This window comes from Capricornis sumatraensis, chromosome 3 (genome assembly GCF_032405125.1).
Source record: "Capricornis sumatraensis isolate serow.1 chromosome 3, serow.2, whole genome shotgun sequence".
Taxonomy (NCBI): Eukaryota; Metazoa; Chordata; class Mammalia; order Artiodactyla; family Bovidae; genus Capricornis; species Capricornis sumatraensis.
In genome coordinates this window covers 133,266,933-133,553,309 of record NC_091071.1, presented here as the reverse complement: position 1 = coordinate 133,553,309, position 286,377 = coordinate 133,266,933, and the positions used below count along the sequence as shown (strand labels likewise).

Sequence of the window (286,377 nt, the reverse complement as noted above, 5' to 3'; positions counted from 1 at the left end):
GCCCTCTCCATTTTTTCTTTTAACTTTTTGAGGGGAATGCAGCAAAGAAATTTGAAATGCTGCTGCTACTGCTAAGTCACTTCAGTCGTGTCCGACTCTGTGCTACCCCATAGATGGCAGCCCACCAGGCTCCGCCGTCCCTGGGATTCTCCAGGCAAGAATACTGGAGTGGGTTGCCATTTCCTTCTCCAATGCATGAAAGTGAAAGTGAAGTCGCTCAGTTGTGTCCAACTCTTAGCGACCCCATGGACTGCAGCCTACCAGGCTCCTCTACCCATGGGATTTTCCAGGCAAGAGTACTGGAGTGGGGTGCCATTGCCTGGATCTCATTAATAGTTAGTTCTTATACTAATGGTTTGTTTTAGCTAAATATACAAGAAGGGCATTTTCCGTTATTCACAACGACACAAGAATATGTATTATTCACTTTATGTTCCAGGTGAATTAGCTTAGTTTCCTTTCACAAGTGACTTTCATAATCTGGAAAAACTATACAGAGAATAAAACTTTCTCTTTGTATTGTATTAGTTTGAAAATGAAAATGGTTGAATCTAGGTTTTACTAGTTAATTATACAGTGATGTAGTCAGCCTTATAGCCATGTCAATATTTTGTTCATTTGGAAACATTTGAGACTCACAACTTTTCATTTACTTTATAGAATCTAGATAAATTATGCAAATAATGGTTTTGAATTAGATCTTTAATATATTTCAAGATCAGTCTCCAAAGATATCTAGCTGAGTCTTCTGTAAGCAGAAAAGCATTTACTGACTGGCCACCTGCTAAAATTACAGTGTATACTATAGTAAAAACTCCAATAATAGTGGTTTAAAATGAAATTGATTATAGAAATCTCTGCATATCTAGAGTTTAACTAGCACTATGTCTTGTGTACTCAGCTTGACACATTCAAGTCAGTTCAATTCAGTCGCTCAGTCATGTCTGACTCTGTGACTCAATGGACTGCAGCACGCCAGGCTTCCTTGTCCATCACCAATTCCCAGAGCTTGCTCAAATTCACACCATCCAACCATCTCATCCTCTGTTGTCCTCTTCTCTCCTGCCTTCAATCTTTCCCAGCATTAGGGTCTTTTCTAATGAGTCAGATCTTCTCATTAGGTGGCCAAAGAATTGAAGCTTCAGCATCAGTCCTTCCAATGAATAATCAGGACTGATTTCCTTTATGATCGACTGGTTTGATCTCCTCGCAGTCCGAAGGATGCTCAAGAGTCTTCTCCAACACCACAGTTCGAAAGCATAAATTCTTCAATCCTACTCTCACATCCATATGTGACTACTGGAAAAACCATAGCTTTGACTAGATGGGCCTTTGTTGGTAAAGTAATGTCTCTCCTTTTAACATGCTGTCTAGGTTGGTCATAGCTTTTCGTTCAAGGAGCAAGTGTCTTTTGATTTCATGGCTGCAGTCACCATCTGCAGTGATTTTGGAGGCCAAGAAAATAAAGTCTCTGTTTCCATTGTTTCCTCACCTATTTGCCATGAAGTGATGCGACTGGATGCATGATCTTAGCTTTTTGAACTAAGTTAGCTTTTTCCCTCTCCTCTTTCATTTTCATCAAGAGGGTCTTTAGTTCCACTTCACTTTCTGCTGTAAGGGTGGTGTCATCTGCATATCTGAGGTTATTGATACTTCTCCATGCAATCTAGATTCCAGCGTGTGCTTCATAGTCTGGCATTTAGCATGATGTACTTTGCATATAAGTTAAATAAGCAGGGTGACAATATACAGCCTTGACGTACTCCTTTTCCAATTTGGAACTAGTCTGTTGATCCATGTCTGGTTCTAATTGTTGCTTCTTGACCTTCATACACATTTCTCAGGAGGCAGTTAAGGTGGTCTGGTTTTCCGATCTCTTTAAGAATTTCCCACAGTCTGTTGTGATCCACACAGTCAAAGGCTTTGGCATAGTCAATAAAGCAGAAATAGAACTGGAACTCTTGCTTTTTTGATGATCCAACAGATATTGGCAATTTGATCTCTGGTTCCTCTGCCTTTTCTAAATCCAGCTTGATTGAACATCTGGAAGTCCTTGGTTCATGTACTGGTGAAGCCTAGCTTGGATAATTTTGAGCATTACTTTGCTAGCCTGTGAGATGAGTGTAATTGTGTGATAATTTGAGCTTCTTTCGCATTGCCTTTCTTTGGATTGGAATGAAAACTGACCTTTTCCAGTCCTGTAGCCACTGCTAAGTTTTCCAAATTTGCTGGCATATTGAGTGCAGCACTTTCACAGCATCATCTTTTAAGCTCTGAAATAGCTCAGCTGGAATTCCATAACTTCGACTAGCTTTGTTCGTAGTGATGCTTCCCGAGGCCCACTTGACTTTGCACTCCAGGATGTCTTGCTCTAGGTGAGTGATCACACCATCGTGGTTATCTGGCTCATTAAGATATCTTTTGTATAGTTCTTCTGTGTATTCTTGTCACCTCTTCTTAGTATCTTCTGCTTCTGTTCGGCCCATACTGTTTCTGTCCGGCTCATACTGTTTCTGTCCTTTATTATCCCCAACTTTGAATGAAATGTTGCCTTGGTATCTCCAATTTTCTTGAAGAGATCCCTAGTCTTTCCCATCCTATTGTTTTCTGCTATTTCTTTGCACTGATCACTTAGGAAGGCTTTCTTATCTCTCCTTGCTATTCTTTGGAACTCTGCATTCAGATGGGTATATCTTTCCTTTTCTCCTTTGCCTTTCACTTCTTTTCTCAACTATTTGTAAGGCCTCCTCAGACAACTGTTTTGCCTTCTTGCATTTCTATTTCTTGAGGATGGTTTTAATCACCACCTTCTCCTCCATCCATAGTTCTTCAGGCACTATATCAGATCTAATCTCTTGAATTGATTTGTCACTTCCACTGTATAATCATAAGGGATTTGATTTGGGTCATACCTGAATGGTTTAGTGGTTTTCCCTACTTTCTTCAATTTAAGTCTGAATTTGGCAATAAGGAGTTCATGATCTGAGGCACAGTCAGCTCCCGGTCTTGTTTTTGCTGACTGTATAGAGCTTCTCCATCTTTGGTGCAAAGAATATAATCAATATGATTTGCTTCAAAGAGTATAATCAATCTGATTTTGGAATTGACCATCTGGTGATGTCCCTGTGAGGAGTCTTCTCTTGTGTTGTTGGAATAGGGTGCTTGTTATGACCAGTGCGTTCTCATGGCAAAATTTTATTAGCCTTCACTGTTCTTCATTCTGTACTCCAAGGCCAAATTTGCCTTCCTACTTTGCATTCCAGTCTCCTATGATTAAAAGGACATCTTTTTTTGGTGTTAGTGGTAGAAGTTCTTGTACGTCATCACAGAACCATTCAGCTTCAGCTTCTTCAGCATTAGTGGGTGGGGCATAGACTTGGATTACTGTGATATTGAATGGTTTGCCTTGGAAAGGAACAGAGATCATTCTCTGACCCTGCCCATCAGAACAAGACCCAGATTCCCCCTGCCCATGGCCCCACTTATCAGAATAAGACCCAGATTCCCTCACAGGCAGTCCCTCCCGTCAGGAAGCTTCCACAAGCTCCTTATCCTTATCCATCAGAGAGCAGACAGAATGAAAACCACAATCACAGAAAACTAACCAAACTGGTCATATAGATCACAGTTTTGTCTAACTCAATGAAACTATGAGCCATGTCGTGTAGGGCCACCCAAGATAGATGGGTCATGGTGGAGAGTTCTGATAAAACATAGTCCACTAGAGAAGGCAATGGCAAACCACTTCAGTATTTTTGCCTTGAGAACCCCATGAACAGTATGAAAAGGCAAAAAGATAGGACACTGAAAGATGAACTCCCCAGGTCAGAAGGTACCCAGTATGCTACTGGAGAAGAGTGGAAAAATAACTCCAGAAAGAATGAAGAGAGAGAGCCAAAGCAAAAACAGCACCCGGTTGTGGATGTGACTGGCGATGGAAGTAATCCCCAGTGCTGGAAAGAACAATATTGCATAGGAACCTGGAGTGTTAGGTCTATGAATCAGGGTAAACTGGAAGTGGTCAATCAGGAGATGCCAAGAATGAACATTGACATTTTAGGAATAAGTGAACTAAAATGGACTAGAATGGGTGAGTTTAATTCAGATGACCATTATATCTACTACTGTGGGCAAAAATCCCTTAGAAGAAATGGAGTAGCCCTCACAGTCAACAAAAGAGTCCAAAATACTTGACACATTAAATGCTTAATATATGTTGCTGCTGCTGCTGCTGCTGCTGCTAAGTTGTTTCAGTCGTGTCCGACTCTGTGCGACCCCATAGACGGCAGCCCACCAGGCTCCCCTGTCCCTGGGATTCTCCAGGCAAGAACACTGGAATGGGTTGCCATTTCCTTCTCCAATGCATGAAAGTGAAAAGTGAAAGGGAAGTCGCTCAGTCGTGTCCGACTCTTAGCGACCCCATGGACTGCAGCCTACCAGGCTCCTCCGTTCTTGGGATTTTCCAGGCAAGAGTACTGAAGTGGGGTGCCATTGCCTTCTCCTTATATGTACCTTATTTCACAGTTCAGAGAACATAATGAACCAAACACTTTGTAAACTATAAAAAGCTCTTCAAAATGTAACTTCTTATGCGTGTGCATGCTAAATCACTTCAGTTGTGTCCAACTCTTTGTGACCCTATGGACTGTAACCTGCCAAGCTCCTCTGTCCAATAGATTCTCCAGGCAAGAATACTGGAGTGGGTTGCCATGCCCTCCTCCAGGGGATCTTCCTGACCCAGGGATCGAATCCACATCTGTCTCCTGCATTTGCAGGCAGGTTCTTTATCACTAGCACCACCTGGGAAGCCCAAATTCTTATCATACACAACCATAAAGTCAAAAAGTATAATTGAAAGGGCTGAATTTAACCTGATCTTAGCTTGTTTTAGGGGTTTCCCTGGTGGCTCAGATGGTAGAGAATCTGCCTGCAATGTGGGAAATCTGCGTTTGCTCCCTTGGTTGGGAAGATCCTCTGGAAAAGGAAATGGAAACCACTCCAGTATTCTTGCCTAGAGAATTCCATGGACAGTACAGTCCATAGGGTCGCAAACAGTCAGATATGACTGAGCAGCTAATACTTTCACTTTTACCTTGCTTTTACGTCATTTGCCTCTTGGATGGAGACAAGTAGGTAGAACCATAAGCCCTGGACTAGGAGTGTGAAGATACAGTTAGTTGTATCTTGAACACACATTATCTTTGGGTTCTTTGTTGCAAGTTCCTATCCATAAAATAAACCAGTTAAATGAGCTGACAGTTGTGTTGTGGTACTCTTATGCAGAGGGCACTGATTTTCCTCCTCTCCCTCTATTTCAATTTTCATACTCATTAATTGCCTGATTTTCTCTTCCTAAGAGTAGATTCCAGTCCATTAGAATTTGATTGTATTGAAACCCTCCCCTGCCCTCCACCCGACACACACCAAAAAAGAAGACAGAGGGAAAGGGAGAAGAGGAAAGCTTCCTACCAAACAACAACAATAAACAATCCTCTTAAACATCTCAGCATTACTAAAACAAAAATCATCTAAGAAAAACAGTCCCTGAACAGGAGCACACTGCAAATCAATAAGCCAATAAAGGTAGAAATAATGTATGTGCATTTTATTAAGCTATCTGATCTGATAGTCTTTATCAGTCTGGCAGGTTGAAAAATTAACCTAAGCTGATAGAAGCAGTAAAGGACACTGGGTTATTTAAAGCATTTCTGGAGAGGATACAGCTACAAGCTTGGAAAACAGGCGGGAACAAGGGCTCTTGGCAGCAGACAAGACTCACCCACAGTCACAGCCTGTGAGGATGCTGCTGATCCTGCATGGCCAGCTGTGGCCTTGCACACTGCTGTTGGGACCATTGCTTCCACTACCTCTGAGAAAAGTGGGCATACTGTATTGTAGTGCTCCCTATACCTGCCACTTGGCTTCACTAGCTCCTGTTGCTAGGCCTGGGTTGAGTGTACCTGATTGGTCCAGCTTGGGTCTCAGGCTACAAACACTACCTGCAAGGGAGTCCTGAACATGCAACCTGTATCAGGCACTGTTAGGTATTTAGTGATAGGCCATCTCTGCCTCCCAGCTAGACTTAGAAGGGCATTTTGAACTGGGTAGCCAAAAGCATGACAAAAGGTTGTTTCAATATTTGGTACTACCTTACTGCTAAGCTAAGTCACTTTAGTCGTGTCCGACTCTGTGCGACCCCATAGACAGCAGCCCACCAGGCTCCCCCATCCCTGGGATTCTCCAGGCAAGAACACTGGAGTGGGTTGCCATTTCCTTCTCCAATGCATGAAAGTGAACAGTGAAAGTGAAGTCTCTCAGCCGTGTCCGACTCTTAGCGACCCCACGGACTGCAGCCTACCAGCCTCCTCCATCCATGGGATTTTCCAGGCAAGAGTGCGAGTGGGGTGCCATCGCCTTCTCCCCTACCTTACTACAGTCACTATTTCTATCCTCATTAATGAAAAGACTTCCTGCTGTGCCAGGTGAGGGACAGGTAATAATTACAACAGCAGCAGATAACATTTAGCAAGTGCTTACCATTTCCTAAGCTCTATGTCACGGAGAAGGCGATGGCACCCCACTCCAGTACTCTTGCCTGGAAAATCCCATGGACAGAGGAGCCTGGTAGGCTGCAGTCCATGGGGTCGCTAAGAGTCAGACACAACTGAGCGACTTCCCTTTCACTTTTCACTTTCATGCATTGGAGAAGGAAATGGCAGCCCACTCCAGTGTTCTTGCCTGGAGAATCCCAGGGACGGGGGAGCCTGGTGGGCTGCCGTCTATGGGGTTGCACAGAGTCGGACATGACTGAAGTGACTTAGCAGCAGCAGCAGTAAGCCCTATGTCAAGCCCTTTATATGCCTTTTAAATTCTCATAATGATCACATGTGTAGTTATTATTATTTCCTTTTTATGGTTGAGGAAACTGAGGCACAGAATATATAAGTAACTTCTGTAAAGTTTAGTCTGTAGTGCAGCTGGCATTTAAACCCAGGCAGTCTGGCCTAAGCCTCTTTCTGAAAGAGCAGAACTGACTTGTCATCTGCCACTTTGGTTTCGAGGGAGGATGTCCATCATGTGAATTTCACCAGGCCATCTGCTTGCCAGCCTCCTTTTTCTTCAGTATACATTTTTGGGGAGTCCCTTTTGGCATTATGCTAGAGGTAGAGGTGAATGGGTACAATGCGAAGATTATCCATTCCCATACATTTCCATAAGTAGAGGCTGGAGGTGATTTTAAACTATTTCTTTGGTTTAGGCAAGAACAGAGTGAGTGAGTGAAAGTCACTCAGTCATGCCTGAGTATTTGCGACCCCATGGACGGTGGCCCACTAGGCTCCTCTGTCCATGGAATTCTCCAGGTCAGATTACTGGAGTGGGTAGCTGTTCCCTTCTTAAGGGGATCTTCCCAACCCAGGGATCAAACCTAGGTATCCTGCATTGCAGGAGGATTCTTTACTGTCTAAACCACCAGGGAAACTCGGAAGGACAGGGAATATGGAATAGGAATACCAAGCATTCTTCTTTCTGATCTGGGTATGTGTATACATGGAAGGAGGCTTCCCTGAGGAAGGACAAACTACTCAGGGGTTATGCTGGGCTACCATTTGTCCAGCTGCATAGCCTCTAGCAGTAGCTCTCACCGCGCCTCTTTCACCTACACCTCGCTAATCCACAGGCTGGGCCATATTGAGAGAGAGGGAGTGGGTGAGGGCAGTGTCTTCTTCCCAACCTCTATACTGTGCTTCCACAGGAAACTCCAAGAAGGTTCAAACATTTCTGTATTCAAGACTTCCAGTGATAAAGGTTTCCCTAGTGGCTCAGACAGTAAAGGATCTGCCTGCAGTGCAGGAGACCTGGATTCAGTTTCTGGGTTGGGAAGATCCCCTGGAGAAGGGAATGATCACTCACTCCAGTATTCTTGCCTGGAGAACTCCATGGACAGAGAAGCCTGGGAGGCTACAGTCCATGGGGTTGCAAAGAGTCAGACATGACTGAGCAACTAACACTTGGGGTTTCCCAGGTGGCACTAGTAAAGAACCTGCCTGCCAATGCAGGACATGTAAGAGACGCAGGTTTGATCCCTGGGTTGGGAATATCCTCTGGAGAAGGAAAAGGCAACCCACTCCAATATCCTTACCTGGAGAATCCCGTGGACAGATCCAAACCATACAAACTAGAGGTTTGGGGAAGGTTTGCAAAGTCGGCTGTTGTGGTCACTAGCTTTACCAACAGACTTATATTCACATGTACTGTCCAACAATGTGGGGGCCCTGAAGCCCACATCTCCAGTGTTCTCTCCACGCAGACATTTCCCTGGATCTCAAGAGGTCTCTGTCCCCACACTTCCTTATCTATACTCCTTCTCCCTTCTGCTCCTCACTGCAAATGCAAAGGAATAGCAGTTGTGGAAAACAATGAATTCTGCTGTTTTCAAGTCCCTTTGGGTTAACTATCCAAGTACAAATGTCCAGCAGACACACAGGTATAAAACATGGAGCCTAGAAGAGATGTCTGGATTTGGGAGTCAGCAGTTAACAGTTATAGAAATTGTTGGAGTCAGTTAAGGAGGGAGAGTATGTGTAAGCACAAGGAGGGTAGAAGATAGAACCCTGGTGAGCATCAACACAGGGAGGAAAGATGAAAGGGCAACAAAAAAGGCAGTGAAGGGGAGGAGGAGGAGACATAGGCCTCATGGAGGAGCTCATTTCAAAGAGGACACAACCACTTTGTCTTTTGCAACTGGAGATATGAGTGCAAACAGCCTCGGAGGTTAACAGTAAGGGTGCAGCACAGAGGATGCAGAGATGAGAGAGGAAACGATTCTTTGAGGATGAAGAGAGAAGTGACAATAGCTCCAGGGTACCCAGGGTAGAGGGATGGTTTGTGTTCTTTGTGTAGGCTGGAGGAAAGGTCAGTAGAAAGAGAGAACAGATGACACAGGAAAGAAGTGAGTCGTGATGAAGCAGACTTCCATGGATGCTATGCCTTGGGCTGAAGGGTTGCCTCTTCCTCTGAAGCAGGAAGAAAAGATGAAAGGCCTGATGTCATAGACATAGATGAGTATGAAAGCAAAAGAGCTTTGTAAGCTTTCAACTTCATACAAAAGTAGGACTATTAACTATCATTTTATTTAAAACATTTGCTTCCTTAAAAGGCCATCTCTACATTTAAAACAGTTTGATGCCTTAATTTAGTAAAAACTAAGGTCAGGGACATTAAACAAGAACCAAAACTTTCCCATCTCTGTTAACAGTTTCTCTAACAGAATGAAAGGAAAGAGTTTGTGCCTAAAACTCTCAGCTGTTATCAAATCAACCATTATACAAAGTTAGGAACTCTTAAGATACAATTAGTTATAGAAATAAATATAAAAAGCGCTGGTTTCAAACTGGGTTGCCGGATGACTAAAGCCCTGTAGAATTTGAGAGGGAAAAGGTAAATACTGTGGATTGTAGATTTCTCCCAGAGTAAAAATGTAGACAATGAATGTAAATAATCTCAAACAAATAGCGTCATCAAATCAAAATTTTCTCAGCCAAGGCAGGAGCCATAAGTAGCTAAATATTTATCATAACAGTTGGCTATAGAAAACTTTGCTACATTCACCCTTAAAGCAAATATGAAATACGTTTCTCAGTTAAAGGACAACACATAATTTTTTAAACTCACAAAACACATATTTCTCATTCTCAAAGACAGAAAACCTCACTGACCACAGGTGAACAGAAAGGCCCCTTGGAAGTCAAAGAGAAGTGATGTCAAGGGATGCTCTACCCATAGGCCTTTGCAGTAGAATTCATCTTGGCTAAGAGATATGTGCACACACATGGGAGAATCCTGAGACATGCTAAACATGGACTGTGAACAAGGCAAATAAAAATGATTAGCCAAAAGAAACCCCGGGAGAAATGCCCCATAACAGTAACTTAAAATGCCATGAGGGTACGACTCAGCAACTCTCCCTCTGAGTCCACCTGTGTTTCTATCCACAAATACTGTATACTCTGCCTCCAAATAAATATTGTACTTGTTTCACTACTTTCCATCTTTGTGGGAATTCTTTTCTCCAGGGCTGAAGGACCAGGGCCCTTGTTACTGACCGCTGGCCTAGCGGCGAAGATTTGGTGCTCTTACCACCATGACCCAGCCTTGATCTCTGGCTGGGAATCCAAGTCCCACCTTAAGCCATTGCAGGCTGAGGTCACCGGAGATCATTTCAAGGTGGATATTTAATTCTCTTTGGAGTTTCTGTTGTAGTTTTTTTTTTTTTCTTTTCTGCTTTGGGGTAGTTTTTTTTTCCGGGGGGAGCACTTTTTATTAGTTGAAGTTGTCTTGTTTTCTGTTTTCTTCTTGTAACATTTTGTGTATATTTACTCAGTTGTCATCTATTCATTTCAAAGATTTTTGAAAGTTTTTTCTTACTGGATGGTTCTTATGGGTCTATGCACGTGTGTATGAGTGATATGGGCTAAAGTGAAAGTGTTAGTTGCTCAGTCGTGTCCTACTCTTTGAGACTCCATGGACTGTAGCCCACCAGGCTCCTCTGTCCATGGAATTCTCCAGGTAAGAATATTGGAGTGGGTTGCCATTTCCTTCTCCAGGAGATCTTCCCAACCCAGGGATCAAAACCAGGTCTCCTGCATGGCAGGTGAACTCTTTACCATCTGAGCCACCAGGGAAGCTCATGGACTTATGGGCTAATGATTACATATTTTCACAGCTTTGGATCTCTTTTTTTTACTTGACCCTAAAATTTCCTTTTGCTTCTTTTCTTCTTCACCAGATTCCAAAAGGGGCCTCTCCATTCCTTTTTTACCTTCTATTCCAGAAGCAAGGGTTTTACACACTGTCCCCTTGAAGTACGTCCATCTTTACTTTTTAAAAACACATGCAAGTGTTTTGATTTACCAGGGTTCTTTCCCCGTATCTTAGCACAAAAGTGGACTTTCTCCTTTTTGTGGTTATCTTAGACCAGTCATACAACCACCAGTAGTCTTCTCTTCTATGCATTTTCTCTGTACTGTTCCTTATTTCTGTGTAAGTTTGCAGCAGGAGAAGGAGCACAGCTTGCTGAGATTTGGTGTTTATTTTTCTACTTCCAGATAATCTGAAGTTTGGGCATTCTCTTTTAGTTATGCAGATGACATGGGTTTTGTGCAGTTTTGTTATCTATTTTGTGCTCAGTTTTATGGACAATGAGTTCAGATTTACGCTGCAATGGCTGCTATTATCTTGGCTATTCAGGAATTCTACCCCTAGCGTTATTTTGATAGAAGTGTGGTGATGCTAGTGGTAAAGAAGCCACCTGCCAATGCAAGAGACTTTAGAGATGCAGGTTAGATCCCTGGATCAGGAAGATCCCCTGGAGGAGGGCATGGCAACCCACTTCTGTATTCCTGCTGGAGAACCCCACAGACAGAGGACCCTGGCAGGCTACAGTCCATAGGGATGCAGAATCGGACACAACTGAAGTGACTTAGCACACACGCACCTGCCCTCTGCACCAGAAATTTTTAAAAGAAAAACAATGCAATTCACTCAGGTTTTGCAAATAAAGGAGCAACTAGACCCCTCATTCTCTTTCCAATACTTTGTCCTGGCTTGGAGGAAGAGGGTTGCTTATGGTTTGGGAATCTTTTCCTGAAGGATGAACATAAAGTTCTTTACTTCTCAAACATGACAAGTCCCTATCTTTCCCATTCCAGGAAGAGCCAGAAGAGGAGGGTAGTCTTGAGTCTGATCAGGTCTGTGACTCAGGCTCTTCCTATCTCCCTTCTCCACAAGCTCCTGTGCATCAGAGCTAGGATTGTCCTTTACTTCTGGGAGAGCTGGTGGAGGGAATAGTCACCCAAAGACTTTCCTAATGCTTGGGTTCCTTGTAAGACCTGCCCATTCACTGTTTACCATAGAATTGGGAGCAGCCAGAGGGTGACCTCAATAACTACTGAGGCCATCCAATACTGCTAAATATCTGGATTTTGGCTTTAACTTTGAACTAACAGAACATTAGGACTGTTCTCATCATGGTTCACATCCCTGTCTACCTTAATCCTCCCAGTAATTCCAAACCCTCAAGTTGTCCACTGTTACCTGAGCTTCTGTTCCCATATTGCCAGTATGTCCATCACTCTGAGCCAATCCCCCACTCTTTCCATTCCTCTCAAACACTTCCACTGAGCCCTTTAAAATTCCCTTTTTTAAAATATCCCATCTTTTTTTTATTTTTAAATGAGAGTTCTCTGCTTCTCGTGTCTGTTTCTCCCATTTGAACAAAAGTAGGCAAATTCGGACCCATGGGTAGCCCACACTCTACGAATGGTTTTTACATATTTAATGGTTTTTGAAATATTCAAGAATATTTCATGACACATGAAAATTACATGAAATTCAAATTTCAGTATCCATAAATAAAACTGGAACAGAGTCACTGTCATTCGTTTATGTATTATCTATGGCTGCTTTAACACTGCAACAGCAAAGTTGAGTAGTTATGTATGGCCCACAAAGCCAAAAATATCTACAGACAAGGTCTTCTGACAACTGCACTAGAATGGAAATGCCATGAGACATTAGGTCAGGGACACTGATCAGGGACATTGTTTAGTCCTTCACTTCCAGGGCCTACTTCACAGTTCTGTTGTTGTTGTTCAGTTGCCCAGTCGTGTCTGACTCTTTGCGACCCCATGGATGGCAGCAAGCCAGGCCTCCCTGTCCCTCACCATCTCTTGGAGTTTGCCCAAGTTCTGGTCCACTGCACCCTGGACACAACAACGGACAATATTTTATTGAGTGTTAGTTAACTAGTTCGTAGCTAGCACTCAATAATTATAGGTTGAACAAACCTTCTCCCTCTCCTGCATACTATCAATATCTGAGGGGTAGGTGGGCTTATCTCACGCTTATTCCCTTCTAAGACCCGGTTAGAAAAATTAGGAACCAATTATTATTGAGTCCGGGAAAGTACTTTGAGAATAGTACTGTGTTTTATCCATTTTGAAATACCTAGCAAAGTCTCTTCCACAAGTTAGACTGCAGTTGGAAACCAAAAGCGCTCTTGGGGTTATTGTTAAGAGAAAATTAGTGCATACAAAGGATTCAGAAGAACCTCAGGTGCACAGAAGTATTCAATAAATGTTTGCTCCTGCCTCAGTGTTCCTTTCTGTAACAGGAATAATACAGGACTGTCATACAGCTAATTTAAACAAGAACGCTCTGTGTGAAACAGCTTTGTAAGCCATAAACACCATCCAAAAGCACAAATATTCATTGGCATGGCATTGAGCAGCCCAGTTTGGAGGGAAGGGCCTTCATCTACAGGTGAGAAAACCTAACTCACCCTTTTACCACTATGAATTGACCCTGGACGATTGCAATTTCGGCTATGTTTTCTTCAAGTGTAAAAGTAGCCTCTGAATGGTCAAGATCGTTCCTCGGGCATCCAGCCTGCGTCTCCGTCCAGTGACCTTTCTTTTCCCGGCAGGATAGGGAGACTAGGTGACCTCCCACCATCCCCTCCGCAGCCTCCTCTGCGGCGGCTGAGGGGCGGGGCGCTGGAGGGGCGCGTCCGAGGCGTATCCCGGGCGGGGCCTCCTTTCCCAGGCTCTGCCGGGACGCACGGGGGCGCCGCTGGGCTCGCGCTTCTACAGGAGTTGCCGAGCAGCAGAGGAGGCGCTCACTTCCGCGTCGGGCCAGGCGGCGTCCGGCGGCGGCGGCGCCCACGGCCAGGCGGGCCGCAGGTCAGTCGGGGATGCCGCCTACCCTGCCTCTCCCATCCGGAGGAGCGGGGCTTTGGGTGGGCCTCAGGCCCGGGAGGCGGCGCGGCGCCCTGATGAAGGGCCCGGGCCGCGCTGATAACACGGTCTCCCCGGGCTGCAGACTCGGCTTCCGGCAGATTCGGGATCCCCGGAGTGCGGGGAGACCCCGGCGCGGCTTTGTGGTGTCCCAGCCCCTCCCCTTTCGTCTAGCGTCATGGGAGGAGCTCGAGGCCCTTGAGCAGCGTTTCTCAAAGTAGGGTCCGCTGGCGAACTCCTGACCCACCTCATACTTTCTGAACCGGAGTCTCTATCGTGGTCGGGGAATCTGCATTTTCAGCAAGCCTCCCTGATGGTTTTGATGCAGGTGGTCACAGGACTGCACTCTGGGAATGCTTTCTTAGAGGACTGGGCACTTCCGACTCCCTCCGACCCAGCAGGGAGCCCAAGTGGGTCCATTTGAGGATGGGGCCCTATGACTGGCCTGGAAGTGGTAGTCCTCTGTCTTAGGGGTTCTCTTGAATCCTTGCACTCAGGGTGCTGCTGTGTTACTGTTGCCATCAGCAGGAGTCTTCAGATGGACAGATATTTAGTGAGTGACGTGCCCGGGTCAGGAGCCTTAGTGAGAGTGCTGAAGGAGGCCGTGTGGCGTGCGGCTGGAAGAACTTGGAGTTAGTCCAGCTGTCCTGGATTGGGGCAGACTTCACCATTTATAGCAGGGTGCGCATTCTTATATCTTTCTCCAGTGTCCTCACCTGGAGAAGGCAATGGCAACCCACTCCAGTACTCTTGCCTGGAAACTCCCCTGGGCGGAGGAGCCTGGTACGCTACAGTGCACGGGGTCGCGGAGAGACCGACAGGACTGAGCGACTTCACTTTCACGCACTGGAGAAGGAAATGGCGACCCACTCCAGTGTTCTTGCCTGGCGAATCCCAGGGACGGGGGAGCCTTGTGGGCTGCTGTCTATGTGGTCGCACAGAGTCGGACACGACAAGTGACTTAGCAGCAGCAGCAATGTCCTTACCTGTCAGTAGGGACAGGAACGCCTACCCAGTAGGACTTTTCTGTGAATTAGGTAAAATCAGCCCAATGACTCCTACAGTGGCTGGCACAAAGCACTCAGTAAATGGAAATTGTTAAGGGTGACGCTAAGGGTTGGATGTCATCACCTACTCCATGGACATGAGCTTGAACAAACTCCGGGAATTAGTGAAAGATAGGGAAACCTGGCATGCTGCCTGCAGTCAGTGAGGTCTCAGAGTAGGACACAACTTAGCAACTGAAGAACAACAATAGAGGTGATGCAGTTTATAGTCCCCCAAGCCAGAGATTTAGTCAAGTGGAATAGTATGTGGAGAGGGGTACAGAGTATATCTGGACAACAAAGATTCTGACTGGGGTTGCTTGGGAAGTTCATGTAACCAATGAGGTTTGCCTGCAGATTTGAAGAATAGAGAGGATTCCAGGGAGCTGCTAACAGGGACAGCGTGAACCAGTTCCACCCCAGGCCTCAGAAGTGGTTCTTTCACATGGTTTGTTGCTGGGCTGCTGCTTGGACTTATAGGCAGTGTAGAAGTCACATTGAAAAATGGATTTTGAAGGCTGGACTGTTGGCCCATAATAGTTTCTGTCTGCTGATTATGTTTCACACACATGGTATTCCTCAGACTCTAATGGTCTCCTTCTCTTATTTCATTGGAAGTTGGCTAAATTGGAGCATCTAGGAAAAGATCATAGGTGATGGCATGGGTGAATGGCCATGGATGCCGTGGGTGTAGTTGAGCCTCTTGGCAGCCATTTTACACTTGCTATGAAAGGTCCAGATACATTGGGAGTGCCTTTTTCATCATGGTATTGTTTTAGATTCCATAAAACACTGCGGTCACCTGTGGTTCACCTATCTCCAGAATGGATTAGGAAATAAAATCTATAAAATGTCCCCACAGCTTCAGCTATTTTGGAGGGAAGAAGCCAGATGATTTACAGATACCATTTTGTTCCTCTAGACCAGTTTGTGTGTTGGTATGCGTGGAATTCTAACCTTAGCTGACAAATTATATTTGCTTAATTTAAGCATTATCATTACCATTGTTAGTAATGTCTGCTCTTAGGTTTCCTTAAATCTCTGGAGCCAATATAACGTCTTTCAGTAAATACCTTCTGGTAAATTTTTATATCATTATAGATGCTATTTATCATTTATTGAGTACTTACTTGGAGCCAGAGACTGTTCTACATACTTTTAGAATTTTTTGTCAGTCATTCCTGTGATAGTCCTTTAAGGGAAGCATCATCCTTACCTCCAGTTTAGACATGGGGAAACAGGCAAAGGAGGACTGATGTTTGCCTAAGGTCCCAGGATAGTAAGTAGTAGCGTCTAGTAGCCTGATTCCATGGTTATGCTCATAACCTATGCAAGTCTACATTGCTCCCTAAGACGACTTATAGTTTAAAAAGATGTGTGAGTACAGGAGATCATAAGCACACCTCACCTATGCTCTAAATGTAACAGACAATGCATTAGGTATCTCGTTTAATTCTTTAAGCAGTCATCTCAACACCTCGATTTGGTTATAATAGTTTAGTATCATTTACATACTTGGGGACAGTTTTCCAGCTTCTCAGAATATCTGAGACTTCTTTTCAGTTATATAAAATCCTTCAATTCAGTATGGCCAGTGCTGAGGAATTTGTTTAAAATCACATTTAACTGTATACTTTTTAATTCTATTTCATGTATTATTGGAAATGTCAATGGTGATTGTCCTTTGTTTTTACAGAGGGGGACTGAGACCACATTGTTTTGCAGTTTCTGAAAGTATTTCAAGGCAAAACTTTGGCTGTTGGAGAGAGCAATGGAAGGTCACAAGGCAGAAGAAGAGATGTTAGATATTCTTCGACTGAACGTGGGTGGCTGTATTTATACAGCCAGGCGGGAGTCCTTGTGCCGCTTTAAGGATTCAATGCTGGCATCCATGTTCAGTGGTCGTTTCCCCTTAAAAACAGATGAATCGGGTAAATACCTCAAGTCTATAAGCATGATCATGAATATTCATTAAAATAGAAGTCTAGTTTAAATTCCCTTTAATTTTTCTAATTACGACAGGATGTATTAGCTCAGTATGCTGATTACTAAGATCATTAAGACTGTATGGAGTTTCATTAAGTACCTGGAGAAATTAAATACCAGTTTCTAGAATATGTGATGCTGTTGCTAAAAGTTGACAAAAAAGTGAATGTATATAAAGGTAAAAAAGTGAAACTGTCCAACTCTTTGCAACCCGATGGACTGTAGCCCGCCAGGCTCCCCTGTCCATGAGATTTCCTAGGCAAGAGTATTGGAGTGGGTATCCATTCCCCTCTTCAGGGGATCTTCTAAATCCAGGGATTGAACTCAGGGTCTCCTGCATTGCAGGCAGATTCTTTACCATCTGAGCCATCAGGGAAGCCCATATACCAGTCCAACCATGGATCTGATTTGGGGGATTAATTATATTTGGAAAGGTGTTACATTTATGCAACTCAGTGGGTCTTTGTATTGAGCTTGATTAAAATATATTATGTGCTTCTGTATGTGTTCTTCAAGTTAAAAATTGTGTTTCTTGGAGAAAGCAGCTGGCTTCATAGCTAAGGGCAGGCACTGCCAGTGTAGAATTAGTGTTAATTCACTCCTAGTCCAGCTGCAGAGCCTTGTGTGGGCTGACATGTATGTCATAGAAAATGTCAGTGCAGTGATACTATCAGTCACCCATGGGAGAGGACTGCAAATTGGTGTTTCAGAAGAAACTGTAAAACGCAAGGATTAGGGTCCTAGTGCTGCTCTTTGCTTCAAGTGTTTTGGGGTACACTGAACCTACTGCTGGCTGTAAAAAAAACTTCAGCAATGCAAGTAGGGCTTTTTGTATATCCTAGGGATTCTGGGGCTCAGAGCACCCACCCTTGCTTCTGCGTCAGACTGAGGAGTTCTGAGCCTGAAGGGCTGTTAGTATCCCTGGGTCTTGTTTGCCAGATGAATGGCAGTTGAAAGAATGGAAAACTCACTGATGTGTGGTGCCCAGGACTTGATGTCCATCTGGACAGAAAGGCTGTGGTGAAAAAGTGGTCAGCGGGAAGTGAGCGTTTCCTCTGCCGCAAAGTTTATACCTTCTTAATCCTTTTATTCCAAACTAATCAAGGGAGAAAAGGAATTATTGAATAACCTCATGGTGGTGGTTTAGTCACTAAGTTGTATCCGACTATGACCTCATGGACTGTAGCCTGTCAGGCTCCTCTGTCCATACAGAAGTATTAAAAAAAAAAAAATTCTGCTGAATTGTCTTAAGAAAAGCCCTTTTTCATAAAGTAGTACCCGCATAGCATTTCTCTTTTAAAGTTTAGTACAAAAGGACAAGCCTAGTAAGTCCAAACATATGATGTGTCCAGGTCTTGGAACCATGGGTTTATATGTCAGTGACACTACAAGTTGATTTGTACGATCACTGACATATGAATGCCAGACGTAGTAATGCGCACTCACATACCCTCATTAGGGAAGAACTCCATACACCTCTCCTGGCCCAGCCAGGAGAACTTAGAATTCTAGAACTTAAAATTCTACCAGCAGTTTGAGGCTTCCATGGTCTTTGTGGTGGCCAGCAGTGGGAATGTGGTCATTGTATCCCAAATTCCTGATGGAGCGCAGAATACATTTTCCTATATAGTAGGTGTGAATACAGAGGATCCCTAAATTTGACTAAATCTACTTGAACACATGATATTAACTTCCTTATGAGAAAGAAACATTTCTACTGGTAGAGGTCTGCAGTCTAATTTTAGTTTGACATGTTGAAACTTTATCATGGTTATTTGTATCTATGCAATAATTTTTGAACTGAATGTTTTCTAGGAGCTTGTGTTATTGACCGTGATGGACATCTATTTAAATACCTTTTGGATTATCTTCATGGAGAAGTTCACATTCCCACAGAGGAGCAAACTCGGGTTGCTCTGCAGGAAGAAGCTGATTACTTTGGCATCCCGTATCCATACAGCCTGTCTGACCACTTGGCCAATGAAATGGAGACATATTCTTTAAGGTCAAATATAGAACTTAAAAAGGTCTTGGCATTTTCTTAAGCTTTAAAATACATATATGAATATATAATATTCATTTATTATTCACAAAGCAGTGTATGTTATTTTGCATAGCCTGTGTTGTAACATAAGCCAAAATAAGACAGTTTTACATCTTACAATTTTTGAAGTTGTGTTTCTTAATTACCAATATTCATTTTTAGGCCAAAATTCTATTCTAAGAAAGTATATTACAAAGCCACTTACAGGTTTCTGGAGTTTTTATTCCTTGTTGAAAATTTACCACTTTTTGATAAGAGTATAAGAACTCTTATACTCTTGAAGTTCTCCTTAAATTAAGAGCAGCACTGTAGTATGTAAAGATATAGTGGTAATAATTTCTTTCCCAAAATGATATTTTGAAAGGATAAATGTGTTAGTTGCTTAATCATGTCTAACTTTGTGACCTCATGGACTGTAGCCCACCAAGCTCCTCTTTCCATAGAATTCTCCAGGCAAGAATCCTGGAGTGGATTGCCATTTCCTCCTCCAGGGGATCTTCCTGACCCCAGGATTGAACTCATGTCTCCAGCATTGCAGGCAGATTCTTTACCATCTGAGCAACCAGGGAAGCATAATTTTAAAAGGATGGTGATGAGAAATAAAAGATTGTATAAAATCTTTCACCTGATTGAGTGTAGCAGTTGATTATTAAGTTGAAATATGTTTGATTAGTTCACCTTGAGATCAGTAAATCTTTTTTTTTAAACTGCTTCTATTTTAAATCACATTTTAAAGGTGTTTACATGATATGAACAGCTTCATCTGTTTTTTTCTCACTAATAAGTATCATATTTGTTATTACTTAGCACTTTGGGGCATCTAAGAAAAATATTTTTCCTAAAGAATTGTGCATAGTGAAAACTGATCTGAATTGGTCTGAATTCTTTTGACTTAGACGTCAGTGTTTAGGAGAGCAAGTTGGTGGTATAGTTATTAGGAATGCAGCATGAAGAGAAAGTTGATTTGGTTCCAGATTCCCTTTGGGAATTTGCATGGTTGTATAGATTCTGGTACTGGAGTTATTTATAAACTGAGTTGTTAAACAGTCTCTTGGTACTGTTTGTTGCATCTGCAGAGTGGGGCTAAAAAAAAAACCTAATTAGGGTTAGTTGGGGTGGATTAACATTCACCTTTATAGTCTTTCATTTCTGATTTGTATGCACAAAGGACAGAGCATGCATACGTTCATTCTGTCAGCCAACTCATATTTATTTCACATAAGACACTGTTCTGGGGACTGTGTGGGACATTCAGTTTTTGCCCTTGAACAGTTTATAATGTAGTTGATGATTTTCACTGATGTGCAAGTGAAGATAAAAGCCAATTCAGGAATTAGATAGCAATATTAAATGCAACACACCTTAGGGTCCTCTTTTCCTTCTCTGAGTCAGTAAATAGTAAGCATCTCCTTTGTGTCAGACCCTTTTCTAGGCACTTGGGATACAAAACCAACGAAACATTATTGGCCACAGCAGTAACGCCATTTCTCCCAGGGAAGGCCTGAGCCACCCCACCGGGTGAAGTCCTCATGCTCTGTGCCCCTCAGCACCTCGTAGGCTGAGGTAGCACTTATTTCACTGTGTGCTGACGACTTATTTAATGTCTGTCTGCTCCATCAGCTATAAATTGAGGAGGGCTGGGACCCTGTCTCCAGGACCTTACACACATAGTATTCACACATCACTTAGTATTCAAGTGACTGACTGAATAGGTGGATAAATGCCAAATGAGTTCAGATAGTAGGCATTTAGTTTCATATATTCATATCCTTCAGTGTGAAAGACAAGTTAATCTGGTTCATCCATGGTTGGATTTTGAGTTCAGAATAAGCATCCACCATGGGGTTAGTGAATAGAAGGTAAAAGGAAAATTGAGACAAATGGAAAATTTGGGGGAAAAGAGAGAATTCTAACTTTTAGTGATCATATGAAGATTTTAAAATGATGGTGATAGTGAGTCTAGAGGAGGAGGAAATGAGGCATAATTTCCTAGTGGAAAAGGATTCTCTAGATGAAAAGGTGTTGGATTTTGGGATAGTGAAATGCCCAAGCCCCCTCTACAACACCCCAAATTCAACAAATGTTTTGTTTTTTAAAGGCATAAAAAGTAGATTATATGTTTAGTCTTTTTATTTCCCTCACAACCAAGTGAAATGATAGCTTTACAGGAAAGTAATAGAACAAATTCATTTTTACTTTGCTCCAGAGTTAAATTCAAACTTTATAGGTATATATATTTTTTGCTTCAGGCTTTAACAGACTTCTGTGATTCGTATGGTTTAGTATGCAATAAACCAACAGTTTGGGTTCTCCACTATCTTAACACATCTGGTGCAAGCTGTGAGAGTAGAATTATTGGTGTATATTCCACAAAAACTGATGGAACAGATGCTATTGATAAGCAGCTGGGAGGAAGAATTCACAGTAAAAGCATTTTTAAAAGGTATGTCCATATTTAAATATGAAAAGGAACAAAATAAATCTTGGTCTCTTCTAAGAGGTGTTATTGAGTTTAATATGTGGTTGACTAGGAAAGATCATCAATACTTCTCAACAGATAGAGTGAGTTTCATAGCTTTTGAGATAAGCCTGCTTCATGAAGAGATTGCAATTCTGGCCATTTGTTATCTGTAGAAGTAATAGGTTATCCACCTGGTCTTACAGAGGTTCTCAGCTGGGAATAGTCACCAGAATCCCCTGAAAGGCCTTATACAGAGAGAAAAGAAAGAAGAGAAAAGCCATATGCCTGGGTGTCTCCCCTGGACTACAGTTCATGAGCAGAAGCCTGACCTAGAAGTCAGCAGGCCTGCTGAGTGACCCAGGACTGGCCTGTGTCTTGGTGTCCTGGTTTAAGAAATGCCAAGAGTCATACATGACTGAGTGACTGAACTGAACTGAAAGGCTTTTCATCCAGTCTCATCCCAACTTGAAAATTCTATACCTTGAGCATGTTAAATTCTTAAGGGTTATTCTGTTAATGTTTTCCTTGCAATCTTATTTATGCTGGTTAGTTCACCTAGCAATTTTTTTTAAATTCTCTGGGAGATTGGACTGGGTCACGTATTAGTGACTAATGCATGACCACATGAGCTTGCTTTTTAGACAATTAATATATCATCATTTTCTGAATTCTTTACAGACAGAGATGTTTGTGTATAAGTACATGGCATAGTGTTAGAAAAGTTTTAGTCAAAGTTGCACCTTTTCTGACTTTGCTGGAGTTAGGTGATTTTTTAGAAAACTTATTTAAAGATTTATTAGTTTGTCTACACAGTTTATATTGTGGAGTTAACAAATACTTTGCCACAGTAAAAAGATAAAATGTAGATTAGTATGTAAGTTTAGTATATTATAATAATATAGCATGTCGTGTATATATATGCTTAAGGATCACAGAAGAACAACTACTCAGTACCGACATATTTTTTTCCTTAATTAACAAGCACTTATTAAGTATCTTATTTGCTGTGTACATGTACATACATTCATACTTAGGTAGTATATTTTCATCACCTTTTGCAATATTTCTAGGGAGGCGGGAAATAATGTTCAGTACATTTGGAGCTATTATTCAGTAGCAGAATTGAAGAAAATGATGGATGCCTTTGATGCCTGGGAAGGAAAAGGTACAGTACAATTTTTCTGTTTCAAGGCAGAAAGTAGACTTTTCCTTAATAAGACAAAGCAAGGTCACATACTGCATTGCTGTTTTAGAGAATGTAATTTTTGGTGTGGGTCCAGGTATTTGTCACCTCATAGTAACACTGAGGCAGTTTACTTAAAAAATTTTAAAACTCATGCATTGCTGGATATTATTAATAATTTACAGTTCAATAACCTAAAATATTCTTTTGTTAGTTATGCTTATTTAATTCAATTTAAAAAGAGTTCCTGTAACACCTTTTGGGTACCTAGCATTGTCCCAGGAAGTATACATCTACATTAAGCATAAAATGTATAATCAAAAGGAGAGAGAGAGAGAGAGAAAATGAAAATAATGCTGGAAAGATAGCTAAAGAGCCCTTAGAAAATAAAATATTCTTTAAATGCACACTTTGAAATTTGACCATTTTTACCAAGCTGCTAATGTGGGTTGATAATAATACTCCTACTTGATACGTAGTTTACACTTAGTATCTGTTAGTCCTAAAACTTTGTGCTGTTTACCATTTATTGATGAGGAAAAGAAGTCTCAGAGAGGCATACCACTTGTTATAGATGGCAGAGAGTTAACTGTTCTATGCTTAAATATTTTTTTCTTACTTAACATGTATTAACACTTCAGTATTCTTGCCTTGAGAACCCCGTGAACAGTATGAAAAGGCAAAATGATAGGATACTGAAAGAGGAACTCCCCGGGTTGGTAGGTGCCCAGTGTGCTACTGGAGATCAGTGGAGAAATAACTCCAGAAAGAATGAAGGGATGGAGCCAAAGCAAAAACAACACCCAGTTGTGGATGTGTCTGGCGATAGAAGCAAGGTCCAATGCTGTAAAGAGCAATACTGCATAGGAACCTGGAATGTTAGGTCCATGAATCAAGGCAAATTGGAAGTGGTCAAACAGGAGATGGCAAGAGTGAACGTCGACATTCTAGGAATCAGCGAACTAACATGGACTGGAATGGGTGAATTTAACTCAGACGACCATTATATCTACTGCTGCAGGCAGGAATCCCTTAGAAGAAATGGAGTAGCCATAATGGTCAACAAAAGAGTCTGAAATGCAGTACTTGGACGCAATCTCAAAAATGACGGAATAATCTCTGTTTGTTTCCAAAGCAAACCATTCAATATCATGGTAATCCAAGCCTATGCCCCAACCAGTACCGCTGAAGAAGCTTAAGTTGAACGGTTCTATGAAGACCTACAAGACCTTTTAGAACTGACACCCAAAAAAGATGTCCTTTTCATTACAGGGGACTGGAATGCAAAAGTAGGAGGTCAAGAAACACCTGGAGTAACAGGCAAATTTGGCCTTGGAGTACGGAATGAAGCAGGGCAAAGGCTAATAGAGTTTTGCCAAGAGAACACACTGGTCATAGCAAACACCCTCTTCCAACAACACAAGAGAAGACTCTACACATGAACATCACCAGATGGTCAACACTGAAATCAGATTGATTACATTCTTTGCAGCCAAAGATGGAGAAGCTCTGTACAGTCAGCAAAAACAAGACCAGGAGCTGACTGTGGCTCAGATCATGAACTCCTTATTGCCAAATTCAGACTTAACTTGAAGAAAGAAGGGAAAACCACTAGACCATTCAGGTATGACCTAAATCAAATCCCTTATGATTATACAGTGGAAGTGAGAAATAGATTGAAGGGACTAGATCTGATAGACAGAGTGCCTGATGAACTATGGACAGAGGTTCATGACATTGTACTAGAGATAGGGATCAAGACCATCCCCATGGAAAAGAAATGCAAAAAAGCAAAATGGCTGCTGGGGAGCCCTTACAAATAGCTGTGAAAAGAAGAGAAGCGAAAAGCAAAGGAGAAAAGGAAAGATATACCCATCTGAATGCAGAGTTCTAAAGCATAGCAAGGAGAGATAAGAAAGCCTTCCTCAGTGATCAGTGCAAAGAAATAGAGGAAAACAACAAAATGGGAAAGACTAGAGATCTCTTCAAGATAATGAGAGATACCAAGGGAACATTTCATGCAAAGATGGGCTCGATAAAGGACAGAAATGGTCTGGACCTAACAGAAGCAGAAGATATTAAGAAGAGGTGGCAAGAATACACAGAAGAACTGTACAAAAAAGAGCTTCAGGACCTGGATAATCACGATGGTGTGATCACTCACCTAGAGCCAGACATCCTGGAATGTGAAGTCAAGTGGGCCTTAGAAAAGATCACTACGAACAAAGCTAGTGGAGGTGATGGCATTCCAGTTGAGCTATTTCAAATCCTGAAAGATGATGCTGTGAAAGTGCTGCACTCAATATGCCAGCAAATTTGGAAAACTCAGCAGTGGCCACAGTACTGGAAAAGGTCAGTTTTCATGCCAATCCCAAGGAAAGGCAATGCCAAAGAATGCTCAAACTACCACACAATTGCACTCATCTCACATGCTAGTAAAGTAATGCTCAAAATTCTCCAAGCCAGGCTCCAGCAGTACGTGAACCGTGAACTCCCTTATGTTCAAGCTGGTTTTAGAAAAGGCAGAGGAACCAGAGATCAAATTGCCAACATCCACTGGATCATGGAAAAAGCAAGAGAGTTCCAGAAAAACATCTATTTCTGCTTTATTGACTATGCCAAAGCCTTTGACTGTGTGGATCACAACAAACTGTGGAAAATTCTTCAAGAGATGGGAATACCAGACCACCTGACCTCCCTCTTGAGAAATCTGTATGCAGGTCAGGAAGCAACAGTTAGAACTGGACATGGAACAACAGACTGGTTCCAAATAGGAAAAGGAGTACGTCAATGCTGTATATTGTCACCCTGCTTATTTAACTTCTATGCAGAGTACATCATGAGAAACGCCGGGCTGGAAGAAGCACAAGCTGGAATCAAGATTGCCGGGAGAAATCTCAATAACCTCAGATATGCAGATGACACCACCCTTATGGCAGAAAGTGAAGAGGAACTCAAAAGCCTCTTGATGAAAGAGAAGAGCGAAAAAGTTGATTTAAAGCTCAACATTCAGAAAACTAAGATCATGGCATCTGGTCCCATGACTTCATGGAAATAGATGGGGAAACAGTGGAAACAGTGTCAGACTTTATTTTCTTGGGCTCCAAACTCACTGCAGATGGTGACTGCAGCCATGAAATTAAAAGACGCTTACTCCTTGGAAGGAAAGTTATGACCAACCTAGATAGTATATTGAAAAGCAGAGATATTCCTTTGCCAACAAAGGTCTGTCTAGTCAAGGCTATGGTTTTCCCAGTGGTCATGTGTGGATGTGAGAGTTGGACTGTGAAGAAAGCTGAGCACCGAAGAAGTGATGCTTTTGAACTGTGGTGTTGGAGAAGACTCTTGAGAGTCCCTTGGACTGCAAGGAGATCCAACCAGTCCATCCTAAAGGAAATCAGTCCTGGGTGTTCATTGGAAGGACTGATGCTGAAGTTGAAACTGCAATACTTTGGCCACCTCATGCCAAGAGTTGGCTCATTGGAAAAGACCCTGATGCTGGGAAGGATTGGGGGCAGGAGGAGAAGGGGACGACAGAGGATGAGATGGCTGGATGGCATCACCGACTCGATTCACATGAGTTTGGGTGAACTCTGGGAGTTGGTGATGGACAGGGAGGCCTGGCATGCTGTGATTCATGGGGTCGCAAAGAGTTCGACATGACTGAGCGACTAAACTGAACTGAACTGAACATGTATTGATATCTGTTAGGTGCAAGCACTATTATAAGTCCTAAAATTATCCAAAGAGAAATAAGACACATCTTAGTCCTCAAATGATCTTGAAAGCTGGTAGAGACGACATTGCAAGTCACATAAGATTGAATAGAGAACGAAAGAGCCTTTTAAAAACTCTTCATCAGCTGTTCCTCTTTCAGGCAGGATGCTGGTCCCAATCCTTTTTTCCTTAGTCCCCCACCAACCCCCACTTTTCCTCCTTTTTCTTTTCATATCATGCCCCTGAAACAGATAGGATGAAGTGTAATGAACAAAGTGCTATTCTCTCTAAGCTTATTATTTGAGACTTAATTGACTTTGAGGCACTTGGGCTTAAGTTGAGGAACACCCCCCCTGGTGTTCTCAGTCTCCTTTTGTGCCCCTGGACTGCCAGGCTGCCCAGGAAGCTTTGGGAGGGCCTGGCTGGGATTCCTTCTCCACTGACTCAGGAAGCTGGGATCTCTGACTCTAACAAAGCATGTATGTGTGACTGACTTTAACTTTTTAGAAAGCATGCTATAAAGTATTATTGTTATCTTACAAAAGTTCTGGGAGGCCTGTGGAAAGCCATAATACAGGAAACAGAAATGAGAGAAAGAACTATTGAAAAAAAGAAGATGAAAGTGAAAAAAGTATGCAAGTGTTAGCTGCTCAGTTGTGTCCAACTCTTTGCGACCCCATGGACTGCAGCCCTCCAGGCTCCTCTGTCCATGGAATTCTCCAGACAAGAATACTGGAGTGGATTGCCATTCCCTTCTCCAGGGTATCTTCCTGACCTAGAAATTGAACCCAGGTCTCCTGCATTACAGGCTGATTCTTACTGTCTGAGTCACCAGGGAAACCTTAAGAAAGCTTTAAATACCAGTAAAGGATAGGTTATTTGAGAAACATGCTTGGGAGAAGAACATAACTTTAACCTCACAGCATTTATCAAAATACTACCAGGTAAATTTAGAATGAAAAATGAAACTTTCATAAACTGTAGTAAGACATAAGCAAATAACTGATTTCTTAATTGGAAAAGAAATTGTAAGCTTAAAATGAAACATAAAGAGAAAGATAAATTTGCTTATACAATATTTAATGTATTAACTTTAAAGCACAAAACATTATAAATAAAATTTTAAAACTAATTTAAAAACTTGCATGAAAGTGTTACGTTAAGCAAAGATTATCCTTACAATAAATAGTTTATTTAAATTGACTAGAAAATCAGTTCAACCCTATTAAAAATAAAGATATAAGATTCATGACCATAAAATTCCCAGAAAAGGAAATAAATGTGTCAGAGGTTCAAACTCATTATTAATGAAATATGCATTAAATGAGAACTATTTTTATATACCAGATTAGTAAAGATTTCACACATTCTTGGCAGGAGTAAAATTAATATTACTTTTTTGGAAATAATTTATCAGTACATATCAATAGCATCAATATTATTCATATCTTTTGACTCAGTAATTCTACTTCCAGAAATCTACCTTATAGACATAATCAAATGCAGAAAAAGGTTTATGAACAGAGATGTTCAACTAGGCATTATTCACAATAGGGAAAAAGTAAAAACAATGTAAATGTCTATAATACAGGGCTGAATACATATTAGCACATCCACAGGATATAGATGGGATATAGCTATTTGAATTAACCTTGAATAACTTTTTACATTGATGAGTGCCTATGATTAAGAAATGGTCAAAAGTAGGAAACAAAATTAAATGTAATGCTTTCAATTATGTGCATATCACATGAATAGAAAAAAGACTCGAATGACATACATCAAAATGTCATGAGCCATGACTCCTAATCCCTTAATTAGAAGTGATTTTTATTTTTTATATGTACTTTTATATATTTTCCAAGTTTTATACAATGAGCATGAATTATATAGAAAAAAATAAAGTTTTAAAAATAGTTTGCTGTATATCCATATAATGGAGTTCTACTCAGAAATAAAAATAAATGACTATTGAGACATATCTCAACACGGATGAATCTTCAAAGCATCACGCTAAAGAAGCCAGACACAAAAGGCTGCATATGTCATGTATGATTCCGTTTATGTGACCCTCTGGCAAAGGCAAAACTAAGGAATGGAGGGCAGGGCATTGACTGTAGAAGGACACAAGGCAAATTTTGAGGGTGATAGAAATGTTGTATATCTTGATTGTGGCCATAGTTACATGACTGTACACACTTGTCAAAACTCAGAGTACTTAAAAACAGTAAATTTTATTTTATGTAAGTTGTATTTCAATAAACTGGACTTAGAGGTGAAAACTTACTGGATGAGATTTAGGGATGTTTTTGTGGTGTTTAAGTAGGTTTGGGAGTATGATCAAGCAGTTCTAGAAAGTTGCCTTAAAATGAGGTCCACAGACTTTGAGTATTGGACATGATATATATAATAATTTATGGGCTCACCTTGGTAAGTTGGTTATTACTGGACCTTTAATGATTAAAAAGAAAACGCCAAATTCTTTCTTGGGATTTAAAGATTACTTTTGTTTTTAATGCCAAGCCATTTTTATTCAGCATCATTCTTTAAGCTTTTTCTAATGTGTCTATGTATAATTTTTATGGTTCTTTTTAAAAAAACTGAGGTGAAATTCACATAAGAATTAAAGTACACATTTCAGTGACATTTGCTACACTAACAGTGTGTGTAACCAGCACCTCTGTTTAGTTCCAAAACATTTCCTTCACCCTAAATGGAAACCCAGTATCCATTAAGCAGTTCCTCTACATTCTCCTCTCCCCTCAGCCCCTGGCAACTACCAGTCTGCTTTCTATCTCAATGGATTTGCATATTCTGGATTTTTATATAAATTGAGTCCTACAATATATGACCTTTTGTGTCTGGCTTCTTTCACTTAGATAATGTTTTTAAGTTTCATAAGAATACATTTTCAGCTTTCAATCAGAAATGTATCACACTAACTGTTACCTATAGAATAAACAACAAGGTCCTATTGTCCTGAATCCTGTGATAAACATAATGGAAAAGAATATGAAAAATAATATATACATATATATGTATAACCGAATCACTGTTGTACAGCAGAAATTAACATAGCATTGTAAATCAAGTATACGTCAATAAAATAAATTTTAAAAAGAAACCACAGATTTAAAAATTAAGTGAACTTGACTGGGATCTTGGCTTACCATATTAACTCATTCTTTTTTCTTTTTTTAAAAAAGACTTATTTATTTATGTTTGGCTGTGCTCTGCTCATTGCCGCGTGTGGGCTCTCTCTAGTTGCGGTGAGCAGGCTTCTCATTGTGGTGTCTTCCCTTGTTGCGGAGCACAGGCTCCAGGCACGTGGGCTTTAGCAGTTGTGGCGTGAGGACTCTAGGGTGCTGGCTTAGTAGTTGTGGATCACGGGCTTAGTTGCTCCGTGGCACGTGGGATCTCCCCAGACCAGGGATTGAACCTGTGTTTCCTGCACTGGCTGGTGTTTCTTAACCACTAGACCACCAGGGAAGCCCCTCAGAGTATTCTTGTTTGAACAGGTGCCTATGAAGTATTGACACCTCCTGTTCATATAGTGGTTGCCTTTTATCAAGTGGTTCACAAAATTTATCTGAATTGATAAATACCTCACAGCAACCTAGTGAGGTAGAGAGGGCAAGTTTTAGAACCCCCAGTGTCCAGTCTTTGCACGTTACTACCAACACTGTGACTTATGATAAAGGTACCGAACATCTCTTGAGTGCTAAGTCTGTGCCAGGCCTTGTTCTAGGCACTTTGCTTTTATTTTCTCATTTAAGGTTTGAATTCTCATCATCATTTCACAGATGAGGAAATTTGGGCATAGAAAAGTTGTTAACTTTCCCAAGGTGTTATGATTAGCGAATGATAGAAATGGGATCCAGACCCAGGCAGTCTTGGCTCCAGAACCTGTGGCCTTAACCAGCATACACTCAGTTGCCCAGGTTGATATAATGACCTGCTGATTATCAGTGGCAGAGCTGGGCTGGCAGCTCTTCGTAGACCCAGGTCATGAGCTGTGTCCCTGCTGCCCTGGCTCTTCATGGGACCTTTTCCTGTGTGTATTTTTTGTTAAACAGGAGGCATGAAGTTTAAGGTTTTCCTGGCCAGTTTTATACAAAACAATGTAGCTGAATCTTTGGCAGTGGACAACGGTTCTCTAAATTGTCTTTTACCTTCCAGGTGTTAGCTACTGGCGGGTACCTCACGAGCTGATAGAATGCTGGACTCTGGAAGAGCGCCCTTTACTTGGAAGCCTGAGTCACATGGCTCCAATTCGAAAGAGGTTATTCATTCTCTGTTGGTTTATTATTATTAATCTATCACCTTTATTTTTACTGCCTTTATTGTGAGAATAAATAATGGTTCTGAACCTCACTGAGCTTACTAATCACCTTGATAAATATTCTGACTTACCATCAAAATATAAATCTAGATAAATGCAAAGTTACCAGAACTATGTAAAAAGTAGAAGTAATTCTTTAAAACTGAGTTATATAGTTTATTATTATTATTTGGGGGAGAGTCTGATTTTAAAAATACTACTGGACACAGTGGGAATGCTGTGGTATTTTTCCCCACTAAAGTGAAATCTCAGGCTTTATTGGCAATAGTTAAAAAAAATGTATTAGACTTAATATTTGAAACTTCCTGTGATTTACTCTGAATTCTTTTCTGTAACCACAAATACTAATAGCATTTTTATTTAGTAGTATTTTATTATGTTCTATGAAATAATTAGCATTAAATTCACTGCACATCTGTGTCTTTCACTGTGCTTTACATACATTTAAAATTATTTCATTTTCATTGTCTGGGTATTATTCGTGGCTTTCTGATGTTCTAATTTCTTGATCATCTATTTTAGACTTTGTTTCTGTCCTATGAAATTTCAAACTGCTTTCTTTTACTCTCTGAATCTTTCACAGAATGCAGAGAATTTTACTTAGTGTTTAGTATTAATCCTATATTATTAAAACAGATCTTTTTTATTAAGGGTTCTCATTTTATTATCATTATTTCTTTTTGCCATCTGAACTTACAGCGAGCAGATATCATTTGGGTCTAGAGCAGTGGTTCTCAACCAGAGGCAGTTTTGTTATCCAGGGGATATATTTGGCAATGTTTGGAGACACTGTAGGGTGGGAGATGCTGCTGGCATTTAGAGGTTTGCTTCCTAGAAGGCAGAGGGCAGCCCCTCACAACAAAGAATTGTTGAACCCCAAATGGCAATAGTGCTAAGGTGGAGAAAGACGGGACTGGAGTCTTCAGTGGAAGATGCATGAAAAATGCGAAGCAAGCAGAAGGGGCTTTATGGAAGCTCTCCTCTATGTTGGTTGTCTTTCCTCTGGGATTGTATTAAGCATTATTTTTGATTCATGGTCAAGATGGTGATAATGGTGACTTAGCAGCACTTGTGAGGTCCCAAAGAACCATTTTTCACCTACAAAATTTCAGTTGTGTTCAGTAGAGTTTAAAGGTCAAATATATTCACAGTTTTCAAATCAGTATGCTATTATGATTCCATTTCTAAGAATCTGATGTTAAGTACAGCTAACTCCAGCTTTCTTTTGTTTTCTTTTGGTTTTTGTGGAATATCTTTTCCGATCCCTTCACTTTTAGTCTGTGTGTGTCCTTACATATAGAGTGAGTACTTTGTGGGCAGCTTATAGATGGGTGCTATTGTGTGATCTATTCAGCCACCCTATCTCTTTTGATTGGGGAATGCAGTCTGTTTTCATTTAAAGTAATTATTGATAGGTATGTATGTACTTAATTCCTCTGAAGTAGGAATCAGCAACCTGCTCCAGTATTCTTGCCTGGAAAATTCCATGGACAGAGGAGCCTGGCAGGCTACGGTCCATGGGGTCACAAAGAGTCAGACATAACTCAGTCAGACTGAGCACACACGTACTTATTTCCATTTTGTTAATTGCTTTCTGGCTGTTTTTGTAGTTCCTCTCTGTTGCTCTGTTATCTTGCTCTCTTCCTTTATGGTTTGATAACTTTCTTTAGTGGTACAAATTGTACCACTATTTGTACGTATCAATATTTGTACTATCCCATGCCATGTTTTATGTTTTGATGTCATATTTTTATACTGTTTCTTAACTGATTATTTTAATCATAGTTATTTTTATTACTTTTGACTTTTAACCTTTATATCAGCTTAAAGTGATTAATATACTACCTTTACTACATGTTTACCTTTCCAGTAAGATTTATTCTTTCATATGTGTTCTTGTTACTAATTAGTGCCCTTTCTTTTAAGCTTAAAGAAGTTCCTTTAACCTTTCATGTAAGGCTGGTTTCAGTTCAGTTCAGTCGCTCAGTTGTGTCTGACTCTTTGAGACCCCATGGACTGTAGCACACTAGGCCTCCCTGTCCATCACCAACTCCTGGAGTCCACCCAAACTCATCACCATGAGTCAGTGATGCCATCCAACCATCTCATCCTCTGTCATCCCCTTTTCCTCCTGCCCTCAATCTTTCCCAGCATCAGGGTCTTTTCAAATGTCAGCTCTTTGCATCAGATGGCCAAAGTATTGGAGTTTCAGCTTCAGCATCAGTCCTTCCAGTGAACACCCAGGACTGATCTCCTTCAGGATGGACTGGTTGGATCTCCTTGCAGTCCAAGGGACTCTCAGGAATCTTCTCCAACACCACAGTTCAAAAGCATCAATTCTTCAGCGCTCAGCTTTCTTCACAGTCCAACTCTCACATCCATTCAAGACTACTGGAAAAATCGTAGCCTTGACTAGACAGACATTTGTTAGTCTCTGCTTTTCAATATACTATCTAGGTTGGTCATAACTTTCCTTCCAAGGAGTAAGCGTCTTTTAATTTCATGGCTGCAGTCACCATCTGCAGTGATTTTGGAGCCCAAAAAAACAAAGTCAGCTGCTATTTCCACTATTTTCCCATCTATTTGCCAGGAAGTGATGGGATCGGATGCCTTGATCTTATTTTTCTGAATGTTGAGCTTTAAGCCAACTTTTTCACTGTCTTCTTTCACTTTCATCAAGAAGCTCTTTAGTTCTTCACTTTCTGCCAGAAGGGTGGTGTCATCTGAATATCTGAGGTTATTGATATTTCTCCCAGCAATCTTGATTCCAGCTTGTGCTTCATCCAGCTCAGTGTTTCTCATGATGTATATAAGTTAAATAAGCAGGGTGACAATATATAGCCTTGACGTACTGCTTTTCCTATTTGGAACTAGTCTGTTGTTCCTTGTCCAGTTCTAACTGTTGCTTCCTGACCTGCATACAGATTTCTCAAGAGGCTGGTTTAGTGGTGATGAACTCCTTTAGCTTTTGCTTGTTTGGAAAACTATTTCTCCTTCAATTCTTAATAGTAACTTTGCTGGGTAGAGTATTCTTGGTTGGATTTTTCTTTCTTTTACTACTGTGACTATATTATGCCGCTCCCTTTTGGCTTGCAAAATTTCTGCTGAAAAAATCTCTTGATAATCTTATGGGGGTTCCTTTGTATATAACAAGTTATTTTTCTCCTGCTGCTTTGAAGATTTCCTCCTTTAACTTTTGACATTTTAATTATAATGTGTCTTAGTGTAGGTCTCTTTGGCTTTACCTTATTTGGAATTCTCTTGGGCTTCCTGGATCTGGATGTCTCTTTCCTTCTTCAGCTATGTAATTTTCAGCTATTATTTATTCAAGCAAGATTTCTTCTCCTTTCTCTCTTCTTCTGCTGCTGCTGCTGCTAAGTTGCTTCAGTCATGTCTGACTCTGTGCGACCCCATAGATGGCAGCCCACCAGGCTCCGCCATCCCTGGGATTCTCCAGGCAAGAACACTGGAGTGGGTTGCCATTTCCTTCTCCAATGCATGAAAGGGAAAACTGAAAGTGAAGTCACTGAGTCATGTCCAACTCTCAGCGACCCCATGGACAGAAGCCCACTAGGCTCCTCCATCCATGGGGTTTTCCAGGCAAGAGTACTGGAGTGGGGTGCCATTGCCTTCTCTGTCTTCTTCTGGGAGCCCTGTGATGTGGATGTTAATTTGATATTGTCCCATAAGTCCCTTCAGCTATCTTCAATTTTTTCACTCTTTTTCTTTCTGCTACTCTGATTGGGTGAATTCCACCACCCTGCCTTTGAGTTGAGTGATTTTTTCTTCTGCTTCATCTGGCCTGCTGTTGAACCCCTGTAGTATATTTTACAGTTCAGTTATAGTATTCTTCAGCTCTGTGACTTCCTTATATTTTTCATATCTTTGTTGAAGTTTTTCACTGTGTTCGTTCATTCTTCTCCCAGTTCGGTGACCATTTTTATGACCATTATTGAACTCCTTATCAGCCAAATTACTTAATCTATGTTTCATTAATGTCTTTTGGTGAGGTTTTATCTTGTTCTCTCATTTGAAACATTTTCCTCGGTTTTTTCGTTTTAGTTGATTTTCTGTGTTGATTTCTGTTCAGTAGATGAAACAATCACCTGTCCACCAGTGTTCCCACTTCAGGCTTTTTACAGTGAATGGTAACTCAGTTCAGGAATCTTTGAAGGTTTGTCCAGTACTTCTCGAATTCGAAAAGCATTGAACTGTACCGTGGGTTTTACTAGTCTAGCAATTCCCAGAATGTGTTCTGTAGCATGGTAATTTTACTGGGTGCCAAAGGTTACATTACAGAATGATTGGTAAATGGAGTCAACAAAGCTAAATAGGTGTCTTTACTATAGAATCTTTGTTAACATAGAGTTTAAAACCTCAATAGAATAAAATACACACTTAGCATTTCTCAAGTTTTATTTGTGAAACCCATTTTTTCCCTTAATAAATCTCTTGTAGCTGCTTTTCTGGGAAAAACAACTTGGGACACTCCTGGTTACCCTCTGGATTGCATCAGGCTTTGTGAGAACAAGTGTATAATTCTAGTGTAACACTTCAGATTTTAACCTATCATTGGTTAAAATATCATTATGCATGAGTTTAAAAGAGTGTATTTAAATGGAGACAATCTTCTGCAACCTTGCTAATTTATTTATTGACCTTGGTGGGCAATGAGAGATGAAGTAGGTAGGTTATACGGCTAAACCTCTTGACTCAAATTCTTGACAAAAACCTTTTTGTTCACCTTGAAGTTAAACTTTGGAGACGTTTTCATTAGCTATTAAACCTGTAAATGCTGACAAGGACTCACTTTTGTATTTACAGGCGACTAATAGTCAATGAAGAGGAAGAAGAAGGTGTGAACTCTAAGACCGGACCTAAGCCAGTCCGATTTTTGGGTCCTTCCACCAGCACCCAAATTAAGGTCAAGAACTCTGCTTCCATCAGGGTGTCTCCAGCCAGTGCCCCTCAACCCTGGCCCCGAGCAACAGCAAACCTGGCTGCAGGAGGAAGGGCAGTGCAGCGCTCTGCCCAGTCGAAAGCGCCAACCCCGGTGGGGACCGGGCTGCCTGGGCATCCCCAGGCTGCACAGGGGACTGGGGCTGCTGAGAACGGGGCTGCGCATCTACCTCCAGCTAAGGTTCTGCTCTCGGACAAGATGACTACTCCGCACCGAGTGATCAAACTGAAACGAACTCCCCTGTGCGCCACTGGGTCTTCCCTGCCTGCCTGTACCACACCCAGGCCTTCGGGTCCCCCAGAACCGTCCCCTGACGCCCTTAGCCCGCTGGGCACGTGGACTGAGAATGGACAGGACCAGACCAAGTGATGGAAACGGGGACTTGGGACTGTTTGCCTCTCCAAGCTTCCAACCCCGTTAACACAAACAAGCAGCTCTCTTTCCCTATACTGTCTAGGTGAACACTTAAACGTTTCTATTTAGGATGATTAGTGTGAAGCAGGAATGGAGGAGGGAGACTGTAAGTGATTGGCCCTATGTTTACTTCTCATTTTCCCAACGTTTAAAACTGTCTAGGGACAGTTTTAATTTCAGGTTTTTTAACGTGTAGGTTTTTTATTTTTTTAATGCTTAATTGGTATTAAGGCAACAAAACAGCTGGACAAAGTCAAACCTAGGAAGCCTACTTTGTTGCTGAAATAATTATAGATTTTAGGCACTTATTTGATGTTACTCATTTCAGCGGAGAGATAAAAGTGAAATTGAGCTTAGCTCTTCCTGCCGGTAAAATAGAGAGGGTGATTTAGTGCTTCCCTGTGCTACGTGCCAGATGGGGAAGATTTGAGAGAAAATGTAGATCAAGGTGAACTCCCTGCAGGTGACTCTCAGACTCAAGAGGTAACGTGAAATGATGGGGAGGGGAAAAACAGTAATTTGAGATCACACTTTGACTCTCACTTAATGGAACAGTTTTCTTTCCTAGATTTACTTTTCTTACTCTTTTCCCTTAGCAGATTTATTTTATACATCACAGGAAGATTTCTTGGGTTTAGAATTATATAACATGTTTTTGGACTGAATGGTGAAAGTATTTTATTTTCATTTGGATCATGAAGTTTTCAAAGTACTTTGAAAAAGAAAAAAAAATTCAACTTTTTAACTAAAGTTAGTATTTTTTTTCCAGAAATGACTATTAAAAAGTTACTCTGATTATACAATATGGTTTTTATGCATAAAATTTCCACATAATTTGAATTTAATATTTTAAAACAGTATTTTGATTAATCTTCTATTTTTTCACAGTTCAGTTGTATGTGTTTACACATACATGTTATATTTTGTAGTTGGATCACATATTTCTATCTTAAGTGAGCAGTATGTTTTCAGTGTGTTAAAAATAAGTTCATAAAACAGGATACTTTTTACTCAGTGCTTATTGTACTTGCATTGGTTTAAAAGACTAAAGTAAATATACTCAAAACATTGCTTTCTATTAAATAAAGCAAAACCTTTCCATAAAAAGTGATATTTTTCTGTAACTGTACTTATTTTTAAGTCCTGGAGCCCTTTAGTAGTTTGAAAGTTTGTTCATTTATATCTGTTTCTGCTCACAAAATTGCTTTCTTGTATAGTTAATGTACGAAATAGTTAAACCAATTTGGATAGCTATCTGAGTACCATCAGCTTTTAAAAATAAATGGTTTATTTGGGTAGAAAAAGTGAATATTTAAAGATTCATGAATGATAGTCCCCTGGGGAATATATAAAATATGCAGTCACCTTGAAAAACACCAAAATTCAGGTCTTCTGAAAATTAAAGACCATAGTGAGTTTTCAGTACTTTCATTTAGGATATTATTGGTATTGCTTGATCTATGACATTTTGAATTGCTGATTCGTATAAGAAGATTTTATAGTAATAGATGTGTATTTTATACATAGTAAACATTTGTCTGGAGAGGAAACATGTTGAAAGTTAATCATGGTTGATTCAGTTGACAGCCTGCCTTTCTTTGCACCAAGTAGTTTAAGGGACATCTATTGAGCAGATTTGGCCTTTACAAGAGGTGAGTTTTTGGAATAACTACTGGGCCATGGCACAGCTAAAGTGGAAAGGTACAAACTTTCCCTTATAAATATCAGGAGTCAAATGCTCCTGGAACTTGAAAATTACTTTATTTTGGTGTGATTGTGGCGGGGGAGTGGGGGGGTGGTGCGTTCATTTTGCATGAAGAAACATTTTCCCTAATACCAGACTCTACAAACATACGAGCTGGCAACTCATCATACCCCTGGCCATTCCTGGAAAATAAAATTTTTTAAAATGAAAGAATGCTTTATAAAATAGTAATTCAGTATCATTACTTTGGAAAAGTAGGTTTGTGCAATTGTTGGGTGAAAGGACACAATAGAAATTCTGAATGGGATGAGTTAGGGTATTTAAGTATTGTTCATTATCTTTTTTATAAAAAAGATAATTAACTATGCCCTTCTAGGTAATCTGTGTTGGAAACTGGTTTGCCCTGATTAAAACTGGTTAGTTATGCAGTGGAAAGCCTAAGGTTGACAGTAGGAATCTACTGAAACAGTTGTTTCATTTGTATTTTTAAATACCAAGTTTCTGTTTCAATATTGCCTTATGTTATAGTTTTAAAGTATTTTCATATATTTTATTTCATTGTGTTTATTTTGCTTTTTAGTTTCAGAACAACATAATGAAGGTTAGTCTTTCCTAGTCCTTTAAAGATCAGGAGGATGAAGTTAACATAGTTAAGACTGTACAATAATAACTGCGCTACTCCCAACTCACATTTTAGCTTCATAATCTAATTTTCACAGACTGACACAGCATCGCTGACCAAAGGAAAAGCTAGATGTAACTAACTTCACATGTCTGTCTTCTAGAGGGACTCTGCCACCTCTGTACTGGCAATGCCTGGTACATAGTAGGCCTCTAGTATGTTGCTGACAGTTAGGGCAATCACCCCACCCCCTCTTCTACCCCAATTATTTTATAAAATGTATCTGGTAGCAGTCTTCATGGGGTGCAGAAACTGATTTCTGACCTTGCAAAATTTATCTTGTCAAACAAAGGAGATGCTTGTGAAAGTCCCTTAATTTGATGATTGTTGTTCATGACCACAGTTATCATTAGTAATGATCATTACAGTTACATAGCTTGTCAAGTTGTTTAAAGTAATTCAGAGATGTGGCTCATGAGATCCCAGAGAGGTCAGATAGATGCTGCCTGACTTCTGAGAAAGGAAAAAAGCAGCCTGGCCCCTCCCCCTCCTGCCTTACTGCCCCTGCTAGCATTGCTGATGCAATTTTTCATTCACAGACTGAACCCTATTGCTTCCTTAGCAGGTACTAACATTGAAAAAATTGTTGATTCACTTCAAAGTCTAGGGTTAAATACAGTATAATTATTATCAACTATACCTTGATTTCTAAAGAAGGAATTGATATACAAGCATATTTGGCCTTCCCTGAGAAATCGTTCATACAGGAATTTTTATTTAAATAGCATTTTGAATGTGCGTATAGACTTGTGGTAGTAAACTGTGCTGTAAATAAAGGCAAAAATGCTAACCTTACATGAATGTGAGGTGTCTTGTAAAGGGTTGCCCTATTTATATACTTTCAGTCCCTTTGAATAGCTTTAATCAATATTTGGTAGGATGTTGGTTAGAAACTAAGTAGAAAGTATAAACTTCATAAGATGAAGGGAGAGAGCTTCTGCTGTAGCAAGTGAAAAATATTTTTAAATGATTTACATATGTGTATTCCTAAGTTAGCCAGGAACTTTTTAATTATGGAAAATACTGTCATTCTTCCATATGCTGAAACTCTCCCTCGAAAACTGTCAACAAGTTGCTGAATTCCTCAGCCAGTGAAGAGCGGATGAGTGATTCTTGAGGGCTGCAGCTTTCAGTCAGATGAAATCAAATGCAGGATTTCAAGCATGTAGTACAGTCAGGAAAGGAAACATCATGAATAACTAACAGAAACAAAAAAGATTGGTCTCCAGCTGTTTTCAGAATTTTATATGCACGAAATTTGGTTGGTGGTGAAGCCTCAAAGGGACCATTTTCACTTACTGTTCTGTCAGCCTCATGAGCTACACATGGTTTATGTTGTTACAGAAAAGCTAATTTTTCTTTGTTCTCATGTGTTGCCTCAGACAGCCAATACGCATTTTAGATTTGCTGGCTAGACACTTCCTGATGCAAGCTGTGGCTAAGACAAACAGAATTTTATAGTAACTGTCGATCGGTACCCTGTCCTACTTGTTTATTTAACAGCTTTTCATTTTATAATGTTGCTTCTCATATTTTCCCTTCTTTTACCTAGAACTTCCATTACCTTAGTAAAATTTTGTTCAGCTACAGGAATAAATTTGAGGGCCTGAAACTTAGAAGTGAAACATTTTAAACAGAGAGCACTTTATGGAAAGAAAAAGGTCATGTATTTGCTGAAGTTGGAAGAAGACGAACATTGCTTCTTTCTGCCAAGGGTTCCTAAAAATGTGGACATTCAACTTCAGTAGCACTTCTTTCAAGAAGTTATGCCCTAATTTCTGGGTTTGGAAGATGTGGGAATCCAGCTTCTATGTAGATGACATGAATAGCCCAAAGACATCAGAGAGTGTACACTGAGATTCCAGCTGTGGGCCAGATGGTCTGAACTTGGTAACATGGGCTGAACCAGGTGGGAACCCAGCGCAGCTGGAGGAACAAGGCAGGATGTCCTTGCTCATCTGCTATTTCTGTTTTCTTTCTCCAGAGCCCTTGGAACCTCCAGATTGGGGTTTTCAGCTGTGACATTTTTGGACTAGACAATTCTTTATTGAGGACGGCTATACCGTGCACTGTGGGGTACTGAGCAGCACCCTGCCCCAGTTGTGGCGATCAAAATGTTCTCAAACTTTTCCAGATGTCTCCTGGGGTTGGAGGGTGGACACAAAATCGATTACCCCAAGTTGAGAACCGCTGCAGTAGTTGAATAACTTAACTTGAGCAAAATACTGGTGGCTGCCTCTCCTAATTGGGAGGTGTGGATGAGTAAGGGAACTTCAGAGCTGTCAAACACCGGCAGGAATGGAGCCCTGGGAATTGAGGGGGAGAATAATAAAGGAAGGCTGTCCCAGGCCTGCCAATTAAGAAATTCGATCCTGTTCTCACATTTCTGGCTTTAGTATAATATTAAGAGACATTTTTGTTTGCTGTTATAACCAAGCAACTATTAATATCTAATAAAAACTAAGATGTATCCTTCTAAGCCCTTTATATGTTAACTTGATTGAATACACAAACCCTATGATGTAGGTGTCATATTATTATCTCCATTTTTCAGATGGGGGAAACTGAAGCAAAGAAGGGTTTGGTAAACTGCGTTGCCTCTAGCAGGATTCACATGCATGTCACATGCAGGCCTTTCAGCTCTATTCTAGGCCTCTTATAGGAGCTTGACATTACTTCCAGAAATGAGCTAGATAGGACTTAGTGCATCTGTGTGCCTCACAGCTATGATCTATTTATCAGGTACTCTTTTAGTGCTTTCTAAGGGTATGTGGGTGCTGTGCTTAGTTACTCAGTCGTGTCCGATTCTTTGTGACCCCATGGACTGTAGCCTGCCAGGCTCCTCTGTTCATGAGGATTCTCCAGGCAAGAATACTGGAGTGGGTAGCCTGTCCCTTCTCCAGTGGATCTTCCTGACCCAGGAGTCAAACTGGGGTCTCCTGCATTGCAGGCGGATTCTTTACCAGCTGAGCTGGTAAGCCCTTCTAAGGGTATGCCAGGTATCAACTCTTTGCCTCTTGATTTCAAATCTACTCTTCATTGTCCTGTTTGTGATCCTAGAGCTGGACCCCATAAGCACTTCCCTTTAGCCAGCTGACTTTGCCACTGGAGGGACCCTGAAGAAAGAGGAGGCTTTGTTCAGTGAGTGTTCCTGTGTTCTTGTTCCTGCAACGAGTGCTCAGTTGGGGTGTGGGAAACCCATGGGCCCAAGTTTCAGCACCAGCAGGTTCCGTTCCCACAGGTCTCCTTGTTGGCTCCATAGTTCATTCAATATTACTTCCTGCAGGAAGCTTCCTAGCTGGTGCCCAGCAGGATTCCCAGTGAATTCAGTGGCATCCCTGGGGTTGGACCCTTGGTGAGTTGACCAGCCTGTCAAGGGAAAGTTCCTTGGTTCTCCAGTGCCCTGTAGGGAGCTTCTCTCTTGTTAGCACCTCAGGGAGCTTCTTGACCTCTACTGGAGCCATAGCCATACCCTCTGCAACAAGATTCTGCAACAAGGTCAGAATCTCAGCCTTGGGAGCAGGGCTGGTGGGTGGTGGTGGTGAACTTTCGCAAACTTGATCCTTTTCCTCTCCCTCAAGCTCTAACAGTAACCATCCCAGTGTCTGCTATTCCTGTTTTCTTTAGTAGCTGCTCCCATTACTATTTATAGCTTCATATATACATACATTTTTCTCTCTATAAAGCTTCCCCATATAAATTTATAAAGCATCTCCATTCAAATTACTCTGTGGTTACTGTCTCTGTACAAAGTGCTAGGCATTATTCCAAATTATTACTTAGCAAATATTAACTTATTCAATCTGTGTAGCAACCCTTCAAGATAGGTATGGTTATTAGTCCCATTTACCTGTGGAGAAATGGAGATATTGAGCTGTTTAGAAATGTGTCCACACTGACAGCCAGGAGGTGATGGGACCCTGATATGAATCCAGATAGCCTTCCCCAGGGCTGGGACTTCAGCTGCTGGTTTCTTCCCGTATTCTCTAGAATTGACAGACTGGATTATTTTGCACAAGTCATTTAGATTCCAGAATTCTCTAGCGCATTGGAGTTGGTCATTCTTTCATAGTTGCTCTCTCTTCCTTGTATTTATTGAGTACTTACTATGTGCCAGGTCTGATGTTGAAGCTGAAACTCCAGTACTCTGGCCACCTCATGTGAAGAGCTGACTCATTTGAGAAGACCCTAATGCTGGGAAAGATTGAGGGCAGGAGGAGAAGGGGATGACAGAGGATGGGATGGTTGGATGGCATCACTGACTTAATGGACATGGGTTTGGGTAGGCTCCAGGAGTTGCTGTTGGACAGGGAGGCCTGGCATGCTGCAGCTCACGGGGTCACAGAGTCAGACACGACTGAGGGACTGAACTGAACTGAACTGATGTGCCAGGTCTTCCCTTTTAGCTCAGATGGTAAAGAATCTGCATGCAGATGGAGGAGACTGGGTTTGATTCTTGGGTTGGGAAGATCCCCTGGAGGAGGAAATGGCAACCCACTCCGGTGTTCTTGTCTGGAGAATCCCATGGACAGAGGAGCCTGGTGGTCTACAGTCCATGGGGTCACAAGAGTTGGACATGACTAAGCGACTAAACCACCACTATGTGCCAGGCACTAGCAGAGGAGTAATGATGTTATTGGCCAGCTTAATGGTAATTTACGAAAAGTACATGTTCTCCCAAAAGACTAGGAATAGGTAAATCTAACTCAAACTTAAGTTAAAAATAGAGTAGTTTTCTGTTCTTGACAGGAAGTCTTTTTTATGCTTATTTTCTGTAGAAGTGTCTTTGGTCATGGTTGCAATCATGGTACTAAAATACATTTTTTTTTTTTTTGCCAGAAATCTATGCACAGTCTCAGGCAAATACAGTAGACAAATTTGCCATTAAATTTATGTATTCTGTAAAAACTGTGTGTGGTTATTTCTGCTCTGAAACTTAAACTTGATAGTAACACTGAAAATGCTTCTGAGCTGTAGGAAGAAGCAGAGTTCACAGATAAGGGGACTTCTGAGAATCAGTCACCAGAAAGAATTAGTGAGAACCTTGTGTGTTTCTCTGACAGCGTGACTGAGTCCACGCTGGAGTGCCTTTGCCCGAGGGGCTACTATAATGAAATTAAACTCTCATTTGGGCTAATCTGCCTCCAAGGATCAAGGACCTGGTTCTTGGAAACTAAGAATGGACAGAAAACTTCTTTAGGATTTATAAAGCTTTGCTGGGAAAAGCGAAAGTATGAAAAACAAAAATTCCTTTGAATAGTTTGCAATGAATAGTATTAAAATTGTGCTTCAAATGAAACCCTGGCTAGCAACTTTTCCTATTTTTTCTCACCAAATTAGATCAGTTAAGATGGCTCAGTACTGTCTGAAAAATGCTAGAGCAAAGTATTAGTCATTGAATGATTATTACTTTTCATTATCTTTCACTGTGATATGGGCTTCCCTGGTGACTCAGATGGTAAAGGATCTGCCTGCATTGTGGGAGACCTGCATTCAATCCCTGGGTCAGGAAGATCCCTTGAAGAAGTGAATAGCTACCCATTCCAGTATTCTTGCCTAGAAAACTCCATGGACAGAGAAGCCTGATGGGCTACAGTCTATAGGATTGCAAAGAGTCAGACACAACTGAGTGACTAACACACTTGCTATTTTATAGTTTGTTTAGGAAATTTGGGAGCAAGTGACTGTTTCTTTCACCTTTATTGTTTGGCACCCGAGGGCAGCCTGGAATCCTAGCCTACCTGTGCCTGAATTTGAGGTATAGGCTCTGAATCTAGTGTGGTTATTAAAAAAAAAAAAAGGTGCCATTATATGTTTTATGGATGCTGTCATTAGAGTATCTGCTGAGAAATGAAAATGTTACCATATTCAGACACAAGAGGGCACTCTAAACAGGCCAAGGAGGATACAGTATTGACAGGGAGGGATGGAGGGAAGGAGTAAGCTTAGTCAAAGGTAGTGTTGAATTCAGGCATCCCTCTGTCTCCACTGTTCCCCCTTCTCCCCTCTAAACCACCCCACCTGCCGCAACCCTGCCTCCACTTTGCTCTAGGAAAAGAGCTGTTCAGGCCCTAGATTACCTCTTCACATGGTTAAATCGAGATTAAGGCTTTCAGAGTCAGAATTCCCAAATCTCTTACTTTGGCAAAAATCTGCATGTTGCCTTTGCTCTGCTAACTTTCCCCATTGGCCTCATTGGATATTGCTTCGCTAAGAAGGTTAAAATGGAATCTTTTTTTCTGATGCCAGCAGAATTGAACTGCTAGTGAACTGAGCTTTACATTGGATATAGAGTGTTATTTTTTCCCTACCCACTCTCCCCCCAGCTCTTGTAAGTACAGCCTTTATTAAGGATGAATTTGATACAAACGTGTTTAACCCTCTGAACCTTGCTCAGCCCCTAGAATAGGCTGGATGATTGAGCTGAGTATGGAGAGATTCTCAAATGAAATGTAAATTTGGAATGTAATTGGTAACCCAACTGAGAGGTTTAACAGACGGGAGTCTTGGTGATACAGTGTAGGTGAGTTTTGAAGTTATTCAATCTTCATGAGTACTAACCTCTACTAGAGGAATGTTTAAGAAAAAAGAATCTATTCTTCTGGCTACTCTGTATTAAGTAAAGAGATTGGAGTGCTCATGGCCCATGGAATTTTTTTTAAGTTTGACACAGCTAAAAAGAATCGCAGAATTTAACCCAGATTTCTAGAATCACACCAATGATTCCATCAGAATAGACAAAGATATATATTGAAATTACCATTTCAAAAAATATACATTGGTAAATGTTTACATACCTGGGTCTACAAGAAAGGCAAAATCTAGGGAAAAACATAAACAGGTCTGCATATTTCTTAGCATGCTTTCTTGTTTCAGTAACTTGGAGCATTTGTTATGTGCTTAGGAACGTGACTGTGCTTTCTTAATCCTGAGAACGTGATGGGTGTGTCAAGGTTGAGAGGGGGTCCACCCCTGACAAAGGCAGGTGTGCTCCTGACCTGGCAAACCCATTATTTTCCTGTTGCATGAATCACTTGACTCCTCTTTAAAGCTGCCACATTTATTTCAGCTGACATTTTCTGTGGTGAGCCAAATCTTGGTATACAAAATTTGTGCAAAGTCCTTCTGTCTTGTAAAATATAAATCCAGGGCCTCAGATGGACTAAACGGAGATTGCAGGCCCAAACGTTTATCTTTCTTATTTGAACGAACAACCCTTCCTTCCTTCCCGGAATGTGACTTAACATTTAAAATTCCTATTAAATCTCTGGATACACCCAGAGACCTCAGAAAGTTCTCTCCAGACAGAGCAAACATCCTCCTTGTATTTGGCAAAAGAAGAAACGGATGCTTGCATGGTGTGCAGACTCAGCTGCTCAGGGCTGCTCTTTGGAAGAGAAGCCCATTGAACCTGGGCTGCCAGAAAAAATGTTAACATTGAGCTGAAAAGAAGCATTTGCACTTGTAAGAGGCCAACAAATCTGCAGGATGCATGGAAGTTCGATGGAAGCAGTAGCCAAACTGAGTCACCTTGCACTCAAAGACTGGGGTACTTGGGGCTACTTGGGGTGTGGGCCTCTGGTATCCACTCTGTATTCCTCAGGGAACAGAAGCCCTGCTCCAGGCAGCCCCTGTGCTTTTGGGGAGCCTGCAACAACCCAACTTGGGGTGGACTCTGATTAGTCTATGCCCATTAGCACATCTCATTTGCTGATTGGTTGAGGGACAAGCCTACCCGCAATCTGGGGCAATGATATGCAAGACCCTCTCTGGGACTTTTGAGAAAGACACTTGCTCCTTGCCGCTGCTACCTGGAGAGCTTCTCTTTTCTTCTAGACCGTGTTGGGGATGAACATGAATCTGAATCTTAGGATCAAGGCAGGTATTTCAACCCATTCTGAAAACAACATCAGCCTAAGGAGGAAGGGAGAGCTAAGATAATCAGGAGAAAGGAGCTAGAATCCTGATTCAGTTGGACCCAAGGCATAATTTTATGCTGGGTTTTTCAGCCACTGAACTAATTAATCATTTTCTTTACTGTTTAAAGTAGGTTGAGTTGAGGTTTATATTACTTGCAACCAAGGTTTCCAAACTGCCAAGTCGTGTCCAAGATGATTGGGGTACACGTGCATCTGTATATGTGTAAGGTACTGGCAAGGCTATGGTAAGGAATTCTTTCTTCCAAAAGGACCCTTGTTCCAAGAGAAAAGAGCATTGTTCAAAGCTCTGTGCCACAACCGCTTAAGTTTTCTTGAAAGTACTACATGGTACATTTTATGATAAGTGGGCTTCGATTAAAAAAAAAACAAGCCAGGTGTCAAATGCAGCATATTTTAATTTGTTTCAAATAAAGCAATATATGTATATATATATATATTTCAGAAAAACACCAGATGTTAAACTCTACAAAAGCGCATGTGTCTTCAGCAGATCATGTTTGTCTGATCAATAAGAATTTTGTTTCCAACATTAACTCTCTAAAGACGATCAATGGACTGACATCACTGCTACAACATAGGTTGCTACTGAGCCTCTGATCTTTAGCCACATCTTGATTTTCCTAACAAATGAGTAAATACTGCCTGGCTAAAATGCTGCAACATGTTGATGAGAAAAAGCGCCAACAGATCAAGCAAAGCCATGAAAGTTATGAAGCAAGCTAGAGCTGATTATTAGAATTATTAAAAATGATTAAGAGAGGATGACACAGCCGTACAGGATTTGTGTATTCAGATTGACTCTCTTTTGGCAGCGAATTGGGTCAGCACCTCTGGCAGGGAACCGAAACTGAGTGAAAACGGCCTTTTTCTCCCTCTCTCCACACTCAGGCCACCAACGTCACGGCCGGGACGGAGAGAACCGCGGCATCTGTGGAAACTTCTATTCTGGTGGGGCAGAGGTTGCACTGGGAGACCCTGGCCACGTTGCCCCGGAAAGGCCTGGCCTCCGCGTGGTCCGCGGCGTGCTGCCTTCTCCGGGGCTTTTCCGGATGGGCGGGGGCCTCGGGGGTCTTCGTCCCCAAGGAGGCCTCTCGGTTTTTGGCGCCGCCTTTGTTTTTGGGACGGAAGCCGTTGTGTGGCTGTCTTCTGTGTTCGTGACGGTTGTTGCTCTTCACCGTGGGATCGGCTTCATTACCACTGCCCTGGGGCTTGGCAGATCCATTTAGCCTGTTGTTGTGATACTGCGGATTAAATCTTCGTCTTTGGCTAGAAGACCCATTCTATAAACAGAAAGAAAGAAAGAAAGAAAAGAGGTAGATATTAGATGCCAACAAACTCCAGGTGACATCAAACCAGGGAAACCAAACCTCTAAGTCACAGGTCACCTTTTTTTTTTTACACCCCAGAAGAATGTGACAACATGCAAATGAGGTCAAGCTGATAAAACCCTCAAGCTTAAAAGAATGGTGGACTGTCTTGTAAATGGAAGTTCAAGAAAATTGCTGATGTTGAAAGAGAGGTTACAGAAGTGTAAGACAGACAATTCCAGAACCAGGCCAAATAAAACCCATCAAGTATAAACCTGAAATAAAGAAATGTAACACAGAGAGGCAGGGGAATGATGGTTCTCTACCATACATATTTCTGGGACATTCTGTATGGACTATATAGATGCATTCTCATGATCACATTACCGGTTTACACACCCCTAGGTCTAAAGGGTGATTATCTCTGGAGGTGGGGACGAAGCTTAGGTGTGCAGGCAGGAGTGTCCATATTCCTATCTCTGTGCACAGCTCCCTCACAATGTGGGATGAAGCCAGAGTTGGGAAGAGACAATATTCAGACACATGGGATGTGGGCCTCTGCCTTTGTACTCCTGCCCTGGGCCCCGAGTTACTAGCGGTGGGTCTGCCCTAAACCAATACCATCCAATCACAGTACACAAACTAAGAACTTTATACATTTGTAACTTACAATATGATACATCCAGGGAAGTAGTCCAGACAGACCCTGAGAATAGGCTTGGGACATTTGGGAACAGAATTCCAGGATCTTGGGTATTTAGAGAACTTTCCAGAAGGGAGACCGTAGGTTCGGGTAGTCACCTCTTAGTCTTACTCTGAAGGGAGGGCCATGGGCTGTGGCTGGGGAGGGCCAAAAGGGATTACTCTAAAGCATGGGGCCCAGAACAAGGGCCTTTCTTGGACTTAGATATATTTTCAAATTTAAACATGGTGTCACCTAAAATGCTTTGCTGAACATGATAAAACAGTGAGAACTGAAAATGTATCTATGTGGTTAACATTTAATTTGGCCTCCTTTGTTTTTAAATAAATTGTGACAGAAATTCAAACTAAATTTTGGACTTAATTTTAGCATGGGGTTTAATAATGAGCAAGGAACAAAATCTGTGAAGGCGTATTTCCATGACAGTGAAACAGATTTGATTATGATCTTGAATCAAGGACTGTATGAAACACTCCTTGTCAAAGTGCAATTTTAAAGTTCATGAAGACATCTGGGGCTAGAGAAATGCCTGTCAGAGTCACTAATGAGAATTCTAACAGACCAAGACCACAAAAGCCAACAGGGCATCTGTTAGAAAACCAGCATTTTGGAATGCTTAAAAAAAGTCTCATTATTCAAGCTCTCTTTCTGAAAGAGGATGAAAAATATCTTTATAGCATGCCCAACTTCTGAATCATCAAATCCCATTTCGTGGCCATTTCGCAGGGATCACTTCTCAAGAATATAATGGAGAAGCAGAAGGAGAGAAGACTGTCCTTTGGATATTTCTGTTTTTAAGGGTCATTGTAATGAGAATTAATAATGTCATTTTGAAATGCATGCTGAAAGCCCGAGAGAAGAAAGAGCAGTTTGAACTAACTTTGGCCTCTTATGGATAAATTAAAGATAAATGGGAATTAAAGGATCTTAAAAAACATGCCAGATTTCTTCTCACTAATGGTGTCAGTAGCCTGGTTCTCAATCTTGTTCCCACGTCTGTGAGTCCTTTCCATGTGTGGGCCAGTTACCAGTACCTGGGTGGCACTCAAGTCATGAGAAATACCATCTCATGTAGAAGGACTCTTTGCTAATGCTGTCAAGTGTGTGAAGACCACTTCCTCCACAGGGGAGAGTGTCTGTGATGGGGACCAGATGGACTAGGGGAGCTCAGGGAGGCTGGCCAGGCACATGGAGGTTCCACAAGTCAGGCTGCTGCTGGGGGCAGATGGAGCCTGGGGTGACTAGCAGTGGCTATTTTCTTCTGCTGCAAATGGGTGGTTTCTTGCCCAGGCAAGGCACCAGGGTCTGCGGGACCCCCGGAGGCAGGGCAGGGTAGCTTCCTTGGGGCGGCTTACCTGCTTATTAGCCGGCATGGCCTGGTGAGAGCTGTCGGCGGTGCTGGGAAGGTTGCTCGCCATTTTGGGGTTTGCTGCTTTACCTTCGGAGGGCTTGTTGTGACTCGATGACTTCCGGGTAAAGTTACTCTGTTTCCCAGAGGTGGCTGCGTGAGCGCTGAGCAGCGGCAGCAGGGAGCTGCAGGGAGTTCTTGAGGAATAGTTGTTCTTTGGATGTGTAACTGCAACAATAAGTGCTTGGTGTTAGGGGCTGTGCCTCAGTGGGCTCCCCTGGTGGCTCAGATGGTAAAGAATCTGCTTGCAGTGCAGGAGACCCAGGTTCGATGCCTAGATTGGGAAGATCCCCTGGAGAAGGAAATGGCAACCCACTCCAGTATTCTTGCCTGGAAAATCCCATGGACAGAGGAGCCTGGTGGGCTACAGTTTGTGGGGTCACAAAGAGTTGGACACAACTGGGCAACCAACACTCACTTGCTCACTTACTCACTCAGTAACCTGTTAGAAGATGAGAAGTTGGCAGGAACTTCATAAAAACCGTAAGGAAAGACTTTTTTTTCATTTTTTTAAAGAAGTCTTTGAAAAAGCACTTAGGTGCTTGGAACCACAAAATGTCTTCTGTGGGAATCAGTGAATAGCATAATCATTCAAGCTGGGAGACATTTGTAGGAAAAGAGACAAATCTGAGCACCTTCAATATTGTTCCTTAGGTTGAGAACCACCTGGGGAAGAGGGATAATGAAGCCCCAAAGTACCCTCTCAGCCCTGTCCACAACTGTACTCTGCCCCTTGAGTTCCCCATTACCAAACTCATTCTTGCTGTTCCTGTCAGATCCCTAGACCAGTGGGCGCTACAGAGATGAAAAGCAACCTAGGGGCACATCCACACTTGGCCGGTCAGAGCCACAGTGCTGGGAGCACGGGGATGGAGTGATGCTGGGTGTCAGGGATCTTGTCACCCCAACTTTAAGGCCAGGCCTGCCAGCCCAAAAGATGCATCTTCTCTCTTCCATTAGAGCTATATTATCATTTGTTATCAGCTCTAGAACCCCACTGCAAATCTGCAACTCCAGTGCTAACGTCAACCCAGGCTCACCAGACAGATTCCCAGCAGGGATCAGGCAGGTCTGTTCAGTGTTTGCTATCACCCCTCCCGCTGGTTTCTGAAAGGGGTGGTTTTGATGGGATGGTTTCTACGTGATAATGCTGAACTGGGGCTGGAGGGAATCAACTCAGGGATATATTCATGACCTTCCTGTCATAGTTCACCAGAATTTGACTGCCAGTCTGGACAGCAAGACCTTTGGATCTTTAAAATGGTCACCAGTTTTGAAAAGCAATTTTCTCTACTACCTGTGTTGGCTTAGACTTAATCCCAGCATTCTTCCTGAGGATCTGGAGCGTGGGTAGGGATCACAGCACATTAGAAATGGAATGGACACGGATGTATCTCCAGGCCCTTCATCTGACAGGTCAGGTGTGATGGCATGTTGGGGGTTGTCCAAACAGGACCAGGGGATTTTAGTGGCTCTTTGCTAACAATGTTCAGTTTTCTAGGGGTCATTATTAGGGTCATTTTCTAAGGTTCAGTAGCTGTGGGCTTCCAATGTGCTCTCAACAAAGCCCAGAAGTAAAGGGCCTGTTGAGGACCACTGTCTCCCAACACGGGAGGCTGGGTTCCAGTTTTGGACACTTGGGATTTGGTGAGGGATGGTTCCTCCCACTAGGTGGCACTGGTGTGCTCTGGAGGAGAGCAGAGGACGCTGCACTGCCCTCCCCTCCTCAGATGGTGGGGTCACTTGGCATCCGGGGCTCGCCCGTTATCAAGCTGAAGTGGAAACTAGTCTGCGCAAATTTCCAACTGTGAATCATATAGTCTGGCTTTTTTCTACAAAATCTTGGGATGGAGAATGGCAAATGGAGTAGATTCTTTCATAAAAGAGGAAGTATATAGAAAAAAAAAAGAAAATAATTTAAAAGAAAGGCAGTCAGAAATTCAGATATTTGTCAAAGATAGGTGAACAAGGATGCTCACAGCAATGTTATTTTAATGGTGAGAAGATGGAAGCAACCTAAATGGCCACAGTCCTGGGACTGTTTATGTCAATTATATTTAAGTAAATTATGGGTTAAAATATATTGACATGGAAAAATGTCAACCATATATTGTGAAATGATAAGAGCAAATTCTCTTACTATATATGTATGTCATGTAGTATAGTAAATAAGATGCAATATAATTAAATACACTGCATAATTTACACAATAGATTATATGTGCATAAAAGTATGAATGAGCCTCAAAAGTAATGTCGTGTTCTATTAATATAGCTGTGTAACTTTTAGATCAATATTGTATTTTTTATACTCAGAGAAAAAATGTAATTTCCACTTTGAAAAAAAAAAAAGTGCAGTCAGATCTCCATTTCTTAGCTCACTATGAGGCTGTGGATATTCCATGTCCTTCATCTGTCCTTCCTACCTCCTTGTGACTGTCCTTGGAGCCACTTAATGCAGGTTCCCACCTCCCTCAGTGGGTGGGCTGGAGCAGGGGGGAAAGAATCAGCCAATTTTGTTGCATGTTAACTGCTCTAATTAAGGGAGAGGCTAGGGAAGTGCTGAGCAGTGCGTGTGTCACACTCACACACACACACACACACACACACAGCTGGGCCTTTCATGACAATAGCCCATTGTTCCCAGACTTATTAGGGAGACTTGCTCTTCCCATAACAGGTCTCTGTAGAACCAGACTTTTGAAATCAGAGACACTTGATCCGGCAATGCTTAAGAAAAGTTTGCAAAAGGTATAAACTAGTTGACCTGTTTTGTTCTGCTTAATAAATCCTGGAGATTTACTGATGGGCAGTGGCATTTGAAGACTCGAAGTTCCGATCTTGACATTTTTAGTGACTCGTGTCATGACCTTAGATCATTAAACTTCTTTAGAGCTCACTTTAGCCCCCTGGGGGACCACACACCTGACATTTCCCATATTGACTCCAACAGCGCCAGTCTTACTCACACAGAATTATTTAGCAAGTATGCAGAACTCACTTTCTCCGCAGAGCATGATCTGGGCCTTGAGCTGTTCAATGTCACAGGAGAACCGGGCAGCTTTCCCGAGCTCTTCATCATATTTACGCTCGCTGACAAAGTGCTGCGGGGAAGAGACAGAACCCCATGATGACAGAAATGACTGGGACATGCTGCTGATCCATTCTCTCTGTTCTCCCGCCCCTGCTGTCGGTGTGCGAGCACCACCAGGTGGGCAGCAGGGTGACCCTGTGCTGGGAGGTGCCTTTCAAGAGGGCTTGGCTTTGTCCTGGAGCACGATCACCTTCTTGTTCTTGGGAACTTGTGCAGGTCCTGTCTTTACCCTACCTGGGCTTAGACAAAACTGTGGTTCAGGCAAGATGAGTGTCTGGACTCATCCACTTAACCTTTCAGCATCCTATGCCCTCTTTCTGGCACTTCCTGTCCTGTTGTAAGTTATGGGGTTGCCTTCTGGCCGTCTTACTAATCTGCCCAATGGCCTGCTCAGCTATCATTCCTCAAGAGAAAGTGTGTCAGCCTTCCTAGACATCGTCTCCATTTTTAATAGGGGACCAGGAAGTGGTAAAGAACCTGCCTGCCAATGCAGGAGTTGTAAAGACATGGGTTCGATCCCTGGGTTGGGAAGATCCCCTGGAGGAGGGTGTGGCAACCCACTCCAGTATTCTTGCCTGGAAAATCCCACGGACAGAGGAACCTGGTGGGCTACAGTCCACAGGGTCGCAAAGAGTCAGACACGACTGAAACAACTTAGCACACTTAGTAAGTCCAAAAAGCCTTTAGTAACTAGAAACCATTATCTTGAATGGTAGAATTTCAAGTGCTGTTAAGGGAAGTGGGAAAGAGATTACTTTTCAGTTCATTTAAAATTAAGATCTATGTGCAGATGACAGAGGGAGAAATACAGAAATAACTATGACTCAGTCCCTCTGTGAGTTTAGCAGGGAGTTCACCATGTGGCAAGAGAGACAGATACCATAAAATAAAATATAAGGTAGAATGTAGTAGGTGCTTTAGGAATATGAAAGGGAAAGAAATTATTTCCTGCTGAGGGGAATTAGGGAACAGTTATGTAAGAGGAAGCATTTGAGCTGGAACATTAAAAAAATATTGAACACTTACCAGACATGGCCAAATTCTTAACAGATAATCTCATTTTTATCTGATCACGTTATTATGAAGTCAGTACTGTTATTAACTCTGATTTACAGGGGGGAAATGAGGTTCTAAGAATCTAAGAGAATACGTAATTAATCCAAGTTTGCAAGAGCTGGGCTATTGCATTCCAAAGCCTGTGCTATCAACCATTTTACGATGAGTAGGGTTTTGATAGGTAGAAATGAAACTTGGAAGATGAGTGGATTTCAATAGAGCAGGAAGCTGGCAATTTCATATTCATCAAAATAAGTGTTTGTTATTTGTTTTGCCTTCCAGGATGTCTTTCTCGGTATCAGGACAGGTTTCACCAACCAGCCCCACTCTCTATTCTAATCTCCTTTGCGACCAGAGAATATCTGTGACATTGGAAGTGCATCTGTGTCCACAAGATGAAGGGTTTCTTCTACTGAAGCTAATTAGCAATGGTCATAATATACTGGGACTTCCTAGGTGGCTCTAGTGCTAAAGAACCTGCCTGCTAATGCAGGAGACGCGGGTTTGATCCCTGGGTTGGGAAAATCCCCTGGAGGAGGGCATGGCAGCCCACTCCAGTGTTCTTGCCTGGAGAATCCCTGTGGATAGAGGAGCCTGGCAGGCTACAGTCCATGGGGTCACAAAGAGTTGGATACCACTGACGTGACTTAGCACACATGCTCACATAATATATACTGGAGTCTGGTGGTGGATTTTGTTCTGAATGGAAGAGTACCTCAGTGGGGAAGACCAGATCTGCTCTAACAACTCCAGTCTTAGGGTGGATGACTGAGCTGGAGGAAGACAGTGGAGGCAGAAAGGCTGGTCGGGGAGGCCGTTACAATCGACTGGTTGGAGGCAACAAAGACCAGGAGGGCAGGTGAGAAGGGAAAGACCTCTAGAACTTCTCAGAAGCTTCAGGGGAAGTCCTCATCTCCACCGGGCTCCCTTTCATGTCTAACCAGGACAGAGGGGACCAAAGAGTCACTTGCCACTTTCTACTATCCCCAACCACTTTCATGCTGGGATGGGCAGACAACCCGAGTTAAAAAGCTAGCAGCAAATGTGTCTGCCTTCAATGAGGGAGACCTGGGTTCAATCTCTGGGTTGGGAAGATCCCCTGGAGAAGGAAATGGCAATCCACTCCAGTATTCTTGCCTGGAGAATTCCATGGACAGAGGAGCCTGGTGGGCTACAGTTTGTAGGGTCACAAAGAGTTGGACACAACTGGGTGACCAACACACACAAATGTGACTTCAGAGCACCCCAGTCCCCTGGAAGTTGATCCGAGGCAGGGGTGCATGTGTATGTGTGTATGTTGAGTATACTAGAGAAAAAGAGGGTACGGAAAATTTATTAACTGTAACTTCCTATCTTGTAGATACTTTTTCTGCCTTTCTGGTGACAACTTCTCCTTCTGGTAACTGTACCCCAACACAGTTTTGAAGATTCACAGCATTGGTGGATCTGTCAATCAAGACCTCTCTTGGCCCAATGGCGGATGTGATCCAAATGGAGGTGGTTCAGAATCTCTCTCTTTGGGATTTGAATCAAGAGGGGGTGGCTCAGGGGGTCATGACATCTGGAGGTCACTCACTCGGATGGTGGCTGGAAGAGTGTCTGGTAATTACTGCTGCCTACATTCCTGGCCAGTTGTAGCCTGGAATCTTCAGAGCACACTTTGCTTTGGGGAACTACCTTCATATTTTTTCCAATTCTGCTTGTTCCAGAGGTTAGCAGAGTCAGCTTCTGTTGTGTGCCGTTGAAGAAATCCAATAAATACATATTTGTGGGTGGTATTCTAAATAAAAGGGCAAGTAAGCTAGAAAAGGATACAGAGAAGAAGTTGCCACATATTGTGCATTCCTTAGAATCCTCACTGTTATACTAGGTTCATACTTTGTGTTCACATGTGTGTGGTTTATATGCATAAATTACATATGGTGAAAATAATATCCCCTTTCCCAGATATAATTTATGGTTGAATACATTTTATTTGGGTCACTTTCAATAGCCTGTGCCTCTCCTCTGTAATGCTATATCCCTTCAACCCATAGTATATTTAAATACAGTGATTAGGTGGTTCTTTACCCTTCTGTATTCTCAATTTCAACCCTGTGAAAGAGAGCGCGGTGTCTGATTTAGATCCTCAGAGAGCAGTGCTCTGTGGATGCAGAACAAACATAACAGGGATCAGAACTCTGGCTCAGGGTTCAGGCTGTGATATTTTAGAACTGACCTTAATTTCTGCCCTGAGTTCGGCCAGCTGCATCTCTGCCATCTGACTGGCTAGATCAGTAAGTCTTTTTAGTTCTTCTGCTTTCTTTTGACGAGCAGTCAGGATTTCCACTGCCAAATAAGAAGGAATAATACATTAACGCCAAGGATTTAGACATATTAAATGACCTAATTTCTTGGATCAGTTTTCCGTCTGCAGACTGATCACTTTATTGGGCTATGACTGTTTTCTGAATTGGTCACTGAGGTGGGCTGTCCCTGGGTGCTCAGCACCAACCACTCACTTCCATATGTCTTCATCCACCACGCGTCAAACCAAACATGGTCCTTTCTGATTCACTGTACACCCACAGTCTTCTTCATTTTCCCCACTGGCATCTGATCTCACTTACTTAATTTGGACTTTCAGATTTGTGCATTACTCAGAACAACAATCTCCAAGAAAAGAAACATACAAATCCTCTCTGAATGATAGAGTCCACTAAGCAAAAGCCATTCTTCTGCGTGTGCTGTACTATTAAATTTGAACACTGGCCTCTCTGAACTTAACACATATTCATGTAGGGCAACTAGCTGTGTTATTGAAATATGACATAAAAGTTTTCTTTTATTAGCTTTCTGTGAGCTAGAAAATGCCTCTGCTTTTGCTGCTCTGCAGATTTGTTTCCATTTTGCAACCAAAGAGAAGTTGCAGACCAGAGTGTCTTGTTTTTGTTACGTGTCCACAATGGAAAAATTTCCAGAGTGAGTCAAAGCCTGCTTGAACTGAATTCATGTGCACTCTTTAGCATCTGCACATACAGAGAAGACACAAAGGAGTTTTCACCATCACATTTCACACACTTGCCAGTTGAACTAAAGGTTCAAGTAGATGTACGAGCCCACAGGTTAATTCGTATGTTTGTGTATGTTCTCCAAAAGATCATGGAGCTCAAAGCAATCAAAGCAATGAACACAAATATGTTGGGTGAGATTTAAATAAGAAGTTTGATTTTATAATACATAGACTTGCAGTTCTCTCATTCCAGTCACATATGAATTGCCTTCATTTCTTTTGCACAAAGACTTTGAGTTATAACAAAAGAAAAGTCCATCTAACTAATAGGATATGCACACAGAATTCACATTCCTGTCTCAGCTGAACAAAGGTCAACTGCTTTATTAGACCAGATTCACAGAGCACATGCCCAGCAAACAATGTGATTTCCCATTGTAAGAGTTCTTAATTTATAAATGTCCAAAATAGTCACTTCAAAAACCCCCAAAGATGTTCAGAATCAATCAAGAGTTAATATTTCCTGCAAACCATAAACCATTCTTCAGACAGGCTGAGAAACATCTTTTTTTTATGCTGATACCAATGTCAAGATGTCAGTAAAATAACTGATCTGTAACTCATAAAGCCTAATCATCTGCCAGACTACTCTATTCATGCTTTGATTATATACTGGGATGCCCCCTGCCTCCTATTTACAATACCATGTATCTGGGCAGAGGCTGAGCTGTGCCTGGTAGCACTTTAGGATACAGAGGAGCTGGAGAAAGCTTGTCCTGATGATGGGAGGCAAAGGAATTTTCATCGTATTACTGAATGACGTCCCAGGTTACCCAGTCACACTGGAAGTCACAAAAAGGTAGCCTACTATCACTTTTGGTGACAGGGTACATATATTTTGTTTGGGCCACACATTGTTGTTGTTCAGTCGCTCATTGTTGTATCCGATTCTTTGAGACCCCCATGAACTGCAGCAAGCCAGGCTTTCCTGTCCTTCACTGTCTCCCAGAGTTTGCTCAAACTCATGTCCACTGAATCCGTGATACCATCCAGCCATCTCATCCCCTCTTATCCCCTTCTCCGCCTGTCCTCAATCTTTCCCAGCCTCAGGGTGTTTTCCAATGAGTCTGCTCTTTGCATCAGGTCCACACATTACTTTTACAAATAAATTGCCCATATTTGAAAATTAAGATATTCCATTCAAAAGCTGGATTTCTGGCTGTTATTTCTGGCCACAGTTGGCCAAGCATTCCCATATCAAAACCACTAGAGCTGAGGAGTCGCTGCCATTTTTACATGGAGCATGACATCCAGTGTGCCCTAGTCCACTGCTCCTCTGCCCCCACTCACCCTGTTTGACTCACTAATGGTACCTTCCTGGCCCCTGGGGGCATTTCCAATTCTGGCAGAAACTGCAAGTTCTTTGTATTTATGATAACTAGGACCTAGTACACAGTGGGTGCCCAATATGTTTGCTGAATGAAAGATTCCAATGAATGGATCCGTGCATTACTTAATAGGAATATGCAAAGAAAGGCAGAAGTTCCTTTTCTACAGGGCCACTTAAGAATATCTAGGACTCATACCTTTGATTGGGCTTCCCAGGTAGTGCTGGTGGTAAAGATGTCCAATGCAGGAGACATAAGAGATGCAGGGTCAGTTCCTGGGTGGGTAAATTCCCTGCAGGGAGTAATGGCAACCCACTCCAGTATTCCTGCCTGGACAATCCCACGGACAAAGAAGCCTGGCAGGCTACAGTCCATGGGTCGCAGAGAGTTGGACACAGGTGAAGTGACTTAGCATACACTCACGCATACCTTTGATTAATCAATTATTTCCCATTATAATTCAACATATGGGTGGGACTAAAGCCTAGAAAATGAGAAAATGATTCTTGAGTAGGAAGATGAAATGAGGTACTTTCCTCTAGCAAGAGATAAATGAGAAATTCTGAAGGGCCAGATTTGATGAGCAGCTAGTAAGGGGTCAGTAGACCCCGAGTGACTACATGGTTAAACAGATCTGACTTTTCTTAACGGATCATTTGTCGGACTGGTGACAATTAGGGGTGATTGTTCTTTTTGATTACGTAGAATTTGGGCATTCATACCAAACAAAAGATCTGGTAGAAATAGATATAAATGGGCCCTAAAATAGGAATGCAGGTGCAAGATCACCAATAAATTCCGAGTTTACACTCATGCAAATGTGCATGGGAATGAATACTTTGCATCAGCAAGTATTGGGATGAGTTTTACATATAGTATCATTAACATTTCAAAGATTTCCATTATGAAAAAGCCCTAAAACTTGAGATCAAAAGCCAATATTCTCTGGGGGAGAAGTCAACATTTTCTCCTCAGAAAAATCAGACAGAAACAGAAAGCAAAACCAAAACAGATCAGTTCCTAAAATTCATTGATCCTATAATTTAAAATAGAATAAGTATGCTTTGAAAGCACCATCCTTTCAGAAATTTGTAGAAGGAAACAGTTCCATATGGCTTTAGATTTTCACTGCATTCAAGACTCGATTAATATTATTTATGTAGTTTTATAAATAGTCATCTGGTATGCTGAAATCCATTTCCTCAATAGGATTTATACTTTCCTTCAAGTTTCTGGAATACATTGGAAGCTTGTTCATATTACCTGAACCATAGAAAATTTCAGGGCTTCTTGAATAATATTCCTTAGCAGAGGGTGTATTTCAGATCCTGGGGGTTAGGGGACCAGAAGCAGGGGCAGAAGTAGCTCTTTAAACACAAAGTGTCTTTGAAATCCTTTTGACTCCTTAAAAATTCTGGTGAGTTTTGCATTTTGCTTCATAATAAATCTGTGTTCCATTAATATAATGTTTTCTTCCCATTTCTAGTAAATTCGACACTCTGGGAACATGCTTGTCTAGGCCTCCAATTCCCTGGGCAGCCAAAGTTTGAGATCATAGCACTGCAGCATCTTCAGTTTCTTCATCTGTAATATATAATAACTGTATACCCCTCACAGGATTATTATGGAACTAAATGAAATAGCCTAAGTGAACTGTTTTGACTAGTATACTAAAAAACCCTAAATAAAAATACTATTAATAAAGTGAGGTATATTTATCTACTTTCTTATTGCAGTTGCATTGGTGCTCACTAATACTGGATCCCACAGCCCATGGATACTGAATGAACTATAATGATTCACTTAATACAATTAAGTACTCACAGTCTTCCCAGCTTTGTGTTAGGTGTCATGAGGAATAAAGAAGCTTACGTTATAATTAGGGAAATGTGGCTTATATCATGTGCAGGAAATGGAAAATGTGGAAAATATCTTGAGACCATAGATAAGGAGGCTCAAAATGGTGGTTGTAAAGACAATTTGGGGCTTCCCATGTGGTGCAGAGGTAAAGAACCTGCTTGCCGATGCGAGAGATGCAAGAGATGCGGGTTCGATCCCTGGGTCAGGAAGATCCTCTGGAAGAGGGCATGACAACCCGCTCCAGAATTCTTGCCTGGAGAATCTCATTGACAGAGCGGCCTGGTGGGCTATGGTCGACAGGGTCGCAAAGAGTTGGACATGACTGAAGTGACTTAGCATGCACAAAGACAGTTCAGTACTTTATAGAGAGATTTAATGGTTTCTTCTCTCCGTAAAGAAGACTCACGGTTAACAATGTGTGTCACCTGAGAGAGGCTGCATAACTTACCCTCTGACCCCTGTTTTCTCAGGGGGTTGAACTAACTTCTTTACTAAGATGAGCTTTCTCTTTTGGACACACTGCATCAGGCACTGTGCTAAGGGTCCGACATGTCTCTTCTCCTTCTATCTTTACAGTAACTATTTGAGATAGACACAATTGTTATGCCCCCCTTTCCTTTTATTTTTAATTTTAATAACTTTCTATTTAACCCAGTATATCACAATATATCATTCTTTCAACAGGTCAGCCATACAGAAATTATGAATATGATATTTACTTTTTTTAAAAAAGATATTCAGTCTTTGAAAGCTAGTGTGCATTTTACACTCATAGCACATTTCAATTTAGCCTAGCCACATTTTAAGTGCTTGGTAGCTGCGTGTGTTATGTCCCCTTTTCTGATAAGGAATCTGGCTTTGAGAACATCACAGAATAGTTCAAGGTCACACAGCCAGTAAATGGGTGGAACTTGGACGTGATTTCAGTTCTGTTCACCTCCAAGGTAAGTGAGCTGGCTTCTCCAGGGCGTTGGGCAGTTCTACACCAGGATAGATTCTTGAAATTAGGGGTATCCTGTGAACCCATCTCGCTGGTTCAGCTAGCCTGAAAGTTCTGAGTCTGCAGTTCCAGACGTATCTGTCTGCGGTGTGTCCCACTCTCCACCAGTGCTTAGCACACACAGAGCACACAGTAAATGTTCACTGACTGAATCAGTTTTAAAAATAGGGATGCTCTCCAGAGATGCCTCAAATCCCACAGGGCTTGGGATCGAATATTATTGTCCCAAGGAGGAAGAATGAACACTTGAAATCTGAAGCCTTCTGTTAACCTCTGAGAAAGTGATGTGCTAGTAACTTTCTATTTTGGTGCTAGAGAAACATTTGTGTTTGCGTTGGAAGTTAGCATTTTTGTCATTAGAAAATGGAACTGAAAATAAGCTGTACCCAAGAAATAGGGAAAATCCTGTCACGGGGTAATCTACTGCTACAGAAGAAATCAACAAATTCCATAAAAATAAAATGCTTTCACAATAAAAGGGATTGTGAAAATATCTAAATATTCCAAAGCTTAACCCCGGATCATATTTAGTTTTATTTAATAAAACCTGCTGTATTTTAGATTCTAAAATGTTGTTTAAAATTATTTAGAAAAGTCATCTAACAAAAATAATGATAGCTATTTTTCATAAAATGACTACTGAATTATGGCCAAGGGCCAGGCAAGAAAAATATTAAAAGAATGAAGAATTTAGTCTGATCCTCCACTGATAAAAAAAAAAAAAAAAAAAGGCACTGAAGTCAAAAGTACAGGAATTTAGCTGAAAGCTGGTTGGGGATACAGACTGCCATTTATCCAATTTATGAGATAAGATTTGGGTAAGGATGAAGAATTTAAAATGCCTAGGAGATAAAAATTGTAAAACTAAATCCCAGCTGAAAAATATGGTCTTAGGTTTCCCATTAACAAAGCAGATGAATTTAAAAATAAAAGAGGGATCAACATGTCCACTTGTGTTGAATTTGACTGAGCAGTCTTGTCTCAGCTGAAATTTCCAACTCATGAATCTCAGCCTATCTGAGATGGCAAATCCACCCTACTGGCTGTTGAGCAACTTTACAACAGTGGAAAGGTTTAGAAATAGGTGTAAAAATAGTAAAATAAATCAAACCCAGAGTACTAATATTTTGCGTTAAATTTAGAAAAAATTTTGTAATGATCAAGACTGCCTATGTGTGTTCATTATTTTATATATAGAATATTCTGTTTCTTAAAGCAGTCTCACTTGTGATTTCAATTTAAAACATTTCTTTTGGAGTGTTAAGTTGGTAGGTGTCAGTGAATTCAGCTGAGTTTGTAAACAGAATTGGAGTGTTTTAAGAGAATTTCATTTAGTACATCTCTGAAAGTGAGAGTGTTAGTTGCTCAGTGGTGTCCCACTCTTTGCAACCCCATGGACTGCAGCCCACCAGGCTTCTCTGTCTATGGAATTCTCCAGGCAAGAATATTGGAGTGGGTTGCCATTCCCTTCTCCAGGGGGTCTTCTCGACCCAGGAATTGAAACCAGGTATTCCGCATTACAGACAGATTCTTTACCATTTGAGTCATCAGGCAATTATTAATCTTATAAGTGTTGGTTAAGAGCTTGGAATACTTTGCTGGTTAGGTTTGTGAGTTTGCCTTCTCAGGTTTCTGAAGTGCTTGAAAAAATAAGCTATGTTAAATTTACAAATGTAATTCAAAATATTATATTTTAAAAATTTAATATTCAATATCATTTTAAACCCAGTCAATTGTAAGTAGTCCTATTTAGGCACAAAAGTCTCCTGGACTTTAAATAAACCCAAGTGACACCTATTTTTTGCTGCATGCATTGCCCTCTGCTCAGTGGGTGCTTCTGTTCCATCCTTTTGGCCCCACTCAGAATCTGACTTAGATGGTAAAGAATCCGCCTGCAGTGAAGGAGACCTGGGTTCAATCCCTGGGCCAGGAAGACCCCCTGGAGATGGGAAAGGCTACTCACTCCAGTATTCTTGCCTGGAGAATTCCATGGACAGAGGAGCCTGGTGGGCTACAGTCCATGGGGTCACAAAGAGTCAGAGATGACCGAGCGACTAACACTTTCACTTTTTATTCAGAATCTGTATCACTGTCATCTGACCTATTGATTACTTCTGATTGGGAGGCTCTTCATCGAACAACCATATGTCTACTTACTGGCTTCTTCTTTAACTTTATCCATTTCTGCCATTAATGAAACTTCTTTGTCAATGATGCTGGGGGAAAAAAAAACAAAAGCAAAGAATGCTTAATCAAAGATAAACTTTTAATAGGCATAGGAAATACAAGAAAAATTATTTTCATTAAACAAAATACAAGATTACCATAAATATTTCTATGTTACAATGCCAGCAGTAGGCTCTGCCTTTCCAAAAATGAGGCAACATGGAAGGGATGCTCCCAGTGTTACACAGTGACATCTGCTGATTAAATCATTGTCAGCAAATCTAAAAACACAAGCCTTTTCAGACTTTCAGAATTGCACTGCTTTGAATTTCAATTTGGGAGTATTTTTGCCCTATGAATTTTCAAAGTTCCAAAACAATATAATAAGTATCTACAAAGCTGGCACTCAGGTTATCAAGGCCAGTAATTCTCGAATGTCTCTATGGTTCACTCTCCCAGAATCGGTCTGGGAGGGAGAGAGAGGGCCCAGTTCTGACGCATGGGTCCTAAGAAACATGGGTCTGGGTCAATCCATCCACATGTTCTGTATTGAATCCATGCTTTCTTGTTCACCCAAATAATCATTTCAAGGTCAAATTAACCTTTTCCATTGTATTTAATATATTTATTGGTTAGTCCTTTGAAAAGGTATGATCTGGAAAAGTAATAATTATCTGTCCAAAAGTTCCTCTCTCATCCTAACTCCTTGCTCCCCTTCCAGAATCAACACATCACAAATCACTTATATATTCTCACAGATTTTTATGTGTATGTAAGTAGAGATGCCAGACTTTTAAAGTTTTCATCTCAACCATAAATATTTCAATATAGATAGTTCAAAGATAAAAACTTTGGGGGGATGTAATCACAGTATTACTACAATACCTAAAAACATTAACAGTAATTTAATGTTATCAGATATATATTCAGTATTCAAAATTTCCTATTTACTCCATACATTTTTTTTTAACTGTTTGAACCAGGATCTAAATGAGGCCTGTTCATGACAATTGGTTGACTGTCTCCTATATCCATTTTAATCTATACATTTCCTCCCATTTCTCTTTATTTTTTTTTCCTTTGAAATTCATTTGTTAAAAAAACCAGGCTATGTGTCCTGTAGAGTTATTCAAGGTCTTAATTTTGCAGACTACACGTCCATGGTATTATTTAACCCAATCTTTTCTATTTTCTATAAATTTGCTATGATATAGAAATTTGATTAAATTCAGATTTGTTTCTTATTTCAGGAGAAATTACTTTATGTTATATACTTCTAACAGCAGACACATAACAGGACACACTTATAAATATTCCTCTTGAAAAAAAATTAAACCTGAATGTGCTCAGACTTCTACATTTCAAAATAAATGTAAAGGAAATACAATGAACATCTCTAATGATTATTATATTAGTAGCTGTTGGTGGTCATTGCCTAGATCAACAGGATTTGAAAAATGAGAATATTTGAATTCTCTCAATCTTTCATTTATTTACTGAAAACTTCCCTAAAGAGAAACCTTCCTTTACCAACTATTTGGTTATCATGAAGTACAGTTTGCATAGATGAGTCAGGATAAATGTTCGGTTCTCTCCTTTTATTTATCAGTTTTCCAAACAATAGTCGGTTCCTGCAAAAGTAATCAATTAGATGATTTTTTTGCAGTTTGTATAGTTTAATTATGAAGCCATATTTAACGTGCTTCAATACACTTCAGTTATTATCCTTATTACTTTATTATACTCAGATTGTTCCAACAGAGGTACTTTTTGTTCTCCATCAGAAGTACTTTTAAAATTTAAAGTGTGTTGAAAGTCTATTTCCCCTTAAGAGAAAATATTGTGTATTTGTCAAGGTAGGAAGTGGTTCCTGGGACGTAACTATGTCTAAGAGTTTAGGGCTCCTCAACCAATGATATAACCTAAGCACTTGCAGAGTAAGGACTGTTTGCTGAAGAGCTTGGCTCTTTCCAACCAGGAAATCCTAATGGAAAGAGCTGACGTGAACAAGGAATGGCAAAATTCTCCAGAACTGGGTTTGAAGCCTAAACCATCAAGCGCAGACACATGGCTTAAGGTCACTGGCTATGACCATTTTGGTGTAATTAGCATATTAGGAGGACTGTGCCTAATTTATTGACATTAAGTACATATGATGCCAGTGTGTTCTAAATATAGAAAATACATGATGCAGAAAGATGGATGGCGAGAAGAGTCTTTATCCCATCTCTGTCCCAGTTTACTCAGTCCCCGTGCCTGGAGGTATCTATTTGCTACCAGTTTCTTGCGTTTCTTTCTGGAGATCATACACCAGCATATGTTCATGAATTGTATGAAATGCTGGGTTAAGTCAATAGGCTTGTACTCCTGCAATTATCAGGTATTTAGCTATCCTGTAAAGTTCACAAATGCAGCTACATAGAGGCCAAGTGAATGGAGCAGGCAATTCTATGCTAGTTTAGGAAAACAAGGGAAATGGATAAGCTGGTAGGGAGCTTAGGTGAGAACCTAGAGATCTGGGGTCAGGAGCCCAAATGACGACAACACACTAAGCTATTCTGCTTGAGAAAATGCTTTAAATCTTTATAGTCAATCCTGAAGGAAATCAACCTTGAATATTCACTGGAAGGACTGATGCTGAAGCTGAAGCTCCAATACTTTGGCCACCTGATGTGAAGAGCCAACTCATTGGAAAAGACCCTGATGCTGGTAAAGATTGAGGGCAGGAAGAGAAGGGGACGAAAGAGTATTAGATGGTTGGAGAGCACCACTGACTCCATGAACATGAGTGTGAGCAAACTCTGGGAGGTAGAGAAAGATAGGTGAGCCTGGTGTGCTGCGGTCCACGGGGTCGCAGAGTCAGACACAGCTTAACAACAGAAAGGGAGATGAAAAGAGAGAGACTCAGCCAGGACGGTGTAAAGGTGAAGAGGCTGGGAGAAATGACTGGTAGTGAGGAAAGCAAAGGAGCTTCCAGAAGCAAGAGGACCACATGTGCAACTGTGAGGTGTCCACTGTGTGGTGTGTGAGGTAAGCCTTGCTTGGAGCATCCAGACCTTCACCACACTTGGTGTGAATGGTCTGAGTGTGTGTGGATACACACGCACACACACACCCCACAGACCCTTGCACACACAGACTGAGGAAGCGGCTGAGTTTCATGTCGGCATCAGTGCAGGGCTGAGGAGATGCGAGGAGGTCACAGCCTGCTGGCAGGGTGCAGGTGAGAATGCGGGGGTCTGGCCCACATCCCTGAACTAACATAAATCTCAGGGCTCTTGACTTTCTGCACACATGGAACTGGAGTCCAGGGGGCTGGGACTCTGCTGACTTATGGCTGCAGGTCATGTGAGACTTGCTCTATTCTCTTCACCAACACAGGGAAGCCGGGTTGCCCAGTGGGGGTGGCTATACAGGATATGCCACAAAGAGCATGAGGAAACTCTAGTCTGTAGAGAGACTGACATACCATTCAGCCACTGGCCAAATATTAGCTGAGGGTGGGGCTGGGGATACAGCTGTGGATTAAAAAACCCAGATTCCTGTCATCCTTGTGGAGCCTACATTCTTTCGTGGGAGCTGAGAGGAAGAAGGTGAGAGGATCTGTTGAGCTTATGGGGGAAACAGTGAAATACAGATGGAAAGAGAAGGAAATGACTATGGTGAGAAGAGGAACTTAGGATTCCCCACCCTCCATCAACCAGAAGGCTAAGATTAGAGTCTCCAGGTTCTGAGATAATGCAAGGTGCACGTGATACCAGATGGGGTGTCTTTAGATTTCAAAGGACAGGATGGGGCAGACTGCAGTCAGAATGCCACGACAGCCTCCACAATCCCCACGGCCTCAGTCCCCAGACAGGACCACGGACCCTGCGGGCTGTCCATGTGCTGGGTGAGGAAGATGGTGTAGGAAGGGGCCTTTGCTAATTTCTTTATCAGCTATAAGATCACAGTTAATTTTTGTTGATTAAACTTGATAACATAATTATGTGCTCAGAGAGTTTATAAGATGGACATTTGGGGTATAATCTGTATCCCTAGGTCTAACATGTATTAAACAAAGCTGGACATTCACACCACGGTTAGTTCAGGCCTCCTGGGCTAGCAACAGCAGGGATGAAGGCCACACACAATAAATTGTTAATCTGTTTAATGCCCACTGGAGGATGTGAAAAGCCTGTGAAGTTGGCATCAAACTATGCCTCCACTCCTCTGGGTATTTCAACAAAAAGACCGTCCTCAAGCATCTTAGCAATTCAAGCACTGCTATGTATGATTGCTTTCAAAACTCATGCATCAAGGCAAGCCAAGGGATCTCTGCTGCGTCAGGACCCTGCTCAGAATATATGAGCTGGATGCAAAGCAGGATTAAGGTGCTGGCCCCAGGCAGCGCCCCAGGACCTCTCCTGTGAGAATCAGTAAGGTGAACCTGAGAATTCCACCGCATTCTTTTGTCCTTTCAAGGCAGCAGGTTTCTGGAAGGGAAGAGTAAGGGACGAGGATGTGGGAGCTGCAAAGGAGGATGGGACAGTAGAGGCTGCCCAGTCCTCTGGCAGGCTGTCAGACAGCAAGGAAACAGCATCATAGCGTGCTGAGAGCCAGTTCAAAGGAAGGTCCAAGCGGAAAGGCTGTGTCTAATACCTTTATGGCTGCTCCCTGAGGCTTGCAGGATCTTAGGTCCTCGACCAAGGATCAAACCCGTGCCCTTAGCAGCGAGATCGTAGAGTCCTAACCACTGGACCACCAGGGAAGTCCCCGAGCCTAACACCTTCTAAATGCCCACAGTGCCTGCTGTCATGCCCAACTTTCTGCGCAATTTCATCAGTGCCATTCACAAGTCCCACGAAAATTTCTTAGAGACACGAGGACAGAGATACACACTGAAGGGCTGTCTGATGGGAAACAACTCTGTGGGCTGGGCAAGGGCAGAGGTGCTGGGCAAAACCCAGGAGGGAGTTAGGAGACGGGGAGGGGAGGAGGGAGGAATGGCACTGGAGAGTTGACGAGCCACAGAAAAATCAGTGTCACTGTCCCATCCCTGCTGCAGAAACAGAAAGGTCACGTGTGGGCTTCCAAGGTACCACTGTGTGTAGACAGAGAGCAGCCTCCAGATGAGAGCTGTTTGTAACTTACACCCCGAGAGTGTGCCCTGTGCCCGCACATTAGGGAGAGCATCAGTGCATCACTACAGTGAGATCATTCAAGCGTCCTAACAAACACCCTGGGAGGTATGGGCTCCTCTCTCCCCTCACCACGGGGCTCTGGCACATGCCCTTCCTGTTGCTGGAAGACCTTTCCTCCCCAACCCTGCCTTTCTTCATCTCCTTCACTTGGTGGCTTTCTTCAGGTCTCTGCTTAATCATCCATTCTTCAGAGAAACTCTGATGGAGTTTTAAAAAACTTCCATTCTTAGACTTTATGATCTTAGACTATTGTGGGCTGCTCGACAAAAATGGCTTGATAGTGATGAATGGAAGGGAAGACAGCATATTCATTTTTCTGCAGCATAACAGTAATGAAACTCCTTAATTGGTATATTGTAGTGCTTGCATATAAATCATGTTTATGCAAAAATTTATATAACTTTTGTCACTGATGGAATCTCATCATTTGAGACACAAGCTTATGAATAAAAAGTACAATGATATTCACAAAACCTCACAGGGTTTGGCTCAGAATCAAAACATGTAGAGAATGATTCTGTTTGCAAATTGGGAGGGTAATAAATTATTGAAATTTGTACTTTCCCCATGCTAATCATCTGTGATTCTAGATTTGGGGTATATTTGCTTTTCAAAGGTGACACTTGGAAGAAATATGGAAGTCTTTAATCAGCTTTCTGCTGACCACTGAAAGTTTTCTAAATGGCTGGATAAAATCCTCAGGAGGGCACCAGACTGAAGACAGACACTATCAAACATGTTCTACATAAACTGAGCTCACAAAACACCCATGCTGACCTCACATGTTTCAGACGTGCCCTTTATCCTTCCAAAAACACATCTTCTTGTTTTATCTAAACTGCCTAGATAGTAAAATTTTATCCTGTTGCCGTAAAAAAGCTTTTATTATTAAAGCAATAAGGTGTAAGGAGAGGAAGATTACCATGGCCAAGGCTTTAGGGTTTATTATATAGTTAATCACAGAGATAAAGCATCATTTTATAAAAATGTTTCCACTGTCTTGATTCCTTTCTATAGAGGACTAATCATAACAATAATAAAAAGAATCAGAAAGGCACTTCGTCAGGAAGAGATTTATCATGTTCTTCTCTGTGAAAGACTTCTTTAAATGTGGAGGCGAAGACACAGAGAGACAAAACGGCTTCATTTGAGAGCTCGGAGGAGCCATGTAGAGTGGGGTGTGTTTCATGAATAAAGATGCCCTGATGGGGAGCAGCCACCGGACTGTCACTGGGTGAGAAGCCAGAGAGCAGAAGCTACTGGCAGATACTGAGGAAGGGAAGGTAGGATTTCAAAGGGAGCTGAACAAGATCAATCTCCAACAGCAGCCGGAGTCAGATGTTAAAGAGTTAAAACCAGGCCACACTTCATCTTCCTGTGCTGGCCTCAGGGAGGCCACGTAGTGAGAGAAACTGCTTGTGAGCATCTGATCCCAGACAATTCTGCTTCACGACCTTCTGGTGGATGAAGTGCTTCCATGTAGAGCTTTAACTCCTGGGCTGCCAAGCAGAACCAAGCGGAAGAAAAAGAGCTTCAGGAAGAAGACACAGCCCGTGCTCGCCAGGAGGATGAGCCTCCGGACCGCCGGTCCCTTAAGAGAGAAAAACATTGTATAGACTGGACTTCCTGATGATCCCATGGTGAAGACTCCACCTGCCACGGCAGGGTACACGCTTCGATCCCTGGTCTAGGAAAATGCCACATGCCACGGGGCAATTGAGCCCTCGCGCCACAACTACTGAAGCCTGCGCTTCGAGAGCCTCAGCTCCGCTCTAAGAGAAGCCACCACCAGAAGCCCACGCACCACAACTAGAGAGGAGCCCCCACTCACTGCAACTAGAGGAAAGCCCACACAGCAACAAAGACCCAATGCAGCGGCCAAAGATAAAAAAATAATTTTTAAAAAGAAATGAGAAGATGGCTAGGGAGGAAGGATTCTACTGAATGCTAAGGGGGTAGCTATTGACAGCATATTAAAAAGCAGAGACATCACTTTGCCAATGAAAGTTGGTATAGTCAAAGCTATGGTTTTTCCAGTAGTCATGTATAGATGTGAGAGTTGGGCCATAAAGAAGGCTGTGCACTGAAGAATTGATGCTTTCGAACTGTGGTGTTAGAGAAGACTCTTAAGAATCCCTTGGACTGCAAGGAGATCAAACCAGTCTATCCTAAAGGATATCAACCCTGAATATTCATTGGAAGGACTGATGCTGAAGCTCTAATACTTTGGCCACCTGATGTGAAGAGCCAACTCATTGGAAAAGACTTCAATGCTGTGAAAGATCAAAGGCAGGAGGAGAACACGGCGACAGAGGATGAGATGGTTGGATGGCATCACAGACTCAATGGACATGAGTTTCAGCGAATTCTGGGAGATAGTGAAGGACAGGGAAGCCTGGTGTGCTGTAGTCCATGGGGTCGCAAAGAGACACAACTTAGCAACTAAACCTGTAACAACAACAACAAAAGGGGATGTTTCACCTCTCCTTATTGTTGCTCAGTCACTCAGTCATGTCTTTTCCTGGCCTGGATCAAATAGCTTAAAGCATGTCAATGAGAAGCCATAAAGCCAGAGCTCCTCTATAAACAATTTCCATTTCTTTCACTAAAGGGAAAGGGTAATGTACAAATATCTCCCCTCATCTTGGGCTCTGCTCCTTACTGTGGCATCAGGAGTAAGAACTGTGACCATGGGAAGAAGGCTAGCTGAGTGCCTGGCAGCCTCATCGTGCTAGTGGCTGCTATGCGGACCCTGAGCTGGGAGCAGGTGCTGATGGGAGAGACCACCTGTACTGCCCAGGAGTTTAGGCATCTACATCCCTTGCCCTGGAAGAAAGGATTGTGTCCACCAGGTAGAGGGCAGAAAACCTCCCTTTATTCACTTAGGGTGTACTATACTATTACCACGGGAACCATTTCTAGTCCACTCCCCACATATTGCCAAGAATTCTTGGGCCCAGGGCAAAACTAGTCAGGGGTTTCAGTTCACCCATTTCTCAACGATTGCTGCTGTCAACAAAGGTGTTCCTGGCCCGACAGTCACACACACAGCAAGACTACATGTGGTTCTCTGTTCCTGGGGTCAGGAGAACAGGTACCTACAAATGGTGCCCATGCGCTTGAATACGGCACTTCGGTATATTGATTACTGTGAACACTATGGGCAGTGAAAAACAGCAAATGTAGGGACACACTTTCTCCAGTCTGCTTCAAGACAGACTGTCCAGAAGGAGCTCAGTTGTCATACACCCACCTCCTTTCCCAGTTTTCATCAAACAGGGCGGCTGCTGACTCTCATCACAGGAGAGACTAGAACTGACACCACAGTCAGACTTTGTCGCAAGCTGTCATACCTCCTGGGCTTCCCAGGTGGCGCTAGCTGAGTGTGCTGCAGTCCATGGGGTTGCAAAGAGACACAACTTTGTCTCTTGGTAAAGAACCTGCCTGCCAATACTGGAGACATAAAGAGACATAGGTTCGATCCCTGGGTCGAGAAGATCCCCTGGAGGAGGGCATGACAACCCACTGCAGTATACTTGCCTGGAGAATTCCATGGACAGAGCAGCCTGGCGGGCTACAGTCCATAGGGTCACGAGTTAGACATGACTGAGTGATTTAGCAGCAGCAGCAGCAGCAGCATGCCTTCCATTTGCTCTTCTAAGGACCAGTTCATCTTTCCTAAAAATCATGTACTCTCCCCTCAGAGATCTACATGCCTCTCCTCTTTCCCTATTAAGATGGTATTTAATCCTGGATTCCAGGCCACCGTGGGGACTTCACTTTTCCCTAAGTGTCTCCCATGTGTACATGAGGTGTCCACGTTAATACACATTTGTTTGTTTCTCTCTTGTTAATCTGTCTTTTACAACAGGACCCCAGTCAAGAACCCAGAAGGGTGGAGGGTAAATATTCTTCCTCCCCTGCATGTCCATCCTGGCCCCCTTCCTTGCCTTGACTGCTGGTCATTGTTCTTACCACTCACCAGTTTCCACGACACCCCTTCATTCACTTCCCATGTGATCAGGTCCTCCTGAGTTATCCCAGAAATGGCTCTCCTAACCAGCTCCACTTGCCAGTGTGCCACTAGAGCTCATTATCAAGGAGCCGGCTATGCTCATTTATTTAGCTTTCTGTTCGGATTCCTGAGTCTTTTACCTTCTACTCTGTCCACGTTTGCATCTCAGTTTCACAACAACCCGTATTCTTCTTATAATTGGAATTTTTTTTCCTGAATACAGCAGTGATTTGACAATTGATCTAAAGATTTCCTGAATTCCAACGTGTTGTGCAATAAACATACAAAACCCAACATGCATGTCTACAGCCTGTCAGCTGGGGTTGGGATGCAACTCTTTGAACAGCTGCCTAGAAATCGTGACTCTCAGGGAAATAAAGTAGAATGTCTCTGAGCACGAATCGGAGTTAACACGTACGGCAGATCTACGTCACTGTGGCAGCCAGTGAACACAGCAGCTGCTCCATTTGCCAATCAGGTTGAGGCCATTTTTTTTAAAATCAGAGGTAACATAACCCGTTAATGTTAATACCTCTTAGTCTACATATTTTATATTAGAATTAGATAATGATTTAAATTACAGTGGATGAATATTTCACCACACCATCTGAGGTGCATAGACATGCGCAGATGAAGCATAATGACTAACTCTCAACACAAAATCCTGGAGTTCCTTACACACAATAGTTAATTGAAAAACAAACAAATATGGACAGGGATTCCTTTTTCTTCTTGGAATTTAAGAAATGGCATGAGAGTTGCAAAATCCTGCAAATTCTACAAATCCCACATCATCACATGTTCAATTAGAAAGTATCTACATTCCTTATATACCTCTATTTAGAATTTTACATCTGATTTGATTTAATAACATAATTTCTTATCTTTGCTGACTACTTCTTAGTTTTGTTTCTTTCCATGGAGATCAGCATTCAGGGAAAATAACTTATCTGTATTTCAGCTTGGCACCCCACTCCAGTACTCTTGCCTGGAAAATCCCATGGATGGAGGAGCCTGGTAGGCTGCAGTCCGTGGGGTCACAAAGAGTCGGACACGACTGAGCGCCTTCACTTTCACTTTTCCCTTTCATATATTGGAGAAGGAAATGGCAACCCACTCCAGTGTTCTTGCCTGGAGAATCCCAGGGACGGCGGAGCCTGGTGGGCTGCCATCTATGGGGTCGCACAGAGTTGGACACAACTGAAGTAACTTAGCAGCAGCAGCATAGGTATAAAAATGATATGACTTACTTCCATCTCCTTTTTAAAAAAAATAAAAGAACAACAAAACTACATCAATGAAAAAGAAAGCAAACTTCTATCCGTGGTGTTGATTGTCTTACAGCACAAGGGCAACCACTTAAGGATGTAACATTCTTCATTTACTTCATTTTGTGCTAAGTCACTTCAATCGTGTCTCACTGTTTGTGACCCCATGGACTGTAGCCCACCAGGCTCCTGTGTCCATGGGATTCTCCAGGCAAGAATATTGGCGTGGGTTGCCATTTCCTCCTCCAGGGGATCTTCCCAACCCGGGGATCAAACATGCGTCTCCTGTGTCTCCTGCACTGGTAGGCAGGTTCCTTACCACTAGCGCCACCTACAGCTCTACTTCATTTTACATGCTCATTAAAAACAAAAAACTGGGAAATGTAGAAAGGAAGATAAAACAAATTTCAAAATAAAATCTCTGTCTCATACCCAAAATACAGCCAACCACTCTGAATACTGTTGCATTTCCCTCCAACTTGGGGGGAAGAGGGCATTGAGGCAGAAGCCGCCATGGTGATGAATCACAGTTAACACATACTCAGGAACAGAAACTAGAAGAGATTGATAAGCCCAGAAAAAGTCACAGAAATGCTGGCCCATTTCCGACCCAAGGGAGTCAGGCCTAGCCTCCACTGCTCTGGCCTCCTGAGGGCTCCTGCATCTTTTGACTCTTGTGTGAAGAGGAGAGAATGTGTACTTCTTGGTTTGGGCCAAAAGGCTCTCACCAGCCAGCAACTCCAGGCTCATCTGTTGCCCCTCATCTTCAGGACCTGCCCCAGCCAATGCTTTCCCGAACAGGGGCATAAGGAATACAGTAAACTGCATGTACACACATTTTTTTTTTTTTTTTAAGCTGAGCTATGTGGCATGTAGGATCTTAAATCCCCAACCAGAGACCAAACCTGTGCCCCCTGCATTGGAAGTGCAGAGTCGTAACCAGTAGACCACCAGGGAAGTCCCAGTGTTTACTTTTCATTCCAAAAAAGTAGACTTTTCCAATCTTCAGTATACAGATTAACCATAGCGCACATAAATTATTTATAAATAATTTTTTTGGTTTGAGAGGGATGTGCTCAAATTTCACTTTGATGGAGTAAGACCCAGGACACACACTCCTCTCAAATCATGTTGTGGTCTCTCTTATTTTCTGGTTCCTTGTGTTATTTCTTCTGCATGGAATCCTTTTTCCCTCCCAGGATGACAAATTCCTAGTCTTCCTTCAAATGTCGCCTCTGTGGTCAACCCTTCCTTAACCAGGTGGTATTGATTTCTCCTCCCCCAGGCCCAGCTCCGAGGCAGTATGCCTTTGTGCAGTTTCTATATTCACCCACTAGCCCTGGGGTTCTACTGTATTGGGTGGATGAACGAAGAGAAGGGAAGGGAAGGCAGAGAGCAGGGAAGGGAAGGAAGAGAGAAGGCGTGGCAAGGAGGCCTGATGTGGTAACAACTGTGGCCATTTGGAATCAGGGGTCCCTTTGCCTTACATCTCTCTTCACCAGGGAGTAGACAGTAAAAAGCTGTGATGAAATATCCATGTCTTATAGCCGCAATCCAGTGTAGGCTCAGTAAACAGAAAGGTGGAACGGATTCACTTCCTCCCAGTGTCTTGGTAGAGAGCAAAAGACATTTACTAAATGCTTACCTGAAAGAGAAGAGAACCGGTCTAGACTGAACTTCTATCATGGACCAGGCAAGACATTTTCTAGAATAATCTGCAGAGTGCATATCTTGTACATGAATCTTCATAAAACTCCAGAAAGTGACAGTAGCCCTGTTTTGCATCTGAGTAGAAGTTAGGAAACTCAACCATATTCGGTACTAGAATATGTGGAGAGGAGATTTAAATCCTATCCTGTCTAAATCCACACCTCATGCCTCCTAATTAAGTTGTTAATAAACCCAGGAAGATGTCACTTTTGTTCCAATATGGCCTATTAAGTACCAAAGGTAACAGTCACTGGAGCAATAATGTAACACACATGTAAGGAAATCTACTGTATTAGCTTCAGGTACAGCTTTTATATGATTTGTTGCTGTGCTAGATGATAAATTGCCCCAAATGGATTATATTTTAAATTTAAAAACCACACACATACAAAGGATACACACTCTCTTGGGATTGTATAGTTACAACACTTTGCTTAATTCCTTTTCATATTTCTGTTCTATGATAAAAACAACGATTCCTATTCGGGAGCATGTTCTGAAGCCGATTTGACGGGTAGCCTTCATTTGCTGAAAAGATTCAGAAATCTTTTCAGATGTCAAGATGAAATCAGAACCAACTTCTTGTCCTCTAGCTCTTCTTCTGGGTTTATTATTCTGCAGGAAGGCTGCAGTGAAAGAAAGCTGACTTCCAACGCTAAGTGTGCCGCTGACAAGACGTATGGAGGTAATCACATGTGGAGCTCACAAAGGCTATTAATACAAGGAGGTGCTATTTATGCTGGTTTCCCGGGGACCGTATCCAAACTGAAAAGGCCAGTTCTGTACTTTTTGTATTTATCAGCCTGCTCTTCCTTCATGTCGACTGATTCACTCTGTCCTTACAGTGGCCCTGGGGAAACATCTAACGTGGAGAAAAACCTTGGGGAGGAAAGAAAAGAGGAAAAGAGAAGCTTTCGCTTCCCAAGAGTGAGCTACCCCTATTTAGAATCACACATATTCACGAACAAGGCAAGATTTGAAATGCATTGTGCCATGGGGACTTGCCATAGACACAAAGTCACAGGAACCTTGAGATCCTCCATGGTATAAGGTATTTACCCTTTCCACAGTTTCAGAAATGGATCCTGGAACTGATTTCTGTTTATTAGACTGGTGCCGAGTAAGGACAAGGAGTCATTTTGGGCAGTTTGTCAGCTAGGCCAGTGACAGAAAAGCATACATACGGCTCTCTTGAGGCATAAATATATTTATTAGCTTCTTCTACTACTGTCTCGATATCCTTTGCAGGTGTATGCTCATCTCCATAATGTGCGTTCTTTTAATATGCTGGCATAATCTCCAATACTGAGTGTGGGGAGAAGGCATGGATTTGTCTAATTTCCACAGGATAACACAAATCACTAGCAGGTAGACACTTGGAAAAACCATCTGATGAGAAGAAAAGAGATTAGTCAGAAAGTCTTGTTTGGATAAGCTTTGATCAATGAAAAGATTGTATTCCCTTGCAGGGCAGAAGGACGTAGAGACTTTGTATTAAACTTCTTGGAAAAAACATAAAATATGTAAACTCTTGGTTTTATCTGCATCATGTGTATAGGCTAAGGAGTTGGCAAAATCTAGCAATTATTTAACATGTTGTTGATATTTTAACAGGAAACCAAAGGCCTGTTAAAGTCCTCACGTGACAATACTAAGTGACTACAAAGGTTCCTAACGTCAGCTCTCTCTCCTATTGGTAATCCTGTGATAAACATCCTTTGTTGAAGGGCTCAGAGAAAAGCATCACTTTATTACTGACCAACACCCTGCCCCAGACACTCTCGATGCACTCAGAATGCTTCCTATTTCAGTCACACGGTTGGAGTCTCAACTCATTACCCACACTGACATCCACATCCTCCATGTGACTGAACTCAAAAGCCAGATTTGCTTGTTGTCATAGCATCTGTTCTGAGGCGCAGATCTGATTCTAGGACCTGTTTCACCTAATATATATTTCTCCTGTACTTACCCATCAAAGTAGACAGAGTGCCTTAATTTCAATATTCTCCTAATTAAAAAAGAGTAATTCTCTAAGAGAGGGCCAACAAATACTTGCCCAACCACTACAGCACGGTAAGACTGCAAAGAGACCCTCTGTTGTCATTCAGTTTAAATAGCACAAGGGCAGGCCCACCTGAGGATGTCACTGGCACCAGAGTAGTTGGATATATACCATGTGTAGCCAGAAACACCATGCAATATTGCTGCCTGGCTAAAGCCAGAGGAAAATAATACTTCCCCAGACAGACACTTAATGGAACAATTCCCTACTGTATATATCTTTACATGCCTCAGATCTTCATCTGAATCCGGGTCCCCACTGCGTTATTTGGTTTTATTACAAAATGAGAAAAAAAACAAAAAAAGACTCAGCAGAGACAGCATGGTGAATGAAAGTGATGGTCTATCACCAGCTACAACTTTCAGTTCTTAATTTTTCCATTTTCTCCTAAGGACTGACTTGAATTCTATAATGAAAAATAGGCAAAGAAGCAAAGTCCTCAATTTTCTACACTTCAGTGTAATTGTTTCTGCTGGTCTTAAGGAAACAAAAATGTAATTTGACCTTTAAAATGCACAGCAAGGAGGTTTATGTTTCAGGAAGTATGGGAGAAATGCCTCCCTACGGCACTGCTGTGAAAAGAGAAAACACTATGGCTGCATTGGGGGGTGTGTGAATGATCTGGGCATGGAAAGGAAATCTCCCTCCTCTTGTCTGCAGTGGTGGATTAGGAGGGCTGCTGGAGGAGGGGCAGAGAGCTACTGGGTAGTGGCGGGGGTGGGGGGGTTGCAAAGGGAGGACTCTCCACTCTTCACCCAAGGAGCTGCAGCAGACCATGCAGAAGGACGGTGTAATTTTCATCTCCCTTTCCTCTCACTCAGGCTTTCTCAGCCTTACTGATGTCTTGGACTAGATTGTTCTTTGGTGGGGGTGGGGAGTGGGGTCGGGGAGACTGTCCTGTGCTTACTAGGATAAGTATTAATAGTGGTATCCTGGTGTCTGCCTACTAGATGCCAGTAACACTACCTCTCTGCAGCTGTGACAACTTGAAACATTTCCAGACATGCCAACTGTCTCCCTGGGAGAAGGCAAATTCATCTGGTTGGGAACACTGCTCTAGCCCCAGACATATCACCCTCCTTTGCGGGACTCTCAATCTGTGGTTTTCAACCACAGATGCATAAGAGAATCCCCAGGGGATCTTTAAAAACAAAAACCCTATTTCTGGGTTCACTTATGCCCAGTGAAATCAGCATCTCTGGGCCTGGTACCAAAGCAGAGGATGACCACAGAGCTCTAGAGTTTGTAATTATAGTGCATACACACACATGTACTTTGGTACTGAGAGAAGTAAATATTAATTCTCAGGCATCATCTTTCAGTCAATGCTAAGTTATTCATAAAGAGAACAAATGAAAAACCTGAAGGGCACCAAAAAACTCAGCTTTTAGCACTATATGGAGAGCCAGATATTAGAAAAGGCAGCTTAAAGTTTGGGGAGTTTGACCAGGGGGAGGGGAGGAAACAACCAAAGAAGAAGAATCCTGTTATGTGATAAATCTGCAAAAGTGAAGACAAACGGTCTCATCTGGACTCAAGCTGAAGTAGTTCTAAGGCTGCCTGCTCCAAGAATTTGATGTTATTCGGGCACCCAAGAAGCAGCAAAGTGGGAATATGGGACAGACTGCTGCCTGGCTTCCTCTGAAATGCAAGAGCCCCACTGACAATTTCTTCTTCGGGAGGCCTTCTCGCGTTCATATCCCAGAAAAAGACACATTTAAAATGTCACAGCAGTGATATCTGGTCTGTGCGTGGGGCCACCCTGCGGACCACCCTGGTGGTCTGTGTGTGGTTCTGCTTGGCTACCCACAGGGCTTTAGCAGCAGATAAAGAGCCCTCCTTCAGAGGGGGATTTGAGAGATGCACAAGATATACTTATCTCGAAGTGGCTTTCTCTTTAGCTGGCAGTTCTCACATTTAGAGTCATTCTTTCGGCTGGAGGAGAGCTTTAACAGACTCTGTTAGCTGGTTAACATGCAAATCTGTCACTCTGGTGGGGGCGGTGGCGGGGGGATCACATGGTCATCAAAACGATGAGATTACCAGTGACACAAAATGAGTTTCAGTCGTTATTAAAACGAAGAAAAGAAAAAGGAGACAGAGAGCCCATTAAAAGGTCCTACAGTGTAGCAGGGGTTTCCTGGGTGGCTCAGCGGTAAGAATCCACCTGCCAATGCAGGGAACCCAGGAGACAGAGGTCCAATCCCTGGGTTGGGAAGATGATCTGGAGGGAGGAAATGGCAACCTGCTTCAGCAAAATTCCATGGACAGAGGAGCCTGGGTGGCTACATTCCGGGGAGGTGGGGTGTCACACAGTGCGGTCACACAGAGCCATTCACGACTGAGCAACTGAACACGCAGGCATAATGTAGTGACTGGGGTCGCCGTGAAGCCTGTAGGGGGCAGTAGGAGGCTCACCTGCCTTTGCAGGGAGGGAGGGAACTCCAAGATTAAGGGAAAGCCAACGGAGAAAGGGAAGGTGGGCAAGGGCTTATGGTCGGGGGAGCTGGGAAACTTCTGACCTACTTCCAATTTCCTGGCACTGTTTCAAGAGAAAATAAACACAGGTCCAGGAACACGTCTGGCCACTTTATACAGGAGGCATGCTTTGACTGATTTCCCTTTCTTTTTTGAAAGCAAAGCGGCCTAAACATATTATCCCCTCCAGCCCCCATTCTTTGCAACCTGGTTACCCAGCACATACCCTAACCCTTTGGCTCCTTACCATCTTCTGTTTTCTTTAGGAATGCTTTTAATTAGATGTTAAACTGACAATAGCACCTAACAATTTTTTTTACAGCTCTATTTTGGAATCCTTTCTCCCCCAGCATATGGCAAAACTATCAAGTATTACTCTCCTTCCTCAATGCTTTTTGAATTTAATGTTTTATTGCTCATTTAAAGCCGTCAACATCAACTTGGCCATGCACACACAGATTTGTGAGAAGTTAGACTAGTCTGCACAGAAAGCAATTAAACCTGGCAGCTATGATTCGAAAGGATGAATATTTTCCAGTTGTGGTAGGGGGCCAATCATATAGGAAAGAAACCAGCTGCTTCATGTTAGTTCCTGATGTGACTTTTCACACAGACGCTCATGTTGCAAAATTTATTTTCTGTGAAGACATATTGAGAGGGTATTGTGTCATCTTTGTTCCCCCTCTTAAATCCCTAATTCTTTCTGGAAAAATGAGAAGGAGCCATGTAATGATCGTTTAGCCCCATGCAACTGTGTCCTGGTTAAGTGCCAGCTCTGATATTATAAGTTAGCTACTTAATGGCTTTCTTCAGTAACATATTGAGCAAAACATTCTTCACAGCCAGATTGGGAAGGACAAGGATTTCCTTCATTTCGCTCAGACTCCCGTGACTCAGTACTGAGCTTGTGTAAACCACGGCTTTCTCTCAACGTCACACAATTCATTCAGGTGAATTCCAGCTTGAGGGGGAATTTAGTTACTTGGGATTCACCTCCTGAAGCTGGTGCTTTGGTAGCAAAGTGAATATGAAGGTTTTTTTTTTTTTTTTTTTACTGTCTATTTATTTCTAAACTACACATAGTGCCTATTGAGTGCTTAGGTGAGAGAACAGGGTGGCCCCGAGGAAGTGAAGGAGAAGCTGCAGAGGGATGTACTCCACACCCCTGTTGCTTATGCACCACGTGAGTCAACATCTGCCTCAGAACCAGCACTCCTGGAAATCTCCAGAGGACGCCACATCCTCCAAATCTGGATACACTCTATGATACAGCCCTGAGGTTTCCATTGTACTAAGTGAATAGCGCTGCACTCAAAATTCTCTCTAGTGCCTAGAGTTCGTGATTTCAGCACCACTAGGGAAGTTTCATTTTTTAAGCTTTTAAGCTGCCTTCTTCTATTCCATGACCTACTATTTTTTCAAGAGCACCACAATCCTTAAGATCCAGCCTTCGCTCCTCAGAAAATGAGAGGCTTAATTCAAGCACATCGCCCTGTTGCCTGGGCAGCATACTTATTTTGAATAGAGGCCAAGTTTTTCCCTTTGGCATAAATGCATGTTTGTGGTTGATAAAAAATACTTTAGTTTTATGTTCAAGTTAACATCTGTGTAATTATTTGGGGATTGTTTTGCTGAAGGGTTAGGTCAGAAAACAAGGGGTGGTGTTTTCCCCTTTCACAGAAATACCATACGGGAAGTAGTTGGTCTAAATGTTCTCTTGCTCAGTTTGGAGGGAAAATGTCCTTTTGTCAAGGAGGTGACTTTTAAACAGCCGTGTTGCTTTGGCAGAGCTCATTCAGAAGCCATCCTTCCCATCAGTATAAAACACGATGTGAATTACAAGCAAAGATACGCATCTTCCCTGGGTGCTGACTTTCCTGGCCCCACACTTCCCGCTCTTGAGGAGTAAAGCACTCAAAGAATCTGTTATAAATCTCAAGATGTCTCATGAGCCATGCAATGTTCATTTTACTAAGGAAATAAAAAATAAAAGGACTCAAAGCAGCTGGAGGAGAGAGGTAATTTGAGGTCATTGCTACACTCTGTCGATTAGTGTGTGAGTCACTCAGAGGGAAGGTGTCACACGTGGGCCTCAGAGGAAGATTGTATCCTAAAATGCCACACCAAAGGAAAAGACAGAGTAGTCTTCTGTGAGCAGCCTCCAGACAGAGGCTCCAGACAGAGGCTGGTAAACCACGACCCCGCTGAGCCAGATTTGCCCCCTGCCTCCGAAGGCTCTCCAGCTGCTTCCACACCCCAACAGCAGCCCTGAGTAGGAGCGCACAGACCTTACAGCCTGGAAAGCTTAAGGTTTTTTAACCTGCCGGCACTTTACAGGCGACGTGTGCTGACTCTGGCTCCAGAGAACAAGTCTGGATGTTGCGTGTTCTTTTATTTATTTATTTTTGGCTGTACTGGTCTTCACTGCTGCACACGAGTTTTTTCTAGTTGCAGAGAGCTGGGGCTCCTCTCCAGTTGTGTGCAGGCTTCTCATTGTGGTGGCTTCTCCTGTTGTGGAACAAGGGCTCTAAGGTGCTTGGGCTCAGTAACTGTGGCGCTCTGCCCTTGTTGCTCCACTGCATGTGGGATCTTCCTGGACTGGGGATCGAATCCATGTCCCCTGCATTGGCTTCTTAACCGCTGGAACATCAAGGAAGCCCCTGAGCATGCTTTTACATATTAGGGTCCCATCACTTCATGGGAAATAGATGGGGAAACAGTGGAAACAGTGTCAGACTTTATTTTGGGGGGCTCCAAAATCACTGCAGATGGTGACTGCAGCCATGAATTAAAAGACGCTTATGACCAAGCTAGATAGCATATTCAAAAGCAGAGACATTACTTTGCCAACTAAGGTCCGTCTAGTCAAGGCTATGGTTTTTCCTGTGGTCATGTATGGATGTGAGAATTGGACTGGGAAGAAAGCTGAGTGCTGAAGAATTGATGCTTTTGAACTGTGGTGTTGGAGAAGTCTCTTGAGAGTCCCTTGGACTGCAAGGAGATCCAACCAGTCCATTCTGAAGGAGATCAGCCCTGGGATTTCTTTGGAAGAAATGATGCTAAAGCTGAAACTCCAGTACTTTGGCCACCTCATGCGAAGAGTTGACTCATTGGAAAAGACTCTGATGCTGGGAGGGATTGGGGGCAGGAGGAGAAGGGGACGACAGAGGATGAGATGGCTGGATGGCATCACTGACTCGATGGACGTGAGTCTGAGTGAACTCTGGGAATTGGTGATGGACAGGGAGGGCTGGCGTGCTGCAATTCATGGGGTCTCAAAGAGTCGGACACAACTGAGTGACTGAACTGAACTGAACTGAAGGATAAATTGAGAAGGAGAAGGGGATGACAGAGGATGAGATGGTTGGATGGCATCACCGACTCAATGGACATGGTTTCGGGTGAACTCCGGGAGTTGGTGATGGACAGGGAGGCTTGGCGTGCTGCAGTTCATGCGGTTGCAAAGAGTTGGACATGACTGAGTGACTGAACTGAACTGAACTGAAGGATAAACTGGAAAAGTCGTGTAACTATAAAATTTAAAAATCAATGATAATAATAGTAATAACAACACTTTTTATTTGTGTAGCATCTTTACCTTCTCCGAGTACTTTCAAACATATTCTTGGAGTTTGTTTTGAACAGTTAGTGAGGTTATAATCTGATCGAACAGAGAAGTGTTCCACTGGGTGGAGGGTAAATGATTCCTCACTGAATGATAACTGAAGGAGATGGTTTGTTTTCAAGTCCCTGGTGACTTATGCACCCCTGGAACCTCACATTCTAAGTAGCAGATGATTTAAAGTTTGAGACTTTTACATTAGGTTACTGTTTGACATAATCCTTAGTTTTACACTATGCTACAGTCAGCAAAAAAGCACATCAGTGTCAAAGAAAGGACTTAGAATGGGAAGAATATGTGGAAAGTGTGATCAAACTCTGGAATCATGATAGGCCAATATAGGGAACATGCTATGTGAGCCTGGACATTGTGGACATGTGTTTTCTTTGTTCTTATTTTCCTCTTTAACACCACAATTTTTCTCCAGGGATCCAGGGTTCTTCACCTCTCAGTTCATGGAGTTCAGGTGCGGTTTCCCCCGCAACCTGCCAATGTCCCACCCCTAACTCTCTGGGCAGGCACGTGACTCTGGCCTGGCCAGTGGGAAGACTGTCCCTGTGGCCACAGGGATTGGTTTATGGACAGATATATGACCCAACCCAGCCAATGGGAATTAGCCCTTTTGGACTTTTTTATCAGAACTACTGGAAACGAAGTCCTCTCTAAGATCATGGGGCTAAAGACTGTGTAAGCTTGGAGCTGCCAGCGTGTCATCTTTACTGCTACATGGAGACACTGGACCTAAGAGTGAAGTGAAGAATAAGCAGAACCAGGAGACTGTGGGGGACATTGGGCAAGGAAAGGAGGCAGAGAGAGAGACAGAGAGGAATCTGAATCCTGCTAACATACTGGGCTTAGAACCAAATTTGCCTAAAGGAATTTCCTGGGATTTTCATGTACATCAGTAATAAATCCTCTTTTCTCTTTAACTACTGTGATTTGAGGTTCTGTCACTTGAAACTGAAAGTGTCCTGATGGATACACTGAGAACATTTTTCTACTGATATTAACTTAATCTTTTTACTAACAGATATTTCACTCTGACTGTGGACATGAGCAAAAGTATAAGGCTGAAAGAAATGTCTTCCATCAAAATCCACTGCAGAGCAGGGCAGGGCAGGACCAAAACCACACTGGCATACCATTTCTTAATTCCAGTCTTCAAGATACCAAGAATGGGGGTCTATCACTAAGTTTACATAAGCTGTTTCTGAATTTTGTTAAGGGAGCTTTTCTTATTTTATGATATCAGGCTGGAAAATATTCTTTCTGAGTAAGCATTCATGTTAACCTTCCAAAGATTTGTCAAAAATATAGTTTTTGAAGTTTTGTCCTTTATTAAGGTTGTGTTCTAAATCATTCATATACTTTTGACCCAACTTCAAACTCCAGCGAATAATGTCTATCAGGTTTCTCTTTATTTCAAATTTTCTCTTCTTTTCTATTCCCAAGATATGCATCTGTCAGCAGGGTTTAAGAAAACTCACTGAAGTGTTGTTCTGTGATGTTTATGTATTAAATAAACATTTTTCCATCTGATGCTTTTACCTATAGGAACAGCTCAAGTACCATAAATTGATAGTTTCTAAGTGAAATTACTCACCAGTTGTGTAATTCAGCAAAGGCAGCTTTGATCTTCTTCACGGAACTATCTACTTCTTCCTTGATCATGACACGATATCTAGTTAGAGACACAGTACAGCGTTGCAAATCCTTCACTGATTTCTCAATATTTGGGCCTGAAATTAATGTCAAGAAAGAACACGTTAAAGTGATCAGTTTATTTTTTTTACTTCTGAGCTAAACAACAACGACAGAGGCAACTATATCCCCTTCCAATAAGAAGAGATCTTCTTTTGTTTTTCAGTTAAAAAAAAAAGTTCCATTAAGAGGATGTTTACAATCCCAATTTTTTTTAATCCAGAGTGGGTGGTTTGTGTGGTCCCTGAGAGGCTGTGATCTCACCAGTGGGCTCTCTGGCTGGGCCATTTTGGGCACATGTATCTCCTTTACCCTTTGCAAAGAGACTCTGATCATTATGTTCTATTACAAACTGGGGTTTCTTAGAATCTGATACGTCTAAAGACCATTTGTGCTGCTGGCTCTCTCTATAAACACCACTCTGTGTGGTTTAAAGCCAGCAGGGCTTTTGGAAGAGGAAAATGACATAGAGGTTGGGAGAGGTACAGATGGGCTAGAGAGAGGACAGAGCATCCGTGCCAGGTACCCTGGCTCTGGCCCCATCAGTCCTGAGCCAGGCCTGTAATTATAGCAGCAGTACTTAAAGCAGCTCTGTGGGTGCCAATCTTGCCTGATTTCCTGAAACTGTCACCAGGCTTTACAGATAGTGCAGAGCAAATAGGCAAATTGTACTTATCCCAACAAGGGCATGGTTTCTTAGAAAAAAGAAATCTCTCTCAAGAAAAGTGAGAAGGTATAATCAAACCCAAGCCAAGGAAATCAGATACAACTGAGGCCTGAATGAGAATATTATTTAAATCCTCTGGTAATCAGAAAGGAAGCGATTTAGCCCCTTTCATGTTTAATACTAGTTATGCATAAAGTATCAATATATCAAAGTTCAAAAAGTAATCAAAATACAGTGTGTCCAATATAAAACCCTCTTTCAGTGTCTTTTGTCTGAAAGTTCTAACACAGAACTGAATTTACATGAGGAACATCCTATCAGAAGACATGGTTGGCCTCTAAACTCATCTTTAGTCAATGCAAATTCAGAACCTGTATATCAGGGAAACATTCAACATTTATGTGGCTAAAGAGGCTCCTGAATTAACATTTGCTTTATAGGATGTTAGGGTACCAAGTGTTTGTGGTGCAAATTTATCTATGACTAGAAAGAGAAGAATGGCCACAGAGAGGCAGGGAAAGAGGATATAATTCCACTTAAACATTCAAGCCCTTTGATTAACAACGGAGGAATCATATCTGGTTTTCAATCTATGTGGCTCACAGAAAGAAATGCAATTTCAGGTCTAACTCTCTTTACTAAGCAGCATCTTTTGGAAAGTTCTGTCATTCAGGTACTTCTCTGTGTGCGCAAAATATGTTGAATCATTTGTGCAAAAGAAATCACTTTACCTCTTTTCTTTGCCAACTCATCTGGCTTTATTTCAAGATGAGCTGCAGGGGCATTGGACTTAACAGGAGATGTTTTTGTCTTAGGCTTGCTTGGGTTACAAGGCTGCTCAGCTGACCACTGTAGGCCATCTGACCTCTCTGGTGTTCCATGTATAGGTTTGGGGTTCCCATCTAAGGACAGTTTCTGTTGCAGTGGTCTGTTGCCTTCTGTAAGAAAACACCAAATAATGTCTGTGAAGTGATAAACTAAAAACACTGATGATCAGCTGATGGGGATGCCACAATTCTGGGTTTTGTTAACATGTTGGCAATAGTTCCTTTCACTGCAAACAGTCAAGAAACTGTTTTAATAGATTCCCCAGAAGATGAAAGGCTAGACTAGAAAGAGCCTTGTTCTTGGAGTTAGAAAACCTCAGTGGGTGTTTTGACTCTAGTAATTACTTACAGAGTGACCCCAGGCAAGCCACTTATCTCTGAGTCTTAGTTTCCTCACCCATAACTACCCAGGAAGGTCCTTAGGAGCCTTATATGCATGAACAGTTACCCCACTATTCAGTAAAGGCTTAGATGTCTTTAAGTGCAATTTCAAATTGAGGCTATAAAAACATAGCTCTCCCATCTCCAAGTGCTACATCAATGTCTTGTGGTATTTTATTCGGAATTAATGAAGGCAGAAGAGAAGCTAGGGCAAGAATGAAGTGACAACAGGTTCTATGATCATTTCATCTAATTTATGAAAGGATTAAATCAGGAAACATCATCACAATAACTCAACTATATTTTAAATCTAGAGAGTCAGATTCCCTCTGGAGCTTTAACAGATGTGGCAATAAATTAGCAGCACGTTGCTTTCGGCATCTTTCAAAGGTAGGTTCCTATTTAGTTATTGCTGGGGTGGATTAAATGGCACCTCAGTGGCCTGAAAAAGAAATGTATCACACTTAACATCTTACTGACAACCAGAGAGAGCTCTGGGTATGAGAAAAAGGGAAGCCAGCCTGCTTTTGCAGGTCAGGTTCTTGGAGAAAGTTGGGTGTAATGGAAAGAGTGTAGGTTTGGCACTTCTGACCTTCCTGATGTCTGGATTACCTTGTATGAATGAGTCCATTTCTCTGGCCAACTATGGCTCATACCCAAACAGAGCACAACATCATCGCTATGAAGCCCGGCCTCTGTCTCACCTCTCTCTACTTCCTGGTATAACCTGGTGCATTAAATTCAACACAAAGTTTTCATGTCTGCTCTTTCCCTGCAGAGGCTAAGATGCCCTTAAAGGCAGATGCAAAATCTGATTCGTTTTTGAAGCTCCAGTACTTGTGTCTAGCTCAATAGCTATCTGTAGGATTGTGACTGAATTAAAGTACTCTTAAAACGATTTCACAGAAAACAAAAAAAAAAGAAACAAAGAATATCTTTCCTGACACTGTCACAAGCATTATAGAAAATACACTTGGAAAGTACAAAAGAATAGAATTTGGTCCTAGTCAGTTTGGCTTTAGACGTTTGCCCATTTATGATGGGTAAATCTGATTTTAGCTGAATCCATCATTTATTACCTATATATCAAAAAGGCACAGCCTACGTTTTATAGGCTGAATATTGAGTGCCTCTTAAAATTTACTTAAAAGGAAATTATAGCACGCAGTGGAATGTTCAGCCCAGGTGGTGAACAGAGTAAGTAAGTACTGAAAACATCATTTCCTCCAGTAATAAAACAGATGTAAATGATAGTATACAATTTTATCTTTAGTTTTACTAAAGTTTGGAACTTCACTGCAGGGGCAGTGGTTGTCAAACTTTAGTGTGCATAACTTTTCCCCTAGTACTAATTGCAAATGCAAATTCCCTGACACCACCTGCAGAAATTTCGATTCAGAAGTGGATCCAGGATTCAGCTTCCAGGTGTTTCGGTTGGGGTGGAGTTGGATGGTACCTGGGTAGTACCCTCACCAGGAGAAACTCTACTGTGAAAGATGAAAAACTAATTTTTTGATGACTGTATAAATGTTTTGTTAAAAGTGAGTAAGTATAGGCTGGTTCCAACTCTCTCTAAATCACAGTTGAGGTTCAGGCTTGATGAAATTCAATAAATTAAGACTCTAAAATACAGTTCATTGTGCATAGTGTAGTAAATTACTGTTATTCTTGAAAATAAAGGGGATTTCCATTATAGCCTAGTGGAAATAATGACCTTAGAACAGAAGAAAGAAATTATTCTGTTGAATGCAAAAGCATTTTAAATGGAAGACCAGCATGCAAATGAGTTTGGGATTATTAACCTAGAGCTGAATATATTTTGTGTATCAGAGAACTGATATGAGGGCTACTGGTTCATTTCATCATTCATCCAATAAATGTTTATTGAGAAATTTGGGTAGTAGTATTTTTTTTAGGACCTGAAAGCTGTCTCAACAGTGGGGTCATTGAATGCTGGAAAGATCTGAGTTCTCAAAGACTACTTGGGTATATTTGCACACTGGTGGTACAATCTGTCTCCAAATACAGTAAAACGCTAGGATTCTTTCAGATGAAAACTGGTAAATTGGTGGAGGGTTAGAGAACTATTGACTATAACAGAATTAGTTCATTCTGACCACAGGTGCTGATATTTCTAGCAATAGAATAAAGAGTCCTTTCCTGGGTACAGTGATTTTCCTCTAACATTATGAGCTAGAAATACCATCCGTTTTCCAGCTTTCTGAAATCTACTTGTAAACTTTATCATTTTAATTAGAAATTTTGTTTATTTATTTTTGGCTGCACCGAATTTTAGTTGTGGCACATGGGCTCTGTAGTTGTGGTGCAAGGGCTTAGTTGCCCCATGGCATGTGGGATCTTAATTCCCTGACCAGGGATAGAACCTGTGTTCCTGACAGTGGAAGGCAGATTCTGAACCACAGGTCCACCAGGGAAGTCCCTCCACTTGCAATCTTCAATAGACTATAGCTGACTTGGAGCTGAGTCATATCACTCTCCAATAAGGTAGCCACTAGCCACATGAGGCTATTGAACACTTGAAACATGGCTTGTCTGAATCGAGTTGGCTCTAAGTGTAAATCACACACTGAAATGTGAAGACTTAGTACAAAAAAAAGGAGAATTAAAAATATTCCTTTGCTCAATAAAATATATTATCACATGTCAATATGATTGTCAATATAATTTAGATAGAATATATTACTCAATTTAATTCACCTGTTTAGTTTTACTTTTTAAATGTGTCTATTAGACAATTTAAAATTACATGTACAGCTCATACTATTTTTCTATTGAAGAGCCCTAATACAAACCAAAAGAAGCATGAGATTTGTTGGCCTACAATCTGTAGTCATTACAAATTTATATTCTAGACTAAGAGTATTGATTTTAGTGAAACCTTAAAATATCCTCTTCAATTTCTACATGAGAAAAGTGGAGACAGTGATGTATGTCTTGTTCATCATTATATGCTTGGTGCCTTGTGGGTACATGATGAATACTGAATGGATGGGTGAATGAATGAATCAGTATTACTTTCGTACTTTGCATGCCTGGGGCCTTTCCAATTATAGGGAGCCTAGTTTGATATGAGTCTCTGGCTATGTCTTTATCCAATATTCATCAAATACTTGAACCAAAGGAGCTACTTCTTGGAAAGAAAAGTTATCTTTGGAAACACCCAATCTGCCCAGATTTCAATAAAAATTATATTTGAATTTAATCCTTGTCCATGTGTCTAAAAATTTGCTCCTAGAAGCTTATGTGTTTTTGAATCTATTACCCGAAGCTTCCTCTTCTTAAAATTACTTATCAAATCCCAACATAGATGTTATATAGCTTTCTGAGTATAGATCTGATTTCTGATCCAATTTAACTCAACAGGCCTGTATAGAATGACCATCGTGTGCTAGCCCTGGCTAATTCGCAGGAGTTAAATGGGACATAGTCTTTCTGCCCTTAACAACTAGTATGTAAAATGTGAAAAAAGAATATAAGGCTCCAGCATGATAAATCTGAGTTGACCTTTCTCCACTAAACTACTTTGGCACCTCAGTTGAAAATTTATTGACTGTATCTGTGTGTTCTACTGCTGAACTCTATTCTATTCCACAGATCTAACTGTTTCTCCTCACCCTGATACCACATTATCTCATTTACTAATTACTATATGATGAGTCTTAATATTAAATAATGAATGTCCTTCAATTTTACTCTTCTTTTCCAAGATTGCCTCAAGGTCTTAGGTCCTTTGCATTTCAATATAAATTTAACAATGAACTTGTATATTTCTTTTAAAAAAAATCTGATGGGATATTAACTGCATTTGCATTCAGTGTATAAATCAATTCAGAGATAACTGGTATCTTAGTGATATTGCATCTATTGAGTACTGGACATTATATATCTCCCCATTTCTTTAGGTTTTCTTTTATTTGTTGCATCATTTTATGGCTTTCAGTGTCTTGTGCATCTTTAGTTTTTATTCCTAGGACATCAACCCTGAATACTCTTTGCAATGACTGATGCTGAAGCTGAAGCACCAATACTTTGTCCACCTGATGTGAACTGCCAACTCATTTTGGAAAAGATCCTGATGCTGGAAATGACTGAAGGCAGAAGAAGAAGAGGGCAACAGAGGATGAGATGGTTGGATGGCATCACCAACTCAATGGACATGAACTTGGGCAAACTCTGGGAGATGGTGAAGGACAGGATGGTGAAGACTGGACTGCTGCAGTCCATGGGGTGGAAAAGAGTCAGTCATGACTTGGTGACTGAACAAAAATTTTAGATGACATGCAAAATGTCATTGTATATATAGTAATTTTTTAAAACTTCATTTCCCAATTGCTGGTTGCTAGAATACAGAAATACAAATTAGCTTTTATATATTGAACTTGTACCTAAAACACCTTGCTAATTTCCTTATCAGTTTTTTGTTTTATAGCTTTCTTGTAATTTTCTAATAGGCAATAATGATATCTGTAAATGAAGTGTAATTTCTGTCTTTCCAATCTTTCCTTGCCTTATTAGGCTGCCTAGGAATTCTAGGACAATGTGGAAGAATTACTCTTGCATTGTTCTTGATTTTAGGAAAACTACATTCAATATTTTATTATCAAGTATTATATTGGCTATACAGTATAATTTTCATATGCTTATCAGTAATTTTTCTTATCTACTGGGAGTTTTTATTTTATCAACTGATTTAAGATGATCATGCTGTTATTTTCTTTGATTTTGTTACAACATTGGTTGCTTTTAAAATGTTAAACCAATGCTGCATTCCTGAAAAAAACTACTTTGGTTATAGTGTATTAACTTTTTAATATATTGTCCTTATTTTGGTTTGCTAATATTTTGTTGAGGATTTTGCTCTTTTATTTATGAGCAATGTGGTCCTGAGATTTTTCCTGTAATAATTTTTGTCAGGTTTTGATAAGGCTATGCTGGCCTCATTAAATGAGTTGAAAAGTGCTGACTTCCTTCTATTTCTAAACTATTTCAGGAAATAAAGATTTGTTTAAGACTGCTATTATTTTTTCCTAAATTAAGAGTTCACTGGTGAAGCCACCTCAGCCTGGAATTTTAATTACCAATTGCTTTGATGGATTTAGAGCTATTTCTATTTTCCATTTCTTCTCATGTGCATTTTAGTGACTCATATTTTTAAAGAAATTTGTTCACTTCCCTTTTGGCATAAAATTCTGTTATAATATCCTGTTGCTAGTCTTTAAATAAATAAATGAGGGATCAGAATCGATTTCATTACCGATAGTGGTAACTGGGTTACTGTATTTTCATTATGGTGCAGTTCAAATTATTTTCTAGTATCTCTTGTGAATTTTTTTCCTTTGATCAATAGAGTATTTATTTTTGTGTATTTATTTTGGTTGTGCTGCATGGCTTGCAGGATCTTAGTTCCCTAACCAGGGATTGAACCCAGGTCCTCAACAGTAAAAGCACAGAGACCAAACCACTGGACTGCCAGGAAATAGCCCATCAATGAATTATTTAGAAGGTTGATTAATTTCTAAATTTTTGGAAATTTTCTAGATATCTTAGTGCTATTAAATGTTATTTTACTTTTATTTTTGGTCAAAGAACATAATCTAAAGATTTTAATACTTAAATTTTTTTGAAACTTATTTTATGGTCTAGCAATGGGTCAATTTTGGTGAAAATGTCATGTGTCCTTCAAGTTGTCAGGTGTAGTGTTCTACAAATGTCAATTAGGTCAAGTTGGTTGACAACACTATTCAAAAATTCTGAAAGATTTTTAATATACTTGCTCTATCAGTTACTAATAAAATGGTGATAAAACCCATAACTATTGTGAATTTGGTCTGTCTCTGCCTTCATGTGTAAAGTGCATTTCTTTAATCAGCATATGATCGGGTCTTGCTACTGGTCTTGCTATCCAGTCTGTCAATCTCTGCTGTTTAATTAGAGTCTTTTGTCCATCTCCATTTAATATAATTATTGGCATTACTGGGTTATGTTTACCATTTTGAGTTGTGTTTATTCTTTCTTTGATTTTTTTCCTTACTTCTTTTAGGTGAAATGGTTTTCAAGAAATTGTTAGTCTTATCTGTTTTGTGATACCTCTTCATTCTTTGCTTTTAGAGGTTGTTCCAAGGATTATAGTGAAAGTGAAAGTGAAGTCACTCAGTCGTGTCCGACTCTTTGTGACCCTGTGGACTGTAGCCCACCAGCATCCTTCATCCATGGGATTCTCCAGGCAAGAATACTGGAGTGGGTTGCCATTTCCTTCATCATTAATTTATCATAGTGTCCTTTGAATCAATATTATACTGCCTCATGTATAATGTAACAATCATACAATAATAAATAAATAATTACACATACCCACTTCTATCAACTGTATACTTATAGCCATATATTTTACCTCTGTGTTTGTTGTGAACCTCAGAATACATTGTTATTATTTTTGCTTTAAGCAGCCAATTGATTTTCAAAAAAAACAAAGAAGGAAAAAGAAACATTTTTCTTTCTATCCATGTATTTACCATTTTCAGTGTTTTTCATTTCTTCCAGCAGATTCAAATTTCAATCTAGTATCATTTACTTTCAACCTAAAGAATATCCTTTAGCTTGTTTTGTAGTGCAACTCTGTTGGTGAAAAATTCTTTCCATTTTTGTTTATCTTAAAATATCTTGACTTTATCTTCCTTTTTGAAGGATGTTTTCTCTCTCTCTCTCTCTCTCTATATATATATATATATATATATATATATAAAATTCCGTATTGGCAGTTATTCCTATTACTTTATAGATTTCATTCTGGAGTTTCCTGGCCCTTATCATTTCTGATGAGAAGTTAACCTTTACTCTTCTTGTTGTCTCCTGTTTGTTATGTGTGTTTTATCCTTTGACTGATTTAAAATTTTATCTTCATTTCTGACTTTCAGCAGTTTGAGTGTGACAGGCTTTGGTGTGATTTTCTATCATTTATTCTGCTTGGATTTTGATGAGCTTTTTGGATACGTGCGTTGTGGTTTTATGTTAAGTTTGGAAAAACTGTGGGCATCGTTTCTTCATATGTCCCCCTGTTTCTCCATTCTCTCCTTTTTTCTTCTGAGATTCCAATTACATATCTATGAGAATGCTTGATATTGTCCCTGGAGTCACTGAGGCTCTGCTTCTTTTGTTACCATTTTGTTTTCTCTTTTCTTCAGTTTGGATAATTTCTTTTGACCTGTCTTCAAGTTCACGGATCCTTTAGTCTTTATTGTCCAAATTGCTGCCAAATTGCTGTCCAAGTTGCATCTGATGACTTCCAAAAACTTCAAATACCGTACTTATTAGTTCCAAGGTTGTCATTTCATTCTTTCCATCTCTCCTGAAACTCTCCTCCCTTCATCTATTAAGTCCACTTTTTTGGGCAAAATTTTAAAACATATTGATAATCCTTGTCTGCGGATTTCAACATCTGGGTTGTCTATGGGTCTGCTTCTAATGACTAATCTTTCTCTTCACTAAAGGTCACATTTTCTTCTTGCAATGTCTAGTAATATAATAATACTTTAAACTGGATAGTGAATATTGTGGATGACACTTTGAGAAACACTGGGTTTTGTTATTTTCTTGTGAAGAATTTTGGATTTTATTCTAACGGTCATTAAAATACTAGCCTATCACTTTCTGCTCTCCCTACTCCCACCCCTCCCTTTTCACCTTGAAGGCAAATGTTAGACATCTTATAAAACAAACTGGAATGGAAGTAGGTAAGGGAATAGTGGACTGTTCCTTAAAATATCTTTATTTAATTACCCTGCTCTATGCCTCTCTTTCTAGGCTTGTCCCCCATCCTAAAAGCCAACTCTAGATCTAGCGTTTCCCCATTTTCTGCCAGGCAGTCAGCATCCTTCCTGCCAAAGCTCCCTCCCTCTGAAGTCTACGGGGCAACTTGCCACATTCCGCCTCATCAGTCCTCTCCCATCTGCTTTCCTTCCTCTAGAAACTGGGGCTGTCTTTTCCCTTTCCTTCATCATTGTGCATTTCCATATTTAAAAATTCCTTTACTATAATTTAGTAGGGTTTGTGACGAAGAAGACATAAATTCTTGCCTTTATCTTTCTTAAAAAATTATTGATATGCTTTGCCAAATTATTTTCTAGCCACTTAGACCCACTGACACTCAACTGTAGTGCATGTAATTGTACTTACACTTAACTCTTGTCAATACTGAGAACTATCCATTTTCCAGTTACTAAATCTTAGTGTCTACTTACATATTTGACTTGTCCTTGATTTATTTTACAGAGTAAAACATGAACAGAGTTGGTTGTTTTCTATTAACAGTATCAAAGAAAACAAATCTTCTTTGGGGGAGAAATATATAAACTTAGATCCAAAGATTTTCATAATATATGTACAACTACGTATGTGTTCAGATTTGAAAGTCTCTGAAAACTCCCTTGTCTCTTTAGCTTTTTGGTGAAAGCCTTTTGTACTTAAAGGTAGACTGAAGGAAGTATACACAGAATTCAAGTCTAAATTTAAAGGATGTATTAAGGAACTTCCCTGATGGTCCAGTGACTAAGACTCTTTGCTTCCACTGCAGGAAACATGGGTTCAATCCCTAGTGGGGAAACTAGATCCAACATGCTGCAACTAAGACCCAGCACAGTTAAAAAAATAAAATAAATATTAAAGGATATATTTATTATAGAGTAGTTCTAAAATAGTTATTTTAACGCACTGAGTTAAGATGACTTCATAGTCTCCCATACAAATGTAATTTCAGTAAATCACATCATCTCATGATTAACTTAGTATTATAACTGGTTCTATCAAGAAAAAAAACTTTGATAAAATATAATTTTGCTATTATAAAATAATGCCTAAAATTCTTAATGTCTGTGTTACTTAAAGCATTACTATTCTCTTAAAAGTACTTGTGTGAATACAATAGTGTTTTCTGATAACCAATAATAAAGTAATTGGTAGATTTTTGACCACTGATCTTAGTATTCTTAAATAGTTACAAAAGAAGAAATGCAAATGGAAATTAAACATGGCAAAATGCTCCATTTTCTTACTAATAAATTTTACAAATAAAACAATGAGATTAGTGCAATCTTTTTGGACAGCAATATATTAAGAATTTTAAAAATATTCATACCCTTTGAACTCAATAATTCCACTTCTAAGAAAGTAGGTCAAGAAAAAGATTGTTCATAAAGATTTATATACAAAATATGTTCATTACAGCATTGCTTATAATAGCAAGGGGAAACAATGTATATGGACAACAGTTTGGAAATAATTAAAATAAATGGCAAGTTCATAAAAACACAGCGCAGCTATTAAGGTCATGTTTTTAAAGAACAAAATGATATGAGGTAACGTTTATAATGTCATGTTAAGTAAAAAGCAAGATACAAAAGTTCACACACTACATTACATTTGTAAAAATGACCCCTATATATCTATAAATCTAAAACATTCTGAAATGAAATTTAACCGTGGTTGTTTCTAGGAGGTAGGCTTTTCCCCCCCTAAACCTTACTGTATTTTTCACATCTCTTCAATTAATATAAATGTCTTTTAAAACTGGAAATACAAAATCCACAATTATCTTTTAAAAGCAGCATCGGAACTCAAACATTTTAAATTCAGGCAAGAATACCGGAGTGGGTTGCCATGCCCTCCTCCAGGAGATCTTTCCCACCCAGGGATTGAACCCAAGTCTCCTGCAGTGCAGACAGAGTCTCCACCATCTGAGCCACCAGAGAAGCCCCAAATTAACCTTTACATATCCATTTATTTATATTAATAACTCAATACAAATAATGAAAAAGGCTTGAGTGCTTATTATGTCCAGTTGTTGTTCTAGACACCAAAAACACAACAGTGGTAAAAGACATCTGTGGTTTCCATCTCATAGAACTTGCAGCCTCAAAGGAAGACACATAAACCACACCACCACACAAACACATGCAGAATTACAACTCTGATAAGTTTTATGGAAACAAAAGTGTAGAGTCCTGAAATCTACACTTGGCATGTATGTGACTTAGGGATATCAAGAATGAATTCTCCACAGAAGAAACAACTAAGCTCACCTGAAATCACATAAAAAACTAATCAGATGAGTAGGGAAGAAAGCTGCATTCCAGGCAGACAGTGTTTGAAGCAGTTATCAAATTATTATCTCTGGACTCTAAATCTACCCTTGTTTGCCCTACTTTGTGATAACTAGCAGTGGACCCTGTAAACAATTTTCTTTTGCCAATTGGTAGATTGTTACCTTTGTTAGTAGAGGGCAACAAAGAGTCCCCTGCAAGGTGATGAGGGCAGAAATACACTCCTGGTTTTGGTCCCTCATCATTATTATTATTCCCTACAGGAGCCAGCAGCCATGCAGAGGAGTTCCGGATGCATGCTCATGCCACGTTCCCTGACCTCCCCTGGTGGCAAGGGCTTTGAGCAGTTCCAGTCCATCTACACTCTCCGGAAATGGTAGGCTTCTTCTATAGGACAGCTCGGCCCAGGCCTTATGCCAAGATCTTTTGTCACCACAAGGCTGCGAGCATGTTCCTCTGGTAGTCATGACTATTTACTGGAAGGACTGATTCTGCAGCTGGAGGTTCAGAACTTTGGCCACTGGATGGAAAGAGCCAGCTCACTGGAAAAGACCCTGATGCTAGGAAAGATGGAGGGTAGGAGGAGAAGGGGATGACAGAGGGTGAGATGGTTGGATGGCATCACCGACTCAATGGGCATGAGTCTGAGCAAATTCCGGGAGACAGTGAAGGACAGGGAAGCCTGGTGTGCTGCAGTCCATGGGGTTGCAAAGAGTCAGACACGACTGAGCGACCAAACAACAACAAACAACTGGTAACCACACACTTTATTTGATGAGGCCAGAATCTAGTTTTAGACCAGGGGAATCTCCCAGTCCTACTTCCTTTATTGTCCAGCCTTCTTGGAAACAGTAACTGTTCTCTTGACAGGCCTAGACCCCTGAGAGTCCTCACTTACCAATTAGTAGTTAGCCACCTCCTACTGTTTTAGTTAGCAGTTCTTGCTATTACATTCCACCTATTCAAATAACCAGTGTGGCTTCTGTCTCCTGACTTAAATCTGACTGATGTACACAGCCCTTATGTGGGACTAAGAGGAGACCAGTATGGCTGAAGCAAAGAGCAAGAATCAACACACCAGATCATGAGGCTGGAATGGGACACAAGGGCCAGAATATGCAGGAAATGGCAACTCACTCCAGTACTCTTGCCTGGAAAATCCCATGGACAGAGAAGCCTGATAGACTACAGTCCATGGGATTGCAAAGAGTTGGACACGACTGAGCGACTTCACTTTCACTTATAGGCCAGAGTAAGACTTTCGGTCTTTATCTTTAAAAGTCCAAATATGTGTTATCTGAAGAGATTACAGGATAGAGAATGATTTAGAGGGGAACAGAATGAATGCCAGGTGATTAAGGAGTGGATTACTATAGCAGCAGAGACAAGAGAAGATGGTTTGGATGGGAATGTAGAGATCAAGATAGTGAGGAATGGATGGATGCCAGGAATATTTGAAAAAGAAAACCAATAGGACTTGGTGATCAAGTGAATATCAGGGGAGAGGAAGATGTCTTGACTGATGCCTAGATTTCTGTCTTGCTTCAGGATGGATGGATGGTACACTAAGATCAAAAGGCTAAGACTGGGAAGGGAGATCAGGAGTTTGTTTTGAGCATGATGTTAGAGTGCTTTGAAATATCAAAGTGAAAATATCAAGTAGGAGTCTAAGTTCAGAGAGTAGCCTCAACTGGGATGAGGAGTTTGTGAGCCAGCATACACAATCAAAGTTACAGCACGACTGAGATGATCTAAGAGAGAGCTTTATGTGAGAAAGGACTTGGAACTAACCCAGCCTTGATGAGCCTCAACAATTAACAGCCAGTTAGAGGAGAAGAACCCTCAAAGGAAACACAGAAGCAATGAAGATGGAGGGGAGAAATCAGGAAACGTATCAGGTCATAGATACCATGATGGTTGAGGAAAGAGTGGTCAATAGTCCTGCAAGGAAAAGGTAACTTAAGGATTGGGAAAATGTCTGCTAGATTAAATACATGGAGGCCAATGGTAAACTCAGTGGGGGCAAATTCTTTGGAGTGATGGGATCTTAAGAAATCGATAAGTGAGAGAGAGGTAAAGACATGGAGACAGTGAGTAAAGATAATTTTCTTAAGATGTTATAGTGATGAAACCCCAAGGCAACTCTTTTCACATTACAATTATTGTATACCTTTATTTGCATCTTACATCATTCTTCTATCACTACGTGACAGGGCAATTAACAGAAATTCAGAGGAGCCAATAACTTTGGAACAAAGACTTAGATAGGTTTAGTCCATTCTGTAAACCTGGATTGGCTCAGATCACGCTGGGAACATTCTGACTGGAAACCAGTCTTTTAATTTATATTGTCTTTACAAGGTCTTAAGTATCACTAATACCTTTAAAGGTTTCAATTCAATTCAGTTCAGTTGCTCAGCCCTGTCTGACTCTTTGCGACCCCATGGACTGCAGCATGCCAGGCCTCCCTGTCCATCACCAACTCCTGGAGTTTACCCAAACTCACGTCCATTGAGTCGGTGACACCATCCAACCATCTCATCCTCTGTTGTCCCCTTCTCCTCCTGCCTTCGATCTTTCCCAGCATCAGGGTCTTATCAAATGAGTCAGTTCTTTGCATCAGGTGGCCAAAGTTTTGGAGTTTCAGCTTCAGCATCAGTCCTTCCGATTAATATTCAGGACTGATTTCCTTTAGGGTGGACTGGTTGGATCTCCTTGCAGTCCAAAAAATTAATGGAAGGCATTTTGTTCTTTGCAAGGAGTGCATTCCATTTAATTAAGTCTGTTTATAACTGAAACCTTGTAACTAACAAGGTTTGAGTGGGAAGTTGGGAAGGTATCAGCTATTCAGAGATGAAGATGGTTTGAATTTTTGCTGTAGAGATGCAGCAAAAGTAGTTTTCAAATGAGAAAGAGAAGGGAGAGGGCTCTGGAGTCCACTCTCTCCAGGCGACAGGAAAATGCCCGAGGGGTTTTATACATCCCGTGTCCTTATGTCACTACGTCTTGTGTCTGTTTCTGTCTCCTGCTTTATCACACGCAGAGAAAGGAAGCAGAGGTCTAAGACACAGAAAACACAATGTAAGGCTGCCTCTAACATTACCTGAACTATTCAGACACCGTGCTGCTGGAAGCTGAGTTTGACACTGAACAACACACAGCTACAAACGAGAGTTAACACTAAAGCATTAGATGCCAAAATAAAAGAGTGAGAATAATGATAAATGTGCTTTAAACTATATGCTTCAAAATGCCTGTTCACATGACTGTACTTAATGTCAGCTATATGGCCTAACAAAGCACTATATCTTTAATTAAAAACCAATGGTTACAATGCTACAAGGGCTTTAGCTAAAATAATCCTTAAGTAAGGTTTAAATAAAACATTGGCCTTTTAGACCAAGATAGCCTGATGTCAGGGAACGTGAACGGGGGCTCTCTCAGCATCCACATACCCTCTTCCTTCACCCATTCACATAGGGCCTTATCTGAAGTTGCTACACACACCCCTCCTCCTGCCCCAGCCTCTCTCCTACTTGCTGCCTTCACAACATTTACTATAATCTATAAACATTTAAACTTTCCTGGCGGCTCAGATGGTAAAGAATCAGCTGGCAATGCAGGAGACCCAGGCATGATCCCTGGGTCAGAAGATCCTCTGGAGAAGGAAATGGTAACCCACTCCAGCATCCCTGCCTGGAGAATTCCATGGACAGAGGAGCCTGGTAGGCTGCAGTCCATGGGGTCGCAAAGAGTTGGACACCACTAAGCGACTAACACTTTCACATACACATTTTGGTGGATTCTGGTTTACTGTGCTTCTCTTCTCCCCATTCCCACAAAAGAACATAAACTCCGGGAAGGCAAAAACTTTTTTATCTAGAAGAATTTCTGGCACATGTTAGATGCTTAAAATATTTCCTATATAGATAAAGAAATGACTTCAGGGTTTACTCTGTGTCAAATACTGTGCTAATCACTTTATTTATCTCATTTACTCCTCATCACAATTGCAGAATATTTTGCAGGTGAGACACGGAAGGGGTCACACAACTAGTAAGTGACGAGGCCAAGATTTGAATCCAAACATGTTTAATGCTAAAGCCCTGCTTCTTAGCAATGATATTATGTTGCTTCCATCTGAGAGCTGGAACGGCTGAAATCCCGGAATACACACATTTGGCTTTTCTATTAAAGTTCTCAGCAAGCTGCTTTCTTCTTGTTGATCTTTTCTAATCCTCTGGTCCAATATAGGGTTTAGAAAAGCAGAGGAGATAATCTTGGAGCTAGGGCCAACAACAGGATTAAAAAATCTGCTTGGAAATCTTATAGGGAACCCCACACCACAAAAATATTGTAAAATAGTCTGTTGTTGTTTTCTTCTTTTTTATATGAAGCACAAATGAGGGACAGGCAGCCAACATTCTAAAATAACAGGACCCTTTCTCTCATATTTGCTTCAGTTCACCTAGAGAATAAGAAAGCGGTTCTGTCCCAGAGGCAAGCCACATGCAGAATCTGCCTGGCAAAGGTAAAACGATGAGGCTGCCCCTGTTCTCCCACACAGGGCAGAAGCCCAGACCGTGGAGGTCAGTGAACACAGCATGGGGCCTTCTGTTAGAAACTAGTAACAGGTAACGGAAGAGCTGGCTTCCCAAGATGCTTTACAAGATGAGAGGAAATAAAGGAAGCCTGCTGGGAAGAGGAGCTGAAGACAAGGAAAGCCCCGTCCCCAAGCTTATCTCAATGGAGCCAATTGGTAGCCCACAATCCTGCTTCTTTCCTACTGGATGGGAATTGTGTCCAGGGGGAAAAGGACAGCAGAGGAATCTGAATTCCTATTCTAGCCCATGCGGTGATAAGCATATAGACATTTCAGCAATCTGACCCTTAGGGAAAATAGAGTAGCAGCCACATCTGGGAAAAATGAAACCTAAGGTCATAATGCACTTTAACCATTTAGATAGAGCCTTAGAAATAAAAGTGACCCTTGGCATTACTTCTGTGAAAATAAATCTTGATCTACTCCTTGTCTGACTTTGTACTTAGATGCAGATAATCTTGATTGCATTATGTAAAAGATCTAATTTGAGTGGTTATTAAAAATTCTGAAATACAGAAAAAACTACTCCAAGGCTTAAAAAAGTAATTTTGTACTAAGTTTAAATCAAACTCCCCAACTTCAGAGCTATACGCTGACTTGCAGCATTGTCCCACTCGACAGTACTATATTTACAGCCTGAAATGATGATGCCTTTGGTGGTTATTTTTCATGTGGGAAGTCACACTAACACCCCGGAACCACCTGCACATATCTTAAGGCTAACTTTTCCCCTACCAGCAAATGATCCTTTTTAAAACCTTTAGAAAGAGAGATCTTGAATGTCAAGGTGTTATAAAAGATAAAACACGCTTTCCACATGTTCACAGCCTGCTGCCCAACTGGGTATTCAGGGCAAGCTTCCCTGAGCCAGTTTCATCACTGGAAAGCTTGATAAATGTTCCGCCACCAGCAGACTGGAGATTTCTTTAAGGCTCATACTTTGAACTCACTCAAGTACAGAATATAATTATCTGGTTTTGTTATGATTACTTTTCCCTAATTTTTCAATTATATACATCTTTCAGGAGTTATGGAGCCTGTGGTTTTAGTAATAACTCTCTAATGCATGCATAAAATTGCATGGATTTGAGTCAGGCTTTTGCTAACCAGACAGAGTTACCCCTGGGGCATAGATCTTCTCAGCTTTTTGACCCCGGGGCCTTGGTCTACTCAGCTATGAAGTGAGGGGATTAAGGGATCTTTCCTATCCTGCCCAGTTTCAAAGGTCTACTCAAAATGGGGTGCAGTAATATGCAAGATCCGACACTCATCTGTAAAATATTTAGCAGAGATCTCAGGATTTCTGAGAAATTGAACAAAGCATTTCAGAAGTCATTTGATAGTTTTGGCATCAACCTCCTGATTAATCTTCATTATCTTTGCAAAGAAACTTAACTAGCTATAAACTCATTTTGAAATTTATGATCACAAGCTGTTGCTGAAGTTAATGGTCAACCAGAAGAATTCCCTTCCTTTTGCAAAAACTTCTGATAACCTTCCACTGTCGTCATTTATTCTTTAACAGAAAGATTTACATGATAATATATCTGTTTTATTAATTATTAACAAATAATACTGATATACCTTAATGACTTCATGCTAAACTTACAAAGCTGAGGGATCTTGGGATGGTTCTTTGTGCAATAAAGTATTCTTTGCCAACAGTTTCATGACAGGGTTCACAAAAGCCCCTTGTACAGAGAACTCATCTGCTGGGTATTTAACTTTCAAGGCAGCTCTCCACTGTGAAGTGAAGCGCTTCAATATTGCATTTGCTCTAATGTCATATACTTGATAGAGTTACTGAAATTGTTTTAGGAAGAAGGTATAAATTATAAGTAAATGAACAAATATATGTGCTGGGCTTTTAATGTATGATTGATATCACAACAGCAACCTGAGTAATTAGATTTTGAAAGTAATTCGTGTGAAAGCAATCACAGGCAAAGTTGGGAATGTGCCATTCGATTATTTAATTTCTTTCTCTTGCCCTGACCATAAATCAAAACATTCTCAAAATTGTAGGCAGAGGAAAAGCTGAATTAAAAGATGACTGGAACATCCAGATTCTAAAGAGAAATAGGTTATTTTTGTTGTTTGTTGTAAGATATCATTGTGTAGTAAGGATTTTCTGAATTATGGCACTATTAATAGTGTTGTTAGGTAATGTTTATGGAAGAAAAGTAGAGCTTTGTGAGCAATTAGAAAACTTCTTAATTGTTACACAGTGTCAGTTATTTCATGCTTCCTCATGGTAATCCCTGATTTAGAAAAGGTTATCATGTGATTTTCGGTTTGCACCTGTCTCTTCTGCTTGACTAAACTCTCCCTGTAGGTTGTTGTTCAGTTGCTAAGTCATGTCCGACTTTTTGTGACCCCAAGGATTGCAGCATGCCAGGCTTCCCTGTCCTTCACTATCTCCCAGAGTTTGCTCAAACTTATGTCCATTGAATCAGTGATGCCATCTAACCATCTCATCCTCTGTCACCCCCTTCTCCTCCCGTCCTCAATCTTTCAGGGTCTTTTCCAATTTTAGTCAGCTCTTTGCATCAGGTGGCCAAAGTACTGGAGCTTCAGCTTCAGCATCAGTCTTTCCAATAAATATTCAGGATTAATTTCCCTTAGAATTGGCTGATTTGATCTCCCTGCAGTCCAAGGCACTCTCAAAGTCTTCTCCAACACTACAGCTCGAAATCATCAATTCTTTGGCACTCAGCCTTCTTTATGGTTCAATGGTCCCATTCATACATGACTACTGGAAAAACCATAGCTTTGACTATACGAATCTTTGTCTGAAAAGTGATGTCTCTGCTTTTTAAGCCCCTGTTTTATTCATCTTTGGTTTATTTCAGGAGATGTTTTGAAAAACTTTTAAAATTTATCTAAGTAATTTTGTATGGGTGGGTGTTGGGGGCAGGATGCTAGATGACTCACAATCACAGGAATCCCACACAATGAAGAACTGCCCAGTGACCTGAATTTTCTCATGTCTTCCCAGACACGTGACATATAAACTCAAAGTATTTTTTGTACAGTTTTCCTATGGATTTACAAGATTTACTTGGATTTCCAGGGTTCAACTACTATATACATTAAGAGAAAACTGTACTCTCTGGTGTTTATAACTTTACCAAGAGTTTTTCACCATTTGGAAAATTCCATGGCCAACCACAAGGGCAGTCACAGTATTTGAGTGGATAATTAGCAATTTTCAGGCTGCATTTGTAGCAGCTGCTTTCCCAGTGACCCCACGTCTACATTAAAATATACTTATTTAGTTTTTACTTCACATGTTGAATATAAAAAAACAGTATTCACGTTATCCAGTTGACTACTGTCTCCCTTCCTGTAAGTGTAAAGCGATTCATGATAAGTGTACGGTATGAACATCTGACCATTTGATTAAGCCTTCTATTTTAGCTATTCTTGAACTTCTTATATTTTTATATTATTGATGTTCTGTTTCTAGGTAGATTTATATTATCTATGGATTTTACTTTAGGACTTGACATAAAAATGGAGCTTTGGGCCAAATGGTATTGAAGATCACAGATCTAGTAGAATCCTGTACAGTTGCCATATTTTACAGAAAGGAAATGGGACACTAGAGATGAAATGATGCCCTTAAGGTCATACGGTTGATTAAGAAGCAGCCTTTCATTGAGTGATGACTATATAGCTGTAGCACAAATAAAGAATATTCCAGATTCTAACAGCCTGGAAGATTATATTCTATTGCACGATATAAAATACCAGGAGATAAAATAATTTGGTCTACCCTTTAATAACATTTCCTTTGGTCACCAATTATCCCTCCCTTTTCTTAGCCAAAGTGCCTTTAGAAAGAAAAATTTCTTTAAGCTGGAATTTCTATTTTCCTGATGATTCCAACAGAGACTAGAACTATATTTTTTAGATTAAAACAATCCTCTGACTTTTGCAGGGCTGGATTGGACATGTCTTCTCTGGGCCTGTGACTTTCCTCCCGGCCCCTACCATCCTGCCTAAAGACCGTTTGAATCTATGCACAATGTTGCAGGACAATCTTTTCCTTTCACCACCAACAACCGTAGCAGGGATGGTCCCAGTGGGTCCCCTGCCATCCTTTTCTTCTATGTCTTCCTAAGCAACTTTACTTAAGAATAACTGACCTGTGACCCCTCGGAGTGCCTTTGAAGGCTCCTCGAGTATTGAGATCTTTTTCTCACGAGGGGGAAGGGCTGGTTTTTCACTGGCGGAATCGGTGGATGAGCTGTCCTTCTCACAGCCGTTGATGTGGCCATTCTGTATCTGGGGTGGTGGTGGCTGCACGGGCCCTGCCTCGGGCCTCTCTGCCTTGTCTTTAGCATCTTTGTTGCTTTGATGCTGCTTGGACTTGCTTCGTTTTCTCTTATTGTTCTAGAATGAGAAACAAATGAGAAATGAATATTATGCAGCTCACAAGCACCTTGAAATAGAATGTGAATCCGAGAAAGCAAAATAAGATATGTTATCCTTTTGCTTTTTTTTGTTTTCTGACTCTTCAAATAAAATGGGTGAAAACACTGATGTCTTTATTAACTGCCCAAGTTACTATAAATAGCTTCTTTCCCACAATGAGTTGTATAAACTTTTACCTCATAAACATAGAAAACAAAAAGTTTCCTTTATAAGCAAAAAACAGCAGGAAATGGCTTAAAATAGCTGACATATCATTTGAGCAAATTGAGGGCCTACATATCTGAATGGTCATAGAGTATAAAAACTCTCGTGATTACAACCCTGGAGGAACTTGAATTCAGCTACTGTGCTATTGGAGAAGAGTTCTCATTTCTTATAGAGACCATGAGGGTGGGAGGAGGGCAGGGAGGACCCTGAGGTTCTGCTCCTCTGGGGAGGAGGGAAACCTGAGGGGAGGGTGGGAACAGAAGAGGCTGGCACCTCCTTGCAGAATGAGGAAGTGGAGTCAAATCCCCAAAGTCCAGGTTGGGTCTTTGAAAAGGCACCCCCCAACCAGGCCACCCCTGGATTGCTGCCACACTGTCCAGGAAGTCCCAGGATCATCCCCATGAACATTCAAGCTGGAGTGGAGAACTACTACAAAGCATTGCCAAACCAACGTGGGCCCACCTGAATTCTGTGCCCCTGGAATACTTGGCTGCTAGCTCAACAGCACTGTAAGACTTTTCTTACATTTAGCTCAGAATAACACAACTATGCATTTTATTTCATTTTTTATTTATATCTTTTAGTAATTTAATTAATGTATTTATTGGCCACATCTTGCAGTACGTAGGATCTTAGTTCCCCGAAGAGGGATCGAACCTATGCCCCTTGCAGTGAAAGTGTGGAATTTTCATCACTGAACCACCAGGAAAGTCCCTACCCCGAATTTTAGGTAACTGAAATTTTTTAGACCTTGGTACAGGCCTCAGCCAATGAGAACAGACAAGGGGCCTGTCAGGACAGACCCTGGCCTGCCTGTGGCATCAGTGTCCCACCAGCTAAACATCAGCCTGGCTTTGTTCTGCAACATGTTTGAAAAGAAATAAGAAGAAACAATTTTCTCTTGATTCTCCTCCCCATTCCCTTTCTTTTCCTTTGAAACCGCAAGCATGGGTCTGCGTAAGGGCTCCTCCAGGGGAGAGAAGTGCAATGACTGGGTGAAGGGAAGGCCCAGGGGCACCATTCCCACAGGAGCCCTGAGTCTCCTAGGCTGGGGAGACCATCTTCCCATTTAACCTCTAAGAAGAAGGTTTGGTAATGAGTTGGGTCTGCAGCTGCTGTCTGCTCTTTTTTTTTTTTCCACATCAGAGAAATTTAAAACCCAATCCACACATCTCAAATTTCTCCATGTAAGTATAAATACTGCCTTTCAATCACTTGCAAACCATCTTCATTTCATACAGAAGTCTGGGAAGCTATGATTAAAGATAAGCAGACATTGTCAAAGATGGTGGCATACAAATGTTGAACAAAAAACCTCGTAATTCTCCCAGTTCTCCATGAAGCGAGGAGGAGAAAAAGGAGGAAAGGATCATTCCAGTAATTTCAGTAATCTTGGGAATTTATGAAAGTAATACTGCTTTCATGCGTGCATTTGTCAAAACCTATTCCTCGGGCCAGTGATCCTCCCTCAGTGGGAAGAGTATATACTGGGATTCCCCTTGGGGAAGTTACTTGGGAAAGAGAAGCAGACTTTTTGTCAAAGTGATGAAACAGATGACAGGCCTAGAACAAGAAGTCGCACCTCCAAGGAGCCAGCGAGTACCCAGAAACGCTCACAAGACCAGGAAGGCCAGTATGTGTACAGCACACCACACGTGTGCCCAGAGGTCGAAACAGTGTGACTAGACAAGAAAGAAAAATAACTTGAATGGGGCAGCTTAAAATCTCCCCTCTGCTCACAAGGAGCAGTCAGTCTGCCAGGGTTCGAAAGAAAGGAAAACAGGTCCCTTACTTACTATGGCTTTAAAGTACGTCCTTTATTAAAAATCTAGCTTATTAGAACTCAGGAAAAATGTTTCTGGGGGCAGCCCTGGGCAGATTCTCTTGGCTGGAAAAACATGTGAAAATGTATTTAGAGCTTTTCAAGTATCTTTAAAAAGCTCCTTAATGTTTTCCTTTGTGCTGTGGGATATGTTCAGGCAAGTTAACATCTAGAATCCTTTGAATTCTCTGGTTGGGCTTGCCTTAATACTTAAAAAGAAAAACTCTGGGACTTCTAAAGCACACCTGGTGGTTAAAAACACTTGAACAGAAAACAAGGGCATTAGTAGGGAGGGTGGCTTTTAATTTAAGAAAGTCATGAATCTGGAAGCTTCCTGGGTATACATATTAACATATTTGAAAGAAGCACAAAATTGGCACCCTTGTTAAAATGATAACAGCCACGAAGATTCTGATGGAAGATGTTACTAATTTACAATCCATATCAATCTTACCTTCTTTTTTCCTGTCATATTCCATTCTTTTAGAACTTGAATTGCACTGCCTAGACAAAGACAAAGAATCTTCAACATGTATTCACATAATAAAACACCACACAAAATTCATCTCTGTCTTTTCATCCTGGTAGCGATTTTTTTTCCTGGCTTTTTCATTTGTTTTGATACATCCTACCTTAATAAAAATGCCAGTTTCATTTTTTATTTCCAGATTTTCATTTAATTCACTGCATGATCTTAGTTTTATCAAAGTATTAAGCCCCACTACATGAAGCTTACTTTGTTTTATCATTATGTTGTCTTAGAGAAAATGAAATATATCTTGAGAATTTTCTGATAGCTTCATTGCCATAGGTAGAATTAAAATTGTTCTGTTTTATATATGAATCAAAATACCTATAATCTTCTAGGCCAAACATGGGATTTTGAATATTATTAACCATGTGAATCCTAACTTTTTGTTTGGCTATTTCTGCTCATTTTCTGCCTCTACTCATTATGTTCACAACCTGCAGGGTGACAAGGAGGACAGATGATCTGATGTTAGTTTTGCTCATGTCACTATGGATAAGGACAGGACGTAGTCTTTGCAAGGTTCCACTTTGAAACAAAAGAAGCTCATTAAATAACAAGTTGAGTCCCAGGTTCTGAAATACTCTTCACGTGCATATGTGGCATCGCCCTGATGCAGAGGAAAAGTCTAACTTGATTAAATTAAAAAATATTTCAAAAGAAATGCTTAACCAGCGGTCAGCTACAGTAAGTATCTTCATGTAATCTAAGTTTCTTCACTCACTCCAAAGTGCTAAGTGGTAAAGAACCCACCTGCTAACGCAGGAGATGTTAGAGACTTGGGTTCAATCACTGCGTCAGGGAGATCTCCTGGAGGAGGGCATGGCAACCTACTCCAGTATTTTTGCCTGGAGAATCCCACAGACAGAGGAGCCTGGTGGGCTACAGTCCATAGTGTCACAAAGAGTTAGACACGACTGAAGCGACTTAACATGCACTCACACACTCACTCCAAACTGCTGGGGGTAATTTCAACAAGTTATTGGTAATGAGCAGACCAGTTGTTCTTATTTAAATAGGTATTTCTAAAGAGTAGCTCTTAAATGTATTCTTTCAACAATTTTAAGCATTCTCATACCATTTCATTATACTAATAGTTCTCTACAATGAGTGTGTTGGCTAAACAAAGATAAACTTCAGGCTAGTCTTTATAACAAATTTCAAATTAGTAGGGCCCCAATTATTGAGTCTACTGTCACTGTTAGATAAGCAGAAGGCCATATTGCTTTGACTAATGTTTAAAAAGACTAATTATTCCTATCCATTCAGAGTTTCCAATTCAATGCCCCTCGAAGGCTTTTTGTGTTACATGTACTTGAAATAGTAAGACTGCATTTAAAAGTAAGCTATAATTCAGACTTTTTATTAACTAGGGTGATCTTTTTCTAATTTGCCCAGAGAATTAATGTTTCATAGTATTTTCCTTTCGAAGAACTTTAGGAAGTCACTTTCACTAGGTTACTTCCTAAGTCACACCCGTGGCTAAGAATTATTAGGGTAGTTTTTACTTAGAGCTCAACTTCAGAATTCCGGATAAAAATTAAATTTAAAAAATGTTGAAGACGGTTCTTTTAAATCAGAGAAAGGGGGTGAGTTGTTTACTACTTTCAACTGCAATATTCAATTATTCTTCTAATTTTTATATTTGGACATAAATTCTATTTGCAATTTGGACCATGAGCTTTTAGAGGGTAATTCTGAAGAACCTGTGTTTAAAGACAATTTTGAAACTGTTACTATTAAACTTTAATTATACTAAAACTGCTTGGAGGTTTTTTTATAGACATAATTTAATTAGTTTATTTATTTTCGGCTGTACTGGGTCTTCGTTGCCTCAGGGACTTTTCTCTGGTTGCAGCCAGTGGGGGCTACTCTCCAGGTGTGGTGTGCAGGCTTCTCCTTGCAGTGGCTTCTCTTGCTGCAGAGCATGGGCTCCAGGGCTCCAGGAGTGCAGCAGTTGTAGCTCGTGGGCTCGGGCTCGGTCGTGCCGGTTCCCCGGCTCTAGGGTACCGGCTCAATAGTGGTGGTACGGGGGCATAGTTGCTCCATGGCATGTGGGATCTGCCTGGATCAGGGATCGAATCCGTGTCTCCTGCACTGGCAGCAGGATTCTTGACCAGTGAGCCACCAGGGAAGTCCTGTTTGGAGCTTATTAAGCTACTCAGAAAGTGTGCTTTTAGTGTGCCTCATAAGTGATTCCTAGTGATTATTTCTGATTTTCAGTGATCTTTAAACAAGTTTTCCTATTGACTCCCATCCAAAATGATATCTCAGCAATCGATGAATTTTTTAAACTGAGACCTTAATCTTGACAAGGTGAAAATTTCAAGAAGGACAAGCATGGTGCTATAATTAAATACAGTTGGATTTGATGACAGTCCATCAGTTACTGAGCATCTGGGCATCTCATCAGGGTCACTTTATAATAAAAACTTTCAGGATGGAGAATGTGGGGGCCTCACTCCAGCTGAGGGTGGGGAGGCATGGGGATAGTAACCTGTTTCCTTTCCTAAAGCTTTTTTCCATGTGAGCGACACTGGCAAGTGAAACTGAAAAGAGAGTTTATCTGCGCCAGGCTGTGTGCCTCTCAATTTCTTTTGTGAGACAAACTGTACCAAATGTTGCAAAGCTGGATTAGCATCCCATTCTCTGTATTTGTTTCTTACGAATAAAGATTCCATATTTGTTCATACATGAAGCAGGATGAACAGTCAGAAAAGTTATGCACTGTGGGGCTGCCTGCAGGTCTATTTTGAACCATGTGTGCTAAGTCACTTTAGTCATGTCTGACTCTTTGCGACCCCATGGACCGTGGCCCACCAGGCTCCCATGTCCGTGGGATTCTCCAAGCAAGAATACTGGAGTGAGTTGCCCTCTTCCATGGGATCTTCCTGACCCAGGGATCAAACCCTGGTCTCTTGCATCTCCTGCCTTGGCAGGCAGGTTCTTCACCACTAGTGCCAGCTGGGAAGTCCCATTTTGAATGATGTGTGTGTGTGTGTTAGTCACTCAGTTGTGTCTGACTCTTTGTGACCCTATGGACTGTGGCCTACCAGGCTCCTCTGTCCAAGGGATTTTCCAGGCAAGAGTATTGGAGCGGGTTGCCATTTCCTTCTCCAATTTTGAATGATAATCATTTTTAATTCAATTAGCACTCTAAACTCTGACTGCAGATATCAGAATGTGAGTGTGCTATCTGGTTCCAAGACCTTGCCTGAAATGCAATTATAATATATGTAGAAACTTAGGAAGATTGTTCTATTTCCAGGAAATTGAGTAAGTTTAACAGAAAACAAAACTAGTATAAAAGGAGGAATATGCTGAAAGGTATTCCCTGAACTTTCGGTCAGATTATGTTTAGTTAGTCCATATTAACAAAACAGAAACTAATGCTAGGACAGAAGATATATGATATCAAAGAACAGGTATAAGATATTTGTTCATAAATGAAATTTGTTTAATTTGTCTAGGAGAGAAGAATTTCCCATAATTTATAGGAAATGTAAAACAGTAGGTTATACATTTATAAAATAACTACATTCCTGAGAATTTAGATTCTGTAACATCACTGGAAATGGGGTGTTCAAAAAATCAATTTTTTTTAGACAGCAAAAACGTTCTAGAGGTGGATAAGATGAACTAATATTCTGACTAATTAGGAAATTTCAAAATGATAAACTAAGAATGTTAAAGACTAAATCAGTCCCCTCAGACTACTTAAACATCAAGTTCAAGGATTCCAATCGTAAGACCAAGTAGAACTATGCTGGTTGAAGAGTTGAGAAGGCTTTTCAGATCAGGAATGAAGTTCATTATCCTCCATTAACAAGGACATCATCAAATAAAGGACATTGTTTAATAACAGACTGGACAGACTGGTCGACAGTGGAATTAGTAGCATTAGAACAGGTATCCTTTGCAAACTATCTATAGTCTGTCTTCTGTTTTTTCCCAATGAGGAAAAAAGAACTTCCAAATCCTGCTCTTAATACATAGATGTGTTTTTTTAAAATGCTGTTTTCTGTGGTAAAATTCACATAATATAAAACATACTGTGAGCTTAGTTGCTCAGCCATGTCCAACTCTTTGCGAACCTCTGGTCTCTAGCCCACCAGGCTCCTCTGTTCATGGGATTCTCCAGGCAAGAACACTGATGTGGGTTGCCATGCCCTCCTCCAGGAGATCTTTCCAGCCCAGGGATCAAACCCAGGTCTCCCACATTGCAGGTGGATTCTTTACCCATTGAGCCTCTAGGGAAGCCCAAGAATACTGGAGTGGGTAGCCTATCCCTTCTCCTGGGGATCTTCCCAACCCAGGAATCAAACTGGGGTCTCCTGCACTGCAGGTGGATTCTTTAGCAGCTGAGCTACCCGGAAAGCCCCTGAAACACACTGTCTTAACTATATTTAACTGTACAGTTCAGGGGCACTGAGTACATTCACATGGTTGTGCAACTCTCGCCATCATCCGTCTCCTGAGTTTTCCTTTCCTAAACTGAAACTCTATCCCCATTAAACCTAAGTCCCCATCCCTCACCACCTCCAGGACCCTGGCAAGCACCAATGTATGTAGACGTGTTTTTAAAACCTAGCATATTTTTATAAAAAATTGAGTATTAGTAAATAATTGGTATTCAATTCATTCAAAGAAGAAAACACAGAATATATGGAATATTTAGTTCTAACATCTACAGGTTCACAGGACATGTATACTCACCATCCACAAAGGCCTGCACTGCTTTATCTACATTAAAATCAAACTGCTGCAGCACCAGGACTATTTCATTATTGCTTTTGTTGGGAACAACTGATCGAACTGCATAGATCTGGAAAGGAGAGGAAAAGAGAAAGGCAAACATTGTGAATGTTTTTCATCCATGAATCTCTCACTGGATAGAAAAAAAAAAAACTGTTCTAAAGGCCTTAAAAAGCTGACTAATTTATCTTCTTGCCATCAAGCATACTCAAGGCATTTTGGACCCATAAAAGCTAATCCTGGTAATCACCTTGATACCCTCTTTATTTGAATACACATTTCTACAAAGATTTCCCTGTTAGGACTGGAGCAGCAAGCCTGAAGAGCCAACTCTGGTTTTGCAACCTACTCCCCTCCCCGCAGCCCATGCCCAGGACTCCAGATGCACACAACATGTGTTTTCAGTGAGCACACAGATAGTCCTCTGTCTCTGGCTCTCTTCTGCATGAGCTCAGGGCCTATCTTTGGAAAATGTGCAGAAATAGCTTCATGCCTGAGCTTCTCTTATCTCCACAGTGGAGACAGTCACATTGCAGTTCACGAAAGTATGTTGTGAAACTCCATTAATGTTTATAGAGATATAAAAATGTAGGGCATTGTGTTTTTGAAATGGCAATCTTAGCCATAATACAGAAAAGGTTCCCCAACACACGTCTGAAAAATCAAACATTTAAACCAGTGTAAATACATACATGAGAGCTAAGGATTTCAACAGGTTAAGCTAATATTCAATTTTTAATGACCTATAGATATTTCTTAGTCAACTTTTGCACATTTTCTTCTTGCCTAATAGAACTCATTGACCTTTAGCTCACAGAACTTGCAATTACTACAGGATACTTTATCCACTGTAGCAAAACCTGGCTCTCTCTGCTTTCTATCAAGGGGATTACTGCAGCCACTACTGACAAATATGAGAATACTGTATGGTGCCAAGGTGAGTGGCATTCACATTGATGATCACAAAAGCACTACACAATCCTTACTTGTTTTCAGGGAATATTTTTTGAAAGCCTACCTTGTGACAAGGCACCAAACTTCTTGCAACTTACTGACTAGAGGGGACATATCAGTATGCACATACTGATCAAATGATCACACAAATAAATATCTATGTACATGTTGCAATACATGCCATAAATCATGACAAGGAGACTTGAGTGTATATAGGCGTGCTGAAATCTGATGGACAAAAGAGAAGAGATGGCTGGAAGGTTAAGGGGGAGGGCCTCTTAGAGGGGACAGCATGAATGAGGAGCCAGGCACAGATGAGGAGAGAGTATGGAGCAGGACAGAGATTGAGGCTTCCAGAAGTACAAGATGAGGCCAGAGGCAGGCAGGGACCAGGTCATGTAGCCCACAAGGTCATGTAAAAGATTTTGGTCTTGTGACCATCCCTCAACCACCCTCAATGCTGTCCTTTCTTATTCATGCATCATGTTAGAAAGATATCTCTTGGGAACTCCCCAGCAGTCCAGTGGTTAAGACTCTGCACTTTTCACTGCCAAGGGCAAGAGTTCCATCCCTGGTCAGGGAAGTAAGACCCTACAAGCTACACAGTGTGGCCAAAAACAAAACAAAACAAAAACATTACAAAAAAAGAAAAATAGCTCTTCCCCTCTTCCCTCTCTCTCCGTATGTATGTATGGTATTACCTTCTATATCCAACACTTGTGTTGCTTCCATAGCTTGGCTATTGGTGTGTATACACACATACACACATATACACACACACAATGGAATATTACTTAGCCATAAAACAATGAAATTCTGCCATTTGCAGCAACATGGATGGATCCAGCGAATATCATGCTTAGTGAAGTAAATCAGACAAAGACATAGACTACAACACTGTATGATATCACTTATAAGTGCAATCTAAAAAATAAAATGAATGTATGTAGCAAAACAGAAACAGACTCACAGAGAAAACAAAACAGTGGTTACTGATAGAGACAGGGAAGCAGGGAGGGGCAAGATTAGGGCATAAAATTAAGAAATAGAAATGACAATGTATAAAATACATAAGCAACAAAGATATATTGTACAGCACAGGGAATTACAGCCATTATCTTATAGTAACTTTTAATGGAGGATAAGCTATAAAAATGCCTAATAACTGTGCTGTATACATGAAAACTAATATAATATTGTAAATCAACTATACTTCAATTAAAAAAAACAAAATTTTCAATCTACCTCCACAGTTGTGTGAGCAGTAAAGATCAAGAAGTATGGAATAAACATAAATGGCTGTTTGCCCTGTTTCCAGACTCTCCTCTGCAAAACATTATTTTATTATGTTAAGGCAAAACATGATATAAACCATAGCTTATAGAGATACTTCCTCTTTAAACAGGTACACAGCACTTGCCTGTTCCTCTTTAAAAGAACAAAAAAAAAAAAAATCCAACATGGTAGAATATAGAACATCTATCCTTTTCACTTTATATATCCTATCTCTGAACATATCCTCAGAAAATTGTCAATAACTGAGTCCTGATATCAAATATAACTATGAATATTGCAAATAGTTCCCAGAGGAAGACACTTAATTAAAACAAGAATGTCAAGTTGTAAAGACACTAAAGGAAGGAAAGGAAAACAAAAAATCTATTCTTAGATATTCCATAGTAATGTTGAATTCTAGTGAATTTCTCGGCCAAGTTTCTGCTTTAATCATAGTACTTGGCTAATGTGAAGAGAGTAGCATTATTTTTCTACCTTCTCATTTACGAATTCACTACATTTGTTTTGCTATGAAAATGTCTTGGAGAGAGACGGAGGAATCCAGACACTAATATGCATGCATAAGCATCCAGAGACTTCACAGTGTCACTATTCAACATGCAGCAGTCATAAGGGGTCTAAGCATTTAAATCTAAAACAGGTCTCCTTATGAAGGAGCTTTAAAACGTAAGGTGTGGAGGACAAAGGCAGTGTTACAGGGACGTTGTGCTGAAAAGCTGCCTTTGCGTTAGGAAACGAAGCTCCTGGAGCAATGGATCAATCAATGCGTGACTAATGGTAGTTTGCATATGGGGAGCTCATAAAATTCTCGCCTGCAGTGGCTGTTTTGCAAAGGCTGTTTCTGGCACCGCTTCACACACACAGCCTTTACGTCGCTGCCACAGCCTAAGCTGGTGAATCCGCTGCTGCAGCTTCACACTGAAGCCCACTGTTTGAATCGGCACGCGACTCCATCCCTCAAGGGTTCTCACACCATAAAACAGTCTCCTGGGGGGCCGACCAGGCGGCAGCACAGGATGCTGGGGGACAATCTGGACCATGAGTTAGGGGTTCATTTAGCAACTGCTTTACCTTTCCCTAATTACTGTTCCCTGTTTTGCTTTTACTAATTTAAATGGCAAATTCAATTTGCTATTGACAAATCTGCCTTTTGCACCTCAATAGTCGTTTTGATTTTAAACGTTTTTTGCACAGCAAAGGAAACCACTGATAAAATGAAACGACAACCTAATTAATGGGAGAAAATATTTGCAAATGGTGTGACCAATAAGGGGCTAATATTCGTCATATAGAAACAGCTTATACAACTCAACAACAACAAAAAAACGGATTAAAAAATGGGTAGAAGACTTGAACAGACATTTTTCCAAAGAGGAAATGGAGATGGCTAACAGGTAAATGAAAAGATGTTTAACATCGTTAATCACCAGGGAAATACAAGTCAAAACCACAATGAGCTATTTATTACCTCACACCTACCAGAATGGCTATCACCAAAAAGAATACAAACAACACAAATGCTGGTGAAGATGTGGGAAAAAAGGAACCCTGGTACACTGTTGGTGGGAAAGTAAATTGGTGCAGTCACTGTGGAAAACTGTATGGAGGTTTCTCAAACAACCAAAAATAGATCTACCATGTATGACCCAGCAATTCCACTCATGGGTATGCATCTGAAAAGAACAAAAACAGCAATTCGAAAAGATACATGCATCCCTAATGTTCATCACCGCATTCTTTACAATTGCCAAGATATGGACACAATGTGTTTATTAACAGATGAAGGGATTAAGAAGATGTGGTGTATATATGTATAACGGAATACCACTTAGCCATAAAAAGAGAACGAGATTTTTTCCGTTTGTAGCAGTAAGCATGGATTTGGAGGGTACAATGGCAAGTGAAGTAAGTCAGCCAGAGAAAGACAAACACTGCATGATATCTCTATAAATGGAATCTAAGAAATACAACACATAAGTGATTATAACAAAAAAGAAGCAGACACAGATATAGTGAACCAACTAGTGGTTACCAGTGGGAAGAGGAAAGAGGGCAGGGGCAAAATAAGAGTAGGGGATTAAGAGGTACAAACTATTACATATAAAATAAGCTACAAGGATATACTGTACAACTGTACAACGCTGCACAATGTGGGGAATATAGCAAATACTTATAGTAATTCTAAACGGAATATAACCTTCAAAAATTGTGAATCACTATATTTTACACCTGTAAATATAATACTGTACATCAACTATATCTCAATAAAAAATAAATGTTTAAAAAAGTGTTTTGATTTAACTGAAGCATTCTAATCTCCCTTTCTCTCCTCTCCCTGGGGTTGTCTATCTAAGGTGGCAGGTTTCGCCCCATTCTGTCTCAGGCCCGTCCTGCTGGCATTTTCTTTTTCTTTATTTATTTTTTAACTTATTTATTTTTTAATTGAAGGGTAATTGTTTCATAGAATTTTGTGGTCTTCTGTCATACATCAACAAGAATCAGCTATAGGCACACCCATGTCCCCTCCCTCCTGAACCTCTCTCCCATCTCTCTCCCTGACCCATCCCTCTAGACTGTCACAGAGCCCCTCTTTGAGTTCCCTGGTTCATGCAGTAAATTCCCATTGGCTATCTATTTTACACATGGTACTGTAAGATTCCATGTTACTCTCTCCACACATCTCACCCTCTCCCTCCTCCGCTCTCCCTGCGTCCATAGGTCTGTTCTCTATGTCTGGCATTTTGCCGGCACTAGGCAGCAAGGCAGTGCGGCTTTCACAGATGCGGTTTACTTCAGCTTCCCACATTAACTTACCTCTCCTGGACCTGACTTGTCTGGCTTAAGAACTGTTAGCAGATTTCTTCATTCACACTGTGCATTTTTTGAGCCTATCTGTGATGACTCCTTAGAAATTCTCCTTGGCTTACAGATGAGTCACTTAAGACTATGTCTGAGTTTCAAAAAATGGTTCTAACAGAAGTTTTCAATCCACCTACACAGCTGTGTGATCAGTAAAGACCCAGTACTATCAAATAAACAGAAAATAACAGTTCCCTCTGCTTCTGGTCTCCCACCTACAAATTCATCCCTGAGCCTGTTGCCAGACTACTCTTCTTCAAGTATAATTAGGACTACTTCCCCATCTTCCTTAAGAGTAAAATTCAGTGTCTACAACCCGGCACTCAAGACCATTGACAACTGGGCACTCATCTGCTTTTCCAAATGCCCTTCTTGCTCTGCCCTTTACAGATGAGCACAAGCCCAGTGTTGGCCACTTACCCCTACCTCCATGTGAGTTTTGTCCTTGATAAAAAGCAGAGACAAAAAAAAAAAAAGAGTAAAGATGTCACTTTGCTGACAAAGATGTGTATAGTCAAAGTTATGGCTTTTCAAGTAGTCATTTTATGGATATAAGCGTTGGACCACAAAGAAGGCTGAGTGCCTAATAACTGATGCTTTTAAACTATGGTGCTGGAGAAGACTCTTGAGTCCCCTAGACTGCAAGGAGATCAAACCAGTCAATCCTAAAGAAATCAGTCCCGAATATTCATTGGAAGGACTGATGCTGAAGCTGAAGATACAATACTTTGGCCACCTGATGTGAAGAACTGAAGCTGAAGTTACAATACTTTGGCCACCTGATGTGAAGAACTGACTCACTGCAAAGGACCCTGATGCTGGGAAAGATTGAAGGCAGGAGAAGGGGGCACAGAAGATGAGATAGTTGGATGGCATCACCGACTCAATGGATGTGAGTTTGAGCAAGCTCTGGGAGTTGGTGATGGACAGGGAAGCCTAGCGTGCTGCAGTCCATGGGGTCGCAAAGAATCAGACACAACTTAGAGACTGAACAAAAAAAGATGTGTCCACTTGCCCAAATTTTATACTCCACCTGAAATGCCAGGTATCCTGTGAAGCTCTTTGTCTCCACCATCCCTGCCATAAGCCATCTCTGTCTCCTTTCAATTTCCGCAGACCTTATCAGTGGATGTCTCCTAAGCCCAGCACCTTCTACATCACAGGCCTGTCTGTGTGAGGTGCATATTCTAAATGATAAGGAACATGAATGCAGAATTCTCCTCCCAGTCATTTCTGCATCTTCACCATGCTCACCCGAGTGACCAATAATGTGCACAGGTAGATGGATATGAAAGTGAAAGTCGCTCGGTTGTATCTGATTCTTTGCAACCCCATGGACTATACAGACCATGGAATTCTCCAGGCCAGAATACTGGAGTGGGTAGCTGTTTCCTTCTCCAGGGGATCTTCCCAACCCAGGGATCAAATCCTGGTCTCCTGCATTGCAGGCAGATTCTTTATCAGCTCAGCCACAAGGGAAGCCCAAGAATACTGGAGTGGGTAGCCTATCTCTTCTCTAGCAGATCTTCCCGACCCAGGAATCGAACCGGGGTCTCCTTCACTGCAGGTGGATTCTTTACCAACTGAGCTATCAGGGAAGCCCAAATGTGCACAGAGTAGGTATTTAATAGCAATCTGTTCAATGAGAGAATGTCAATTTGTAGCTATACCAGGCTGCTCTTTTTTTGACATGTTATGCTAATATTTTTATTACTTTTCCATTAGTTCATATGTGTTATTGTGCTACAGTGGGGTTTTGCTAATTGTATATAAATATGCTAAAAAGCTCTCCTTCATTCTCTACCCTCTAAAATCATTTTTTTAAATTGGCGTATAGTTCATTTAGAATGTTGTTAGTTTCAGGTGTACAGCAAAGTGAATCAGCTATACATATACATACACCTATTCTTTTTAAGATTCTTTTCCCTTATAGGCCGTTACAGAACATTGAGTACAGTTCCCTGTGCTCTACAGTCGGTCCTTATTCAGGCTACTCTTCTGAGTCAAAGGAATATTCTGCTAATGCTGGACCACCCCATCACTCTGCATTTACCATCCACAACAATAGACGGGTGAGTCTCCGCTGACTGTTATGTGACCTAAGCATTATAACTTATGGAGAATAGACACATGCTCTTTAAATTTCAGTAACAGAGATGGGAAGAATATTTATGACATTTCTATATAATAAGATACTCATGGTACTTTGTGGAGTTTTAAAAATAGCATAGTAACTGCCTATCCTTCTGAAGCTCAGCCCAGGTTTTGGTTGGGCCTCCACTAGGTACCAGGCGCTGAGGACACAACTGCCCTAAGACAGACAGCACTGCAGGGCGGCCAGAATATCTGCGCCTGAAAGCATGTAAACGCTGTGCTGCTTGTATGAGAAAGGCTGGAGTGTCACAGAGAAGAGAGCAGTCAAGGAGGGGAGAATAGAGAGGAAACAGCCAAACATCACGCAAGCAGCTCTGGAATTAAACAGACCTGTTCTCTAACCTTGGCTCTGTTACCTGTTAGTTCTATGACCTTGGATGAATGGTTAAAATTGTTGAAACTTAGCTCTGTAGCTGTAAAATGAGGATGTTACCTGCTAGAGTCTCAGTAAAAGTGAAAAGAGATGATGCATGGAAAGTGTCTGATATAGAATCTGGCATATATTAGCTGCTCAATAAATTTTAAAAAGGAAAGTGTGGAAGCATTTACATTGGGCCATGAAGGAGAAGGGTGTCTCTAGGTATAAAGGTTGGTATGCCTTTGAAATGGAAAGAATGTATGTCTACCCTGGTGACCAGGACTTATCTGGGGGAGATCATCCTATATACAAGGCTTCTTAAGAACATTCCTCCTCAGCCTTGCTGAGCAGTGGACCCAAGGCTGTCTTCAATCTCTTCCTGCCCTGCAAGGTGAGTGGTGGCCAACAATATGCGCTCCTGGCCTGCTCCCCCCGCCCCCCCCCCCCGCCCCCTTCCTTGGTCTCACTCTTTCCTGTATTTATTTACTAAACGCCTGCTGTGGTCGGGATGAAGCAGTACACTGTGTGCATACCGCATACTGCACTATGGCTGGATACAGCAGAAATAAAACAGATACGGTCGCTACCAAACCTAGAGAGGAGAACAGCTGTGAAACACACAGATGGAAAAAAAGGTAACTACAGCTTACGCTGAGTGAGTGACACGAAGGAAGCAGAGTGTAGTGACAATGATTGCAGCAGTCAGGAAGGGGCCTGTCTGAAAAGACTAAGTGGGCCAACCAGGCTCTCTGCCTTGGAGTCTGGACTATTCCACACAAAGGGAGAGAGTGGAGGTGAACAAGGGTTGTTTGGGAGCTGCCTCCCTTCCTGCCTTTTCTGCTTCTTTAACTTGTTCTGAAGTCCCATGAGTCCCTACTCCATCTTTAGAGTAACCTCTTTTTACTTGCACTAGTTGGAGCGTTTTCATTTTCTAGAACAAGAAAAGACTGCCTAGAGACAACATTAGTAACTAGGGCTGGAAATAAAAGTAATAAAGCCAGATAACTAATCCAATTGGCCAAGGGGAGAGGTAGGCAACATTAAAGATAAATCCGCTAGAATGGGAAGGACAGATCAGAGGAGAGAGGCCCATGAGCCTTGTTCACAGACCTTGTTTAGCACTCACGTCACCCTAATTATTTACTTATGTGACTGTTTGTCCCACTGGAATGTGAGCTCATAAATGACAGGGATCACAGCTGTATATCCACAGGGCCTAGAACAATGGGTGCCATTCAGTAGATGATTCATAAATGTTCAAATAGATGAATTAACAAAAGGAAGTAGGGAGTCCAGTAAGATGGTCATTGAAATATTCCACTCTTATTTATCTAATTTTTTTTCTCACTGCATCTCTGTAATTCAACATAACATATTGTATGGTAGTGAAAAGAATCCAAATGTATGAAGTGCCTCCTAGGTCTCAGACAGTGCTGGTCCTTACCTTGAGGACTTGTCATCTTAGAGGTGAGCTTAATTTTTTTGCCTACAAAAGGAGAAACAGCCTACAACTTCGTTTTTGCACCAGTGAGAACCAGTTATTTATGGGTTGCCATTCCTGCAATTCTGAAAGGAATTTTATAATCAGCTTTGGTCACATTTCTCAAATGCTGAGCCTTTCAGAGATGCCTTAAAATAGCTCATCTGTGTACGTTTTGCTTCACTTGCTGGGCCACTAATATTATCTATACACTAATGAAGGCTGTTCTCCTATGAATCTTCTTGAGAAAGAAAATATTCTGTGCGGGCCAGTACCTTTGCATCATGGATAACTTTATAATTTAATTGCCTTTTCTAACATCTACTTTCTGCCAGTAAAAAACATGCATGAAGTGTTGTCATCTTCATGGCTGGCTTTTGGGGAATTAACACCAGGGGTATAAATCAAAATTAACTTTTTTTTGGGGCAGGAAACCGGGATTAGAAGGAATAATGAAGATTTGAAAGTGGGGGAAAAATGCAGTTTTCATAAAATTGTGGCAAGTTTAAAGTAGAGGGAAGCTTACAGGTAGCTTACTAGTTACTTCTCAAATGTTAAAGTACATTCAAATCCCCTGGGGATCCAATGAGAATGCAGATTCTGATTCCGCGACTTGGGGGTGGAGCCCCATTCTGTATTTCTAATTAGCTCCCAGGTGGTGGAGATGCTGCCTGTCCAAGGATGTGGCAGCTGAATAGTAGCCCCAAAGCCATCTACCCCACCTAATCCCCCAGAACCAGGGAATACATAAGGTTATTGGCAAATTAAGGCTGAGGATAGAATTATGGTTATTAATCAGATGACCTGGAGAAGGGGAGATTATCTAGATTATCTCAGTGACCCCAATATAATCACAAGGGTCCTTATAAGTAGAAGGAGGATAAAGAGAGTATAAGATGGACTCACTGTGAGAAAGACCTACCAGCCATTGCTGGGTTTGAAGATGAAAGGGGGCCACGAGCCAAGGAATGCAGGCAGCTTCTAGAAGCTGCAAAAGGCAAGAAGACGAATTTTCCCCAGAGCTTCCAGAAAGCAATGCAGCCCTGCTGACACCTTGATTTTGACCCAATGAGACCCATTTCAGACTGCCGTTCTCCAAATCTGTGGTGTTTTAAGTCACTAAGCTGTGGCCATTTTTTATAGCAAATCCCATCTGTTACAGCAATGGGAAAACACAACGGGCCATGTTTTGAGGAGCAAAGGTCTATTCCTCTCTTCTTCCTAATATGGAGCTACCTTTCCCTTTCTCAACAATGATCCTCTTTTTAAAGAAACATACCTTCCAGGGGGCAGCTCTCCCTCCATCCCTACCCCCACCCCTACCCCTGCCCCCACCTCACGTTTTAAGGAAATCCTAAGCATTTGTTCAAAGCTCCATTTCATGCAGGAAAGTGAGAAGAAATTGTGAGATGAATCTGACACGGTATTTGCCCCCAAGGAGCTGAGAAAACCACAGGAAAATAAGACAAAGTCATAAATAGCAACTAACTCAAGGTCATTCTGACAACAAAATCCTCTCAGAATCTCACCTGTTCTATATTTCTTCCTTTACTACCCTGGACAGTTTCCCTCTGCCTTTCACCTGGACTCTAGAAAAAGCCTTCTAATTGAACTCTCTGGCTTGGTTTCTCCTCTCTCCAATCCATCTTAAAACAATCACCACACAATTAATTTCCACAAAGCACTTGAGTGTGTTCACTGAGGAGTAAGAGAGCTGGCATTGAGAAAGAATTTGAAGAGAGGAAAATACAGAAGATAAATTATGAAGCAAAGTCCCAGAGGAAATGGAAGAAAATGGTATCAAAATCCATGTGGAAATAGAAGCTTTGGAAGGAAAGACAGATTCTTTCTCTTTCTCAGAATTCTGAGGAAGGAAGGAGAGAAAGGAAGAGTGAAGACAGAGAAGAAATCTGAGATTGTGGAAAGTTTAAGGAAACTATTTCTTCTGAGTGAGAATTTTGGAGTTTGCTTTAGGATTAAAAAGTGGGGAAAGTGGGACTTCCCTGGTGGTGCAGTGGCTAAGACTCTGTGCTCTCAATGCAAGCAATCCCTGGTCAGGGGACTAGATCCCACATGCCAAAACTAGCACCCGGCACAGTCAAATAAATACATTTTTTTTAAAAAGTGGGAAAAGGTTTAGAACTTCCTTACGGGAATGTGATAGAATATGGCCTAGATGAATGAAAGAGCTGAGCCAGACTGAAGGGCCACTAATGCTGGATGGTATGGATTTGTCATGGAGCCAACTGGCCTGGCTTTCTCCAAGCAATTCTCAACATGCCAGATGGAGGAGGAAAGAAAAGGAATGAGCCAAATTATGAACTCTAAAAAAACATAGTGGTAGATCCTAGGTCTCAGGGATACGGGGGCCGAGAATCGTAAGGTACTTAATCAAGGCATCTGTGGTCTATGAAGAGGGATGATGAACCCAGAGACTAGGGACAGACTAAGGGATGAGAGGTCCTGTTGAGAACGCAGAGCAGATGCTCAAGAGAATGAGCAGGTGAGAGAGGTTAGCTCTCACCGCCCTGGTCAAACTCCTTCGAGTGTATGCTGATGAAATGTGGTTCCATAAATGAAGTACATTGTTCCAGAGATAGTTGGATCAAGGCAGGGGACTGTGGAAACTGCACCTCTCTTGGTGTGGCTCTACTTTTCCATTAAAGGAATCTAAGATGGCATGAGCAGTTCCAGAAGCCTCATCAATTATAGTAAGTCCCCTACATGTGAATTTTCAGTTGAAGACTTTCAAAGATGCACACCTGCATTCGCATGTCCGGCCACATAAATTAGTTCACATGTCTGGCGTACAATGCGTGCGTCCTCTACAAGTGGCTGTGCTTTTGTGTACTTTACTGTACAGTACTGAATGTAGCTCAGTAGCACAGTATCTTTATTTCAAGACCAGGATGTCTGGAAGCAAGTGTAAAAGCAGCAGTGATGTAGCTAGTACTACTGTAAGGTATTGTACTGTAAGATAAAAAATGTTTTATTTTTTGGGTTTTCTTTTTATGTACCTATTATTTGTGTGAAAAGTAGTATAAACCTATTACAGTACAGCATTGTATTAGTTGGGTACTTAGGTTAATTTTGTTGGACTTATAAACAAATTGGACTTAATGAACGTGCTCTCATATGTAGGGGACTTACTGTACTGGCTCAAACAGAACTTACTATGTTACTAAGACACCCTGGACTGTTTCTGCGGCAAGTGCACCCTGTCGGATACTTGCATAGTGACTAGAATGCAAGGACAGGATACTGCATTTACCTTTATTAAATTACAGTCTGTAAGTTCTGACCCGTCACTCCAGCTAGCTGTTAGGTTTTAGAACCTTGCTTTCTGCCTGCCATCAAACACAGGGAATACATTAGCCAATCCTTTCAATTTTATATCATTTAAAACAAGTTGCCGTCTTCTACAACTTATTCAAATTGTTGATCTGAATTTTAAATGGGCCATAGCCAAGCACAGAGATCAGCATATCACCCCAAGAACTTCCCTCAGAGCTGATACAGCTCTCTTAATCCACACTCACTTGTTTATCCATTCATTCAGTCACCAATAAACAGAGTATATGCAGTGACGTATACACTTCATGTGGAGAAGGCAATGGCACCCCACTCCTAGCAGCAGCACACATTTCATGACCTGCCTGGGAGCTTATGGTCTAGGAAGGCAGATGTTTGATGAGCTTTCCAGAAGGGTAAGTAAAGATGCTTTGGGCAATTGTAACAGGGGAACCCACCTAAACCAGAGACTCAGAGAAACCCTATCTGAGGCTCTGGAGTCTGTTTAAACTCAGGATAAAGGACAATTAAGACCAAGCCAGGAGAGGGAAAGGGAAAAGGAGATGGAACATTGCAGGAAGAGTTTACAGCATCTCCTCACAGACAGGACTGAGTATCTGGGAGCATGTTCAAAGGGAATGAAGGCCCAGGATCGCTGGAGCATTAAACGAAGGAATGGGATTTCAGATGAAGCTTGATCCAAAAGGCAGGAGGCAAAGTATGCCAGGCATCACAAGCCATCTTATGATTCTGAGTCTTATTCTAAAGGTAGCCATTCAGGGATTTACTCAGAAGAGTGTGATTATTTGTGTATTGAAGAAAGTCATGGTGGTTTCTATGTGGATGAGTTAGAAGAGAGCAGACAGATGCCTGGCAGGATTTTAACGCAGGGAGAGAATGTAGACCAAGATGGAGCAGTAGAGACTGACTCATAATTTAATTGGGTGGAAGTAACTGATGTGTATTTAACTAGATGCAGGGAAGCCCCCAGGTGACTCAGTGGTAAAGAATTTGCCAATGCCGGAGCTACAGGAGACATGGGTTTGATTCCTGGGTTAGGAAGATCCCCTGGAGAGGGGAATGGCAACCCACCCCAGTATTCTTGTCTGGAGAATTCCATGGACAGAGGAGCCTGGTGGGCTACAGTCTGGGGGGTTGCAAAGAGTAAGACATGACTGAGCGACTGAGCATACCCACACAGACACAGGGAATGAGGAAGACGGAAGGTGAAGGAATCTGGATGGTTCCCGAGTGTCTGGCTTGAACATTTCTGTGGACAGTGGTGTCATTTCCTGAGAGAAGGAGTGGTGGCAGAAATGGAGCATTCTGAGAGGGCTGGGAGACCTCCACTTCCAGGTGTTTAGGAAGCAGCTGACTTTATGAACCTGTAGCTCCAGGGAAGAACGAAGCCAGGGATACAGATGTGGGTGCTGTTAGTATCCAACAGCGGAGAAGGCGATGGCACCCCACTCCAGTACTCTTGCCTGGAAAATCCCATGGGCGGAGGAGCCTGGTAGGCTGCAGTCCATGGGGTCGCTATGAGTCGGACACGACTGAGCGACTTCACTTTCACTTTTCACTTTCATGCATTGGAGAAGGCAATGGCAACCCACTCCAGTGTTCTTGCCTGGAGAATCCCAGGGAGGGGGGAGCCTGGTAGGAGGCCGTCTATGGGGTCGCACAGAGTCAGACACGACTGAAGCGACTTAGCAGCAGCAGCAGCAGCATCCAACAGTGGTTCTCAGCCCTGGCTGCAAACTGGAACCACCTGGTGAGATTTAAAATGTACCTACATTCGGGTCCCACCTCAAGCAATTAAATATGGGCCTGGATTTTTTTTTTTTTTTAAGTTTTCCTAGTGGCTCTGGGAGTTGGTGATGGACAGGAAGCCTGGTGTGCTGCAGCTGATGGGGTCACAAAGAGTCGGACATGACTAAGCAACTGAACTGAACTGAAGTGGCTCTAATGTCCACCCACAACTGAAAAGCATGAGTGAGAGATGCAAGGGAAGGCATGAATAGCTAAGGCAGAGTATGGAAACAAGATAAAAGAAGGTGGCTAGGACAAAAGCTCTTTTTAGGTGTAACTGCTTGCCCTATCCACTAATTTACCTGTGCCTACTATCTACTCGTCCACACTTCTGCATAGTTTATGCAACAGTGTCATTTTTAAAATATCAGCTCTAGTTTAGAACAGTTTTCCTTTCTGAGAAGGTATTTCAGTTATTTACTGCTGCATAACAAGTCACCTCAAATTTCGTGGCTACAAACAAAAATCAGTTATGATATCTCAATGTTTCTGTGGGTCAGGAGTTGAGGAGTTCAGCTGAGAAGGTCTACCTTGGGGTCTTTCAGGCAGACAGAGAGAGGAGCTGGTGCAGTAGGTGAGGGGGCACTGGTGCAGCTGGAGTCTGGCTGACCATCTCTCTCTCTCTCTCCATGTATTATGCTCAGGCATTCTCCATGTGGTTCTTCTGGGTTCATCTGGGCTTCCTCACAGCATGCAGGCCTGAGAATAGTTAGACTGTTGACATGGCTGTCCAGAGTTTCAAAACAAGTGTCCCAACTAGTGAGCAAGAAGCTCAATCACCCACTGTGAAAGCCACACAGAGTCCAGTCAAAGCCTACCCAGTTTTAAGGGGAGGGGGCACAGACCCACCTCTTAACAGGAGAGATCCTGTTAGAGCTGCTAGAGAACACCATCTGGCTCAAAGAGTTAAAGCAACAACAACCCAGGCTTCTTTCCATCAACTCAGGGTGTATACTTTCTCTAGTCATTGAGCATTTGAGGGGCAAAAAAGCAAATTAATGTAACCCAGGTCTCCTGCAATGCAGGCAGACGCTTTAACCTCTGAGCCACCAGGGAAGCCCCAATAGTTACAATACTAAATGAAAATCAAAAGCTTAAAGAAGTTACAAAACTTCTCTGATTCCTAGAAATAAGACTGAGAAGTTGACTTGTCTTTGAGTATCTGATACTTAAAAGACACTTTTCAGATGAAGTATTTTAAGTTCAGTTCAACTCAGTTGTGTCTGACTATTTGTGACCTGATGGACTATATAGCATGCCAGGCTTCCCTGTCCATCACCTACTCTTCAGTTCAGTTCAGTTCAGTCGCTCAGTCATGTCCGACTCTTTGCGACCCCATGAATTGCAGCACGCCAGGCCTCCCTGTCCATCACCAACTCCCCGAGTTCACTCAGACTCACGTCCATCGAGTCAGTGATGCCATCCAGCCATCTCATCCTCTGTCGTCCCCTTCTCCTCCTGCCCCCAATCCCTCCCAGCATCAGAGTCTTTTCCAATGAGTCAACTCTTCACATGAGGTGGCCAAAGTACTGGAACTTCAGCTTTAGCATCATTCCTTCCAAAGAAATCCTAGGGTTGATCTCCTTCAGAATGGACTGGTTGGATCTCCTTGCAGTCCAAGGGACCCTCAAGAGTCTTCTCCAACACCACAGTTCAAAAGCATCAATTCTTCGGCGCTCAGCCTTCTTCACAGTCCAACTCTCACATCCATTAAACTCATACCATCTCATCCTCTGTCATTCACTTCTCCTCCTGCCTTCAGTCTTTCCCAGTATCAGGATCTTTTCCAGTGAGTCAGTTTTTTGCATCAGGTGGTCAAAGTATTGGCGTTTCAGCTTCAGCATCAGTCTTTCCAACAAATATTCAGGACTGCTTTCCTTTAGGATTGATTAGTTGGATCTCCTTGCAGTCCAAGGGAATCTCAAGAGTTCTCCAACACCATAGTTCAAAAGCATCAATTCTTTGGTGCTCAGCTTTCTTTATAGCCCAACTCTCACATCTGTACATGACTACTGGAAAAACCATAGCTTTGACTAGATGGACCTTTGTTGGCAAAGTAATGTTTCTGCTTTTTAATACGCTGTCTATGTTTAATTTAGTCAATGACACATTTTCCATATCCGAAGTTTCACCTTTCATCTATCACACATAGGTTTGATGTATATCTCAAATAGTTGCTATTGGTAGCAGCTACCCTACCAATTTATATTGAGACAAGCAATGGACTTAACACACATTTCATTTCACCTACTTAGCTTCTAGCATATATTCAGTGTATACCCATATGTTCTGCATACATGCACTTTATTCTTCCTCGTATTTTCCCAGAAACACCAGACCTGCACATAATTTAGGATCAGTTTAGTTCAATTGGGTCTTCCCTGGTGGCTCAGACGGTAGAGCGTCTTGCCTACAATGCGGGAGACCCAGGTTCGATCCCTGGGTCGGGAAGATCTCCTGGAGAAGGAAAAGGCACCCCACTCCAGTACTCTTGCCTGGAAAATTCCATGGATGGAGGAGCCACCTGGTAGGCTACAGTCCATGGGGTCTCAAAGAGTCAGACACGACTGAGCAACTTCAATGTCAATGTCAATGTCAGTTCAATTCAGTCGCTCAGTCATGTCTGACTCTTTGCAACTCCATGGACTGCAGCATGCCAGGCTTCCCTGTCCATCACCTACCTACTCCTGGAGTCCACTCAAACTTGTCCATCAAGTTGGTGATGCCATCCAACCATCTCATCCTCTGTCAACCCCTTCTCCTCCCACCTTCAATCCTTCCTAGCATCAGGGTCTTTTCAAATGAGTCAGTTCTTTGCATCAGGTGGCCAAAGTATTGGAGTTTCAGCTTCAGCATCAGTCCTTACAGTGGATATTCAGAGCTGATTTCCTTTAGGATGGACTGGTTGGATCTTCTTGCAGTCCAAGGGACTCTCAAGAGTCTTCTCCAACACCAAGTTCAAAGGCATCAATTCTTAGGCGCTTAGCTTTCTTTATGGTCCAACTCTTACATCCATACACGACTACTGGAAAAACCATAACTTTGACTAGACTGACTTTTGTTGGCAAAGTAATGTCTCTGCTTTTTAATATGCTGTCTAGGTTGGTCATAACTTTCCTTCCAAGGAGTAAGTGTCTTTTAATTTTATGGCTGCAGTCACCATCTGCAGTGATTTTGGAGCTCCCCAAAATAAAGCCTCTCATTGTTTCCATTGTTTCCCCATCTATTTGCCATGAAGTGATGGGACCAGATGCCATGATCTTAGTTTTCTGAATGTTGAATTTTAAGCCAAATTTTTCACTCTCCTCTTTCGCTTTCATGAAGAGGTTCTTTAGTTCTTCACTTTCTGCCGTAAGGTGGTGTCATCGGCATATCTGAGGTTATTGATCTATCTCCCGGCAATCTTGATTCCAGCTTGTTCTTCATCCAGTCCAGAATTTCTCATGATGTCCTCTGCATATAAGTTAAATAAGCAGGATGACAATATACAGCCTTGACGTATCCCTTTCCTGATTTGGAACCAGTCTGTTCCATGTCCGGTTCTAACTCTTATTTCTTGACCTGCATACAGATTCCTCAGGAGGCAGGTCAGGTGGTCTGGTAATTTAGGATAGAGTGAAGTTTTTTTTTTTTTTAGCCAGCCTTTTATATCCACACAGTGTTAGGATTTAAGAAAATATTTCTGTTGAGTTTGAGCAACGTTCTCTGATGAAATTCATACTTGAATTTATTAGTGAAGGCAAAAAGAAAGTGGGAATTTTATTTTCACAAGGCATTTTTTTTTTTAAGTTTAAATTGATTCAACTCCCCCTTTTTTTTTTGCCACACAGTGCAGCATATGGGATCTAGTTCCCTGACCAGGGATTGAACCTGTACCCCTGCAGCGTTTTAACCACTGGACCACCAGGGAAGTCTGATTTTGGTATTTTAATCAAAACAGAAAAGTGAGATATTTTAAACATCTTTTGCTTGTAACTTAGAATAGTCAGTAAAAAATCTTTCCTCACTTCCTTTGGAACTTAGTGTCTCCACTCGAGGGAGGAAGTTAATTATTGAAATCTACTCTCCCTGTGGGTATTTCCCCCTGCTCATTCACAAAACTCTTCAGATAAAGAGTACCATGAAGGTACTAGTCACGATTATACTTTGCTGCTGCTGTTACTAAGTCACTTCAGTCATGTCCGACTCTGTGTGACCCCGTAGACGGCAGCCCACCAGGCTCCCCCGTCCCTGGGATTTTCCAGGCAAGAACACTGGAGTGGGTTGCCATTTCCTTCTCCAATGCATGAAAGTGAAAAGTGAAAGTGAAATCACTCAGTCATGTCCGACTCATAGCGACCCCATGGACTGCAGCCTACCAGGCTCCTCTGCCCATGGGATTTTCCAGGCAAGAGTACTGGAGTGGGGTGCCATTGCCTTCTCCTTTATTAATCTTAATCAATACCAAATAAAGAAGTTAGTTATCCCTTGTGCATGCATGCTCAGTCACTCAGTTGTGTTCAGTTCTTGGCAACTCCATGAACTGTAGCCTGCTAGTCTCCTCTGTCCACGGATTTTTCAGGCAAGAATACTGAAGTGGGTTGCCATTTCCTCCTTCAGGGGATCTTCCTGATCCAGGGATTGCAACCACATCTCTTGCACTGCAGGCATATTCTTTACCACTAGAACAACCTGGGAAGCCCTAGTCACCCCCTTAGTCAATACCAGAACAAAGGAGTTAAGTTAATCTCTAAATTATATTAATCTTGGATATTTCTTCACTGTGGCATGAAGGATGGAGACCATCTCACCATCATGGAAACCAGGAGCATGCCCTTTCTTTAGAAGTGTGTCTGTTCACCCAGACACTTTTTTTTTTTAACTTGAACAGAATTGACCAATTTTAAGAAGATATTCTGATTTATATATCAGTAAAAATTATAATCTGTCTGGCCAGATGTTGTTTTCCCAATGATTTTATGATTTTGTTTGCTTTTTCCCTAAAAGTGATAAAAAGAGTTAAAACTAGTTTGTGGATTCAGCCTTAGTCAAATAGCTACAATTACAGTCTGAGTCAATAAAAACCTATATGAAAAAAGAATCTGGAAAAAAATGGTTATATGTATACGTATAACTGAATCACTTTACTTATTAAACTACCACAACATTTTAAAGCGACTATACTCCAAAGTAAAATTAAATTTAATAATAGATTGGAAGAACTGGAAAAAAACCAACAAACAAACATCCACTGATGGATGAGTAGGTAAAGAAAATATGATATATACATACAGAGGAATATTATTCAGCCTTTAAAAAGAAGGAAATCCTGGTTATATGCAACAGTGTGGATAAACCTTGAGGACATTATGTTAAGTGAAATAAGTCAGAAACAGGACAAATACTGCATGATTCCATTTATATGAGGTATCGTGTTAACACAGTCAAACTCATAGAAGCAGAGAGGAAGAACAGTGGTTGCTAGGGAATGGGGGAAAGAAAATGGGGAGCTGCTGTTCAGTGGGTAGAAATTTCAGTTATGCGAGCTGATTAAGTTCTAGAGATCTGCTGGGCAATAGTGAACGCTCAAAGAATAATCTCCTGTTAAATGCTCTCACTGCAATCAAAGAAAAAAAAAGTTAACTTTATAAAATGTATCATGGCTCTTCAATCATCATTTCAGTACATTTTTATGGATAATTATCTTCAGGAACTGAGCAACAGACATATTCACTACTATGTATAAAATAGATAATTAATGAGAGTCGACTGCATATTACAGGGAGCTCTACTCCAAGCTCTGTGATGATCTAAATGTGAGGGAAATTCCAGAAAGAGGTGATATATGTATACATGAAGCTGATTCGTTTTGCTGTGAAGTAGAAACTAATACAACACTGTGAAGCAACTATATGCCAATTAGAAAAAAAAAAAGAGCAGCAGAGTTTTGAAGGATCTGTAGACAGTCATCAGACATGCCACACAAGTGAACCATAAATGTGGCTTATAAATAGTTTAATCAAATTTTTATTTAAACAAGAAACTGAGTATAGAGAGGTTGTGTGCTGCTGCTGTGCTTAGTTGCTCAGTCAAGTCTGACTCTTTACCATCCCATCGTCTGCAGCCCACCAGGCTCCTCTGTCCATGGGGATTCTCTAGGCAAGACTACTGAATGGGTTGACATGCCCTCCTCCATGGGATTTTCTCAACCCAGGAATCAAACCCAGGTCTCATGCATTTCAGGCAGATTCTTTACCAGCTGAGCCACAAAGGAAGCCCAAGAATACTGGAGTGGATAGCCTCTCTCTTCTCCAGGGGAACTTCCCGATCCAGGAATTGAACTGGGGTCTCCTGCACTGCAGGCGGATTCTTTAACAGCTGAGCTACCCAGCAAGCCCAAAGAGGTTGTGTACCACACTGCAGTGGAGGCCGCTAATTTATATCAGGACCAAGGCTGCCATCAGGGTCTTTGATCCATGGTACAATCCCCCTTTCTGTCTTTTATGGTGCTTATGAGGTGGGAAAGTCCATAGATTCATCCACTATTAGAGCTGGAAAGGATTTTGGAGCTCCTCCACATGAAGGAGAGTCCTCATTTGGCAGATAAGGATACTAAAGCCCAATGTACCAAAGGACACGCAATTTTTCAGTAAAATTAATGTGTTCCTTTGTTTCCTTAAATGTGGTTAGAGTATACTTGAATAGAAAATGAGACTCCTAAATCATCCCTTCCCTAGAAGTCATGAAGACTCCCTACGCTAGTGGCAGTATGGCTCATCTGCCAAAGGAAGGGAAATTCTAGTAACTATATTTTAATTTACTAATTAACAGTGGCTCTCAAATGTTTTATGGATTCTTTTCCATAGCATATAAATCTCATGCTTTTCTCTTACAAGATTCAATTCCAAAGTAGTTATTTCAGTTTCCTTTGTAAATCTAAAATTGTGTTATCCTCTCAAAAATATCCCTTTGTGGGAAACAGAGGTGACCGACAGCCCAGTTACCATCCCTCTGGGTCCACCCAAGCTACACTCCCCCTACCCAGGCACGCAAGCCACACTCCACCTGGATACACCATACGATGGCTCAGGTAGGTGGCAGGGTACTAGTGGAAGCTCATGACAGGATGAGGGTTGTGGAAGACCCCTAGGTGGGGTCTGAGGATGCCTCAGACCTGCACAAACTTCCTTAGAACTGTACTCACTGCCCAGGGAGACTCTTCCTACCCTATTTTCTTGTTTTCTCCTGCTTCTTTCAACAATAGTGGACCAGCATGCATGGCAGTCTATAAATTCTCCCTGCCTGCCCCTTCTGCTCTTTTACAAGCACCTGCCTACCCTGCTTCCCACCCCAAGAAATCTCTTACTCATGTAATCCCACCTTGGCTTCTGCTTTTGGAGGACTCAAATGAACACAAATATGCCTTTTCCTATATTTTTCTTACTGACATTCTAAGGCTTGCCTCAACACAGGGAGGCATGCTCCCCTTGCTTTTCCTTCCTTCCTGCTGCCTGAGAATCACCGTTACAGAATCTTGGCTCAGGTATTTAGCTAAATAGTGATTAGCAAATATTTGGGGGGCATAAATTCTATGATGTTACTACTATAGAAGCTACTGAGTATACAAATAAATTAAGTCCATTTGTGCTTATAAGAGGCTTGTGATCAAGCTGTGGATCAATCTCAGAGAAAAAGTGGTTTTAACAATAATACAAGCAGTATGCTGTTAAGTGCTGACTCAATCAGTCTACCTACCTACCTATTTAATCTATCTGGACAGATTTTTAATGCTCAAGGTCAGAAGAGCAGAAACCATTGCAATTTTATCATTTTGTGTGTGTGTGAAAAATAACTAGAATATTGGTAAAGTCCCCGTAAATTCCAAGGGATTGCCAATAGAGGTAACTTTTATTCCTGCCACCAAGGTTTTAATTTTTACATGCTCTTGTGTTGTTTAGCATTAACCATCTATCTTGTATCTACCTCTCAGCCACAGTGCAAAAGGGGCTATGATGAAAGGCTGGAAGGAGGTGAGGGGCAGGAGAAACAGAACAGAAACACTGTGAATTCCGATTGTGTAGCTTGGAAAAAAGCAATGTGATGCTAATCCTACAATAGTAAATTTCTTCTTATCCCCAGAAACTGATGCTGGCATTTCCATTTATTCATTCAGTTCCTTTAGACTTCTTGTCAAATCTCTTCTAGTTGCCAAGCAACAATAACAGCAGTTCTGTACATAAGCATTAGGCAATAACTACTGTCAATGTTTCTCCTTTCTTTGAAAGGGGAATTTAATGACCCTTTCCTATGAGAAGATGATGACAAGAACCTATTCCTGGTGAAACGTACAAGCTGTGTGTGTGGTTTGTGTTTTTGCTGCCTGAATCCAAGAACTGGGCTAAACTGACCTAAACACTATTACAAAAGGATGAAATAAAAATTTGCTCCAATGCTTGCATTGTTTGGTCTTTAAAAACAACTGCCTATCATTAAAACTTGTCCACATCCCATGAAATGAGTTCTCTATTAAATGGAGTTAATATTTTAAAGATGCATGATGATGGGTCTCTTCTGTACTTTCTATGATCCTGCTAAAATCTCTTTAATCAAACTCTTGGGTTTTTCTGACAATACTCCTCCACAGTAAAGAATCTGCCTGTAATACAGGAGACCCGGCTTCGATCCCTGGGTAGGGAAGATCCTCTGGAAAGGAGAATGGCAACCTACTCCAGTATTCTTGCCTGGAGAATCCCATGGACAGAGGAACCTGGTGGGATACAGTCCATGGGGTCACAAAGAGTCGGACACAACTGAGTGACTAACACTTCCACACTTTCACTCCTCCACCTAAAGACTTGAACCATATTTCAGTCCTTTGTAAGACACAGATCAAGACAGTTATAGGAAAATGAAATGGAACATCTGCCTGCCTATTGAGGACAGACTCCAGGACACAGAGTCTACGTGAGGCACCAGCACGATGGTTGAGATGACCCCTCCCTGTTCCCACTGTGGACCAAAGGCTCCTCTCCTCTTATCTACTCCTCCTCCATTTCAATGAGTCTGTACGATTATTGTTTACAACCCAATTTACCTCTATAACTTTAACAGCTCAAAAAGCTATTCACAGTAAGTGACACACTGCAGCAAGGATTGTAGGCTAAGCAGCTCCCCATTTCCATATCATCATATTTTCTAGTCTCACTGATTTTTTGCGAGGCTCAGCAATAGCTATACAAGTTTGGAAAAAGTCAAGTCCAGTTTTATGTCCTTTTTCTCATTTGGGATTTTTATTATGTTTTCTTTCTGATCTCGTTTCTGTGTGAATTATACTCTGAGTTCCAGACAAAAACATGAACTCCTTTTTCATAAACTCTTTTTCCTTTTTTTAAAATAATAAAATACACAGATGAGCTCCCCCGGATGCTCTATAGTTCATAGGATTAAGAGCTTATAAAGCTGCCATACATTTATTATCGTATTTGATGACTTTGTCAGGTAGGTTTTATTTTCATGTCTCACCCACGGATCAGGAAACTGAGGCCCAGAAAAGTCAAGTGACTTGCTCCAGACCACTCAACTAGTAACTGGGGAGAGCTAATAAGCTCTGCTTCTGTTTCCAATCTCCATTCTCCTTCCATGACTTTACCTGGCTGGAGATCACTTCCCGAGCACACTTGCTTCTCTGTGGCTTAAGGGTCACTTTTGACTGGGATTTGTTATCAGATCAAAACTGTCCATTCAGCAAATATTATTTTGTAACTCCATCTGTAATCCTATTTTACAAACAAGGATCTTCTTGGCTTTCCATCACCAAATTGTACTGCTGAATTGTATTCTATTTAAACTGATTTATAATAATGCATGAAAATATCTGACTAAAAATGTTATTTTGTGGATGCCAGTTGCAATAATCTTTCCTTATTCAGATGAGAATTACATCTAAAACTTTATAAATCAATTTAGTTTGGTACCCTAGTGCTTCACATGAGAAATAATGCAATAGTCACCACTGAGCCCTATCTTTTAACTCATCTATGAGTTTCTAGTGTTAAATTTCTTTTTCTTCTTCTTTTTTTAAAAGGCATTATTAGTAAAGAGCTGTAAAAAGTGAATTGGCCCTAAATATAAGATCCCTGATTGGGTTCCCCAGGTGGCACAGTGGTAAAGAATCCAGGCAACACAGGTTTGACCCCTGGGTCAGGAAGATCCCCTGGAACAGGAAATGTCAAGCCACTCCAGTATTCTTGCCTGGACAATTCCATGGACAGAGGAGCCTGGTAGGCTACAGTCCATGGGGTTATAATGATTTGGATGCAACTGCGCATGCACATAAGATCCCTGATTAGCCTGAAGACTTTGTTCTGGTATCTTTCTTTAACAAAGTGAGATATTCTTCCTATTTTTTGGAAAGGGTACAGTGAGATAAGACTGGTTACTCACCAAAGGACCTCACCTGTTATCAGTGAAACCTACCTGAGACCACCTGTATTCGATAACTATCTCATAAAGATGCTGCTTTTCTACAGAACCACAGGGAGTCAACCTAAGTAACCTAAGCTTGTTTTTAGAAGCGATTTAAAACTTGCTTTATTTAATAGAAAAGCGAGTACTAAAATGAGATGACATTTCCATTAACCTACATTTCAATTTTCAAGAACGCTTGAGGTTTTGCAAAATATTGTGAATGGGAAATTTGTCTGTAAAGAACATTAACAATTCCAGCAGGCAGGTTCATTCATTTGTCATCCATTCATTTATTTAATGCACTTTGGGGTCAGCTATGTGTCAAAACTAAGAATATGAAGACAAGAAAGGCCCCCTGCCTGCCCCCAAGCAACACACAATCTCCCTTGGGACGACAGACCACTAACCATCACAGTACAGGGGCAGAAGGCAGAGAACCTCACTGAAGCACAAAGGAGAACAGTAGAAGGGCCAGTAATTCAGGAGGGGTAGGAGGGCAGAGAAAGGAGGCACCTGAAAGGATTCCTAAAGGGTAGGACACCCACGAGTGTCAACTGCAAATGCCAGTTGCCTTGGATGTGAGACCGGAAGTTGTGTCTTTGGATTAAAAGCTGCATGAGGACAGAAATGATGCTCTCACCTCTTCCTTTCCAATTCATCCATGAGCGGACCCACCAGAGATAACTGAGGAACTCATCTCACTCCAAGACTTTAACTAAGTAGTTAACTTCCCACAGTGCTTGACTAGATAGTGTATAAACACACCATGCAGATTTGTTCTCACATCTCCTAAGAGCTTATAATTTATAATGTAAAACATAACAGTTGTTATTATTCTTAATCTTCAGAACTGAAATGTCACTGCTGTGTGACAGATTGGGAAACAAACTAATCATAAAAAGGCCATAAAAGCTAATAACTAAAGGAAATAAAAGTGCAAAAATAAATCAATGTGAAATTACAAATGATCAGAATTTTCAGTTGTTTATTATGATTTATATTATTGAGCTAAGAAATCTATTAACCTTTTGATATGGGAAGATGGAATTTACTAACTGAGTTAGAGGAGCTCTACTTTCATTGTCATGCAGATGGATAATATTTACAACTTAAACATCACCCTCTTTCAAAATAATGCCAACACTTTGATAAGTTACTGAAATGCAACAGCAAAAACACCATCTACTGTTAATCTTCATACATGCATGTGGCATTGGTCAGGACAAACAGATGAATGTGGCACTTAAGCCAATGCGTGGAGCATTCACACTGAACCTCTATTGTCTGTGAGATGATGGATCAGCCTCCTTCCACATTTTGGCTCAACACTACCTCTATTTTGAATAAGACACTCTATCTGCTGAGCCTACCATATTGGTCTGTCCACTGGCCGTGTTTTGTAGGGAATCAACTATTATGACTGATTCTCTAAAGTGCTTTTCCTTCTCATAACCCAACTTTAAGAGCTGTTCAGCCCATCCATCAACAGACGTTTGAAAAGGGGCCAATATCTGGTCAGCACTGTGGTGCCAAACTCAGCTTCTTCAACTGGGAACACACTCTTGCCCGAGGGTATGACTGTGAGTCACAGAGAATATGAAGCCACAATATAAAAGGGCACAGATTTCTGCCACTGTTCACTCAGTGGTCAATAAGTGAACACAGTTCTGTATTAATATAATATAGGGAATATAATATGGAATACAATAGATTAAAAATTTGCACCCATTTTTAAGATAACACAGAAGATCCCAAAGGAATCCTATGTGGAAGTTGGTTTTAACCATGTCCCCAAGTAGGAGGTTTGTTCTTCTGTGCTCTGGGGTTATTCTGGTGGAACACTCTGGGAAGTGGTAATGAGCAAGCGAAAGAACCAGAACCAGACAGAGCTGAGTTTAAATCCTTGCTCTTTCACATTCCCTGAAAGTCTGACTTTGACCAAATCACTTTATCTCAAACCTTTGTATCTTCATCAGACAAGTAGTACTTGTTTATAGATCTTCATATTAAATAACTTTTCCTGGTGCTGGCAAAGATTGAAGGCAGGAGGAGAAGGGGACGACAGAGGATGAGATGGTTGGATGGCATCACCGACTCAATGGATATGAGTTTGAGCAAGCTCTGGGGGATGGTGAAGGACAGGGAAGCCTGGCGTGATGCTATCCATGGGGTCACAAAAAGTCAGACACAACTGAGTGACTGAACAACAAAAAAGCACAGCTGACAAAGCTGGGGGAGCTTTTAAAAATACACCGTATCAGGTCATGTTCCTGCTTAATTCCTTTCAGTGGATACTTTTGCCCTTTGAATAAAACCCTACATGTTTCTATGTCAGGATCTAAATTTTGGGGGGCACAGAACCCCTCTGACAGTCTGGTAAAGCCTTGGGGGTCCTTCTCAGAATAATAGTTAACTAAAGTACATAGGATTACAGAGTAAATCACTCATATTGAAATAGCATTGATATTAATAAAAAGTTTATGCTACAGTAATATATATGTGCTTCTCTGTCAACATCAAATAACACAATAGGGTGGTAAGTTCTGTAACTACAGTAATTTTACAGTGTGTGCTAAGTCGCTTGGGTTGTGGCCAACTCTTTACAACTCTACAGACTATACCCCACAAGGCTCCTCTGTCCATGTGATTCTCCAGGCAGGTATTCCTGGAGTGGGTTGCCATGCCCTTCTCCAGGGGATCTTCCTGACCCAAGGATGGAACCCTTGTCTCCTGTGGCTCCTGCACTGCAGGAAGGTTCTTTACTGCTGAGCCACTGGGAAAGCCCCAATTTTGCAATAGAGATGAACAAATAGCCTTTTAGGATATCTGTAACAAACGTAATTTGATATGAAGATATTTGTGATTTCTAGTTGTGAAAGTCACAGGTACTCCAGCTACTCCTGTGGGTTGTTTTTCTCCCTTGCCTATATTCATGATTGAAGGAAATTTTAAATTTCATTCAGACATGAGTAAAGATGAAAATTCATCTTTTCCCATCCAGCTTTGTGGACTCCTGGCTTCCACTCATGGATGCTGTGGAGATTGAGGAACGCACAGGTGAGGAGCCAGAATTCTACCAATACTGGTTCGTGCCCTGCTCTCTGATCTTGTCTCCCATCACCATTCCTCTGCCTACCGCACTGTGGTCAACCAGCCACTTGCCTACTTGCTCTTCAAACACGATGAACTTTAGTCCTCCTCAGGCATCTGGTTTTGCTTTTCTACCTGGAACACTCTGCCCTTGGATCATTGCATGATGTTCCTTTCCTGTTTTCTTTATCTCAGCTTGCATCACCTCCTCTGAGAGAACTGCCCTGATCAAGCCCACCTAAGTAGCCACCTACCTGTGCTACCCTGCTGTATTTTTCTCATCGTAACATTATTATCTGAAACGATCACGTTCATTTACTTGTTCTTGTGTTTACTCTCTGTTTCCCTGCCCTAAAAAGCAAGCTCCGTGGGAGCAGGACCCTCATCTACACATTCAGCGCCACATTGCCAGCATCTAGAACAGTGTAGAGGACGAAGTAGGCGTCTGATACTTCTTGGCTAAATGGAGGCAAAATTACTAAGGATTCCAGCAATGTTACTTCTCTTGTTGTTCATTCATATTTGAGGTACTAGGAGGACACAAAGAGATGAAAGACAAACTCCTGCCCTCAAGCAGTTCAAGGCCTAGTGGAGGTGGGAGGCAGCCGGCCATGTAGAAAGCTGGAGGGAGTTCCAGAGGAGGCTCCTCCACTCTGCTGTGCAACCATGGACAAACCTCTGGGAGGGCCTCATTTCCCCTAGTGCAGATGGTGGTCTGAACAAACTGAATTTCCTATGATCTACTGTTTATGATCGTTTAAGAGCTAACAGTGCAAGGGAGCAGATACGGCAGGTGAGGGGTTGTGACCGGAAGTGGAGGAAAGTCACAGAGGAGGACAAGATTTGGAAGGACTCTGATATCATCAGCCTCCAACAAACAATGAGGAGGGGGGATTCTCAGACTCTTGAACTCTGTGTTTAAAGACACTGTAAAGGCCACCCAGCATGACCACTAGGTAATGCTTTGGATAAGCCTATGAGGCTGTTTTTGGAGATGTAACATAATACCCTTGCGTTTAGATGGAACCCCAGTATCAACGGTAGAATGGCACTGCTGGCTTCAAATCCCAGCTCTGTTGCTTACTAGCTATGTGAACTTAGGCAAAGCACTTACCTTCTCTGTGTCTCAATTCCCTCCTCTGTAAAATGAAAATAACTACATGGGGTTATAGTCAAGACTAAATGAGGAAATGAATGTAATAGGTGTCACACATATTATGATTGTGTGGAATGGCTTTCTCCTGTGTCAAACTTATTATGTATCCCTCACCACCCGCCCCCCTCCCTGAAACCATTTTCCTCTTGTTCCATTATAACTGAGTTTTTACTAGCTAGAGACTACATTATCCAGTTTGGAGTTTCTGCAAACCAATATATAATTATACCTTACCTTTTCCTTGACATTCACGTGAGTATTGAGTTCGGCCATCTTGCTTCTAGTGGAATAAGCCCTACCAAGAAGGAAAAAAAAAAGATTAACTTTTAAAATGGATTTCTCAATGTGTTATTTTTATGCTCTCTTCCAATACAGTAAACAATTTCATTTTGCCATAATCATAAATACCAATTTAGAATATAAAAATACTTCCAAGCTAAGCACTTGTCTTCGACACGGTCTAAAAGCATGTTACAATAATTCCAGATGACAACATAAAATCTTTTATTCATACTGTACTGACACAGAAAATGACAAAATCAGATGGGTATGCACCTAATCTGTGTTCTTTATTATGTAAAAGAATGGTGGTCAAAAAACAGTGAGAGGAGGAAAAGTGTACCTATTTTAACTAAGCACTGTCATCATACTCTCTACTGCTTCAATGTTTTTCAATCTCAATATAGCAAACACTGATTGAGTCTTTCCCGCATGTATGTTACTATACCAGAACACTCCAGGAAGAAACAGGAGAAATGGTTTCAGATTAAAACGTAAAAAACACATAACAGTTTTAAAACTTGCATTTTCACTTATCAGTATGGAAATATCCCTCTGAATCTACACATATATACCTTTATCATATTTTTAATGACTATAAATTCATGATCTCTCGTCTCAGAGGCACTCTTAAAACTGCCCATAATCATTGTCTCCTAAAGTTCTTTAGGTGTTAAGCATTTGGTATCCAATCTTCTTTGAGAAGTGGCCCACTATGAGAAGATCTTTATTCTTAATATCTAGCTGTGGCATTACCTTCTCATCTGGTCTAAATCCTTTGCTATTATTAAAGAAGATAGACTGTAAGTCTTCTATAGTTTCAATCTCTTTCTGAAATTGAGCACAAATGACTTACAATGGACAAACAGATTGGTGCGGAAATTAGCAGCTAGATAGGCCAAGATATCAACATACTATCAATTTGCATGTTTTGTCAATCAAAATTTACTTTCTATTTGCTTTTTTGTCAATCAAGAACCACTAAAGCTCTTTCTTATATTCTTTGACTTTCGCTACCAACAGTATACCTAGGAGACTTCCCTAACGATCCAGTGGTTAAGACTCCATGCTTCCAATGTAGTGGCCACAGGTTCAATCCTTGATTGGGGAACTAAGATCACACCAAAATAAATAAATAAGTGAAACAAAATAGCTTACCTCCAAGCTAGAAAAACCGAGAGTGTATCTAGATTTGATACATTTCAAGGTTAACTTGCAAAAGTTCTGATTTCTCCCCACCATTTTCTTTTAAGCTTAGGTCTTAAATAAAGCATAAATTCAGATCCATTACCTTCTGTTGAGCTTGGCAATATGTAACCTTAACTCTATCACCACTCAAATAAGAATCCATATACTATTATGTTATTAAATATTAATGTTAGAAACAGTAAAATTTTATTTTTACAAGCTTCCAAATGATACTGTCACTAACACGAATTTGGGCACTGTGGTGGGGGAGACGCTGCATACTCAATCACCAGAGAGACAGCTCCTTTCCACATACTCTGCAAAGAGTGCCCATCCCACTGGATACACCTCCCATTTCACTAACTCTTCCAAATGGTAAATCTTGTATCCTCTGCCTTGGCATAAGGGAGAAAGTAAATAATGCTAGCTGGGAAATAATGTCTGAATTTCATTCTCATATATTTTTGCCCCTGAGAGTAACTAGTAAAAGACAATAGGATTATTTTCTGATTATCCATAACAGTGAATAGAGATGGTATGTGAAGTATAAGGACATATATCAGTTTTGGGGTTTTTTTTTTTAAACAAGCCATAGATGTGAAACCTTTGATCAGTTACCACAGTGCCTGCAAGATGGTCGATAAGCATGATATCTGAAGACATATGAATGGCTGATTTTCATATTCAAATAGAGGTTCTGGCATTATGCAAACATACATGGCTTATGCATGGATTTTTCCACATGTGATAGTGTATGTATGTGTGAGAGAGAACGAGGATGGGGGAGGTAGTGAAAGAGACCCAGGCTGCAACAATGGAGTAAGGAAGGCTTAAAGGATACAGGAGGACTTGGGGCTGTTTGTCAGGATGGATCTGAGCCACATTTCCTCTCATTAGACTAGATTAGCTAAGTCTTCCAGACTCATCTACTCCTGCCATTAAAGAGGTGTGAAATCTGATAGAAAAAGGGGTTTTGTTTTTGTTTGGCTTTTATGTCTAAGATTTGAGTGTGCAGCGTTTTCTAAAGCTGGAGTGTTGTAATCTACGTAAGAATCAGGGAGGAATTCCACGGAGTACAGAAAATTTCTGAGATCTGAGCAACTGGCAGTATGGAATGGTGAGCTAGATTCATAGAAATAGACAGTTTCCTTGGCAATTTCCTTTCTCATTGACCTCGGCGTCTAAGTCAAAGAAGACTCTTTGGTTGTGATGCCAGTAAGATTAATTACAATATTATTTGGTGGCGGGGTGGGGGGAATGCTGACTGTGAGGGTAGAATGGGGCTATTACAGCTTCCTCAGATGGAAAGATAAGATAAAAAATAATTTGTAGGGAGCTGTTCTTTGTCTTTTTTATGCTTTTTTTCTTTTTCCCCTTGCGTGAAGGGCTGCCTGTACAGGTGATCCCTTCCAGCTGGATTCTAATGGCCTCTGCATGCCAAGGCTCTCCACTGGTTGATGTGTAACAGAGAGACTGAAAAATCAGCTACAGCTTCAGTTATGGAAACTAGAGGAAAGATTTCAAAATAAATAGAAAGTAAATCCGGTTTGCCTTAAAGAATTAAGAGTTTAAGTGGTTAGAATTAAGAGTTTAGATAGTTAAATTGGGTTTCATTAATAAAGACGAACAACGAGGACAAGGCTGATCTTCATTGTCAAAGGTCCTTGCTGAATCCACACCTGGGCTTGGCAATAGCCTGCCCAGAATACTCTGAAGCATGTCTCGCCCTGGCACAGCATCATGTGTTCATTGCCTTTCCTCTGACCCCCTCGCTCCTCTGAAAATGAAATTGTGCTATGCCCCTGTTTTCTGGGATTCTGTTCTCTGTTATGAACTGTATCTGGACAGTCAAATCCCCTGAATATGACTTGTTTAATTTGTATAGTTGTTAAGGAAATTTTCCTCTAAGAAACAATATATTGGCACCTCCTCCTAAATGACAGGTCCAGAGTTCAGCAACTTGAAACTCCATCCCTCAAAGTTGCAGATCCTTTGGGTTACCCTGAGAAGCCTTGGATGCTGTGACTAAGAGACAGAAGTCTGGAGCCAACAGATCTATTTCTTCCCCTCTCACCACACTTGGTCACCACCCTTGATGGTCTATCAGTAACATAGCTTGATCTCGGAGTTTTAAATCCAAAAGAAAGGTACAATGATCCCACACTCTGACTTCTTGGGAAAGAACCTGGTTTCTAATCCTGTTATCACTTAAAATTGCTCTTAGAACAGACCAATGACTGAGGCCTAACTATTCAAACCCACACATACACATCCCATGCATGTAACTAATCAACAGAAAATGAAAATAACCAGAAACACAAGTCCTGATCCTGGAACAACATTTTAACAGCTTAGGAATGTTTGAAAATTTTTTCCTGTAATTTTATACTTTGGCTTTCAATTTTACATATAGCCCAGAGAAAAATAAAGATCAAGGAAACCGTTGAAATTTTATTTATGCAATCTCAGATTAATATCTTACCTCAGTCTAGATGCATGTTCCATAGTCAAAAACTTATTAGGAAAGATATCAGTCCCAAAGGAAAGAATTTCACTGTTTATCACCAATATATCATCTATGTACTTCTCCAGTGTAAAATTAATAATGCACAACTACAGTTACCACCAATCACTTCATGTACAAAGTTATATCAAACTGAACTTACTTATGCAAAAATCTTACTTAATATGCATTAATGCTAGTCAGAAAATCTATTAGTTTGTAAAAAAGAGAAATATTCTTTATGAAAAATAAACCCGAAGAGTATAAATTCTGGAACATATGTTTGTTTCAGCATTTCTAATTAATACAATTCAGAGAAGGCTAATATATACAACAACCTAAACAACTGAAAAAGATATTACATATATATTAATATATCTCATGTAATCATATAAATTATAAAAAGTTAAAGAGTGTAAAAGAAGGTGTTAGTTGCTCAGGCATGTCTTACTCTTTGTGACTGCATGGTCTATAGCCCACCAGGCTCTTCTGTCCATGGAATTCTTCAGACGAGAATACTGGAGTGGGTAGCCAATTCTCCTCTCCAGGGTATCTCCTAAATCTGATCAAACCAGGATCTTCCGCATTGTAGGTGCGGAAGCCCTACCATCTGAGCCACCAGGGAAGCCCAGTCTCTGTTTCGCTTGTTTCACTGTGTAGGCAGTAATAAAAGTTTCACTTTTGTTTCTCTGAAACCTATTACTACTCTTAGACTGACTTTCCTGTTTTCATGTATCCTATTACTTTTCTGGAATGGAATTTAGAGGCAGAGGAAATACATAAGAAAAAAAAATTTAATAATCATTTTAACAATTTTTTCAAGGTTATTTATGCAAAGTCCTCCCATGATTTATAAAAACCTAATAGAGAATGTCAGTTGGTATGAGAGGGTGGAGGTCAGAAAAAAGAAACTTACTCATGTCATTTACTTGCAAAGCCAGATTTGAATGTGGGCTGGTCTGAACCGGAATGTCCTGTAAAATACTTCCTGGATTTCAAAGGCATGCTAAAGAAAAGGAATGTAAGCTGTCTCAATACTAATTTATGTCAATCGTGTGTTGAAATGATAATATTGGATGTGTTGAGTTAAATAAAACATTAAAATTTAACTCCACCCATTTCTTTTCACTTTTTTACTGTGTCTACTAGAAAAATTTACATGGCCCATGTGGCTTACATCTGCTAGAAGCTGGTGTCCTGGAGCAGTGGCTCTTCAAGTGGGCTTCCCAGAGGAGCAGCAGCAGCATCCGAGAACTTGTTAGAAATATAAATTCTCAGCCCTGTTCCAGAAGGGCTGGATCAGAAGCTCTGGGAGTGGGTACAGTGGTCAGTGCTCCAAACTGCCCTCTAGGGCATTCAGACCCATGGAGACTAAACTGAGATCCACTGCCTGGGAATATTAAGAATGGGCTCTTCTTTGATCCCAGTCACTACACACAACAAATAGACTCTCCAGAAGCCTAGACAGATAAACAGGGTGTGGGAGTTTAGAGGATGGTTTCCTACCAATTACCTTGTTAGGGAATGGTCATTTCACCAACATACTGATTATAATAATAGCAATAAATATGGAGCACTAATATTGTGCCAGGCACTCTCCTTAGTGCTTGATATAAATTTATCCATTTAACCCTTGTGTGAAGTCGCTCAGTCGTGTCCGACTCTTTGCAACCCCGTGGACTGTAGCCCACCAGGCTCCTCTGTCCATGGGATTCTCCAGGCAAGAATATTGGAGTGGGTTGCCATTTCCTTCTCCAGGGGATCTTCCCAACCCAGGGATCGAACCCGGGTCTCCTGCATTGCAGGCAGATGCTTTATCCTCTGAGCCACCAGGGAAGCTTATTTAACCTTTATGCCCCTATAAAGCAGAAACTGATTGTGCCCATTTCATACACATGAATGCTGAGCAACAGAGGTTCCGTGACTAACCCAGAGTCCATGGTAAGTGACAGGGCCAGGACTCAGGCACAGGCATTGTGACTCTGGAGCCCAGAGCCGCTGTGCTGGAGACACTTCAAAACCATCACAAACAAGTCATGGAGTGCATTACACATGAACTGCAGGAAGAACTCTGCAAGGAGAATAAAACCAGTCCCAGCCACTGCCTTTTCCAGTCAGGCAGGGATGTGATGTATGCCTTGTATTATACATTCACAGGGCACACAGACTGCAGAGCGAACCACTGAACTCGCACAGGAATGGGCGGGAATGTACCTATTACAAAGAGATGGCTGTTTTCCTGCGGCTTCTGCCTCTGATGAGAGTGTTAGAAGCTGCATTTAGTGGGCCCTTGGCCAACAAGCTGCTTCCCTGATTCTATGATGTTGCCCAGAGGCGCCACGACATTCCAGGGTCTAATGTTTAACTACTACATCTTTCTAAATTAAAGTAATTAAAGTGTCTCTGTAGCCAATTTTTGTACAGCCTTGACAGTGTTGTGATCACATAGATCCTGAGACGTCATCTCATGGCTGCCTCAGAGAGGAAGAATCGGGACTGATCTTGTGGTGCTAAGTGCTAGGTCATTTCAGTCGTGTGTGACTCTGTGTGATCCTGTGGACTGTAGCCCACCAGGCTCCTCTGTCCATGAGATTCTCCAGGCAAGAATACTGCAGTGGGTTGCCATGCCCTCCTCCAGGGGATCTTTCCCACCCAGGGACTGAACAGGAGTCTCATGTCTCCAGCATTAGCAGGTGGGTTGTTTTATCACTAGCACCACCTGGGAAGCCCTGATCTTGTGGGGAGGAAATCAATTATGTGACGTGACTGGAAAAGTAGCAGAAAGCCTCTGTTGAAACAGAGCGCCCCATGATCTCCCAGAGTGCCAACGCCTAGGCTGAGAAAATCTCTTAAGAGATGTCTACATTCTTACTTAGTTTATGGCATGCTATCATCTCCTGAATACAGGGTGACTTCATATGTTAATTTATTTTATTCTCTACTGCCATCATTTGGCCCTTTGCAGAGAGTGGTGCTCTGACAGAATGAGAGACAGGACAGGTGAGTTTTGATAGAGATCTAGGGAGAAGCTGCAAATTTATCTATAGGGCCACCATTCGTCCTGGTGGAACATCTGAGCAGAGGTTCTAGGTTGTCAAGAGTATAGCAGGGCCTCAGGTCTCCAGCTGCAGAAAAAGAGGATGGAGTTCTAGAGGAGGAAAAGTAATTTCCCTCTTACACTTTGAGTTATTAGTTGGGGCCCCTGTAATAAAAGATTAATAGGAGAAACAAACACATGCTTATTAACATGTATATCTCATGGTATCGCTCAGTTGTGTTTGACTCTTTGCGACCCCATGACTGTAGCCTGCCAGGTTCCTCTGTCCATGGGGTTTTCCAGGCAGGAATAATGGAGTGGGTAGCCATTCCCTTCCCCAGGGATCAAACCCACGTCTCTTGCATTGCAGGCAGTCTCTTTACCACCTGAGCCACGAGGGAAACCCCATATCTCATGGACACATGGAAGATGGTCAGGAGAAAATGAAGAATTCTCCCCCCAAGGTAGCCTAGAATTCAGGATAAATACCATCTTAACAGGGAAAGCAGAGGGGGTACAAGCCTCTGAGGGGACAGTAAATGATTTTTAGGAAAGACAAACAGGTCCTTAAAAGAGCAGATGGGAGCTATGATAGCTTGGGACAAAGTCTGCTGAGTGTGGTGTCAAATCTAGTTTCCTCTTCTGTGATGAGAGTCAACACGCCCCCTGGGAGTTTCACCAACCAGGGAGGGAATTTATGGCAACTGAGTTCTTGGACAATCTATCTTTAAGCAGAAAAGCAGAATTCAAAGCAAGTCTCTTCCTGTAGTTGCTGTATTTCAGTGCCCATAGCTCACCAAATACACCAAAGCATCATATTTGGGGGTACTATGCTCTGAACTCCCACAGCCATGTTTTGGGATGGCATCTTCTCCAACCTTCAGAGCACGGGACCTCTGTGGCCCTTTTCAGCTCATAGGTACTCAAGTCTGTAAGGGCCCGCGGGGTGATGGGAGCAGTGAGCAGCCAGAGCAGCTGAAAGCTGAAAATTTACCTTTAAAAACAAAAAAAGACATGGGAGCTGTCTCCCATATATTTGGCTATTTCTCTGCAAAGATCATCTTTAAACTGGCCAAGGACTAACTGTCCAGTTGCCTAAGCACAGTCAAGGGGACTGACATGCTAGCTAGCTCAAGAGGGAAACTGCTCCCTCTATAAAACTGGAACCTTGTCTAAATGTAACAACATACAGGTTTTCCATTGCTCAACTTTTCCATTGCTTAATCTCTCTTCCGTTTTGTGCTCTCTTTCCTTTCACTCCCACCTTTGCTGTTCCTTATCTGGTCTTGTAATTACTGAGGTCTCTCATATTCCAAGTACTTCAGCCACTTCTTTTGTGGTTTAATTCCCACAGTTTAATAAAGGTTCTTGTGCAGTGCCTTGCTCCTTGGAGGAAAGTTGCTTTAATTATTAGGAATGAGGACACATAAACAATGAAACAGGGAACGGTGACTGAAATATGACTTTCATATGAAGGGTCCTAAAGTACACTTTTTTTGTGTAATTTGAAGGGGGGAAAAAAGATCTCAAGGTTGCATTTTTATTCAAAGACACTTCAGTGGACTAAACCCACTAGAACAGCTTCACGGAAAAGCATTTTAAGGGCAAATGTCAGGGGAAAAAAATTCACATTTAAAAGCCCAGTCTCTGCCTCTTTTGAAAAGCAGGGTTAGCCTTTGGTTTAGAAATGTCACTGCCTACTAAGTTCTTTGTAGGGGGAAGAAAGAAAATTGAATGTTTTCTTTAAACAGGTCATTAACAGTCAATACTTATTTGAAAAATCCTGCTTCTAGAGGCAGATAAAAGCTTCCAATCACTTGAGCACATCCAGGGCAAGATGGGCTGATGCAAGTTTCAGACCTTTCTGAGAGAATGTCTTGACTCTACAGCCCCGGGTGCTTGTAGAGGAGGCAGAGTCATCTGGATTGTACGCCCTTGTACACGCTGCACACAGAGTGGTCTGGGAGAGCACAAAGCAGACTTGATGGCGAGCCCAGCTTTGCATTTTCCATTTTAGTACCGGCAAATGCGTATGAATGAAGATTAACCATTTTTGCATAAAGTGCCAAACCACCTCCTCACTCACTGCAGCAGAATGCAAATAGGAGCAAAAGAGCAAAGGACAGCTAAAATAAATGCGTAGATCTCAGGCCCCCGAGAGCACAGGGGGAGGGGTGCATGGCAGGCTCTATTAGCATTCATCTGTGGCCTGATTTTTCTATTTAATTTGAAATTATTTCATTGCATAGGTCTCTGACAGCTCGAGAATATAAATAAATGCCTTTTTCTAAAAGTGACCCAATGCTGGCTCCTGGAAGACTCTGCTTCTGATTGCTGGGCTTTCAAGCAAACATGTGTTTCCATAGAGATGTGGGTGAGCGGGGCCCAGTGCAAGTACCCACTTGTATCAGCAATTCAATTATGCTGCGTTCTTTCAAGATGCGATGATGTCAGCTCAAGTCTTTACAACAGGCCCATCCTCAGAGATGCCTTGGGAAAGGTGAAGTGGCCGGCGTTTTGAGGTTCGGAAGAATAAATCCATTCTCTCCAAGCATGCTATAATAAGCTGTCTGCCCACAGATCACACCGCCTTGCCCACCACGCCTCTACTGCCCACGGAACATATCCCAAACCCCAGAAGCATTCAGGCAAAAGATTAAGCACAGTTCTCACACCCCTGAACACCAAAGCACCTCACACCAACTCCCCAAATGTTGAAAAGGAAATAACACACCTTCTCTTTCTTTTTTTTCCCTTTCCCCCAGCTCTTTACCCAGCTATGGCAATTCCTACACAAAGTTTTTTCTTAATATCTGACAAACATTTACTAAACACCTACAACATGCTGGGCTCTATGGAGAATGCTGGCAATAGTCACAAAATAACACTTATGGAACTCTTCCCGTATACTCCAGGTGGCTCAGACTGTAAAGAATCCAGGTTTGATCCCTGGGTCGGGAAGATTCCCTGGAGAAAGGAATGGCTATCCACTCCAGTATTCTTGCCTGGAGAATTCCATGGACAGAGTAGCCTGGTGGGTTACAGAGTTGGACACGACGTAGCAACTAACACACACACACACACTTTCCTGTATACCCAAGTATGAACTTGGGCACTTTCCAAGTATAAACTCATTTAATTCTCATAAAGACCCTGTGGAGTATGTTAACCTTCATTTTATAGAGAAAGAAATGTGAGCACACAATGGTAAACTCCTTAAGTCACACTGCAGGCAAGTGCCTGAGCTGGGATCTGAACTCGGACCTCCTGACTCCAGGAGTTCTGTTCAGTTCATTTCAATCACTCAGTCGTGTCCAACTCTTTGTGACCCCATGAACCGCAGCACCCCAGGCCTCCCTGTCCATCGCCAACTGCCGGAGTCTACCCAAACCCATGTCCATTGAGTCGGTGATGCCATCCAACCATCTCATCCTCTGTCGTCCCCTTCTCCTCCTGCCCTCAATCATTCCCAGCATCAGGGTCTTTTCAAATGAGTTAGCTCTTCGCATCAGGTGGCCAAAGTATTGGAGTTTCGGTTTCAGCATCAGTCCTTCCAATGAACACCCAGGACTGATCTGCTTTAGGATGGACTGGTTGGATCTCCTTGCAGTCCAAGGGACTCTCAAGAGTCTTCTCCAACACCACAGTTCAAAAGCATCAATTCTTCAGCGCTCAGCTTTCTTGATAGTCCAACTCTCACATCCATACATGACCACTGGAAAAACCATAGCCTTGACTAGACGGACCATTGTGGACAAAGTAACATCTCTGCTTTTTAATATGCTGTCTTAGGTTGGTTATAACTTTCCTTTCAAGGAGCAAGCATCTTTTAATTTCATGGCTGCAATCACCATCTGCAGCGATTCTGGAGCCCAAAAAAAATACCTGCCCCCAAAGAAGCTTAAACCATGTGATGGAGATAGATATACAAGTGAAAATACAGAAAAGAGGAGCTGGGGGAGGAAAGCAGCATCAGGAAATTAGACCTGGAATTGACCTGGCTAAAGGTTTGGGGCAGAGCACCACTGGGGTCGTGATCAACCCAGCTGGCCAGTCTCATCCGAGGGTTAGGGGCAGACTTGCAGAGAGGGTGGGCTGGAAGTCGGCTTGTTTTTACAGCAAATCTTGAAGGAAAACACTGATACCCATCTCCAAAGAAAACACGTGCTGTGGTTCTGCACTATAGCTCTGGCCTGGCAAAGAAAAGTACTAACAAAACCTGGCAAACAAAGCTCTACCTTCACCACCAGTTCAGGGAAGCGGTCTCATTTGTCACGGAATAAACATCTGGTAAAGAAAGCCACCATCTCTCCAGAGCGTATTCTGGTTTCAAAAATCTTTCTTCTAAGGAACTCACAATATTCCTGCTTCATTAAGTTAGCACCTTCCTAGTAAACACTGAACGGTTTTCTCAAAGTAGCGGAGAAAGTCAGGTCCCTCCTACTTCCTTGAAATGTTTGCCCCTGGCACCAACTGAATCAAAACGGGCTATGATAGCATCTGCTGGGAGAGAAATGCTAGGGAACTGAGGCAGAAGAGAACTAGAGGCAGCCGGACCCTCTCAAGCCTCCTTCCCCAACCCAGTACCATTGCTCCTAAGCCTCTCTCACAAAATCCACCTCGACTCACTTGGTAAAGTGTCCAAATCAGGGCTTCCCATGCACAGCTTGGCTGCCTTTCTCAACAGACAGATAAGCCTTTCCCCTGAACTGACCACCTTTATCAACTTGCTTTTACTGCATCCAGTCATCTTAAAAGTGTGACTCAGGTGGAGTCACAGACTGGAGTAGGTAGCAGGATCCTGAGTGTGGTGGCTGGGTAACCAGGGGTGGGATGGTGGCTGAGGACACCTGAGGCTTGGAGGGACTCACCTTCTGCAAAAATGCTTGTTTCCTTTATGTAAAATTGCCCCGTGCTCTGGCTTTCAGGCCTCTGTTAGCGAATGCTCAGTTTTTTCGTTCTTCTCCACTTGGGGAAGGCAGAGCTGTAAGACTGAACTTGCAACTTTCACACCGACTGCCCCAGGGACTCAGAGACAGTGCGGGTGGGACCGCAGTCATCCTTCCAAAGGTCAGTTTCTGAGAATGTGAGTCAGTTAAGGGCTTCTAATCTTCCCGTGACACCAGGACAGGCAGGTCAATCAATCAGCAAACATTCCTCGTCCTGCACCTCCTCCCTGTTCTAAAACCTGTTCCTGGCTCCAGACTTAACTGGAGGCAACTGCCAGCTAATCTTACACCCAATGAATAAGGTACTACTGTGTCCAGGGGTATATACATTTTATTTGGGCTGATGCTGTCACCCAGAGGAATGAAGTTTTCAAAGTGGATTTTACCAATGAAAAGCCAGTGTAAGGAGCTTGGGGGAGGGGATAACCATTAGAACTCAGAAGAGAGAAGGCTTTCTTGCCTGTCAGGCCTGTGCCACCTACAGGCACCTTAGTCTCATATATGTTTGTTTGTTGGTTTGATATTTTTAAAAAAAGAAAGAAAGAAAAATCACTCATAAATTCAACACATTCTGAGAAAGGCACTATTTCTCTTTAGGTTCAGGCTTCTCTTGGTCCCCATCGTCTCGCTAACCACTCCCAGGCAGTCAGCCAGCCCTGTGGCAGGGGTGTCTGCATTAATTATGGTGCCACAGTCACCAGACACACAGGATCTTTGGTGTTTGTCGTTCAGTCGCTCAGTTGTGTCCAACTCTTCATGACCCCATGAGGTGTAGTACACCAGGCTTCCCTGTCCTTCACCATCCCCAGGAATTTGCTCAAACTCATGTCCATTGAGTCAATGATGCCATTCAACCATCTCATCCTCTGTCGTCCCCCTTCTCCTCCTGCCTTTAATCTTTCCCAGCATCTGGGTCTTTTCCAATGAGTCAGCTCTTCGAATCAGGTGGTCAAAGCATTGGAGCTTCAGCTTCAGCATCAGTTCTTCTAATGAATATTCAGGGTTGATTTCCTTTAGGATTGACTGATTTGATCTCCCCTTGCTGTCCAAGGGATTCCCAAGAGTCTTCTTCAGCATCACAGTTTGAAAGCATCAATTCTTTGGTGCTCAGCCTTATTTAATGACTAATGGAAAAACCATAGCTTTGATTATACAGACCTTTATTGGCAAAGTGAAGTCTCTGCTTTTTAATATGCTGTCTAGGTTTGTCATAGCTTTTCCTCCAAGGAGCAAGCATCTTTTAATTTCATGGTGGCAGTGACTGTCCACAGTGATTTTGGAGCCAAAGAAAATACAGTCTATCACTGATTCCATTTCCCCCATCTATTTGCCACAGAATCGGGGTCCCCTAAATGATCACAAAGAAGAAACACTGCCCATTTTCTGCTATTCAGATTCTTCCTTATCTTCTTATGATAGAAAATAAGTAACTGCAATTTACCAAGTTTGAATCTCAACTCTGCCTCTTGCTAGTTTGGGGACCTAGGTAATTTACTCAACCTCTCTACACCTTCATTTCCTCATAGGTAAACTGAGGCTATTTATAGTAACTACCTCCAAGTGTAGTAATGAAGATGAAATGAGTTCATATTTTTCAAGTGATTAAAACAGTGCTTGGGGCACATTACGTGCTATAAGATAAATCTAAACAGATAAATAATCTCATCAATTCCTCCAAAGCATGTGTGGTTGCTTTCCTCCATCTTCACTTTGCAGGTGAAAAGCTACACCATAAAAGGCTATTGTCATGCATCTGGCCAGTGATGGAGCTGGTCCTTGAACCACAGTCTTCTGACCACAAGTTGCCCTCATGTAGATACACCCTTCCCTCGCCGTGGATGCTGCCACTTTAAATGAGGCAAAGGGCAATTCCAGGGAGCTGTGGGTGGCAGCACAAGGCTGAGGCCTGACTGCAGCATCTTGAGAAACTCCGAGGGCTCGGTGTCCACAGAGCCATTTGTTTATCATGTTCTTAAAATTTAAGTAAATCCAAGACTATAACACCTCTTCCTTGTAGAATGACTCAGAAACCCACGCCAGATCACACTTTCCTGCCTTGTGGCTGGCAGGTGTGGTCAGTGCTCTAGTGACCAAGTTCACCTCCAAGGTACTTGTCTTCAGAGGGCAATGAGCAGCTATAACACGGAAAGGACAAAGTTCAAATAAAGCCTTAGAGCTAATAACAGAACAGCCTAAAAATTACGAAATCTCCTTTGATATGTGCTGATTTTAGGTAATTGTATCAAGATGGATAAAAGAGATAATTAACATAATTTTAATGTCCTTGAATTTATTCTAATGCAATCACAGATAATAAAACTCATTTTGACTGATAGGTTCAAAATTCTAGACATCATATTCACTGCCTTAGCAAATTTTATTTCAATTTCTAGCTATAATAAAAAATAAAAATTTGCCAACTGAAATATATGTTGTTTTGGGACAAGAAGTACTTTTAAAAATGAATTACAGAAAGAATCCCTTCCTTTTAAAAAGCCTGTCTCTGACCAATTCAACTTCTCCTTTCTCTTTTCCAAAGTACTTAGGAGAGTGCCCTGACCTTTGAAATGTTCAATAAAGACATGAGGAAAAAGAGGAATAAATGTCTTCTCACTTTTATTTTTCCTTTCTTGGTTGCAATGATTCATTCCCCAGGTTTCAACATCAAGTATTGGGGAATCACTTAAAACAAACATTGTCACCATTAAAACAAGCAGTGTCAAATGCCACTCTAGCCACCTCACTCACACACCCTCCAATCCACTCCTTCTCCTTCTCCCCACTTATCTCCAACCCAGCAGTGTTCTAGTCAGTCATGGACACTGAAGCCCTCTATATCTTCCCATATTGGACCCCATGTATCCCATGTCTTTAACCAGGTAACTTGCCCAACATCTCCTACTTACTTTCTTAACTCAGGGACTTGTATGCAGGATAACCAGGTAGCTAGACTAGCCCTCCAGTTCACCTCCATCAAAGCTCTGTCTGAAAATGTATCTTTTCTGTGGAATATGAGGGAAAAAGAGTGGTTTCTAGCCCAATGCTAAACACATTTAACCACTAACCTCACCATTAAATACTCTCTAACTCCACTGAAGAAAGTAGGGAAAACCGCTAGACCATTGAGGTATGATCTAAATCAAATCCCTTATGATTATATACTGGAAGTGAGAAATAGATTTAAGGGTCTAGATCTGATAGATAGAGTGCCTGATGAACTATGGACGGAGGTTTGTGACATTCTACAGGAGACAGGGATCAAGAACATCCCCATGGAAAAGAAAAGCAAAAAAGCAAAATGGCTGTCTGGGGAGGCCTTACAAATAGCTGTGAAAAGAAGAGAAGCGAAAAGCAGAGGAGAAAAGGAAAGATATAAGCATCTGAATGCAGAGTTCCAAAGAATAGCAAGAAGAGATAAGGAAGCCTTCTTCAGCGAGCAATGCAAAGAAATAGAGGAAAACAACAGAATGGGAACAGAGATCTCTTCAAGAAAATTAGAGATACCAAGGGAACATTTCATGCAAAGATGGGCTCGATAAAGGACAGAAATGGTATGGACCTAACAGAAGCAGAAGATATTAAGAAGAGGTGCAAGAATACACGGAAGAACTGTACAAAAAAGATCTTCATGACCCAGATAATCATGATGATGTGATCACGAATCTAGAGCCAGACATCTTGGAATGTGAAGTCAAGTGGGCCTTAGAAAGCATCACTACGAACAAAGCTAGTGGAGGTGATGGAATTCCAGTAGAGCTGTTTCAAATCCTGAAAGATGATGCTGTGAAAGTGCTGCACTCAATATGCCAGCAAGTTTGGAAAACTGAGCAGTGGCCACAGGACTGGAAAAGGTCAGTTTTCATTCCAATCCCAAAGAAAGGCAATGCCAAAGAATGCTCAAACTAACGCACAATTGCACTCATCTCACATGCTAAGTAAAGTCATGCTCAAAACTCTCCGAGCCAGACTTCAGCAATACATGAACCATGAACTCCCTGATGTTCAAGCTGGTTTTAGAAAAGGCAGAGGAACCAGAGATCAAATTGCCAACATCCGCTGGATCATGGAAAAAGCAAGAGAGTTCCAGAAAAACATCTATTTCTGCTTTATTGACTATGCCAAAGCCTTTGACTGTGTGGATCACAAGAAACTGTGGAAAATTCTGAAAGAGATAGGAATACCAGACCACCTGACCTGCCTCTTGAGAAATCTGCATGCAGGTCAGGAAGCAACAGTTAGAACTGGACATGGAACAACAGACTGGTTCCAAATAGGAAAAGGAGTACGTCAAGGCTGTATATTGTCACCCTGCTTATTTAACTTCTATGCAGAGTACATCATGAGAAACGCTGGACTGGAAGAAACACAAGCTGGAATCAAGATTGCCGGGAGAAATATCAATAACCTCAGATATGCAGATGACACCACCCTTATGGCAGAAAGTGAAGAGGAGCTAAAAAGCCTCCTGATGAAAGTGAAAGAGGAGAGCGAAAAAGTTGGCTTTAAGCTCAACATTCAGAAAACGAAGATCATGGCATCTGGTCCCATCACTTCATGGGAAATAGATGGGGAAACAGTAGAAACAGTATCAGACTTTATTTTTTGGGGCTCCAAAATCACTGCAGATGGTGACTGCAGCCATGAAATTAAAAGACGCTTACCCCTTGGAAGAAAAGTTATGACCAACCTAGATAGCATATTCAAAAGCAGAGACATTACTTTGCCGACTAAGGTCCGTCTAGTCAAGGTTTTTCCTGTGGTCATGTATGGATGTGAGAGTTGGACTCTGAAGAAGGCTGAGCACTGAAGAATTGATGCTTTTGAACTGTGGTGTTGGAGAAGACTCTTGAGGGTCCCTTGGACTGCAAGGAGATCCAACCAGTCCATTCTGAAGGAGATCAGCCCTGGGATTTCTTTGGAAGGAATGATGCTGAAGCTGAAACTCCAGTACTTTGGCCACCTCATGTGAAGAGCTGACTCATTGGAAAAGACTCTGATGCTGGGAGGGATTAGGGGCAGGAGGAGAAGGGGACGACCCAGCATGAGATGGCTGGATGGCATCACTGACTCGATGGACGTGAGTCTGAGTGAACTCCGGGAGACGGTGATGGACAGGGAGGCCTGGGGTGCTGCGATTCATGGGGTCGCAAAGAGTCAGACACGACTGAGTGACTGAACTGAACTGAACTCCACCTATAGATATGGATTTTCATTGCTGTTGATACCCTTATGCACAATATGGGTTCTTTGTAAACCTTCTCATGACCTGTCTGCTTATTTCTTTAGTGTACAACAATCAAAGGCCTGAAAGTATACACCTTGCTCTGAGTCCCAGCCTGCCCTATGGCTCAACTCACATTGGGTGAAGTTTCGAAGATACCAAATGCTTATGACTGTCTATAAGCCACAGCGATATATAGTTTAATCTCTTCCAAATCATTTTTCTAAAGACTGAATGATTCAAAACTGGTTTTTGTACAGTAGTTCAAATATTGTACAGGTCTCTCAAATAAATATAATACTATATATTACGTCCCTTTGAAAGACTTTCTGTTAGTCATCCAATCTACTTTAAAGCAATTTTGAGGTGTAAATGTATTAGGTTTTGGTCATTTATCTGATGAAAAAAATCCATCTCTCACAGCCTTGATTCCATTTATACCCATTCTTGGCAGACTGATAGAGACAAACAATCAGGGCTGTCTGGCTTTTTTCACTAATGTTAAACATTTCATTACCCAGCTGTAGAACACGTCCTTTGAGTATGCTTTCCATGGGTGGACACTGCATGTGTAGGGGTGTGCCTGTGTGTATTGCTGTGGGAAATAAGACTCAATGCCTATTCTTGAGGTGTGTATACTGTAGGGGTATGAATGATGCCAGAGCCAAGAGAAATTAGAATCATAAATCATTCTGAAATGACTACAACCATGTTTATAAAACAGGCTTCTCGATGGGTGAGATGGCTTCAGTTTAGGTGGGTTAATCAGGGGAGAGGAGGTGCTCTTCTGCACTGCTTTGAGGCAATACTGCCAATGATGTGAATGGCATTTCAGGTAAGAGAAACAGCAAAACCAAAACCTCTCTGGCATAAACGAGTCAGCCATGCATGAGGCCAGAAAGAAAACCCACCTGCACAGTCCACAAAACTCAACAAATATTTACTGGGAGTCCAGTGTGTTTTGGCTAGATGAGATGTGTTTAGCTAATGGTAACTCAGCGTAATTTTAAGATAGGCTCCTGAAGGAGATAAGATTAGCAGGCAGTAAGTAAGTAGATGACATCAGAAGGCAGTATGTGAAAAGGTGTTATGTGCTTTGGTTTCAATTATACACTTGTCCTGTTCGTAACAGTGAAGAGATAACATCCTTGTTTCGTTTTCCTTTTAGCAAATGGGAGAGTTCCTTCTCATTCCCACCCCACCCCAACTCCGCATCCCACCCCACTGTCAGAAACCAGGCTCGATTTTCTCTGCTATTCTTGAAATGCTGAATCAAACACTGGAGTTTGTTTTTTTTTTTTTCAAACCAGTTCAACTTGATTCTTTGTCCTTACAATTTTGTAAAAACATTAGTTTTAATCTGACTAACATGAAAGGCCTACAAAGAAACAAAAGCTACGCAGCCGAGTTTCACTTAGCTCTAGGAAAGAAAGTCATAAATTATATTACAGATGTCATTTGGTTTTTTTTTTACCTGGGAGATGACCAACGGCTAATACTATGTAATTTACCAAATTCAGCCTTGAAAAAGAGATAATTAGACACTGGAAACATATTCCTGTTGTTTTACTAAATGCTTCTTCTAAAAATGAGGAAATCTTAAAGAGGAAAAAGTCTTTGAAAATTAATCTACTTAGAGAAAAAAATCTATTTCTGAATGGCTATCAGCCAGACTTAACTTGGTTTCATTTTTCGTTTCAAGCTTTCAAATAATATCTGACTGGACAAAATGAGAAGAATGGAAGTCCTTACCCCATTTTTCTCAGGGAAGAAATTGGGTAAGAACTGAGGAAACACTACAAAGATGACCTAAAGGTCATAGTTTTATTTTAGTTTTTTAAAAATCCTGAAGCTATGCTGTATAATGGGGAAAAAATAAATTTAGCTATGACAAAGCATTCCCCTTCTTCAAACCTATGAATAATCAGTCTGTTGCTTTACAAAGACTTCTCATGATAACACTGCTTATTCCCAGATAGCTCAGTTGGTAAAGAATCCACCTGCAGTGCAGGAGACCCTGGTTTAATTCCTGGATCGGGAAGTTTGCCTGGAGAAGGGATAGGCTACCCACCCCAGTATTCTTGGGCTTCCCTTGTGGCTCAGCTGGTAAAGAGTCTGCCTGGATTTCAGGAGGTTTGATCCCTGGCTTGGGAAGAACCCCTGGAGAAGGGACAGGCTACCCACTCCAGTATTCTGGCCTGGAGAATTCCATGGACTATCCATGGGGTCGCAAAGAGTTGGACACAACTTAATGACTTTTACTTTCATCCTTTACTGAACATATTCATTCATTAGGTATTCACTTAGAAAACACTTCCTAGCACCTTCTCTGTGTCAGGCACCAGCCTACTTGTTTGGGCTACAATAGTGAAGAAAACAAAACCCTCTCAGGCACCATGCCGTACAATTTTATCTCTTTATGTCTACTTCCCAAGTCCTCAGGATGTTCCTGCAAGGTAGACATTATTGTTGCCATCTTCTAGATGAGGGAACTAGGTGTTGAGACTTTAAGGCCAAGGTCCCAAAGCCAGTTAATAGCAAGAAGGGGACTCAACCTCTGGGACTGACTGCCAAGCTTCTGCTTATTCTACTAGTCTGCTGCCATTGTTTTGGTTCAATGCAAATAAAGGGACTCATTTAAAAATTATTTAGTGGGTTCATTCCACTAAATTGAAAAACCTTAGTATTCCCTAGAACTAGAATCAAAAATGGAAAGTTGACTTGGTTAAAAAAATAAAAAAAGTCAAATAGGGTAGAAAATTATTAATGGGAAGAAGAACAATGATTTTAAATTTTGCTCTAAGATTGCATTTTGTTGACAATCACACTATTCATTGGTCATAGTGAGCCAATATTAAATGAAACTCCCAAGACTTCCTGATTTGCTATAAGTCCTATCTCTCCAATCTTTACTTTTGCAGTTGATTTATTTGGAACTTGAGTGTATGAGTTTATATTTGGCTCAAATTAATTATATCTTTATTCTCTGGGCTAATTTTTCCATTCTAGTGTTATTTTGGGGGGTGGGGGCACCAAAGCTCTAACTTTGGTTTATTTACCTGTACATTTCACTTCGTTGTTGTTTATTTATAGTTGCTCAGCTGTGTCCAACTCTTTTTGCGATCCCGTGGACAGCAGCCTGCAAGGCTCCTCAGTCTGTGGGATTTCCCAGGGAAGAATACTGGAGTGGGTTGCCATTTCCTTCTCCAGAGGATCTTCCCGACCGAGGGATCGAAGCCATGTCTCATGTGTTGGCAAGCGGATTCTTTACCACTGAGCCACCTGCGAAGCCTCACATTTCACTTTGGTCATCCACATAATGATGGATATAATTCATATAACTTATGCCGTTAAGTAAACAGTCTGGGCTTGAATCTCAGTTCTGCTGAGACCTTGAGGAAGTTCCTCAAGGAAGTATATAAAACTGTGTGACCTTGAGGAAGTTACTTCAACCCTCTGTGCTGCTTATTTGTAAAGTGGAGATAAAAATCTCAACTACATAGGACTATTGTTTTACATAAATGAATACATACAGAGTAACAGAAGAGTTCAACAGATGTTTCTTATTTCTATTATTTTTATCAGAGTAATCATCATTCAAGTCATTGATAAAGGATCTATAGAATAACACAAGTAGATGTCTATAGGTCACCCTGTGATCACATGGACCCATTCTCTAGCACTCCTTGGGCTTGGTTACGCAAACCTTGCTGTGAATCCACTTGACTATTCTGTTATTCAGTTCATGCTGCTGCTGCTGCTGCTGCTAAGTCACTTCAGTTGTGTCCGACTCTGTGCAACCCCATAGATGGCAGCCCACCAGGCTCTGCCATCCCTGGGATTCTCCAGGCAAAAACACTGGAGTGGGTTGCCATTTCCTTCTCCAATGCGTGAAAGTGAAAAGTGAAAGTGAAGTCGCTCAGTCATGTCTGACTCATCGCGACCCCATGGACTGCAGCCTACCAGGCTCCTCCGTCCATGGGACTTTCCAGGCAAGAGTACTGGAGTGGGTTGCCATTGCCTCATTAAATTCATAATAGGATCTTGAGATGTTGTGAAAACTGCCTGGATGAAATCCATATACACCATGTCTACCACATTTTTTCATCTTGCATTCTAGTTACTCTAGTGAACAGGAAAATCATTTAGTCCTGCTTGACTTCTTGGTGCCTAATGGTTATCTCTTTCTTTTCTGAGTGTTCTCAAAGTTTCAGAATAAATTTTTGAATTTTCCTGGGATTTCTTATTTTCTATTTTTTGTCAATCACCAGGTATTTGGGGAGTTTTCCATTCACAAAGGTCTCCAAGATGGCTGGCTGGAGTGGGACAGTTACAGGCATGAGTGTTCTCAGGCTACAGCCTGGGCCAGGAGACCCCGATACACACCAAACAGCTAAGGATCTGGTGTTTCACAGCTGTGGGCCTCAATTCCCTCTTGTTTACATTTTGTTCTGTCCTACCAGGTGAGAAATCATGATCCTTGATTAAAAGGCAAAAATAGGAAGAGATGAATAGCCTTTTGTTTTTCTCATCAGAGGTCCTATCCATCTCTTGTTCTTTTTTCTACAAAAGTAAAATGAAAGTCTACCAAAAAAAACAAAAAACAACAATAAAAAATAGTATCCCAGTCTTGACAGAAATAATAACTATGTCATTAGCAAAAATGGGCATAGTGCTGAACATCACAAGCATTCCAGTTTTCTATGTTTGGGTTATTTTGTCACCGTCATTTTCTGTAGCACTGTTCCTTGCCAGCTCTTTAAGTCTCTTTTGTTGTTAAATTTTTTACATACTTCAGCTCACTCTGGACTTTAGGCTTCCTGACACTATTCTAATGGGATTATCTCTCTCTTTGGTATTTGTTCTGTGTTATTTGCCTCTCCCTGCATTCTTCTTGAAATGGTCTTTTATATTGTGAGTTACTTTGAGCATGCCCTTTGTAGCCACAGCCATTTCTTTTCCTCATTAGTTAGAACTTTTAACCCTTTAATTCTAATCATTCAAAAAACTGAACTGTTAGACTTGGAATGTGTGTGCGAGGGTGTACATTATATTTGATAACCTGGAAAAATACTCAGGATTATATTATCAGAATTTCATTATTGGTTACTGCTTACTTCATTACATATATAATGAATTGTGGGTGTGAGTATATGTGGGTATGTGAGTGTAAGCTTTGTGCCAGGTACTGTCCTATTTGCTAGGATATAAAGATAAGTGTTGATAGATGCAACCCTGCTGTCTTAAAGCTTAAAGTAAAAGTGTTAGTTGCTCTGTCGCGTCCAACTGTTGGCAACCCCATGGACTGTAGCCCACCAGGCTCCTCTGTCCATGGGATTCTCCAGGCAAGAATACTGGAGTGGACAGCCTTTTCCTTCTTCAGGGTACCTTCCCAACCCAGGGATCGAACCCAGGTCTCTCACATTGCAGGCAGATTCTTTACCATCTGAGCCACCAGGGAAGTTCTTAAAGCATAAAGCTTCAGAGTAGAGATGAGTGCAGGGGAATTATGATTGAGCCCTGACACTGGACTTGTCAAGGGGTTTTGAGGAGCTTCGGGAGCAGGGGGCCCTAATCTGAATTTAAGGGCTGGGTTTCTCATTTCCTTTGTCATCTTCTCTTTTAGAGTCTCAGACTATAGAATCACATCTACTTTGACTATTTGAAATTTCCCTCCTAAAGTCCACAGCATGTATGTCACCTGCTCCCTGGTTATCACAAAAGCTAAGATGACATCATGGCCGCTGTCTTCCGAGTGCCTGAACACAGCAAATGCCCACTGAATATCTGTTGAATTAATGGACACACATTCTTTCCACTTATACTTCACCAAGCAGTCTCTTCTTGGTTAAAATTTGATCCCCAAATAGACATTTCCTTCATCTTCTTTACCTTTCTTTTCTTTTAAAAATTTGTGTTTATTTTTGACTGTGCTGGGTCTTCCTTGCCACACAGGCTTCTCTCTAGTTGCAGAGAGTGGGGGCTCTCTGGTTGTGACGCGCGGGCTTCTCATCGCGACGGCTTCTCCTGTTGTGGAGCACGGGCTCTAGGCTGAGCAGACGTCAGGGGTCGTGGCTCTTGGGCTCTAGAGCACAGGCTCAGCAGCGGTGCACCTCCTTAGTTGCTCTGTGGCACGTGGGATCTTCCTGGATCAGGGATTGAACCCAGATCTCCTGCGCTGGCAGGCAGATTCTTTACCACTGAGCCACACTTGTTCACCTTTCTAAAGATGAAAACGTCAGTTAGGTAAACTGGTATCTAAGATTTGTCTTCATTTAAACATGAATAAGACTTCTAGTGATGCCCAAAGAGCTTAAGGCTCTCCACACCCCTACTAACCACCTTTGTGTCACTTCTGTACTCTATATCAGAAGTAAATTAGACCCCTGCTTCATATGGTTGTGTAGTCTAAGTTCATTTATCTGTGCAAAACTATTTATTGAGTGCTTGCTATCTGCAAAGAACTGTTCTGGGCACTGTATTCTTTCCTTCTTCCTTTTAACTTCTCCAAACACGTCCTTCCCTGCGTTTTTGGCTATTCACACTTCTGACTCTCATAGCATGTCTGGATTCCTGCTCCGTGGGAACAACTCATTTCCTTCTGTTTCAGTTCAGTTCTGAACTCAAGTACTGGAGTTTCAGCTTTAGCATCAGTCCTTCCAAAGAACATCCAGGACTGATCTCCTTTAGAATGGACTGGCTGGATCTCCCTGCAGTCCAAGGGACTCTCAAGAGTCTTCTCCAACACAACAGTTCAAAAGCAACAATTCTTCGGCGCTCAGCTTTCTTCAGTTTATTCTCCATCAAAAATACTGCCATGGACCAACTTTTTCTTAACTGCAGATTAGTTAAAACAGGTTTCTCAATCTTCTGATAATGAAAACCTTTCTTATTTTCCTATAATGCTATTTGAAATTTCAAATTAAGTAATCTAAAATATCAGAGTTACAAGACAGCATACTACATTGTCTATAAAACAGTCCTGAACTTCCCTGAGGGTCCAGTGGTAAAGAATCCACCTGCCGGTGCAGGGGACACAGGTTCGATCCCTGGTCTGGGAAGACTTCACATGCTGTGGGGCAACTAAACCTGCGAGCCACAACTACTGAGCCCATGTGCTTCAGCTGCTGAAGCCTGCATGCTCTAAAGCCTGTGTTTTGCAACAAGAGAAGCCACTGCAATAAGAAGCCTGTGCATCGCAACCAGAGAGTAGCCCCGCTTACTAGAACTAGAGAAAGCCCACGGGCAGCAAAGAAGACCCAGTGCAGCCAGTAATGAAATAAATTAATTAATTAAAAATTAAAAACCCATATCACTCATTGAAAATAATAATAATAAAACAAAATAGACCCTCACCACCCACCATTAAGAATCACTGACATTAGTGATGGAAATAATTAACATTTTAAAAGAATATGGCCAAATTTAGAATATTCAGTTGATCATCAAAATGATGAGTAACTTTCAAGATTTGAACTATACTTTATTTATCCATATACCCTATGTTTAGCATAAAAATTGGAATTCACTTTCAACAGTTCAGTTCAGTTGCTTAGTCGTGTCCGACTCTTTGCGACCCCATGAATCGCAGCACGCCAGGCTTCCCTGTCCATCACCAACTCCCGGAGTTCACTCAAACTCATATCCATCGAGTCGGTGATGCCATCCAGCCATCTCATCCTCTGTTGTCCCCTTCTCCTCCTGCCCCCAATCCCTCCCAGCATCAGGGTCTTTTCCAATGATTCAACTCTTCGCATGAGGTGGCCAAAGTACTGGAGGGTAGAACATGTAAATATGAGGACTACTTTGTTAATTTTTCTAGCCTACTTTTTGAAAAGTAATTTAAGTAATCTATAATAAAATGCAAAAGCTGTTTCAAATAAACCACCACAATTTTCCACATGAAATAAAGATACACTCTTACTTTCTTAAAAATATAGATTTTCATCAAGGTTCCTGTACCAAGTGTTTGAGTCATTAAATCATTTTCACTGGTTGTGATTTAGAGTAACTTCTAAGTAGAGGAACAACAAATGCATTGTCTTTGATGTTTTCCTGATGTGCTGCTAAAAGACTGTGCTCTGTCCAAACAAGGTCATGGCCAGCTGACCTGGAAGCAGGCTTTGCTGAGCCACAAGGTCAGGGATCATCATGGATTGCTACATAAGCAACAATATAGAAAAGTAAGAGGAAAAGAACCCTAATGGTAATTAGCCTATAAACTAGCCATATACAGTTTTGTCCAAAGATAAAAGAAATTCTGTATTGGACAAGATAACTTTCAGTTAAAAACAGAAAATAAAATGTATTTGTAGTGAGTTTACCTAGAATACTTATGTTATTGCTGTTTTAACCCATCAGGTATATCATTTTAATAACATTGAATTGAGCAAGGCTTCGTAGTAAGGTTAAGAAATAACTTTGAGGGGTGAGCAGGGCACGGCCAGGGTCAGCAGGACTGGAAAAAAAAAAGCGCTGTAGGCTTGGAAAAAAAAAAAAAAAGAAAGAATTTTGAAATTCAGCTTTTAAGTCTTGAGTTAGTCATAATTACCAGGAAACAGAGAACAAATTTTAGGAAAAATTAATTGCACCTATAGAAACTCTTAGTAAATTACTACTTCAGATTACTACACATAAATATTAATGAAATACCTAAACATGTTTAATTTAGTAGCAAGAAGTACTTGAGACATGCTAAGATTCTTATTCCTATGATAATAAGCGCTAAGAATGTACATGGAAGCAGCCTCCAAAATTCTTAAGCTCAGATGCAGTCTTGTAGTTTAACACGGATTCCCTCATAAGGGATAAACTAGCAGACATCATGTGTGAGTCACTGCAATGATTAACATTTCATATTCATATTCTTATAGCTGGCATGTTGGTAGTTCTCTTTTTTCCCTTTCATTTTCATATTAAATATTCTACATTGTTAACATATGGTATTATGTCCATTACCAACTCAAGTTCACCAAAAAAAAATCAGCAAAACTTGCAGATCTTTTTGTTATTTGATAGTGCTGTTCTCATATAATGGCTTATTTAATTACCTTCACTTGAAATTATTACTACAGCAAAAGATTTCATTAAGTCCCTCTAGGTAAAAAATTAGTGGACATAAGAACAAAACTGTGGACATAAACAGAATTTGTCATTTTCTCAGGCTTCAAAGGCTCCTTTCAGATATTTCTATCAGTATAGATGCAGAGAGTATTCTGGCAAAAAATAAACCCTTGAGTTAAGGACAGAAAAATCAACACAAGAACAAGTATGAATCTACTGACTATTAATATACATATAAGTGGATGAAGTGAAATAGTCAATCCATGTTCAAAAAATGAATTCCGTGGCAATGCTCCCAACTTATCATTTGCAAGATATGACTGACTACTGATTTATAGCTTCTGGATGGCTAACAAGTTGCATTACAATCCCCACATGTTCATGACTGGAAAGAATTTCATATCATCTCAATGAAATTTCTCTTTTCATAAATGAGGAAACTGAGGGCCTACAGTTTCCTACATATAAAGCAAAAGTCACACCCTAGAAAGTGGCAAGGCAAAGGCTTCAACAGAGGTCTTTCATTCTCTATTCAGTCAAGAAAACTTTATTAAGCACCTCCTGAATATGCGGGCTGTGACAAGTACTAGGTAGAAAAGTAATAGTGAATGAAAGATGGACCCGGCCTCAGAGAACTTTGATTCTGGTGAGGGTTACCAGATAGACAAACAGGACACAATTCAACACAAACTATTACAGAGGAAGCGCAAGTTTTATTAGATGACTTTGACTTGAGGGTGGGAGCAAATAACTGAGATTAGGAGGATCAGGGGAGGCTTCCAGATGGATGCTAGGTCTAAGTTGTGCCCTGAAATAGACAGATAAATGGGTTACAGTGAAGAGGGAAAAACTAGGAAGACTATGATCTTAGCAAAGGGACCAGAATAAACCAAAGCACAGATGCAAAAAAGGTTCAGGGCTGATGGGGGTGTTCAATATCCCTAAAACTGAGTGAAGAGAGGCGATGACTCCAAAGGGAGAAAGGTTTGTGACTTAAATAATGGAGCTTCAGCTTTAACCTGAGGGGAGCAAGGTGGCCCTGGGTGGTCCTTCAAGGGAGTGAAATGGCCGGATGCATATTTCAGGAATAACTCAGGGACACTGAGGGGATCAGACTGGAATGAAGGGCAAGAGAAGTCTGTGAGCCCTTGATTTTGGAAAGAGGATGTCCTTCCTGGTCCTTAGAAACAAGAAATGCTGTATTAATAAAGACATAAGCTTTCTGGCTGATCCATCATACATAGAAAAACTATGTTAGCCCAAGAATATCACTAGAGAGTCTAAGTATCTCTGAGCTCACAGAAAAAGTCCAGTGTATGGACCAGCAAGACTAAAAACTAGGTTTTGAAACAAGGCCTCAATGGAAAGGACCTGCCTAGGCAACCAGCTAGCAGCAGCCCCACACAGTGGGTCACATCGCTGTCCCAGTCAAGCCAATACAGTTGCCATCCTCTGGACCCCTGGGGCCTCAGCTGGAAATGGGGGTCATGATATCTATTTATTTATTTCAGAGTGATATTGTGAAGATACACCCCCTTCTTCAGCACAAAGTGAGAGTAGTAATATCTATTTTACAATGATGCTGTGAAGACTCAAAGATAACCATAGGTAAATATACATAGTTTTAGCACTTAAGTAGTAGGGATACAGTTCCACTGGTTTCCTTTCCTGTGATAATGCAAAAGCTGTTCTCTGTGAAAACAACTGACTCAACAAAGAGAGAAAAACCTGTGGCCTTCACTTCATTCACACTAGGCTCAACCCAACTGACTTAATGAAGCAAGTCAGTGAATGCTACATTGTGAGGAGTCTCATTTCAGTGGGATTTTCTCAGTCATAAAAAAAAAAAAACAGCATACAAGAATGAACACACACACACACACACAAACACAGAGTCTTTAAGTTAAAAAAAGAAAACAATCCAAGTTCATTATTCTCAGCACAGTCAGGCTCTAAGTTGGAGTGTCTTTCTGGAATGGCAGCCCACTTGGGACTCCCCCTCCCTCACCAGGGTGCTTGGCAGCTGGCCCTTTTCTCCTCACTACCACTGCTGGGAGTTTCTTTCTCCACCACTTCACCAAAGCTTCAGACAGATCAGAAGAGGGGAAAAGAATGGGGGTTGAACTACTTGAAGGAAGGACCTAAGAGTTAGTGATACTCAAAAGGTGCTGAAAAGAACATCCCTCAGTTGAAATAAAATCAATACATGATGGTTATCTTAGGTCAGTCTCCCAAGGCAATGTAACAAAAGCAAATATAAATGGGACCTAATCAAACTTACAGGCTTCCGTACAGCAAAGGAAGCCATAAAGAGAGCAAAAAAAAAAAAAAAACAGTCTACAAACTGGTAGAAAATAGTTGCAAATTATGCAACTGGCAAGGGCTTAATTTTCAAAATATACAAACAGCTCACATAACTTAATAACAAAGAAACAACCTGATCAAAAAATGGGCAGAAGACCTCAACAGACACTTCTTCAAAGAAGACAAACAGATGGCCAACAGGCATATGAAAAGATGCTCATTCTTGCTAATTATTAGAGAAATGCTGATCAAAATTATGAGGTACTACTTCACACCAGTCAGAATGGCCACCATTAAAAAGTCTACAAATAATACAAGTTGGAGAGGGTGTGGAGAAAAGGGAACTCCTTTACTCTGTTGGTGAGAACGTAAATTGGTGCAGCCATTATGGAAAACAGTATGGAGGTTCTGCAAAAAACTAAAAATAGAGTTGCCATATGATCCAGCAATCTCACTCTTTGGCATATTCCCAGACAAAACTATAATTTGAAAAGACACACGCACCCCCTCCCCATGTTCACAGCAGCACTATTTACAAGAGCCAAGACATGGGAACAATCTAAACGTTCATCAGCAGATCAATGGATAAAGAAGATGTGGTGCCCACATAAAATGGAACGCTGCTGCTGCTGCTGCTAAGGCGCTTCAGTCGTGTCCGACTCTGTGCGACCCCACAGACGGCAGCCCACCAGGCTCCCCGTCCCTGGAATACTACTCAGCCATAAAAAAGAAGATAACGCCATTTACAGTAACATGGGTGCAACTAGAGATGATCACACTAAGTGAAGTAAGTCAGAAAGGGAAAGACAAACACCATCTGACATGACATATACGTGTAATCTAAAATACGAAACAACTGAACGTGTCCATGAAACAGAAGCTGACTCAGGAAGCAGACCTGTGGGCTGTGGTGGGGAGGTGGGGTGAGGGGAGGACAGGGTGAGGATGAGGGGTGCATTGGAAGTTTGGGGTTAGCAGATGCAAACTGAAAGTACATATACATGGGTAAACAACAAGGTCCCACTATATTGCACAGGGGACTATATTCAATGTCTTGTGATGAACCAAAATGAAAAGAAATATGAAAAAGAATGTACATACGCAAAACTGAGTCATTTTGCTGTTCAGTGGAAATTAACATCGTAAATCAACTCTGCTTGAATAAAATTTTTAAAAATAAAATCAATACATGACAAATCTTAGGAGCTATCTACCAAGTCCCTTTAAAGTGACAGAGTCAGTTGAAGGTCTGACTGTTGTCAAAATAATCAGAGAAATAATCAGAATAATCAGAAATAATCAGAGAAAGACACTTCTCGGCAACCTCGGCATGGGAAAGTACACCGAGGGCACAGACGTTGCCCGTGTGAGTACCGTCAAGGCTTGAGTGGGTCACTATGTTCCTTATGCTAAGCACTACTCACAGATTATTTTCTTTAATGCTTACAACAAACCTGTGACTTGTATCATTCTATTCTTCTCAGTGAACAGGAGAGAAAACTGAGTGCATTCATTTTCTCCTGCAGCTGGAACAAAAGAGCACAAACTAAGGGGCTTCAGACAACACACATTTATTACCTTACAGTCCAGTAACTGCAGAGGAGGATCTGGTCCCTCGCTTTGCCAGGTTCTGGAGTCTCTCCACATTCCACAGCTTGTGTCCCCTCCCCCACCTTCGAGGCTGGCATGGTAGCATCTCTGACTGTCCCGTGTCACAGCTCTCTCACGCTACCACCTACATCCTCAAGCACCAGCTTTCACCCCCACGAGGGAAATGCAGCCCCTGTTGAGAATGCACAGTCTACACAGACAGGAATAATGGTGCTGAAGTAGAAACCGATTGCTTTTCTTTCTTCCAAAGCTCCCAAGAATCCTTTCCTCTGTTGTGTAGCAGCCATACAGTTTGGGTGCCACCGATTCAAGGCTTAAACTTTGACCACAGAAATTGGTGCTGGGAAGATATAAATTGAACACTCAACGAATGAGTTTTTATTATTACCTGATTATTATTTCTACAATAGGCAATGAGAATGTTGATTTTGTATATCAAGTACAAGATCAGCTGAAAAACACACTTAAATGGAATTCTTAACATCCCCTATATACGCAAATGAATCCAATACTTAGAGCATTATATTTCTTTTTTGTTCCTGGTTAAAATAATAGATGTTCCTGATCTAATTCTGCCTTGGTTTTTTATTAATTTTCTCAATAACAAAAGCCAGGGACAAAATCAGATTTGGCTTCTAGCAGTTTAAATAGATAAAAATCAGTGTGACTGTCAAAATCCAGGTTGGTCTTGTCAGGATAAGATGAAAACCAGGGTTATATTTGGAAAAGATGAATGTGGACACTAACAGGAAAAAGTGCCTGGCTAATCAAGTAAACAAATATGACATGCAAGTGCCAGATGGAGTATGTATAGCACTGTAATCATCAAAGTGTTTTTTTCACCATTATTTTCCTAGAACATTCTTAAAGAATGCAGACCTTACAATGGGGTGGTAGCAGTACTACAATTGTTAAACTCAAAATTTTTCACTTGCTAGCACTTTAAAAAGTTTTATTTTTATCATGACAGGGCTCAAATACATGTTACTGCCCCATTCAGAGAATGATCTGGACCTAGGGGCAAGAGGGCAGCATGGTTTTTATAGCCTGAAATCACTGTAACGGAACCATGTGGGGTCTTGGCTTTGTATTGAACCTATTTAGCCTGGAAACTTCTCCTAGAAAATCTATTTTAACTCAGTCGTACAGTAGTAAAAGACATTTCTGGAATTAAGCTTCAATTTCTCTCCCAGTGGCAGGAGAGGTATGCCTTATTGTTGAACTCCAGGCCTGAAACCCACAAGGTTGCAACACCAAGCTTATCCAGGAGTCTCAGCTTCTACATCCAGCAAGACTCTCTCCTTCTTCATATCCTTAGGTATCATCTCTGCAGCTTACAAGTTCCCTAGTGAAGTCATGGTTCTCGATCTGAAACATGATTCTCTAGGCTAGCCCTACCAAGCCAGGTGCAGATCTAACTGCTGTCTCTCAAATCCATCTTTCTTTCTTCCTCCAGTAATAGAACTTTGCAGTCTCACTTGGGAACATGACCCTCCAGGTCACAGACAGACTTTCCAGCCTCCCTTGCAGCTCAGCGTTCATGTAGCTACATTCTGGCCAACAGGATGTGAAAGCAAGGGATACCCAAGCACAACTTCTTGGCTGTACTCTTAAAAAGAAAGACTGGTGCTTTCCACTTCCCCTTGTACCCTTCTTCTTGCTGTTAGGTGTATAAGATCTTAAAATGGAAGCCATGAAGACAGCATGGCAGTGCAACAATATAGTAAGACTGGTCACTGTGGGGCCTCCACATCAGCCTGTACACTTAGGCTGTTCATAGGCAGAGATCAACTTGCAAGTTTTTAAGTCGCTGTAGTCTGGTGTTTATCACAGCAGCCAAGTCAGAACCCTAACTAATATTTTAGTCAAACCATTTTCTGAACTGGCCTTCCTGAAATTTTCAGCATTCATATTTTTGGATTAAAAAGATTTCTCTGCCTTAAAGACCTAGGTATGAAATCCTAATACCTTAAAAAACCTGAATGGACAGGTAAAGAGCTGGTTCTGAGTGAGCATTGTGTTTTTAAAGCTGAGTACATGGGAGAATCACATGGAAGCACATAGAAACTATCCTATCATCTTTATATTTAGTTTCCACAACTAAAGTGGGAACCAAATTGGGGAAGATATAGACAGGTACCACAGGGATGAATCAACGTAAACAAAAGTAGATGCATGAATGGACTGGTCTATTCAGTCATAAATCTAGTGGTCAATTGAATATCACTGAATCAGACAAAGGATGGTGATAAACTGTCCTGTCCACTACGGAAAGAAAACCATTTAAAACTGAAGCAAGAAAACCTTGAAAGTTTCAAGAATGGCGGTTGCTGAGCCCTAGGTTAATCATCTTTGGTTTTAATGTATAAACTACATTTAATTGATTTCTTATTCTTTAAAAAATCTATTAGAGTATATTTGATTTACAATGTGGCATTAGTTTCAGGTGTATAGCAAAGTGAATCAGTTATACATATAACCACTCTTAATCATCCTAATTAGTTATTGAGGGTAGTTGTGACATCTTTCTCTATAGATGTTTACAGATTTTAACTGGGCAGATTTTAACCTTCTAGGATACCATGTTAAGAGTTCTGCCCTGTGAGTCAGGAAGGAGTGCCGATGGACTACATGACCTCAACAAGGTCCCTCGCCTGGGGACCAGAGGTGCTTTCCATGCATCTCTCTCTCATGACATCAATTTGTTTTCTGATTATGAGCAATGAGAAGCAACAAGCTTTGGTTTCTCTTTGCTTTACTTCTCATGACCAAATGCTTTGATCTATGTCTTCCCTTCTACAATGTGCCAGAGACTACAAAATTTAATAGTAGCAACAGCTGGGGGTGGGGGGTGCCAGAGGGGAGTGTGCACAGTGGAGCATGGGCTGGTCCAGCTGAGAAAGGTGTTGTACAATGTATTTAGATGAGATCGACAGCTACACTATTCTTTCCAAAGAAACACATACACAGGCACACAGGGCTCTTTTCTGTGTAATCAACTCTGGAGCAGGGTCACATAAGGCGTATCTTACACCTTCAAGCACACAATTCAAAATCAGATCAACGGGATTTATGTGTTTTGCTTTTTCTTGTGGTAAAAGAGAGGAGTGCTCCTTCATAGGGAGATAGATTGGTCACAATAGAAAATCTTACTTATTAGGAGGTGTCCCTTGTGGTTCAGCTGATAAAGAATCCACCTGCAATGTGGGAGACCTGGGTTTGATACCTGGGTTGGGAAGATCCCCTGGAGAAGGAAAAGGCTACCCACTTCAGTATTCTGGCCTGGAGAACTCTGTGGACTGTACAGTCCATGCGGTCGCAAAGAATCAGACACGACTGAACGACTTTCACTCACTCACTCACTCAAAAGCTGAAGCAACAGTGGCATACTTATGAGCAGGGACCACGCCCCCCAACCCCACAGTAATAACTGCCCACCTCTCTCTACTGGCTACCTCCTTTCCTTCCCCCAAGGAGTAGCCTATCTCATACGTGCATTTGAAAGAATAAAGCAAACAGCCCCATTCCACCTCTCCCTTCTGTCAGAAGCCACCAGCCTTTGCTGTTGGTCACACTGGAAGCTTTGTGTGCACCCCTGGGTGGGAAGGAGGGAGGTAGAAAAGGCGTTGCCTCTGTCTCTCTACTTTGCCTGCGACTGGCCTGCTAACCCCAGGGGAGAAATATTAGCAAACCATCCCGGTCCCCATCTAAAGTCACATTTTCCAGGGAGCTTTTATCAGAAATAAAACTAAAACTTTGATCTCTCCTGATTTCTCTCAAGCTGCCCAGCACGCTGCAGGGGAAGGGTAAACAAGTTTTGAACGAGAGAATGAGTGGGTCTGGATGGGCCAGTCTGCTGACCTTCGAAAACCGCAACGCAATTGTCCTGAATTTGAGGCTTTATATATTTTTTGATCACTCACTATTATTAAAATGGACTTCCCAATATATGTATATTATTTATTTGTAAATGTTACACATGTATCTCTGTAGTAAATATACTTTATAAAATACTTCAAATTAGAAATTTTTATAGATACAAAAGAATGTAAATAGAAGTTCCAAGAGATTCCTCCTGAACCCTGGGGTTATTCTGAGCACTCCACTCCATAGTCTTCTGGTCTAGACTTTAAGTACTTAGAAGTTCAGAAGAGAAGGATGTGGCAGTCTGGTGTGGTCCAGACAGACAAGTATGACTCCATTTTACACAGCCTTATACTCCTCACGATACCCTGTGTAAGGTGACTTTCAATTTGATGGCACGTTCTCAGTCGGCAGGTGTTTACCAGGACTTCCCTGGTGGCTCAGATGGTAAAGAATCTGCCTGCAAAGCAGGAGACCCAGGTTCAATCCTTGGGTTGGGAAGATACCCTGGAGAAGGAAATGGCAACCCATCCCAGTATTCTTGCCTGGAGAATTCCATGGACAGAGGAGCCTGACGGGCTACAGTCCACGGGGTCACAAAGAGTTGGACATGACTGAGCAACTAACAAATAGCAGCGACTAACATATATATAGCTCAGTCAGTATGTGTTAAATAAATTGAACTGGAAGGAAATGGTGAGTGGGTATCTATCAAGCTATTAATAGAAGGAGAAAGGGAAGGGTATCCCAAGTGAGACTATCTTATTCCAAGTACAGACATCACAGAAATGCAAGAGAGGCTTGAACACTAACACACTGTAGAGAAGCAGGAAATAAAGTCAGGTATCGAATGAGAGAGAGAAGAGAGAAGGTAGCAGGATACCCTGAACCATAAAATCTAGACAGAGACGATCTACATCTAAAGTGCTGTAGAACAAAACAGGAAAACACAGAGTGGTTTTGAGCATCACTGTGACATCAATGTTTTCTGAAGATACACTGGGATTAGGATGCATATTGGATGGAACAAAATTTGGATTTTGTTCAGTTTGATCAGTTCTGAGTCTAGAATGAGGAACCATGAGAGTCTGTCAAGGGGAATGCAGATAATAATAGAGAGAAAAAGTATGAAACTAAAAGTCTATGAGAGGGAACAGGATCAAGTGTTGTAACCAATGAGATATGAAGGAAGAAAGAAAAGAAACAAAATAATCCTAGAGGTAATTCCACCATTTGGAAAATGAACAACATTAATTGATTTCTTCACGTTTTCCTCTATCTTGAATGGCTATGATAAGTAATCTCCGTGTGGGCTGATATTTCTTTGCTCCTATTGAAAAGCTTGGGGCTCACCCTACAACCTCAAAGTAAAATTCGTAAACACAGAACATGAACTAAAATCTTTATGAGTCCAAGGTACCAAGTTTTCTGGAAGATGCAATTTAGAAATGGCACTCTGCCTCAAAAAGAAGGGAAACATCATGTATGTGTATTTGCAGTTGTCAACTGTTGGTTTTCTACACTCAAATGAATAATCTAGTGAAAGACAAGATTAGTAATAAATCCACGACCTTTTCAGCCACATTTTTCCTTTATGTGAACTCCACGGTATTGTAAGCGACAGAGTTTAGCTCTGCAGTAATTCAGCCTGCTGAATAAATTTTTTTAAAAAAGGATAGGATAGAGGAGTAGGTTATAACAATGCTGGAAGAGAAAGAAATCCAAGCATTTTCATCAAACAGCAGTAATTCTGTGGACAGGTTAAACAATAAGCCTACGTTTGTGCAGCTCATGTTTTTTGAAATCTATGTGCTTTATCCCTCAATGACTCATTCTGAAAGTGGTCTCCTAAGATGGTAAGAAATGACCAAAAATTACATAAAGCTCACTTTCCAAATAGAGTTCTGCAGAAAATACAGCTGCCATCTGGCCTTCTGGCTAACTTCACTTCTTTCCTTTTAGGCAGATATTATTTAATCCAGACCACACAGTTTGTGTGTCTAGTTGGTTCATGAAAATTTCAGAACATGAATCTGTAGCAAGAATGTTTGGCAAGTGACAGAACATTAGCTGCTTGACATGAGGGCAGTTTCCTTGTCTCAGTGGTTAAGCAGGTCTCTCCCAGGCTCTGTGCGCTTGGGTGCCTTCAGCTATGAAGCCAAACCGATTATCCTTGTCATTTCTCAAAGATGATGTCTGCAGTGCACTCTGAGACAGGTACTGCTCCTGTACATACACTGATGCTTTAAAATTACTAAGATTTTAAAACCCAGGGCCAGTTCACAGTTAACATGATGATGGTCTACTTGAACATAAATGGATTTAAACCAAATTACCATAGTTGTCATTTCATACAAAATAGGAATAAAGTTTCCCTATTCTTATTATATAAAATACAACCTGTGCTTTAAATTTATCCGGGGTGTATTAAAGTGAGGGAAAAGTAATTTGGTCTGGGTTGGTTTTTCAAATCCTGTTTAAACTAAGAAAAGAGGCATTTACCAACAATAACAACAAATCACATCAGTTACATAGATCCTTTTTCCTCTTTCCAGGTTTATCAAAAGGCAGAAATTGTTGGTCTCTGTAACTGCCTACCTGTCTCCAAAGAAAGCGAGAGGGTGAAAGAGTCAGAGCCTGCAAACTCCTGTGACATTTAGATAGGGAAAGTCTTCTCAACACACTCTAGGTTTGGCTTAATTTTTCAGTGGTCTCACTTAAGTAGCAGTGCTAAAGACTGCAGCAGAGCCCAAAGCATAAATCTACAGATACTGCCAACGAAATTACCCTTGGGAAAAGTAGTAACCTACCCAAGTGAAGCATATTAGAAGGATCAACCTATGTTAAAACAAAACAAAACAAAACAACACCTGGCCATACAATAAAAGTGAATGGAACAGCTTTCAACATTTCTGAAGAATGTTGGAGGATGACATATTACAGTTTTTAAGAAAATATTCTGGTAGAACTTTATACAGTTCTAATCAGGAACAAGATTTTAGCAAATAATAATTCCGTGATCCTTGAGGTTTTATTAGATATTTATCAAGTTTTCAGATTTTCATTTCCTACTAAATGGAATTTATAGCATTCATGTGTATCATTCCATTTCCTTCATCATTTCATATTCAGAGCATGACATCATGGAGTCAGACAATGGAAACTGTTTCTATACTTTGGGAGAAAAAATAGCAATGTTTGTGATAAACCAATTTTTTCCTTCCTTCTAAGTTAAAACAGTTATAATCCTTAACACATGCTTTCTCTTGGAAGCATTTTTACTTCTGGCTTTATGTAAAATGTGAAAATTCTCTATCTCAGAAAGTGGCACTAGTTCATCTCTTATGACGCTCCCATTGTATGTTCACTGCTAGTGAGATAATCAGTTTAGACGCATCATTATTATTACTATAAATCGACCTGTATAGTGTACTTTTATGCAGTCCTATCATTTTCAGTTTCAGAATTGTTATTTAGGCTCTGTTCAGGAATGTTATCACATGAAAATATTTACTGAACCTGGCTCTCAGGTATGAAATTCAAATACACTTTGTAGCTACAAATAATACTCATTTACTGAGAGTGGACTGACTTACTATAAGTAATTCAAAACCACAGATGTAAACTTACTATCAGTGTTGGAATTAGGTCTGTAAACAAAAATATAATTCATGGATTTTATTATTTAACCAACCACTACATAGGTATTTGTCAGTCAAGTTGCAAAATCTTAACATGGCCTCTAAATGTGTTTTGTAGGCACACACAGTACTCTCAATCTCTAATGCTTAGGAAATAAGACCCCCTCATCTAATTTTCACCTTCCAGGTACAAGGATCTTGAAAAATAGCAGAATATCGAGGTCAGACATGGTTTGAGAGTCTCTGAATTGTTTGCTGATCATATGCAAACATATTTGCTTCACTTAAAAAGGCAGAGCTGTGATCATGTGTATATACAAAAACCCAGACATGTATAAAAATACACACCCAATGGGTTATGGAAAACAAGAACTGGATTCCAAATTTGAATTTGCAGTTTCTAAAGTCCTGCCTGCAGCATCTCAAACGTTGCAAACTGAGTTAGGAGTCTCACCATTTGCAAAGCAGCTGTGAAGAACAGATGCCTGTGGGGAAACCTTTTGTCAACAGTGAGATATACAACACTAAGCGACACTCCAGGGCTGTGCTGGTGTGTGTGGCCATCGTAGCCTGACCCAGTTCATACAAACATACAAATGAAAGAAGGCTGCTTTTTCCGTTTCTCTCACAGACATCCCATATCTTTAAAGAAAAAAAAGTCCAAATGAATAAAAGTAAATGGAGCTTAAAAGACTCCTACCACATTAGAGAGAATAATGGGGCCATCCACCTGGTCCTGCCCAGGAGCTGTCTCTGGGGTCAGGCCCAATTGTGCCCATTGTGTTCAGCTTCTTTGCCCACTTTAGAAACCACAGTTTTTCCAAAGAGCCAAGTTTTTCCATGGCAGTTTCCATGGCAGTGCTGAAATGGCTCTGGCATTGAGAGGACAGGAGGGAGGGGGGTGGAAGGGCAAAGAGGAGAAATGAAAGGGATCCTGAGAACGCGGAGGGTGGAGGAAGGGCAGCCTTTTCTGTCTCCTGGAAACTTGTTTGTCAAGTTCTTGTAAGTCGGGGATTGTATGTATATCCAACCACACTTAACTACAGTTTTTAAAAAAGTCATTCACGGTTGGCATTTCCTAAATGTCATGTTTAGCTACAAAACACAACCCTGGCAAGGCGTCAAAGGTACTGCCTTTGTTGCTAAAATCTGGTCTGTTCGGTCACAGCAAATAACTACCAAATTTATGGCTCTGTGTGTGTGTGTGTGTGTGTGCACGCGTGTGTGCGCGTGCACCCGCATGCTCAGTTGTGTCTGACTCTTTGCAACCCGATGGACTGTGGCCCGCCAGGTTTGTTTGTCCATGAAATTTTCCAGGCAAGAATACTTCGACCCAGAGATTGAACCCATGTCTCTTGCATCTCCTGCATTGGCAGGCAGACTCTTTACCACTAGCTCCACCTGGGAAGCCCACACTCATGGCTATTTTCTCTTAAATGGGAACACATCTTCTCAAAGATCCCAGAAAGTACTTTAAAATACATCTACCGACAGTTAAAAGGTACATGTATTTTCTACAAACTACTTAAGGTGAGAAGAAAAGACATTAACAAGAATCCTTGGCCATATGTAGCCTCCCACATCGGTGAGGACCTCAGAGGCTGAAGCAGGTAAACAAAGGGAGATGGCTGCACACAGCTATACTGGGGCTGGTTAACTGCATCAGCCCTAGGGCTCCATGACCAGGGTCTCTGGGTAAAGCTGAAGTCATCTCATTGCAGGAAGGTAAGAAGCCTCAATATCTGTTTCTACCAAGAACAAAGAGCCTTCACTAAGCTGTATGGTCTGACCAATACATTCTTTCCTCTTTGGGATAAAAGATGGGGTCTGAGGTAATGATTTACAGTGTTAAAATTATAGACATAGGAAAACACTTATTCACGGTTAGCTAAGCTTCAGTCTGCTGCAACATGCCTTTCCGAAGCAACTCCTCTCAAAAACAAACTCTCTTGGCAAATGTTTAACTTCATTAAGGCTGAATGACATCAAGAGGGTACATTTCCAATAGACTCGGACATGCAAAATATGGATCAGGCATCTTTACTGAAGGCCATGTTGATATTTGTGGAATGTTCTCAAATGAAGATAAGACCAGAGTGTGGCCAAGAAAATGGAAAAGCTGTCATTTCCTACAATAGCGTGGTATATTTCTGTTTCAGAAACAGAAATATACTTGGAAAAGTCACTGCTTCCATAAGTGCCGATTACGTGTTTACTTCTCAAGAATAAAGTGACTGAGTGGCAAACACCTTCAGAATTATTTTTTTTAAAGGGATAAGCTAAACTAAGTCAAATTTCTCTGCGAAAGAAGGGATGTGGCAAGACAAATGGTGTTGAGATTTAAAGTCTGAAAATTTGGGGTCTGGTAGCTATTGAGGGTAGAGGATGGTGAAGGCTTTTTGGAAGAGGGTGAGAAGATCCAAGGACCACAGTCATGTGCTCTGGTTTTCCTCTTTAGGGGCAGTGACCTCTTTTGAAAAATGAGAGGTTTATTTTCCTAACAGGCAGTGAGGAATAGCTAGGCAGATGTGTGTGGGCTGGTTCTGGCCCTTGATTAGCAGACAGAAATGATGCTGCCTTTACGTTTCACCAAATATATCCATCCAAACACATACGAGGGACCTCCACTTTAGTTGCACAATCAAGATCCTAAATTTCAATGCAGCGATGGTGCTGTTTTAGGAAAGTTTACATGGGACCAAAATTCCATTAGCAGAACCATCCTCAGATGTGGTTAGCAAATAACATGGACCTTTCCCCCCAGCTGTTCACTCCCCTAGGTTGAAAAGTCTGAAATCAAGGTATTTGGGAAATGTTTCTGCGTCTTGGTCAAGGAGGCAGTTGATAGGGGCCAGATCTAATTCTCAGGGCAAAGTGAAGACTACGACCAGACCCCTTCCTCTATAAACAAGGATGGTCCCAGCCTTTTAAAGCCTGTCTCTGTCATGTACAATGTGTAGATGCTCTTGTCAGTGTAGCTCGGTTTTTGACAGGTAAAACTGGAGTGTGGCTTTGAGCACTCGCTACAAAGCTCCCTGTGCAGCCATGTTTGTGTGTCAATGTGGGTGTTCCCCCTCCCCCTGCTTTTTCCGTGGGTTTTTTTTTTTTTTTCTCCTAGAATAGGGGGTTTTGTGCTGTTAATCCTCTTGGAATGTAGCTCTTATCACCACCTAGATGAATTCATTACCCTTTCGCCCTCAGTGCTCCCCAGGCCCATGAGACTTGGGAACAAGAGGGTAATTGTCTTGGGAGCTGCCCCTTGAATTCAGGTGTGCTGGCACCAATTTTTCTTATAATCAAAAGAGAAGGGGAAAAATTAATCATGCATCCTTCTCCAAGGGAGTGGGAGGAAAAGAGCCTTCAGGAACGTAGGCTCAGGCCCCCTGCCATTAAATCCAGCTATTCTAAAGCTAAAGGTTTAAGGGGGAAAAAATGGCACCAGGTTCACAAGAGCATTTTTGTAATGTGTCTGCACAAGGCCAGAGCAACTGATCAATACAGTGGGGAAAAAACTAGCTAAACCAGTTATCTGGATGATGTTTAAGAGAGACAGAGGGAAACACTGTTTGCTTGTCTTTATTGTTTTTAACCTTCTGCTGGTTATACAGTGGCATCAAAACCAAAATGTTCTGTATTGTACATAGAGCTTGCAAAACTCATTTTATGTCTTTAAGTGTATCCCCTTTTCCATCATCTTTAAATTGGCAGTTTTGCTCACATGAGAAAACCAAATCAGAAGACAAGCATACGTCTCTGGGTTGTAAACCATGAGGTGCTGTCATGTCATCAAGGCAAGAGGTGGGGACATGCAGGAGTGCATTCATCTCTGGTTCTTCCTTCAAGCACATAAACGGAGATACACGCTGAAACAGGCACTGACCCAAACCAGAGAGGTGACCAAACGTACTGGAGAAGAGATATGAAGGGCATTCTCAGAATGCACTAGGAGACAACAGAAAGCAGCCATTAACTAAACAACTCCTAACTAGACCCCTCTCTTAAAAGAACTATGTCAAGGGGGCAGGGATTTATAACCAAACTCCTCAGATAATTCCAGAATCCAGTACTTCCTGAAGGAAGTCCACAGGACCACTAAGTTCTACATTCTTGTTAGCTAAGGGCTTCCCGGATGGCTCAGACAGTAAAGAATCCGCCTGCAATGCGGGAGACCTGGGTTTGATCCCTGGGTTGGGAAGATCCCCTGGAGGCGGGCATGGCAACCCACTCTAGTATCTTGCCTGGAGAATCCCCTTGGATAGAGGAGCCTGGCAGGCTACAATCCTTGGGGTCGCAAAGAGCTGGACACGAATGAGCGACAAAGCATGCGGTTTCACAAGGCTGAACTGTAGTTGTATCAAAATAAAACTCAATTGTGATCCCTCACCTTGGGGATGGTGGGGGGAGGAGTGAATACAAAATTTCTCATGCCTTCTCCTTCAGTTTACGGCTATGTAAATCAATCATCAATTCTGAATACAATGTTAGAGAACCCCTTTGGTAACAATGATGTATGTCAGAACACTGGGAATAATGGGGTACTAACTAAAATACATCAGGAGTTGGGTAAAAATTACTGACAGGCTAATATATTTATTTTTTTAATAGAAAATTTTAGTTCTTGGCAAAATAAAATATGTGCCATTTACTTAATTTTATTTTCTCAGGAGTTTGAAAAGCATCTTGCCTTGTTTTTATTGCAAACACACTGCAGGAGTCACAAAAACATTTACCATACATTAAATTTGTTCACTTAACAAACACTTCTTCCTCTGCAGTCCTGGTAGGTACACAGGCGGAGGAAAGCTTCTTCTTGCTGGCTGGTGCCTCTAAAAACAAAGACACTGAGAGATGTTCAGCGCTTCTTCCCAGCAAGAGTTCAGCTACAGATGAAATACACAAACACACCTCTCCCTCAGTGGTTCTTATTGATTCCCAGCCATTGATTTCATAGTGGCACATTTCATTTTCAAAACACGTCCATAAACGTGATAGTGAACCACGCTGGGAGGTTAATTTTTGGCGATAACACAAAACCTGATAAGATTTGTTTTTCAGAAGGTTCTCGGCAGTGAAGGAAGGTATGTTGCATTCTTTGCTGAGTGCAACTCCTCACACCCAAGAACTCCTTAATGCATTCTCTGTACTGCTGAGGGCCAAGGTCCTTAACACTCAAAAAAAAAAAATTTTTTTTTTAAACTGCATTCAGTTCTGGTCAGTTACTACCCACTGGGCTTCAGATCCACCTTAGAACCTTGTATTAACAGAGACAGAAATAAACAAGGGATAAACCCCAAAGGACCACAGATGGTAGAGGAGACCAAAGTGGCTGAGATGTGACATGACAACTGTAAAAGGTAGAGAGCAAACAGAGGAGTGTACCTGACTCAGCAGAGGCCAGTGAGAAGAACACAAATGAGAAGCCAGCCAGTGAGGCCCCCAAAGAGCCCCAGAAGGCTCGGGATGTGGACAGGCCCACACCACTCAGGGCAGCCCAGCAGCCATCCCTCCCCAGCCCTGTGGGACATGGAGGTTTATTCTCTAGAGAAACTGAACCCAAGGAGCCGGAGTCCAGACATTAGAAGAAGACAGTATGGGGCACCATGCTGGAAATAGGGGGCTGTCTGGACAGTAACTGTGAGGCCTTCCATTCAACAGTGGGCATGGGGGCTACTCTTAGACCCCCTAGGTAGGAGCTGTAGGTTCCGTTTGTGGGAGATGACGTGGCCACAATAGGAAGTCCTACAGATGTTGACATTCTGGGAGGGAGTAAGGTGGCTTCTAACAAACTGAACTTGCCGAAAGGAATGAGTTCCTGTCCTTCAGTTGTTGGATGAGACCAGCAATTAGAAAAAAAAACAGAAAGAGTGGTTTTGAGGATACCCAGGAGTCTAGGGACTACTGCCATCCTTTAGCTGGGCATCAGGAACCTCAGGTTTAAAGTCCTTCCTGCGACACTGACTCTGTGTGTGGCCTCTGAGTTACTTTCTCTTTCCAGGCTGCAGTTCCCTCATTGGAACTTCCCTTCATTGTACAATGAAGGGTTACATTCCTAGGGTCCTGTTACTCTGAGATGCTCACTCTCCCCAGCAGATGCAAAATGACAGACAGATAGAGTCTCAGGGGTCCCCGACAAGATACCAGGCAGCCGGAGGCTTCACTGACTTCTCAGGTCCTTGCAGCTCCCACAGCAGGTGGTTGTCATTCCTGGATACAATCCAATGACACACTCCTTCCAAAAAGGCTATTTGCAACCAACGTGCATCAGAAGTACAGGACAGGACTCTAAAACACCTACAATATGCCCGTATCCACTCTCTATTTTTTCCATATAACAAAGTAAAAGCATCGTCATGTGGAGCAGACCCAAACTCAGCTGCCTTACTGTCACACTTGCTTTTTTTTCTTAATGAAACTCAGAAGAAAAGAGTGAAAACTTCAGCACTCGTCCCTCTTTTCAAGGGACAACTCTGAAAACAAAAAAGTAGTTAATGTTTACTGAGCAAGGAGGATAGGTCTGAGGCACTGGGCTAGAACCATGTAAACACCTTCTCTCAGTAGATTCTCAAATACTCCCATCTTACAAATGATGAAATCGAGGCTCCAAGAGCTTAAGTACGTGTGGAAGAGCCAGTGTCAAACCTAAATCTCTAAATCACAGGGGCCACACTCTCGTTCCTACTATCTTCAGCCCAGATAGCCGGTCCCCCGGCCACTGCAAGAAAGCTTTCTACAGCCCACACTCCAGTGATACTTTCCTGCAGCTTCAAAGGATGGACATGATCAGGCCTTCCTTCTCCCTCAGAATGGGGGCATTCTGAAAAATCAATACTGGCTTCTGCAAGAAGCAGCCTTGCCCAAAACTAATTGAAAGCCATCTGAACATTTTCAGAACCGTGGCCACAGTCATCTATCTTGTGGTGTGCTGTGTTCCATCATGCGACTGCAGTAAACCACTTCCAGATCACATCTACGTGGTCACTCCTACAAAACAGCAGCCCACGGTGTTTGCTGTCATTGCCCAGTGACTCCTCCACCTAAACTCAGAGCACTGGAATTATGGTGACATAATAGGCAGCTTGCTGACATTACTATTTTAAAGTACCACTTTTTCAGGGTTTATCACAAGTCATTTTAAATTTGATTTAGCTGTAACTCGTTATATAACTTCATGTTTGGAGACAATGTCCTCGGCTGCATCAACAAGCTATGTTGGAAACATAGTTATTTGGGGGTCTAAAAAAAAAATTTTTTTTTTGGCAAACTTTGATCTCTATCCTTTTAGAAGGCCATAAATAGGGCGGTGATGAAAAAGGGAAGTTATACGGCTTATTGCAAGATGTTAATCTGGAAAACTGAAAAACATATATTTTGATATTTAATCTAGATTTATTGTATGGCCTTCAATTTCTTTAACAAAACGAATCCAAAGACCAAATCATTATTGAGTGTAACTCTGCAAACCAAATGATCGTCTACTCAATACTAGAGACTATAACTCAGAAAAGAAAGCGGAAAATTTGGTGCAGGAGGTACGTGTGGTTTGGTCATCATCCAGTATCTATCCCTTCCCACTTCTCCTGGGAGTGCCGATGAATCCATCAGCAAGTCATTCTGTATGTCTCAGTTATGGGTTCAACACAACTCCAACTGAGGAATCAAGTCAAGAAGAAGCCAGTTCAGGGTTTTGCTTGAGCTACTGGGGAATTGGACTTTCTGCTAGGCTTTAGTAGAAGAAAGTGATGGGACTCACACTGTGCAGTGGGGAGGCCACCTGCCAATACAGGAGATGAAGGAGACATGGGTTCAATCCCTGGGTAGGGAAGATCCCCTGGAGGAAGAAATGGCAACCCACTCCAGCATTCTTGCCTGGAGAAGCCCATGGACAGAGGAGCCACAGTCCATTGGGTCACAAAGAGTCAGATACGACTGAGCACAGCAACAACAACAAAGCGTCCTCAGCCGCACTGTGCACACATGGAGCTCGGAAAGGAGAGTCCACAGGAAAACACAGAGGAAGCAGAGTCAAGAAATACACATCCCAGTCAACTCCTGCCAAAGAGGTTTCCTGAAAGTCCCAACTAACAATTTCCCCATTGGCTACCCTCTAACTGCAAGGGAGGCTGGGAAATGTAGTCTTTCCCCTTGAATAAAACCAGAGTGGGCTACTAAGGAAGAAAGAAAGAATGGGCACTGGGTGGGCAATAAGTAGTCTCCACTGTGGCCTGTTTCGGTTGGGTTTCCTGTGCTTACTACAGAAAACAGATATCCTATATATGTTAAAGTGTTAGTTGCTCAATCACGTCTGACTCTTTGTGACCCTATGGACTGTAGGGTCCATATTCCTCTGTCCATGGAATTCTCCAGGCAAGAATACTGGAGTGGGTAGCCTTTCCTTCTCCAGGGGATTTTCCCGACCCAGGGATCGAACCCGGGTCTCCTGCACTGCAGACAAATTCTTTACCATCTGAGCTACCAGGAGTCTACAAATGAGAAATTAAGTAAAAACACCCAAATGTTTGATTCATAAAATCTTTCGTTAGGGTAACCTGATTCTCCTTTTACAGTAGATTCATTTGAAATAATTACTCAATTTTAAAATATGCTATCTACAATTAAAAATGCAGGATCAGCAAGCATGAGCAGCAGCTCAATTTTGCATATTCAGTGTATACAGTGAAAAAAATGTTGCTAAAAATGTTAAATATCCTAATTTCTTCTAAATTATAGGGACAAATCATACTACATATTTATGAGTTCACTGTCTTAAGGGAGGAATTTTTCTGTTTCAGATTTGCCTTAGACTTCTATAGGTTAGGTTAGAAATGATACAAATATAGGAATCTTTGAATTGACATTTAGCTCTCACTTAGTTCTCAGGGCATAGCTTTAAAAACTAGAGAAGCAGCTGCTATTAAGAATTTTTTTTTCACTAGTCACAAAGACACATCATACATCAAATATAGAGCATGCTAAAATGAGATGGAAATTATTTAGTGTAGCACAAGAAAAGGAACATAAACAAGAAAACAGGGTTTGTTGCACCAAGAGAGATAAGAGCCGAATTGTTAACAGACACCCTGCTTTCGGTCTAGAGTCATGTAGGCAACAATAAATGGCCTTTGTAGATCATTTTCATATAATTTTAGAGCTTCAAGGAAGCTTGAAAACCACTGAATTCAACCCTCTCACTTTAGAGAGGAGAAAAACTTGGACCTAAAAAAAAAAACCTCCAAGGTTCTACAAGTTCATGGCCGAGTCAGGTTTCTTTCCTAACTCGTGGCACAATATTCTTTCCAACTTCCATTCAGGAGTTACAGAATTAGGAAGTCAGCCTGCCAGATGTGTACTGTAATTTACCTCTATGTTGATTGTGAACTCATTCTGAAATTGTATGTTTACGGGTAGGAGGGACTGATTGTAACACCGTGACATCTACCCAGACTGATTAATGAGAAAAAATGTACAACATCGTGCCTCACTGAGCTAAACCTGGCCGAGGACAGACAGAGCTCTCCTTAATAACAAAGGAGGAGGCTGTCAGGGTTAACAGCTGGCGGGGCTTTTATTTTCTAGTGGAAGTGAGTTCTTAGTCACTGTCTCCTTCAACTGCTTCCCACCTGCTGCTGACGTTCCCCCAAAACACTGGAGCAGTCGCGTTATATGCTCTGTTATGTGACCCTCATCATACACAAGTTCTCCCCAAACACTCAAAACGAGGGTAATCAACATGTGATGGAAAAACTAGATCATTTGGAGGTCTCTCTCTCCAAAGTATCAGAGGACAGATTCAAGGACAGTCTTTCAGAGTGGGTTGGTTTGAATGTACTACGAATGATAAGATGAATACTTATTCATACACCTTCATCATATGGCAGCTTGTAATTAGCGCAGCAGTTCTCTGAATAAAGGATAGACCTAGCATTTGGGAGTAGGAAGAAACCCCAGAGATAATCTAATAAGTTGAGTTCCTTCATTCTGCAGAGATTAAGAAGAAAACTAATAAGCTCTGCTAAATCAAGTGTAGGAGAGAGCAGTTACTGGTCTCGAATCATGGCATTTTCAGCTGAAGAATGTTTACAAATATATTCCACTGAAAAATACCACGAGGTCTCTAGGATCCATCTGGATCATGTGGTTTGACTCATATATTTTCCTTTTTTCAATTAAAAATAAACTTTGTTGGTTCTCTCTTATTAGAAAAGCAATATATGTTTAGAGCAGGAAATTAAAGACAGAAAAAACACAGAAAAACATGTGAAATGCTCATGGATCTTACTACCCAGAGAATCTCTTTTAAAACCCTCAAATATATTTCCAGATCATTTTCTAAGAATATATCCATATATTAGCAAAAATGTGATCATTCTGGGCATACTTGGAGGGATTTTTTTAAAGAATTTTTGCTTTTTTAATGGGGGCTTCCCTGGTAGCTCAGATGGTGAAGAATCTACCTGTAATGCAGGAGACCAGGGTTCGATCCCTGGGTCAGGAAGATCCCCTGGAGAAGGGAATGTCTTTTTTTTAATAATAGGATTTCATCACTTAACAATATATGATGAACATCTTTTCATTATCCATATTTGTCTAAATCATTAGAGTAGCTGAACAGTAGTTCACTATAACATAATATATATACATATTAATATATACAACTAATCTGTTATTGTGGTATATGTAAGCAATTTCCTATTTACCCTTTTATAAGCAATGATGTGATTAACACCTTTGTGGCCAAAACAGTTGCACATATCTTTGATTATTTCCTTAGCATACATTTCTAGAAATAAAATTTCTGTTACAAAACAGTGAACACATTTTAAAAGATCTTTTAAAAATACATACTGCCTACAAAGGTCCATATAGTCAAAGATATGGTTTTTCCGGAGAAGGCAATGGCACCCCACTCCAGTACTCTTGCCTGGAAAATCCAAGGGACAGAGGAGCCTGGCAGGCTGCAGTCAATGGAGTTGCTAGAGTCAGACACAACTGAGCAACTTCACTTTCACTTTTCACTTTCATGCATTGGAGAAGGCAATGGCACCCCACTCCAGTACTCTTGCCTGGAAAATCCCAGGGACGGAGGAGCCTGGTAGGCTGCAGTCCATGGGGTCGCTAAGAGTCAGACACAACTGAAGCGACTTAGCAGCAGCATGGTTTTTCCAGTAGTCATGTATGGATATGAGAGTTGGACCATAAAGAAGGCTGAATGCTGAAGAATTGATGCTTTCAAACTGTGGTGTTGGAGAAAACTCTTAAGAGTCCCTTGGACAGCAAAGAGATCAAACCAGTCAAACTTAATGGAAATCACCATGAATATTCACTGGAAGGACTGATGCTAAAGCTGAAGCTCCAACATTCTGGCCACCTGATGCGAAGAGCTGACTCACTGGAAAAGACCCTGATTCTGGGAAAGATTGAAGGCAAAAGGAGAAGGCGGTGGCAGAGGATGAGATGATTAGATAATATCACCAACTCAATGGACATGAATTCGAGCAAACCCTGGGAGATATGAAGGACAGGGGAGCCTGGTGTATTGCAGTTGATGGGATTGCAAAGAGTCAGACATGACTTAGCAACTTAACAACAACAAAATTGCTACTACAAATTGAGTCAACACTTTAATTTACTTGAGTTACATGCATATCTAGTATTCTGATCAGTTCAGCACTCCATGAAGAGAAATCTTATAGGTGTGGGCTGGTTAAGTGTAATAGATGTGCTTTTATCTATAATTCTGATGTTTGTTACTGCAAATACCTTAATCAATTAGATAAGCTTTTCACTAGAAGCTCTCTATATACCCGACTTATACATTCCATTTCGACTTTTTCTTTGGAATTTGATGCTTTTCCTCCCTCCCGTATTAAGTACTCTTTTTACATGCCAATATTCTTAAAGAGATTCTAGATACTTAGTCTCTGACAACATTCTTGTAGAGTGCCGATTATATGCATCAGCTAGAAAATGTATCATCCAAGTTATGCTCCCAGTTAGATGCCAGAACCAGTTTGGAGTCTGACAGTTTAATGAAATGATAAAAATGATGCTTGAAGTTCAGGCAAAATCAACAAGTATCTGCAAGACTAAAGAGAGGAAGCAGAATGTGTTGTCAGACCATGTGTTGTACTTTAACTTTTTTATTTACTCATTTTTATTCCACCTGATTCCAAAAAAGGACTTAAGGCAGCTTTTCTTTTTAAATGTATCTTCTAAATTGGACATTTCACATCACGAGGCTGCCAACCCCTTTCTTAACATAAGGATATTCTTCTATCATGACTACTTGCTATATTTGAAAATTGAATGGCAAGGATATTGTTCTTGTCCAGAGAAGAGGAAAAAATAACTCATTATGATCATGACTCCTGTCGGGAAGCCTCTCGAAACAGCATGCCCTAGGTATAAAATGCCAGTCTCATTAAAAAACCAGGAAGAACTCCATTTCTAGGATGCGTGAAAGCTCCAACATCACCCAAAGTTAGGCCTTTGCATATTCACTTCTCCCAAGAATGCAGATATCCGACACTGACTTGTGAGAACATTGTGAGACCGGAAAACTAAAACGCATAGGCGGCCTGAGGGCAGGGAAAGCCAGCTGGGCATCATGGGGAAGGCAGAAGCCTCCATCTCCCCCAGACCAGTTGCAGGAAACCTCCATCTCCTGCTTGGTTTGTTCTTCTGAGTCTGTACTTTATGTTTCTTCCCAGGCCCTGCCACCCTTCTAGCACCACTGGTCAGACCTCTTAAGGGTCTGGCTTTGGTCTCCTGTCCTGTGCTTTGAAACATGGGGTTTTTAGCACATGGTCTTTCTCAATCCTCCTCTTGAGACTCAGTGTCCATCTGTCTTCCACCAGCCTAAACCTTGTCTGGTATCTCCTGTGTCAGGGCCGCATGCTGGAAAGACACGGTCCCAGACCCCGCGCTATACACTGCAGCACCCTTTATGACACGTACTTGGTATGAGGTAAACAGAAGACTTAGAAGAAAATTAATTTTGCATGCTTTAGGAAAAAAGCGAGGGGTGTTAAGTGCTACATTAATGTTAAAGGGGTTAAAGGGAACAAGTATTACTGAATGTACTTGGCATATTAAAAGCATAACGCTGAGTTTTGCCTGTGCTCTAAAATCAGTGGTCACCAATCTTTTCTGCACCAGTGACCAGTTACATGGAAGACGACTTTTCCACAGATTGATGGGAAGTTGGGGGTGGGCGGGGGGGATGGTTTGGGGATAATTCAAACACATTACATTTATCGTGAGCTTTACTTCTATTATTATTACATCAGCTCCATCTCAGATCATCAGGCATTAGATCCTAGAGTTTGGGGACCCCTGCTCTAAACACTCCCAACTGCCACCATTGAGGAATACAAGGATCATTTTCATTGTGAGATCTAAGGTTTTCTGAAATTTCACACAAAAACAAAAAACCTCAAGACAAACACTCAGCATTTTAATAGGACATCCAGGGAGCGTGGACCAGATTCAATCACTAAAATCCACCTATTAGAAAATATCATATTGACAGTTAGCCCAGACTTAACCCCGAAGCTTTAGTGTTTCACAATCCACTGGGCCCTTTCAAATGATTATTTCATTTGATCCTCCCCACAAGTTAGTAAGGTAGATGTCACTAGTCCCACTTCAGAGATGAGGAATCAGGCTCCCAGGGGTTACATGATGTACTTGTGGCACTTAAGCAGCTAGTTCAGTAGTTGAGAATGTGGGCACCGAGGCAGACCCCCCCCAGGTTCAAGTCCAGGCCCTGATCACTGTGAACCATGTGAACTCGGGCAACTAACTTACTTTCACTGTGCTTCGAAGTCTACATCCTAGAACACAGACAAATAACGATACTACCCACCTCACAAGGACGTTGTGAGCAATAGTTGAATTAGTACATTAAAGAGGTTATAGAATTAGTCAGTCTGCAGGTGTCTGGCACACAGTTAGCACTTAAGAATTGTTCACAAGACTCAATTCCCAGAGCTAAGGGGTTTAAGGCTAGATGAGGTATCCTTATCTTTAGCAATTACACCGCTTCTATGATTCATCATTTTATCAGTAGAGAAATTAGCAATTTCTCACCAAAGGAAAAGACATGCTAAATTAAGGCAACCTTGAACTGGATATGACTCGAAAAGGAAGGAAAGGGCAAAAGTTCAAGTGTGGCTTCTTAAAAGAACCCCATTTATTTTTGTTTCCAGAAAATTACTGTATGCCATTTAAGTATTTTCAGTCATTTCAGAGCACAATGAAAGGTCAAGTTAAATGGAAGTAATATTTGTGCAGCCCATGGTGACTGTCTGGGAGTCTGTTTCCCATGGCCTGGCCCTGGGTGTGGACAATGAAGCACTTCTCTGGGCGGGCACCCCTCACCCCCAGCACTCCCCTGCACCCACTCCACTGGAGCTTGGGGCAAGACAGGATGACAAAGAGGCAGCTGGCAACGCTGGAGTGCTAAGGACAAGAGCAATCTCACCCAGGAAGAGGGCAGAGGAATAGCACCAGCACACACTTTCTTGCTTCCAGGTTCTTGCAGCTCTGAAGACCCCAAAGGAGGCTGGAGTGCAGAGAAGTGGTGCTGGGAGGACAGACAGAGTGCCCAAGACATCCAAGACACGGGGAAAAAACAACATATGGCTAGAATAGCCTGCTGGAGATGCCGAAGCAGCAGAGAGCATCCTGGAAGAGAAGGGCTGGAAAAGTAGGATCAGAGGACCCTAAGGTGGGTCGTATACGGCCACGAATGAGTGACTTCTCAATCCTCTTCAGGTAGACTTCTAGCGGGACTGGGAAATGGCCATGGTGGGGCTCTTAGCCATCATCTGTAGAGCGCAGCTGTGATGCAAGTCGAGATTTCTTCCTAGAAATCACACCGCCTTCCAAACCATCATGTGAAACCTGCTCCTCCCAGCACAAGTGTAGTCTGGAGTGTTCAAAAGTCAAGTGCTGTGTGAAGGAACCCAATTAAGGAACTCAGGGAGTCTCTGACACAAGAGTTATATGTGAAAAAGGAAATTTCACTTGAAACAGGAACATATTCAGCATTAAAACACAAGTTATGGACTATCATTCAGCTCAGAAGTCCTGCGTGTCACAAGTGTAAAGATAACGATAACATTCATATCACACTTTAAAGTTTATAAAGAATTTTTTTGTAGAAGTCTGGACCACGTGGATGTTTTTCATACCCTAACAAGACATGTTCTTCATATTATTATGAGTCCCTAAGCACTGCTTTATACCACTGCAAATACTTTTTTTTTTAATCTATAAATATTACACACAGAATTTTATCTAAAGTACTGTACATAATGCCTGGAGAAGGAAATGGCAGCCCACTCCAGTACTCTTCCCTGGAAATGTTCATGGACAGAGGAGCCTGGTGGGCTACAGTCCACGGAGTTGCCAAGAGTTGGACATGACTGAGCATGCACATACTCACTATACATAACAGGCAAATGGTGAGTTTTAGGTACTGCATCTATTCTAAAATATCTACTATTTTCCCAGAATGACTAATTAAATATAATTTACATTAACTGAACTAGGTGTAAATATTGCAATACTCTGCACAGGCCATTAAGCATATCTCATTAAGAAGTTTCTATATTTCCAAACCCTCAGACATTCTGAAGCAGTACTACAGATGAATAATTATTTTTAAAAAGAATGTGTTAAAGGATATCCCTCAAGGGTCTTTAAAAACAGCTCTTAATAGCATAAACAGGAAGCATGCCATAAGGTAATGAAGAATGGTGGAATAAAAATGATTGTGGCCTATTTCCATAAAGAAGCATGGAAAAAAAGAAAACAAGCTAAAATTACTTTCAGCTTGCTGAGTTAAAATGAACTGTTATGTCATTAGGCAAGTGTCTTATTTACTTTTTGCCCTATATACAATAATAACATGTGCTGTTGAGAGTCAAGAGTTCACATTAGCATTTTTTAATTTAGGAAAAAGAGGAAATTGTAAATCCTGAGGAATGGTTTTCCGGTTGACACAGTTGAGCATGCCTGGAGGGTGATGTGTATTTTGTACCCAATCTTTATTAAACGTTCTGTCCTTGAGACACAAAGATAACACTTCTGACCCACAGCCAGCAGAGCATTCACTCTGAGGTTCTTTCTCTCAGCTCTGACAATAAATTTGTGCTGATTTACCCTCTTTGGGTCATCTGGTTTCCTATGTTACTGACAGCGTACATTTGGGAGACAGCTGCCTGGCTCTGCAAGAGAAGTTGCAGCTTGGAGAAGGGAAGTGAAGCAGAGGGCTAACCCTTGGCCTTGGCACTGGGTGCTTGCCAACTGATGTGTTAAAAGCAAGATTCTATACAGTTGAAACTGATACCGTCAGTATGGTAAGAACTCTGCAAATGTATTTACATTAAGAAAAGCTGCGATAGCTGGATATGCTAACTTCTAGAGTTAAGCCTCCTGGCAGGTTGTATCAGTCCTTTCTATATTCCTGAGTATTCGGGTTGTTCCAAGTGTTGGTTTCTTCAAGCCCTTAATTCTCCATCATATTGGAAAATCACACTGTACGAAATTTAGATATTGAGTCCTTGATCAGAATTAATCTGGCCTAGAGTATGTGCATGCTAAGTCGCTTCAGTTGTGTCTGGCTCTGTGCGATCCTATGGATTGCAGCCCACTAGACTCCCTCTGTCCATGGGATTCTCCAGGGCAGAATACTAGACTGGGTTTCCATGCCCTCCTCCAGGAGATCTTACAAACCCCAGGATCAAACCTGGATCTCTTATGTCTCCTGCATTGGCAGGTGGGTTCTTTGCCACTAGTGCCACCTGGGAAGCTCTGAGTATACCTGGCCCAATATCAGTATCAGTTCAGTATCAGTTAGTCGCTCAGTTGTGTCTTATTCTTTGCGACCCCATGAACTGCAGCTCACCAGGCCTCCCTGTCCATCACCAGCCCCCAGAGTTTACCCAAACTCATGTCCATTGAGTCGGTGATGCCATCTAACCATCTCATCCTCTGTCGTCCTCTTCTCCTCCAGCCTTCAATCCTTCCCAACATCAGAGTCTTTTCAAATGAGTCAGCTCTTCACATCCGGTGGCCGAAATATTGGAATTTCAGCTTCAACATCAGTCCTTCCAATGAACACCCAGGACTGATTTCCTTTAGGATGGACTGGTTGGATCTCCTTGCAGCCCAAGGGACTCTCAAGAGTCTTCTCCAACACCAATACTACAGTTCAAATGCATCAATTCTTTGGCACTCAGCTTTCTTGATGGTCCAACTCTTACATGCATACATGACTACTGGAAAAACCATAGCCTTGACTAGACAGACCTTTGTTGACAAAGTAATATCTCTGTTTTTTAATATGCTGTCTAGGTTGGTCATAACTTTTCTTCCAAGGAGTAAGTGTCTTTTAATTTCATGGCTGCAGTCACCATCTGCAGTGATTTTGGAGCCCCCCAAAATGAAGTCTGACACTGTTTCCACTGTTTCCCCATTTATTTGCCATGAAGTGATGGGACCGGATATCATGATCTTAGTTTTCTGAATGTTGAGTTTTAAGCCAACTTTTCCACTCTCCTCTTTCACTCTCATCAAGAGGCTCTTTAGTTCTTCTTCACTTTCTGCCATAAAGGTGGTATCATCTGTAAATCTGATATTATTGATATTTCTCCTGGCAATCTTGATCCCAGCTTGTGCTTCATCCAGCCCAGTGTTTCTCATGATGTACTCTGCATAGAAGTTAAATAAGCAGGGTGACAATATACAGCCTTGACGTACTCCTTTTCCTATTTGGAACCAGTCTGTTGTTGCATGTCCAGTTCTAACTGTTGCTTCCTGACCTGCATACAGGTTTCTCAAGAGGCAGGTCAGGTGGTCTGGTATTCCCATCTCTTTCAGAATTTTCCACAGTTTCTTGTGATCCACACAGTCAAAGGCTTTGGCATAGTCAATAAAGCAGAAATAGATGTTTTTTTCTGGAACTCTCTTGCTTTTTCGATGATCCAGCATATGTTGGCAATTTGATCTCCGGTTCCTCTGCCTTTTCTAAAACCAGCTTGAACAAAACTGGAAGTTCACGGTTCATGTATTGCTAAAGCCTGGCTTGGAGAATTTTGAGCATTACTTTACTAGCATGTGAAATGAGTGCAATTGTGCGGTAGTTTGAGAATTCTTTGGCATTGCCTTTCTTTGGGATTGGAATGAAAACTGACCTTTTCCAGTCCTGTGGCCACTGCTGAGTTTTCCAAATTTGCTGGCATATTGAGTGCAGCACTTTCACAGCATCATCTTTTAGGATTTGAAACAGCTGAACTGGAATTCCATCAGCTCCATTAGCTTTATTTATAGTGATACTTCCTAAGGCCCACTTGACTTCACATTCCAGGATGTCTGGCCCAATATACAAATCACCAATTTACAGATCATAGACAGACCTGCCTGAATACATTCCTTCATTCAACAAATACTAATTGAACATTTCTTAGGTATCAAGTAGTGGTCACAGCACTGGAAATACTAGAGAACAGAACTTACTCAGACCACTCAGCTGGTGGTCTATCATGGGGCTAGCTGAATATATCATGCACTATTTTGCTACATCTTTGAGTAGAACATAGAGAGAGAAGAAGAAAAGAGAACATCAGCTCATTAATCAGAGAGCAAGCTGAGAGGACAAAGCCACATCTCTTTTCACTTGTTGGTTTCCTTTCCCTAACTCTTTGTTACTCTAGGTGAGCAGCGCACGCTTCTTAATTGGCTCTTCAAGCTCTCTTTTCAGAAACCTCTGCAAAAGTCTTATAAACAATTCTGCGATTCCAGAAAATGTTAATGCTCAAGGTATTTCTTTGAAAGAAAAGGAAAATTCTTTTGAATTTTTTTTTCTCAGTAGCTAGGAATGCAATCAGGCCTATATTTGGCAACTTTGTCAGTTCTCAGAGCCAAGAGATCTCAGGGTTAGGAGAATAAAGCTACGAAGATGCTTTAGCTATTGACTGTGCTGGCCCCAAATTCAAGAGTTAAAGCCCGAGAACATTTTACCCTTTTAATTTCCCATATAAGTAACTTCCAAATACCAAAGCTTAGAGGACCTAGAATACAAAATCCTTTCCATTACTTTATTGAAAAATTATGTATGCTGTGATTTATTGCTAATGCTGGACTTTCAAAGCATTAGTCAGGACATCTGCAAACCTTTGGACAACAGCTGCCAATACAATTTTAGCATTTCATGGGTCAGCATTTAAAATCTGATGAATAATATATCGTCCTTATAAGCTAACCAGTGTGAGACACTGGGTTGGTAATCTGAGCTGGTTTAAAAAGTAAAATCATAGACTATGTTATAACTCAGCAACTTGGGAAAATGGGGACTGGGTAAAATAATGATTGTTTTTATCACATCTCTTTCTTCAGTGGTACTCTTTCTCTAAGAAGGAACTTGTCTTTTGATTTAAAAAATTTAACTGCGTGTTAACAACCTAAAATTTGATCATTACATTAAGTCAATATGCTTAAAAAACAAAGAATTTCTGCTCTCTTTATAGCTATATAGTGAATGTTCCTAAGGGGACAATATCCATTTAGGACTTGCCAGGGCAATATTTGATAGCATATCAAATTTATTTCTCAGGGATATAAACATTTTCATCTTTTCCATTATTGGAATATTGCACTTATCTGCTTGAGCCCTGACAGAACAAATGGTAAGCATTGAATACCCTTTTGGTGTGAGGGTGTGAGACAGCTATTTATGTCTGTCTAGGAATGGCTGTGATATATTCAAATATACTTTGATAGGCTCACAAGATTGGTATGATGACTTGCCTGTGGTACACAGACTCTGCAACTCTCTTACCTTCTTTCCACATTCCATAAAATTTTAGGGCAAGTCAAGCTGTCAGTGAGAAGAGCATCAGCATTAGGAACGCTAAAATTGATTTAATACCTTCTTTCTAACAAGAAAGACTTCCCTCGTGGCTTAGATGGTAAAGCGTCTGTCTACAATGCAGGAGACCCAGGTTCGATCCCTGGGTTGGGAAGATCCCCTGGAGAAGGAAATGGCAATCCACTCCAATACTACTGCCTGGAAAATTCCATGGACAGAGGAGCCTGGTAGGCTACAGCCCATGGGGTCTCAAAGAGTCGGACACGACTGAGCAACTTCACTTTCTTCTAACAAGAGGTAAACCAGTAGCTAAAGGTAGAAATGGAGTCAAACCTTAGAGAAGTGGCCTGGGCAGGAGGACCCCCTGGGACCTTCAGAGAATCTTCAGCATCTAATGAAAGTGATTTCAAGTCCAGCGTTCACCTCAAGAAATATATGAGAAGCCCAGGCTCAATTAGGTCCATGGACATTTATTGAAAAAAACACTTGTATATACTTCCATACTTGTATTAATATTTCTTTGATTCTTTTTATTCAAATCCCTTAAAGAGAGTTGAGTCACTAGCAACTATGGAAACATTAATACCAATGGCAGGCAGAAGCTCACAGGTTTGCCTGATGTTCTGAGAGGACCCAGACATGCAGAGCCAGAGACCCAAGGAATCTTGTCCATCCTCTGTGACCTCATCTCCTCACCTGAGGCTGACTGGTCAAAAGGCGATTCATCAACCTAAGTTGGATAAATTAGATTTCCCCTTCATGGAGCCTCAGATTTGGAACCATGAACCCCAGAGGGCAGAAGTCATCGGCGATCCATCATACTGACAGCAATGCCTTAGAGGAGAGGCCACAAAGTCCTATGCTAAGACTGCAAAGCCTTCCCTGGTGGTGGCCCTTTGTGCAGTAGTTTCCACCATCCCTTCAATTTTGTGAGTACAGGTGCATGTTCAGCATCCAACTCTTTGTGACCCTTTGGACCAAAGCCCACCAGGCGCCTCTGTCCATGGGATTTTTCAGGCAAGAATACTGGAGTGGGTTGCCATGCCCTCCTCCAAGGGATCTTCCCTATCCAGGGATCAAACCCGTGTCTCCTGCATCTCCTGCACTGGCAGGCAGGTTCTTTACTGCTAGCACTACCTGGAAAGCCCGAAATAGAAGGGACAGGACCATAATTCCTTCTGTTTGAAGGAAACTCCATTTTAAAGAGGCTCTCATATGTGATCCCTGTGCCAGGTCAGGAGAGGGTTGCTATCACAACCCTCATGATAGAGAAAAGGCAAAGACAGCTCAGGGAGGATCCTGCCTCTGTGCTGTGGCCTGGCTGCTGGCTACTGGCAGAACCAGGCTCAGAATCAGGTCTCCTGACCGCTGGTCAAGCACCCTGTCCACTGCACCTTGGTGGGTATGCATAGATGTAATCATAAAGGAATCTTACAGGGAATGTAAACAAAACAGAAAAACAGAGCCATTCTGAGTATATATCTTTTTTCCTTTTCTCCTACCCAACTGCAAGCCAAGAGCTTGGGGAAAGTCTTACTAAAGTAAAATATATAAACCCTTGCTTTACTGTTGGTATTTATCAATTAAAAAAATTAAGGCTAAGAAGTGCATCTTTTTGATATGGATAGCAAGTTTACTCTGTTCTACACATTTTAACAGTTGGCAAGGAGTCGCCTTTGAACTTCATGGCAGTGAAGTCCAAGGTATTTTCATCCAAGATGTTGGAACAAAAAAATTTCCTTGTTTACAATTCATATATATATGTTATTGTACTAACATGTTATATATCTTATAAAACATGATTAAAATAGAAAAGAATGACAGAATTGATGTACTATTTTGCTAACTATGATGTCTCAAAACAACATACTCAGGACAAGGTTCAAGATTAACTAACCACAGTGGATGTAAATCTATACATCTTTCAGATAATTTAGAATTTTGGTGGCCAGCTTCTTGCCAGATCTGATTCGACTGATCACAGTCATTACCTCATAGCGGGGCCAACAAAGTTCATTTTAAACTTTGCCATTTTCTTGCGTGCAACATTAAAATTATCTTCAATTTATGGGAATTCTTTGCAGACTCTATTTAAGACAGTTTGTGAGGGTTTGTTAAAAGTAAAACATTGAATTTGTAAATCCAGGTGACCAGGTATGATATATTCCATAAAATAACCAAGGCAGATGAGCCAGAGGGGAAGCCACTGTGAAGAGGAGGTCTTACCTCCCTCCCTCCAGGTGATACTCGAACATCTGACACGTGGACTCAGCAAGGATGCCAGTGTCAATACAGTTACCTGTTATCATAATGCTTCATGATAATGAGATGAAAGTAAATGCAAGTTCTAATCAATTTCCTTCTCAACCAAATGGATCTTCTCAAGAGCTCCCTGGGGTGCATATTCTATGTTAGAGACCACTTTGCCAGGCAGGGAGGCAGTAGTTTACTTCTAGAGCCACTTATAACCACAGGAATCTCTTGGCCTAAAACTATCAGGACAAGGATGAACCAACCTGGGTTGGAGAGTTTATTCTGCCTTTTTAAAAAACTTTTAAAATTATGAACTCTAACCCACAACCAGAAAAGCAGATAAAACATTAATGTAATTAATATAAATATAATTAACATTAATATATATATGCTATATATATAATGTTCCCTGGTGGTTCCGATAGTAAAGTGTCTGCCTACAATGCAGGAGACCCAGGTTCAGTCGCTGGGTCGGGAAGATCTCCTGGAGAAGGAAATGGTAATCCACTCCAGTATTCTTGTCTGGAAAATCCCATGGACCGAGAAGCCTGGTAGGCTACAGGCCATGGGGTCGCAAAGAGTCAGACGCGACTGAACGACTTTACTTTCACTTTCATATATATATATATATATTATAATACACTGTTTTACCCATGCAACTATGTGCGTATGCTCAGCCACTCAGATGTGTCTGAGTCTTTGTGACCCTATGGACTGTAGCCTGCCAGGTTCCTCTGTCCATGGACTTCTCCAGGTGAGGATACTGGAGTGGGTTGCCATTTCCTCCTCCAAGGGAATCTTCCTGATCCAGGGATTGAACCTGTGTCTCCTGTGTCTCCTACACTGTCAGGGAAATTCTTTACTACTGAGCCACCCGGGAAGCCCATGCACCTACAAGCTCCAGTCAAAAACCAGAACATTGCCAGGACTCACAGGAGTCCCACAGCTCTTCTGTCTTCCCCAGCACACCCTCCTTTAGAAGGGATTTGTTCAGCAGTAAATTCCCAGTCACTTTTGTCCATACCCCTTAGCAACAGAGTGTAGTTTTTGTCTGTATTCACACTTTGCACAAATGAAATAAGATTGCTACGTAGTCTTCTGTATCTTCTTTCTTTCAACATTATGTCTTAGGATGTATCCCTGTTATTGTGTGTAGCTCCAAGTTTTTTTCATTGCTGTATAATAGTCCACCCTACAATTATAGAAATCATAACTTCTTATTATTACAGCACAGTTTATTCATCTGTTCTACAACTGATGGCTATTCTGTGTTTCTAAGTTGAGATGAATATAAGTAATGTTGCTAAGAACAACTTACACATCTCTGGATATATGCGACTGCACATTTCTCTAGCATATACACATAAGTGCATACCTATGTGTGCATGAGAGTAGAACTGCTGGACCAACCTTAGTTTCTGGGAGGAAAAAAACTTAAGAAAGGTAATTCTAGTGAATCACTTGGCAATCAATTTTAAAATAAACTCTTATGTAGCCATGAGGAAAGCTCATTAAATTACTAGATTTATCTTTCCCTAGACTTTTACTCCTGCACACTGATTAAATTTGAACTAAGACATTAAATGCATTTAACTCTGTTAAAAAATAGTTTGAAAGTTTCCAATGAATTTACTGAAGTCAATTCCCCCAAGCCTCCTCTCCCCACCACATATATTTTTTACATATCATAATTGCATTTTTCATTTTAATGAGGACTAGGATTGTGCCTACTGAGAAAACAAAATGTTCATTCACATTTTAAAGCAATTTTACACCAAAATGTTTCATATTGATCAAGCATGGAAAGCCAGAAATGTTAATCCTAAGCTAAACTGAGGTGTACAAATACAAACAACAGAGATTAATTCCAAGCTCAGAGTCCCCAATGTATCATTACCATCATGAGTGATCCCCAAATGGATGACATAAATGGGACAAACTTGCATGATAATATTGCGGCGCCAGCAAACTGCTCATCAGTCTCCTACTGTCTTATCAACAATAAACATAATAAGTAGCATCTATCATAGTGCCAAGGACCGTCTGCATGTTAGTTCATACCTGCAATGCCTTTTCAATCCTTAAAACAACCCTATGAGGTAGGTACTATTATTCCTCTCATTTACAAAAGGAAACTGAAATACAGGGAAAGTAACTTGGCCCAGATCCCATGGCTGTAAATAGTTGAGCTGGGAATCAAAACCAGGTCCTGGTGCCTCAGTTCATATTCTACTGCCCGGCAACATGTTAGTTTTGTTATCGTCATTGTTATAATTTTGATAACAACAAGAACAATTCTTTAAGACCATAAGCAAATGTGTGAACCATAGGGGGTAAAAAAAAATCTATGTACGCTTGTTTTTATTGGAAAATTTTGTGAAAATGATTATAACCAAGCAACTCTAATTCTGGGAGAACTAATTAAGAAATGAATTAAGGGATTCAATGGATACCCAAATTAGTCATTAGAGCTTGAAGATCTGGAGTTCTGGTCTAAATCCAGCTTTGGCACTTGCATCCAAAATAAACATGACCAGATAAGTACCACAGATCACAATTAAAATGGATTTATATGGCTTATGCATCCACATGGGAGAGGTCGCTTCCTAATTGAATTCGGACACCTCTTCAGTTACTGTGGGTTTCATTTGCCATCTCTCTGTTCTTTTGTAACTGCCGGCAATAGGATTAGGCTGAGGGAGAAATCATTTCCATCAGTGATGTCTGTAGAATGAACATAAAAAGATAAAAGTAAAGCCTTTGAACTATAATTAGAAAATTCCTTAAGTGTGCTCATGTGACATGTTTCAGACTATGACCAATTGGCAAGATGAGTTACAGAATGGACGCCCAATGTCACTGTTCTGGGATAAGCAGCCAGTAAAACTAGTGTTCCAACAGGAGACTAGAGTGATCTTTTGCAGGCCAAAACATTCCTGCTTCCTACCTCTAATATAATTAGTGACAGACAGCTGGAGGCATCTCATTCTCCTGACAAAAATATGATCAGAATTGTTTTCAATTGGTACATCTTTCCATCAAGCTGCTTGTTGCCTTCAAGCAGAATAATCAGTTTCTGATTATTTGGTATGTTCCAAGAAAACAGGAATTGATTGTGCCCTTGCTTGTCTGATGGGGAGAAGGCTGCCAGAATTTACATAGTAACTCTTCAGTTGCCTAAGGGAAAGAACAACTGAAGTGTGTGTGTATGTGTGTGTGTGTGTGTGTGTGTGTGTGTGTGTGTGACACAGAGAGGGAGAGAGAAAAATCAGTCAGTAGTTTCCATAATAATTCCCTTTGAACACAATAAAGAAAATGTTTTATGGTGATTCAGATTTCAGATATGAGGAAGTAAAATATTGTATTCCATTAATGGAAAACAACCAACTCCCACCAATGTTAGTGACTCTTTTCCAAAAAGTTATAGTCATCTTACTCCTGAAGTTTCAGGGTTTTAGAAAAAGAATCAAGCTTAAATATTCATGGAAACATTCAGATGCAATAAGACCTCTTTATTTTGGACTACTTCAATTTGGAATTTATAATCATTTGACAGGTTCTATCAGAGATGATCTTTTCACAACGAATATATGGCTTGCTAAGCAAATTACTTTAAACAAGCAAGACTGCTGGTGGAGAAAATGAAAATATTTCAGGGAAAGTATGAGGAATTAAAAAAAAAAATACATACTTTCCCCTCCAGAAAATACTTGTGATGAGCCCATTCAAATATCAATAACTAAGAATAATAATTGCCATTGAATTGAATGTCAATCTTATGCAGTCCACTTTACACACATGAGCTAGAAAAATCCCAGCAACTCTTGCAGAGATGGGTATAATTAGCTCCATATTAGAGAGGAGGAAATTGAGGCTCAGAGAAGCCAGGGACATGCAGAGACACTACAGTTACTAGGCAGCAGAAGCAGGATGCCAAGCCAGGTTGTCTGGCTCAAAAGGCTGTGTCCTTCCACTCCAAGTCAACACTGAGTTAACACTGAAGACTGCAAACCAGACTTCTAGATTCACGGAACCAAGCTTTTCAACAACACCAAATATGGTTATCAGCGCAAGGAGGGGAAACCAAGTAGTCTGGCTCCAGAGCCTGCCACTCTTACCCATAATTCCTTTCTACAACACAAGGATCTCTATAAAAGACTTTTTCCCCTGGTACGTTGAAGTATTTTACGTGCATGAAACTACACTACAGAAACAGTGAGGTGGGTGGAAAAGGTGCCCGTGGGTGAGGCAGCAGTGCTTCCGGTCCTCTGTTCCTCTCCCCCACGTCCCACTTCCCACCCCAGCACCAGCAACTTGGCCCTTCAGCTTGTGAACCCTTATGTATATAAGCGCTCTGGGGCTAAAACCCTGGAAGATTGACAGCCTATGACAAAACCCCTGGGAATCAGCGACAGGTGCAGAGGCAGCCGGCCATGTGGGCAGGAGGACGACACAGAAGGGAGGGAGCACCTCTGCTTACCTGGGAATCCACGGAGATAGTCCTGAAAGTGGCCAGGGTCTGGAGTGCTCTGGGGGAAAAAAGAAATTTGGGAAATCAGATCTCAGGTTTCAAAGCCACACTGCTCATCTTCCTCACACTCACACCCAAGCTCAGGCTGTGTTACCCGAGACTTAAAACTGTGTGGGTGGGGTACCTCTCTGTGCCTCAGTCTACTCAACTGTAAAATGGAGGATAATAATAGCAGCTTCCTCACAGAGATGTTGGCAAGACCAGATAGTATATAATTTGTGCAATGAATTTACTACTCACAGCAGTGATATTTTAATAATAACAATAGCTACCATTTATTGCTTGGTATTGTTCCAGGGCTTCCATGAGTTAAGTCTACAATGCTCTGAAAGAAACTGAAATTGTCAGTCGCTCATTGGTGTCTAACTCTTTGCCACTCTATGGACTGTAGCCTGCCAGGGCCCTCTGTCCATGGGATTCTCCAAGCAAGAATACTGGAGTAGGTTGCCATGCCCTCCTCTAGGAGATCTTCCCAGCCCAGGGATCAAACCTGGGTCTCCTGCAATGCAGGCAGGTCCTTTACCTTCTGAGGCACCAGGGAAGCCAATACTCTTGAGATAACCACTTTTGCCACTGGCATTGTGCAGATAAAGGAAATGAGGCAATGAAAGTTGAAAGCACCTGTCTCATAAAAATATACAGGACAAGTGATGGAGCTGGGATTCTGTGACCATCTGACCACAGGGCCTGGACTCGAAACCACAGGGATATCCTGCCTAATTTATCACAAATAGATGTTAGTTATTATTGTTTCTATGATAGTCTCCTTTCCAAAAGATAGCCTGTAATATCCATACAAGCCCAGCTAGTAACCACTTAGGCATTAGAGACAGCTGCTGGGCCGGTTAGTCAACCAGGCAAACACTCACTAAGTCCACAATCTCTCCAAGCCTTCCCTGAGAATCCCTCTGCATCCGTTGCTCTGTTAAGCTCCGCGTGGGGCTTCAAAAGCTCTGGTCACTGATCCTGCAAAGTCAGCTCAACCTCCCTGAAACAACCAGGGAAAGATGACAGGAGCGAGAGCCGGGAAGGACGGGACAAGACCTCAGGACGCCGGATGCTGGGCCTGGCTTGGCGCCAACTCTCTGGGTGACCTTCTCCAAGTCAGCTGACTGCTCCGGGTTTCATCTTTAAGTGAGAGGACTGACTGAGAGGCTCTTTTAAGCTCTGAGATTCTAATCCACAATTCTATTCTGACTCTCTTTCAATCGGACTAATTTATCCTTCCAACAGTTCATTTCTGAGAGAATATATTGTAACCCTTCATTTTGCTAACACGCTGAGTGAACACAATGCCAGACACAATGCTATGAATGTGTCCGGGATATCAACACAAGACAAAGCCTACACTCTGTGATGAGCTCTGAGAGCTTGATGAAGTCTCAGGAAATCCTGGCAATCGGAAAACCAGGGAAGAGCGCAGCCCTTAGGACAACTGCGCATGCCCGGTGGGCCCCCATTTGGGGTGGGGCCCCGAAGAACTCTGAGCCAGTCTTAGGACCCAGGGTCCTGGTGTCCCAGGTGCCCAGCAGTCTGGAAAGAAGGTGCTGTGCTAAGCCGATGGGGTAGATAAGAATGCGAAAAAAACGGCAGAAACCAGACAATAAGGGAGATGCTTGAGTTGAGGGTTAGGTTTGTTTTCTGAAAGCAACAGTGTTGTGTACAATAAACCAAAGAGATGAGAACTCAGCTGGCACTTGACTTTCTTCTTCAACTACTTGACTTTCTTCACTTTAATAAAGTATACCAACGGTCATTTCGATAGCAATCTTTTCTTTTACGTATGTGTGTGTCTGTGCTCATGCGTGCCTGCTTCTTTGAGAAACATTTACTTTGACACAAGATGCTACCGACTTTATTTAAAGATCAGTTCATCACACTTAAGATATATTTGCTTTTACAGAAGCTCCTTGGAGGGAAATCATTCAGTGAGTATAACACTTCCATTAAAAAGAAATTGATTTTAAAATGTGCTTTTTCAAACTTTTGACAAAAACAATTCTTTGATTTTCTTTATGTACCACAAAAGGCAATGATTGTTGTGTGGATTCTGTAATAAATAACATGAGTTGTCAAATGAGATAGTAAACATTTATAGATTTAATTTTTAATAAAGACTTTTAAATATAACCCAAAATGTCCATCAATCTTTGACATGGGAGGAAGTAGCATTTTGGTAAACACCATCTCCTACCACAACAGAAGTGGCAGAAGATGTTTATGGTTCTTAGAGAGGGTAATGATGGTATTCTTTACAGGATGGTCAAATATTTGCAGCATATAATTTTAGAAGGCACAAAAGGTAGAACATAAAATGTATTATTCTGACAAGTATTTAGGGCATGGATACACTATCTTTGCTATGTCTCTACCAAAGTACCCAGTGCATGGGAATCTACAGAGAATTTAGTACCTAAATTGGCTCTGAAAAAGGTTCTAAAAATGCTTTAAGCAATGGCAACTGTTGTTCGAGAACATGAATACACTTCAAGGATGACAAGTCTGAAGAACAATATTCTCTAAGATATATAAATTATAGCTTTCTTTAGCTTAGAAAGAAAAATAAAATTTAGTACTGATTATCCTTGGGGTGAAGAATTATGAGTGATTTTTTTTCTTATCATTTTGTCTGCTTTCCAAGCTTCCTATAATGAGCATATGTAACTTTAACAATTAAAAAAATATTTGTTTTCATTCTCAAGACACCTGTTGAAAAAAGTGAAAAGGGTTTGGAATAAGGGTTTGGAATCAGACTAACTAGGGTTCAAATCCCTGCTTATACCCGTTCTAGCTTGATGCCCTCAGGTAAGTTATTCAGGAGTTGAAACTGAACCTGAAATGGAAATAACAATACATGCATTAAAGCATCATTTTAACTATGAGAGATGAGATACTGTAAGTGCTTAGCACAGAGTAGGAGCCCAAGAAATGACAGTCACTCTTCTATTCACAGTACAGGCAAGAGAAGCTCAATTTTCCAAAAACAGTAAATACATTTGATGATGTTTATATTGATGCTTCAGGGCATTTGTTTACGGAAACACTTAAGTTTTAATAGGTAATTTTCAGAAAGCTTCTAACAATTAAAAGTTCCAAGAAAGAGTCAGTAAGAGGCTTTCACCTTACTCTCCCATCCATCACGATGATTAGATTCCTACAATCTGAGACTCTTGGGTTCACTAGTATTTGCCACTTTGTGGGTATGTTCAGAAATCCTCTGACTGGGACGGAAGATGGGACAGTGTGTTCAGGTGAACCCTTTAGAGCAAAGAGAAATAAATCATAGCTATCACAATTAAGATCTTATCCATATTGTCATTCCTTATAATGAAATTGAGCTAAATAAATTTGGGATTGCTTAAATGAAGAATGAGGGACAAGATCAGAAATTTTCTATGTTTTTTTTTAAATGGTAGATTTGTGGATTATTTTCAACCTATTCATGTGAAAGTAGTTCAGTCAAGTAGGTTTATGATAAAATATATGCACTTAACAAAAGAAGTCAAATGGGCTTTTGGAAGCATCACTATGAAAAAAGCTAGTGGAGGTGGTAGAATTCCAGTTGAGCTATTTGATCCTGAAAGATGATGCTGTGAAAGTGCCGCATTCAATATGCCAGCAAATTTGGAAAACTCAGCAGTGGCCACGGGACTGGAAAAGGTCAGTATTCATTCCAATCCCAAAGAAAGGCAATGCCAAAGAATGCTCAAACTACCATGCAATTGCACTCATCTCACATGCTAACAAAGTCATGCTCAAAATTCTCCCAAGTCAGGCTTCAACAGTACATGAACCGTGAACTTCCATATGTTCAAGATGGATTTAGAAAAGGCAGAGGAGCCAGACATCAAATTGCCAACATCTGTTGGATCATCAAAAAAGCAAGAGAGTTCCAGAAAGATATCTACTTCTGCTTTACTGACTACCCCAAAGCATTTGACTGTGTGGATTACAACAAACTGGAAAATTCTGAAAGAGATGGGAATTCCAGAACACCTTATCTGCCTCCTGAGAAATCTGTATGCAGGTCAAGAAGTAACAGTTAGAACCAGACATGGAACAATAGACTGGTTTGAAATAGGGGAAAGCGTATGTCAAGGCTGTATATTATCACCCTGCTTATTTAACTTATATGCAGAGTACATCATGAGAAACTCTGGGCTGGAGGAAGCACAAGAGGGAATCAAGATTGCCGGGATAAATATCAATAACCTCAGATATGCAAGTGACACCACCCTTATAGCAGAAAGCTAAGAACTAAAGAACCTCTTGATGAAAGTGAAAGAGGAGAGTGAAAAAGTTAGCTTAAAATTCAACATTTAAAAAACTAAGATCATGGCAGCTGATCCCATCACTTCATGGCAAATAGATGGGGAAACAATGGAAACAGTGGCAGGCTTTATTTTCTTGGGCTCCAAACTTACTGCAGATGGTGACTGTAGCCATGAAATTAAAAGATGTTTGCTCCTTGGAAGAAAAGCTATGACCAACTTAGACAGCATATTAAAAAGCAGAGATATTACTTTGCTGACAAAGTTCCATCTATTCAAAGCTGTTTTGCCAGTAGTCATGTATGGATGTAAGAGTTGGACTATAAAGAAAGCTGAGTGCCAAAGAATTGATGCTTTTGAACTGTGGTGTTGGAGAAGACTCTTGAGAGTCCCTTGGACAGCAAGGAGATCAAACCAGTCGATCCTAAAAGAAATCAGTCCTGAATATTCTTTGGAAGGACTGATGCTGAAGCTGTCCAATACTTTGGCCACCTGATGTGAAGAACTGACCCATTGGAAAAGATCCTGATGCTGGGAAAGACTGAAGGCAGGAGGAGAAGGGGATGACAGAGGACAAGATGGTTGAAAGGCATCAGCGACTCAAAGGACACGTGTTTGAGCAAGTTCTGGTGGGTGGTGATGGACAGGGAAGCCTGGCATGCTGTAGTCCATGGGGTCGCAAAGAGTTGGACACGACTGAGACACTGAACTAAACTGAACAAAATAAGGCTGGTAGGGATATGCTGCTCTTGGATATATGTTGCTATACCTTCACTAGAGCAAGAAATATTGATTGAACTGGCTTTACTATCAAATCAAGTATATGTTGACACGTGGAAATGAACAATATAGAGGAAAGGCTTGATACAGAGGTCAAGTCCCATTTCAACTCATTCCAAGGGACTGTCCAAAGTCTTCTTCTGCATTGAAATTGTGTTCTAATGATGTTGGCTTCAGTCACAGATAAGAGGAATTTTCATATTATAATTGGATTTGTTACATAAATGAACACTGGTATAGATTTTTATGTAGCACAATTTATTATAGAAAATACAGCTCAAAAAAAAAAAATCATTACGTACTTAACTTCTCCCTTTCTCTCAACCCTGGAGACATATTTTGCTTTCTACCTGAGGTGTGAACTGTTCTCTCCTTTTCAATGTTTGATTTCTTTCTGTTCCTCTCAGAGTACCCAGTACAGAGCAGACACTCAAGAAATAGCTGATGAAGAAATGAGATGAATGAAATGCACTAGCAAAGCAAATAAGGGAAATTCAGAATAGTTTCCTGTATAAAAGGAGAAACGGCTTCCCAGGTGGCCCTGGTGGTAAAGAGCCCACCTGCCAATGCAGCAGACAGAAGAGATGCAGTTTAGACCCCTGGGTCGGGAAGATCCCCTGGAGGAGGGCACGGCAACCCACTCCAGTATTCCTGCCTGGAGAATCCCATGGACAGAGGAGACTGGTGGGCTACAGTCCATAGGTTTGCAAAGAGTCGGACATGACTGAAGCAACTTAGCAGGCACACGCATAGGAGAACCAAAATTTCAAAACCAATTCAAGATAGTACAGCAAGCAGGGTTAGCCATTCCCGGGTAGCAAGTCCTTCTACCACCAAGTGTTCATGGGGTTGGTATAAAACACCTAGCAGTTGGCTCACACCACTCCCCTGCCCCCCATCCCTGAGGAATGCCACAGAGACACTTCAGTCATTATGGACCTGAAACACATTCAGGTGAGCTCAAACTGGTGGCCAATGAACCAATCCTGTCCTTCTAAAAGACTGAAAGGGTCACCACGACCAGCCGGGAGGCAAGAAAAGGGCAGGGAGGTTAGCCCGAAACATCCCAGGGAAAGGGAGTAAGTGCAGCCCCACGGGTGAGATGGACTCTCTGGCAGCCAGACACAGAAGCAGTTTCTGAGCCGCTGCCAACATTACCAGGGCTGCAGGGGAACCACGGGAGACTTCAGAAAAGTGTGTGTGATGTCCAGTGTCAAAATTCCTAACTTCTTCTCTTTCCTTCTCCCCTTTGGCAAAATGATTACTTTAATAATCAAAGAGCTGCTTATAATTGCTTATAATGCAACCCTGTTGGAATGTTTTCCTATCTGATATCTTTTTTATAAAACTTTTTTATTGAAAGCTAAAATAATGCATCAAACATACAAGTTTTGCTTCTATCTTGAAACAACACAGCAGACTTAAATGCCTGTTCTTATAAAGGTCTAGATTGTGTTCAAAGGAACCACCATCAGAGGGATGTGCCATGGGACTGAGCATTCAAGCTCTGAGAGATGCCATGCTCATTGGGTACCAGGTGCTTCCTGGGCAGGCATGGAGACTATCCCTTTATTATTGCAAAATGTATAAGCAAACAGTTAGGAGAGTCAAGTGAGGTTAGCGCCAGGAATGGTATATTTTTACAAATATTCCCAAATATTTGAAAATATTTAAAATGGTAAACTGGCTTCTTCTTGGGAGGCAGGACCTGTGACTATTAATTTGTAACTTGGGAGCTAACCATCAGAGCACTCTTGAGTTAACCCATTGGTTGGTTCAATGCATTTAATCCTCCCTATGCCTTTGACTGTGCAGGAGTCATTATCTCTCTGCAAGAGCAGAGGCAGCGAAGGCTCAGAGGCAGTTAAAGCACTTATCCCAGCGTCACACAGCTACCGAGGGCTCGGTGAACCCACATCTCAGATCCAATCCGCAGATCCAGAGTCCATCCTCTGTCCACAGTTGTAACTGCTCACTAGTTGTGCAGAGAGCCCACACCCAACTCACAGGCCCTTCCCACCTGCTACACCACCATGGGCAACATACTCTCCACAGGCAGAGTTGGTGGTCATGCTGTGTCAAGATGCAAAACCTTCTTAGTTCTTGGGCTATGAGGGACATTATTTCTCCCCTGCAAGAACTAAAATGATCTGAAGGGAAACTGAGACAATTTTAAGGCAAGAATGTATAAGCTCAAGGGCTATGAAAATTCAAGAACTCAGAAACCAAAGGTAGCTTTCTTGACTAGACAAGAGTTGGTTATAAACTCAGCAACAAAGTACCTCTTAGATATGAAATATTACTACCAGGGCATTTTTTTCTCTTTCATTTTTCGCTAAGAACTGAAACCTACAAAATGACAAGCCAGGATTACCCTATTAAAAGACAACTTCAATTGCTCCTTTGTTCTAAGAAACTGTGTGTTAGGTACTGACTGGCAATACTTTCTACCTTGATCTTCGTATTAATTATGCATTTTTCCTACAAAAATTGACTGCCACACTACACACTGTAAGTCAGATTTGAGAGCTGCCAAGATACATGTTCCGAATGGCTGACTTTTTAAAGACAACCTGTCAGTTCACCAAATAATTCTTTGGAGGTTTGTCCCAGCATTTTTATGTCTCCCTTATACCTATACTTATACCTATAGCAATTGTTTTGGCTCTTTCCTGATATATCATCTTACAATGAAGGCTAAAGATTTTTCCTTTCAGCCCTTAATATACAAGTAATGAAACTTATAATCCCTTTTGAGAACATCCATTTACTTTGGCTGTTATTGTTTAATTCCTATACTGATGTGTGTGAAATACTCAGATTGCTAGGGAGGTAAGCAATTCCGGCCTAGCCCATCCAACTAAAACAAAGACGATTTCTGTATTTTTTGACTAAATAAATGCTTTCTTCCTCAAGGATTGCTTGCATCAAATTATCATACCAATGTTTTATTTCCTTTAGTTAACACTTTATTTTAATGAGGCTTGATTCCAAAACATATAAGAACATACGTACATGGGAGGTGCTATATTGAGCAAGCTCAGAGTTCCAGCCAAGTGTCCTATCTTTTATGTGGCACCAAGTGACATTTCGTGAAAAACACAATGGTAACTATTCATCCCGCCAGCCTTAAACAGATAGGCACGAGCTGCCTGCCAGAATGGAAAGGCTTAAGCTTTGAAATCAGACAGCTGGCTTCAAACACCGTCTCCACCACCACTGTCTCTGTGACCTTGGGCAAGCTGCCTGTCTCCCATCAGAGGTTTTTCATTCAAAAACTGGGGTAACAGATGTACCTCAACAGGGTTATGGAAGAGTTAAATGAGAATTTTGAGATTAAAAAAATCCCTAGCATATCACCTGGCACATTAGCAGATACTAAACAATTGTTCGTTTTTTTCTGCCTCTCTGTAAAATGCCATTAGTAATTCATTTTGTTGTCTCTGCACAGAAATGAATGTAAAGGATATTAACTGTGGTGCTCTTCGTGACAGCAAAGAACTGGAAATGGTCTAAGCATAGAGAAATGATTACATTAAGGTATATTCATGTATTGAAATATATGCAGTCATTCCAAATACTTCTCAAGTAATGTTTTTTGACAAGAGAAATTGCTACTAGAAAATAAAGTGAGGACAAGAGACAAGAGAACCTGTATAATAACAATAGCTCACACTTACTGAGCATTTACTACGAGGCGTGTACCATGCTAAGTATTTTATATGTATTATTTTATTAATTCTTATGCAATAAACCTAGTAGATGCATACTATTATTATCCCCATTTTATAGAAGTAGAAATGGAAGTTTTGATAGTTTAAGCAATTTACAGTCACTACATAAGTAGTATAGCCAGGTCTAAAATTTCAAACTGTCTGATTCCAAGGCATTTTTAAGTCATACTGACTGTTCAGTACAAACTTCTCAGGTCCACCATGAAGCTAGTTTAAGCACACACACACACACACACACACACACACACACACACAATGTATGCACATACAACCACACATGAATGCATATCTGAAAGGAAAATACACCAGGTGCTAACAAAGATGATCTCTGGGTGGTGAAATTTTAGCTGACTTTTAATTCTTTTACCCACTTCAGTATTTTTTCCAAATTCAATGATATGCAATTATTTTCACAGACAGAAAAAAAGTTTTTTGCAAAAAAACAAAAACTTGTTGAAAGTATTTTGTAAAATATAAAGCACTACCAAAGAGCTGTATTTCTAGGAAGCAAGAGTTTATTTCTTTTTATTGCAGGTTTGAATTCCTCAGTGCTACTGTTCTTTCACATTATTTTTTCTTCCCATTGAGTCCAAGGTAAAAAGCATGTAGAAGACTATTTTGTACACAAAGAAAACAAAATACAGCACATAAATATTGTTTGTATAATTGACATTTGATATTAATGAAAAAGTTAAAGAGCTTGTGTGGTGGGTGGCGGGGGGGGGTGTGGAACTTTTTCAAATAATACAGAATTTTCCACTTGGAGAAAACACATCCGCTAGGGACACGATGCCATCAGTGCATTCTCTGTCGTGGTCACAGTTAGTGAAGCTGTCGTGGAGCCACTGACATAGATAGATGCCAGCATGCTGTGCGGACATGCCTCAGTGTGATTCATGCCTGTCCCAGGAGGAGTGAGTATAATGATGTGCTGGAGTGACACCCAAGGTCTGATTTCCCATCCCACCACCAATTAGTTTTCAAAGCAATGATTCCATAAAGAGAACTGAGTGATACACAAGAAAGCAATTCCTTTCAACCAAACAAGCTCATATGAGTTGAAATTAGAGGTGAAGTATGAGTTTACTTTACAAAATTATTTTCTAAAAATAAATAAAAAATAGGGTCATTTACATATGCTCTTGAGTAAACTTTTCTAAAGAAAAATGTATGCAATCTACAAGTTACTCCAAATTAATCTCATTACATTTCATAATACAGGTTCTATGATTGGCAGTAAGTGGATCAATAATGATGGTATCACTAAGGCATCTGATTAAGTCTTTCCTGGCTGTATCCTCTTAGAGAGAGCTTGGGGGCAAGAAAATAAACCCAAGTGCAAGATGATCAAACTCATTCAAAGAAACAAACCAACAAAACACAGCTAACAATTCATGTATGGATGTCAAGAAGTCTCTTGGAGAAGGTCACAGAACTCTGTCTTTGGACTGTCTTGGTCCACAGTTTATCAATGACAAAGGAAACACCTTCCTCAAAAGTATAATTGACAAACAAGTGAAAGATGTACCACTGAGAGATTAAATTTTTAAAAGTTAGAATCCAAAAATGTCTTGATAGAGAGAAAAAAATGATTTGCAAAAAAAGGAACAATTTTCATCAACCTTTATGAAGATACTTCTAGTGCATTTCCATAAGGAACAGCTAAATATGCCTCGCCTTAACAAATGAGAAATAACCACAGACAATCCAGAAGATTCGGAAGGTGAAATCCTACCAAGGTTTGGAAACGATAAATTAATGTCATGACCACCTCAGTTGATACCGCCCACTGCAACAGTTCTTATTACAAGACTAGTAGAACAATAAATGAGTTTATATGTTAATGCCACAAACTAACACTAAATAATATTTTAATGCTATTATTTTTAACAGCATTAAAGGTAGCGGGTTTATACTCTCTTTGTGAGTGTTCATGGGTTGAATATGACACTCCACTGACGCTCTAGTATCACCATGGAGCGATCAATTGCATCAAGCGCCCAGGAAGCCATTGACAGCCCCTGCATGCACGGAGTCCAGTCCACCATTTAGACTTCACAGGATAAACACAGGAAAAAAGACAAAGACCTTCTGGATGAGGACACTAGCAGTCACAGTAGCCAGCATAACATCTTCCACTTTCCCCTTTAAAAATTATAGGACTGCCCCCATTCCTATAATAAACACAGGTCAGTTAGAAGTGGCAGTATGTCAGATCCAGCTCTGTTTACAGGTTTCCTCAGTTATGTATCAGCAATCACTACAATACAGGAAAGTTAGCCCACACTGAGAACAACACGCCTCCAATCAAAACCATTCTCTCCTGAGTGTACTAAAGCTTTCTCTCTCTTTTTGTCAGCAACAAAGGTGACAAATAAAAGAACTTCCCAAACACCCACAGTTAAGGAAAGAATGGCTCCAAAAGTGTGAAGCCTGTCCCTGGTATCTAATTTGTATATGAATCTTTCTTTTCTGGGTTATTTTAGTGGCTTCCTTTATCTATAATTTATCAGCAAAGAATAGAAATAAAAGTTTATTTTGATGGCAGTGCACCTGACTATTCAGAGATTCAAAAACTTGCTTTGTTTATTCTTATATTATCCTGGCAGAGGATGTAAACATGTCTTTTTTTTTTCCCCCATAGCTTCATGCGGCATTCATAATCCCAGATGAATATTTTCACAAACGCAAACCATTAGGCAGGACTGGCCTTAAGCAAAAATGTGAAGGCAACTTCCTTCTGATCCTTTTTCACCCAGGGATGGCTGAATTCTGGGTCTCTAGACCCAGATTTCTTATCTTCTTCCTTATCAGTCTCAGGAAAGGGTCTGTAAAATCTGATAAGTTGCCACTTCCTTAGCATTGCATTTTAGGCCCTGCTGCTGGGCACTTTATACCTTATTTAGTCATAAAAAAAATCGTAACAAAGCAAGTAGGTATTATTAATTTCACTTCATAAATGAGAAAACTGAGGTTCAGAAAAATTAATCTTCAGGAAGATCAAGTAATTGGCTCAAGTTCATTACATCCAGTCAATTACATGAGTCAAAACTAGGCTTTCCAAGCATCAAATTTGCTCTCTTTCTCTTCCAAACCATATCGGTCTTGGGAAAGAAAACAGAGCTTTTACAATGCAGGCTTTTGCATATTAGAGAGCAAAGAAGAGTAAGTATTGATATTTGAAAAGCTCTTTTAAGTAGAATGAATTCTGAAATCACACCATTATAAAGGCAGCAGCTACCTTTCTAGTCTACATGTAAGACCAACTTTCCCGCAGGGAACAAAGAAGCAGATATACCATAATTTAGGAAAATCAGCCTACACTTGCCTTCCCCTTCTCTTCCCAAATTGCATCTATGGTACAAATGGGACCACAGAGACCAGCAGGGCAGCCAAACTAAGTTTCTGGCCCTTTGCTGGCAGGAGTCAGTTTTGAAGAAGCTTGAAATGGAGCAGCAGGCACTTACTATATAGGGCTTGTAGCTCAGAGGCAAGACTATCGGCTTAAGAAAGCTTGGAGGTAAGTGATGGGACCCTTACCAAAGGCAATTTGGGATTCCTACACAAGAACTCAAAGTGGGGACTTGGGAATGTGAGAGAGAACCTGGGGTGCAAAGTGGAAATTCAGTACCCGAGAATGAGACGGTTCTGGCTTCCTGGGTAAGGGGAGGCAGGTGGCACGGTCAGTCCAATGGAGAGTCACTCAGCTTCAGATGGAAAGGAGCTGGAGCCCCTGCCAAGGGCCCAAACTGGTCCCAGATGTTGCCAATGGGAAAGCAGTCACCACACCTGGGTGGTCACCACTTTCTCAGGCCCGTCTCTGTACAGTATGACCTTCAAACTTTTAACACAACCGCCTTTCTCCCTACCAGAATCTTATACTAATGCCTGATATACAAAGGCAAGTCAGAACAACTGCCCAGGGCATTCTTATTAGAACTGAGGGGTTCCATAGAACACAGCATGCAAACCACCAGAATACAAGCGCTGAGGCCCACTGCCTATCAGCCTCACCGGCATGGGATTCCATGGGACTTTTCCCTTAAGAGTCATGGCTTCTTCTCTTTACCTTCACGTTTCTCCTGGCTCCAACCTGATAAGTTCTGCTTTTCTATCACTGTTTGGCTTTTCCACTTGAAGACAGAAAGCTCTGCGTATCTCTTAGGATATATTATCTTCCGGGTCCTTGTGACAGCTCTATACCTTACTCCAAGCCTTTTAGGCCAAATGATCCACAGACTGCTGCCCCCAGTATCCTAAGGCACAACTGAGGCGAACTTACCAGCTGTTAGGCAGGTCATTTTGTTTGATGCACAGTGGCTTCATCATGGAAATATTATTGAGACTCAAGACTGGGGAAGGATCCACACCAGGACGGGGGATCTCAGAGGTTGTAGCTCCTGGTATTCTGTCTGCACCTTACAAGCAGGAGGCTTCCTGGGAATTGGGGCGCCTCTTGCCCTGCCCTTGCTGCCCTGCTCCTCCTATCTACCTCAAAGCCTCCCTCCAACACAGTCTCCCTGCTTCCCTCTCCCGAGGGAGACTGGGTGGGTCGGGGGAGACAGATGTGCCTGACTTGGGATTTCAGCCCTGAATACGTGGTACGAAGGGCTCCTTGCTGCAATTTTCACAATCTGTCTCTGTGAAACTGAATCTTATCTAAAGCATTTAATATCTCAGTTCCGTTCAGTTCAGTCGCTCAGTCGTGTCTGACTCTCTGCGACCGCATGGACTGCAGCACGGTCCATCTATACCAACTTAGTATCTCTGGATTTACGAAATGGAGCAACTGCTGCTTCTCTACACCTGTAGGGTTGACTTAATCATTCAGAAAGCTTCTGGGAGTGGTTCAAACAAGATGTATCTCCTGGGAGCAAGCAGTTGTCCTCCACTGGTGCTGTCCAATAGCGCTACTATGCAAGCCACACAGTGAAGGTGTGGAAGTGTTAGTTGTTCAGTCACGTCCGACTCTTTGCCACCCCATGGACTGTAGCCTGCCAGGCTCCTCTGTCCACAGGATTCTCCAGGTAAGAATGCTGGAGTGGGTTGCCATTTCCTTCTCCAGGGCATCTTCCTGACCTAGGGATGCCTGCATTGCAGGCAGACTCTTTACCATCTGAGCCATCAGGGAAGCCAAACACAGGTAGTTTACGATTTCCTAGTAGCCATGTTAAAAAATAAAATAAAAGAAATTAGCTTTAATAATGCTTTATTCAACCTACTATATTCGAAATGTTACTGTTTTAACATGGGATCAATATTAAAATTTGATAATGAGCTATTTTACGCTCTTTTTTTGCATGCTGAGTTTGAATCCGTGATGTATTTCACTCATATCTCTGTTTGGACCAGGTGTGTTTCAAGTGCTCAGCAGCCACAGGCAGCTAGTGGTCATGGTACAGGACACCACAGCCCTGTAATCTCTTCTCTGTTCCCATACCTCCTCTCATTTCTCTCCTGTAACAACTCATTTCCTTTAGGAGGGATGCTATGGGCAAGGGTAGTCAGTGGGGACCAGGATCATTAAAGAAGACTTTGATACACACCCGAAGGGAGAGCCAGATCACAAAGGAGCTTTTGTGCCAGGCTAGGGAGCTTAGATTTTTATCCTGGAGGAGCAGTGACTCTGCAGAAGGATTTTAAGCAGCAGAGAGTCCGTGATCAAATTTGCCTTTTAGAAAGGCGGCAGTGTGGGGAAGGGATTGGAAGCAGGCCAGACAAGGCAGCGAGACCAGTTACAAAGCTACTGCAGTAACCCTCGAGAGAGTGATGAGGGCTTGAACCAAGGCAGCTGTGGAGGTAATGGCCTGGAGAGGTGAGGGCAGAATTAAGGGTTTCAGAAGATAGTTTTTACATGGCTGAGTTATCAGTGAAGAATAGGGGTTGAGTAAGAGAGAGGATCCTGTAACAACTCCCAGATTTTAAAACTGATCAAATGGCTTCATTAGCTGAGGTAGAGAACACAGAAGGAGTAGGCTGGCTGTAGAAGCAGAGTCTGAACTCAGTGAGTTTAAGATGCCTGGCACAGGTATCAGCAGAGTTCACGGTCGGAGTTGCAGACGGAGCAATCGACAGCTATAGGTGGGAACAGAATAAAGGAGTAGGTGAGCAGACAGGGTTGAAGGGTGAGCCTTTAAGAGTGCTGAGGTCCGGGAGGAGAAGAGGAGCCTGCAGAGAACTCCAGTACAGAGCAAATGGGCAACAACAGAGAAATCAGGAGAGGAATGACTCAGAAAACAGGTGGGCAAGGTTTCAAGGTGGAGAGATCAGCAACACCAGAGGCAGTGCACAGGGCAAGAATCATAGGAGAATCCTGGGCCACGGGTCTGGCGGTTTGAAGCACAGAGGCGGCTGTTACAAGAGGACAGGGCTGTAGAGGGTGGAGAAGAAAGGGGAGCTGGGGCAGGGGAGGTGATGCGTGAGGACCTGCTCTTCAAGGAGATGCCTCCTCAGACCACGGAGGGAGATGGAACACGACCAGACTCACAAGGAAGGGACCACGAGGGTTTTGTTTGACGTCTCTTGTTATTAAAGAATGAGAAAGATTTATGAATGCTTATGAGACAAAAATGAAGGCTGGTTGAGACCCTGAGGGAATGAGAGATGATGGAAAGAGACCCTTGAGGAAGAAAGAGGGGATGGTGTCCAGACAGATGGGCCTCAGAGTACAGCAAAGTAAAAGCAAGAAAAAGAGTGAGGAAGACACATTTACAAGGAAGACACAAAAGTGCCATTGTGAAACTACTTTTCTTTATTCAGAAATCTGTGTGAAATACAATTATAGTGTGTGTGTGTGTGTGTGTGTGTTAGTTGCTCAGTTGTATCTGACTCTTTGCGTATAGCTCACCAAGCTCCTCTGTCCATGGAATTCTCCAGGCAAGAATACTGGAGTGGGTTGCCATTCCCTTCTTCAGGAGATCTTCCCGACCTAGGGATCGAACTTGCATCCCTTACGTCTCCCGAATTGGCAGGTGGGTTCTTTACCACTAGTACCACTGGGAATCCCTACGACGTCTGATGTGTAAAATCAGATAAATGCTGAACATAAAAAGAAGGTGCTACAGTTTTCTGGAACTCCAGATGTGTTGTCTTGGTGAACTACCAAGCTTTCGAATCCCTTCAGACCTTGCCTCAACAGGACCTCAAGGGACTCCCGTCTCTGAGAAGAATCACAGTGTTGTGTATCGCTGGTGGCCTCTCTGAATGGTTGGTGTCTATGCTGAACTGATAGGTAAATATGTCTGACATCATCACCATGCATTACCTTAAAGGGTGATATGAGAAAAAAGCCGCTTATCAACTCTGTAGACTTGATCAAGCTATGTAACTTGGCAGAGCTACGGTGCCCCTTCCTTAAAAGGATACATAATCCCTACCTTGCAAGAGGGCTGTTAGTTTTAAATCAGTGAGTGGTAGCCATCATGATGGTGATGGCTGCATCCTCTTTGTTCTGAATTTATAGGAATTGGGTGCTGCTGTTGATGAATTAGTACTTGACAACAATTAGCATCTTGATCCCCAAAGGAGAATTAAGACTCGATCCTAGCGTGAGGAAGCGTCCTTAAAAATCTTAGTGGCCATCTGAGGCCCCCTTTCCTCTTCCAGTACATATTCAGTCTCTGCTTTCAAACTGCCAGGGTTGACACCTGCTCTGTAATGTACTCACCATTCAGCCTTTCTAGGCTTCAGGATGGCCCATCGGTAAAATGAGGTGGGAGGTGGCAATAGCACTGATTTGAGGAAAGATGGAGCTAATGCATGTATGTAGACATTGCCTGGTATAGCCCATGCCTGAATACATTTAGTCACAGAGTCTTATCACCTAGTGAAATAGCTCGATCCATTACAGGACCATCTTCCTTATCCTGACCCCAAATCTGTCTCCCTGAAACGCATACCCATCTGTCCTAGCTTCATAATCCATGGCGTCAGAATCAGAACCTGGGAACTACATAACAGCATGTTTACTCATGCAGCTGTTTATTCATGCTCTGCTAGGATCGCAGTGTCCCATAGATGCCTGGTTACTTAGGACCACGATCAGGGCTGACCTGTTTACATTACTAAGAAAGTTTCAGCCTTCAGTGGTATTTCCACATTGCAAGAATCTTTTTCAGGAATTCTAGGCAAGCTGGATGCTACCCAGAAACACACCAATTATAATCCTTACAAGATTTATTTTGCGCTTTATGTCATGGTCAGTTCAGCACTTGGCACCAAAAGTAACAGTTGCAGGTATTCGTATATCCTTTAAGTTTCATTACTACTACCCAGGAGGGTCCTAGAAGCATTTCAGCTTCGGTGTAGTGGTAGTAAAATATATAAGAGGACTGATGTTAGAGTCAAAAAACCCCGGGATGCCTGCCCTGTGCTCCTCCCAATGCTGTGGCCCTTTCCCCACCTCTATATTCCCAATACAGTTACTGAAATCTCACCCGAAGCCTTTCAATAATCAGCTCAAACAACCGTCACTCTTGGAAGGCCCTCACCACTCCCCAAGCAGAAGGAAATTTTCCCTTCTGAGCTCTCTTAGACCTTTGTTTCTGGGATGCACATGTTCTTTCTCCTGCTGAACTATAAACTCCTTCCCGGTAGAAACAGGGCCTTGTACAAAGTGAGTCTTATTAAAAGTTGAAAGAACTGAACTTTGTCCTGATACACCAGAATGGGTGTGGCAATTTTTTTCCTACCTCACTTTTCATCCCTAGATGGATTCCCAGATCTTTTTTTTAAATGTTCAAGAAGCTTTTAAATGAAACGATTGGGTTGCTCTGCAACTGTTGTTGCTGTTGTTTAGTCACTAAGTTGTGTCCGATTCTTTGTGACCCCATGGACTGTAGCCCGCCAGGCTCCTCTGTCCATGGGATTTCCTGGGCAAGAATACTGGAGCGGGTTGCCATTTTCTTCTCCAGGGAATCTTCCCGACCCAGGGATGGAACCCACGTCTCCTGCTTCACAGGCAGATTCTTTACCACTGAGCCACCCAGGAAGCCCTTAGAGCCGATTAGCCTGAATATTTATAGAAATACATGCATGCATGTTAATCTGCTTCAGTTGTGTCCAATTCCTTGCAACCCTATGGACGGTAGCCCGGCAGGCTCCTCTGTTCATAGGATTCTCCAGGCAAGAATACTGGGGCGGGTTGCCTTGCCCTCCTCCAGGGGATCTTTCTGACCCAGGGACTGAAACCACGTCTTTTTTGGCAGGTTCTTTACCACTAGCGCCACCTGGGAAGCCCATTTATAGAAATTATAACTCTGTGTATAAAATACTGGCATAAGGCCTCAGTGCTTTCACTTGTGCTCACTAATGGGACCCATCACTCCACCTTAAAATAACGACAGCCTCCTTAATTCTAACTCACAACTGCCAGCCTCCATCATTATCTCAACTCTGGAAAATGCCGAGGTCTCAGAATCCTCACAGCTGATGAATGAAGAGACTGATTAGAACCACTGAAGAAAAAAGGGAAAAAACTCCTTGACAGACTCTTCTTCAAATGCTGGTCCCTTTCATCCAATGTCAACATTAATTTCTACATTAACAAACATTTATTGAGGTCATGACTAGGTGTCAAGCTGCAAATTAGGCTCTGAAGACACAATGATGAGCAGTACATAGGCAATATCAAAGCCCATCTTTTAAAAAAACAACAACAAAAAATCACCTTTCTAATTTATTGATTCTACAGGTCTACTTATCAAGGGTGTGCTGTGCCCAAGGCTTGTAGATGGTTCAAAGACAGCATACAAGGTCCATCAGTGCCCTCTGAGGACTTGCAGTCTAGCTGGGAAAGCAAGAATTAAGAACACAATGGTATAAGGGAGTAAAAGAGAGAGTATATAAGAGTGTTCTAAAGAATGATGCAGGCAAAAGGGTAGAAGAAGAATCCAAGGAGAGTAACATGATTAGGGCAGGTGGACTTAACCTGGAGATTGTGCTTAGGCAGAGGAAAAAGGAAAAGGCATTCTAAAACAGAGAGCATGAACAAATTAGAAGGGCTGCTGCTGCTGCTGCTAAGTCATGTCAGTCGTGTCTGACTCTGCCACCCCATAGATGGCAGCCCACCAGGCTCCCCCATCCCTGGGATTCTCCAGGCAAGAACACTGGAGTGGGTTGCCATTTCCTTCTCCAACTCATGAAAGTGAAAGTGAAGTTGCTCAGTTGTGTCAGACTCTTCGAGACCCCATGGACAGTAGCCTACCAGGCTCCTCTGTCTATGTCCATGGGATTTTCCAGGCAAGAGTACTGGAGTGGGTTGCCATTGCCTTCTCCAATTAGAAGGGCAGTGAGATTCAATTAGTAGGAATAGAAGCTTCATGTTAGAAAAGTAGGAAATAAAATTGGTAAGTAAAATTTGAGCAAGAGTCAGGTACATTAACAGAGAAGGCAATGGGGTCGCTAAGAGTCAGAAATGACTGAGCGACTTCACTTTCACTTTTCCCTTTCATGCACTGGAGAAGGAAATAGCAACCCACTCCAGTATTCTTGCCTGGAGAATCCCAGGGACAGAGGAGTCTGTTGGGCTGCCGTCTATGGGGTCGCACAGAGTCGGACACAACTGATGCAACTTAGCAGCAGCAGCAGGTACATTAAAACCAGGTTGAGAGGTTGGACCAAATGTGGTGGGTAAAAGGCATAATAAATATTTGAACTAGTGAAAACAGTACCAATTTTGGAATCAGACAAACCTAAGTTCAATTCAGTCTTCTCGTGAGACAACCCTTGGATAAGAATTCTAAAGAGCAGAGTTCTAGGAACACTGATAAGATGAAATGTGAAACATTGGGAGAACTCAATTACAGAGATACAGGATGTAACCGACTATAATCATCCTAGAACAGTGATGGCCAAAGGTCTCGGCTACTGGGGGAGGTGGTGAGGAAATGTCAGGGCTGGCTCAGAGAAACTCTTACAAAGGAAGAGTTGACAAGATGTGGTGCCCACTTGGGCTTCCCTGGTGGCTCAGCTGGTAAAGAATCCGCCTGCAATGTGGGAGACCTGGGTTGGATCCCTGGGTTGGGAAGATCCTCTGGAGAAATGAACGGCTACCCATTCCAGTATTCTGGCCTGGAGAATCCCATGGACTCTATAGTCCATGGGGTCGAAAAGAGTTGGACAGGACTGAGCGACTTTCACTTTCTCTTTACTAATGGAATGAATGAGAGAGAAGTCAGGATGGTTCCTAGGTCTGAGTCTGAGTGATGAAGCAAACGCTACCAGTAGAAAGAAAAGGAAAGTCTGCTCATTGTGAAAGGAAGAGGTTTAGCAGAAAAATATAAAAAGTTGATCAGGCATGTAGCTTCTGCCCTAACTACAGGGCATCAATCATGAAAACTATTAAACAAGTGCATAAATGAGAAGAGAGTTTGAGTCAGGACTACAATGATTGGTACATATAAGGATAGATGACAACATCACATTTAAGAATATTTTTATTAGAAAATAAAAACACTAGCTGTTAAACAAAAATAATGGGAATGATATACACAGTAGAAATGCATCTTCATGGGCTATTTTTCTTAGCTATGGTACTTAGGGGATCCTATCCATTATCACAGCATTGAATGAATAAACTTCTGTAGAAATTCAACATATGGCCTATTTACATAACAAGCGTCACAACTCCAAATTAGCCATTTTGATGTGTCAAGGAAATAACACCTTCACAGCAGACTACTTCAAAAAAAAAGGAAGAAAAAAAAGAAAGGTTTGTTTTTGTTCTATAATTATGTGTACTGGTGTTTTTTAACTGTTTGTGTCATGAAAATCACATTTTAATTGTGTGACTACACACTAAGACAGAACAGTGATGGAATGAATTGATTGGCTGAATTATGCGCAATCATTCAGTGATCAATAAACAGACTCCATCACTTAAATCTGCCCATATTATGCAGCTGCCGTCATGTCCTGTGTCCTGCTTGTGAAAGCAACTGTTCTGGGTACAGACATTGTAACAGCCATCTGATTCAATTACCACCTTTAAATAACAGTGAAGGGTCTACAGAAGATGACTAGTGAAGAAGCACAAGGGAGCAGTGAGCAGGCAATATCTATGTCACACAAAACCCACTCCACTCTATAATCACATGGGGAGACACATGGTTGCCGTTTAGATCATACCACGAGCAATCTCAACTTCTTCCACTTATCCATCAAACAGTAACCCAAAGTTTTTGTCCTGCCTCATAAGATGCTGATTAAAGCTGTGTAAAGATAACACAGGTAACAGGATGAAGATCACCTAGGAGCCCTCAACACAAAAGCCATAAATGAATATTCATCAATAACAGCACAATTCTATCATCAGAGACAGAGAAACTGATAAAACTTAGAACCAAAAATGAAACATTTCTAAAGCTTGACTTCTGATGGAAAGTATTTCCATCTGCATGGCAAAGTAGGTCTTTGAGATGCTTTCTATTGGCAGAGAATCAAAGACTGCAATGGTGTGGCCTAAGCATTTTCTTTTCCTGATCGTTACAGAGATTGGCTGAGCAGCCTCACAAGCCCACAGAAATCTATCCCCACAAAGGCCACTTGAAAATCAGGAAAGCACAGCAACAGTCAATTGGAGGCTTTCATTAGGGGGCTCCCTAAACCAAAATGAATACAAAAGGAGTCTTGAACATTTTGACTTAGTAAGTACTTTAAACTAAATTGATTCCTAGAAAAGTATTTAATATTTTCACAGGCAAGGATTAAAGAAAGAAAATTGCCAATTAATATACTCCTTTCCCTGATGTTGAGTTTCGGGTTTTGTTTTTTTTTTTTCCCTAACCATCTTCTTAGATATTGTCTGCATTCAAGTGATTGTATTTTTATGCAAATTATCCTTTGGAGCTAGTCCTGTGTGTGTGTGCACGCGCGCACACATATGTGTTTAAAGCCACAAACAGATAAAGAATTGGACATATTTTTTGTTCTGCTGCTCCATAAAATAGTTTTTAACAAAGCTTGAGTTTAATTCAAAACTCTAATTAGAGACTGCAGCAGCATTTGCCTTGTCCAAATAGAAAATCATTCCCAAAGTTGATTTTCCCCTAGTTAGAGATCGAACAAATATTTTCATACACAGGTATTTTTTTTAAATACTACAATTACTTGATAAAAAACCTACCCCATCTATACAACCCGCTGCATTTTAGTTGATATAATTTTATAAAGGCCAATCAAATACAAAAAGCGACTGGAGACTTCATTTCAGAGTATATTTCAAAGTAAATGGATTTGTTACTTGGATAATATTTTTTCTTTTTTCAGAATGAAGCAATTCTGACTTCCTGTCTCTTCTCTCTGCCATATTACACATCTGCTTAATCTCTAGAAAACAAAATCAATCAGATGCGGCAATGAATCGTTCTTTTAGGACAAACTAAACCAGTCATAAAGGTCACACGACCTTACTCTTTCAAATACTGGCATAAAGCTCTTCTTCTGCATAGGTTCTAAAATTTGAGTCATTTTTTTCTGATGTGCGAGAGGATTGGTAAAAGTTTTTAATATAAATTTTTTTAATTAAATAAGCAAGTAAAAAATATTGCACATAACATTTCATGAAAGAGGCTGTGTTTGAAGTTCAAGGTTTTTGCCTAGTTCTCAAGCTACAGATTTTGTAGCTCACTCAAAGGAAAATGCTGCACAAAAAGAATCTTTAAAATGTCAGGGCTCCAAAATCTTGGCATTTGCTAAAACCCGGACTACTGGGAATCAAAAGCTCAGGAAGTTCACAACACACACACCAACCCCCTAAGAGGTGGAAACCTCAAGCTGACAAGATAGGAGGTTTCAGTCGCATCCCTGTCCAGGTAAAAGTCTCAACCCTTCATCTCCCACGTCTACAGTATTAATCACCAAACAGAGTGCGAGCGAGCGGGACCGATATTCCGAGGCACGGAAAAGTCGGGAGTGGGCATAGAGCGGGAAGACCCTCTCGCATCTCTGGAACCACGGCTGTCTCGAGCGCTGGCCAACGTCGGCCGACTCCGGGTCCGCCCGCCCAGTCGCGGCAACGCGAAAGCTTAGTCCCGCGGCCAAGTCTCCAGGCATCGGCTCCCGTCACCCTGAGGACTACCACGGCGAGTTTACCCGCTCCGGGAGCCAACGCACCCGGCTCCCATCGAGCACCGAGGGGAGCGGGTTTCCTTGGACCCGCTGCCCCTGGGCCGGACGGCGATCGAGGGCGTGATGCTGCCCGCAGAGGCGGCTCGGAGCAGGAGCGCGGCGGCGGGAGGGGATCGGTCTCCGTCCGCCCAGCGGGTGGAAGGGGGCGCTCGCGTAGGGGAGGGCAGGCGAGGGACCGCGGCGGATTCAGATCCGGGGCGGGCGGGTCCACGTCGGAGCGCCGCCGCCACACGCTCGCCCTGGGCGCGCGAATGTGCGCCGCACCCGGCGCCTCCTCCCGCCCGCCGGCTCGCTCGCCAGTGCCGGCCCGAGAAAGGCAGGACGGCGACCTCCGCGTCCGGTCCGCGCGGCCAGCCCGCGTCGGCGCCGAGCGGGGGCCACACCCAGCGCCCTGGGAGGCGGCGGGGGCTGGGCGACTCAGGCTGCGGATCGCGCGGCCCGGGCTCAGCCACCGTCCCGGCTGCGCAGGCCCCGCCGCGTCCCGGCCCGAGCCCGGCGGGCGGGCGGGGAGTGGGTCCCGGGAGGCGGCGGCGGCCGGAGATCCCGGGCTTACCTCTGTGCCGAGCGCCGGCCTCTCCGTCCCGGAGCGGGGACGGGGATCGGGGGCGCGGTTGCCGGGGGGAGGCGCGGCGGCGGTGGCGGCCCCTGCGGCGCGGAGGGCGGGCCGAGCAGGAGCCGCTGCCTGGGCCGCGCGCCGTCCGGAGCTGGCCCCGAGCTGCCGGCGCTCGCGGCGGAGGGCGCAGCCGGCTCGGCCCCCGGGCTAGATTCCTTCACTGACACAACTCCGGGTCGGCCCGCTCCACGCAGGGACACTCCCGCCCCTCGCAGGCTGCTCCCGCCCGCCGGCCAGCCGGCCAGCCCGCCCCTCGGTGTCACTCACCCAGGCGCACACACCCAGAGCCGGCGCCCCTCGCTCCCGCTCGCACACACAGCGCTGCTCACGCCTCTCTCGGGTTTTGTATCCGCTCACACGCACGTTCTGACACAGATCCCTTCCCTCCACACGCCCTCCCTAGCTCCTTTCCCACCCCACTTTCTAGAAGAATCCCCATACAGCTTCCGCACTTTGCTTGCTTGCCCCACACCACCCTCCTCGCCTTCCCCCGAACCTCTCCCTCACTTAAGCTGCCTCTGTGCGATTCAGAGATGTTGCCACCACCGGCACGTGTTGCAGGAGAGGCACCCTCCCCTGCCCAGGAGAAGGAACTTTGCTCCCCCAGCACTGTCTATAAACGCAAGAGTCTTCTCTTTTTCAGAAAGCACTAAGGCTTTCTAGTGCTGAGCCAAGCTCAACATGTAAACAGGTAGCCGACTTCCGAAATGACCAGAAGAACCAGCAGCGGAAAAAGTAGGGGGGGTTGGGTTGGGTCTGACCTTAGAAACGCTGCTCACCCGAAGTGTCCCGGCCCCTCCCTTTCACTGCCTTTCACGCTGTGTACTGGTTGCTCTAAACGTGTGTGATAACCAAGTTCTAGATAGATGCCGTGGGCACCAGCCCATGGATTTCTGCCTGAAAGTACAGTTTAGTCGGAGAGTAAAGGCAGTTTCTCCGTCATTATTCATGATGGAAGCACTTTAGATAACACACCTCTTCCAGAGGCAGCAGAGTGAAATGCAGGCAGCTCTCCAATTCAGTTTTTTTTTTTTTTCCCCAGGGTGACTTAACCTCCCTTTTTCTCAATACCAATAACTTTCTCAGCGGCTCCTTGGCTGTCAAAACTCAGACATACGCAGGCCAGAGTTCCTTACGACTCTCAAGCCCAACACTCGAAAGGGCCCCTGAGTGTATAGCAGCATGGTACATCATCCAATGTTCAGGAATTCATAATTTGAAATTAGATACAAACACCTTTCTGGCAAAGCTCAAATCTGCTAACGTAATGTGCTCATGTTGACAAAACACTATTCTAATAAGGGATAAAGGAGCCGAAAGTGGAGGAACTTAAATTCTCATGCAACTTGTGGTTCTTGTTATCCTGGATGGGAGTATGGGATCATATAATTTTTTAAAAAATTTGTAAAAGCTTTGTTAAGTATTAACTCAATTATTCCTTTAAATAGTCCAGTCAGATAAGTAGTATTTTTGAACTTTGTTTTTTCTATAGATAAACTGAGTCAAGGAGAGGAGAAATGGTAGAGGGAGGATTTGAACCTACACAGTCTGTCCCCATCGATGCTACTGAAAAGAAACTTTGCTTCTAGAAGCCGTATTATATGCAAATATAAAGGATAAACTTCATACTACTTATCGAATTTAGATGGAAAGGTAACTTGGAACAATTTGACTTGGAATTTGATGCATTTTTTAGGTCCTCTGGCAAAATAATTCACTTAAGTTTTGAGGAGTTTCTCCTCATAATTAGAATTCCAAAATGAGTAATAAATTATTGTTTTCCTAGGAAGGGCTTTGGAAATAATATTGAACTCAGTCCTTTCATTCCATTCTTCTACTTCATTACCTCCTGGGACTCCAAAGCCAATTTGTTTAAAAGTCTAAAAGAAGAAAGCCTTCACGACCTGGATATGACCAGAGGGAAGAAAGGGTTTTCAGAGGCCTGTATGTGGCCTTTTACCTTTAAGAGCTACTTCTCAGTAAGTAGGTAGTCACACTTGCTTAGCCATTCAGTGGAGTCTGACTCTTTGCAACCCAATGGACTATAGCCCACCGGGCTTCTCTGTCCATGGGATTTTTTTCAAGGCAAAGTAGGTAACTGGTATGTGTATGGCGAGTGAAAATATTAAAGCATTGAATGTGATGAAAATTAAATAAATGGAGAATGGGTGTATAGTAGTAGCCACTGTAACACAAATTAGACTAATTCTCTTCTGGGAATGGAGGCCTAGTCCATCAAGAGACAATTATAAAGTAAAAGAAAATAATTACAACTTTCATTAGTCACTTAAGGGACCTAGCAAAAGAAGTCAGACTTTTAAAAGTTTATACAAAAAAAAAAAAAGTTTATACAAAGACTTCCCTGGTGGTCCAGTGATAAGACTCCACGACCACAGTACAGGGGTCCCTGGTTCAAGCCCTGGTCAGGGAACTAGATCCTGCATGCATACTGTAACTAAGAAGTCCACATGCTGTAACGGTGATCCTGCAAGCCACAACACAGCCAAAGTAGATAAATATTTAAAAGTTTACACACAGTGAGTTTCAAATAAAACTTCAATCTTTTGGTGCTCAGATTAATTTACTCTAGGGGAAAGAAAAGTGAAAACTTCTGTTTCTGAGAGGGAAGGTTTACTCAATAAGCATTCAAATTGATTATTGAAAAATATGTAAAAATTTCTTGGACATCAAATAACTAACAAAGCAGTATTTTGATGAATTAAGCGTAAATGATTAAAACATGAGTTAACATTCCTATAATTTCGTGGAGATAAAAACATTCAAAGAAGTAGAATATGGAAAAGATATGTATTGGTGTTGGCACCAGATATTGAGAATTTACTTGAAAAATTACATTATTTGAAGGTTTAATCAGAAGGTAATATGTTTAAAGCTAGTATGACTTATTCAAAATGATTCTGTGATTATAATTCATTTTACTATTTTCTAAGCTAAATGGAAAAGTGAGAGTCTTTCCTTAAGCAAACAAATAGAATCATGAGAGTAAACATTTTCTGAAAGATGAACAAAGTATAGTAGTTTGTATACTGTTTTCACAAAGGTATTTTTCATCTGTATCTACTGAAGTGAGTGAAGTCGCTCAGTCGTGTCTGACTCTTTGCGACCCTGTAGACTGTAGCCCACCAGGCTCCTCTGTCCATGGGATTCTCCAGGCAAGAATATTGGAGTGGGGTGCCATTTCCTTCTCCAGGGGATCTTCCCGACCCAGGGATCTAACCCAGGTCTCCCGGATTGCAGGCAGACACTTTAACCTCTTCCCTCCATATAGTCACTTACCCCCTTTATCTAATGTGCTTAATTATAAACATGGTGGAACAATATGTATCGTACAAGGAGGCTGACCTTTTCCTTGCAAGATTTCAGCAAAATGCCATAGTTCTTATTTTCCAGTTTCTAGATTGTCCTGATTCTCTAGGCATGGCCATACAGACATGGACACCACTCAGATCCCAGAAGCCTGTTTCAGGGCGTGGTCAGCTGTCTTTAGGATTTGGGCATCCAAATAAGTGTGAGGACAGAGAGTGACTTTAGTTGCCTGGCTCCAGACCACTGAGCACTGGGCTCCAGAGTGCTCTTCAGACCTACTGGAAAGCCTTTAATCTAAAGAGCCTTGACTTTGACTAGGTGCAGGGACTGGGTGGTATCTGGCAGATCTCCTTTGGGGAGGAGATAAATGCACTCTCTGTGTGTGAGTGTGGTGTTCATTAGAACTGTTTACAAATATTCCAGCTCTACCTCCTTCAAAGCATATGAGAGGATTGCCTGTCTGCAGCCTACTAAAGAATCCCTTGGACTGCAAAGAGATCAAACCAGTCAATTCTAAAGTAAATCAACCCTGAAAATTTATTGGAAGGACTGTTGCTGAAGCTGAAGCTCCCATACTTTAGCCACCTGATGCCAACAGCTAACTCATTGGAAAAGACCCTGATACAGGGAAAGATTGAAGGAAAAAGAAAAAAGGGGCGGTAGATGATGAGATGGTTAGATAGCATCACTGACTCAATGGACATGAATTTGAGCAAACCCTGGGAAATAGTGGAGGACAGGGAAGCCTGGCTCCTTGGAGTTGCCAAGAGCTGGACACGACTTAGCGACTGAACAATAACAAAAGCTTACTAATGTACAGAGTAGCTCTGGGACTTGCTTCAGCCAGTGAAAAGTAGATGGAAGTGATGAGTATCAGTTCTGGGCAGAAGTTAAGAGCTAGTGCAGGTATGACACTGTTCTGTTTTTCCTTGTAGCACCTAGCCAGCAAGGTGCTTGTGGTGGCTGCTCTATTGGACTGCAGTGAATGACGACCATAAGGAATGCCATACCTGCCTACCATCCCTTACTGGACCTGAGCATGAGTGGGAAATAAAGTCACTGAAATCTAGGGGTTGTTTGTTTCTGTAGTATAATCTAGACCATTCTGATTAAAAGTAGGGAGGAAAAAAGATATAAATAATTGCAAGGCACATCGAAGCAGAGAATGGCTAATAATTCTACAACTCTTTCCTCCCGAGTGCACAACTAATTCACATTTTTCAGCCTCCTGTGTAGTGAAGTGAGGCCATAGGACTGAATTCTGCCAAGTGTAGTATAGATGAAAGTTTTGTATTCCACGTCCAGTCTCCACTGTGGAAAACCTGCGTGATATCTCATCTCCATCTGCCACATGGAAACTACGGATTCTAGAGCAGGAGTCAGCAAACTTTTTCTATAAAGGGCCATATGGTAAATATTTTAGGCTTTGTGGGTCATGAGTTCTCTGTCATAACTATCTGCTGTTTTACAGGAAAATAGTCATAAGCATTATGTAAACAAATGGACATGGTTGTGTTCCAATAAAACTTTATTTAAAAAAACAGGCAGTGGGTCCGCATTTCCTCGGGGTGATTATTTGCTGACTTCTTACCTAGTGGAGGGTAGAAACACAGGGTGTAGGGTAGAAACACAGGATGGAGGGATCCTGAGTCTCTGAGTTCCTCTATGGTATTTACGGGCTGAACACACACATTGAAATGTTATCTGAGTTAAAAAAGCAAACTTCTGATGAGTTAAGCATAATTAATATGCTCTCTTATCCCAGATTGCAGAAAAAATTCTGGATGGATTAATAAGCAAAGAAAACTGTAAAAGACTAAAAGAAAATGTAGGAAATTCTTTAACAATACTGGTTATCTTTGTAAAACTAGTTAGAAATATCATGATAAAACCCCAGAAACTATAACAGAAAAGATTAAACAGATTTGACTACAGAATAAACAACCCAAGCATTTTTATACAGTGACAGGTACCGTAAACAATATTACTTAAAGGGGAAAAAATAAATGTAATATATATTCACAATAGGAAAGATTAATATGCAAAATACCAAATAGCTTCTAGAAATCAATATAAAAAAGAGAAGCAGCAAAATAAAACAAGCACAGGACATGAAGAAGTAATTTTTCAGAAGGAGGAATATGTGCTAATGAACATATGGAAACATATTCAGCCTCATCAACGATCAGAGTGTAAATTACAAGACAGCATTTTTTACTTATTACACTGGGAAGGAAATGTTTTAATATAAGATGTTTGTGAGTGCACATTAAAAATACAACTTTCATATTCAACCAACTGTAGTATGAATTGATGATATAGTATGAACATTTCCAGAAAGCAGTTTGCAGTATCTGTAAATGTTAAAAATGCATATATACTTTGACCATGCATTTTCACTTCAGGTAAGCTATCCTACAGAAATACTTACGTGCAAGAGTGTACTTACATGAATGTCTGTTACAGCATTATTTGTAAGAGAAAAAATCAGACTGCACTTCAACACTTATGAATAGAGGAATGGTTAGAAAAATTGAATGTATATGCACTGTGGAATAATAAATAACTGTTTAAAAATCAGGGAGCTATGCATGTGTTGACACAGAATAGTGTTCATGACATTTTTGAGTGATAAGAGTGAGTCAGAACAATATGCACAATATGTGCTCTAAAAAAGGGAAGGAGGGCGGAAGTCTACTTTCTTGAAGGCTATGCACCCTGTTGACTTTGGTAACTCTCATATTAAAACATTTTTAACTTTGTGCACTTCTCTTTTTCTCTTTGTATATCATTTTTATAATTAAAGTGTCTTTAAAAAGTGAAAGGACTGAAGTCAGGAGAGACTGAAAAAGAAGCCCGTTGTGGACCCTGGCCAACGCTGAGAGGTTGAGGGGTGGACGGGCATAGGAACAAAGACTTGCTGTAGACTTTCTCAGGCAAATCCACAGGCATGAGTCACTCCCTTGGAGTTCCAGTGGCACCAAACCGAGTTGTTATGACCTGGAACCAGGGTTCTTCTTGGAAATTTTCCAGGAAAGAGGAACACTTAGGGTGAGAAGAGAAAGGATAACCTTGCTGGCCTAAGGGCAAAACATGTTGGAAACACAAAAACCAAGTAATGTCCCTTGGCTGAACTTTCTTAGCCTATACAGGTGCTAACTATTATATTTTCATTGCTCCAGATTTTGTTTAGGTTAAAAACCTTCTCAGAAGCTGAAATGAATATATACCTAATAGAAAGATTTCTTATTTATTTATTTGGCTTTAAAGTTTCCCTGTCACTGTGTATTCTAGGGAGATAATTCAAGGTTCATTCAACCTTAGTTGTGCCAACAGGAAGACAAATGGCCCCAGTGTGTGTTATAGATGTATAGGTTGTCACTCATTCAGGAGGCCTTTCATTCATTCTCTGGTGTGTATTAGCAATTTCTGTTGACCAAGAGTAGTTTTGTCAGAAGTCTGATTCTAGTGAGACAGAATGTCATGTATGTTTATTGACCATTTAAGTAAAGCTATGTTGATATGTTACTTAACAGAAAGTTTTATCTCTTGGGTATAGCTTGTACACCAAAAGTCCCCGTATTATTGACTGTTACTTTTTACATTATAAACAAAAGCCCACCCTAGGAATGAACCAAAGGCAGATTCGGGCGTTTTTCTGGTTGGTTGTACTCTGAGAGCCTTTGCCCTTCCCACACGTGGGACTGGCCTTGCCTGGGGTGGAGCCTGAAACATGGCATATGCTGGTGATAGGGAAATGATGTTTTAGTTTGCTAGGGCTGCCATAAGAAAGCACCAGAGAGGGGGTGGGCAGCTTACCACAGGAATTTATTGTCTCAGAGTTCTGGAGGCTGAAAGTCTGAAAGCCTGGTGTTAACAGCTTTGATTTCTCTGAGGGCTGTGAGGGAAGGATCTGTTCCCGGCTTTGCTTGGCTTATAGATGGCTGACTTTTCCATGTCTGTTCACATCATGTCCCATCTATGTGCATTGGTCTTCATGTACAAATTTCCCCTTTTTATAAAGACACCAACCATATTGGATTAGGGCTCACCCCGATGACGTCATGGGCTTCCATGGTGGCTCAGCAGTAAAGAATCTGCCTGCAACACAGGAGGCGTAAGAGATGTGGGTTCGATCCCTGGGTCGGGAAGATCCTCTGGAGGAGGGCCTGGCAACCCACGCCAGTATTCTTGCCTAGAGAATCCCATGGACAGAGAGGCCTGGCAGGGTACACTCCACAGGGTCTTAAAGAGTCGGGCATGACTGAAGCGACTTAGCATGCAAAATTACTTCATATTAAAGACCCCACCTCCAAATGAGATGACATTCTCAGGTACTGGGGGTTAGGACCCCAACATATCTTTTTTCTCTTTTTCTTTCTCTCTCTTTTTTTTTAAAATTTTTGTAGGGCATGACAGCAGGGACAATTCAACCACAACTGATGACATAATGAAGTTAACAGTAAAAGTGGGGTCAGAGCCTGGCTGTCTGACTAGTTACCCAGGATTTTTTTTTAAAATCAGACCTCCCTACCTCTGTGTTCCAAGCAGTCTTCCTGCCCCTTTTCTTGGGTTCCTATTGATTCCAGGGCATTTCTCTAATGTAATAATTAGGTAATTGGGCATTTATCTCCCTGGTGAGAGATAAACACTGGCTGTGAGGAGGGACCATGTCTTTTGTTCCTGGGTCTAGCACAGTGCCTGACTCAGACAAGGTAACTGAATGAAGAGCAACATCTGTCTTGTAAAGAGAGCCAGTCCACACTGTCATTTGTCTTACTGATCACACAACTAAATATAAGTACCTCCAGACTCAGCTCTGTGAAACAAAGTGACATGAAAACTTGAAAAACTTAAAAATTCTTACTAAGTATATTGTGGCACATTGTGGACAGAACCTTCTAGATGGGGTGGTGGAGTAAGGAAGTCCCAAACAGGAGTCCTTACATGCAGTTGCATCAAAAGCAAAGCAAGTTCAGCCAAAGGATAGTGCGCCCAGCTTACATTCATAATGAACTTTAAAGGCTAACTTAAAAATTACAGTTAGATAAAGCAGAAATGCTGCTGTAGAAATTATTCAATGGTTAGTAAATAGAGTTCGTGAGGAAGGCCTATGGGAGTTGTGGGTTTTTAAAACCAAGAGAATACCAAGTCAGAAGGGCAACTTAGTAACAGTCTTCAAGTGGAAACACAGGGATGTTGATGAGTTTTTCTGTCTCTGCTGAAGGCAAAACAAGAATAGTTTATGCCACAGCAAGCAAGAGTTGGGTTGACTATGAAGGAAGCATTTCCTGATAGAATATTAAATATCAGGGTGGCTTGGATTCCAATACAAGCTTAAGTTTTGCATCTTTCTATTACTTAAATGAAAACTAAAATATAGGTAGCCAAGCTCTTTCACTTACCAGCCACAAGACCGTGGAAAAGTCACATCTTTTCACTGAGAGTCTGTTTCCTTACTCATAAAATGGGCCTAATTTTTACCTCAGAGAGTAGTAAGAGATTGAATATCAAGCATGTAGTAAGCTCCAAGCACACTGTAAGCACTCCGGAAATAGTGTTATTAATGAACTTGAAAGCAAATATTTTAAATTCTGATTTATTATTTTAAGTACCTCATGTGCTATTTCATTTTGGTTTCACAATAATCATGTGAAGTAAGTGCTTTTATTTCCATTTGACAGGTGAGAAAAATGAGGCCCAGAGAAATTAAGTAACTTGCCCCCAAATCATAGAGATAGTAAGTGACAAAGCTCCAGAGTAAATCCAGCCCATCTGTCTCCAGAGTCTGTATTTCTAGTCACTTGACTAGCAACGTCTACATGTTTATAGCAACTAAACATTAGATTTTTAAAAATAAAAATGTGGAGTGCTCTTTAAAAATTCAGTCTAGTGGTCCCCAGCCATTCAATGTCCCTTTTGTTTTTACCTTCCATGTATTGAATGATTTTATTTACTAAAGTACTTCAGTGATAAATAATAATTTATTTTTCATTGCTGTTAATCAAAGAAATATGTGACAGAGCTCCAGATCAATATGAAGTAACAGCATGATCTCATAAAAATCTTGTCAGAAGCAAACAACTTGATGTTTTGGTTGCCTCATGCAGTTTTATCACTGCATGGCTTGCACCAAGGTTTCTGAAATACCTGTAATAATTAGCTGGTCTTCCTTCCACTCTGAAGTTCACAGAAGTTAATATCCTGTGATGAATCATCTATGATACTGATATATGAGTTCCTTCTACTGAGACATCATAGTAAGTAGGTTCCCCCCCTCCCCAAAATGATTCCTCCATGTGATTAAATGCACTCTGAAGACACAGATGTACTACACTGTTGATGTTGTTCTGTCACTGCAGCACGCCAGGCTTCCCTATCTTCCTCTATCTCCTGGGGTTTGCTCAAATTCATGTCCACTGAGTCGGTGATGCTATCTAACCATCTCATCCTCTGTAGCTCTCTTCTCCTTTTGCCTTCAATCTTTCCCAGAATCAGGGTCTTTTCCAATGAGTTGGCTCTTCCCATCAGGTGGCCAAAGTATTGGAGCTTCAGCTTTAGCTACATTAGTATTTCTCAAATAGTGTGGTCAGTAGTTTTGGATAGGTCTAGTTAAGGTCCAGAAAAGGCAATGGCACCCCACTCCAGTACTCTTGCCTGGAAAATCCCATGGACGGAGGAGTCTGGTAAGTTGTAGTCCATGGGGTCGCTAAGAGACACGACTGAGCGACTTCATTTTCACTTTTCACTTTCATGCACTGAAGAAGGAAATGGCAACCCACTCCAGTGTTCTTGCCTGGAGAATCCCAGGGACGGGGGAGCCTGGTGGGCTGCCGTCTATGGGGTCGCATAGAGTCTGGCACGACTGATGTGACTTAGCAGCAGCAGCAGCAGTTAAGGTCCAGGATGTATTTAAATAAATATATATATGTATATATATATTCCATTACTAAATGTTTAAAGTGAATGTTTTAAAGTAAGAAAAAAAAAACACTGGTTTTAGGTGAGAGTGAAAGTGTTCTCTGTGGCTGGAGGCTAATGTAGGCTGAAGAGATGAGGATCTGGCATTAGAGCTGTCCACTGAGTGCCTGTGTGCGCATGTGTACATGTGCAGCTATGCAGGGGGCAATTATAGTGGAGAAGCAAGCAATGGTGTGATAGTATACCACCTTTAAGGGGAAAAAATGGCCCCAGTTGGTAGCATTTACCAATTTCCACGTTATAAATACTCCTAGCATGGCCAATTTCAAGCTACCAACAGTTTAACAACATTATTTATTTATATTATTTTAATATATTTTTATACTTAACAGTTCGCTCTGTTAAGCCACCATAAGCCTCTTCCATCAAATCCGTGGAAATAAACAAACTTGTTTATCAGTAGTCTCAAGATAGAACCTGGAGATGCTATTGATGAGAACGAGCCTCTGACCAGGCAGGTGAAGGAGAAAGTCAAGAAAACAGAGTTTCTGAGATGAAGACTATGACTGATGACTTATAGCCAGAGATGACCCCGAACCGAGGAAGCTACAAAGAGGAGAAATTTTGGAAGGCAGCGATCTAGTTGCCAAACTGGGAATGAAAGACTTGGATCCAGGGGATTATCACAGCGATGATGACTAATCGGAGAAGGAGAAGAGGGGAGGAAGATGATGCCGTACAAGGAGAGTGAGGATCTGCTCACCCAGACCAGACGTATTTCTGTGCCAATCGAAATTCTTGTCTGATATAGCCAACTTACAAACTAGATACTAAGGAACAGGAAGACAGTGGGGATTTCATTCCAAGAATTCTAGTACCGGATGAGGAAGAAGGAGGAAAGACACTTACTAGGACTAGGACTAGGACATAAGATAAAAGCCAAACTAACAACCCTACTCAAAGTCTACTTCTCTGAAAGAGAGCTGTGTGTGTATTAATTGTTCAGTCGTGTGCAACTCTTTGTGACCCCATGGACAGTAGCCCATCAAGCTCCTCTTGTCCTCCAGGCAAGAATACTGGAGTGGGTAGCCATTCCCTTCACCACGGGGTCTTCCTGACACAGGAATCGAACCCAGGTCTCCTGCATTGCAGGCAGATTATTTACGGTCTGAGCCACTGGGGAGCTTCTAAAATCCAAATCTGAAAAGCTTCCACCAGACATCCCCTTTTGCCAAAAGTCACAAGCGGAAGAACAGATGGTCTTCCCGTAGCAGTCAAGTGCTTGCAGCTGTGAGCAGAGATGTGCCGTGTCTCAGTACAAGGGAACAGGTAGGTCATTATACTAAAGAGTACACTGCATTGGTTGTGAAGAATTCAGACATTTCAGTGTAGTTTTTGTCTGGAAAATCAGATTACGTTTAGCATCTCACAGCCTGGTGACCAAACTCTCTAGGCTACCCCTGGTCTGACAGTACAACCCTTTCCCTGCTCCCCATCATATCAGGACCAAATTTCTGGATGTCTGAAGATGGTGAGTGGTGGAAGGATTCTGAGGAAGTGGAAATGATGGATGTGGACCACTCTTTCAAACAGCTTGAAGGAGAGAGATGGAGATAGAAAGAAATAAGGGCTTGAGTGAAGGAGAAAAAGAATAAAGTGATGACTGCTGTGAATTCTGACCAAAATTAGGCATATGAGTATGTTTATCTGGGGAAAGACAAAGTAGAGAAGTGAAAGCTAGTAGTCTAGACACACAGATGTCTTTCTTTCAGTGCTCCAGTGTGCTGTAACGTCCTGAGAAGGGATGATATGACTGCCCAACTGCTTCTTTTCTGCCTGCTTTATAATAACCAAAGTACAAGGCAAGAGTATTAGAGCACTGGTGTCCTGGAGCATTCACCTCTGCAATGACACGCGAAGTATCTCCCTACCAAGGTCACCAGAGACTTCCAATTTGCCCAATTCATTTGACGGTGTCCACCCTTTATCTTCCCCAACCTCCTTGAATGATCTGACACTGTCCTCCTTTTGGGAACTCATAAAGCATCTGCCTGCCAGTTCAGGAGATGCAGGAGATGCGGGTTCAATCCCTGGGTCCAGCAGATCCGATGGAGAAGGAATGGCAACCTATTCCAGTATTCTTGCCTGGAATATTCCACAGACAAGGAAGCCTGGCTGACTACAGTTCACGGGGTCACAAAGAGTCAGACATGACTGAGTGACTGAGAACTGCTTCCCTGTGCTGCCACTCTGAGCTGTTTTCCATGTTCCGGGTTGGTCTCTCTCCAGTCTCACACTGGGGCATCTTGCTCTTACTACTAGTGCCCTTTTTTGGTCATTTCACTCCTCAATCTATATTTCTAGATTACCTCCTCCATGTAAGTGGTCTCATTGGCTCTGCACAGATGGTAGGTCCAATATCTTTATCTTTAGCTTACAGCTCTGTCCTTGGCTCTAGACTTCTTGATCCTAAATCTATGTGATTACGTCCCACAAACAACTCCGCTCCCCTAGTCCAAAATTAGAACTCTCCATCAACTTTGAAAGACTTTGGAGTATAGACATTACATCTCATGCCTATTTTTATATCCTCACTGCATAGAGGGTTCAGCAACTATTGTCAAATGACAACATGGCTGGATATTTTCAACAAACATTTAAATTTCATTTATTTAGTATATTTACTGAGATACAATTGATATACAATGAATTGCACATATTTAAAGTATACAGTTTGATGCTTTCATATGTGCATACCTTTCACCACAACCAAGATGGGGAGTGAAGCCATAACCTCCAAAGTTTCTTCTTTGTGCCTCCTTCTGTCTTCCTTACCCTACTCTCACTGCTAGGCAACCACGGATCCAATTTCTGTCACTATACTAACTTACATTTTCTATAATTTTAAGTAAATGGTCTCATACACTATATACTCTTGTTTTTGGTCTGGCCTCCTTCACTCAGCATAATTATTTTATTGTTCTTCTGTCTCATGTCTTAATAGTTCACGCCCTTTTATTGCTGAATAGCATTCTCTTCTATTGGTATATCACCATTTGTTTATTTATCATCTGTTGATGGATCAAGACCATCCCCATGGAAAAGAAATGCAAAAAAAGCAAAATGGCTGTCTGGGGAAGCCTTACAAATAGCTGTGAAAAGAAGAGAGGCAAAAAACAAAGGAGAAAAGGAAAGATATAAGCATCTGAATGCAGAGTTCCAAAGAATAGCAAGAAGAGATAAGAAAGCCTTCTTCAACGATCAATGCAAAGAAATAAAGAAAAAGAACAGAATGGGAAAGACTAGAGATCTCTTCAAGAAAATTAGAGATACCAAGGGAACATTTCATGCAAAGATGGGTTCAATAAAGGACAGAAATGGTATGGACCTAATAGAAGAAGAAGATATTAAAAAGAGGTAGCAAGAATACACAGAAGAACTGTACAAAAAAGAGCTTCACAACCCAGATAATCGCGATGGTGTGATCACTCATCTAGAGCCAGACATCCTGGAATGTGAAGTCAAGTGGGCCTTAGAAAGCATCACTATGAACAAAGCTAGTGGAGGTGATGGAATTCCAGTTGAGCTTTTCAAATCCTGAAAGATGATGCTGTGAAAGTGCTGCACTCAATATGCCAGCAAGTTTGGAAAATTCAACAGTGGCCACAGGACTGGAAAAGGTCAATTTTCATTCCAATCCCAAAGAAAGGCAATGCCAAAGAATGCTCAAACTATTGCACAATTGCACTCATCTCACATGCTAAGTAAAGTAATGCTCAAAATTCTCCAAGCGAGGTTTCAGCAATACGTGAACCGTGAACTTCCAGATGTTCAAGCTGGTTTTAGAAAAGGCAGAGGAACCAGAGATCAAATTGCCAACATCCGCTGGATCATGGAAAAAGCAAGAGAGTTCCAGAAAAACATCTATTTCTGCTTTATTGACTATGCCAAAGCCTTTGACTGTGTGGATCACAATAAACTTTGGAAAATTCTGAAAGAGATGGGAATACCAGACCACTAACCTGCCTCTTGAGAAATCTGTATGCAGGTCAGGAAGCAGCAGTTAGAACTGGACAGGGAACAACAGACTGGTTCCAAATAGGAAAAGGAGTGCATCAAGGCTGTATATTGTCACCCTGCTTATTTAATTTACATGTAGAGTACATCATGAGAAACGCTGGACTGGAAGAAACACAAGCTGGAATCAAGATTGCCGGGAGAAATATCAATAACCTCAGATATGCAGATGACACCACCCTTATGGCAGAAAGTGAAGAGGAACTCAAAAGCCTCTTGATGAAAGTGAAAGAGGAGAGTGAAAAAGTTGGCTTAAAGCTCAACATTCAGAAAACGAAGATCATGGCATCTGGTCCCATCACTTCATGGGAAATAGATGGGGAAACAGTGGAAACAGTGTCAGACTTTATTTTTTTGGGCTCTAAAATCACTGCAGATGGTGATTGCAGCCATGAAATTAAAAGATGCTTACTCCTTGGAAGAAAAGTTATGACCAACCTAGATAGCATATTCAAAAGCAGAGACATTACTTTGCTGATGAAGGTCCGTCTAGTCAAGGCTATGGTTTTTCCTGTGGTCATGTATGGATGTGAGAGTTGGACTGTGAAGAAGGCTGAGTGCCAAAGAAATGATGCTTTTGAACTGTGGTGTTGGAGAAGACTCTTGAGAGTCCCTTGGACTGCAAGGAAATTCAATCAGTCCATTCTGAAGGAGATCAGCCCTGGGATTTCTTTGGAAGGAATGATGCTAAAGCTGAAGCTCCAGTACTTTGGCCACCAAAAATGCAAAGAGTTGACTCATTGGAAAAGACTCTGATGCTGGGAGGGATTGGGTGCAGGAGGAGAAGGGGACGACAGAGGATGAGATGGCTGGGTGGCATCACTGACTCGATGGACGTGAGTCTGAGTGAACTCTGGGAGTTGGTGATGGACAGGGAGGCCTGGCGTGCTGCGATTCATGGGGTCGCAAAGAGTCGGACACGACTGAGCGACTGAACTGAACTGAACTGATAGATCTTTGTGTCATTTCCATTTTTAGCTATTACACATAAAGCTGGTATGAATCATTTGCGGGACAGTCTTTGTGTGGCGTATGCTTTTATTTCTCTTAGGTAAATAAATAAGAATGGAATGATTATAATATACGTATGTATATTCATTGCTCGGTTGTGTCTGACTCTTTGCAACCCCATGGACTGTAGCTGCCATTCCTCCTATCCATGGAATTCTCCAGGCAAGAATACTGGAGTGGGTTGCCATTCCCTTCCCCAGGGGATCTTCCCGACCCAGGGATCAAACTGGAGTCTCCTGCATTGCAGACAGATTCTTTACTGTCTGAGCCACCACGGAAGCCCATTATAATATATGATAGGTATATATTTGACTTTATAAGAAATTGCCATCTTTCTCCCAAATTTTGTACTATTGTACCTTCCCACTAGCAGTCTGTGATATTCTAATTTCTCTACATCCTTCACAATATTTGGTATGGTAAGTAGTTTTAATTTTAGCCATTCTAATAGATGTGAAGTAGTATATCACTGTGGTCTTGATTTGCCTTTTCCATATGCAGAGTACATAATGAGAAACGCTGGACTGGAAGAAACACAAGCTGGAATCAAGATTGCCGGGAGAAATATCAATCACCTCAGATATGCAGATGACACCACCCTTATGGCAGAAAGTGAAGAGGAACTCAAAAGCCTCTTGATGAAAGTGAAAGAGGAGAGTGGAAAAGTTGGCTTAAAGCTCAACATTCAGAAAACTAAGATCATGGCATCTGGTCCCATCACTTCATGGCAAATAGATGGGGAAACAGTGGAAACAGTGTCAGACTTTATTTTTTGGGGCTCCAAAATCACTGCAGATGGTGACTGCAGCCATGAAATTAAAAGATGCTTACTCCTTGGAAGGAAAGTTATGACCAACCTAGATAGCATATTCAAAAGCAGAGACATTACTTTGCCGACTAAGGTCCGTCTAGCCAAGGCTATGGTTTTTCCTGTGGTCATGTATGGATGTGAGAGTTGGACTGTGAAGAAGGCTGAACGCCGAAGAATTGATGCTTTTGAACTGTGGTGTTGGAGAAGACTCTTGAGAGTCCCTTGGACTGCAAGGAGATCCAACCAGTCCATTCTGAAGGAGATCAGCCCTGGGATTTCTTTGGAAGGAATGATGCTAAAGCTGAAGCTCCAGTACTTTGGCCACCAAAAACGCAAAGAGTTGACTCGTTGGAAAAAACCCTGATGCTGGGAGGGATGAGGGCCAGAGGAGAAGGGAACGACAGAGGATGAGATGACTGGATGGCATCACTGTCTCGATGGACATAAGTCTGAGTGAACTCCGGGAGTTGGTGATGGACAGGGAGGCCTGGCGTGCTGCAATTCATGGGGTCTCAAAGAGTCGGACATGACTGAGCGACTGAACTGAACTGACTGAATGATGTTGAGTATCTTTTCATGGCTTATCTGCCATCCATGTATCTTCTTTGGTCAGGTGTTCATTTCTTTTGCCCATTTGAAAAATGTGTTACAGTATTTTGAGAATTCTTTATGTATCCTGAATATACGTTCCTCATGTATATATATATGTATATACATGTATATATGATTTGCAAGTTTTTTCTTCCAGTCTGTGGCTTATTTGTTTATTCCTTTAACTATGTCTTTTGAAGAGTAGAAAATTTTAATTTTGGTGAAGTTCATTTTGTTCTCTTATGAATTGTGCTTTTGGTATCATACTCAAAAAAAATCTTTGCCTAACCAATGGTCACCAAAAAAAATCCTATATTTTCTTCCAGAAATGTTATTAGTTTGCATTTTACAATTAAATATATGATCCATTTTGAGTTAATTTTTATATATGCTGATAGATATGAATTGAAGTTTGTTATTTCAAAAGTGGATATTTAATTTGTTGAAACACATATACATTTAAACAAATTATGGGGGAGTCTGTCCTTATTTTATTTTATTTTTTGTGTGTGTGTGACTTTTTTTTTCTTTTTCTTTTATTTTTTTAATTTTACTTTGCAATACTGTCCTTATTTTAAATGTGTCCTTATTTTAAAATTTTTAAGTCAAAAATAATGTGCCAGTGCCCAAACTACCTAGTTTTTATAAGCATAGTCTTTACTTATTCTATTTTTGAATTAATTCATTAACTTTTAAATTGTTTACAATTTATTTTATTGAAATATAGCTGATTTACAATGTTGTGCTAATTTCTACTGTACAGCAAGGTGAATCAGTTTCACATGTATTTTTATTTTTTCATATTCTTTTCCATTATGACTTATCACAGGACATGAATAGAGTTCCCTGTGCTATGCAATAGGACTAATTTTTAAATTTTTATTATAAAGGAATAAATTGACATTTATGTCTTGTGTCCTACTGGCTTATCAGGTTATCAGGTTTGAGTTCTATAAGCTTGTTTTTATCCAGATTGTTTTTAGGCCTTTCAGAGTGGGAGAGGAATAATGGGAAGCAGGTTAGTATGAAGTAGGGATAAATGTGCCTCATTGACACCTCATTAAAATGCTCATAATTCTGAGCTGGCACATTGAGGAGCTGCTAGGATTATTGCCTGATGCATCTTTTCTGTACAGATTTTGACTCAGGCAAGAATGGAATACTTTTAACAGTAAGTGTGTGTCCGTGTATTTTATTAGAAGGCAGGGAGAAAATGGCTGATTATGGATCTTGTTTATTTCAGTTTAGTAAAGAGAGAAATCCTGGGACAAACCCATCTTCCCTCTTTGGAATGACCCACCAGAGTTTAATAAAAAATGACTCAAATATCTGGAGTGGTCTATGAAGTCCTGAAGCCATTCTTGGGCCAGAGATGACAAATGGGCATTTTCAGCCTGCTCTGTGCAGTTGAGAGGAATGTTATTGTGGGTATCGGGAAGTAATTTTGACCATTAAAAAAGTATCCACTGTTTAAAATGAGACACAATTTGTCGTTAGCATCCTAAGTCTCTTCTTCTCTACTTCCCGTTTGGTAGTTTCTTCTCCTTTCTAGGTATCCGAGGCTCTCATGTTTTTGAGTGCTTTCTTGCTTCCTGAAAACTACATCTGGCCATGATTTATGATTATGTCTGAATATATTATCCTACAAGGGATACTTGCACATTAGTAGGGGACCAAGGCTTAACCAAAGGGCTTTCTCAGCTTGGAATGCTAGGGCTCAATAAACCAACAGAAGTGGTATATCCTTGGGTAGCCATTTAGGCTAGGAAATGGACACAGGCAGATATTAGGTTACTTCCAAGCATTCATTTTCCACTATGCAATTATTCATAGGCCCCAGTGTCTTTGGGAAGCCATGAACCTCTATGAAAATTGAAGCCACTTCTAACTTCAGGTGTGGAACATTGACAAATTAGCTCTTTCAATGTTCCTGGCCCTTGAGATTGGTTTATGGATGGGAATATTACATTAGGTGGTTCAGTGGGAGTAAATCCCAAGATTTGTATGGAAACGACCAGAAGTTTCTTCACTATTCCTCCAAGGACCGAATTGTAAAATTGTAAGGGTTGAAATCACTGCCACCATGAGAGAAAAGCTCCTGTTTGAAACCTGAAAATCAAGCGAGCCCTGTAGAGGGCTGAAGGGACAGTCAATAAGAAAAGTTCTTGGTGGTGTCATTGAACTGCTAGATCGAACTCCACTTGACTACTTCAAGACTATCCAGCTGTATAAGGCAGTATGTTTCCTTTTTCTTTTATGCCTGTCGCTTAACTGAGAGATATAGTGGGATATCTTAAGGCTGCAAAGAACTGAGATCTGTTGAAGTCTCCTCAGGTTTGTTAGGATAAAAACACAATGCCTCAGCAGGTCTTCTGAACAAGTAAATATTGGTTTAAGAAACAGTTGAACTTGCTTGAATCTAATTTTTTAACTTCCTCAGAAATTAGTGTCTAATCCTATTCTGGTGCTCAGCTATGTTGGTGATTTAGCTGTTTTCTGCCCCAAATGCTACCAGTTACCCAATTATCTTCTATTCAATTTCACATTCAAATTTTAGTCCCGTCAGTTGGTTACAATTCCAGAACCCCTCTCAAACATCACTGGCAAACATCTGCCTGGTCCACTCCACCCTGGCAGATAATAAGATGGGGGTATTAAAAAGCATGGTGAATGGTGATGAGAGGGTAAGGAAATCTTCAATTGTTTCGTAAGCTCCGCAAGTGTGAAAGTCTCTCTGAGCTTTCTCAAAAGGGAGTCTTGTTAGGCACCATGGATGGGCTGTGCCAGGCAGTGTGCTTTCTGGAATCCTTGCACTGGTGATGGATCCTAGGAGACGGGGAGCTGAGAGTAGGCAGGGATTGACCATGTGTCTATAGGAACTTCTGGAATGGTCTTGTTGGCAGTTCCTATGTAATCATATAATAAAAATGTTAAAATATGGTTTTGACAAAAATCACACTGGAATGTAAATGCCCAGGTGATGTGGGTGGGGCCCTGACAGTGTCTCATATGACTATTTACTAGCTTTCCTGACTTTGGCTTTCAGTTGGATTCAGCCCAGAGGGAGCCATGGTGAAAGGGGAGAGATGGAGGAGAGTGATATATGGGCTATTTATGCCCCTGCTTCCTTCCTATGGGATTGCCTCAGTCTGGCTGTCTTGACCAAAGGTCACTGCTTTGCATTCTGAAGGTCACAGCTACTCCCAAGGTGAGCTTTTCTATATGATTCGCTTTCTCTGGTTTCTGGCAACTGTTGCCTGCCCTCTGCTGTTACCAACTCTGGTCTGGAATTATCTCTCTTGGTTTCCCTCTATCCTGCTTACACTTTTATAAAAAGTCTTCTGCCAAGTAAATCTCAGTTTGTTTTAATTTGTGGCTTATCTATTCTTTTTCTTAACAGGGTCTTTTGATGAGCAAAAGTTTTTGGTTTTGGTGAAGTCTAGTTTATCATTTTTCCAGAGTAGTGATTGCTTTTGTATCCCAAAGCCCCAGGAACATGTTATCCCTCCCCAGATCTTGAAACCTTTTCCCTAGGTTCTCTTCTTAAAGCATTATGGTTTTCACTTATATATTTACACCTCTGATCCACTGAAAATTCATAACTGTGTCCAATGTGAGCTAAGGGTCAATTTTTTTCCTCATATGTATAATCTTGTTATTCTAGGGTCTTTTGTTGAAAAGACTCTTTTCACCATTGAAAAGCTTATATTGACATGGTTGGATTTATGTCTACCACTTTGATATTCATTTCATGTTTGTTCTTGTTATCATTTGTTCCTCTGTTTCTCCTTTTATGCCTTCTTTTGGATCAATTGCATATATTTTAGAATTCCCTTTTAATCTACTAGCTATACTTCTTTGCATTAAATGCTTTAACTAATTGCTCTGGGAATTAAACTACCATTCTTAACTTAAGGCCCTGTTAGGTTATTCTTTATCATTTAATGTGAAATGTAGAAACCTTGTGACCATAGAAACTGCATTTACTAGCCTTTTCCTTTATGCTATGGTTTAGTCACCAAGTCGTGTCTGACTCTTGCAGCCCCATGGACTGTGGCCTGCCAGGCTCCTCTGTCCATGGAATTTATGCTATAATGGCCCTATTTCTTGCATCTCCATATAGAGTAAGTCCTCAAAGACAATGTTATAATTTTGCTTTATGAATCCTTAAAGATTGAAGAAAAAAAAAAGGTTTTTCTAAATACCTAGCTCTTTGCTATGCCCAATGTTCTTTATTCCTTCCTGAGGGTCCAAGTTTCCATCTGATATTATCTCCTTCAGCCTGAAGAATGTCCTTTGTATTTCTTGTAGTACAGGACTTCTGATGATGCATACTCTTAGCTTCTTTTTCTTAAATCTGAAATGTTTTGACTTCGTTTTTATTCTCGCAGGAAATTTTTGCAGAAAAGGATTTTCTTCAGCACCTTAGATATGTCGCTGCACTGTATTCTGTCCTCCATTGTTTCAGATACAATGTTAACAATAACCTAGAAGAGATGTGGTATTCATTTCTATCTCAAGCTACGTTCAAAGACTTTTGTTTTCTTTTTTAAAGCAGTTTGATTTTCATGTGCTGGGTACAGTTTTCCTTATATTTATATTGCTTGAGTTTTGCTGAGCTTCTTCAATCTGTAAATAGGTCAATAGCTGCTTTAAAACTCTTGTCTCCTAATTCTGATTTTGGAATCATTTTGGTTTTGGTCTGTATTGATTGTTGTTCTCTTGAGACTCAATTGCAATTTCTTGGTGTTTATATGTTGCGCGTATTTGTGGCTGTATCCTAAACATTGTGAAAATTATGTTGTAGAGACTGGATTGTATTAAATTCTTCAGAAGAGCTTGACTTTGTGTTCTTTTTCACTTGGTTTTGGTTTATCAGGCAATTGACTTGGCTTGACTCAGACTTCAAACTTCCTATTCCTTAGATGGCAGTTCAAATCTCAGTTCAGTTCTTTCATTGTTAGCTAGACTTGAGGAGTCTGGCAGCTCTGTGTGGAGAGTATTAACTCCATCTATGTAAATGCTTTCTGGGATAATTCTCTTGTTTCTTGCAGCTATATTTCTCTGCACTCTGTCTTCTGGTTGTTCAGAGTTGTTCTGAGCTTTCTATCAGAGTTCTAGCTGCTCTGCATGGTGTCAACTGCAGCCTATCCCTGGGCTAAAAGCCATAAAAGTGGGAAATTCACCTTATGCCATTCTATCCTTCTAAGTGTCTTCTCCTTTCCAAAATCCATCCTCTTTCATTTAACCTTCAGATTGTTATACCTAACAATGTAGGTAACATATTCTATGTTGATTTTTCTCATTCATTTTCTCTACAAGCTGTCCAAGTTTTCTGTTACCACTTATTAGAGCCATTTCATTCTCCAAAGGGTACTTTCCAGTTTATATTTTTATGGGCATCCTATTTATGGCTTTAAGGGAATGCCGTTTAGTACTTCTGGCATCGGAATTCTCTCAAGAAATGCCGTTCCGGTTTGCTCCCTGAAATTATGAGTCTTTCTCTTTCACATTTCTTTTGGGCCCCATTGGCCTCTCGAGAACCAGCAATGCCAAAACATCACCCTGTTTTATACTCCCATATTTCTAACAGGTTAGATTTCCCATACTTCATTGATTGTCTGGCCTTTAGTACATTATTTTTCTCTTCATATCTTTTTAGCCTAACTACTAACTAAGATCCATTTTTTCCCAAGGAAATTTCTTTCTTCTTCCAGCTTAATCAGCCTATATTTCTTTATTTTTCTTTTACTCCCTTGCTGCTCTGTTCTGAAAGTAAGTCAAAGGCATGTTCTAATATTATCTTTATTTTCATAAAAGAAATACATGTATATGTATCAAAGAGTCAAATAATATTACAAAGTTTTAACAAACACCAGCTGTTTCTTGCCCACCTGTTTCCTAGGGCTTTTCCCAAATCCCCTCCCCAGAGCAATCACTTTCAATTGTTTTACGTGTTTCTTCTGGTGCAATCCTCTATGTTTCTAAACAATATGCTTAAACTTGCATAGTCATTTATTTATTGATCCATTCACCCTGTATATGTGCATGCTTAGTCGCTTCTGTCGTGTCTGACTCTGTGCAACTCTATGGACTGTAGCCGTCAGGCTCCTCTGTCCATGGGATTCTCCAGGCAAGAATACCGGAGTGGACTGCCATTCCCTCCTCCGGGGGATCTTCCCAACCCAGGGATCGAACTTGCGTCTCCTGCATTTCCTTCATTGCAGGTGAATTCTTTTAACTGCTGAGCCACTGGGGAAGCCCCACCCTGTTTATGCTACTGGTGTAATTTGGGTGCACCCAGAGGAAACATGAGTCAAAGACTTGAGGAAAATAGTTTATCTGGGAGGTAATCCTTAGAAGTATAGGTAGGACAATGGGGAAATGAGACAAGGAGCCTAATAGTGTACAATCAAGCATATTGCCATCGTGGACACTTAAGACTCCATCCTACTGGGGAACTCCGGGAGATAGTACAGAAGATGCCTTGAAATTATTTCAGAGGAGCAAGAGCCTGAGACAGTTGTCCTTCAACTCCTATCAGTCATTGATTGAGGGGTGCTTTCAGAACCCGTTATCTGTCTGGCACTTTCAGCTGCTCAGTATGCAGGTCAAGTATATTCTATTGGTCTGAGAAATCCATCAGACAGAGAGTTGCCAGTGCTTTCCGTTAGAAGCTATTGAGTAGCATGCCTTGCAACGGGTGGTGCCAAAATGGCAAGATAATGTGAGTGGGATTGCAATAGCTTATTTGTATGTCAGAATTCTCTAGAGAAACAAAACCAATAGGTAGGGGCAGGGGAGGAGGGATTTATTATAAGGTATGGGCTCTTGTCATTATGGAGGCTGAGAAATCCCACAATCTGCTGTCTGTAAGCTGGAGAACCAGGAAAGCCAGTGGTGTTGTTCTAACGCCTGAGAACTGGAGAATCCATGGTGTAGGTTCCAGCCTAGGTCTGAAGGCCTGAGAACCAGGAACACCAAGGGCAAGAGAAGACCAAGATGTTCAGCTCATGCTGAGAGTGAATTCAGCCTTCTTTTGTCCTATTGTTCTATTCGGGTCCTCAACAGTTGGATGGTGGCCACCCACACTGGGGAGCTCTGTGCTAGCACAGTCCCTTGCACTTTTCTTACACTCTGCTCCCATCTTTGTAAATTGTCCCTTTGTAAATATTTCCTCCTCAAATTGTTCCAATTTGAATGTGCCATCTGCTTCTTTTGTTTCGGGACCCTGATGGGAGAATGTGGTTTGAAACAGCAGCTAAATGGTTTTGAACTAGACTACCCGCTCAGATCCACCGCACGAGTGTAAGATTCTCCCCCATGGAGGGTGAGCCTTTTCTTGCAGAAGAGGATAATTTTTTTCCTGAGGACTCACCATACCAAAAGCAGAAAGAACTAAGCTAGGAACAGTTCTGTTCCTTTTCCCAAATCCATCAGGTAGATACACCACTCTTCATTTCTTGAAGTGAAATGAGGACGGACGCGCTCTTCCCATTACTTCCAAAGAAGTGGACTTTATGGGCCAAGGAAGGAGTACTGGGAGGAGAGGGAGAAACTGATCTCTACCACTCAGTGAATCTGAGCTCAGTAAAATCTACACGTACGATGTTTTCATACTCACAGTGCTGTGGGTTTGTAGGGAGGTAGGTTTAGTCACTAAGTCATGTCCAGCTCTTACAACTTCACGGATGGTAGCCCACCAGGATCCTCTGTCCATGGGATTTCCCAGGCAAGAATACTGTAGTGGGTTGGCATTGCCTTCTTCAGGGGATCTTCCCAACCCAGGGATCGAACCCATGTTACCTGCATTGCAGGCAGACTCTTTACCAACTGAACCACCAGGGAAGCCCCTGTGGGTTTGTCTCAGGTGTCAAAACCTGGTAGCAGACTGAAGTGTTGGTTGAATCATCAGTTTACAAGCAGCTGATATTGATTAGAAAAGTGAATTACTTATAGTGTGTGACTAATAGTAAAATAATAAAGCTATTCCCATCACAAAAGGGAATGCTTATAATCTGCATTCTTAAGATTGCTGTAATTTTTAAAATTTTCTTTCCTTTGAATGTGCTTGGAATTCACCAGCCTGAAAACATGAAAGAAGTTGCATTTATTAATAATATTCAGCAATCTCTTTATTCCCCCTTGCATTGCTCTCAGATCTCAGCCCCACCCTCCACTGGAATCTCCTTGAGCTCCCCTGGGTCCCTCCTGGGAGTTCCTGGCTGGTATCTCAGGGTTGCTCAGTTCTTTTGGCCCTGCCTCTGGGAGATTTGGGTGGGAGACAGTTGTCTGCCAGCCACTTGAAGGAGGCAGGTTTTCATGGCCTCTGCTGCTGGTATCCTCACTGATAATGCCTTGATATTGCCTCCTAATGCTTTTGAGGTCCTCCTGCCACCAAAGCCACAAGTGTTCTGAGAAAAAAATGGGTTGAATGATTTTCTTCCCAACTCTGTGATGACTTTTGTCCTCTGGACCCCAAATAGTATTACATGAACTTCAAGACTCCGCAGATTCTTGGACAGCTAAACAAAATACTGTAGGCTGAGTGGCTTATAAACAACAGAAATTTGTTTCTCATAGCTCTAGAGACTGGAAGTCTAAGGTCAAGGTACCAGAAGATTTGATGTCTGATAAGAGTCTGCTTCCTGGTTCATAGATGGCTGTCTTTTTCTACATCTTCACATAGCAGAAGGGGGTGAAGGAGCTCTTACAAAGTCACTCCTTAGAAGAGCACTGATCCCATTCCTGAAGGCTCCACCCTCATGACCTAAACATCTTCCAAAAGCCCCACCCTCCTAATACCATCACATTGGGAACTAGGTTTCCACATATGAATTTTGGGGAATGGTGGAACACAAATATTTAATCTCTAGTACCTGGCTTCCAAAAACTGATCTAAGACTTTCTCCTTAGATAAACTTTCTGACCCTAAAATAGCCTGATTAGACAAATTATGGTAATATTCCTGGATCTGGGAGATCCCCAAAATCCAATGGTTAAAATAATACTGTTTCTTTTGTTCCACCGCCTCTTCCATTCTCACTCTTTCTTCTAAAACACACTCATTTAGTACTTAAGGATGAGACTAACAGTTGTGTAGGTTGTAGGCTAAGTAGAACATTCTAGAGTTGTGCAGTTCACACTCACACCACATGACCCAGTTAGCACTAAAGCCATTATTGCTGACCTATTGGCTATTTCCTTGCAGCTCTAGTAATCTATTCATTAGCCACTACATTAAATAAAACCAGTAGAATGTAAAATATAACTCAGAGTGGACCATGGGAAAAGGTAACCCTTCTACATTGTTGGTGGGAATATCAATTGGCACAGCCACTTTAAAAAAACAATATGCAGGTTCCTTTAAAACACTAAGAAAATTTTTGCCATATGATCTAGCAATCCCATTTCTGGGTGTATATCCAGAGAAAACTATAATTCAAAAAAATATATGCACCCTAATGTTCATAGCAGCACTATCTACAATAGCCAAGACATGGAAATAACCTAATGTCCATTAATAGACGAATGAAGATGTGGTACATATATACAGTGGAATACTATTCAGCCATAAAAAAGAATGAAATAATGCCGTTTGCAGCAAAAGCATCTTCTGAGATGCTCAGGTCTCTCCGAGATCTACCGAATCAGAATCTTTGGGACTCTGTGTTTTAACAAACTTTCTAGGTGATTTTTATGTTTGAAAAGCACTGGGCTATAATCTACACAATTTCTTGAGTTTGGTTACGCTAACAGGAGTTGAATATAGGTGAGACATAACAAAGGCAAATAACTGTGTCCATCTGATGTTCTCAATTAAACCTCTTGGAAAATGGGACCAATAGTGAGTTTAAGATAAGTGACCAGCCATTCTTATCTTGGCCTGCCACTATTTCAGTATCTGCAGTAAAAAGGGAATGATGATGATGATAGAGAACTTACCAGGTTCTTGTAAAAATCAAATGAAAAAATAATGTGATGATTCTTTGCTCCCAAATGTCAATAACTGCTATTAATAACATAAATCTTTTGAGTCATTTGAGTCCTGTTTATTAAATTTCCACTTTAGTAAACTACAATGGTATGCATCAATTTCTCATAATGCCAACTTTCAATCAATCAATAAAAATGCCACTGACATTGCCATTATAAGTTTTAATGTTTGAAAATATTTATTCATATTTTTTCTCTCTATGGATAATTAAAGAATGTCTGCTTATACTCTACCTTCCACAGATTGCTTGTAGAAGGGGCCAGATATTTTTATATTTTTTTCCTTGGAAGATTGGATTTTTTTTTTAATCTTTTGTCTTAGTAACTATTAATTGCCAATCAGGATCAAAAAGATCTTGCCCCACTAATAATTTCTATTTTACAGTAACATACTTGGACAATTTCAGTACACTTTAAAGATACTAATAAGTGCTATTACTTTTTAATTGCTATTTTTGCTACACACTCATTAACAATTCAAAACTTGAATTAGAAGTAACCTAAAAATGTCTTACTTTATGTCAATGGAGTCTATTAGATACAAATGAAATCCATTTTTACAACACTCGAAGAAGAACATATCACACCTAATGCAAATCTGTTCTCAGATTTCCTAGAAAATAAGCCGAACAAAGGGAGGACTAAGTAAAATGCAATTTTAATATTGAATTAACATGACAGAAGAGGAGAAATAGAGAGTCAAATGCTGAACACATTTTCAGTTATCAAGGTGAGCCCAGGGGGTTTTATTTTAATTATACACGAGTGGTGATATTTTTAGGAAGTTCAAATAAATACTCATTATTCAACTTGACCTTTAAGTAGGCATTGAAACCTTCAGCACAGGGAAGGAAACCATCCAACAAAATGAAAAGGCAGCCTACTGAATGGGAGTAGATATTTGCAAATTAGATATCCAATGTGGGGTTAATATATAAGAAACTCATACAACTCAATATCAAAAAACAAATAATTCAATTAGAAAATGGGTGGAGAACCTGAATAGACATTTTCCCAAGGCAACATAAAGACAGCCAACAGACAGATGAAAAAATGCTCAACATCACTAATCATCAAGGAAATGCAAATCAAACCCAGAGTGAGTTATCACCTCATACCTGTCAGAATTGCTATCATAAAAAAGCAGCAAAGAACAAGTGTTGGTGAGGATGTGGAGAAAAGGAACCTTTGTGCACTGTTGGTGGGAATGTAAATTGGTGCAGCCTCTTTGGAAAATAGTAGGGAAGTTCCTAAAATAATTAAAAATAGAACTACCATACATTCTACTTCTGGGTATTTACTCAAAGAAAACAAAAACACTAGATTGAAAAGACTTATGCATTCCCATGTTCACTGCAATACTATTTGTCACAGCCGAGATATGGAAGCAAAGATGTGGCATGCACACACACACACACACACACACACACACGCGCGCACACACACACACGAATATTACTCAGTCATAAAAAAGAATGAACTCTTATCATTTGCGACAACATGGATGGATCTAGAGCGTATTATGCTAAGTGAAATAAGTCAAAAAGGACAAATACCGTATGATTTCACTTATACATGGTATCTAAAACACAAAACAAATGAACAAACAAAACAAAACAGAAACAAGCTCATAGGGGAGCAAATTGGTATTTGCCAGAAAGAAGGTGAGAGAAGAGACAGATGAGGTGCAAATTTCCAGTAACAAAATAAACGAGTCACAGGAATGTATTAATAACAAAGAGAATAAAGAGTATAGTTGGTAATATTGTAAAAACTTTGTATGGTGACCAATAGTAACTAGATTTATGGTGGTCACCTTGTAATATATTTAAGTGTCAAATCACTATGTTGTACCTCTGAAACTAATATAATATTGTATATCAGCTATACTTCAGTTATAAATAAATAAATAAATAAGGCATTAAAAAATCTTTGTAAATTCAGTAGAATCATCAGACTTCTGTTATATCCTCAAAGCTCATTACTTTTCCTTTGTTTTCCTATAAGCTTTTTATCTATAATTAAATGAGAGAAAATATATGAAAGCATATGAGTTAACACATATGTACATAATAAATGGTTGTTTCTTTTCTTTCTCTGTTTAATAAACTTAAAGAGACATTAAGTTTCTGCTCACATATTTATCTTGGCTTTCTTTAGCCATTTTTAAAAGAGCAAGTAGATATGTTTGAAAATGGAATTAAACCTCCAGGGAAAATTAGAGCTGTATGAAGACAAAATCTTTTTAGTGTTCTTAAGTGTTTAAAATATTACATAATCACATGCACTCATAGTAAGAATTTTAACTTGAGCATAATTGTGGGTATGTTGTTGATGTTTACATTTTAAACTAATATTTTTAGGATTATAAATTCATGCACAGAATTCAATTCAGAGGGAAGTTGGGAGCCTCAGATGACAAATGATTTGTAAAAAGAAATTCATATTTAAAATAAAAGTAAAACAACTCCTTTAACTATTTTTAGATCATTGGCAGAAATTCTAACTAAAAAATTTTAAAATGACTAATCCTGCAGTCCTAGAATTATGAATATTTGTTTCTTATGATTGAAAATTTTAGACTCATACAAAATGATATAAAGATTCAATTGTATAAACCTATAAGTTAAAAAAATCCCAGTTATTAATAGGCAGAATAGGTGTTACATATTAATTAAATTGAATTTTATGAGTGTTTGTGTGTGAATATGTTTATGAAATGAATCATAGAATGTTCAGCTTTTGTAAGTTCAGAAATGTCTCCCTTCAAATGGAAATTAGGGCTCTCAAGGATTCCAGACTTGAATACAGGAAATGAAAGTTCCTGAAATGCCCACAGAATAGGTACCAGATGGAGATCAGGGTTACTCAGTATTTGGGGCAAAGCAACACAGGAGATTATATCCAAGTAAATGACAAATGAAAGTAGCTGAACCATTCAGTACACCCTGTGGCTCATTATGCAGCCAAACGTAGCAGTACTGTCTCTCTTCTCTCTTTAATCATGTAGGTTGGAGTTTTCAATAGGGCCATAAGGGATTTTAGATCAATCTAGTTTGATCTCTTTATTATACAAATGAGGCTCAGAAAGATTAAGTGACTAGTTCAAATCACAAAAGCAATAAGAGGAAGAATAGGGTCTTGAACTCTGCTCTCTCTGTTCTCAGCCCAGGGCTTCCCCTATTCTTCTCCAAGGCCTTTCTCCAGTATTATCAGCATCACAAATGCTGCCTGAGGGCTGAGATCAAAGGTTGGCTCTCCCTTTGGTGTTGCGGACAGGGAGGGATTCCAGTCCTGCCCAGACCTGCCTGGAGGTTGAGACTGGTACAAGGAATCCTTGGAACCAAGGATTGTGGTTGGAAGGTGAGTGTGTGGTATGTGAAGATACACCCCAAAAGGAGGCTGGAACCATAAGGTGGGGCCCTCAACTGCCCTTATCTTCCCCAATGGCTCAGATGGTAAGGAATCTGCCTGCATGCTGGAGACTTGGGTTCAATCCCTGGGTCAGGAAGATCTTCAGAAGAACAGAATGGCTATCCACTCCAGTATTCTTGCCTGGAGAATTTCATAGACAGAGAAGATCTGGTGGGTTATAGTTCATGGAGTTACAAAGAGTTGGACATGACTGAGTGACTAACACAGCTGCCAGGCTACTGAATTTGATATTTATTTGGACTGCCAAGGGGTGCCCCTCCTGTGTTTCTACCACAGTGTAGGTATTAATGTATGCCAAGAGTCAGACACAACTGAACAACTAACACTATTAATGTATACTTGTTATATAAGTGAGTGAGCCCTTAGTCTGTGAGCAATTCTAGGATATGTTCTGATCAGAGATGCACTTCAGGCTGTGTTAATCCTTCAGTGAGATTTGACTGAGTTTCTAGGAGGCTGGCAGTTGGGAGAGTAGATTCAATCACAAAGATGAGAAAGAGACTACGAATCTACCAACCCATCAATTACCCGAGTCCTCTGTTCACCACTCATTATGGTATGTTGTTCTGTTGTTCAATGGCTAAGTCATGTCCAATTCTTTGTGACCCCACAGACTGCAGCACACTAGGCTTCACTGTCCTTCACTATCTCCCAGAGTTTGCTGAAATTCATGTCCACTGAATAGATGATGCCATCCAACCATCCCATCCTCTGTTACCCTCTTCTCTTCCTGCCCTCAATCTTTCCCAGCATTAGGGTCTTTTCCAACGAGTCAGCTCTTCACATCAGGTGGCCAAAGTATTGGAGCTTCAGCTTCATCATCAGTCCTCCAAGGACAATTCAGAATTGATTTCCTTTAGAATTGATCTCCTTACTTTCCAAGGGACTCTCAAGAGACTTCTCCAGCACCACAATTCAAAAGCATCAATTCTTCAGCACTCAACCTTCTTTATGGTCCAGCTCTCACATCCATACATGACTACTGGAAAAACCATAGCTTTGACTATACATATGGACCTGTGTCAGCAAAGTGATGTCTTTGCTTTTAAAATATACTGTCTAGGTTTCTCATGGGGGCTTCCCAGATGGCGCTAGTGGTAAAGAACTCAACTGCCAATGCAGGAGACATAAGAGACACAGGTTCAATCCCTGGGTCAGGAAGATCCCCTGGAGGAGGGCATGGTAACACACTCCAGTATTTTTGCCTGGAGAATGCCACGGACAGAGGAGCCTGGTGGGCTACAGTCCATGGGGCTGCAAAGAGTCAGATATGACTAAAGCAGCTTAGCACGTATGCATGCATGGATGCGCACACGCGCGCACACACACACACACACACACACACACAGGTTTTTTCTTCCAAGGAGTAAGCATCTTTTAATTTCATGGCTGCAGTTAACATCAGCAGTGATTTTGGAAACCAAGAAAATAAAATCTGTCACTATTTCCACTTTTTTTCCCTTCTATTTGCCATGAAGTGATGGGACTGGATGTGATGATCTTAGTTTTTTGAATGTTGAGTTTCAAGCCAGCTTTTCTACTCTCCTTTTTCACCTTCATCAAGAGGCTCTTTATTTCCTGTTCACTTTTTGCCATTAGGGTGGTATTATTTGCATATCTGAGGTTGTTGATTTTTTTCCTGGCAATTTTGATTCCAGTTTATGATTCATCCAGCCTGACATTTTGCATGATGTACTCTGCATGTGTTAAATAATCAAGGTGGCATATACAGCCTTGTTGTCCTCCTTTCCCAATATTGAACCAGTCCATTGGTCCATGTAAGGTTCTGCTCTGCTAAAGGAGCAAGCATAGTAAACATAGGAATTATTTCCATTTATAAGGAAAAAAGTGACTGCCTTATAAAAAATGTTAATATCAATCTTTAGTGAAGTTGAAAAAGTGGCTAACTTGTGATGTGAACATATTCATAGATTCTATGTGACTCTGAGCAAAAAAAAAAAAAAAAGGTTCAGGAGAAAAGCTGGGAAGCTATAAAGGCACTTCCATATTCTTGATTTTAGGAACTTGAGAAAGTCTCATATCATCTCCCGTGGACAGTGTGTCTTCATGTGAATGATGTCTTCATCATATTTGAAACCTGTTTGTGGCCCATGACGGATTTTCTATGAAGCCTTGTTGGAGGAATAGGTTTGTTGTTGTTGTTGTTGTTTTTAAATCAATGAACGAAGAAGTCACTGTGTCATCAGTCTGGTCTTGGTGAGTAAAGACCTCATGAAATCAGAGGTCACCTGGAAAACCCTTGTGTGCCTTGGTGAAGAGAGTGGGGACTAGTTAGGACCCCCCTCCCTAACTATAACTGGGTAAATGACATAGGGATAACAACCCTGACATTCATCTTAAAACAGCACCACTTCTTCTGAGGCCCTTGGGGCCATACTTGGGTCAGAGTTGTCTGAGCCCAATAGTGGAGACCTGACTGAAAATTGGAAGTTCATGCAAGGGCTGTTTGCAGAAAAAGAAATTTCTGGTGCTCATCTTTAAGTAAACTGCTAATTTTAACTATAAACTCTTGAGTTGAAGGTATTATTTAAAAAATCCTGTATTGTTCAGTGCTTTATTTCACATTTCTTTTCCACACATTATTTCTTTAGCTCATCATGATATCTATAGAATGGATTCAATTTATCCCATAATTTAAAATGTAAAAAAATAAGGTTGTATTAGTCAGTGTTCTCCAGAGAAACAGAACTGATAAATTAAAAAGAAGAAAAAAAAAAAGAGAGAGAGAGTTTTAAGGAGCTGGCTCACATGATTATAGAGGCTGGCAAGTCCCAGCAGCTGAAGATCCAGAGATAAGCTGTTGTTGCAGTTCAAGTTTAAAGGTTGTCTGTCTGCTGCAGAATTCTCTCCTGATCCAGGGACATCAGCCTTTTTACTCTATTCAGGTCTTCAACTGATTGGATGAGGCCCACCTACACTATAGAGGGCAACCTGTTTTATACAAAGTCCACTGCTGCAAAAATATTTCACAGAAGCATCCAGAATAACATTTGACCACATACCTGGGCATTGTGGCCCAGCCAAATTAATATATAAAATTAACCATCACAAGAATTCTGGAGTCCAGGACTTGCTCAAGCCTATGGAGTTAATTAGTCACAAGACTGTTTCTAAAATTCTGAGCTTCTGACATTTAGTTCCCATGACAGACTTACTGGACATTAGAATTAGGTGACGATTTCTCATAAATTCTGATGTAGGGAGCAAGCATGGGAAGGACCTAGCTAGTAGTCAGAAATATTTCTCAGTAAATGCTGAAAGTAAGACTCAGACTTCAGGTAGTCAGAATCCACGACAAACCTCAATCCTCCTTAAGTAATGTTATGGTAATGCAGAATCATAAACAAATTCAAAACAAGAGAAAAGAAATTAAACCATCTGCTAAATTTAGAAAGAAGCCCATAGAAATACAAGTGTCGGTCGTCTCCAGTGAGCATTTCATCATAGCAACTTCTAGGGCAGGGGTGAGTGGGTGAGGAACTGGGCTCAACTGGGAGGCTAAGAAGGCTGATCTACTTTGGGGGCAGGTTTAGGCTTCTAGACTTCCAGACAAGCCAAGAAGGCAGAATATCAAGCAACACATGTTCTTTCCCTTCCACATATGGCTCCCCAGCCCTCCTTATCTTGGCAGGGCTCTCCATGTCTCGCATAGCTCAGCCAAAGCAACTCCCCATCATGATGAGTCTGTGATCTGTGGCAAGAATTCATATTTAAACCCCATAAATCCATAAACTGATGATTCTGGAGGTTTTTCTGTCACAACGCTGTGCAGTAAAATCCTTAAGCATCACACAGTCTCTCCCATGACCTGTTATAATGAAGAATACAATTTGTATGAATATTTGAAGACCTCAGATAATCCCCAAGCTTAATTTTAAGTTAAAAGCTTTTTAAGTTTTCAGCTTTCTGTTTCACAAAACAGTGTTCTTTCAGCCAGTTCTTCCTTTAGCCCTTCCTTCACAAAACTGGATGGAGGCAAAATGGTACACACAAATATATGTCCTGTTTCTTACCCTCAAAGTATCATGGAAAAGTTGGGTGTAAATTGCACATTTTAAATGTACCCCAAGAGAGGGAACTTTCAGTTAAAATGATCCTGTAGTAAAGGAAAGAGTGCTTTGATTTTACAGTATTTGTGTTCTAATTTAGCAGCCTAAAATGTTTTGATTTTCACAAAGCATAGTTACCTTAAGTAGACATTATTAATGGAAAAATGGCTTCCCAGATGGCACAGTGGTGAATAATCTGCGTGCCAATGCAGGAGATGCAAGAGATGCGGGATGGATCCCTGGGTTGGTGAGATCCCAAGGAGAAAAAGTGAAAGTCTCTCAGTCATGTCCGCCTCTTTGTGAGTCCATGGACTGTAGCCTGCCAGGCTCCTTTGTCCATGGAATTCTCCAGGCCAGTATACTGGAGTGGGTAGCTGTTCCCTTCTCCAGGGGATCTTCCTACCCAAGGATTAAACCCAGGTCTTCCACATTGCAGGCAGATTCTCTACCTTCACTCACCAAGAAAGTCCAAGATCCCGAGGAGAAGAGAATGATAACCCACTCCAGTATCCTTGCCTGGAAAATTCAGTGGACAAAGAAGCCTGATGGTCTGCAGTCCATGGGGTCGCAAAGAGTTAGACACGACTGAGCATGACAGGGCGCTAGACATTATTAATGGGAAAATACAAACTATTACGCACCCTCTAAGTGCCAGGTAATATGCTGTACACGGCACACTCAGTGAGAATGAGGTGTGCTTCCCAAGAAGTATTTTGTAGCCTGACACCAACACTAAGGACTAGTATGCTTCTAACACGGAAAAGCAAACTCCAGTATTTAGCATGGTTGTGGAACAGTAAACGTGCGGCTGCTTAAGACAGAACAATGAATCACGTTTCATTTCCCTGCCTGAACAAGAGAAGTGACTCTTTGTCCTGCCTTTCCTTCAAACTCAGCAGATGCTGGCTCCCCCACCACCCCCCACCAAAGATAAAGCATTCTTTTTGTGCTGTGCCCCCAGCTTCCCTGTGTATTGGATGGCAGCTTCTGTATGCAGATGCTGAAAAATCTTTCTGGGAGTATTTACATAGTAGTTGTCTCTTGAGCACATGTTTATTTTCAGTGGTAAATTATCAGAGCTTGTGAGGCTGAAACCTCAGCTACTTTTTCCATGTGTTTTCAGTAGCCGAATTTCAGACCAGGGCACCACACACTGCCTATCAGCCGTGAAGATGATTTCCAGACCTCATCCTCCCATCCTGCCAGGTAATTGAAACTGATTAATGACTTACCAATTTAACAATGGTCCGCGAGTGCCCATAAAATGCTTATTTTCAGATTGTTCATAGTCGGAAGTCTATTTATTCATCACAAGGAGGAATGAGCTAAAATATTTCTGTTTGTGGAGGTAGAAACCTTAGATCAGTGATCTCAATTCATTGCTCAGCATCTACAGGGAGTCAGAGCAAAGAAAAAGGGTCAAGTCCCAAGACCTGATGGCAAACCGTTCAAATTGCTAATAGGGAGGCGAAGGCTGCCTTGGTTGCGTAGGATTCAAGGTGCTGCTTTCAGTAACATCCTTGATATTGAAGGAGACTGGCAGGGATTGCACCAGATCTTTTTGGAAGAGACCTGGAAACACAGTGAACTGGTATTCAAGAGCTGTACTTCTGGGAACAGCAAATGAAGAGTGGAGCAGCTGTAACAGCAAATGAAGAGTGGAGCAGCTGTACCAGGCTCTCTACTTTGCACCACGTTACTCTCAAGAGATTAAAGGCTGCAGCTCCACTAACTGCAGGGTTTAAGGATAGTATAGATTTTCTTTTTCTTTTTTAAGTTAAGACTCTTGGGTCCAAGCAACAGATACTCAGTCTAACTTCTTATACTTTCAACCTAACTACACATGCTGCTTCTTAAACTTGCAGCTACATCAAACAAACAAGCCCTGAAAAAATGAGTACATACAAAATGTTTTGCTTATGTCTGTGTGTGTTTCACATGACTGAAAGTTTAAGAAATATATCCAAGAGTTCAAACGATGTCATCAGGGTCCTGTTCCTCTCTCCAAGTTTTGGCACTGTTTGTCTCTGCCTGGCTTTATTTCACTTATATACTCTTTCCATATTGTGGGCAGTTTTGGTCTGTGGTTAGAAATCACACTGTAAACAAAATAGCTTCTACTTCTGTCTATGTATCAATGCCCCAAGTGGATTCTGATTGGCTCTACTTGGAACACAGGCACATCTCTGGACCTATCACAGTGCCTTGAAGAACATGATTGGATGATTTGAGGAGTCATGTGCCTATTCTTATGGCCAATAGGGGCAGGGCTGTGTTGTGATTAATAGCTCCATTAGGGTCTCACCATGTATGAAAGGGGTAGATTCTTCAAGGAAGGAATGAAGATAAATTTTTTAAAATGTCCACTATAACATGTGAGTTATCCGTAAAACTGTAATGGTCTTAAAAATAAATGGGAGATTACCAACTGTTCCTCCTTTCCACTCATGGTCTTCCTCTGCCCTTCAAGGCATTCCTTGATTTATAATCCTTGTTAAATGTAAAGATTTGGAATAGGTCCTAAGAAGTCCTGTGCTACGTATTACTCTACAACTAGTAAAACTCAGGTTGTTGGTACTTTCATTAAACCTAATTCTTCTGTTAGGATAACATGCCATCCAGTGATGTTTGGTAGACCAAAATGGAGAGAAATAGTGGTAAGGGGTCCACCTGCCAACGCAGGTAGAGACATGGGTTCAGTCCCTGAGTCAGGAAGATCCCCTGGAGGAAGGCATGGCATACTCCAGTGTTCTTGCCTGGAGAATCCCATGGACAGAGGAGCCTGACAGGCTGCAGCCCAGAGGGTCACACAGAGTTGGACATGACTGAAGCGACTTAGCACTTGAGCTCCTCGGGAAGTAGAATTTGATTTCACTTATCTTTATTTTTCCTATAACACTGAGCTCAGTGTCTAGCACATGGGAACCCCAGATCATTGTTTTGAATTGCATAATGTAAGCAAACATGTTGTCTGTTTAATAGGAGAATCTGCATCTTCTGAGAATTCTTAGTTCCCTCAAACTCTTCCATACCAAAAATCTGATTTTTTTTTCAAAAGGATTCCTTTAACTAAAGACCTTGAGAGAATCCAAGCAGGTAACATAAGAGGTCAGCATATTATGATAGCTGAATTTTGAGGATTAGACCTGGCTTTAAAATTTCCAGTGTCTTATCGTATGACCCAGCATAACATTTTTGGATATTTATTTGAAGAAAAGAAAATTTTAAATTTTGAATGGAAAGATATGTGCACCCCCATATTCATTGCAGCATTATTTCTGATAATCAGCATGTGGAAACAACCTAAATGTCCACAGATGAATGCAAGGATAAGAAAAAGCAGTATATACACAATAGAATGTAATTCAGCCATAAAAAGAAAGGAAATCCTGTCATTTGTCATACCATGAATGGAGCTTAAGGGTATTATGCTAAGTGAAATAAGACAGAGGGAGAAATACTGTCTCATAGGTATATTTTGAGAAGTTTGGTGGTTCTTAAAGATGGAGAGTTGGCAGTGGTGAAATGGATAAAAGAGGTCAAAAGGTACAAATTTCTAGTTATAAAGTAAACAGGTCCTGGGAATATAGTGTATAGGATAGTGACTATAGTTAATCATACCATATTGCATATTTAAAAGTTGCTAAGAGAGTAGATCTTAAAAGTTCTCATCACAAGAAAAATTTTTTTCTGTTTGGTGATGGATATTAATTAAATTTATTATTGTGATCATTTTGCAGTATATACAAATATCAAGTCATTATATCATATACCTGAAACTGATATAATATTATATGTCAGTTATGCCTCAGTAAAAAAATTTCCAATTTTAATAAAATTTCCAGTGCTTTGGGCTATCTTGGGCAAGTAATTTAATTTCACGGATCCTTAGTTTTCCCTCATTGTTATCTTCAGTGAAAAGGTAATAATAATACCTATCTTACAGACTGATATGAGGAAAGCAGAAATAATATTTTATTAAATAAAAAAATCTTATACCTAACAACTAGACAGTTATTGTTGAAGGAACAGAGACAGGTACTGATAGATGGGGCAGGAGATGGAAGAAGTACCTAGGGTGGTAAGGGTTTGAATGGGAAAGTTGAAGGTTCAGAAGACAAAATTCACCCACTTACAACTTGCCCACAACAATGTATTTGTACTGTTGTGACTATAAAAGTTAAAATCATTGGTGGAGAGGATGCCCATTAATTTCCTCCCCATCTTGCATCCTTGGGGCCCAGCCTCTACAGTTTGATCACGGTATTTTTATCGCCATCTTGTGGCATCATAACAAAATTGCAGGGATAGCTATCAAAGTGAAACAACGTCACCTGAAACGACGCCGAGAAACCTAATCCCAGGGGTGAGAATAGCTTTGAGGAGGCAACAGCATTCAGTGACATTTTTATTAAACACAAAGACACATTTATAAACTTCACTAGACTATGAAAATTTCAGAGAAATAGCTTAATGTGAAACCTTTATTTTTTAATGTGTTACTGAAATATAAAGTAACAGAAAAACCTCCCACTCCTAATGGCTTGTGTTGAATTAAGTAGCGTTATTTTTGAGAAACGTTTACCTTTCTCCCAATGCAAATCTATTTAAAGGTAAGCTAAACTCAACTAAAAAAAAAAAAGCCAATAAAACACCCGAGTTGGCCTGCTGCTAATGCTTTCCATATTCCATTTATAAAAGGACTGGTTGGTGTAATGCTATATATTGATAGTTGGTACGTCTGCTGTTATATATTGATTATTTCTGTATTGGCTCAACTGGAAATTATGGGTTGTGTGGTTTTTTGTATACAATCATTCATTTTTTAGCATGAGCTGTATGATGCAAAGGTGAAAACTTGTACTTTTCATAACTTTGAAAATAGTTTGTGGTATGATTTTAAAAAGAGTAAAATTTAAAATAATATGGAAAAAATTCAGCCTACATTAGACTTCCATGGACCTGTACATGATACTAGGATTGGCCCAGTGCTGCTTCTAGCTCAGACTATCTGTATAGCTGTCTTTTCTCCCTTCCTACATATCTAAGAGATCTGTCTGGTTTCCTCTAGGGAAATAAGAAAGGCATAACTGAAGTAATGGCAGAGAAAAACTTTTAAGAGAGTTAACAAATCTTACAAAGTATTCCTTTGGCAAATGTCCTTGCTTGAAAATTCCTGTTTGCTCTTCCTCTATAGGCCCGGTGGACTTCTCATAATCAACATGGCTAAAAATCGAGCTAATCTTTTCTTTGCAAAACCTATCAATTCCTCATTGATTACTATGTGTTGATGGCACCATCTCCACCCAGTCCACCTGAATGGAAGCTTTGAATCACTTTTGACTTGTCCTTAGCCTTTATCTCTATATCAAATTGATCACATGTACTTCCCTAGTATATGTCCAAATGGTTTCTTGGTTTCGATCTTTTTATTATCGCTGTCATGTCACTGTCACTGTCTGAAATTAAACACTTAACTGCTTTTTGCTTTGACTTTGGTCAAGTGTCCTCTGTGGCTTCCCTCTTTCTTTCCCGGCATTCTTTCCTATTTATTTTCCTATTTCCTATTCTTTCCTATTTATTGTCCACAGAACAGCAGACTTTATATTTTTACAAAACATAGACACAAGTACCTACTCCCCTGCCTAAAAAACAAAAGATAATCATCCAAGGTTTTTGTTGATAACTTTGACCTATGAAAAATCTTATCAATATTTAAGGATTGCATCATGCAAATAATTGAGAATCATTACAATAATATTGCAACAAAGTTTATGGAAAGGTGAAACTTAGTGAAGCAAGATCAGTACAGACAGATTTTTAGAACTTAGCCTAGGAAACTATCCTTTATTACATTTAAGAGTTACATCGAAACCCTGTTAATATCATGACTTCGTATGGAGACATATTAATTTCTGTTTGTACCTCAAAACAGATTTAAAATACTAATTGGTTAAAAGCTAAGCAAACAATATTATTAAAGGTGGAGTTATTTTTCTATTCAAAATTAATCAAGGTTACATTAAAGAGTGACAAAGATAATGAACTACCGTTATGCTTGGTTAATTCCCACTGACCATGTATACTCTGAACAACAACAAAATAACACATATACTGTTTTAAAGTATCTGGAAGACTAAAACAAAAAATTTAAATGCAGTAATATTTTTTCATAATTTTTAAAATTATGGTAGTAGAAGATGCTATGCAATATAAACAATAATTGGTTTATTTTTTGCCTTCTTATCATTAAAAACTGCTGTTAGATATGCCCAAAGATTATAAGTAAGTGTATGTTAATTATAATAATAAAATAATCAATAATAAAATAGATAATAAAATAAAAAATAAACAATAGAGAATATGCCACCCACCCAAGAATAGGAGCATTAGCTATAATTTTTCTAACTTGGTTTGCTCCTTTTCTATATAGCCTCCATTTCAACTGCAGAGGTAACCCTATCAAGACAGTTGTGATATCCGGAGTGGTTGGAGAAAAGATGATAAGATGAGAGTTTGAAGCTAGACCATGCACCTGCTTATTGGCAATGAGGTCCCCATCACTGAGGTGGGACAAGTAAGTATAGTCCCTGGCCCAAGGTGACAATCCATGGTTAACATTCTCATCAGAGGTGAACGGGGGATGATGTAATAGTTGGGTGTAGTTCACTAGCTGGTATGACATAACAGGCAGTTGAGAAGTATATGGGGAAATGGTTACCTTAAGGGCAATGAGATTGGATGGCTATTGCTACCCAATGTTGATGCCCTGGAAAAAGATGATGTAATGCTGTAAGAGATGAACAGGTAATTTCAAAAGCTAAATATGAAAACAGAAGGCTTCCTGGGTAGCTTACAAAGGACTGTCATAAAAGAGTCCAATTGGACACAATTTTTGTAATGATTGGGTAGGTTGAAGGGACAGCTGAGGGAGATCATCCTACAAAGACTTACAGAGAAGTGTAATAGAACATGGCAGTCTTAGATGCAAAATAGATGGGCAGCTGATAAGGGTGTTACTTAGTTTATACTGTCAGAAAAAAAAAAATCAAAGATAAATGACCAACAGCCTAAGGGTAGTAGCAATAAAAAGTCATAATCCTTTGCTTGATGTCTGAACCTTCACTGATTGTCAAACTTAGAAACTGAATACCAGGTCCCCAGTAGGGAGAACTAAATATACCATGACAAGTACACATGGGAATGACTACCCTGGAGCTTTTCCACAGGGACCCAAGGCCATTTACTCTGGTAACTTGGGGAAAGGAAGTACTCAAATAGTCCCAAGACTGTTGGAGAGGTGTCATCATGGCCTATTAGCATGAAGCACAGTAGGGCTAGGTAGTCAGTGACGCCCTGGCCAATGTCAACTCACAGCAGGTCCCTTGGCACACCTGTTTAGTCATTTCTTTCGTCTTGACTTCCCTTGACTCTCATCTGGTAAAGAATTCGTCTGCACTGCAGGAGACCTGGGTTTGATCCCTAGGTTGGGAAGATCCTCTGGAGCAGGAAAAGGCTACCCACTCCAGTATTCTGGCCTGGAGAATTCCATGGACTGTATAGCGCATGGGATCGCAAAGAGTCAGACACGACAGAGCGACTTTCATTTCACTTCACTTCTTTGGTCTTGGAATGTATAGTTAGAATTCTTATGCATGGCAATTATAATGATTCCCACATTGTATCTTTTTTCCTGAGAGCAAGGCAAAGTGGAGGCCTCCAAAACTCCTCTGGGAATGATAGTCGGGATTGGTGTCACTTTTAAGAATCTAAAGCAACTTGGCAGACTTTCTCTTAAAGGGCCAGATGACAAAGATTTAAGGGCTTAACAGTCTCTGTTAACTATTGAAAAGTACTCCTGCAGCAAAAAGTAGCCCCCGACAATATAATAAACAAATGGGCATGGCTGTGTTTCCCCAGATGTAATTCACTTCTTCAGCCTCCTTGGAGGTCTGGGCTCACATAAGGTGTCTGAAGTTCCTTTTGCTGTTGGCACAGTGGGCCATGCCATTGGCCAACCAGTCTTAGGCAATACTGTCCCTTCCAGCTGTGCCAGTTCCTGCTATTTCTCATTTCAGGTGATTTTAGGGAAAAGATTTCTGAACTCATCCCCTGTCTCTTGTGAAGCTGGTCATGTCTCAGTGTGCCTTCAAGAGAATTAAGTTGTTTTACAGCCAAAGAGTCCTTTGAAGCGTCTAGTCAGCCATATTGATGGAAGATGATCTTTGTTTTAAAAATACAATAGAAAAGGATTTATTAAGCCAAATGTGTGAGAACTTGTTCTTATTCTATTCATATTTACGTGCATGTATTGAGCATGACTCTAATAAGAGCTTTTTGAAGGTAACTGTGCTTTAGATAAATATTTTTTGGAAAATATTTTAAGTATGAAAAACTTGAAGTGTCTGCAAAAGGAGAGATTGTAGTAGAATGAGCCTTTATGTACTTTTCATCCAACAGCAACAATTTTCAACTCATAGCCATGCTAATTTTGTTTGTCCTTTTCTCCTTTCTCTTGATAATTTTGAAGCAAATCCAGTTCAGTTCAGTTCAACCATTCAGTCATGTCTGACTCTTTGAGATCCCGTGTACTGTAGCACGTGAGGCTTCCCTGTTCATCACCAACTCCCGGAGTTTATTCAAATTCATGTCCATTGAGTCAGTGGTGCCATCCAACCGTCTTATCCTCTATCGTCCCCTTCTCCTTCCACCTTCAATCTTTCCCAGCATCAGGGTCTTTTCCAGTGAGTCAGTTCTTCGCATTAGGTGACCAAAATATTGGAGTTTCAGCTTTAGCATCAGTCCTTCCAAAGAAATCCCACAGCTGATCTCCTTCAGAATGGATTGGTTGATCTCCTTGCAGTCCAAGGGACTCTCAAGAGTCTTCTCCAACACCACAGTTCAAAAACATCAATTCCTCAGTGCTCAGCTTTCTTTGTAGTCCAAGTCTCACATCCATACATGACTACTGGAAAAAACATAGCCTTGACTGGCAACCAACTGGACCTTGATTGGCAGAGTAATGTCTCTGCTTTCTAATATGCTGTCTCAGTTCAGTTCAGTTCAGTTTCTCAGTCATGTCCGACTCTTTGCGACCCCATGAATCGCAGCACGCCAGGCCTCCCTGTCCATCACCAACTCCCGGAGTTCACTCAGACTCATGTCCATCGAGTCGGTGATGCCATCCAGCCATCTCATCCTCTGTCGTCCCCTTCTCCTCTTGCCCCCAATCCCTCCCAGCATCAGAGTCTTTTCCAATGAGTCAACTCTTCGCATGAGGTGACCAAAGTATTGGAGCTTCAGCTTCAGCATCAGTCCTTCCAAAGAAATCCCAGGGCTGAATTCCTTCAGAATGGACTGGTTGGATCTCCTTGCAGTCCAAGGGACTCTCAAGAGTCTTCTCCAACACTGCAGTTCAAAAGCATCAATTCTTCGGCGCTCAGCTTTCTTCACAGTCCAACTCTCACATCCATACATGATCGTTGGAAAAACCATAGCCTTAACTAGATGGACCTTTGCTGGCAAAGTAATGTCTCTGCTTTTGAATATGCTATCTAGGTTGGTCATAACTTTCCTTCCAAGGAGTAAGCGTCTTTTAATTTCATGGCTGCAATCACCATTTGCAGTGATTTTGGAGCCCCAAAAAATAAAGTCTGACACTGTTTCCACTGTTTTCCCATCTACTTCCCATGAAGTGATGGGACCGGATGCCATGATCTTAGTTTTCTGAATGTTGAGCTTTAAGCCAACTTTTTCACTCTCCTCTTTCACTTTCATCAAGAGGCTTTTTAGTTCCTCTTCACTTTCTGCCATAAGGGTGGTGTCATCTGCATATCTGAGGTTATTGATATTTCTCCTGGCAATCTTGATTCCAGCTTGTGCTTCTTCCAGCCCAGCATTTCTCATGATGTACTCTGCATACAAATTAAATAAGCAGGGTGACAACATACAGCCTTGACGTACTCCTTTTCATATTTGGAACCAACCAATCTGTTGTTCCATGTCCAGTTCTAACTGTTGCCTCCAGACCTGCATATAGGTTTTTCAAGAGGCAGGTCAGGTGGTCTGGTATTCCCATCTCTTTCAGAATTTTTCAGTTTCTTGTGATCCACACAGTCAAAGGCTTTGGCATAGTCAATAAAGCAGAAATAGATGTTTTTCTGGAACTCTCTTGCTTTTTCAACAATCCAACCGATGTTGCCAATTTGATCTCTGGTTCCTCTGCCTTTTCTAAATCCAGCTTGAACATCTAGAAGTTCACAGTTCATATACTGTTGAAGCCTGGCTTGGAGAATTTTGAGCCTTACTTTGTTAGCATGTGAGATGAGTGCAATTGTGCAGTAGTTTAAGCATTCTTTGGCATTGCCTTTCTTTGGGATTGGGATGAAACTGACCTTTTCCAGTCCTGTGGCCACTGCTGAGTTTTCCAAATTTGCTGACATATTGAGTGCAGTTCACTTTCACAGCATCATCTTTCAGGATTTGAAATAGCTCAACTGGAATGCCATCACCTCCACTAGCTTTGTTCATAGTGATGCTTTCTAAAGCCCACTTGACTTCACATTCCAAGATGTCTGGCTCTAGGTGAGTGATCACACCATCATGATTCTCTTGGTCATGAAGATCTTTTTTGTATAGTTCTTCTGTGTATTCTTGCCACCTCTTCTTAATATCTTCTGTTTCTGTTGGGTCCGTACTATTTCTGTCCTTTTTTGAACCCATCTTTGCAAGAAATCCTCCCTTGGTATCTCTAATTTTCTTGAAGAGATCTCTAGTCTTTCTTATTCTATTGTTTTCCTCTATTTTTTTGCACTGATCACTGAGGAAGGCTTTCTTATCTCTCCTTGCTATTTTTTGGAACTGTGCTTTCAAATGGGTATATCTTTCCCTTTCTCCTTTGCCTTTCACTTCTCTTCTATTCACAGCTATTTGTAAGGCCTCTTCAGACAACCATTTTGCCTTTTGCATTTCTTTCCCTTGGAGATGGTCTTGATCACTACCTCCTGTACAATGTCACGAACCAAAGCACTTCAGGCACTCTATCAGATCAAATCCCTTGAATCTATTTCTCACTTCCACTATATAATCATAAGGGATTTGATTTAGGTCATACCTGAATGTTCTAGTGGTTTTCCCTACTTTCTTCAATTTAAGTCTGAATTTGGCAATAAGGATTTCATGAACTGAGTCACAGTCAGCTCCCGGTCTTGTTTTTGCCAATTGTATAGAGCTTCTCCATCTTTGGCTGCAAAGAATATAATCAATTTGATTTCAGTATTGACCATCTGGTGATGTCCATTTGTAAGAGTCTTCTCTTGTGTTGTTGGAAGAGGGTGTTTGCTATGACCAGTGTGTTCTCTTGGCAAAACTCTGTTAGCCTTTGCCCTGCTTCATTCTGTACTCCAAGGCCAAATTTGTACTTCCTACTTTTTCATTTCAGTTCCCCATAATGAAAGGGCATCTTTTGGGATGTCAATTCTAGAAGGTCTGGTAGGTCTTCATAGAGCCGTTCAACTTCAACTTCTTCAGCATTACCGTTCAGGGCACAGACTTGGATTACCATGATATTGAATGGTTTGCTTTAAGACAACCTATAATTTTATCCATAAATATTTGAATAAATATCTCTAAACAGTAAAGACTATTTTTTCAAAAATATAACCACAAGAGTAGGATCACACCTAAAGATCTGACAATGATTCCTTTATATTATCAAATGTAGTAGGGATATTAACCCCTTTGAAATAAAAATTTTTCCTACTTTGTCATTTGTCTTCATATTTTGCTTATAGTGTACTTTGCCATTTAAGAGCTATTTTTATTATATATTGCCAAATATATCAATATTTCCCCTACTGCTTTTGGATATTTGAATTCTGGTTAAGAAAGTTTTCCCTATTCCCAGATTTTAAATTCAGTCACGCTGTTTTCTTCCAATTATTATATGACTTTACTTTTTTATATTAAAAAAATTTTTTTACCATTTTTATTTATTTATTTTGGCCACACAGCATAGTTTTTGGGATCTTGGTTCCCCAACCAGGGATTGAACTTGGGCCAATGCAGTGAAAAGGCTGAGTTCTAATCACTGGACTGCCAGGAAACCCCCTTTACTTTTTTACATCTAAGTTTCCAATCCATTTGGATTTTATCCTGGTGTTGGCATGAGAATGGCCCCAATTTTATATTATTTCTTGTAATTCTTTCATTATTGCTAACCATTGACCAAATCATACATTTTCCCCTCACTGATTTAAGATGTCAAGTTTCTCATACATTGTAATCTCATATGCAATTGAGTCTATTTCTGCATTTTCTTTTCCTTTCCCTTGGTTTTTCCCTCTCTTCTTGTGCCAATGGCACACAATTTTAATTATAGAGGCTTGACAACATATTTTAACAACTGATTGAACTATGGTTCCCCTACAATTGATCCTTTTAAAAAGATTTCCTCCTGCTATTCTTGCTTGTTTTTCTTACCTATGAACTTTAAAATCAGCTTAAAGCCCTCATTCTTAACAGATATGATTTTTACTAAAACAGAAGTATCTTGCTAGTTAAGTTATATTTAATATTTTACTTGCCTATATATAAGTCAGTACTTCTCAATACACTGCAGTGATAGTTACAAAAACTGTGTATTGCATAGTATTGATGCCTTTATTTTGAGCAATTTCTGGTATTTGTCTTTGCACTCAGTTCAGTTCATTTGCTCAATTGTGTCCGACTCTTTGTGACCCCATGGACCGCAGCACGCCAGGCCTCCTAAGCTGGAGCCTATATTAGCTGAAGCTGAAAGTAGCTTATTAATAGCCTCTATGCAAAATATCTGGTTTTCCTGGGTATTAGTAACTCATTTCACTAATGTTTAAATAAATCCCTTCTTTTTGGAGATCCTGTGCTTTCAGAGGGATAACACAGTGCTGGTTACTTGTTCGTTAGCTTTTGCATGGCAAATATACATTCTCATTATATTGTTTATATTTATAAAGAACTTACCAGAAGCAAAGTACCATGCTGAGTGCTGTGCAAGGCATAAAGATGAGATGAGACTGAAGAGTTTACCTTAGGAAAGAGTAGCTGTGTACTTCAGTAATTATCCCACAAGACCCATAACCTAGTAGAGATGTGCAGATGCATATTATGGAAAAAGAAAAGAAATTCATTCCAGCTGGAGGACTGAGCAACAAGTCAGTATGTCAGAGTCTTGTTTGTTATGAGAATTAATCAACTAAGAAACTTACCTATTGAGGAATCAGGGCAGAACTATCAGTCTGTCTAGTTGGTTTGCATGAAGAGAAATTAGTGCACATTTCCTTGTAAAGCAGTCAATTCTTTCCTTCCATATTTACTTACTGTCATGTAGATATGCCCTAGAGAAGTGCATATTTTTGGCTGATGAGAAGGTAATAAGTTACTTGTAAGTCATTATTATAAAGAAGCTATTACGCCAGAATGATATTCATGGATTCTTCATCTGGATGCAAGACACACAAGTGCCTGAATAAGCCTTGGGAAGTGTTGGTGCACCCTAATATAAGAGGGAGGGTATGGCTTGGATGTGGCTTGAAGCTGCAATATATTTCTGATTGCAAAATGAAATGAAATGAACCTTGAAAGACAAAGCAAAGCAGAAAAATCAGCTCTCTAGGCCTGACCCATGAGCCCAGTCAACAATCAACCATGAGCTCCCTTTGTTTTCTCTTTGAACAGCCTCATCGTTCCCTCAGTTGTGCGTTCAACAAAGGGAGCTCTTGAACCTGTGATAGGGAGGTGTAAGGTCTAAGGCATTTCACGTGGGAAGAAGTGGTTTTTCTGGACGTGTCTAGTAAGATATCAGGTGGAAGCTTCTTTAGGCATCCCACTGAGCCCCTTAGAGGCTCTTACCAGACTCCCCACCCACCCTGCTGCTGATTCTGCCTTTGCAATCTATTCGCTTCAACTCACAGGAAGGTTGCCCCTTCAGCAGAGATGCTGAAAGTAGGAAAACATCTGTGAGGGGACTCCTTCAATATCGGGCATGCCCTTGCCCCCAAAAGATGAAGTCCTGGCCGTTCTCAGACAAACAGGCAGAGACACATCCCATACTACATTCTGTCAAATGAAAAATACTGTTTAGTTATAATTTTACAAATCCAGCTGTGATGGTTAATTTTATGTGTCATCTTGCCTGGCACGTGGAGTACCCAGAACCCTGACTAATGGACTAGCCTTGTGATACTATTGCTCATTTTGTTGAAATGTTCAATATAGCACAAATGGTACAGACATGAATGATAATCTGATTTATTCTCTTACTACATCCTTGGGAGAGTTCTAAAGAGTAACAGAGGATGACTTGGCCAAAGCAAAATAACAAAAATCGGTGGTTATAACTGGAAATAGATAATAAGACGCATGACTCACATATTAATTTCTACTAGACCATATTGCATCCTGAGAACACTCACTTTCATGTAAAACAGAATCTTTTGCTTTCCCTATCTTTGTGGGGATCTGAAAGAGTTTCTAGTTGTCATTTCAAGAATGTTTGAGGTGCATGAGGTAAGTCTCATTACTAAAATCTCACTATATTTCTCATTTGAGTTTTGTTGTGACATGCTATCATTAAGACAATATATATGCTACCAAAAGATACTCTGGTTAGAGTGGCTGAGGAAAAACGACAGCATCCAGTGGCACAATGTTACTTAGTGTATCATCCAAGAAAACCCACAACCTAGCATCCAAAGGTAATCAAAGAGCCACTCACACCTTTGTGTTTTTGAAAGAAATTTTATTATGCGGTTATTGATGGTTTTACCTTATGATCAAGAAGTCTTTTTTTTTTTTTTAACATTTCTGAGGGTCTCTATTTCTCTCCAGTTTTCTCAAATACCAAGAGATGAGGAGCTTCTCATTCTCTTACCTCTTACTTCTCACCTTTTTAGCAGCTCTCTTCTCTCAGTCTCAGCCCCCATGGCCCTGGTCTCCTCTCCACTTTCTCTTACATTTCTGGTCCTATTTTTCTCCTGTTCATTTACCTGATTCCGCCTCGCAGAACCTGGACCCTGGGCTGGCCAAGAAAGAAGGCTATTTGTAAAGCAGTAGAGAGAAAGAAGTTGAGAAGACCAAAGCCTAAGTCTTTTCCGAGAGGAAATCTTAAGATGCCGATCTTTATTTTTGCTCATTGTCACGCACGTTGCTCTGCTTGTCAGCCAGCAATAAAGCCATGTGAGCTGTTGCTTCAGGGTCCTGGGACTATGTTTCTTTTTTTCTTTTTTTATTCAAGTACAGTTGATTTACAATATTAAGTTCATGTGTACAAAAGTGATTCAGTATTTTGATGGGTAAACTCCATTTAAAGTTATTATAAAACAATGGCTATATGTCTCTGTGTTATATAACACATCCTTGTTACTTATGTATTCTATACAGAGTAGTTTGTATCTGTTAATCCCCACTTCACTCTAACCACTGGTTTGTTCTCTGTATTTGTGAATCTGTTTCTGTTTTGTTTTATTCATTTCTTTTATTTTTCAGATTTCACATGGGATAACATAAAGTATTTGTCTTTCTCTGTCTGACTTATTTCACTTAGTACAAAACCCTCCATGATACATGTTGTTGCAAATGGCAGAATTTCACTCCATTTTATGGCTATGTAATAGTCTAATGTACATATATGTGTGTGTAAGTATGTGTGTATGTTTGTGTGTACCACACACATACCACACTCTTTTTATCCATTCATCTGTTGATGGACACTTAGGTTGCTTATACATCTTGGCTATTATAAATAATACCACTCTGAACGTTGAAGTGTGAGGTACATTTCTTTCATCCACAGTTGACTGCACAGTGGCCCTGGACTGCCCATCTGAAGAAAGTTGCCACACCTCAGAGACTTTGCTAAGCTCCAGTCAAACTCTCTTTTATGTTTTCTCATCCTTTTCAATAACCCAAGACACTTGGACCCCTCCTCCTATGCACAGATGGTGTCAGGCACTGACAACCAGAGGCTGTGATGGAATGTGAAAAATCTCGGTGTTGGTGCAGGATTGGATGCCTGTTGTACATACTACTTGCTCATTTCTCTTCCAGAACCACCCTGCATGATGGGCAGGAGCAAGTCTGAATATTACTGTTCTCATTTAATAGCCCACCAGGCTTGGCATTTCTATTAAATTTTGTGAGTGCTTCAGAGCAGTAGGGAGATTTGTTCAGACTAATCGTAATTTTATTAACTCACGTGAAGCACCCTGGATAGTTTTTCCACTTTTATACCAAAAAAATGTCCATTTTCCGATGTGAAATATACATCTTTTTTCCACTAGAAATCATGAACTGCATCTTTTACAAAGAAAAATATTAAATTTATAAGCATACTTATAATCATTTCCTGTGATTACTTTTCATTTTTATGCTAATATAACAAGAATTTATGTAGAGAATTATTTTTTCATAGTGCATCTATTCTGATAAATACAGGAAAAAAGCACCCAAAACATCTTCTGAGAAGGGCCATAAATATACCTTTTTATCATCGTCGGGCTTCCCTAGTAGCTCAGATGGTAAAACATCTGCCTGCAATGCAGGAGACCTGGGTTCAATCCCTAGGTCAGGAAGATCCCTGGGAAAAGGAAATGGCAACTCACTCCAGTATTCTTGCTGGGAGAATCCCCATGGACAGAGGATCCTGGCTGGCTATAGCCCATTGGGTTGCAAAGAGTCAGACACGACTAACACACACACAGAAAAACATTATTTTCCTTCTCTCTCTTTTTCTCTCTCTCTGATGGTTAGAAACAATTTGTAATATTTATAGATACTACATAGGTTTAGAAGTACATTTATTCATAGACATAAAGTTGATATGAACCTTAGTTCACTAAAAAATGAGCCATTCATCAGTTTCTGTGAATCTCCTGAATTTGCAGCCTGTTCAAATACATGATCTGACCTTTCCTTGGTCCGTGAGATTTTAGAGGACCATTATGCAGATTACAAACTCACCTCTGGGTGAACTGATTGCTCTGATTGACACAAATTACCTTTGGGCAACAGTAAGAGTGTAAGGGAAGCATGACCCTTGACAGCCTGAGGAATATATCTGAGGTGAAAAAAAAGATGAGACCTGGCCTTAACAGCTCAGATGTCCATCCTTTGAACATGGGCCACACAAGATTTCCAGAGACACCCCCACATCTTATGAGACTGTGGCAGGCATGGGGAGGGAAAAGGCACAAACTAAATGGCAGGTCTGGGTCACATTAAGGAGGTGGGATTTAACACCCAGTTGCCTGGCATTGTTTTTTCCACTTAAAGGTTTAATTTAATAATCAGGTTTAGGTGTTTTTTTTTTTTTTTCTCCCCTGACCAGGAAAAACACACCAAGTTGAAATCTGTGGAAGTGTTTGAATTCCTCATGACTGAGGCTCAGGAAACTTCCTGTTCTAGGGGCATATAGAAAGAGCAGCTACCTCAGGGAGCTGAGGTTGTCTTCATTTTCTTAAGGAACTGAATAAAGATAGGTGGAATGGAGAAAAGCCCAGACTGACAAAGATCTCTAAAGAGAACTCAGGTTGTGTTGTGGTTAAGACACCAGCAGGGCCACCCCTCCAGTGTTCCAGTCATGGGCGTTGGCCTTCGATGGACTCTCCTGACCCCATGGGCCTGTGTCAATTCTGATGCCCTCCCCCTTGTCCCCCAGGATGGGAGGTCATGCTGCACCACTGCTGTCTAATCGCTTGCTCTCTTGCATCATTTCCTACAGCTCACACCAGCTTCCCTTCTTTAGGGAGGTCCCACCCCCTGCACTGGAGAAGGAAATGCAACCCACTCTAGTTCTGGCCTGGGAAATCCCATCCACAGTGGAGCCTACAGTCCATGGGGTCGTAAGAGTCAGACATGGCTTAGCCACTAGACCACCACCACCACCATCCCCCTGCATCTCCCCAGTCTTTGCACGGGGTTGATTCATGGCAAAGTGCTTCAGCATCGTAAATGTGGCTCTTATTTGAAAGTATGAAGCAACATGCGTGTCATCTTTCTCCCTTGTAAATCGTGTCCTCCAACAGCCATGGTGGCTCCAGGGGAGCGACAGTAATGTCCTCAACAGAAATGGATCTGACCGGAGCTGCTGCTAGTTCTTGTAGTTCTTTTGTAAAAATGAGGAAAAGGATCTTTTTGCTCTATGCAGTCCAGTGCCAGGGCTCTTGCTGGGTGAGTGGAGGGCAGCCTAGATTTCAAATCCTACTGTTGTCTCATTCCTGCAAAGACCACAACCTCTGACTGTGCATGGTGGTCCCTGATGGAACATAGGGCTAAACTCTGCTAGATTGGAAGAAGGAAAAAAATAGCTCATCCTTCTGATTCTCAAAGAGTTGTGGGGGGAAGAGAAAGACAGAAATAAGGAAAGCATCAACCGAGAGTCCTGATCATTCCTCTTCAGAGAGAAATCACAGAGGATGCGGCATTTTGGATAAGTTCACAGGAAAGCCCGCAGAAGAGGGTGTTTACCCTCATTCCTGTTGTATCTGGGACTATAGAGGATGCCCCCTCACAGCGTGTACCTTGTACTCCCTGTAAAGTGATGTCACAGTGTGGCTGGGCAGAGAGGAAGATTGTGCTGGTCTTCGCTCTGCTCTTGGGTTGGCTGGGCAACTCTCAGAGGGAGACACCACAGCAGGGACACAGTGACCTTTACAGAGTGCCATCCAGGGTGGACACCATCCAGGGTGGACGCCATCCAGGGTGGCCATTCAACGGAAGTCACAGCTGAACTTCAGGGTGTCCTAATGTCTGAGGGATACTTGAGGTGTGCAGACAGCAGAGGGATGGGCTATACCCTGATTCAGCCAAGGCAGCCACTGCCCATTCCTATGTCCTAGATTAGCATTCAGTGGTGCCCTGCAGGCAATGCACAAGGGCTAAGAGACCAGGCAGCAGGCTGGCAGGTCTGAGTCCTTGATGCCCAGCTTGGAAGTTCCCCTTTCTTCTGCTACTTGGAAGAAACACATCTTCCCCCTGTTCTCCTGGACCAGAAATGGAACATCTGAAAGAATAGCACCTGCCTGATAAAGATGGGTTTATCTAAAGTCTGTTTAAATGATTGGATGAAACAATGTTGACTAGACTGGAATTTCAGGTTGTCCTCTTTATACAGTGGAACAGGGGCTTATATGAGAGATTGCAACAGCTCTGGGAGATAAATGAGCTATTTTTTTCTTACCTGCACTTGTGGAATTGGTCCCAACTTCACCCTCATATCCTCTCTCCAACGATCATGTAACATGAGTGGAACGGGAAAAGCTGAGGGTTAGGAGACTTGGCCAAGAGCAAACTTCTGGATGGTGGTGAAGCTTGGACTTGAACATGGGCCCTCCCGCCAAACTCTAGTCTCTGGAGGGTCCCTCAAGGGGTCCCTCAGTGAACTTGCTGAGGCTGATCCGGGAAGAAGTGTTTACCCGAGTTCCTCTGAAGCCAGCCGAAAATGAGGGTTGATGTGCAAGTGAACTATTAAGGAACGGCTCCTGGGAGAAAGCAGGAAAGGAGCAGGGGCAGCAGAGCGGGTTGGGAGGGAAGCCAGGCAGCACCAAGTCTTCAGGGGTGAGCCCTAACGTCAGCCTGGTCATAGGTAAATCACCCCATCAGAGAGGTCCCCCTCTAAGGAAGGGATCTGGGCTTTCACACTCAGCAGGAGTCAGGCACACCCATGTACTTCTGGTTTTCTGAATGTGAACCCAAAGAAACTCTAGAAGCCCCAGGGCGGTCCTCTGCAGAAGGCTGCTGGTAGAATTGGTTAGAAACAAAGCACAGAATGGGTGGTGATGGTACAGAATCAAAAAGAAGTGTCTGAAGGGACCTGAGATGACCTAAGAAACTCCTAACAGTGTCTGCCTTCTCCCTCCCTCCCTCTCTCTCTCTCTCTCTGGCTCTCACTGTTATTTAAGGCTACTGGCTATTCTTTCTTGGACACAATAGTCTTTTATTCCAAGAGTACATTCTTCCTGCTTTTTGTTATTAGTGTTGCTCCTTTTAGGAAAACCTGGTAATGGTGGGTAATAAGGCATAGTATCGTTGTTTTAATGCCTTACTTGGCCAATAAAAGCTGCCCACAGTCTCTCCGTTTCCCAACTTATTTTTGACATATTACTGGTCCATGAAACCCCAAAGTCTGGGAACCACTGCAGTAGTCCACGTCGCTTTTCTTTTTCCGTTGGTTTCCAAAGTACTTCCTAATCATCTCTCTGATTTAAAACAGACAACTAAAACAATAAAGAGTTTGGACCCCAGCTTAGTAATAATTGTGTAAACACTGCCTTTCCTCCCAGGAGGGCCCTTGCAGTCATCAGCAGCATGCACTTTCCCATGTAACTTGTAGGCAGGAGGGTGAGGGGAAACTGACTCGGGAGTGTCAGCAGACTCACCCTTGCCTTAACCTCTCCTCCACAAATCCTAGGCTGAACAGAACTGGCAGAGAGCTTACGTGGGAGAGAAGAATGCTGCTATCCTTCAATCTCACCGTGAAATCCCTAGAAATTCCCCAGATGTGAGTGTGTGTGGAGGTGGCTGTGTGCTGCAGCAGAACTGTGAGGAAGGATAATTGTGATCAGAGTGCAATTAAATGTGAAAATTAGGAGTTAGTTGGTCTGTGCCTGTTCCTGCTCACAGAAATAAGTTGCATCACCTAATATTCTTCCCAGTGGCAAATTCTTAGAGCTGAAAGTTGTTGTTTTTTTTCCCTTTCTACTTTACCAAGAATGGCTGAGTTTTCCATTTGGATAAAGCTTCATGCGTTTCTCATCTGCCAGCTGAAAATTGCAAACAAGAAAATTCTGTTCGTTGGAGCAGTTCCTGGAGCGGAGGAATAGTTTCAGTTGATCAAAAGGGTTTATACTGCCTGATGCTTTTTACTTTGAACTTGAAGAATCGAAGATTTATTTTTGTAAAGGAGTTTGGCTGATTATTCAGTTCAACCATACACTATTGACTCTGGAAAAAATGCATAACAATTGATACAGGTATTCTAATGTTCTCATTTTAATGAGTAATAATCAATATTTCTAGCGGTAAAGAATCCTTCTGCCAGTGCAGGAGACACAAGAGATGCCAGTTCAATCCATGGGCTGGGTAGATCACCTGGAGAAGGAAATGGCAACCCACACCCATATTGTTGCCTGGAAAATCCCATGGACAGAAGAGCCTGGCAGACACAGTCCATAGGATCGAAAAGAGTTAGACATAACTGAGCACAAACACGCCACACCAATATTTTTATTTTGATTCCATATGATCTTATAAAAATTTTATTTCAAAACTATGATTTAGGATATCATTATATGTCTAAGATTGATTTAATAAATTATTATTATATTCAGCTTACATTTATTTATACCAAGTATGCACTAGGCACAGTTCTAGGTGCTGAGTTGCAGCAGTGAGCAAAACCGTTAAAAGCTGTGGTATAGTAATTGCCAAAGAGTTAAGCCAGCATTTCCTGTGAAATTGCCTTTGAAATAAAGTATTTTCATAGGGGCAATCCAATGTTATATGATGCAGAAATTGAAAGTTACCAAAAAATATAGAATTGCTATTATTTCGTCCCTAGAGTGAAAAACAATGTTCTCCCCAAGGCAGAAAAGATCACATTTTAATACAGATTTATAATGGATGAACTCTTCTCTCAAAATAAGTAATGCATTTAAATAGAAAATAATTTTTGAAGTTCAGAAGTTCCCAAGTCTTTAAGATTTAAATAGTTTTAGAGTCAGAAAAAAAAACCTGG

General features: G+C 41.3%; 2 protein-coding genes across 7 annotated transcripts; one reads left to right on the top strand and one right to left on the bottom strand.

The window, feature by feature from the left end:
- The first annotated feature begins 13,682 nt into the window (after positions 1-13,682).
- On the top strand, positions 13,683-36,863 carry KCTD18 (potassium channel tetramerization domain containing 18). Its single transcript, XM_068968889.1, has 7 exons — positions 13,683-13,739; positions 16,536-16,770; positions 18,641-18,852; positions 21,119-21,312; positions 22,401-22,495; positions 30,410-30,512; positions 35,397-36,863. The coding sequence occupies exons 2-7, from the start codon at positions 16,611-16,613 to the stop codon at positions 35,899-35,901; spliced, it is 1,269 nt and encodes a 422-aa protein (XP_068824990.1). The 5' UTR covers positions 13,683-13,739; positions 16,536-16,610; the 3' UTR covers positions 35,902-36,863.
- A 9,808-nt stretch (positions 36,864-46,671) lies between these two features.
- On the bottom strand, positions 46,672-230,697 carry SPATS2L (spermatogenesis associated serine rich 2 like). Of its 6 annotated transcripts, none has more exons than XM_068967263.1 (13): positions 230,637-230,697; positions 206,794-206,842; positions 142,762-142,822; positions 113,596-113,704; positions 108,805-108,854; positions 106,033-106,279; positions 86,687-86,893; positions 85,191-85,326; positions 63,238-63,296; positions 56,059-56,168; positions 52,692-52,794; positions 49,639-49,859; positions 46,672-47,553 (listed from the first exon to the last, which is right to left on the bottom strand). In XM_068967263.1, exons 3-13 carry the CDS (start codon positions 142,798-142,800, stop codon positions 47,158-47,160), a joined length of 1,677 nt encoding a protein of 558 aa, XP_068823364.1. In that variant the 5' UTR covers positions 142,801-142,822; positions 206,794-206,842; positions 230,637-230,697; the 3' UTR covers positions 46,672-47,157. The 6 variants fall into 6 exon arrangements, with proteins under 6 accessions (XP_068823364.1, XP_068823369.1, XP_068823368.1 ...); XM_068967268.1 differs by lacking the exon at positions 230,637-230,697 and adding an exon at positions 230,310-230,387; XM_068967267.1 differs by lacking the exons at positions 86,687-86,893; positions 230,637-230,697 and adding an exon at positions 230,310-230,375.
- Positions 230,698-286,377: the final 55,680 nt, after the last annotated feature.

Coding starts and splice junctions, on each gene's coding strand:
- KCTD18 (XM_068968889.1), top strand. CDS start 16,611: ATGGAAGGTCACAAGGCAGAAGAAGAGATGTTAGATATTCTTCGACTG. Junction 18,853..21,118: donor CAAATATAGAACTTAAAAAG/GTCTTGGCATTT, acceptor TTTTTGCTTCAG/GCTTTAACAGACTTCTGTGA. Junction 22,496..30,409: donor TGATGCCTGGGAAGGAAAAG/GTACAGTACAAT, acceptor TTTACCTTCCAG/GTGTTAGCTACTGGCGGGTA.
- SPATS2L (XM_068967263.1), bottom strand. CDS start 142,800: ATGGCCGAACTCAATACTCACGTGAATGTCAAGGAAAAG. Junction 63,297..85,190: donor TTTGCTGAATTACACAACTG/GTGAGTAATTTC, acceptor TTTTTCCCCCAG/CATCATTGACAAAGAAGTTT. Junction 49,860..52,691: donor GATCATGCTCTGCGGAGAAA/GTGAGTTCTGCA, acceptor TTATTGTTGCAG/TTACACATCCAAAGAACAAC.